The sequence below is a fragment of the Mytilus galloprovincialis genome, chromosome 10 (genome assembly GCF_965363235.1).
Source record: "Mytilus galloprovincialis chromosome 10, xbMytGall1.hap1.1, whole genome shotgun sequence".
Taxonomy (NCBI): Eukaryota; Metazoa; Mollusca; class Bivalvia; order Mytilida; family Mytilidae; genus Mytilus; species Mytilus galloprovincialis.
The window spans coordinates 607,080-857,571 of record NC_134847.1 but is presented as its reverse complement, the minus strand read 5'-3'; the positions used below and the strand labels follow the sequence as shown (position 1 = coordinate 857,571).

Sequence of the window (250,492 nt, the reverse complement as noted above, 5' to 3'; positions counted from 1 at the left end):
TAATTAATCCTTGTTTCTAATAAAAAAAAAAAATTGGTATGAGTAAAGTTTTATCCTGTCCAGTAGTATAAACAAATTTTCACTTAACATTTCATTGCACATATATATAAGAAAATAACCATCACTGGATGTGAACTACTTAGTAATCAAATGTTCACCCCCTTTTTGACGCTGTTATAAAGAAACATTAAATAGTATGAAGTTGACGAGTATTGAGAATCCAAAATTCCGACAAGTTTTGTCAAATACAGGTAAGGTAATCGATTTCCGTGGTGGAAAATCCTAAGTATTTCGAAAAATATTTTATTAACAATTACAAAATCTTAATATTAAAAAAAGTGTGACAAAATATTATTATATGCGGTTGTGCCTATTACAAATGGAACATATACCGGAGTTGTGGCTATTACAAATGAAACATATACGTGGCATGTGGCTATCACAAAAGGAACATATCTGTTTGTTATTTCCTCATTGAAGTATACTTTCATAATTATTTGTATTTATCTTATTTGATAATCGATACTGACCTCTATTGTTGTTTTAATTCAATTAATTATAAATATAAACACAATGTCATTTTATCATACATTAAATAATGTTGTTGAAAGGTTTTGAAAAGAAGGTCAATATCTTAAAACTACTTCGATACAAATTTTAAAAGTTCTTGTATTCAAACATAGATTTCAATATATAAAATTGTAAGCTTTGATTGATATACCAATCTTAAATTTATATAATGATTAATAACAACAAAAAATAGATTTTATCAGCAACGAGAAATATTGTTTGAAGAATAAAATTGAGAATGGACAACAGCCGGAGGCCACCAAGGGGTCTTCAATGTAGCAAAAAAACTCCCGCACCCTTAGGCGTCCTTCAGCTGGCCCCTAAACAAATATGTATACTAGTTCAGTGATAATGGACGTCATACTAAACATCGAATTTTACGCAAGAAACTAAAATTAAAAATCACACAAGACCTTCAAAGGCCAGAGTCTCCTGGCCTGGGACAGGCGCAAAATTGAGGCGGGGTCAAACATGGGTTTTTTATATCTCAACTTTTACCGTATTCATCTAGCCAATGTAGAAATAACAAACGCACAACAATACGCCCAGTAAAAATCAGATTAAAAGAAGTCCGAGTCCCATATCAGAATATGAAACAAATGAAAATAGATCCAGACCTCAATTAAACTGATTAAAAGATTAAGTCTTCATCATATGAATATATTCATGGTCATGTATACAATTATCTATTAGCGAAATATTTGAATAAGTCAAGAAAAACATATATGTATATATTTAAAGTGACAATATAAATTAAATGCTTTGTTAATCAAAAGAAAGGAACTATTTTTGAAATCATATTTGAACAATGAATAATTTTTAAAAACAATTTTAAATGTGAGGTTACTTTTTGTTAGTAAATTATTGTTTTTCTTTTTATTTGATATATTGACTAAATTACCACAATTGGTTTTCCCCTATTATAAAGTCTTGTTAAATATGCACTTTGAAAAAAATTGTGCATAATTAATTCTTGTTTCTTATAGAGAAATATTTGGTATGAGTAAAGTTTTATCCTATCCAGTACTATAGACAAATATTCACCTAATATTTCATTGCATATAAGAAAATAACCATCACTGGCTGTTAATCAACTGTTCACCCCGTATTTGGCACAACTTTTTGGAATTTTGGGTCAACAATGCTCTTCAACTTTGTACTTGTTTGGCTTTATAAATATTTATATATGAGCGTCACTGATGAGTCTTATGTAGACGAAACGCGCGTCTAGCGTACTAAATTATAATCCTGGTACCTTTGATAACTATTTACACCACTGGGTCGATGCCAATAAGGAACGAATAAGTAACAGGGTATCAGTTGAGCGCTGGAACGGGTACATATGTTCGATTAGGGTTATTTCACCTCTAAGAACCGGCAGTAACCACCAGAGACACGAACATATTTCTTTTCAAAATTGGAACGTATAACACACGTTTTATAAGCGAATAAGGAACGAATAAGTAACAGAGAACAGTGTAGCGCTGTAACGGGTACATAGGCGCTAATAGGGTTTTTCCCCCTCTTAGAACACATAGGTACCACTAGAAACAAGAAAACCATTGAAAATCATTTTCTAAAAGGTGTAACGTATAACAAACGTATGAGACGCGAATAAGAAACGAATAAGTAACAGGGTAACAGTCAAGCGCTAAAACAACAACATACGCGCTTATAGAGTCAAATCACCCCCTAGAGCCCAAATTTACCACCAGTGACAAGAACACAATTGAAAATCATTTTCAAAAAGGTGCAACGTATAATACGCGTGTTATAAACAAGGTATTAGTCAAGCTCCGAAATGATGTTCACCCCGCTAACATGTTTTATAGCTGACCATGCGGTATGGGCTTTGCTTAAATATTGTTGAGGCCGTATCGTGACCTGTAGTTGTTAATTTCTGTGTCATTTTGGTTTATTGTGGTGAGTTGTCTTATTGGCGATCATACTACATCTTCATTTTTATACAAGCGCTAAAAGGTGATTTCACCTCTTCGAACCAAGAACCAGATCTTCAAACATACGAATATAAAACATTTAAAAGGTAGAACGTATAAAAATATATTAAGAAACAAATAAGTATCGAACATAAATCAACAGGATCGGTTGAGCACATACACATATAAATTGGTCATAAAAAGTTCATTTTACCACAACAAATTTAGAACTATAACCAGAGATAAGAATATAAACAATTAAAAAGGGGGAAGGATATCAAAAATCGAATAAGTAACGAATAAGGAATAAATAATAAGTAACGAATAGGTAATAAGGAATAAGTAACGAATAGGTCACGAATAAGGAATAAGGAATAAGTAACGAATAGGTAACGAATAGGGAATAAGGAATAAGTAACGAATGGGTAACGAATAGGGAATAGGGAATAAGTAACGAATAGGTTACGAATAGGGAATAGGGAATAAGTAACGAATAGGTAACGAATAGGGAATAGGAAATAAGTAACGAATAGGAAATAGGGAATAGGTAACGAATAGGGAATAGGGAATAAGTAACGAATAGGTAACGAATAGGGAATAGGTAACGAATAGGTAACGAATATGGAATAGGGAATAGGTAACGAATAGGTAACGAATAGGGAATAGGGAATAGGTAAAGAATAGGTAACGAATAGGGAATAGGGAATAAATAACGAATAGGGAATAGGGAATAAGTAACCAACTTAACGTCCATTGTGCACAAATATTTATTTCACTTACAAATTACTGAGTTGCAGTGGAATACACATATATTTATGTCATTATGTGTTGATTTAATTCAATACTGCAATGTTATGCACCAGGGCAAAATGCTGGATATACATCAATTTGACAGGAATCAAGCCGCGTAAATAAACGATAAACATTAATTATGTAACAGTTCAATTTTATTACTTTAAACTTGTAATTCTTAGGATGATGTTTGCTCCTTAGTGATGAAATTGAAATTACCCAAAGTAAACTAATAACTTCAATTTTACACAGGTAAAAGTAGAATTTTATATCGGGTGAAAATAATAATTCTAAAAAGGATGTCCAGCAATACACTGCACTACCATTACAGTATAGATTTGTTAAATATTTTAACAAATTGTTAGCAACGCATTAACGTTGCACTTCAAGTGTTTAAATTCTCCAGTTGCAAAATACACTTGTAATCGTGTATATTTTATTTCAAACTCCAATGAACACATAGAAAATCATTTAAAATTGACATAGAAGAAGTTTAAATCTATTTATGAATCATGACATATTTGCTATTTAAGGAAGTTATGCAGTTAGGATGTCCCAATATACTACAAAACATCTTAATGGCCTTAGTTGGACTGGATTTTGGAAATTCTGTAACAACATACCAAGCGAATTCCCTCGATAAAAATAAAACGGTTTCACCGTAAATTTTGACCAAATAATATATAAAAAAAGGTGTTTAGGTTGCAGATAGAGATCGACAGACGATCAATGGATATTGATAGTATTCTTACTTTTTAAGTAAATTAACATTGTTCTCTATTTCATTGGTGCTAAACGTATTGTTTATCTTAATTGATACTTCTGTAAATCTTTTCTGACACCAGTGTATTCTATATAAAGTATATATGTAATGACTTAAAATGTACTTCATCTTACCTGTAACTAAGATCTGTCATGTGGCCTACGAAAAGGTAGATAACTGCAAATATATGATTTACATACCGTGATATTCACCCTTGCAAAAAAAAACAGTAGCAGAGGCAACACAAAAACTTTATTTGAAATCCCTTTGCTGTTAAAATGTTAAGGTATAGACTATTTCCTTTACAAAATGTTTCATTAAACAGGATAAAATGATTATTTAACAACACAATAAAATCCTATTGACACCCTCACCCCCTTTTTCATGTGTCAAATGGTCGCCCCTTAAGTCCTGGTCTAGAAATAAATTGAAAAAAGATAAAATCACATAATCTTTAAAAAAAAACCAACCCTTTTAATGCATATGATATTTTATCATCCAATTTGATGTTTGTAAAACGGAGCTCAAACTGAAAAATGAAGATGTAGTATACTGGTGCTTAAAATGAAAACAAAATTTGAATATTTTAGTTTTCAACTTTTCCGTCAACTTGTGACCTACAAGAACTATTGAACATGTATTTAGATTGATAAGATAGAGAATGAAAATGGTTCAACTTGTCACTTATATAGACCGCTTGGTATCTCCTTCATTTTCATTTTTTTTTAAACGTGAAATTCGAATGGATCGTTGTTAAAAACTACATACTTATACGCCAATTAGGTTCGTTCGAAAACTTTGGATGGATTTGATAAAAGGGCTTCTGTTTTCTTTGTTCCTAAAAGAAAGGTGAAAGATACCACAAGGATATCACACTCAGAAGCCGAAAACAAACTGATAATATCATTGCATAAATCAAACGAAAAATGGCGAAAAGACAAACAGTACACAAACCATAAATGAGGTTAAAACGTAGACATACATCTATTGATGATAATTAACAAAAATGTATTGACCATTAATTTTGAATAACTTATTACGTTTTCGTTCGTAGTTATTATGTCAGGGTTACGTATATGACATTTTCATTTTCTACAGAAATTGAATAGGACTTTAAGACATCTTTAACAGTGGTTATAATAGTTTTATTCATTTCATATCTTTCAAAAATCTCTCAACATGTATAGATATAATTGATAGCTTTTCATGCATGACAGGTTGATTTAAATTTATTTGAATAGAAGTCAATTGTTTGTGAACAACAAGATATGAAACTGAGAACCTGTGGTTACAATATTGACTTAACTTTGAAAAGTTTAAAGTGAAACTTCAATAAATTATTTATTATGTACATAGATCACACTTACGCAGAACTCTAGTAGGAAATGAATCCGATGCATTGTATGGACAGAAAATCTCGCTTATCTTCCTTATCCCACATATTATTTTTTTAGCAGTGACGATTATGCCGGCTCTGATTTTCGAAATTTAAATGATTATACTTTGGAACTATTTATCAGGCAAAGAATATGAATTTTGTAATTTGTACTTTATGTGTGAAAGCTTATTCTGAGCCACAATCCGATAAGTATGTTTTATCTCTCTCCAAATTTAAAAAAAAAATATCGAAAACAAATTATACTTTCAAATAGAATACAAATTATCATTTATAAAACTTCATGTAACATTGTATCATTTTATTTTTGTAATTTTTCATTTATCAATACTGTTTAAATCAAAATGATCATAACCATTTATGATCTTAACTCAGGTATTATTCATGTTGGTCTGTTTTTCAATTCTATATACCAGACATACAAACAAAGTCTAAGTCTTATTTTACTTTTTTTTATTTGTACTTTAATTTATAAGAACGTAGCGAATAAAATCAACAGTACTAAACCGCTATTTAAATGTCATAAATCGATTAAGCGAAAATAAGTTCTGCTCACAAACCCAAACCGAGGCAAACACATCCACTATAAGAGTAAAAACAACGGAATAACAGATTCACTGAGCTGCTACAAAATCAAACGCCAACAATCATAGAGACGGAATATTTGATAACAACTGCCGTATTCCTGGACTTGCGGTCATAAAACTTTCGAGCATAATTTCTGTACTCAGACTCAAGAATCAACCAATCAAAATGCTGGATTTAATGTTCGAGCAAGATTTTTGTGCTCCGAGCACTGAGCAAAGTTTTATGACTTCAACGCCTGGCTTGGTTTAGGACATTTTAAGAAACATATTTCTTATTTCCATTCTCAATTGTATAGCATATCCAGTGGTTGCTTTTTTCCCGAGTTACACAGTTTGAATTTAAGAATCATAAGATCTAGAGCTGGTCTATCCTGGTTTGATATTGATTTTTGGTTGATGTCGCACAAGGCATAAATCGGTTTTATCATATACATAGTTGTAAGAAAAACATTATTGTTTTATCAAAATCTGTGAGTTTCTTTTTTTGAATAATTTCTATCTGCAGAACATATGTATTCACTCAAAGGACATAACGCAATGCATGGTGGTATATTTAAAATGAGTCTGGCCAGATTCTTCATAAATCGAAAGGCGAGTGTATTTGGATTGTTTAGGTTTTTTGGCCAAAGCTGTCTTATCAGGCAATATATTTGCATTTCATTGCATATATTTAATATCAAAATTAATTATTTATATGCAAATTCAATAACAATTAGGTAATTGACATATTTTGTTACAATTGTTTAATGAATCTAATTATAAAAATAAACATAGAACACTATCAATATAGTTTGAAATGAAGTTGTTGAAAGGTATTGAAAATTAAATCAATAGGTTTAAACGATTCATATAGCTCACTATAAATGTTAAAAGTCCTTAAACCCAAACTTTGATAAGATATGTGCAGTAATGTAATCATTTGCCGCACAACTTGTGAATTGATATTTAGATGATATTTAGATTTCGAAACATACGTGTAGTTTTAAAATTTTAATTCATGTAAACGATTTAATCGGATTTTCACAAATGCAAGGTAAATATAAAGTAAATTTAGTAAATACATTTTGTATATGTTGTTTTACATTAAAGAAAGTGTCGTTTTAAATGATATACATGGTGATAAAATTAGGTATTCAAAGACGTATTTTATACGACTCAATCTAATTTCGTTTTCTAGGCGCGAGTTCGGAGTTTGAAATCAACTTACCCACCCGTTAGTAGGGTAGACATAAATACAGGGTCATTTGATAGAAGTCTTTCAACCTTCAATATGTGTTTTAAGAGAAGCATGTATTGGGTTGTTGCGCTTTTGTTTTACACAAAATATGAGGGTTTTAAAAATATTGTAAATTACAAAAGAAGGGACAAACCCGTTTTTATTGCCATAGATAAATAAATTTTTTGCATAACATGTTGACTTTTTACTTGTTCCGTTTGTACATGATTTTTTTATTGATCGAATTATGTTCCTGCAATTTTTAATTTGTTTCGGACGTAGAGATACTCCCTTCTCTTACTTCTCTTCCCCCAGCGTCGCCTTTCGAATATAAAAATAAGCAGATGTGTCATGATTCCAATGAGACCAAAAGAAAAAAATGTGTGATTAACCTTAATGATCATGCAACGAAACAGCGCCATAAATTCCGAGCAAGGCATAGTTTTTTTTTTGGAGAAATATGTTTGCGCGAAAAATGCGTGCTTTTGCGTCATAACCTTTTTCTTCCAATGGTCCGTTTGTGCCACCTGTTTTAAAATTACACAACATTAGTTGTATCAAAAATTACACATAACGATCGCAACAATTAAAATACAAATGACGTCCCTACGTATTTATCTGGGCTTTTTGCGTGTCTGTGTTAGTTCTGAAAAAGATGCTTAAATCACGAGTACTTTCGATGAGTTTAGTCTTCTTTTTCCTTCTATCCTAGGGTTATGATAAGTGTAAGAAAAGTGAGTGGTAATCAACATAGGTAAGGGTAAGTAATGAAGGTAGTTCTGAAAAAATGGCGGGTCGAACATAAAAATCGACTATGGCAAGTTACCTTATGATATGATATGGTCAGGTGACACAAATTATTAAAATTTACTGCTCTATTTTTCTTCAATCAACAAACAACAACAAAAAAGCCGTCATTATCATTATTGTTATAAATGGTTGAATATCTCGGAATTCATGTTGATTAATTACATATTCCGTCTATTCGTTATCTTTTGTTTATTTGTATCGGGCGTAGATTTTAAACTAACAATTCCAAAAGGAGAAGTTGGAATCATCCCTTAGTAAATTTCACGGACGCCATCACGAGTTGGTTGACCGTTATGGAATAACCGTTTCACAATTGATATCGGATATGTTCCTTACTTCGTAACTGCAATCCCTTCCCTTTCATGGATGTGACCTACTGAATTATGCTATTTACCGGATTTGTTATAACATAACCAACACGACGGGTGCCAAATGTGGAGCAGGATCTTCTTACCCTTCCGGAGCACCTGAAATTACCCCTAGTTTTTGGTGAGGTTCGTGTACCAAAATTATTTACGAAAACAATTATGACAGCTATACATGACCAAACATATGTTTTCCTGTTGTTTCCCCGATATAGCTTTTTTCAACAACTGCAAATATTCCAATTTAATAGTAGTGCAAACACAAACAATTAACTTATATCATCAGTTATGATTACACTATTATTGATAATATCTAATAAGATTTTAAAGGGGCGAGAAACCAAAAGTGTCGCTAAAAATTGTTATTGTACAATATTTCAAAACTTCGTAGCACGTGATCCTTTTCAATACTCGACAGTTAACAGTCGGACACAAAACGTTCAATGATGGTCTGTATCAAAGTACAGCTGCGGGAATAAATATTTAATAATTTTAATAAATAAAGAAATATCTAATTTCTTTTTTAGGCTAGTTTATAAAATGATAAGACGACGAAAAAAAACAAACAGAAAAGAATTAAGCTTTCCAATTGTAATGCTGAATGTGAATCAGACTGTTCAACGTAATACAATATTACCAGGTAATAACAAATACACTTCCTCCTATACAAGAGACAAAGAGGAAACCATAGAAACAGGACGTAATGGACGACAGGACAAGAATGTCCCTTTGTGTTTGTCTGACAGGGGACCTAGACCTAAGCTGGACAAAGAATGGACACCATTATCTGTAAGAGAAAAGCCAAATAAGCACACTGACAGTGAAGGACTTTATAGTAAACACGTGGACAGTTTATATCGTTTTATAACCAGACAAAATTCCATCATTTTACCGCCTATAGCTACATCTAGAAGAATGAAGGGAAACGTCTTTGACGAAGATAAATTACAGGAAAAACGTTATGTTATGATGGATGCATTTGGGGAAGGTAAAATGTCAAGATTTGCGAGGGACCAGTGTTATATACCTTCAGTCTATAATCAGTTTCTTAATTGTAAAACGTGTAAAAAGTCGTACGTAAATGATAAGTATATTGAGGAATATAAGAAACGTAACAATAAAACTCCAACATGTTTAAATAGATTGATGAATAGAAAAGTGCACTTTTGTGATGTACTGGGTAAACGGTGCTGTGCAACTTGCATTGAATCTGAAAATAGAGAATTTTCAAGGAGAATTGAAAACCGACTTCAAAGTGCATTAACTGACTCGGAATCAAGTACATTGGATTTGTGTTCTGATTTTGGTTAATCTGTATGAGTTCAAAGTTCGAAAATAGAATTTACAGAATCATTTACATTTGGTTTTTATTCATCATTTGGTTAATATGTGATTTTTTATAGCTATCTGACCGACTCAAAATCAATGCACTACATAGGATTTGTACGGATGCTCTAATGGATTAATCCTCGTTTTCTGTATTGTGTTACAGATATTTTCAACAAAACATTGTTTTATTTACCTCTGTGTATTAACATCTTGCAAAAAAAAAACAGACTTATATGTGTATTTATACATCCCGCGATTAATGAAATGGATAAGATGGGTGTATGTGCCTGTCCCAAGTCAGGAGCCTGCAATTAAGTGGTTGGCGTTTTTTGATGTGTTGCATATTTGTTTTTCTTTCATTTTTTGTACATAAATTAGTCCGTTTGTTTCTCGTTTGAATTGTGTTACATTTGGCATTTCGGGGCCTTTTATAGCTGACTATGCGGTATGGGCTTTACTCATTGTTGAAGGTCGTACGGTGACCTGTAGTTGTTAATTTCTGTGTCATTTTGGTCTCTTGTGGAGTGTTATACTTCATCTTCTTTTTTATAGTTACTGGTTGTTTGTATTGTTGAAAATTGAAATGAATAACAGTAGTGATTTTTTTCTCAATGGTTCTATAAAATCATTGAAGATACAAGATACCAGGCTGATAATTATGTCCTGAAGAATTAACAGTGACGCTGTTATAAAAAAAAAGTAAAAAAAATAAATTCAAGTATGCAGTTGAAGCGCACTGAGAACCTAAAACTACAACAGGTTTTGTCAAATACAGCCAGGGTAAACTATTTCCGTGGTAGAAAATCCTTATTATTTCGAACATTTCGACGTTTTGTACAACGAGTTAATTTAAAAAGAAAAAAGACATTATTTATTATTAGTTTTTATAACTCAACACAAATATATTATTGATATAGCTTCAGTTAGATTTCCGTGTGTGTATTGAACAAAAGAAACAGATACGTTGTCGTTACATTTATCAGATTTATGAATTGAACGGATTTAAATTGTAAAAAATAACATATTTATAAGGAAATTTTTCATTGGAGTTTTCGGCATTCATTATGATCTCTCAAACAAATACTCATCTTCATAATGCAATGTTTATAGAAATTATTTAATAAAAATTACAAAATCTTAAAAATAAAAAAGTTTGACAAAATAATATTAAATGCGGTTGTGGCTATTACAAATGAAACATATACCGGAGTTGGGGCTATTACAAATGAAACATATCCGTGGCATGTGGCTATCACAAAAGGAACATATCCGTTTGTTATTTCCTCGTTGAAGTATACTTTTATAATTCATTTGTATTTATCTTATTTGATAATCGATACTGACCTCTATTGTTGTTTTAATTCAATTAATCATAAATATAATGTCATTCTATCATACATTAAATAATGTTGTTGAAGGGTTTTGAAAAGAGGGTCAATATTTTTAAACTACTTCAATACAAATGTTAAGAATTCTTGTATTCAAACATAGATTGCAGTATATTAAATTGTAAGCTTCGATTGATATACCAATCTTAAATTTATATAATGAGTAATAACAAATGTATTTTATTAGCAACGATTTTTATTTTTATTTTTGAAGAATGCATGGTCATGTATACATTAACCTAGTAGTTCAATATTTGACTAAGTCAAGCAATACATATATATAATAAAAGTGACAATATGAATTAAATGTTTTGTTAATGAAAAGATAGACACTATTTTTTAAATTATATTTAAACAATAAATAATTTATGAAAATATTTTAGATATGAGGTTACTTTTTGTTCGTAAATCTTCCATTTGTTTTATCTTTTTATTTGCTATAGTGACTAAATAAGTGTGATAAAAGTTGTACCGCAATTGACTTTCCCCTATAATTTAGTCTTTGTTAAATTTGCACTTTAAAAACAAAATGTGCATAATTTATCCTTGTTTCTAATAAAAAAAATATTTGGTATGAGTAAAGTTTTATCCTGTCCAGTAGTATAAACAAATTTTCACCTAACATTTCATTGCACATATATATAAGAAAATAACCATCACTGGATGTGAACTACTTAGTAATCAAATGTTCACCCCCTTTTTGACGCTGTTATAAAGAAACATTAAAGAGTATGAAGTTGACGAGTATTGAGAATCCAAAATTACGACAAGTTTTGTCAAATACAGCTCAGGTAATCGATTTCCGTGGTAGAAAATCCTAAGTATTTCGAACAATTCGACGTTTTGTTAAACGTGTTAATTTAAACGAAAAAGACATTTTTTATTATTAGTTTTTATAACTCAACACAAATATATTATTGATATAGCTTCATTTAGATTTCCGTGTGTGTATTGAACAAAACGTTGTCGAAACATTTATCAGATTTATGAATTGAACGGATTTAAATTGTAAAAAATAACATATTTATAAGGAAATTTTTCATTGGAGTTTTCGGCATTCATTATGATCTCTCAAACAAATACTCATCTTCATAATGCAATGTTTATAGAAATTATTTAATAAAAATTACAAAATCTTAAAAATAAAAAAGTTTGACAAAATAATATTAAATGCGGTTGTGGCTATTACAAATGAAACATATACCGGAGTTGGGGCTATTACGAATGAAACATATCCGTGGCATGTGGCTATCACAAAAGGAACATATCCGTTTGTTATTTCCTCATTGAAGTATACTTTCATAATTCATTTGTATTTATCTTATTTGATAATCGATACTGACCTCTACTGATGTTTTAATTAATTATAAATATAAACACAATGTCATTCTATCAAACATTAAATAATGTTGTTGAAAGGTTTTGAAAAGAAGGTCAATATTTTAAATCTATTTCAATACAAATGTTAAGAGTTCTTGCATTCAAACATACATTGCAGTATATTAAATTGTAAGCTTCGATTGATATACCAATCTTAAATTTATATAATGAGTAATAACAAATGTATTTTATTAGCAACGATTTTTATTTTTATTTTTGAAGAATGCATGGTCATGTATACATTAACCTAGTAGTTCAATATTTGACTAAGTCAAGAAATACATATACAAATGTATATAATAAAAGTGACAATATGAATTAAATGTTTTGTTAATGAAAAGATAGACACTATTTTTGGAATCATATTTAAACAAAAAATACTTTATGAAAATATTTAAAATATGAGGTTACTTTTTGTTCGTAAATCTTCCATTTGTTTTATCTTTTTATTTGCTATATTGACTAAATAAGTGTGATAAAAATTGTACCGCAATTGACTTTCCCCTATAATTTAGTCTTTGTTAAATTTGCACTTTAAAAACAAAATGTGCATAATTAATCCTTGTTTCTAATAAAAAAATATATTTGGTATGAGTAAAGTTTTATCCTGTCCAGTAGTATATACAAATTTTCACCTAACATTTCATTGCATATATATATATATATAAGAAAATAACCATCACTGGATGTTAACTACATAGTAATCAAATGTTCACCCCCTTTTTGACGCTGTTATAAAGAAACATTAAAGAGTATGAAGTTGACGAGTATTGAGAATCCAAAATTACGACAAGTTTTGTCAAATACAGGTAAGGTAATCGATTTCCGTGGTGGAAAATCCTAAGTATTTCGAACAATTCGACGTTTTGTTAAACGTGTTAATTTAAAAAAAAAAAGACATTATTTATTATTAGTTTTTATAACTCAACACAAATATATTATTGATATAGCTTCATTTAGATTTCCGTGGTGTGTGTATTGAACAAAAGAAACAGATACGTTGTCGTAACATTTATAAGATTTATGAATTGAAGGGATTTAAATTGTAAAAATAACATACTTATAAGGAATTTTTTCATTAGTGTTTTCGGCATTCATTATGATCTCACAAACAAATACTTATCTTCATAATGCAATGTTTATAGAAAATATTTTATTAACAATTACAAAATCTTAAGAATAAAAAAAGTTTGACAAAATATTATTATATGCGGTTGTGGCTATTAAATATGAAACATATACCGGAGTTGTGGCTATTACAAATGAAACATATCCGTGGCATGTGGCTATCACAAAAGGAACATATCCGTTTGTTATTTCCTCATTGAAAGAGGGACGAAAGATACCAAAGGGACAGTCAAACTCATAAATCTAATATAAACTGACAACGCCATGGCTAAAAATGAAAAAGACAAACAGAAAAACAATAGTACACATGACACAACATAGAAAACTAAAGAATAAACAACACGAACCCCACCAAAAACTAGGGGTGATCTCAGGTGCTCCGGAAGGGTAAGCAGATCCTGCTCCACATGTGGCACCCGTCGTGTTGCTTATGTGATTACAAATCCGGTAAATAGTCTAATTCGGTGGTCACATTCATGAAAGGGAAGGGGATTGTAGTTACGACGTAAGGAACATATCCGATATCATTTGTGAAACGGTTATTCCATAACGATCAACCAACTCGTGATGGCGTCCGTAAAATTTACGAAGGGATGATTTCAACTTCACCATTTGGTACTCTTGGTTTAATAGCTTCCTTGTGAGCAGTAACCCTCTATCAAGAAAATCATGATAGGAAACGCAAGCACGGGAATATCGTATCAATTGGGAGATATATACCCCGTATGCAGGTGCTGCTGGAATGTTGCTACTTAGAAATGGAAAGTTCACAATTGGAAAGCTGAAATCATCTCTTTTGTCGTAAAGTTTTGTTTTCAACCGACCCTCATTGTCAATTTCTAGATGTAAGTCAAGATATGAAGCCGACTTAACTGTATCTGTAGTATCCTTTATCTCCAATTCGATGGGATAGATGCGTTCCACATAGTCACCAAATTTTGAATTGTTTAGTGAAAGAACGTCATCTATATAGCGGAAAGTAGAGTTAAAGGATATTGCTAACTTCTTATCTTTCTTCCTAAGAAGTTCCTGCATGAAGTCAGCCTCATAATAATAAAGAAACAAGTCGGCAAGTAGAGGGGCACAGTTTGTTCCCATTGGGATGCCGACAGTCTGTTGAAAAACACGTCCTCCGAACGTTACAAATATGTTGTCAATCAAGAAATCAAGCATCTTGATAATATCGGTTTCAGAGAATTTTTTGTTTGAATCAGAGTGATTCTTTACAAAGTATGATTTATCCCTCCCTAAGACAAGATACTTGTATCTACGTTGGCCGTTCTTTTTTATGAAGCAAAGTAATACCAACTCTTTCAATTTGTCTTTTAGTTTGGAATGTGGAATACTTGTATAAAGAGTAGAAAAGTCAAATGTTTTAATACTGTTACAAGATGAAAGAGAGTTAGATTGTATGTACTCTAAAAGATTTTTGGAATTTTTAAGTATCCACATCTGATTCACGCCACCTCTAGAATAGGCAGTTTCACAATAACTTTGAAGCCCGTCTTTGATTGCTGATAAAATAGATGTTAATAATTTAGAAAGAGGTTTCGTGGAGCACTTGGAAGACCCAGCAATATACCGTTGTTTGTAAGGACACTTATGTAGTTTAGGTATCCAATACAGTGATGGAAGATCCAGTTCTTCATCTTTGGTTGAAATACCAAAGGAACAAAGAACAGACCTATGATTATCCAGGATTTCCTCTTTGGTAAGTGTCGTGAGGGTATATGTTGAGTTTCCAAGTGAATTGTCTATACCTAATTCGTTTATCAAGCAATTAATGTAGTGACTTTTACAGACAAAAACGATGTTATTTGGGGCTTTGTCTGCGGGGACAACAACATATTTATCATGGAGGTCGGATAAGTGTTTAGCAACATTTGGGTCTTTAAAGATTGACGTAGCATGGGCATTGATGGACCCATTCAGTTTCTTGATTCTGATTTGTATTAACGACCTCACTACCTTAATCCATTCGGATAGAGTGTCTACGTCTTCCTTTTCACGTTTAGCCCATTGCCTGGCATAATCCTCGACTGAGTCCCTCAAAATTTTAAAGTTGTATTTCCAATTGATGGATTTAGGCTCACGATATTTCGGACCTTTCGATAACACATTTCGTAGAGAAGTGTTATTAACAATGTTAAGGTCACCGGTAATAACGTGGCCAGCAGGATTATATATGAATTGGGAACTAGCACAAGTGCAATCAGGAGGTTTAGACTTGAAGTCGACAATATCGAGATTCTGCAAAACGCGTTTGTAATTGAAAATTTTAGTTGCAATAGGTTTGGTATAGGTATAAGAAATTATTGGTACAGACTGGTCTTTGAAGTAAGGAGGTATTTTCGATTGAACTAATTTATGATGAAGGATATTGCCTAGGTTGACGCCATCGAGACCTTTGTTGGCATAGGAAAGATTTAGAAACCTTCTTTTCTCTTTTTGATCTTTTCCAATGCGAACTGGCTTGAAACGTCTGTGACTTGCAATATCCGAAATTATAGCTTGAAGTTTGTATTGGGTTGAATGTGGGTTTGTAACAGTGGATTCCAAACATAAATTGAACAGAGAATGAAGTTTTGTAAGGGGTAATGAATACAGTTTCGTGCGAATGTGATGAATACCTAACGGCTTTTGTATGAATGACAGCAGGTCATTAATAGAGACAGCATGCAGAGAAGGTGATGTATAATGACGATGACCATGACTGCGTCTACGTCGAGGAGTCGAGTTGAAAATATTCATCACATTCACCGAGTTACACGAAGGACTAGATAGAATACCTATACCATCAATTTTGTCATTGCAGCCATACGGTGTTGCAGTTCCCAATTGTCTAATCCAGAAGTCTTCTTTTTGTCTACGGAGAGTCGTTGAAAGATTGGGATTGTTAGAGCTATGGTATATCTTTTCGATAATGCGAACTGTCATAGAAACGATGGAATGATCGGGCTGATGAAGTATACTGTCATAATTCATTTGTATTTATCCTATTTGATAATCGATACTGACCTCTATTGATGTTTTAATTAATTATAAATATAAACACAATGTCATTCTATCATACATTAAATAATGTTGTTGAAAGGTTTTGAAAAGAAGGTCAATATTTCTAGACTATTTTAATACAAATGATAAGAGTTCTTTTATTCAAACATTGATTGCAATAGATAAACTTGTGAGCTTCGATTAATATACCAATCTTAAAATCATAATGATTAATAACCGAACAAAAAATGGTTTTTATCAGCAACGAGAGCTATTGTTTGTGTTTGAAGAATGCATTGTCATGTATACAATAACCATTAAATATTTGACTAAGTCAAGAAAAACATGTATATTAAAAGTGACTATTTAAATTAAATCTTTTGTTAATCAAGAGATAGAAACTATTTTTGAAATCATATTTGAATAATTCATAAAAAATATTTTAAATGTGAGGTTACTTTTGTGTTCGTAAATCTTCTTTCTTTATTTTTATTTGATATATTGACTAAATAGATGTAACAAAAAATGGACCACAATTGGTTTGTCCCTGTTTAATAGTCTTGTTGAATAAGAACTTTGAAAAAACAGTGTTTATTCTATTGTTCGACTTGTCACTTAAATAGAAAGCTTGGTATCTCCTTCATTTTCATTTTTAAAAAAACGTGAAAACCGAATTGATCGTCGTTAAAAACTTCATACTTATACGCCAATTAGGTTCGTTCGAAAACTATTGATGGATTTGATAAAAAGGCTTCTGTTTTTATTTTATTTTTCCTTTTTAAGCTCAACAACGTTTGTGTGCTTAAAAGAAAGTCGAAAGATACCACAAGGATATTCACACTCAGAAGACAGAAACAAGCACACAGTATCATTGCAAAAAAACAACCAAAACCGGCGAAAAGACAAACAGTACACAAAACTGATGTTAAAACGTAGACATACATCTACTGATGACAATTAAAAAAATGTATTCAACAATCATTTATTCAGAATAAATTATTTTGTTTTCACAAATTCGTTCTTATTCATCCTGCCAGGGTTACGTATACGACATTTTTAATTTTTCTTTAGAAATTTAATAGGACTTTTAGACATCTTTAACAGTGGTTAAAATGGTTTTCTTCGTTGTTTATCCTTCAACAATGTCTCAATATCTTATAGATATATTTGATAACTTTTCATACATGACAGGTTGATTGAAATTTATTTGAATAGAAGTCAATTGTTTGTGAACAACTATAGATGAAACTGAGAACCTGTGGTTACAATATTGACTTAACTTTGAAAAGTTTAAAGTGAAACTTCAATAAATTATTTATTATGTACATAGATCACACTTACGCAGAGCTCTAGTAGGAAATGAATCCGATGCATTGTATGGACAGAAAATCTCGCTTATCTTCCTTATCCCACATATTTTTTCCCACATATTTTTTTTTTAGCAGTGACGATTTTTCCGGCTCTGATTTTCGAAATTTAAATGATTAGACTTTGGAACTATTTATCAGGCAAAGAATATGAATTTTGTAATTTGTACTTTATGTGTGAAAGCTTATTCTGAGCCACAATCCGATAAGTATGTTTCATCTCTCTCCAAATTAAAAAAAAAATATATCGAAAACAAATTATACTTTCAAATAGAATACAAATTATCATTTATAAAACTTCATGTAACATTGTATCATTTTATTTTTGTAATTTTTCATTAATCAATACTGTTTAAATTGAAATGATCATAACCATTTATGATCTTAACCCAGGTCTTATTCATGTTGGTCTGTTTTTCAATTCTTTATACCAGACATACAAACAAAGTCTAAGTCTTATTTTACTTTTTTTTATTTGTACTTTAATTTATAAGAACGTAGCGAATAAAATCAACAGTACTAAACCGCTATTTAAATGTCACAAATCGATTAAGCGAAAATAAGTTCTGCTCACAAACCCAAACCGAGGCAAACACATCCACCGTAGGAGTAAAAACAACGGAATAACAGAAAAACTGAGCTGCTATAAAATCAAACGCCAACAATCATAGAGACGGAATATTTGATAACAAATGCCGTATTCCTGGACTTGCGGTCATAAAACTTTCGAGCATAATTTCTGTACTCAGACTCAAGAATCAACCAATCAAAATGCTGGATTTAATGTTCGAGCAAGATTTTTGTGCTCCGAGCACTGAGCAAAGTTTTATGACTTCAACGCCTGGCTTGGTTTAGGACATTTTAAGAAACATATTCCTTATTTCCATTCTCAATTGTATAGCATATCCAGTGGTTGCTTTTTTCCCGAGTTACACAGTTTGAATTTAAGAATCATAAGATCTAGAGTTGGTCTATCCTGGTTTGATATTGATTTTTGGTTGATGTCGCACAAGGCATAAATCGGTTTTATCATATACATAGTTGTAAGAAAAACATTATTGTTTTATCAAAATCTGTGAGTTTCTTTTTTTGAATAATTTCTATCTGCAGAACATATGTATTCACTCAAAGGACATAACGCAATGCATGGTGGTATATTTAAAATGAGTCTGGCCAGATTCTTCATAAATCGAAAGGCGAGTGTATTTGGATTGTTTAGGTTTTTGGCCAAAGCTGTCTTACCAGGCAGTATATTTGCATTTCATTGCATATATTTAATATCAAAATTAAGTGTTTATATCCAAATTCAATAACAATAAGTTAATTGCCATATTTTGTTACAATTGTTTAATGAATCTAATTATCAAAATAAACATAGAACACTATCAATATAGTTTGAAATGAAGTTGTTGAAAGGTATTGAAAATTAAATCAATAGGTTTAAACGATTTATATAGCTCAATATAAATGTTAAAAGTCCTTAAACCCAAACTTTGATAAGATATGTGCAGTAATGTAATCATTTGCGACACAACAGATGAATTGATATTTAGATGATATTTATATTTCGAAACATACGTGTAGTTTTAAAATTTTAATTCATGTACTAAACAATTTATATGGATTTTAACAAATGGAAGGTAAATATTAAATAAATTTAATAAATTCATTTTGTATATGTTGTTTTACATTAAAGAAAATGTCGTTTTAAATGATATAAATGGTGATAAAATTAGGTATTCAAAGACGTATTTTATACGACTCAATCTAATTTCGTTTCTAGGCGCGAGCTCGGAGTTTGGAATCAACTTACCCAACCGTTAGTAGGGTAGACATAAATACAAGGTCATTTGATAGAAGTCTTTCAACCTTCAATATGTGTCTTAAGAGAAGCATGTATTGGGTTGTTGCGCTTTTGTTTTACACAAAATATGAGGCTTTTAAGAATATTGTCAATTACAAAAGAAGGGTAAAACCCCTTTTTATTGCCATAGATAAAAAAAAATTCTTGCATTACATGTAGAATTTTTATTTGTTCCTTCTGAACTTGATTTTTTTTTATTAATCGAATTCTTTCGATGCGTTGGCATTTTTAAATGTGTTTCGGACGTAGAGTTACACTCTTCTCTTACTTCTCTTCTCCTAATGTCGCCTTTCAAATATAAAAATAAGCAGATGTGGCAATGAGACCAAAAGAAAAAAATGTTTGATTTACCTCAATTATAATGCAACAAAACAGTGCCATAAATTCCGAGACACGGCATAAATTTTTGGGAGAAATCTGTTTGCGCGAAAAATGCGTCCCTTTGCGTCATAACCTTTTTCTTCCAATGGTCTGTCTGTGCCACTTGATTTAAAATTACAAAACATCAGTTGTGTCAAAAATTACACATAACGATCGCAACAATTAAAATACAAATGACGTCCCTACGTATTTATCCAGGTTTTTGTGTGTCTGTGTTTGTTCTGAAAAAGATGCTTAAATCACGAGTACTTTCGATGAGTTTAGTCTTCTTTTTCCTTCTATCCTAGGGTTATGATAAGTGTAATAAAAGTGAGTTGTATTCAATATAGGTAAGGGTAAGTAATGAAGGTAGTTCTGAAAAAATGAAGGGTATAACATAAAAATCGACTATGGCAAGTTATTTTATGATATGATATGGTCAGGTGACACAATTTATTAAAATTTACTGCTTTAGTTTTCTTCAAGCAACAAACAACAAAAGAAGCCGTCATTATCATTACTGTTATAAATGATTGAATATCTCGGAATCATGTTGATTAATGACTTATTCCTTCTGTTCTTATATCTTTTGTTTATTTGTATCGGGCATAGATTTAAACCAAAAATTCAAAAAGGTGAAGTTGGAATCATCCCTTAGTAAATTTCACGGACGCCATCACGAGTGGGTTTACCGTTGTTGAATAACCGTTTCGCAATTGATATCGGATATGTTCCTTACGTCGTAACTACAATCCCTTCCCTTTCATGACTTTGACCTACCGAATTATACTATTAAACGGATTTGTTATAACATAAGCAACAAGACGGGTGCTACATGTAGTGCAGGATCTGCTTACCCTTGCGGAGCACCTAAGATCACCCTTAGTTTTTGGTGGGGTTCGTGTATCAAAATTATTTACGAAACAATTATGACAGCAATACATGACCAAACATATGTTTTCATGTTGTTTACCCGACATAGCTTTTTGTTAACAACTGCATGTATTACAAATTAACAGTAGTGCAAAAACAAACAATTAACTTATATCATCAGTTATGATTGCACTATTAGTGATAATACCTAATGAGATTTTAAAAGAGCGAGAAACCAAAAGTGTCGCTAAAAATTGTTATTGTACAATATTTCAAAACCTCGTAGCACGGGATCCTTTTCAATACTCGATAGTAAAGAGTCGGACTCAAAATGATCAATGATGGTCTGTATCAAGATACAGTTGCAGGGCTAAATATTTTATAAGTTTAATAAAATAAAGAAAGATCTTATTTCTTTTTTTAGGATAGTTTATAAAATGATAAGACGACGAAAAAGACCTAACAGAAAAGAATTACGGTTTCCAATTGTAATGCTGAATGTGAGACAGACTGTTCAACGTAATAAAATATTACCAGGTATAAATAACAAATACCCTTCCTCATATACAATAGACAAGGAGGAAACTAGAGAAACAACACGTTATAGACGACCGGACAAGGCGGAAACCAGAGAAACAGCACGTTATAGACGACTGGACAAGAATGTCCATTTGTGCTTGTCTGACAGGGGACCTAGACCTAAGCTGGACAAAGAATGGACACCATTATCTGTAAGAGAAAAGCCAAATAAGCACACTGACAGTGAAGGACTTTATAGTAAACACGTGGACAGTTTATATCGTTTTATAACCAGACAAAATTCCATCATTTTACCGCCTATAGCTACATCTAGAAGAATGAAGGGAAACGTCTTTGACGAAGATAAATTACAGGAAAAACGCTATGTTATGATGGATGCATTTGGGGAAGGTAAAATGTCAAGATTTGAGAGAGACCAGTGTTATTTACCTTCAGTCTATAGTCAGTTTCTTAATTGTAAAACGTGTAAAAAGTCTTACATGAATGATAAGTATATTGATCAGTATAAGAAACGTAACTATAAAACTCCAACATGTTCAAATAGATTGATGAATAGTAAAGTACACTTTTGTGATGTACTGGGTAAACGGTGCTGTGCAACGTGCATTGAATCGGAAAATAGAGAATTTTCAAGGAGAATTGAAAACCGACTTCAAAGCGCAATAACTGACTCAAAATCAAGTACATCGGATTTGTGCTCTGATTTTGGTTAATCTGTGTGATTTCATAGTTCGTTAACATTGAATTTTTATTCATCATTTGGTTAATATAAGTTAATATAAGTTTTTTTTAAAGCTGTCTGACCGACTCAAAATCCATGCAGTACATAGGATTTGTACGCATGCTCTAATGGATCAATCCTCGTTATCTGTTTTGTGTTACAGATATGTTCAACAACACATTGTTAAAAATGCAATTGTGTATTTAAATCTTTTATAAAATAATGCAATGGATAAGATGGATGTATGTGCCTGTCCAAAGACAGGAGCCTGCAATTCAGTGGTTGTCGTTTGTTTATGTGTTGCATATTTGTTTTTCGTTCTTTCTTTTGTACATAATAGTTATCAAAAGTACCAGGATTATAATTTTATACGCCAGACGCGCGTTTCGTCTACATAAGACTCATCAGTAAACTAGGCCGTTTGTTTCTCGTTTGAATTGTTTTACATTTGTCGTTTCGGAAACTTTTATAGCTGACTATGTGGTATGGCTTGCTCATTGTCAAAGGCCGTACGGTGACCTGTAGTTGTTAATTTCTGTGTCGTTTGGTCTCTTCTGTAAAGTTATACTTCATCTCCTTTTTTATAGTTACTGGTTGTTTGTATTGTTGAAATTGAAACGAATAACAGTAGTGAAATTTTTCTCAATGGTTCAATAAAAATCATTGATACAAGATATCAGGCTGATGATTATGTACTGCAGAATTAACAGTGACGCTGTTATAAAAAGAAGATAAAAATTAAATTCAAGTATGAATTTGAAGCGCACGGAGAACCTACAACTACGACAGGTTTTGTCAAATACAGTCAAGGTAAACTATTTCCGTGGTAGAAAATCATTATTATTTCGAACAATTCTACTTTTTGTACAACGAGTTAATTTAAAAAGAAAGTTATTATTTATTATTAGTTTTTATAACTCCACACAAATATATTATTGATATAGCTTCATTTAGATTTCCGTGTGTGTATTGAACAAAAGAAACAGATACGTTGTCGTAACATTTATAAGATTTATGAGTTGAAAGGATTTAAATTGTAAAAGTAACATATTTCTAAGGAAATTCTTCATTGGAGTTTTCGGCATTAATTATGATCTCTCAAACAAATACTTATCTTCATAATGCCATGTTTATAGAAAATATTTAATAACAATTACAAAAAATAAAAAAAAGTTTGACAAAATAATATTAAATGCGGTTGTGGCTATTACAAATGAAACATATGCTCGGGCTGTGGCTATGACAAATGAGACATATCCGTGGCATCTGGCTATCACAAAAGGAACATATCCGTTTGTTATTTCTTCATTGAAGTATACTTTCATAATTCATTTGTATTTATCTTATTTGATAATCGATGCTGACCTTTATTGATGTTTTAATTAATTATAGATATAAACACAATGTCATTCTATCATACATTAAATAATGTTGTTGAAAGGTTTTTAAAAGAAGGTCAATATTTTTAAACTACTTCAATACAAATGTTTTAAGAGTTCTTGTATTCAAACATAGATTGCAGTATATTAAATTATAAGCTTCGATTGATATACCAATCTTAAATTTATATAATGAGTAATAACAAATGTATTTTATTAGCAACGATTTTTATTTTTATTTTTGAAGAATGCATGGTCATGTATACATTAACCTAGTAGTTCAATATTTGACTAAGTCAAAAAATACATATACAAATGTATATAATAAAAGTGACAATATGAATTAAATGTTTTGTTAATGAAAAGATAGACACCATTTTTGAAATCATATTTAAACAATAAATAATTTATGAAAATATTTTAAATGTGAGGTTACTTTTTGTTCGGAAATCTTCCATTTGTTTTATCTTTTTATTTGCTATATTGACTAAATAGGTGTGATAAAAATTGTACCGCAATTGACTTTCCCCTATAATTTAGTCTTTGTTTAATTTGCACTTTAAAAACAAAATGTGCATAATTAATCCTTGTTTCTAATAAAAAAAATATTTGGTATGAGTAAAGTTTTATCCTGTCCAGTAGTATAAACAAATTTTCACCTAACATTTCATTGCACATATATATAAGAAAATAACCATCACTGCCTGTTAACTACTTAGTAATCAAATGTTTACCCCCTTTTTGACGCTGTTATAAAGAAACATTAAAGAGTATGAAGTTGACGAGTATTGAGAATCCAAAATTACGACAAGTTTTGTCAAATACAGGTAAGGTAATCGATTTCCGTGGTGGAAAATCCTAAGTATTTCGAACAATTCGACGTTTTGTTAAACGTGTTAATTTAAAAAAAAAATAAGACATTATTTATTATTAGTTTTTATAACTCAACACAAATATATTATTGATATAGCTTCATTTAGATTTCCGTGGTGTGTGTATTGAACAAAAGAAACAGATAGGTTGTCGTAACATTTATCAGATTTATGAATTGAAGGGATTTAAATTGTAAAAATAACATACTTATAAGGAATGTTTTCATTGGTGTTTTCGGCATTCATTATGATCTCACAAACAAATACTTATCTTCATAATGCAATGTTTATAGTAAATATTTTATTAACAATTACAAAATCTTAAGAATAAAAAAAGTTTGACAAAATATTATTATATGCGGTTGTGGCTATTAAATATGAAACATATACCGGAGTTGTGGCTATTACAAATGAAACATATCCGTGGAATGTGGCTATCACAAAAGGAACATATCCGTTTGTTATTTCCTCATTGAAGTATACTTTCATAATTCATTTGAATTTATCTTATTTGATAATCGATACTGACCTCTATTGATGTTTTAATTAATTATAAATATAAACACAATGTCATTCTATCATACATTAAATAATGTTGTTGAAAGGTTTTGAAAAGAAGGTCAATATTTTAAAACTACTTCAATACAAATTTTAAAAGTTCTTGTATTCAAACATAGATTTCAATATATAAAATTGTAAGCTTTGATTGATATACCAATCTTAAATTTATATAATGATTAATAACAACAAAAAATAGATTTTATCAGCAACGAGAAATATTGTTTGAAGAATAAATTTGAGAATGGAAATGTGTCGAAGCGACAACCACCCGACTATAGAGCAGACAACAGCCGGAGGCCACCAAGGGGTCTTCAATGTAGCAAAAAAAAAACTCCAGCACCCGTAGGCGTCCTTCAGCTGGCCCCTAAAAAAATATGTATACTAGTTCATTGATAATGGACGTCATACTAAACATAGAATTTTAAGCAAGAAACTAAAATTAAAAATCACACAAGACCTACAAAGGCCAGAGTCTCCTGACCTGGGACAGGCGCAAAACTGAGGCGGGGTTAAACATGGGTTTTTTATATCTCAACTTTTCCCGTATTCGTCCAGCCAATGTAGAAATCAAAAACGCACATCAATACGCCCAGTAAAAATCAGTTTAAAAGAAGTCCGAGTCCCATATCAGAATATGAAACAAATGAAAATAGATCCAGACCTCAATTAAACTGATTAAAAGATTATGTCTTCATCATATGAATATAGTCATGGTCATGTATACAATTATCTAGTAGCGAAATATTTGACTAAGTCAAGAAAAACATATATGTATATATTAAAAGTGACAATATAAATTAAATGTTTTGTTAATCAAAAGAAAGGAACTATTTTTGAAATCATATTTGAACAATGAATAATTTAAAAAAAAATTTAAATGTGAGGTTACTTTTTGTTCGTAAATTATTGTTTTTCTTTTTATTTGATATATTGACTATATTACCATAATTGGTCTTCCCCTTTTATAAAGTCTTGTTAAATATGCACTTTGAAAAAAATTGTGCATAATTAATTCTTGTTTCTTATAGAGAAATATTTGGTAAAATTGGTAGTTTTATCCTATCCAGTACTATAGACAAATTTTCACCTAACATTTCATTGCATATAAGAAAATAACCATCACTGGCTGTTAATCAACTGTTCACCCCGTATTTGGCACAACTTTTTGGAATTTTGGGTCCTCTATGCTCTTCAACTTTGTACTTGTTTGGCTTTATAAATATTTTGATATGAGCGTCACTGATGAGCCTTATGTAGACGAAACGCGCGTCTGGCGTACTAAACTATAATCCTGGTACCTTTGATAACTATTTACACCACTGGGTCGATGCCACTGCTGGTGGACGTTTCGTCCTCGAGGGTATCACCTGCCCAGTTGTCAACATTTCGGTGTTGACATGAATATCAATAATGTGGTCTTTTTATAAATTTCCTGTTTACAAAACTTTAATTTTTTCGAAAAACTAAGGATTTTCTTATCCCAGGCATAGATTACCTTAGCTGTATTTGGCACAACTTTTTGGAATTTTGGGTCTTTGTACTTGTTTGGCTTTATAAATATTTTGATATGAGCGTCACTGATGAGTCTTATGTAGACGAAATGCGCGTCTGGCGTACTTAATTATAATCCTGGTACCTTTGATAACTACACGTATATTCACCCCTTTTTTTCCTGTGTACAAGTTTTAGTAACCATGTACAATGTAATCTCAAGTTTCCAAAATATTCTATAGAAACACCAAATAAAAATTAAAAAAAATTAAAATTAAAAAAAATAAAAATAATAGTTTGACTTTGAAACACCAAAGATATATGTTTACGACTCAGATTTTTTTACTGCAATGCAATGTAGGATTAATTTCGAAAAAAAAATGTTTCGACCTTTTCCCGAATGCAACCGGATCTGACGTACTATGATTTGGTGGTATTACACCTAAATAAATCAAGGCAATAGTTTAGTTAACTGATGTTTATATAGCTAGTGCGTTTCCGGCAATGCATACATCACTTACCATTCAATACATACTCAGTCAGTCAAGCATCTATGCCGGGAAAAGGTCAAACAGCACTGATAAAAAAAACACCAAATTTATAAAAATCTGAAATCTTCTCAATTTTAGCATTTAAGTTACTTTTTAGAAGGTTTCCGTCTTAAATGAAAGTGGCCGCATTTTTGTTCATTCATAATATTGAAATGTAAGTTTTATTTGATGATACAATAAGATATATAAAGGTTGAGGATGAACATGGATGCGGCCACTTTCATTCTTGAAAAAAAACCATTTAAAAAGTGACATTTTTTTGCATACTTGATAGATTGTTCATATTTAAGCTTGAATCGGAGCGTTTTTAATGAGTAAATCAGTTAAAATCTTTCACATAAACTTATTGAATCAACCGAAATAGACACTTAAGTATTTAAATAGTGTACAAAAATCTTTCGTCAGAAATTTGAGGCTAAAATCAGCCCTTACCGGACCTACTCCTTTAGTTGTACCTTTAATTTGTACACATTTTTCCAGAGTTTTGTGTGCAGAATATCCCTTTGAATCCTGTCTTATGTCATGTTATTTTGTATTTTCAGCTCTTATCAAGCCAGGATATACATTTTCAGAATATTTACCTAACATCACCCCAGGCCCCACCCCTCGAAAATAAATTTTGTATTTTCAGCTGTTATCAAGCAAGGGTATACATTTTCAAAATCTTTACCCAACATCACCCCAGCTCCCACCCCTTGAAATCAAATTTCGTTTTCAAACTAAAACTCCGTCCCAAATATGTATATGACAAGAAAACAAAATCGAAATAAGAGCTTATTTAATTTTAACTATTTAAACGGTGTAAGTATGACAGACTGTGAAACAAAATATTAAATTTATTGTATAAACTTCCCGGAAATGATTGATCTATAAACACTCATTCAAAAAGTAAGGAAATAATAAATTGAAAACACAAGTCTTTTATTTCCTTGTTGAATATTAATTTGATTATTTATCATTAGAATCATTTTGATAAATTTATAAAAAAAAAATGGATTATCAATATACAATATAAATGTCGGAGCCAAACGAAGATAAATGAATATGTATACACGTATGTATTTTTATTATTATCGTTCAACATCTTTATGATATTATACATCTTGTTATTGTTTCATTAATTTCTAAAGTTTACGGACAAAATTAGCCGTTGTGTGTTCTTTTCACGGGGTTTTATTTAACACCACTTATTTCATTTTAGAACCTGAGGTTTTGCTATTTTTTTACTGTTGCTTGTCATTTTCGCCGTTTTTTGTGATTAAATCATGGTCTTGTTGGTTTTTGTTAAAAAGACCCTTAGGATCACTCTGTTTAATCAAAACTTTAGACGATGTATAAAGTAAAGTCACAATACTACCTTAATCACAGGAAAATTCAAAACGGAAAGTCCGTAATCAAAGAGGAACGAAAGAGGGACAGCCAAACTCATAAATCGAAAATAAACTGACAACGCCATGGCTAAAAATGATAAACAGACAAACAAAAGTCCACATGACACAACATAGAAAACTAACAAATAAACACACGAACCCATCCAAAAACTAGGGGTGATCTCAGGTGCTCCCGAAGGGTAGGCAGATCCTGATCTACATGTGGCACCCGTCGTGTTGCTTATAAGATAACAAATCCGGTCAATAGTCTTATTCGGTAGGTCACATTTATGAAAGGGAAGGGGATTGTAGTTACGATTTAAGGAACAATGGCGAAATAAAAAGCGAAAAAAACAGTAGCATAAAATTCCATAATATTCGTAATAATCATTAATAGCTTTAAAGATACATGTTTATAAAAACAAATAAAAATAAAGTTAAAAGCTGCTTGTAATAAGGTAATTTCTTTTTCATTCATATATGACTTCTATATAGTGACTTTGTTATATTTTTATTTAATGTAGTCATTCCAGTAACTACAATGGTCACCAGTGTTTCAACTAATGCAGAATGTAATACCAGACCCGATGATGAATTCTGGACAGTTTCATTAAGCACAGCATGTATGTTAATCTATTTTACATTAATTAATATCGTAATTTTAGCATTACTCGAAACTTCGTTGCTACTTAAAGGGGCATTAGATGTCAATCATATTCACCGATTTGACTTAAATTCTAATATTTGATTTATAACATAACAAAACGTAAATTCAAATTACAATAATAAGTTTCAAATAAACAGTAAGCACTGCATGTACTCGATACTATATCTATATCAGAATTTCGTGTTTTTTTTAGTCTTGACGCCATCAAATTTTCTTTCGAGATGATGACAGCAGATTTTCGATTGTCATATAACCCATTATTAATATAGACATACAAATTAATAAATAGCGACCTCGTATAATTGAAACTTTCTATCTATGTTTGACTTATAGTTATCTATGTCATAGATTGCATAAAAAAGTCGGTTTTATCTGTCGAATCAGTAAACTTAATGTTTTACCTTTGTTTCACTTTCAATGTTGACATTCTCTCCTTCTAAGTGGCTGGCCAAGATTTAAACATGCATTAACAACCTTAAGATATTGGCTTAATTTGAAGGTCACCTGAATACGGGATCGGTGAGGTCAAATAATTCACTTGCGAGTGAATACTTTATCAGCAATATTTCTTTGCTTTTTGAAAATTGAACCAAATTGGTTGCCAATAACGAATTATTAATTCACTTAAATTAATGAATGAACAGAATCATATTATATTCTTTTCATATCTCGTACTTATTGCTCCTTTAGAATACAGCGGGAAACTATCATATTAACGGGTACAGGTATTCATATATAATGGCATAACTTTAAGTACTAACCAATATATAGGTTTCCATCTGTGATTGATGTATAGGGTCGTTATATATCTGTAATAAGAGCACCTTAACTGTTATTTTAAATGAGAATATACAATAGCAATTTATAAAAAAAATTGTCTTAACTTACAAGCATTGTTTAAGTGAAGACACAAGTAACTGACTATCCAGACGGAACAGTGCACGTGACACTTGTCAAGGTTAACGTAGAGCCTTTTATTTGACTCATATCGGGTTTATTTTGTGTCCAGTTGTCCCTAACCGTCGATGAAAGGTGTGTGGAGTAACACATGTGTGACTTTGTCTTGTTGTGTCCAGTTGTCCCTGACCGCCGATGAAAGGTGTGGAGTAACACATGTGTGGCTTTGTCTTGGTGTGTCCAGTTGTCCCTGACCGTCGATAAAAGGTGTGTTGAGTAACACATGTGTGACTTTGTCTTGTTGTGTCCAGTTGTCCCTAACCGTCGATGAAAGGTGTGTGGAGTAACACATGTGTGACTTTGTCTTGTTGTGTCCAGTTGTCCCTGACCGCCGATGAAAGGTATGGAGTAACACATGTGTGGCTTTGTCTTGGTGTGTCCAGTTGTCCCTGACCGTCGATAAAAGGTGTGTTGAGTAACACATGTGTGACTTTGTCTTGTTGTGTCCAGTTGTCCCTGACCGTCGATGAAAGGTGTGTGGAGTAACACATGTGTGACTTTGTCTTGTTGTGTCCAGTTGTCCCTGACCGCCGATGAAAGGTGTGTGGAGTAACACATGTGTGACTTTGTCTTGTTGTATTTTGGATTATTTTAGAAAATGAATGATTTAAACTTATAAATTGTATTGATTTTTGTAAGAATGCACCAAAAAAATATTTGTGAATATTTATGTATAATATAATCTGTTGTTTATCTTGCAGGTTTTTAGATTAAATTTACGTTTATATATATATTCGTATATGAGTATAAAACTGACAATCATATCACGTCTCCCAATGTTTTAAGGATACACGGAGGAGTTTTACTTTTACTCGTCACAGAATAGATAGTTGAGAATTAATAAAACTTACTAAATGTTAAATGTTAAAGATTTTTAATTAATGTAATTTACAATATCGTAATATAAATCAACTAATACGTTTTTAAAATCTATTCCATCACATTATATTTTGCAAAAACCATGTTAATGGAAACACTTTTCTATTTTGTAATAATTTCGAAGAATTTTGAATTGAAGGATATCCGAAAACAATTGAAAAAAAAATATGTTATAGAAACACATTACAATACTTCCGATAACATTTGATTTTGGTTTCACATAAAACAGAATAATATTCTTTAATTATCCATAAAATGATTTAGAAATTAATGTTTTATTTTTTTCTACGTTATGTTGACGCCAGATAAATTTTGCTATAAATTTTCGTACATGTACTTCACGATCCTTTCGGTTATATGGCTCATAACTAAAAATGTTTATGTAAGAGCTATTGGGGAAGGAATAAATTCGTTACCCAATCTAAAGTCAATCTTAACTGAAGCAGTTGGAATTCGAATTTTGTGATAATTAATATTTTTTCAACGGAGAACTTAAGAAAGGTGTTTTATAAGTCATACCAGAAGAGAGAACCACTGTCAACTGTCTGAGATGATGAACATTTCCCGGACTAGCAATATGCCAACCAATGTATCAAAAGGACGATCGTATTGTTGTTCAAGTTAAACATAGTGATATAACCTGGTGAATTATAAAACTACAACATAATGTGTACATTGTTGCTGCATTTTAAACAAAAAATAAAACCTACATTGTAGATACATGTGCCGCCCTTGTTTAAAAACGAAAAATTTTAATTGATAAAGCCTTAGATACTTAAATACATTTTTTATCTATCCCGATTTTATCAACGAAAGTAGAGTCTCATCATACACATAGATGTACATGATATTATGAAATTTCTTCTGACTTTATTCAAAACCAATTATTAATTTAATTCACAAGTGCTCAACTAAAACTACTCCCAAATAATGCATTGTAGTGGGTACTAACAGACATTCGGACATTTGCAGACATTTGCTTTTCATTTAAAAAGCTGTCGGAACTATTCATTAACTATACCGAATAGTTTTGATGAGAACTCTTACTTTACAATACTTTATCTATGGTCATATCTTGCATATCTGATTTAAAGATAGAAACCAAGTGAAACCTGCGAAAATCTAAATGGAATCGATATGTTGACAGGGTACACATATCTTGCTATGAATGCAACAACCGCTATATAAATTTAGATGAAGATTCACAATAGGTAATAGGATGAAAATTTAGTAGAAGAAAAAATACTGTTTAATGTGAAGTTGCTGTAGATTTAAAAAATTAAATAAAATAGCATTGTCATTATCGGTTTACAATATTAAAAAAAAAAGTCCGATTCTTTCTTGGTGTCATTCTGTTGTCCTGAACGTGTTTAATACTTTCAGTTTACATACAGTCGGAGTTCTCCTAGGAAACGATGTTTTGACCGTGTTTAATTTATTTTTAGTTTATACACGTGTCGGGTTATGTTGTGCATACCTATTATGTCTGTATGTTTTGTTCACAAATGACCGTCAAAATAGGTCGAAGCTATAATTTTCTACATAAGAAACTGTCTTTTCCGAGGCAGCAATATTACAGCTGCTGTCCATTCGTTTGATGTGTTTAAGCTTTTGGTTTTTTCATTTGGTTTGGGACTTTTCGTTTTGCATATTCCTTGGGGTTCTGTATTTTTATTGATTTTCTTTTTTATAATTTCAGTTTACACACCATTCAATTTCTACTGAAAGAGATTGCATAAACCATTTTTTATACTTTCAGTTTACACACCATTCAATTTCTACTGGATGAGATTGTATAAACCATTTTTATACTTTCAGTTTTTTTCTGACTGAAGTTGAATAACCTATTTTGTATACTTTCAGTTTACACAACATTCATTTTTTTCTGACTGAGGTTGAATAACCTTTTTTATACTTTCAGTTTACACACCATTCGCACTCTTGCTGGGAATCGTTGTGACCATTGTTTTATTTAAATGTTACTATAGAAAACGGAGATCGCTGTAAGTATAAACGTCTGTTTTCAATAATAATTATTGTGTATGCATATCATATATAATAAGATTCTTTATATCTAGTTTCATGTGATTGAGTGACGCAATATTATAGAGTTTGACATTTTTAAATTATTCAACGTCGTTGCTAATATTGCTTTTTAATTGGCAATACATAAAATAATATAAACGACTTTTGTGGAAATACCATTAATCATTTTTTTATATATATTTCCCAAGTAACAAAATTTGTGTGTTTCTTCAACCTATACGACTAGATAAAAAATTAAACTTACGAAAACCTTGAATCAGAATAATCATATCATACAATGTGTGATAATACATTAAAAGGATAACTGTTGTTACATATGTACCTATAAAATACCCTTTCTATAACATCATTGCATGACAATTGTTTAGACAAGTATTGTGAAAATAAAGAATACAGTTTGTAAATTGCATGTTTGTTACGTACAAGCATCACTGTTTATTGAAAACTTTTGATGTTTGTCGTTGATTGAATGTGTTCATTATTAGGTCTTTCAACCTTCAATCTTTTCGGTTGAAAGACCTATAGCTTTTGTTCTAATTATTATTATTATTATTAGGTCTTTCCACTTTTCCGTGGCCCGGGCCCCCCTTTTTTGGAAAAAAATGTGGTTGCTTATATAGGGAATTACTGAAGCGTGACTGGAGCGGGCCTCCTCTTAGGTCAGTCAGTGGACCCCCACTTATGAAAATTTCTAGATCCGCCACACTGTATATGATATAAGTGATATGCATTTCTAACTGGTAAACCATAAGTAATAGAGACCTAGGGTCTTTTGATTTAAGATCCTTCGTCCAAAAAAATGAAAATTATGTCAAGGTCAAAGGTCAGGTCATATTCTAAATTTTGATTTTGGCTTATTTTCAGTCATTTTCATTAACCTTATAAGATATCGACAAATTATTTTTACTAAATTGTTAGTTGCGACATGTCGTAACTTATATATTTTGGTTAAAAGGTTGCGTAGACATAAAATGGGAGTTTTTGCCCCTCCTATATATAAAATTAATCGTTAAGTGATATAACTCATTAACTATACATATTACAGACCTAGGGTCTTTTGATTTGGGGTCAGGTCTAGGTCATCAATATATTTGAAGTTCTAGATTTTGACCTTTGCTTTAAATTCATATTTATACATCATCAAGCCATAGGAACTGACATTTTCAACTGACTTTTAATATTTTCATATCAAAACAGATCCTTATTGGTTGAAAGACATTCAATTGTTCTCTGAACAATTGGTTTTTAATTGTTCTGTGGTCTGCATGTTGTGCGAACTATTATATTATTTGTTTGTGCATTTCTTTGTGATGAATGTTCTTGCGTGTGTTATTTGGTGCTGTGCTTCTGTTGTTATTTGAGCGATAGATCATTTTAAATTGTCATAAAGTGGGAGGTTTGGCTTTCCATTAAACAGGTTCAACCCACCATTTATTCTTAAAATGTCCTGTTCCGAGTAAGTAATATGGTGGTTGTTATCAAATAGTTTATTTCTATGTATGCTGGCGTTTGTTTTTGTTGCTCTTCAGTGTTCCTGTTGTTCCTTTGATGTCCTCTTATAGTTGATGTATTTCCATCGATTTGAGTTTGTTAGCCGGATATGTTAATTTTCTCTCAATTTTTTTATAACTTTTGAACACCGGTATACATACTGTTGCATTTATTTACAAACATAATTTGGACGTCACAGCCGACCACCAAAACGCAAATCCCGGAAAATAAAGTGACATTTTATTTGCGCCATTACAGGAAACCCAGAGTACGAGAAGAAAGCTTCCATCATGACAACGCCGTGTACTGGGACCATGATGCAGCATTCCAATTGGACGGAATGGTGGAACTAAGAGAACAGAGAAGAACAGAAAGCAAGTAACATGATAACATTAAGGTCACGGGGGTAAAGATAAATATGATTAAGATCCAAAGGAAACAACAATTGAATTAAAGACAGAGATAATAAAGTCATGAAAGTATGTCAGATCAGAAACTTTTGAAATTATGTTAAACAATTCCAGTGTTCTCACTTTTTTTTGCGGTTCGATGACCGCATGCGTTATGTAATTGTTTTCTTACATTTTAATTCATAACGTGTGTTCACGTAATATAAACAATATGTACAATGCTATTATGATAGGTTATTTGTAGAAACGGTGATCTGTAATTCATTGATTGTTTTATTGACACAAAAAAAGATGAGAGATTTTATAATACAGTTTGAGTTCTGCAATAAAACGTTTTGTTTCGTTAAGATGTAAAAGGCTGTCATATAATTATAATTACTAGGTTTATAAAAAGGTAATAACAAAAATACTGCATCCGACCAAAAATCTAATCTTTTCAATAGACGTTTAAGATTCATCCGAGTCCTCGAGTACTCGCGAATATCTTGACCGAGTATTCGAGTATTACTTTTCAGAACTTTCGACATCCCTAGTAAATAGTGCTTTAATGAGGTGGTATGAGTCCCAATGAGACAACTATCCAAACTTTGATTTCATAAAACATTAACAATTACTTTTACGACCTTAAGTCTTTGAAGAAAGTATATGACGTTGTATCTAGTGTAATACATATCGTTTCAAACCTAATTATGTGGTATGAACCACATTGGATCATAAAATATGAATATGGAAAAGGGGAATGTGTCAAAGAGACAATAACTCGAACATAAAGCAAACAACAGAAAAAGGCAACCAATTGGTCAACATAATATCAACTTATTTGTATGAAGCTTTAAAACTATTTAAATATGAGGTTTATTGAGCCCTCTCTTGTTTCATATGAGGTTTACTGAATTCTCTCTTTGTTTCATGTGCGGTTTACTGGGCTTTCCTTTGTTTAATGTGCGGTTTACTGAGCTCTCTCTTTGTTTCATGATCTTTCATGTGAAATTTAGTAAACCCTGTCTTTGTTTCATGTGCGGTTTACTGAGCTCTCTCTGTGTTTCATGTGAGATTTAATAAACCCTGTCTTTGTTTCATGTGCGGTTTACTGATCCCTCTTTTTGTTTCATGTGAGGCTTTCTGGACCCTACTTTTCATGCTAGGTTTACTGAGCTCTCTTTTCTACTGTTTAATTTGAGATTTACTGAACCCTCTCTTTGTTTCATGTGAGTTTTAATGTGCCCTCTCTTTGTTTCATGTGAGGTTTGCTGGATTTGGCAAAACTTTTTGGAATTTTGGTCCTCAATGCTCTTCAACTTCGTACTTTTTTTGGCCTTTTTAATTTCTTTGGATTCGAGCGTCACTGATGAGTCTTTTGTAGACGAAACGCGCGTCTGGCGTATATACAAAATTTAGTCCTGGTATCTATGATGAGTTTATTTACAACCACTGGGTCGACGTCACAGCTGGTGGAGATTTATTCCCCCGAGGGTATCACCAGCCCAGTAGTCAGCACTTTTTGTGCTGACATGAATCATCATTGATATGGTTATATTTATAAATTAACTGTTTACAAAATTTAGAATTTTGAAATACTAAGGCTTTTCTACCTCAGGTATAGATTCCCTTAGCTGGATTTGGCAAAACTTTTAGGAATTTTGGTCCTCAATGCTCTTCAACTTCGTACTTTTTTTTTGCCTTTTTAACTTCTTTGGATTCGAGCGTCACTGATGAGTCTTTTGTAGACGAAACGCGCGTCTGGCGTATATACAAAATTTAGTCCTGGTATCTATGATGAGTTTCTTTACAACCACTGGGTCGATGCCACAGCTGGTGGAGATTTATTCCCCCGAGGGTATCACCAGCCCAGTAGTCAGCACTTTTTGTGCTGACATGAATTATCATTGATATGGTTATATTTATAAATTAACTGTTTACAAAATTTAGAATTTTGAAATACTAAGGCTTTTCTACCTCAGGCATAGATTCCCTTAGCTGGATTTGGCAAAACTTTTAGGAATTTTGGTCCTCAATGCTCTTCAACTTTGTACTTTTTTTGCCTTTTTAACTTCTTTGCATTCGAGCGTCAATGATGAGTCTTTTGTAGACGAAACGCGCGTCTGGCGTATATACAAAATTTAGTCCTGGTATCTATGATGAGTTTATTTGCTGAGCTCTCTGTTTGTTTCATTTGAGGTTTACTGTACTCTCTCTTTGTTTCATGTGCGGTTTACTAAGCTCTCTCTTTATTTCATGTGAGGTTTACTGCGTTCTCTCTTTGCTTCATGTGAGGTTTACTGAGCTCTCTCTTTATTTCATGTGAGGTTCATTGGTCCCTCTCTTTTTGTCATGTGAGGTTTACTGAGCTGTCTCTTTGTTTCATGTGAGGTTTACTAAGCTCTCTCTTTATTTCATGTGAGGTTTACTGCGTTCTCTCTTTGCTTCATGTGAGGTTTACTGAGCTCTCTCTTTATTTCATGTGAGGTTCATTGGTCCCTCTCTTTTTGTCATGTGAGGTTTACTGAGCTGTCTCTTTGTTTCATGTGAGGTTTACTAAGCTCTCTCTTTATTTCATGTGAGGTTTACTGCGTTCTCTCTTTGCTTCATGTGAGGTTTACTGAGTTCTCTCTTTGCTTCATTTGAGGTTTACTGAGCTCTCTCTTTGTTTCATATGAGGTTTACTGAGCTCTCTCTTTGTTTCATGTGAGGTTTACTGGGCTCTCTCTTTGTTTCATGTGAGGTTCATTGGTCCCTCTCTCTTTGTACCATGTGAGGTTCATGGGTCCCTCTCTCTTTTGTTTCATGTGAGGTTTACTGAGCTCGCTCCTTGTCTCATGTGAGGTTTATTGAGCCCTCTCTTTGTTTCATGTCAATACAAACATTCCGTAGTTGTGACATCTAGGATACAAAAAAACACACAATTCTCTAAAAAAATATAACATTTATTTCACAGTTTTATACAAATATCATTTTAATTACAGCTGTATTCATTACCGACAGCAGACATCGGGGTATACAGACAGACATAGGTGGAGATTGCATACATAATTTCGAAAGGTACAATCATTTATTTGAAAAAAAAGATGTTTTGTGTGTCAGCTACCCAACCACAAAATGACATTTGACAAAAGAGGAGAAACGCAAAACTTCTTCAATATTCATGATAATATGCCTACCTCTAAATAATCCGAAGTCTATAAAGTTTAGTTTTTCTAAACAGAAACAAAATTATACTTCATAGGAATCGGATCCAGACTTTATTTAACTATCATTTGTATTTGTCGTGTATTTCGCACCAGGATATCCAGTGCACAGTGTCGTGTGATAGAATCAATGACAATGACATGGGTTAATTAAAATGAAAAACGTGAAGATTTTTTTGTTTTGTTACAAAAACAGTTTTTTAGTCATCTTGGAGCTATATATGACAAGGTTGAGTTTCTATGTAATAACATGTATCATAAGTTTCCAACTATATTTTAGCACGCTTAATGTAGAGTAAAAGAGTTCTGTATAAGGACGATGTGATGTGTGGATAAATTAGTGAGTGACATGCAATATTCCATCTTCTAAACTATTTTGACAAATAGACTACATAGTTATGTAAATTTACTTTCAGGACCTACCAACAGGACGAACTAGATAATATGTCACTGGCACCATTGCCCCCGCCACCACCACCGCCAATTGATGATCCGTTTCCACAGGCAATGGCACCAAACCCACCTAGTCGCAGGTCAAAAGACGACTGTATCAGAACTGTACCAAGCTACCGGAAATCAAACATACCTAGTACCTTACAGAAAACATGGATTTTTAACAGTGAAGATAAGTTAGCAACAAGCGATAATTTCCAAGAACTTCTAGATGAAGCATTCAAAGATCAAAACTCTCCTCTTCATCAAAGGGAAAGTCATTATATGTCTGTTCCTAGTGTTGTTTTAATTCCAAATCCAGAAGAGGGTCCACCATGTTGTCACGACGTCCGCCATTCTTACATTAACATTAAAAAACTGGACGGAAACACGATGTCCGAAAATAGTCTAAATAATTCTCAACAGATTCTCATGGACTACGAAAACACAAGGGTCTGGGTCAAATCAAAGGAAAGCGATCTTAGTGACGACGAGTCTCATATTGACTTCCGTGACGCAAATTTTCAAGACTGTGTGCGAAATACTTTACATAGAAAAGAAATTAAATCACGTAACATATCGGAAGTAGACGATCAATACTCATCTTTCGCTACTCTATCAGCACCAAAAAAGCCAGAGAGACCACGAACTGGTTACGTCGTTATGGAGTTAACAGAAGAAGTTATGTCATTCCTGAAAGTAAAGGAGAATAAAGTTGGAAAACCGTTAACTCTGTCTCACGAAAACATTCCGCCTGAAAAAATATATTATGACGACCGCCTGAAAAATGGATATTTATCGATGTATGAGAATTAATAACCAGTGAATAAACCTACATGTGTATCTTTGAGTAAACATTGATAAGATATATTCATTTTGATATCGGTAACAGATCTTCGGTTATATTATCATTGAGAAAACATGAGTTAAGGTTGTTAGGCGTGGCCTTTTGAGAAAAAATGAGTTAAGTTTGTTGGACGTGGCCTTTCTCTATAACTTTTTGAATTTCCGTTGTATCTTCTCAAGTAATGCCAAATAAAATGAAACCTCAAACTTTTTGCATATTTAATTCCGAGTCAGCACAATTTTTGACACCTTTTTTTATATCTTGAGTCTTGTATCTACTCCAGTGCTTCATAGAATTGAGATTATCTCAGCTATATTCACATACCATCTGTGTTTTAAACTTCAATGTTATTTGAATAGGAAAAGGATTTTAATGTCAGTAACGAACATGTCTTATCATGATTGACCGTGTAACATGAAAGGTACACCACAAGACAAAACAAAGGATTGCCTTTCTTTTAATGTGCATTGGCCCACATGAAACTTTTAAGCTGTGTTTATCGGTGAATTGTTTGTGGGTTTAGACGTTTTCGCTATCAATGAAAACTAGATATATGTGTAAATGTGTTTAAATAACAATCTATCAGCAAAGCAATCGACCTAGTGCTGTAAAAAATCGGAGCGTCCCTAATACTTGTCAGGATATGCTTTCATCAAGAACTTTTGAAACATTTGAAAGCAAGTAAGTATTAGTCATGTCAGTGGCGAAACATGGTTTACTGGGCCTATGCTATCATTTTGCACTAGTGTACATGATTTATGTTTATTTTATATTTTGGTGAGTGGTTATAATTAACCGTAGCCATAATTCGTTTCCAAAACAAACCCTGAAGTTGTGAGATTATCTCTGATTTTGTTATTTTTCGAAAAGTTACAGTTTTTTCATTGTTTTGTTTTTTATGAAATGTTATATAGTAACTGTGTATAAATGTATAGAATAAAGTGTTTGTACAGAGAAATAAAAAATATAAAATGTATCGTGTGTTTTACAATTTCGTTTGTAGGGCATAAATTCTAGCCGATGGCATTGAGTGTGAAGGGAGAGGTAGAATCCTTGGTTAGCTTGCTTGTTAGCTGAACCGTGTCATTATTAGGTAAGGTATACTACCCACCTCTCCAAGTAGTCTATAGTCATACAGACAGAAAGATTGGTTATCTGTTAGACTAATCTACTCTCAAAGGAGGGTAGTTTACCTAACATAATAATGACGTCACGGTTCAGCTAACAAGCAAACTAACCAATAAATGTACCTTTAACTACAAACTTAATGCTATCGGCTGTTAGGTAAAAAAAAGACAAATTTGTTCGATGACCTAGAACTAATGACGAAGAAATTTCATTATGGTAACAGAGAGTGTTTTCAGACATGATCATAATGCTCCCCATCTCAAGAATATATTTATCATTTCAAATTTGAAAACATACTTGCTATTTCAGTATATAAACTGCATTTAATTTGACATGTGTGATTCTAATGCAATAACTCCTCCAGTGGTGTGATGATGGAGAACAACTGAGATCAACATTATATACACGTTTTACAATCATCTTCATAAGTTGTTAACCAATACAGCGAGTCTGTTTCTCAGCTAGCGAGAAACTGTTTTACGGTCTTGTGCATTTAAATACCATAATAGTCTCCGGACAAGTAACATAACTTATGGTTAAAGCAAAAGTATACAGCACTACTGAGCGCTTATTGGAGAAACTCACCAGGATATTCTCTTCGACACTTACCAACATATACATACATATTCTATATCTTACTTTTATTTTATACCCCCCCCCCCCCCCAAACAAAAAATAAGAATTGTAAAAAATAAAAATTGTAAAATAGTACTTACAAATATAAAATACATAACACTCATCAATGACGCTCAGATTAAATATTAGAAAGTCAAAAACAAGAACAATGTTAATGAGCTTTGGGAACCAATAATTCACAAAAACAATGCAAAATACGGCTTCATTTGACGTGGATCTTTCTTATACATCCCGAAATTGAGTTATACTGTGTTCTTGTCTTGTAGTTTTGTTTATATGCTTGGCTATATGCCTTTTTGTGTTTTTGTTACATATTTGTTTGATTTCATAGTGTTTTAGATTATGACACAATGTTGACTGCTGTACCCAATTTTTGGCATTTTTACTTATTTTGTCTGTTTGTTTTGTTCACACATCATTATCAATATAATGGAATTGTATGCATCTGTCATACAAGTGAGAGGTTTAGCTAGCTATAAAACCAGGTTGAATCAATCCACCATGTCTGTACAAATTTAGGAATATGACAGTTGTTATTTATTCGTTTGACATGTTTGATGTGTTTGAGCTTTTGATTTTACCATTTGATTAGGGACTTTCCGTTTTGAATTTTCCTCGGAGTTTGATATTTTAGTGATTTTACTTTCTAAATTTTTTTTTGTGTTTTGAAAATGTTTTACGGGCATTACTGTTATATCTCACACTATCCTTTAACGTCGTGAAAGAAGTTAAACTCCTAAACTATCGAAAAAACAACAGCTAGTATACACCAGATACTGACAAGTGTGTCTTATATCTTGATTAGCATCTCGATATAGATAATGAGGGTTGGTTGATATCGGGACTTAGAAAAATATGGAATTAGCTTCTATATTATGAACTTGTTATCATAGACGCAATTCATCAGACAATGGTTGACAGTTATGGAATATCTATGTCAAATATAATCAACGATATGTTCCAATTCCCATTATTGACCATTATTGAATCTATAAATCCGTACTCAGTTTTTGTCACATTAACCTATTATGTCTACCTGTTTAGGTTATCCACCCAATGATGTCCACCTCAATATACAAGTGTGAGGTTTGTCGTGCTATTAAACTAGGTTTAGCTCACCACTTTCTTCAAGAAATACATGAACCAAGTCGGGAATATTATATACCAGTTGTCTTTCACTTGTTCCGTCTATTAATAGCTTTGATTATGCCAGTTTTTATGAAATTCTCCTTTTTGAATTTGCTTTGGAGTATTTTTGTTATACCTTTTTTTTGTCTATTGCGAGTCAGTTCTATAAAACGTATCATAGACGTTGTTTTCACTATGAGCAACATGATGAGTACCACTGGTGTAGCATGATTAGCTGATTATTAAGGAAACTGATAAGGGGGTTCGTGATAATCATCATTATACTGAGAGCGCAATTACATGAAGAGACATTGATTGGTGCAGACAAATTGGTACCGTTTTTAATATTTCATCTATTTTATGTTCAATAAACATAGTTGCTTTATATTTATTTTCGAACGAATCCCACTAAAACTGAGGGTGTGCTCCAGAAAGGTAAGAAGAGTCTGTTCCACCCTGTCATGTTTCATTTGTTAGAACAAACCAGATAAAAAGTTTAATCGTGAGAAAGGGGTCGGAACTTTAGTTACTTTCGGTTATCAACTGTGAAACGGATATATTCCGAAATGGTCAACCAACTCGTGATGGCGTCCATAAAATTTACAAAGGGACGATATCAATTTCACCACTTGAAACTCTTGGTTTAATATCTTCTGTGTGAGTAGCAACCACATGAAGGAAATCATGATAGGAAATGCAAGCCCTGGAACATCATATCAACTAAGAGGTATATACTCCGTTAGAGGTGTTGCTTGGTTGTTATTACATATGGAAATGGAAAGTGCACAATTGGGCATCTGAAATCATCTCTTATGTCATAAATTTTGGTTTTTCCACCAACCCTCATTGTTAATTCCTAGATGCAAGGTAAGATGTGGGGCAGATTTAACTGTATCTGTTGCATCCTTTATGTCAAGTTCGATGGGATAGATGAGTTCAAGTCACGAAATTTTTAAATATTTAGTGAGAGAACATCGTCTACTAGTATATAGCTAACATCATCTACTAGTATATAGCTAACATCATCCATAGTAAAGTTAGAGGATACTGCTTACTCCTTGTTTTCTTAGAGGTTCCTGAATGAGGTCAGTCGTATATGAATAAAAAAACAAATCGGCAAGAATAAAATATGCTTAATATTAATCTCAATTTCTATGTCCTCTATTTTTTTTAAATGCTGCTCTGATAATCAGGTTGTTGTCTGCATTACGATGCAATGCATATGAAAAGAAAAGATTTTATAAATTGCAAATAAATCTCATTTTATTTCTGGTGATGTTCGTTTCTATAATCTTACCGTCTATTACTTTGGCTTTTTGCCATGATCAAGTCTGTGATAATGGTCTTAGATTTCGTCCTTAATTTTATCTTATGTTTAAAGTTCAATTTTAAAGAAAGAAAAAAATGTCGGAATGCAAATTTTTATTATTAAAATACTCACTCAGTGGCATTATTGCTTTTATAAAAATTATGCAATAATTTCTAAATTTAATGTAGGTATTATTTGTTTGTTTGCTAGGTTGCTGTCTCATTGTCATGTGCCCCATTTGCTGTTAAATATACTCGGAGGCAGATATCATAATCGTAAGCAAATACAGAAAAAGTAATTTCAGACACACACACAATTTATCACATTTTTTTTTTTCATTTGTTACTTATCTGTAGCAATAATTAACTAACAATTTCTTGCTAAACATCCATTAGTTGACATTCAATGCAAATTTAAGAACCAGATCAAAATCAAAACAATAAAAAGAGGGTTCCGAATGGTAGGATGATAAGCATGAAGAGCTAGAAATTGGGAGGGCTGCCTTTTGATAAAGGACTTTCTTTTTTGGACATTCCTAAGAGTTATATGTTCCTTTTACAAAAAGCTCTTCCGACCTATAAAATTTATAACATGTTATTTTCATTTTATATGAGCGTCTGTGGCTGATTATTTATACATCCAACACAGCCAATTGGCCGTTTCAGAATCTAAAGGACTATGGGTAATTTCATTGTTTGTACCCCAAAATGAAAATAACGTCACTTCATTGGTTGAATTTCCATTGTTTAGGACGTTTTTAACCAATCACGACGTTTTGGTGTACACTTTTGAAAATATTACCTGAATGCATTAGATTCTGAAACGCGAATTTAGCTTTCACTGCTGGATGGCAGAAAACCTGGAATGATGATAGTTTCCATTCTGAATTACTAAACCACGACATATTTATTTATTTCTGTTTATTACATCTCCATGTACATTTATGAATTATACAATAACTATTCTCATTAACAAGTATGCATAAATTATTATCACATTTAACAATTACATAACACTCACAAAATCAATTTTTATTAAAAAGTTAAAAAATTAATTTACTGTAGGCAACTAAAGAAATAAAATTTTAATCTGCTGTTTAAAGTTAATTGGAAAACATTTTTACATTTACTGAATTTAAATAATTCATAGATGACAAATTGCATAACCAATATGGTTTCTTTCTTTATATCACGCCAATTTCAATTTTCATTTTCAAAGACTAGAGCTTCTATAAGAAATAATTATTATTTTTTAATCTTAATTGAAAAAATAATAATATGTTTCCGAAACTGACTTAATTTTATAAATAATGGTAAAAAAATTAAAATATATTATAAACGAAATTTCCCAAAATTGTGTGGGTAAAGTACAAGGAAAACTTCATATTAAAAAAAACATTATCATTTTACAGACAGTTTACAATAGAAACTTAGATTAAGAAATTTAAAAAAAACTCTCAATCAATACAGGGATTTCAAAACAGTTATCATTATTACATACAATATTTTTACAAAATCTGCCAATTTGTTTTATACAATTAATACTGTTTCAAAGCAGCTTTATAAATGAAACAATTGTATTGATCAACAAATAATTACAAACCAGTCAGCCTATATCTATATTCTCTATGAATACAAAATGAACCTACTTTCAGTTTGTCTGATTTTGATTTTCTTTTTGCACAAGAACAAATAATATCTCAGTAATTTAAAAGGCATAATCTAAATACTTAAAACATTAGCTTACAGGAAATATTCCCAGCTTGATATGTTCATTATCTACAATTACGATTGTTTTGATCCATCACAACATAGTTCATTAATACTTTTAATCAGTCTTTTATAAAATCTATAAATTGGCAGGAACTCCAGCCTAAAAATAAAAATATATTATATTAATCTATATTTCATTCTTTAATTTGTAAACAATAAAATTCTATCATATTAGCTATAGAATGTGAAATTGAGTTAAATACCTTAACCATTAACAGCATTGTAGTGCTAAGAATACCCTTACTTATTTGAAAACAGAAAGTAGATGTCTGACAGATCCAATAAGGGTTCATACATTAACTATGATAAAAAGCAATAGCTGTAAGACTGTTATTCTGTTCATTTGTACTGGAAAAATGTGTGAAGAAAGTATTAAATTCACTCATATAGATAAGAATGATTCTTAGTATGGGCAAACGTGTGACTGACTAAATCATGCTCAGTCAAAAATCCACTCACTCATCATCATAAGATGGTACTTAATTTAAAGTCAATATGTTCAGTAATACATAAAAAAGTGACAACGTTTTACATATTTGTTTTTCCTTCATTTTTTTATATAAATAAGGCAGTTAGTTTTCTTGTTTGAATTCTTTTACATTGTCTTATCGGGGCCTTTTATAGCTGACTATGCGGTATGGGCTTTGCTCATTGTTGAAGGCCGTATGGTGACCTATAGTTGTTAATGTCTGTGTCATTTTGGTCTCATGTGGACAGTTGTCTCATTTGCAATCATACCACATCTTCTTTTTTATATTAGTGTTTTATAAACACATTATTGAAAAACTCTTAATGTAGGTTTTTGACAGATTTAATAAAGAACTGTGCCATGATTGCATGATATGCCCATATGTCCATTCCTAGATCACTAACCTGTGTTGCCCTCTTTTTAGCATTAATTTTATCCAATAATTGTTTAATCATTTGTCCGTATTCTGGGTCAGCCTGTCCAAAGTTGTTGATTACTCGTTTCTGTAGAAATTCTGATGCATTACAAACATGGCCAGCAATATTTTCTGCCAGTCTTTGTCTTTCTGCTGGGTTCAGTACCTTAAAAATAAATAAAAAGACCACCTCACTTATAAAATTTAGCAATCAAATCTTGTTTATGGCAACCTTATTTCACAATATTACTTAATGGCTGCTTCAAGTTCAGCAGCAAATATTCAGTGAAATGTTAAAGTTCTGCAGTAAATAATATGTGCATTAAAGTCCAGTAGGAAATACTACATGCATATTCAGGATGATGATACTAAAATCACAAACGTGTAAGAAGTTCCTTGCTTTAATAAGAAAAAAACCACTGTCAGTTATTTATAATGTTCCACACCCAAGGAAAATTTCTGTTTCATAGACATCAAAAATTAAATAGTTGGTTATGTGTTCTTAAATATTAATGGGTATAATTGCTTCCATTTTGTCAACAATAGTATGATTGCATTCACAAGAATTGATGTTTTTACCTATTTATTTTAAAAGTATTTGTGTACATAGAATAGAATGATGCCAAACCAGGAACCTCTAATCCAGTGGTTGATGTCTTTTTCATACTTGGTTTTGGTTCATTGTTGTAGCATATAATTTTCTCTTTTTAAATATGCAGGTCCTTTTACATCTTACATCTCTGTAACCTTTGTACTTTCATGGTTTTATGAGAATAAACTAAACTATCTAAACTATATGGTATGGGTTTACTCATTGTTAAAGGACCTATAATTTGGTCACTTGTAATTGTTCACAGCTTGGACCTTTGGTTTAATATGAGGGAGGCATTACCTGTGAAAGGGGACGAAGTCTGTATGATTTTTTTCTAATTCAAACATATCTTAATTTCAAAACGGAAATACCGTAACGTTTCCGATTTTGGTTCTGTTGTTAGGGATTTTAGTTGTGACGTTATTTAGGTTCTGACGTCATATGCAATGAAAACAAAGAAACGCTATCATTAGGTAACGTTTTTTCATATCAAGGAATTATTAAAAATGAAATTGATATTGCGTTCCTTCCTATTTTTTACTAGACTGATAAATATATATTTTACTCAAAATTTCATGCAAACGAGACCGGAAAAAGGAAGAACATTGTAGATTTCTGCGCAGATGCAGGAATTCAAAACATGACATAAAAAAGTTTGAACGATTTTGAGTTCATTAGTACAATGAAAATTTCGGGAAAATTTTCCTGATTTTTTTTATTTTTTTTATTGAATTTTCTCCTGTTACCGTATTGGGGACTTCGTCCCCATATGAATATTTTTTTCATAGGAAATTACATTAAGTATCTATGATATATTTCCTCTTGAAAATGAAGCAAAAATTATTCTGATTCTAATTTATCTTTAGTGCTTTAGCATTTTATCTAATGAAAATTCTTGTGATCTGTACTTCACTAAAATAAAGGCAATCACAATCAAATCCATAAGTCCAATAAAAACATCTCCATGGATACCTACCTTTCTCCAGAATACACCAACTTGTGAATAGTTGTCATCATCAGCTGTGTTATAACGTTTGACATCACCACTAAGGCTGAATTTAGACTCTAAGTACTGAGGATTGTCCTGCGGTCCAGTAAAACTGTTTGGGAAGTAGTTAGGTGCTCCAGCTATGGAGATAAATAATCAATCATTTAAAAAACTATACTATATCTAAATATACAATATCAGGGGCACCTCTCCCAGAAAAACTGAGGAAAATATTTTTATGCAAATAAACAAAATTAATTTAACAAAGTCTATTAACAGCAGAGTATATAATATGACTGAAATCAGTAATGACTTATAAACAGAAAAGCAATCATTCAATAAATCAGCTGATCTAATGTTTTATATACAGTCAAATATTATTTCATGACTTGAGTTAGTGCTTCTTAAAGGTTTTTAAATTTCTTTAGTAACCACTGTCTCTTTCAATAGTTTGTCATAACTGTCATTAACTGAACAGTTAGAGCCTGTTATTAGGCAAAACAGTAGGTCCAAGATTGTTACCTTGGTTTTCATCAACACATTGTGGACCATCTCTCTGGTAATTTTTTACTCTGGCATTAAATGGACAATTGACTGGTATCTGGAGGTAGTTGCTACCAAGTCTGTGTCTGTGTGTGTCTGAGTAGGAGAATAATCTTCCCTGAAAACAAAGAAAACAAAAGATGACTACGTACATATACTGAGTCTGTCACAGGCTATAAACTGAGATGAAACAAAATTTGTATCAGAGGTAACTATCCGTTGTCAATGAACATGTAAAAATGTATCCAGCTGTTTATCATGAGTTAACAGGTATTTACCTCAAATATTATGTCTTAACTCATAGGAACTTTAAGGACAATATTCTTGGGTATTTCTCCAAAATTTAATACAGAATGGTTGAATTCAACTATTATTTTGCCTGCTGCTCAACAGATAGAAATGTCAGATTAATAAATAATATTTCAAGCATGAGACAAAATTTCAAAGTATGAGTTCAACAAGCTCTTCAAATTATAATATAACAATTCTTCACCAAAAAATTAAGTTTAAAGAAACTTGAGTTACCCAAGGTTGTCGCGTTACCCAAGGTATTATATTGTTTTTTGCATAAAGTCAGTTACCAAAGGTTTTATATTGTTTTTTGCATAAAGTCAGTTACCAAAGGTTTTATATTACTGATTTTATTATTTTACTAGTGATTTACCTGAAGTAATTAAACTGGACTGGCTTCTAGAGGTGGATTTGGGGGTGCCATGCCCCCTAATGGAGGTAGATTTATGGTACCAGTAAATGCTAACTTTTTACCTGTTTCGCTATAACCTTTGTCTAGTTTAGGGTAGCTTATCTACCTGTCAGAGGTAATTACCTGTAACATTTTATCTGGGCTGGCTTCTATTCCTGGAATCATATGAACTGGAGAGAAGGCTATCTGTTCTACTTCAGCAAAGTAATTCTTTGGATTCCTGTTTAAAACCATTCTACCAACAGGGATCAGTGGAAATTCTCCTTGAGGCCAAATCTGTTTATAATAATAATTATAATTCAAATAAGATCAGGGCTATAAAGATGCAACAAATAGCATGACAAAAGGCAAGTGAGTTTATGATAAAATGTGTAAAATTGTACAAATGTTAGATCAATAGCTTATCTGAATATTTCTGCAGTTGTAAGTACCTTAGTAAGATCAAAAGGATTATATCTGAAATTTTCAGCCTCTTCAAATGTCATTATCTGGACGTTCACTGACCATGAAGGGAAATTCCCTTCCGAGATGGCGTTGTATAAATCACGGATGGCATAATCTGGATCAGTCGATGACAGTTTGTCTGCTTGCTCAGCACTCAAACATTTTATACCTTGGTCAGTCTGAAAGGAAAGGAAAAACATTTGATCATGATGATTGTAGTAAAACATTTGTAAGGGATCAATGCTAAATAAATCAGTTCTGTCATTAAAGTACAGAATATTATACAAAGTAAGCCCATTTCCGACATTTTGTCAAAATATGATGATTTTGTTTAATTTTCAGACCTAAAAGCTTTAGGAAAAGTATGGCCGCCACCTACGATCCATAATGTTTTGTAACCAAAAGATTTCATTTTGATATTGAATTCATCAATATAAACACTTTTATATGGTAAGCTGCCAAGGTTATTTATGCCAAAAATTATTAAAATTATGGAAAATTTTTACCAAAATTGACCCTAAAATACAAATAATGTTTATCAAAGTGGTCATAGCTTCATAAATTTTCCAGGAAGGTCACAAAAATATATTTTTTTGTCTTAATATACATATAGATTCCACCACAACATCAAGTGTAATACGATATTTATCCACTCGAGACAGTTAAATTTTCAAATTTAAAATGTGAGCAGTGTTTTCCATTCGGCATTGAAGCCGGGTGTGCCGACCACCTTCTTTTGAAAGCCGACCACCTTTTGATTATAGGAGGTGGTCGGCTTTTTTTTCAAATTTCAGATTTTTTTCGGTTCTGTACCGTTAAAATTTGAATACTAATCGCGCCTCGCTGATTTGTTTTCATTGACAAAGATGGCGTCCAATCGTCAAATTTCAATGTTTTCATTTATCAATCGGGGAACAAGAAAGGCAGATGACGATGATGATAAAGAAAATACTAGACCAAATAAGTTAAATAAAATTGATAGTAATGTTGAAGTTGTGGAAATTGAACAAAAATTAACCAAACAACGGAAAAGACACGCAAGTGAAGACAAATATGAGCAAGACTTCAAATGGCTTATAGTCACAGAGGAAGGATACTACTGTTCTATAGGCCAAAAATACGGCACAAAAGCAGGAAACAGGACATAAAATTGTAAATGAAAGAAGAGAGAAAAGAGATAAATTGTTGAAAAAAATCAAATCAAAGAATATTTGACAATTAATATGACTACGTCTATTTATGTTTGTTCAACTCCATTAAATGTGAATATTTATTTATACTAATCTTTATTTTTGTGACCCCCACGTGCACCCACAGTAAATTAAAAAAAAAAACGGGTGGACATTTAAAAAAAAACCAACCGGTTGCAAGTAATTTTTTTAAAACACCCACCTTCCCTTAGTGAAAAAAGGAAAACACTGGTGAGGCTCGCCAAGCGTTTTAAATATTTAAAAAATTAACTGCCGAGAGTGGATAAATATCGTATTACATGAGATTTGGTGGTGGAATCTGTTTCTCTAATGATTTTCAAACAATAAGCAGGCAAACTTATTCCTTCTTTGCGACTGATCTGCAAAAAGATGTGTTTTTTCTATGACGTCATCAGGCATGGCCTCCTTTTTTCATGCCGTCACAATATGAAATTCTGAGGAAAGCAAGAAAATTCGACATCATAATCCGATTTTAACCAATGATGAACTGAGATCAAACGAACCAAACGTTGATTAAATTTTTCATACAATGGGTGAAGAAAGGGATAAATTGACGGTGAATTAAGAGAAATAGTAATATCACAAGAATTCTTATGTAAAAGTAATTTTTTGGTTTCAATTTAAAACAAGAGGCTCTCAAGAGCCTGAATCGCTCACCTGAATTTTTTTGGTTTAATCTCTCATCAATGATTATTTTGGCTTTTCAATTTATTTAAATGTTCTTTGAATCGTCCTATTTTCTTCAAAAGCAAAAAAAAAATCATTTTCTCCTATGTTCTATTTTAGCCATAGGAGCTATGTTTCTTGACATACAAGGAAATGAAATATAAAATTTATACTAGATACTCTGAAACTCTAAAACTCATTTAGCCTAAGTTTGGCTGAAATTGATACAGCAGTTTCAAAGGAGAAGATTTTTTAAAGTAAGTCAACATGATGAACAAATTGTGAAAAAAGTCTTTAAAGGGCAATAACTCCTTAAGAGGTCAATTGACAATTTTGGTCAAATTGACTTATTTGTAGATCTTACTTTGCTTAACATTTTTGCTATTAACAGTTTATCTGTATCTATAATAATATTCAAGATAATGACCAAAAACTGCAAAATTTCCTTAAAATTACCAATTAAGTGGCAGCAACCCAACAATGGTTTGTTTGATTCATCTGAAAATTTCAGGGCTGATAGATCTTGACCTAATGAACATTTTTATCCCTGTCAGATTTGCTCTAAATGCTTTCGTTTTTGAGATATAAGCCAAAAACTGCATTTGACCCCTATGTTCTATTTTAAGTAACGGCGGCCATGTTTTTTGACGGATCAAAAATCGAAGCACACACTTTGTGCAGGATAATCTAAGGAACAATCATGCTAAGTTTCATCCAAATCCATTCAGCAGTTTCAGAGAAGAAGATTTTTTAAAGTTAGCAAATATGATGAACAAATTGTGAAAAATTGTCATTAAAGGACAATAACCCCTTAAGGGGTCAATTGACAATTTTGGTCATATTGACTTATTTGTAGATCTTACTTTGCTGATCATTTTTGCTGTTTACAGTTTATCTTTATCTATAATAATATTCAAGATAATGACCAAAAACTGCAAAATTTCCTTAAAATTACCAATTAAGTGGCAGCAACCCAACAATGGTTTGTTTGATTCATCTGAAAATTTCAGGGCTGATAGATCTTGACCTAATGAACATTTTTACCCCATGTCAGATTTGCTCTAAATGCTTTCGTTTTTGAGATATAAGCCAAAAACTGCATTTGACCCCTATGTTCTATTTTAAGTAACGGCGGCCATGTTTTTTGACGGATCAAAAATCGAAGCACACACTTTGTGCAGGATACTCTAAGGAACAATCATGCTAAGTTTCATTCAAATCCATGCAGTAGTTTCAGAGGAGAAGATGTTTGAAAAATTGTTAACGACGACGACGACGACGGACGCCAAGTGATGAGAAAAGCTCACATGGCCTTTTAGGCCAGGTGAGCTAAAAAAACATTCAAAAGTTAAGGCCAATTTGAACCCTTCGTGATCCCTTCTCCTTTAATAAAATTCCATGAAAATTTGACAAAGTTATTGATGCCTTAATAAATCTTTATCCACAGACTGAACCTAATATTGACACCACTGACGGAATCTAGAGTGCTATGTCACAGTCTCCACAAAAATATACTTCTTACAGACTGAACCTAATACTGACACCACTGACGGAATCTAGGATTGCTATGTCACAGTCTCCACAAAAATATACTTCTTACAGACTGAACCTAATATTGACACCACTGACGGAATCTAGAGTGCTATGTCACAGTCTCCACAAAAATATACTACTTCAATTCAACATTTTTTCAATCTGTTTATCCAATCCATTACTTTATTTCTATATGTTCTAATTTAAAATATTGAGTATAACAAGAGTCAAGTCAATACCTCTTTAGTAGGAAAAAGAAATCACGAAAATAGGCAGGTCTACTGACTATAGCATCTAACTCTTACAAACACTGTCTGGAAAAGACAAATAAATTTGTCATAGGACGAATCAATAATCATGGAATCAACTTTACCTTGAAGTGGAATTTGCAGTAGTATGCCTGTCCATCCTTGTTGACCGTCTTAAATGTGTGACTACCATAACCATTCATACGTCTGTATCCATCAGGGGTTCCACGGTCAGAGAACAGGAAGGACACCTGGTGGGTTGTCTCTGGTCGAAGTGTAATAAAATCCCAGAACATGTCTGGATCCTTAATAAAAGATAAAATAAAATTAACAAAAAATCATGAAACAATTAACCTTTTCTTTTGTAATCTTTTCCCTTCTGAATCATGTCACTGATGTCATGCATTATCTAGCCTGGTTTGTTGCAATAATTCCCAATGGAATTCTATCCAGTACATACCTGTCAACTCACCCGTTTTTTGCGGGTGACACCCGTTATTTTCACCTCTCACCCGGGAGTTTTTCTTTACCCGGCGGGTCCCGGAAATTTCTAACATTACCCGTTTCACCCGGATTTCTGACCGGAATTGTTTCCGGTATTTAGAAGTAATACGGCCTTCGGTTTTATCGGTCTTTTTCAATGTAACCAAAAGTCAAAATGTAGGACTTGTTTACCTGAGCTACGTAACGATATTTTCAACAAGCTACAAGATGAGTTCAGTGACTATCAGTTGACCCCATTAGATGAACTTCCACTTTGCACTTCTCCTGAAACTGACATTGGTACATTTTGGGGAGAAATGTCCAAGTTGCATGACATTTTTCTTAACAAGCCAAGATTTTTTGTTTTGTCAAAACTTGCTAAAACATTACTGGTTTTGCCAAACAGCAATGCAGACAGTGAGAGGGCATTTTCTTTAGTAAAGAAAATAGCTACAGAGTTTAGGGCTGATCTTAATAAGGATACACTGTGTGCTCTTCTTTCTTGTAAAATGAATACACATTTGCATTGCTATGAACTGAAACCAAGTGCAGTTCTTTTAAAGAATGCCAAGTCTGCTACTATGGAATATAACAATAGTCTGAAATAAACTTGTATACATGTTCTAACTGTTTTATATACATATTGACTATATAAATTATATGTAAACATATTTTTGTTCTTCAATTGAGCCCGCAAAATGTCGTACGCGTTATGACCTGAGATTTTTTTTCTCAATGCAGGTCATGACCTGACTTTTCATTTTCAGAGGTTGACAGGTATGCAGTAAAGTGATTGAAAATGTAGGAAGTATGCTACTGTGTTTTCATAGTTATTTGTCAGATACCAGTTTTCCTTGATTTTGTTGATAATTATATTTCATATCAATTGACATTTTCAACTGTAAAATCAAAGACGGACAACAGTGAGTATTCAAATGTATTACTAGCATTGTTCATATCATATTATAATTGAAATTACTATCAATCCTACTATATAAATTTAGAGATGGTCAGAAAGTTTATCTGTGGTAATTCTGGTTGAAAAGTTGTGGAAATTACCCCTCAAAATGTGTCATGCTGTTCCATCCAAAAAGTTGTGGAAATTACCCCTCAAAATGTGTCATGCTGTATTACCCCTCAAAATGTGTCATGCTGTTCCATCCAAAAAGTTGTGGAAATTACCCCTCAAAATGTGTCATGCTGTTCCATCAAAAAAGTTGTAGAAATTACCCCTCAAAATGTGTCATGCTGTTCCATCAAAAAAGTTGTAGAAATTACCCCTCAAAATGTGTCATGCTGTTCCATCAAAAACCACAATAAAACTGTACTTAATTTTTTTTATACTCCTCACTATTTTTCTGCTTCCTGAAAATCTATCTCATGTTTTTTTTTCAAGTTCATTTCTTATACTCTGTACAAATGATGTTTACAACATAGATTGATTTATTATAATAATCTTTTAAGATCTGGTGTATAGTATATGTCTATTACCTTCAGGTGAGTTTCTGGGTTTCTCTTCTGTGTATGTATGAAACTTGGAAACTGAAATTTTAAATAATATAATGTAGGCAATAACTCAACAAGCTTGTCAATATGGAAAAGGGCAAAGATTGGTTTAGAAAGAAACTGAAATTGACAGAAATTCTGACTGATTTTACATCACATGTATCAGCAGAAACAATATAATTTTTTGACAAAATCAATATTTCCTTTTAAATTCCATAATACAAATTGCCATAATTGTACTACTAGAATACTGTAGAATATATTCAAATTAATTTATCAAAATAAATCTGTAAATCAATTTACTAAATTGTAATAACAATTTCTCAGTCTCCATTATATTCATTCCAATTGTTGGTTCTCTTCTATATATATTTTATATTTAAAGCATGGAAGGTCGCTCTCATACACTGACCAGTAGTTATTTATATTCCAAGTCTTTGTTCTTCCAAAGCCTCACATCACCTTATTTTATAAGTAAAGGAATTTGCTGTATTATTACATAAGTTATACTTTTAACATATTATAAAATTCTTAGACCAATTGCCCATGAATCGTGGATTAGTTTAACTGATATGACTATTGTATACCAGCATAGGATCTCTAATGAAGAAGATTGGTGTATTGTTCCCCACTAGATCCCAGTTACCATCTTCTGTATACATCTTTACAGCAAATCCTCTGGGATCTCTGGCAGAATCAGCAGAACCACTTTCTCCTCCTAAAAATAAAAAAGTGTGTAATGGGAGATAACTCTAGTTCTAAATTTTTCATTTTTACTGGATTTAAAATAATCTGAAATTGATTTTATTTCAAATAAATCAGAAAATATCACTTCAAATGTAAAATTGTCTCTCAGTTCTCAAAAAATAATTTAAAATAAAAATCAGTAAGAAAAAAAAACATGATAAATAAATATAAAGTCAAATCCTAACTGAATATGGGAGCTAATTCGGTATAAAATGATGTAGCAATGTATCATTCAATAATTACATGTAAAAAAGTAACTTATTCTTTTTTTAAATATTTACAGCTTCTTTTGCTTGGCAACCAGAGCCATGTTGGAACATGTAACGCACATGACTCCCAATAAAATTTCAATGTCAGTTGCATTTCAAACAAGCCAGGGGATCAAAATGGACAAAAGTGTATGTGTTGCTAGTTAATTAAATAAAATCCTTCTAAAAGTAAGATAACATGTTTATTTTTATATTGTGAAATGGTTGTTTCAAGATCTAGATTTCTTTAAGTCTTTGGCTTTTAAATGGTTGCCTTTCAAAAATGTCTTGAAGATCATAAATGTTCCTATTAGATTTTAAATAATTCTATCACGCCATGCTCTATGCTTATTTCTAAATGAGAAAAAAAATACTGTAAGAAGATAAAGCAAAACATTTTATTTTTCTTCATGAATTGTGTTCACTATGTGAACTAACTAATAAAAAAAATAATCATAAAATTGAGGAACATGTGGTGCAATACATATAGATTCTACCACTGCATAGAGTGTGATACGATATATATCCACTCGAGACAGTTAAATTTTTCAAATTTCAAACGCGAGGCTTGCTGAGTGTTTTAAATATTCAAAATTTATCTGTCGTGAGTGGATAAATATCTCATAACACGAGATTTGGTGGTGGAATCTGTTTCTCTAGTGATTTTCAAACAATACACAGGCAAACTTAAAGCTTCTTTGCGACTGATCTGCAAAAAGATTTGTTCTTTCTAATGTAACATCATCAGGCATGGTCACCTTTTTTCATGCCGTCACAATAGGAAATTCAGAGGAAAAGAAGAATATTCAACGTCATAATCAGATTTTAACCAATGAAGAACTGAGATCAAACGAACCACGCGTTCATTAATTTTTTTTATATTATGCGTGCAGAAAGGGATTAAAGAAATGTAAAAATGCCACTTACCAACTGTAGAGAATCTCACTCCCAGAGGTGTCTTTTTACCAACAAATTCAAATGGCTTTGCCTTGCAGTACTTAGAAATATCATGTGTGCACTCAAAGTATCCAAATGCTCCTGTAAAATAAGTCATAATATGTTGTAACTAAGGATCTCACTAACATTTATTAATGACATTCCTGTAAAATTATTCATCAGTGAAGTTCAAATCAAAAAAAGTCTAAAGACTAAATAAAATACACAGTCAGCTTATAGTTGAACAGCACTAAAGAGTTTTTGGAACATGTGATCATAATTTTGGTAAGTGTTTTCAGTTTTGTCCATCTTTATGCTTCATGTCTAAAGCTCATTGGGTCAATTCTTAAGATGAAAGAAAAAAAATAAAATATTGTGAATTTATTTATTTTTATCAATTTTCATGGATTGAGAAAAATTGTATTTTCATGGATGTTTGATTTTTTTCTGGTTTTTGAATGAATCCACAGTATCTAATCTAGAAGCCATGTAAATACATGTATAACTTAATCATATGCATGTTAATTACACTTAGAAAAATGAAAATGACATGAGCTGTAGTGTAAAATAAAAAGTCATGTTCTGATCAAAAATGATATACAACATACATGGAAATGCTAATACATTTTTTTGTACAACATTTTTTTTCTCAATAAGACATATATGAATGGGAGTTTTAACAATAGTCATGTTTAACAAGTTAAATTACTTTTTTAAGCAATTATTTAATTGTAATAAATTGTGTATATGCTATGTAGATGCAGGTATGATTAATCATGTTAATATATTTACTTTAAAACTATTAACATGGCAGCATGTACAAATGTAATCTACATTGTAATATTTCAAGATTGGTTACAAATTTAAACCTTCTACACAAATGAACATGGATGTTTATGTGATGATTAACAATCTCATAATCTAGATTATGTCAAAGCACTAACTGCTTAAACTTTAGTAATTGCAGAATGTAAGTTTGAAAGATGAACATGTAGCATTAATTATGTTTAATGTGTTTGAGTACAGCATTCAATCATAGATTCCTATTTATACTATAATATATGTACCAGCTCCTTTAGCATGTACTACTCTTTCTGGTATTCTTTCTCGGTTGAAATGGGCCATTTCATCTGTGAAGACAAAGTCTTGTAACAGGACTGGACCTCTTGGTCCAACTGTCATTGTGGCTGTTTTGGTGCCAACAGGGGCACCTGTTCCAGTTGTCAAGACATCAGGTTTCTGAAAGGAAAAAAGAACATTAAAATATTAGTCATTTGTTACTCTTGCATGTCAGTTTTGCCTTATCTCTTTACAAACATGATTTCAATGTACTGAATTTTAGAACAATTTTACAAATCATAGATTGCTTATTCTTAATTAACATGATTAAGGCACAGTAGTTATTAATAAAAAATTCTGAACAAAAACAATGCTGAATGATCATGATGATGTGGAAGGCTAAATTAAAACATATCACCCTGCTTGAGGCATTTTAATCATGATAATTGTGTCTTTTTTAACTCTTGCTGTGGAAACAATATTCTATTATCACAGAGCCGTAAGCATGCTACAATTAGACCACTCAAGTGGTTCCATCACATTTGATGACATGGATCAAAAGGAACATTTGAAAATATGGCGGACACAAAATTGCATATACCAAACTCTAGTTGGTTTTTTTTATGAAAGAGTTCCATTTGATGACCTTCAGGTCAATCGTTGTATAAGACATAGACAAATAAACCTGCATACAATTGTATCATATGTACATGTTGTATTACAACAACATCATGAACATATTTAAAAACTAATTCTAATGCAAAATTGTTTCCAACATTCATTTTGATTGGATATCTAATAACTGAATAACATCACAAATTTTCATAACATCAATTCACAAATTGATGATATGAAAAAGCACCCACAAACACAGACAAATTTCAAATGTATATTTGACATGGTTTTGTCAGTTTCATTAGAATGGAGATAATAATATTGTATTTTCAGCTATGACAGCATCAATTAGAGATTTGATGGTAACTGCAAATACCTGTTTACTGGCTCAGCTAACGCTTCACTACAAAACTTATTTTAGGGCTCATTAAAGCACCTATTAATGCCGTCAGAGATTAATTTACGATACCACAAATACAGTTATCTCCTAAGAGGGGGTAGAACCTTTATCAGGACTCTGGAATCGGGTGTTTTTAAGCTCTGGATTTCAGCAGGATCCGGGAATTCATTTTTAGAATTTCGGGATTTAAATTTCTTTAAAATTGGGACCTCAGGATTCCATGTTTATAAGCCTAATTTGGGATCAGGACCCCTCCTACCACCACCCCCCCCCCCCCTTCTTTTCCACCTTCTAAATACTGGTGAGTTCTACACCTAATATAGAACATATAAATCTAATCATTGTGCACATATAAAACATATCCATTAATACATTGTGACATAGGAACTGCATAGTGAATGAATTCTAAAGTTGTGGTTTTTTTTTATGTAATGTAAAACTTAAAGTGCAGCGTAAATGTCCTGAAAACAGGGTTACCACTGCTAACAACAGTTCCAAAGCAGACCCTATATCATCACAGTACATTACTTGTAAATATAAAGAGCATACCGTCTGTGATTCTTTAAAATTGAGAAGTTGGTTTGTTGCTTTGTCTCTGTTTGCCATTTTGTTAACCTGTCAAGTAAAAAGTTCCAGTTTTACACACTGCACGAAGTCCAAACAGTACTTGTGTAATTTCTGGGTCACTTTAGGTGAAGGTCAAAAGATAAATTTTGTCGCGTTCGATTTGGCATTTTTTATTTTAATCATGTAAATATGCCATTCTTTTCTAGTATTAAGAATATACTTAATCTTATTTCTTTAGTATATTAATTTACTGATAAATTTTGGTTATTTTGAAAAGAACTAAAAACAAACAAAAAATTTACAGTTTCAACAGTAACACGTGGACTAATCTAACATTCTATAGACAACTTCCGGTGACCGAAAAAGAAAGTTGATAATCAATAATTTTTGAGTCGGTTTTGAGGATTAACAGAGAGTCTCCAAAATGGGGAGAACGGCGACACTCGCCACTTGCACATTGAATCAATGGGCAATGGACTTTGAAGGGAATTTGTCAAGAATAATAGAAAGTACGGAAGATTTTAAAAAAGAGCTTATCATAAAACTAAAGTTGTGAACATTTCTTCTTCAAAACATATCATCATATGCACGTTTTCACACTGTTGTTAGTCTTGAAAACAGAATGCTTAAGTCTATCTTTTTAAATAGCCTTTACAGGTACAAATTAAACCCATATTTAGCACATAGTTGTATGCCAAATGATATGAGTATTACACCAGTCTGCGACGTTAACCACTAGCCCGATGCCCCAGACTAGTAATTTTCAGCTCGGACTAGTAGATTTTATTTATCGCTAGCCCGACCGGACTAGTAAGAAATATAACGTCCTTTCTATATGTTATTTGAAATTTAAACATATTTGGAGTTCAAATTGAGTTCAAAGTATTACAGAATAGATCGTCAAATTACTGACATTAATGTGTACGAAGTCTGAACTATCGAGATCGATAATTATACATTTATCCCGAGGAAGTGAAACTGAAACGAAAACCAGTCGCTAGTTCCGGTACTTCGATCTGTCTGATAACCAGTAAAAAGTGGACCAACACGGACACTATAATGAAGGCAATTGTTTATAAAACGAAAAGACTATCATGTTTTTCCCCGATTTATTACATATCTTTAATGATATCAAAAATGTTTTAGTTTAATTCACATAATCAATAAAGTTATTAAAATAGATTTATGTCATTATGAGTTATCTTAACAACGCCGTGTTGGTACACTTCGATCTTTTTGGTCATTAGAAAGACCGGAGACCATGTGTCAACAAAGGAAACCGTAAAAACGTAAATATGCTTCAATGGACAGCCGGGGCAAAGCCAGGAAAGGCTTTTAAAAGAAAAAGAACAGATGATGATGTTACGGAACAAACAAAAAAGTACGAGGTCACCAGGACCAGAGGGTTTAAACCCCATTGGAAAACCGACCGTCAGTGGTTGCAGTTGGATGAAAAGTCATCTGTTATGGTTTGCACGTATTGCAAAGACAATAACAAAAGCAACAATTTTGCTAAAGGGACTTCCAACTTCAGGCTTGAAGCAATACAAGCTCATGAAAATTCCCAGCAACATAAAACTGCCTCACTTGTTTCAACAAGGCCAGCTGCTGAAAAATCAGAGGCAGCTAAGGCTGTTGTGAAATTGAAAGCTCATGAGTATGACAGGATGAATGTTCTTTTTCGCAATGCACATGCAATTGCAAAACATCATCTAGCATTCAAATTTTATCCCATTTTATGCCAGCTAGACAAGGCCAAAGGTTTAGATGTTGGCGAAACTTATTTGAATGACAAAAAGGCAAGAGAATTTGTTCACCATATCGCTAATGTCTCAAGAAGTCAAGTAAACGAGTTATTGGATGCCTCGAAATTTATCAGTGTAACATGTGATGGGACAAGTGATTTTATGGGAGACGAGTATGAGTCACTATATGTTCGTACATCTATAAGTGGAAAAGTCACTGACAGTTTCTTTTGTTTAGGAACAGCAGAGTCAGCCTGTGCCTTAGATATTTTTTCATTTATAAAGTCAACTTTTGAAAGAGAAGATCGTACATCTAATACTGACTTGTGGACGAAAATAGTAGGGTTTGGTTCTGATGGCGCATCAAATATGCAAGGTAATAATTTTAACTTAAAAAAGTGCCTTTCTCATCCCATGATCTAAACAAGTCAAGTTGTGACTAAGGACTGATATGTTTTTTTTTTATAGTACACCTATTGACATTGGTATTTACTTATTACATGCTTTAATTCTGACAAATGTTTGCTGATTATTTTAAATATTTATTGTTTTGCCTTGGACCAGGATGGAGAGTTGTCTCATTGGCACTCATACCAGATCCTCTTATTTCAAATTTATATTTTAATTGCAAAAGTTAAGCTAGCATAAATTAAAGCACAATATTCTCTGACAAGCACATATATAATTTTCACTTTTGTTGAATTTTATTTTGCACCTTTTCAGTTGATTACTTTTTTTTTAGGCAAAAGAAGTGGTGTTGCTGCTCACCTGAGAGAGGAAAATCCAGAGATTGTAATTATTCATTGTCTAGCCCATAGGTTAGAATTAGCATTCAAGGATGCAATAAAACAAATTGGAAACAGACTATATGAAAAGACAACAACACTCCTATTAGGTTGGTTTAAAATTAAGAAGTCAATTATTATTTTCCTGCTGCAAAATATTCATTAGGATTGTAAACATGTTAAAAGACATACATGTACATGTATCAACCATACCAAGACACAGATTTACAAATGATCACAAATCATTAGCATAGCAGCTTGAATTATAATTTTTTCATTTGAATTATCTTTACTTATTACTACAGAACCAGTGCACACAAAATTAAATATTTCAAAAGAAGTTGTGGAATGATTGCCTATGAGACCACTCTTCACAAAAAATGAAAATGCAAGAGAACATGTATTTAAACTTATAACACTGCTTCACCATGTACACTTATTATATGTACTCAGTATTTACTATTATTTCTCTTATCTACTTTGTCCACAGTCCAGGCTGAATAAACTACATTTGTAATATAGTATACTTTCTATGTTTTTTTGCAAGAAACAATTAATTTATTTTTTTTCAGGTTTATATTACTTTTATAGAAAGGGGCCTAAACAGAAAAAAATGCTGAAGAAAACATTCAAACTTCTAGCAATGAGCAGGATTATGCCCACTAGGATAGGTGGTACCCGATGGCTACCACACATGCAGAGAGCAATTGGTAGTTTCATCAAAGGCTATACAGCTATCAAAACACAGCTCGAAACTGCATCTCATGATAATGCAAAGGCAGAGGGTTTGGCCAAAATAATGGGAGATGTGGCAGTTATCACTTTTATTATCATTTTGAAGGTAATTAAATTTTATTGCACATGGTAGCAGGTACAAAAGTACTATGTACATTATTTTGTAATAACATTAACCTTTTAAGCACAACTTTTTGTTAAAGTGGGAATTTAAAAATTAGCATTTGAATTTTGTGATGCTTTTGGAATATTTCAATTCAAAATCATAACTTGGTCTGTTCAAAATGAAATTTTCTATTTAATTACTTATTTAAATTACCATCCGAAGAAATGATGCTGAAAGTATTTATTTATTTATAAATGTGCATCATGGTGCATGGTTAAAAAAAATATATATTTTTTGTAGGAAAATTATTTCACCACTGAACAAGCTGTCTCTTGCTTTGCAGAGAAAGGATACATCATTAGCAGATTCAGTTAACAGAATCATTTCTGTTACTGATAGTCTGAAGAAATTGAAGTTGCAGTAAGTTTTTAATGATTCTCTAGATTTTAAAGTTCAACAGAAAAATTTATAGATTGAATCAAGTTAACAGTGTACGATCATTAATTATTTAATTCAATAATAATAATAATAATAATTTAATAATATGATTTGAAAGTACTAAAAGTAACCTTTTAAAAATGATATATGAATTCCAAACTTGTGCAGATTGAATGAAGAAGCAGATGCCATTGCCACCAGTAAATTATATCAGGGAACGACATTAAAAGGAAGGACACCATCAGTCAGTTATAGAAACAATCTAATTGACAAATTAATAGATTCTCTTGACAAAAGATTTCCATCAACAGACATAGTAGTTGCAAGTGCTACATCTAGTTTTAAGAATTGGCCTTGCCCAGAAGACAAAGAAGCAATCATAGGTTTCAAATTGGTGTTGCATTTCTGTTATCATTCATTTTTGATCATGTTATTTTGATAAACAAGAGTATCTTCTGTGAGTTACAATTTTCCAGAAGAGATATATATATATATACTGCAAAGTCTTGATAATGATTTTACAAAGTATAAAAAACGATTATAATATTTATTTGTTAAAATCATAAGTTAACTATAATTAAATAGACAGTTTTAAATAAAGTAACAGCATAGACAGAAGGCTCTTGTTCATCTATCATTTCAGCTTTTATTTGTTTCTTTCCTTGCAGCAGTTGTTAATTCATTTTCTAAATATGTTTTGTTCTTTTGTTGCTATTGTTGTAAGTTTTCTAATCTTGAATCTTCAGAAACACAACGTTCTGTCGGTTCAAGCCAGTAGTGTTGTATTTGTCAATTGTGTAGTTTTTCAGAATTTATGCAGATCCTTCATAATCATTTGTTTTGACCAGTTCATCTTTTCTGATTTAAAAGTAAATTTCAATTACAGTTAAGTTTACATGTCATGCATGTATTATTATATATCCATAAATAATTCAGAGTAAGAAGTTTTTTATAATTTCTTTTTAAACATATACTCACTGTTGTTTTAACTTTGGTGAAACAATAATTACAAAACTGGTAGCCTTATCAATTTAAGGTAATTTATACCAAAATAATTTATTTAATTTATTTAATTACAGAGCATGGAGACCATGAAATTCACCTAATAAAATCACTTCTGCCTCAGACTCTAACCAAAGCTGGTGTTGAACTGTCAGAAATCAGTACAGAGTGGTCTGTCTTGAAATCTCTTATATACCAAAGGTAAAAAAAATAAAAGATCTTCAATAAAAGAAAAACAGCCTTTTCATGTGCTAAAAAATGTTATATTCAATCAAACTAAATTGAAATTCATAAACTTAATTCAATAAATCAGGTAAAATAATTCATATAAATGTGTGATTTCAACCCCCTCGATTTTGAAATCCAGTTTACGCATTAGAGTGTGTCTGATGTTATTCTTATATGTTAATGCCTCTGTCCTTCTTTACACTTTCCCTGAGTTAATTCCTGATTTATTTAACATGTGTTTAATAAAAAAAATATATAAAACTGGTTAATTATTTTTTACTCATTTCAGATTTTCATCCAAAGTTGATGATGGTAGTCTCAAATGGTATGATGTGTTTCGCATGTTTAAAGACGATACCAGTAACATAGCAACAGTGATTGATTTACTACTGACATTCCCTCCAACAAGTGTTAATAATGAGACCACTTTCAGTAGAACAAAACTAACGAAGGGCAAAAGAAGGGGTCACCTTAAAACAGACACACTATCAGATTTAGTGCAAATGGAGTTGGAAACACCAGACATAAGTAGTTTTGACCCAAAGGCCTCCATTGATGATTGGATGGTAGGTTTTAGAAATACTTAAACATCATCTTTTGAAATTATCAATAATTACTCCTTGTAATGGAATTTTATTTTAGTCTTTTCAATATAAACAATCTAGAAGTTAGTATCAATATTATAGAAAAGTATATCCAATGTCATTTAGCCAAACATTTATATAAATTATAACAAAAGATTTGAAATTGTATAAAATCTAATTTATCATGGCATGTTTAGAAACTGTAAATACCAAATAACAATTGAATTTTCACCATGATTACATGTTCATTGCCTGTGTGCTTTTTAGGTTACTCCATCTGGTAGAAAGAGGAGAGTTGGATATACGGTCCGTGGAAATACAACTAAAGTTCCAGAGGAAGCTGCAGCACAGATTGACCTTGATGATGAAGAGGCGGAGCCAGCAACTAATGCCATTCAGACAAACTTGAACCAGGTACATTTTATTTTGTTTTAATCATGACTAGGCTATATCATTTATATTTGAATCTTCTTGTAATGTATAGTAGGCTGCCAGCTGGGTGGCTATCAAAAGTAAAAAAAAACAATATAACTCATTCAATATGTGACAAATGTTTATGAACCGATCATATGGACAATGGCATGAATGGACAAGAAATCACACATTACTTCATTAACATACATTTTTTTTTAACCCTAACCCTAAAAGAATTTCACAGTGTATACCTCAAATGTTTTATTCATAACAAGTACTGTACTTCAAAACTATGTCCTTCTATCATATTCAATAGAATTTTGTTTCAGGAAAGAAGCACAATGATGATGATACGAAATATAGATGATGTGAGTAGTGATGAGGAGGAAGACTCAGATGATGATGATGATAATGAGCTGGCTGAAGACGAAGTGTTTCTCATTAAACTCAAACAATTATTAAAAGATTATGAGGAATAAAAAACTTGAAAACTCTGACATTGTTTTTACTATCCTTTATGGACAGCACACATGACTAAAAATAAATAATGTTACAAGTTTTCCTTGTTTAATAATTTTTTGCAAATGTAAAATCCTTAAAATTAGCTAAAAAAAAAAAAGTTTTCAACCAGCTAAAACCCTTTCAGGTATGCTCAAAATGCAGGATTTTGCATCTAAGATTTCAAAATTTTTTGGGGGGGGGCATGCCCCCAAACCCCCCTAGCTGGTTCGGGTCGCTTCGCGACCCTCACCGGTGTCGGACTAGTGGAAATTATTCAGGACTAGTAAATTTAAAAAACTACTAGTCCAATGGACTAGTACCCTCAAAAGTTTTTGGTGCAGACTGTACACTTATTGGTAATATACACCTTATCGCTAATCCCAGCTGACGGGACCGCTTGAACTTTTGACGCAAACAACAATCACTTTTCCATTGTGGCTTCAGATATTTTGTTTTATGACGTCAAAATTTTACGGGAACATGTGTGATTTCCCGTAATGGCGGACACATAGCGATAAGGTGTATTGAATCACTTTACAAGAAAATACATGAATATCATGAATATTAACCATTTGTTAACCGAAACTTGTTAATTTGAAGAAATTTCATATCGTAATTTTTAATTCGTTTCATATTTTTTGTAAAATTAATACATCTTGTTCACATACAGAATCAAAAGATGCAGTTGCATTGTCTATTGCTATAAAAATTTTAAGTCAATACTGTCATTAAATCATTTCAAACCATTTCATTGTAAATGTTTGCCCTCCAAATCTTTATTCAATTATTAAAAAAAAACTGTTACTAAAATAGTTTTTGTTGATCAAGTTGATGAGCACTGCAAGTCTTCAATCCTTGACTGTTTGTGACTTCTGAATTTGACAGAGAGAAAAAAAAATGTTTTTGTTGTTATTCCTAAACTACATGAACTATAACAAATGACAATTAACAAAACTATTGGTTACATTTCCCTGAAAATAGGCAATTCACATGAGATAAGTTATGTATATTATTTTATTTACAGCTATTAAGGACTTCCATTTTATATCACATTTTTAGAAAACAGAAATGGCTAAGAGGAATCAGATTTGGGGCTAATTGAGTAGCTTTGAACTCACAATTGTTTTCCCTTAAAAGTCTTAATTTTAGATGTTTATATTTTCAGGTATTCAAAAGGCTAAAGAGCTTGGTGCAACTTACAGATTAGGACCTGAGCTGGAGATAACGTTAGTATAATATGACGCAGAACAATTTCAATTTGTTTTTACAAAATATGTACATGTATGACCATTAATCAGAAGTTTTCTACCAGGTAATTGATTTTTTACTTTTACCATTTATGCTGCCTTCAGGAGCAATGCTGCATATACATGTAATATTTAGTGTATAAGAAAAGGTGTAAGTGTCCAGTACTTGAAAATCTAAGATGTTGACAGTTTTTCTTACATACTTTTTAACAAGAATTTTTTTTGAAAATATTCTTTTGAACATGTTGAAATTAAAAAATGATAATAGCATCAATTGTTTTTGTAGAGGATATGGATGTGCAGACCATTTTCTGGAGAGTGATACATTCTTACACTCATGGCAGAGTTTGGGACAGATTCTCACTAATCCAGTTACCCAGGATATTCTTTGTGATGTTGGAATGTAAGTTTGTATACGACCGCAATGATTTTTATACGACCGCAAAAATAATTTTAAAATTGGTCTTATATTGGTATCATGTCGTCTGAAGACGGATGATTTCTGGAAATAATAACCATGGTAACTTTAGTACAAGTAAATAGAAATCAATAAAATTTTAACACAAGGTTCATAACCACTTTACATGCTAAAGGAAGGTTGGGATTGATTTTGATGGTTTTGGTCCCAACAGTTTAGGAACAAGGGGCCCAAAAGGGGTCAAAACAAGCATATTTCTAGTTTCCAGACAATAACTTATGTTTAAGTGTATGGATCTCTCTTAAAATGCGAGTTTAAACTATTGCGATTATAACCCTGTACATTATAAATAAATCACAATAATTTATGAATTTACAGTAACTGTTAACAATCTAGAGGTGTAATATTATACCACCATTGATTTTCCCCTATTAGTCTTTGTTAAATTTGCATTTTTCAAAAAAATGTGCAGAATTTATCTTTCAAATAAAGAAATACTTGGCATGAGTAAAGTTTTATCCTGTCCAGTTCTATAGAAAAAAATTCACATGATATTTCATTGCATATAAGAAAATAACCACCATTGGAAGTTAACCAATAAAATTTCTTCCCTTATTTTATCTGTGTACAAGCTAGGATAAAATGTGTTACATATCAGTGAGAACTAAACAATCAAACACAACATAAAACAAAATAAATGAAACCCCGTACTCAGTCTATCCAATAACCAAAAAGCAAGGTGATCCCTAGCGTTTTCACTTTCCAGTTCTGGCATAAAAAAAATCCACTTTTATTAATATTGTATTTCAATATCTAGGCCTTCCTTAATACATTAATGTCAGTTAATTATCACCATCTCCTCTTGTTTTACCATGTTTTCTTCTGTACTGCAGTGACTAACCCCTTTACGACCAGACGTGAAGTATTTTCCGCTAGACCTAATTAGCTAGAGAGCTAATTAATTGAAAACAGACAAGGCAAAACCTATGCTGAATGAAAAGGCAGCCATAAAATTCCAATATGTATATTTGTATTTTTAATTAAAAACTGGACTTGTACTGTACATTAGACGGGACTGACCTGTCACCACGCCTGTTACTCGTATGCATACGATGATCTAAAAATGTTCTTGAAGTCGTCTTTTTTCGGACACCAATTTTGTACATTGAGTGTTGGTCTTTTTTAGAATGACAGAAAAATATTCAATAATTTCATTTATTTTCGACTAAATAATATATAAGATCTTGTTTATTTACAAATTGATTCCCGCAGTTGTATTTTAAAAAATAAATCGCTCAATCGGCTGATAATCGGTACACCAAAAAGGATTATGTATGGTCAGTAATTGTTTTGACACAGGAGCGGATCCAGAATCTCGTTGTCTGGGGACACCATAAATCGTTTCTTTATTTCTATATCTTTTTTTATTTCGTTATACTATTTATCTTAATATTTTCCTGCCAATTGATCTGTATTATAATCGTCCTTAACATATATCAAATATCTGCCACTGGACGTTGAACAACCAAGCACTATCCACGATCAATCATTATGTTCTTTATAGTTCATCACCTCTATTCTGTTATCTATATTGTTTTGGTATCGCTCCCAGACTTACTTGTTGGCACATTTTTCTTATATCTGTAAATACCTTCAAATCCTTATAAATGATGACCTATTCATATCCTCATGCATGTATGTTGTGCATGGTAATTTAGAAACATAAAATATAACTGTATGCTTGGGCTTTAAAAGAAATGTATAAGTCCAAGATTGTGTTACAAAGTAGATCTTCTGAAAATAAAATACATTTTATTAATGATTATTTATGAGGAAATGTCAATTTATTTTTACTGGACCGGGAGGAAAGAGGGGAGACAGTTGTAAAATAAATTGAAAATTGTTCTCGAAAATAAGAAAAATACGATGTTCGCCATTAAACATATATTTGTACCTATTCATTAAAACACAGATCAGAAGTTTCACTTGGTAGTCGATCTTTATCTGTATTGTATTATAAACAAATACAAATTCGTACTGTTCAAATCAACATGTACATGTATTTTACACCAAAGCTTTTGCAAAGAGACATTACACACAGGTGTCCATATTTACACACCCTCTGATGAGTTTACATAGATCATGTGGACGCTGGTATTAATTAACTGCCAGTTAAAGAGTGGTTAATTTCTGCTCTAGGTGAGAAGATACAGAAGCAATAAAATCGTATTATATTTTTTTTATGTGACATGAACTGGGCCCATCGGTAAATCCACCCTGAGTTCATCGCTCAAGGTTACAAGTCTTTATTATAAACATTATAAACATTGTCCGACATAAACCGCCTGACAAAAGTTTATGTTAACTTTTTTTTTAACTTATTTTCTTTCTCCTTTTGTCTATTTCCTCTATCCATTATTCTAAAAATTAAACGTTAAAAAGGCATCACAGTATAATTGTTCCAGACAGTATGAGTATTTGGACTGTACGCGTACAATGTGGACCGTATGCATACTTTTTCAAAATACTCATACGCTCGGACCGTCTGACTAAAATTAAGAAATTAGTCAAGTTTATTAGATACAAATGCGTATAACAGATCAGCATAACTTAAATCTCAAATTAATATAAAAAAGTCCAATTGTAATTGAAATAAAAACTTTACATTTTAACTATTCAAAAAAGTCACGCTAATTAAATATGTTAATCTCTTGTATTTAGCATGTCGATCAGTAATATATTAATTGAATTATGAAGATTTCGGAAGTAAACACAATGTAGGAGGACATTTTTTTTTTTAATATTTAGCAACTTTACAAAAAAAAATGCAACTTCAAAGGAACATGCATGATCTGCAAACATGTAAATGTTAAAAAAAATATTAATTAAATTGAGAATGGAAATGGGGAATGTGTCAAAGAGACAACAACACAACTATAGAAAAAAAACAGCAGCAGAAGGTCACCAATGTAGCGAGAAATTCCGAAATTACGTTACTTGTGGTAGCAAGTGTCACTGTAGGCGAGAGTACCAAACTAGGATTCGGAACAATAATACAAATAATATCAATTTGTAAAACTAAAAATAAAGATTGTGATAAGGTTTGTTTAAATTTAACCCATATGATCCAACAACATGTATGATCAGCTCGTACTGGACCGTACGATTATACGCATACGGTCCAAATACTCTGGATCATAATCACATTTGATTTGTTTACGCTTGGTAACTGAACATAAACTTCACTGATTATTGTAACATGATTGAAGAATATACGTGAATGGTGTGAGAATGCAAAATACATTCTGAGGTGACGAAAGTTTATTTAAATAAAACAGCAATACACAATTCGGTTTTGGTTGAAAAATAAAACAATATGTGCATAGTAAAAAAATACAGGCCATCGATTTATGCTTGACTACATGACACACAATTGCATACTTGTTTAACATTTATTGTAGGCCCGTCTTTCTGGAAACTTTTAATTTTTAGTCCATTTTCTCTATTAATTGGTACTTTTCCTTTATACATAAAGTTGTTGGACTATTATTCTTTGCAGTTAGTTTTTGATAAGCATTATGTTATAATCGCATTCTGAGGAATGACTAAATTCTATCTTTCTTTTCGGAAGTGATGAAGACTTAAGTTTTTAACGGCTAGACACCTTTGTTAATTGAAAGTGTGTATTGTATAAAGTCTATCGTTCACACACGTTTTGTTAATTGAAAGTGTGTATTGTATAAAGTCTATCGTTCACACCTCCACATCAAATTGATCCAATTAGAAATAAGCAATAATAGTATGTATATTGTTACACGGACCAATCAAATGTGGGTGTAGGTGGGGCATGTTTTTTGGAGGGTGTTTTTTTATATATTAAAACAAAAAACCGGGAATGTCGCATTACGTTTAAAACCTTTTTCACAATCAATTAAGTAATATAAACAGTTTCTGTTTATTTCGTGTACTTCTCTTCATGGATATTATATTCGTCTTGACCAAAGAGGCGATAAATAGATTTTAACAATAGAGTTTTCCGGCAAGTACTTGTACAGATATTCAAGTAAATAATTATTAAAGCAAGTAATACAACGTGCATAATATGATAGTAGAACTATAGAAAGCATGTATTTCCCACATGTATGAAGGAGTTTGAAAAGATTTCTGTAATATTTCAGTATAAAATAGGTTTCTCGTTTAGACTTCTTTGTGGAAATCATAGAGTTTAAAATATTTATATTTCTCACGATTTCCATTGTCATTTTTTTATGCCTGTAAACTGTGAGCCTCTGACATAAAATTTAATAAATTGACATCTCGGCTTCTAATAACCAATAAGGGAAAAGAAAGCATGTAATATATTAACTTTATTTGATTGCATCTGATTGAAGATGTTTTCCTAGGAAAATACACTAACTAATTATTCATTCACATGAACATCTCCGTATTATATTCGGTAATACTTTTAATATTGTACGCTACATATACATGCATTCCAATCTAAACAGAATAAAATAATGTTAGTCAAATAAAGACAAGTCTGCTCTGTTCTATCATAAAACGATACTGTTAGTCAACGTAAACAATTTCAAATTAAAAAAATAAACAATTGTAAAACAAGAAAATAACAGGCACGTGTTTTATTGCAATATTTAGGTTATTCGGTCTATATAATTCACTCAAATCTGATGTTTGAATCCCTTTAAAAGAATTATGAAATGTTAAAAAACACTTTCATAAAAAAAAAATCGCGTGCCTGTTAAATGCGCACATACCTATATGTGTACCTATAGCAACAGAATTTTTTTTGTTAATAATGATACTAAGTCTTTCAATTGAATTTCTTTATATCAAACTTATGATTAAATGTAAGATTTCAGCAATATGAATCCTTTCAATAATGTTAAATTATATAAATCAATTAACTATTTCAACATTCCTTCATTATACAACTTTTTTATTACACTGTCATTGAAATTGACAAATAGCCGCTCCTTCTAATTAAGGTGGTTTCCTTTGATGTGAATTAAACTCAGGTAGGTCTGCTTTTGAAAACAACTCATAAGCTTTGGACGATGTTTACTTGTGGTAATTAAGAATTTAAAGAACAAATGTGACTTTTTCAATTCTTTTGAGCGGTTAATTTTAAATCTTAAATATTAAAATTTGCATTCATGATAATTGTATTAATTTGAAAGAAATACCACATATAAACATTACTTATATAGTTATTGTAATAACTTTAACAACGTTAACGTTCACGATATCGATCGCGAGATTTAACTTCTTATAATTAATTAAACGGACGTCTGTTCAAGGGCCATCGTTATCTGATGGTATCAGAGGGATTAAAAGGTAAAGGTCAAATCTGCCGAGCGGAAAGATGATTTTAACTGCAGACGGCAAAAATAACCAACTGACAGCAACTTTGAAATACGACAGCTATTTTGAATGTAGAATGTCTATAAAATCGATCTAGTCAATAATAATAGCTGTTGACAGGCATCATAGGCAGTAAGCGGGCTTGATAGCTCTTTGGTTTTTCTAGTGAAGGTTTATATGTTATGATGGTATGATACTAAACCCCTCAAGGGGAGGATTGTGCCTGATATTCATATGATGAAGACATAATTTTTGAATCAGTTTAATTGAAGTCTGAAGCTGGCATGTCAGTTAACTGCAAGTAGTCTGATGTTATTTATGTATTATTGTCATTTTCTTTATTTTCTTTGGTTACATCTCTGACATCAAACTCAGACTTCTCTTGAACTGAATTTTAATGTGCTTATTTACTTTTCTGCATTGGCTAGAGGTATAGGGGGAGGGTTGAGATCTCACAAACATGTTTAACCCCGCGGCATTTTTGCGCCTGTCCCAAGTCAGGAGCCTCTGGCCTTTGTTAGTCTTGTATTATTTTAACTTTTAGTTTCTTGTGTACAATTTGGAGTTTAGTATGGTGTTCATTATCACTAAACCAGTATATATTTGTTTAGGGGCCAGCTGAAGGACGCCTCCAGGTGCGAGAATTTCTTGTTGCGTTGAAGACCTGTTGGTGACCTTCTGCTGTTGTCTGCTCTATGATCGGGTTGTTGTCACTTTGGCACATTCCCCATTTCCATTCTCAATTTTATTAGTCACCATGTAACCTCAAGATTACAAAATTTTCTATAGAAATCCCAAATAAAAAATAATGGTGTTTTGAAATACCCAAGACATATGTTTATGACACAGAAATGGTTTTACTGCAATAAAATGTAGCATTAATTACCTACAACTGTCAAATTCAAGGGAATATTTTTTTCGATCTACTTTTGTATACAACCGGATGTGACGTACCATGATTTGGTGGTATTACACCTAGACATTACCCTTGTTTTTGATAGTTTATAGCTTTTTGCGTTTACAACTTTGATAAATCTGACAAATGCAAAAAATTTTGCACTGAATGTCATGTGATCTATATATTTTATATGCATTTTGTTTATTTTCAGGCCAGTGATGCATAAAAATATAGCTTACAACTGTCGTGTTTTCTTTCTGAACAAGTAAGTTATATATATGAAAATGTGTGGTTTGTATGTTTGGATTTTAATATTTGTTATAGTTGCAAAATATATATGTTGTTACAAGAAAAAAAAAATGTGTTGGTTTATTTACCTTAATCCAGATTATGATCATGATGATATTTTCATGTGAATATGGATTAACTTAGTGATGTTTAGATTAGAAAAGATGATCATATATTACAAGTTTTTTTTTTACCTAAATATATTGTTAGATAACAGTTCTTAGTCCTTATATCTTAAACAGAAAGTTAAATAAGCATAGATGATCAACTAGCTTAAGACAAGATCTACAATGACGACAAATAGAGGAAGTTGTCCAAAGAATCCTTGTTGGAGTTATTGCCCTTTTATGACGATTTTTACCATTTTTTTTTAGCATTTTGTCTTGTATTATAAAAGTCAAAACAGATGAATACTCTTTAAATCACAAAAATGATCAGCAAAGTAACAAATCTACTATCGTGTCATATTTGCATATATAGTTGGTACTATATGGCCACATTTTTGTTTGTCATGAATTCTGTTCTCATCTACAATGTCCTTTGTTGAATATGAACATAGACCAAGTTGAGCAACACAGGCTTCTTATGTTAGCCTCTAGTTAAAATGTATTATAATTCTTCAAAATAACATCTAGGCACATGCTAGATGTTGATTGTTTATAAGGCATTGAAGATATTCTGTTGGACATCAAACCTTCAAACTTGCTTGTCATGGTAAACTGCAGACTAAGTTATAGAAATAAAGTCATCCCTTGGAATTCTCTCACGCCAACATTAGAATACTTGCTAATTTTGATTGTCTGAATGGCAGTGCCAGATGTAGAAAAAAACGTCCACCTCCTTTTGTAATTGGGATGTTAAATTTGATATCTCTTGTCACATGTCACAAGTAACTTTTCTGCCTTTTAGTTTACAAATTATATTCACCAGATTATTTATGAAAACAATTAACATAATTTTGAAAGAGTTGCATAAGTTGACATTTTTAGCTCACCTGGCCCAAAGGGCCAAGTGAGCTTTTCTCAGCACTTGGCGTCCGGCGTCTGTCGTCCGTCGTCTGTCGTCTGTCGTCGTCCGGCGTCGTTAACTTTTACAAAAATCTTCTCCTCTGAAACTACTGGGCCAAATTTAACCAAACTTGGCCACAATCATCATTGGGGTATCTAGTTTTAAAAATGTGTCCGGTGACCCGGTCAACCAACCAAGATGGCCGCCATGGCTAAAAATAGAACATAGGGGTAAAATGCAGTTTTTGGCTTATAACTCAAAAACCAAAGCATTTAGAGCAAATCTGACATGTGGTAAAATTGTTTATCAGGTCAAGATCTATCTGCCCTGAAATTTTCAGATGAATCGGACAACCCGTTGTTGGGTTGCTGCCCCTGAATTGGTAATTTTAAGGAAATTTTACTGTTTTTAGTTATTATCTTGAATATTATTATAGATAGAGATAAACTGTAAACAGCAATAATGTTCAGCAAAGTAAGATTTACAAATAAGTGAACCTGACCCAAATGGTCAGTTGACCCCTTTAGGAGTTATTGCCCTTTATAGTCAATTTTTAACCATTTTTCGTAAATCTTAGTTATCTTTTAAAAAAATCTTCTCCTCTGAAACTACTGGGACAAATTAAACCAAACTTGGCCACAATCATCATTGGGGTATCTAGTTTAAAAATGTGTCCGGTGACCCGGCCAACTAACCAAGATGGCCGCCACGGCTAAAAATAGAACATAGGGGTAAAATGCAGTTTTTGGCTTATAACTCAAAAACTAAAGCATTTAGAGCAAATCTGACATGGGGGTAAAATTGTTCATCAGGTCAAGATCTATCTGCCCAGAAATTTTCAGATGAATCGGACATTCCGTTGTTGGGTTGCTGCCCCTGAAATGGTAATTTTAAGGAAATTTTGCTGTTTTTGGTTATTATCTTGAATATTATTAGAGATAGAGATAAACTGTGAACAGCAATAATGTTCAGCAAAGTAAGATCTACAAATAAGTCAGTATGACCAAAATGGTCATTTGACCACTTTAGGAGTTATTGCCCTTTATAGTCAATTTTTAACCATTTTTTGTAAATCTTAGTAATCTTTTAAAAAAATCTTCTCCTCTGAAACTACTGGGCCAAATTTAACCAAACTTAGCCATAATCATCATTGGGGTATCTAGTTAAAAAAGTGTGTCCGGTAACTTGGCCAACAAACCAAGATGGCCGCCATGGCTAAAAATAGAACATGGGGGTAAAATGCACAGTTGGAAGGCAAACGCCTGAATCTGACAGATAGAGGTCAATTTGTCGACAAAAAAAGAACCCGTATGTAAAATGTTTACGCCCACAAACAGCGCCACCTATAATTTTTTCTACGGCATCTTTGAGAACGATGTCCCATTCTGTAGTAAATTAAAACATTAAATTAACTATAACATAGAAAAGTAAGTGTAAAACACAAATTGAAAGATATATTTGCAGATGACTGTTTATGCATGATACGCTGGCAATGTGGGCAATGTCCTTTAATCCAAGACTGAAAATTAGTTTGTTTCCTACGTCAAGATGGCGGATTTCAATGTTTACATTTTTTCACCTATTTATAATCTGACACAAATTCGTATCCAATCATTTATTAGGAATTTTATTATTGATCTTTGAAGATCATCCAATCACATTTGCCGTTAGAAAGTGGCTACACGTTACCAGCCGTCGTTACAAAGTAGCCATGTGTTTTGTGGGGATACCTTGGGAATGTTGTGTATTCAAAAGTTACGGTAAAAATCAATGTTATCTTCCTTATATTTCCATGCATACACAATTTATAACAGCAAATCCATTCTTAACAGACCCCATAAGGTAAACGGACATATTTAACTGTCTTTTTGAGCAAAAATTCGTGTAAATAAGCCTGATTGGTCGTTTTGAATTCAAGCACAGCAGACAAACACGTGGTAGATTGTTTATGTTTGACAGTTTGTTTACCTGAATTGCACGTTGATGTTACTATATATACTTACCAATAACCTTTATCGTGTTATACTTTCAAGAGTTATACAATACATCTTACCCAGGATATACGTCTAGGTAGGTGCAGGGACTTCCTTTACTTGGTCCTTAACTAGTGAGGGCCGGTGTAATGATACATTACAGCATTTGTTGCATTTGATATATTTCATGTACATGTACATTTTATGTACACAAAGAACAATAAAGTAAATGAACGTACATGGGTTTAATTCCCACCCTAGGTATACATTTTGACTCTCATAACAGGTTGGAACAAATAGAGCAGATAGGTATGCCCTTACCAATCCTTAGAGGAGCTGCTGTAAACTAGAAAAAATGATGTTGGTGATTTAACCCTATCAATAATCATTTTAGCATTACATTATTGTCAATTGCTTACTAAAAGTCCAGTGGCTAAGTCCTGTCTTTTTTGCCTCTGATATTTACTTATTTATATTATAATTTCTAATATTCTCTTGTGCTAAGGCATGTTACTCTTACATGTATTTTCCTCATGTGCCTTAAAACAATGGAATGTATTGATTGTTGATGTATGTAAAGTGACTTGTAATTTAACTGTCACTGCTAACAGAGACTTGGACTCTGGTGATAAGTTTCCAGAATGTTATCTCATTGACAACTATACCATAAATGTCAGTTTCCCCTTTATAAGTTTTATGAAAAGAATTTAATGATAATATAATAATAAGTTGTAAAAAAATTGAAAAGTTAAGCACAAGTGCCAAATCTAATTGGCTTTTCATTCAAGAAAACCTAGAGGCATTGAAAAGTGTTGAAAAATAAATGTTTTGAACTCAGAAAACTATCAATATATAGAGTACAGATATTGTTTTAATTGGGCCTTTGGGAATATTTGGCTGTTAATTGAAGATATAATTGTTATATGCCTTTTCAAATATATGTGTGGCTCTGATCTGGCTGTGGTTTAACATCTAAGAATGGAGTTGGTTATCTCCATATTTATCTGATTAATATCAACATCATTGTTCCATTATATATACATATATGTAAATCATTGTAATACATGTACATTACTTTGCTCTTCATATGCCCTTTAATTTGAATAAAATATCTTGTCTTATACCACATTTCTTTATTTTAGTACTGACAGGTTAACTTTTAAAAGCATTTAAAGTAAGTGAGTGGAAGACAAGCTTAGTCAATGATTGTAAATCCAGATAATATCATGATTTTTTTTAAATAGTAAATAATGTTATTAAACTAGTTATCTCAATTAAAAGAACTGACATTCCGCTTTGAATTTATTTCTGATATCAGAATAATAAATTTCTTTTTGTTGTCCTTTTTCAAAAAAATTCTGAACATACTGTATTTAAATCAGTTTTGTTTTTGTCTGAGACTACTATAACTTGGGAGGTGACCACAATCTCTATGTTATACATTGAAGTAGTCACAGATTTTTGTAGTCCAATTGACTATGCATTTTAGAGCAGGTAAATGTGAATTTGGATTAAATTGGAAGTTGATTCAGTATATCTAATGACATAATACCACTATTTTATTTCAACAAAGCATTTTCAAATTTTATTTACTGGTCAGCTTAGGTTATTATCCAATCAAAAATTTAATTGAAAGGACTTAACAGTTGGTTGCAGGACTTTTGAATTCAAATATAAGAAAGAAGAAAAAATATAAAGCAAAACTTGAAATATTACATATAATAGGATTTATGATAACTGCAGGATATCAGATTGCAATACAGCTTTTGTACAGTTATCTTTGTGTTGATTATTATGTTTTAAATCCCTTTCTGGTTCTTTGGATGTTCAGATTTTTTTCTCTTGATTAAGGCAAGCAACAGAACTTGTACAACTTATGTAGTTTCTTATCTCAGGGTGAATCCAGAAAATTTTAAACATAAGTGGTGGTATTCTCAACCAAGGATAAAAAGGATGGTTCCAATTATATGCATGATCCCATTCAAATGCATTAATCTTCCATAAAAAGAGGAGGTTCCAATCACCAGACTCCCTGAGATCTGCAATTGTATCTTAAAGCAGCTATAATAAAACAAAAATTGTACATGTACTTCTGGCTACTGCAGATTGTTTTTATTTTCAATCTATGGTAATTATGGTCACAATTTTGAAGACTATATTTCCTTTTTTTCCATATTTTTGTTTAAATGTAATCTTCTGCTTGAGCCTTCTGCTTCTATTGTAACACAGGTTCTTTTGACAAAAGACTGATAAACCCATCTTGTATCCTTCTATCTACCAAAAAGGTGTTTGAGAATATATATACAATAAGTTCAAGTTTCAGAGAAAAAGTCAGTCTGTTATAAAATGTAGGTAATTGTCTTCTTTGGAAGTGTTCAACAACCTGTAAGAACTTGAAAAAAATGTCATATTCAACCTTTCCATGACTATTTTAATGTTACAACAGTAGAGGAACATGGAATATTGAAAGGTATTGAAGAACTCTTCGAAATAGATCTGCAATCATTAATTTTACTCAAATTTACTGTTGTAAACTTGCAATATCCTACGATGCGAGTACCGAGTTATCTCCCTTTGAACTCCGCTTCGCCACGAATAAACTGACACAATTGCGTATCCGGGGTTTTTGTGATCTGATATTGTTATATAAGAAGGAAAAAACGGTTTTACTTCATATTTTATACCCCTCAACACGTTACCAAACCTATTTAAGGATTTATTAATGATTTTCCGTGGACCTACGCAAATTTTCAGAAAAAAAGTTTCACTTCACTCGTGAATTTATAACATTTTAACAATACTTTTTTATTATAATTATATAAAATAAGAAAGCTTATTCAATCTAGAACTGAACACTTTGGTTTTTATTAATGTACGAGTACAAATAAGACGATACGAGTCCAAAAACCACGAGGCATGCACGTTTACCAAAAAATCGTAAACTCTGACCTTTTATCACGTGACCAATGTCTTGAACTTAGAAGCCATTAAATCGTTTGCCGTTCAACTGGCAGTTTTTGGCTTATAACTCAAAAACCAAAGCATCAAGAGCAAATCTGACAGGAAGAAAAATTGTTGATCAGGTCACGATCTATCTGCCCTGGAATTTTCAGATGAATTGGATAATCGGTTGTTAGGTTGCTGCTCCTGAATTGGTAATTTTGAGGAAATTTTGCTGTTTTTTTGTTATTATCTTGAATATTATTATAGATAGAGATAAACTGTAAACAGCAATAATGTACAGCAAAGTAAGAACTAAAAATAAGTCAGTATGACCAAAATAGTCAATTGATCCCCTAAGGAGTTATTGCCCTTCATAGTCAATTTTTAACAATTTTCTTAAAATTTGAAGATTTTCAATAACATTTTCCACAGAAAGTACTATTATAGATAGAGATAATTGTAAGCAGCAAGAATGTTTAGTAAAGTAAGATCTACAAACACATCACCATCACCATAACACAATTTTGTCATTAATCCATCTGTGTCCATTGTTTAATATTCACATAGACCAAGGTGAGCGACACAGGCTCTTTAGAGCCTCTAGTTTGCAATTTCAGGGTGCATGGGTATTGTTATACAACCTTCTTTTATTTGAAGGAAAGTTTTACTGATTCGACCAAAGATGGCTTTGGCAAATGATGGCAACTACAGAGAACCAAGATGGTTTACAGCTTGGGGTAAACATAAACAAATAGAGGACTATTACCTTCCACGTATGATACAGGAGATCACAGGTCAGGTATGTTTCTATATTAGACTTAACTGAGAGGAAAATTCCAATATATTATACAAGATATATCAGGTATGTAATATGTATTTATATATTAGACTTTTAGTGATGGGGCAAAACTTACTGTTAGATTTAAGAAGATGTGGTATGAGTGCCAATGAGACAACCCTCCATCCAAGTCACAATTTGTAAAAGTAAACCATTATTGGTCAAATAAAATTGAGAAAGGAAATGGTGAATATGTCAAAGCGACAACCACCCGACCATAGAGCAAACAACAGCCGAAGGCAACCAATGGGTCTTCAATGTAGCGAGAATTCCCGCACCCGTAGGTGTCCTTCAGCTGGCCCCTAAAATATGCATAATAGTACAGTGATAATGGACGTCATACTAAACTCCGAATTATACACAAGAAACTAAAATTTAAAATCATACAAGACTAACAAAGGCCAGAGGCTCCTGACTTGGGACAGGCGCAAAATTGCGGCGGGGTTAAACATGTTTATGAGATCTCAACCCTCCCCCTATACCTCTAGCCAATGTAGAAAAGTAAAAGAATAACAATACGCACATTAAAATTCAGTTCAAGAGAAGTCCGAGTCTGATGTCAAAAGATGTAACAAAAGAAAATAAATAAAATGACAATAATACATAAATAACAACAGACTACCAGCAGTTAACTGACATGCCAGCTCCAGACCTCAATTAAACTGATTGAAAGATTATGTCTTCATCATATGAATATCAGGTACAATCCCTCCCGTTAGGGGTTTAGTATCATACTATCATAAAATATATGAGAAGAACATAACCCGTGTCATGCCAACAACTGTTTTTTTAGAAATAAATGTGTTTAGTTCCGATGCAAAGACCCTATCAGTGAATCAATGTTAAAGCCAAAATATGCAATCTTTAATGACCTGACAACAGTATCGTAACTATATCCCCTTTTAATAAGTCTATTTAAAGGTTTTGTTAGTTTCTGAGGAGAATACTGACATTTTTGTGCTTTATAAAGAATATTTCCATAAAATTTTGGATGTGAAATACCTGAACGTATAAGATGTCTGCATGTTGAGTTATATTTACGAATTATTTCCTTATACCGGTGATAAAATTTAGTAAATGTTTTGACCAGTTTGTGATATCGAAAACCCTGGTGTAATAATTTTTCAGTAATACATAAATTTCTCTCGCTAAAATCTAATACATTGTTACATACACGAGCGAATCGTACAAGTTGAGATATATAAACACCATAAGATGGTGACAAGGGAACGTCACCATCTAAAAATGGATAATTAACAATAGGAAATGAAAAATCATCTCTTTTATCATAAATTTTTGTATTAAGCTTCCCGTTTATGATATAGATATCAAGATCGAGGAAAGGGCAGTGGTCATTGTTATCATTAGCTTTATTTAAAGTAAGTTCTACAGGATAAATTTCTTTAGTATACATACTGAAGTCGTCATTATTTAGAGCCAATATATCATCCAAATATCTAAAAGTATTGTTAAATTTTTGTATCAAATGTTGTTTTGATGGGTCTTTGCTAATTTTAGTCATAAATTGTAACTCATAACAATACAAAAACAGGTCCGCAATAAGTGGTGCACAGTTAGTCCCCATTGGAATTCCAATAACTTGACGATATACGGAATCTCCAAAGCGAACAAAAATGTTATCAAGTAAAAATTCAAGTGCATAAATAGTATCAAAGCATGTCCAATTGACATAGTTCTTTTGTTTATTGCTACTAAAAAATGATCTAAAAGAGTTTGAACATATGTACTCGCATTCCGACTTTTTAAATGCCCAGTTAATTAGGGATGTGAATTTTTTCTTAATAAGAATATGAGGCAAAGTGGTATATAGGGTAGAAAAATCAAAACTTTGAACAGATTCAAAATCACCAATATATGCATGCAATTTATCAAGTACTTCCAACGAGTTTTTGACACTCCAAAAGTAATTAATTCCACTATTTTCAAAGGCCTTATTTGAACAATTTATTATCAGGTTTTTTATTGTACCAAGTGTACTAGTAAGTAAAACAGACAATTTAGTAGTTGAACAATGGCTGGAAGATGAAATAAATCTATATTTGTAAGGTTTTTTGTGCAGCTTCGGAAGCCAGTACATAGTTGGGACTTTCATTGTGTTTGGTTCTGCTTGTAAAGAAGTAGCTAAAAGTTTATGTTTGTTACAGATGTCGTTTTCTGAAAATGAAGTCAGTTGGAATGTTGGTGAATTCGTGATTTCCTTTTGCAGAACCTCTATATAAAATTTACGTCAAACAATAATGATATTATTAGCAGCTTTATCAGCCGGGACAAAAACAAATTCCTTGGCTAGTTCTGTTAGTTTATTTTTGATACGCGAAATAGGGTTTTTATAGTTTTTGTTGAGGGTAAAATGTTCTTTAAAATGTTGTATTCGAATATCAACTATCTTCATTACTGAATTAAAAAAAGAGTCCAAAGATTTTTTGTCAGCTTTTTCCCGTTTTACCCATTTCAAACAGTAGGCGCGGAGTGAGTCGTTGATGATATTACGACACTCATTCCAGTTAATAGTTGACGGGGGACGATATTTAGGTCCTTTACTGAGGAATGATTTTAACTCTCGGTCGCGAACGATGTTAAGGTCTCCTGTTATAACATGGGAAATTGGTCCATAGGTGTATTCTGAATTACTGCAATTACACGACATAGGTGTATTTTCAGTGATATTTACATCTTTACACAATTGGCTATAATTAAACACATATTTTCGGGTAGATTTCTTGTAAATATAACAAATGAGAGGGAGTTCAGTATTATCAAAATATCCAGGAATTTGGTCTTTAACAGAATGGTCGTTAAAAATACCGGCAATATTTACAAAATCAAAACCTTTATTGACATACTTTATTTTAATAAAATGTTTTTTATGATCTTCAGGGCGATCAATTTTTGGAAACAATTTAGAATAACAATATGCCATTATAATTTGGACAATTTCATACTTAGGACTGTAATATGAAATTGTGTTGCAATCCTCTAAAATTTTATTTAATTTATTTATAGGTAAAGAACAAAGCTTGGTTAACAGATAATGTCTGCCGTTGTTTTTTGAAATGGAAATTAGGTCCGAAATATTTGTATGGTTGGTCCGAAATTTTCTTTGATTGCGATTTTTTCTGCGTCCATGAGAATGATTTTTACGAACAGTTTTAGAAACTATATCCAAAATGTTAACAGAATCGGTTCTTGATATATTGCCAATTCCCATGATATTATCAAGTACGGTCTTTAAAACAGAGCCTTGGCTCACACCCGACAGCAAGTTATAAAGGACCCCAAAAATTACAAGTGTAAAACCATTCAAACAGGAAAACCAACAGTCTAATCTATATAGAAAACTAGAAATGAGAAATACCGAAGAACCGCACCAACAAACAACAACATTAACAAATGTTAGGCAGATATCTATATTTAATAATAGTGGAACCTTCTCATACATAGTACATATTGTACAAGATATTACTGATCAGGTGTGATATAGAAGCCTCTGTAATGTAATACATTATATTACTGCTAAGGCATTTATCTGTATATTTAGTAATAGAGGAAGCTTCCCCTAGTATACGATAGAGGATTTTACTGGTCAGGTGTGTATTTTTAGCAAGTGATATATATATATTATATATATAGAAGCCTCTGTACAGGAAAACAGTACCCATTAGTGATGCTATGATGGTCACTATTTTAATTTCTCCATTTATATATTTTCCAGAAGACCGTTCCTATTGGTGATGCTATGATGGTCACTATTTAAAATTTCTCCATTTATATATATTCCAGAAAACTGTTCCTATTGGTGATGCTATGATGGTCACTATTTTAAATTTCTCCATTTATATATTTTCCAGAAGACCGTTCCTATTGGTGATGCTGTGATATCTACTGTTGACACATGTATAGGATCAGAAATCTGTGAAGAATTGTGGACACCTGATGGGTAAATAGAAGGGCTATGCATAACCGTAAAAAAAATATTTTTAAGAAATAATTTATATCTATCAATTTTTATAGAGTTTGTGAAACAGTGAAAAACAAATAGAAGTGAGAAGAAGAAATAAAAGGCAGAAAAATCTTGAGTCCAATAAAACAGAAAACACCATGGTCAAGAATTTAAAAAAAAATCAGCATTAATACTTTTAAAGGTTTAACTTACTTGTTCTGAAAGGGTTGGCAGTTTCTATTCAAATTAACTGTTAGTAAGTTAGCCATCAACATTACTTTACATTTGTAATATGTATAGTGAGCTCAAAACTTTATGGACTCCTTATAGTATCCTGAATTTATTAAGGATATTACAAGTTGGAGGTTAATCTCTCACATTATTTTGCAATTGCCTGCAGACTGTTTCTAAGGATAGAAAAGAAAGGATAATGAGTATCCATTAATGACACAAGATCAATACATACACTGCAAAAAACCCAAGATCATACATACACTGCAAAAAACACAAAATCAATACATACACTGCAAAAAACACAAGATCAATACATACACTGCAAAAAACACAAAATCAATACATACACTGCAAAAAACACAAGATCAATACATACACTGCAAAAAACACAAGATCAATACATACACTGCAAAAAACACAAGATCAATACATACACTGCAAAAAACACAAAATCAATACATACACTGCAAAAAACCGATGATCATACATACACTGCAAAAAACACAAGATCAATACATACACTGCAAAAAACACAAGATCAATACATACACTGCAAAAAACACAAGATCAATACATACACTGCAAAAAGACAAATGTAAAGGACATTGCTTTTATTGCTTTCCTTCATCTAAAAGTCACACTGAGGCCTTCAGCATGGAGTTGTTACTTTTATGGTTTAGTTTTTTTAGCTGTCATCTTATTTGCCATAAAGTAGCGTTAAAATTTACATTGAGTTAAGTATGTCTGATGATTATTTTCATACGACCGCAAAAATTTTAATTTTTTGGTCGTATATTGATTTCACGTTGGCGTCGTCGTCCTGCGTCGTCGTCGTCCGAATACTTTTAGTTTTCGCACTCTAACTTTAGTAAAAGTGAATAGAAATCAATGAAATTTTAACACAAGGTTTATGACCACAGAAGGGGTGGTTGGGATTGATTTTGGGAGTTTTGGTCCCAACATTTTAGGAATTAGGGGCCAAAAAGGGCCCAAATAAGCATTTTCTTGGTTTTCCCACTATAACTTTAGTATTAGTAAATAGAAATCTATGAAATTTAAACACAAGGTTTATGACCATAAAAGGAAGGTTGGGTTTGATTTTGGGAGTTTTGGTCCCAACAGTTTAGGAATAAGGGGCCTAAAGGGTCCAAAATTGAACTTTGTGTGATTTCATCAAAAATTGAATAATTGGGGTTCTTTGATATGCCGAATCTAACTATGTATGTAGATTCTTAATTTTTGGTCCCGTTTTCAAATTGGTCTACATTAAGGTCCAAAGGGTCCAAAATTAAACTTAGTTTGATTTTAACAAAAATTGAATCCTTGGGGTTCTTTGATATGCTGAATTTAAAAATGGACTTAGATTTTTAATTATTGTCCTAGTTTTCAAGTTGGTCCAAAAGGGGGGCCAAAATTAAACTTTGTTTGATTTCATCAAAAATTGAATAAATGGGTTCTTTGATATGCCAAATCTAACTGTGTATGTAGATTCTTAATTTTTGGTCCAGTTTTCAAATTGGTCTACATTAAGGTCCAAAGGGTCCAAAATTAAACTAAGTTTGATTTTAACAAAAATTAAATTCTTGGGCTTATTTGATATGCTTTATCTAAACATGTACTTTGATTTTTGATTATGGGCCCAGTTTTCAAGTTGGTCCAAATCAGGATTCCATATCAAGTATTGTGCAATAGCAAGAATTTTTCAATTGCACAGTATTGCACAATAGCAAGAAATATCTAATTGCACAATATTGTGCAATAGCAATTAATTTTCAATTGGAGTTATCTTTCTTTGTATAGAATAGTAGTTGATAATATATGTTGGAAATTTGCCAGACATGACTATGATGTCATTTTCTATTTTTATTTCCCAATAACTTTATGTAAATAACTTCATTGGAAATTTGCCAATATAAAATGTTGCTGATGAAGCTTTTTTTCCTTATCTTATCTAAAATGTTTTTAGATAATGTATGTTGGACATTTGCCAGACATGACTATGATGTCATTTTCTATTTTTATTTGCCGATAACTTTATGTAAATAACTTCATTGGAAATTCGCCAATATAAAATGTTGCTGATGAAGTTTTTTCTATTGTTTTATACAATAAACAATGTATATTCACTTTTACTACCAACCAATCTTTACCATTCAGTGATAACAAGCACTTTATTTTACATTTTAATATTTTATGATGTATTTAAAAGAGTAGTTATTGTTGCAAACTCCATTAGAAATTTGAATTGATATCAGTTTTGGAAAAAGGGAAACGGAGATGTGAAAAAAAAAATGGGGGGGGGGGGGTTAAATTTTTCTCATTTCAGATTTCATAAATAAAAAGAAAATTTCTTCAAACATTTTTTTGAGAGGATTGATATTCAACAGCATAGTGAATTGCTCAAAGGCAAAAAATAATTTTTAAGTTCATTAGACCACATTCATTCTGTGTCAGAAACCTATGCTGTGTCAACTATTTAATTTTAGATTTAAATAAGTTTGAAGAAGAAATCTTTAATTGATTTGTAAAATCTTGACATTTGTAAAAAAACCCGTGTAATGTCAAAAATTTGATCACAATCCAAATTCAGAGCTGTATCACGCTTGAATGTTTTGTCCATACTTGCTCCAACTGTTCAGGGTTTGACCTCTGCGGTCGTATAAAGCTGCGCCCTGCGGAGCACCTGGTTTATCTTTGGGTTTCTGTCAGATGATGTACATTTGTATAGCCTTTATTAAGATTGAGGAGAGTGTATTTGTTTGTATCTTTGGGTTTCTGTCTTATCAACATATCCTTCCTAAACTGAACATGAATTAAAGCCTTTATTCTGATTTATTTCAGGCACCACATTGATATGAGTTTAGATGGAGTTGAGATAATCGCCAATGGTAGCGGCAGCCATCATGAATTAAGGAAAGGTTACGTCAGAGTTGATCTCATTAAATCTGCTACAATGAAGGTATTTCCATCATTTTCTATTAAATACTATCCAGTAATATCCTCAGTAACGAAAACTACAGCTACCACGAATTGTACAAATTTAACTCCATTTCCTATTCTTACCTCAAAAGTATAAGAGAAATATTGACCAATGGTAAGCAGCTATGCAAATTTATCACTATTTTACGAAATGCTACTTTGATATTACCAACTGATAATTTCCTTTCTCAGCACTGTAGAGTGATATGAAAAATTATCACTAGAAACTAAGGGCCTACATGCTGTAGATTTTTTTGTTTAAGTTTTGATATATTTCTGTTTTCAAAAATGTTCTTCCTGACTTTTCTTACTTGATATGGTCAGATTATTTGCCATGGTAATATAATATTTTTCTGTTTCCAGTGTGGAGGTATATATGTGTTTGCTAACCAGATTGGATGTGACGGTGATAGATTATATTATGACGGCTGTTCAATGATTGCCGTAAATGGAAAGATTTGTTCCCAGGGGCCACAGTTTGGTCTTCAGGAAGTAGTAAGTTTAATTGTGTGTTTTATAGCCACAGAAAAAATATAAAAACATGACAGAAATGAAGTAGAATGATTATAATGACACCATACTACACCATGTTTGTTAAACTTGAAGAGCTGCTGAATGATGTCATCCCTCCTAAGGTTTCTTTGTGGCAATTTTGTATGACAAACCTTTTTACCCCCAAAATAATTATTTGAAATTGAATATTCTAATCAATTAGATTACAATGAATAAGTTTATACATGTATATTTATTAATTCATCCGTTTAAAAAAGAAATATAAGGGGATTATACTGAGAGAAAAATAGGGATTCAGCTGATGGGGGATATTTCATAAATTAGGGATATTCTGACATTAGCACCAAACAGCCAGCATTACAAAGAAAGACTAAAAGTAAGCCATTCAAATTAATTAATTACAAATGGACGACAATTAACTAGATTCAGACACAAAAACTGGATATATGGGGTTGTCACATTTTGACTTGAAAATTCTCAACTAGTATTGCAACATGAATTTTTCAGCATTTCAATTTCCATAGTATTTTTTCAATTGTACAATGCAATATGCTTACACAAGTACTTTGAATGAAAATGTATGAAATAATGTCTGTGTTTTAGACCAAAATCAGGGAAGCAAAAACTTTGAAATGTATAAAAGGAAACTAAAGGGGCACAAACATCACAAACTGTATGAGTTTAACTTGTCGTAGGAAGTTGCAAGCTTTAGTTGCAGCACAAATACTTAATTCAATATTTGGAAATCAAAACTTTCCAAAAAATACTGCTTTTAATGTGTATTGTAATAATGTAGTATGGCACAAAAAGTTCATTCTATAGTAACATTGTGTAAATGTTTTTAGGTAGTCAATGTAGCCACTGTAGACTTAGAAGATGTGAGAACTTACAGAAATGCCATCCGTAGCAGGAATGAACTGGTCAGTATAATTATTAAGATAAAAGATGTATTGTTTCAAAAGTAGGTCATACACATATAGTTACATAGGAATGAACTGGTCAGTATAATTATTAAGATAAAAGATGTATTGTCTCAAAAGTAAGTCATACACATATAGCTAATGCCAAATATAAGTATATGTGTGGATTCTGTTAAATCTTTAAAAGATAAGTTCGGTTGGTAGGTTGGTAATTTTATTTACTTTTTATTTAATTATTTTTTTTATCTTTGATTTTCATATTCCTGAAAAAAAAATGTGTTTACTGAGTCAGATTCCTGTATTATACACGTAGATATTGGAAGTTCACTATTTTTTATTTTTTATTAGTTGTAAAATAAATAGATATGTTACGTTTTTAGTTAATTTTGTTACAATCTGTAAAGAATTTGTTGCATTTTAGCCTTAGTGATTTTGTTTTATATTCTGAATAATATAGATTTGTACTTTATTTCTTTTTCAGGATCCAAATCCTATGCCTATCCTAAATATAGTATTTGTATGCTGTATAACATTACTTTTTACTTTTCTTTTTCAGGGATCCAAATCATATGCCTATCCCCGAGTTCATTGTGATTTTGCTGTTTCCCATGATGACTCATTCCAGCCAACCACTGACCCCATAGAATGGCAGTATCATACACCTGAAGAGGAGATTAGGTTAGGATTATTCCATTTAGATAAAGTCTTTCCTCAGTCCAGGAAAATTAAAAAATCCAAAGAAGGTTGTAAACAAACCATGAGTTGAATAAAAACAGACAAAATTTAGCCATAAATAAAACTGACAATAAATTGATGTCAAAAATAAAAACACACAAAATTGTAGCCAAAAATAATAACAGACAAAATTAAAGCAAAAAAAACAAAAAAAAACTGACCTAAAGTTTTTTAGCCAAAAATAAAAATAGACAAAATTAAAACCAAAGATAAAAACAACAGTCTAGAAAAAGAAAGATTTGACAACTAAACACCTCTAAAGATTAGTAAAATTAAGCTTGGTTTTGGATTTATACCTAGTTGATTATTTATTTGCAGATCTTAAAATCTGATCTGTGGTCAGAAAGAATTCAATCTCTCCTTCAGTAGGATTATTATTTGTTCTATTGTATATTTACAGCCTAGGACCAGCCTGTTGGTTGTGGGACTACCTAAGAAGGAGTGGCCAGGGAGGATATTTCCTCCCCCTAAGTGGGGGTATTGATAGTTCTAGTACTGCCTGTATTGTGTCCAGTATGTGTCATCTTGTGATAGATGCTGTCAAGAAGGGAGGTTAGTCTGCAAATCTTCTGATGGTTTTATTCTAAATTTAAAAGAATTTGAAGTGGAATGCTACTGATTTGAAAAGAAGGTGTCTTTTTAACCAATTTTCGTTTTCAGAATTGTTCCGTAAAGTCTGATTAGCAGATATTTTTACACCCCTTCCAATATGTGACAGCATCATTAAGTGTTATCCTTGACTGTCCATCCTTCTGTCTTTCCCTCTTTTTGTTCATCTGTCCTATATTCATTTGTTTAGATCATGTGCAGGGGCTTTCATGATCTCTGACTCATTCTTTTATTTATAATTGATTTCAAGTTTTAACACACATATCCTTTCTTTTCCATCCAATGCAGAAATAAAACAGCAAGCAACTGATATAAGCACAATTATGACCTTCTATGTATTTTCATGCTATAGTTTTGAATAATTTGTATGTTTTCTATTTCAAGGTATGCACTTATCAAATATACCAAGAGTTATCTCCCATACACCATTAGTTATTTGTAATTTATATTTTTTGTTTGACTAATTTAAACTTTGTGGTAAAATTTAAACAAAGACAACTGTGAAAACAATATGTATACATACTGCATTAGTGATATTTCACCAATTTAAAATATTTAATAAAGTATGCTTTATCTATATTACAGATAGCAAGGTTTTATCAGATGTTAGGAAAGTAGTAGGAGATCCATCTTATATACCCACAGATGATAAAGAGCTGGCTGGTTTAGTGTTTACAACATGTTACATGGGCTCAGAAAACAGCTCTAAAGAAACACAGTCTAGAGCTGCTGAATTAGCACAACAGATCGGCAGGTTTGACATTTAAACTCAAGAGCAAACAGTTTCAATATACATAAATAGATTTTATATGGAACATATTGAACAAACTTTATTGAGGATTTTTTTTCCTTAAAGTTAGTTTAGAATTTAGTCTGTTTTACATGATACCTTGAGAAAAAATAACCTGATATTATAATATTTGGAAAGGAAATCACTGATATAAGTATCTTGATAATATAATGATAATCTTGTTTATTGTTGAACAAAAACCCCCTTTGACAAAAAAAACAAGAGTTAAAATAAAACCAAAACATGTGCATAATGGGTACAGATTAAGATTTTGCAATAAGTGGGGAGCTGGAAGATACATGCATATATATGACAAATGATTTGTAGGGAAAATTTTGTTTTGTTTTATAGGAATTCAGAGAATCAACAGTATTATTGTTGAAATTGGAGAACATATCATTAAATTTCTGTCATTCTTGAGTTATGGGACTTTAAACCTCAAATAAATAAAAGACTAAAACGTCATGCACTAGCTGTTATATTAATAATACAACAAATTCAACACTGTTGTTGGGATTAATGCTATCTTTATATCAAGCACTCTTGAAGCAGCTACTAATTACATTTTTAGTTTCCATTTATCCATAAGGATATATATAGCAATTTTGACAGTCTAACTCCTATTTATTTTTCTAGCTTCCATTTATCAATAAAGATAGATATAGCTGTAGCAGCCATATTAACAGTATTTACCACAGCACTGAAGTTGATTCCCAAGTTTAAAGCCAATGGTGGAAGTTTGAGGGAAAATCTGGCTTTACAAAATATACAGGTATATCCAAGAAATAAGGGAGACAATTCAATGTGGAAATAATAATCAAATAGATATAGGAAGATGTGGTATTAGTGCAAATGAAACAAATCACCATCCAGGTAACAATTAATAAAAGTAAACCATTATGCATGTTTGTCCCTAGCATTGATGCACAGCAATAAACAAACAAGTTTTAATCTGAGATGTTATAGCTATTTAGTGATTGCAAGATATTTTTGTCTCATTTAATTCACCATATATTCCAATTATCCAGATAAAGGCTTCAGAACAGTTATTATATCGTGCATTTTTTTTATAGGATATCTAGCTCCAACAATTCAATGTAAAAGGGGCATGAATACAGTTTGACAGCTTCATATATACCCTATAATTTAAATTCTTCATAGATTGTGCATTTAAGAAATTACTGTAATATTTTTTCTGTCTATGAAGAAATAACATACAAAATGTGGTGCACACTGAATAACGTGCGTAGCGGGTTATTTAACAGTGTGCACCACATTTTTTATGTTATTTCGAATAGACAGAAAAATATTAGTCATTTCTTATCATTTAATTCTAAATTCCATTTTAAACTGTAGAAAACCACGAAAAACGTTGATGACATCACGATCACATGACTAAATTATGTCTATGGGCTGATAACAAAATAATGTCAGCCAATCAGAAGAAGCGTTACATCCAAAATTAAATTATATTATGATATAGCAAAAGTCTGTCTTCTCATCATCACTTCGTACTTTAACTCAAATATCTTTTGATTAATTTTTGTGTAATTTCTAGTAAAATATGACCTAAAATATTCTTATAAATAATTGTGTCAAATGTTATTTCATTTTGATGCATAGAAAAGCTTGAAAACATTTGAAGTTAATTTTTGACACTAGAAAGTTATATATGCTGTAAAGGTGGGGAAAAAAACAAGTACAGTTTCACAGAATTTTCATTTTACGCATATATAAAATTTTTTTTTTGGATGTTGCCTGTTATCATCACTCACGAGTCTCTTTTATTTTTATATTGAATTAGATAACTCAAGTTTATCAACATCTCATTAATAAGAAACCTATAATTATTGATAATTAAGTAACATGTTCCTTTACAATATGTAATTGTATAATTGACTTTTAAACTAATTTGTCCATTGATTGTTTCAGGCCAGAGTGAGAATGGTGTTAGCCTACCTATTTGCCCAGCTATGTTTGTGGACCAGAGGCAGATCTGGAGGACTGTTGGTCCTGGGCTCTGCTAATGTAGATGAATGGTTAGTTATATTGAAAAGGCTAGGGTATGGGTGAACATAAGTAATTAATATAGCATTAAAAAATTTGAAGACTTAAGAAGGTTCACGGGTTTAAATCATTTATATAGGATTTCTCTATATTTTTCTATAAATGAACTTTATCTTATAGTTAATAGAAAAATAAAATAAAAAGGTGGGGTCACCGTTCATTTTCGCTCACAATCTGCCTTCGAAAGAATCATACATTTTTGTAAAGGTGTTTTTTTTTCTGTTAAAGTAATAGGAAAAATAAAGGTAATATCGAAATAAAAAAAGAAATGTTATTACAGAAATCGCTCAAATTTTACAATAATTTAGTTTAAGTACAGCTTATATGGAAATTATATTAAAAAATATAGGTCATTGATGAGTTAAAAAAGATATATTTCATTTTTAAAGCAAAAAAAATCGCATTTTTCCACCAAAGGGAGATAATTTGGAACTTTTTCAATGATGTATACATTTTAAAAGTTATCTGGGGTCAACTCGAATTAATTGTTTTGAATGATTTTTGTATAATATGATAAAGTAACAACTACAAAAGGTAATAAATATAATTTGTAATGAAAAACAATTGTTTAATTTTTTTCTGAAATTTTTATACCCTCGAGCCTCCTTAAACTGTGTAAAAGCGACATGAATGGCCCCGTTTCAAAAAGTTGAAAAATCTGTAATTTCAATAACACATGTGGACACAAACATGATGGTAGTCTCACATATCAAAAATCAGCTGAAAATCTGGAGGCATATAGAAAAATGTCCATCTAACTGTGATTTTCAACAATTTTCAAAGTTGTAAACCCTTAATTTTGTCAAAAAATAGCGAAGCAGAACGAATCTCAAACTTGATCTGTAACTCATTCTGGTTAGCTCACATACCAAAAATCATAGCAATATCTGAAAGCATTTAGAAAAAAGGTCTGTATAACTGTGATTTACAAAAATATATCAAAGTCCCAAGCACGAAATTACAGCAAAAATTAGCCGAGCCGAACAAATTAAAACTTGATCTGTAACTCATCACGGTTAACTCACATACCAAAAATCAGCCCAATGCTATTACCTTTGTTAGTTAGAATATTTAGCTCATTTCTGTTGGTTCCCAATAGTTAAACTCTAGATCTGTCAGTGGCATTAGTAAATCTGATATTTTATTTTCAGTTTACTTGTTAAAAAAGCATACATCAACTTAACTCTGTATGGTAGGATTATATCATGTGATATTTTATTTTCAGTTTACGTGGATATATGACTAAATATGATTGTTCCAGTGCAGATATTAACCCTATAGGTGGCATCAGTAAATCTGACTTACGGAGATTTATATTGTATTGTAGAAAAAAATTTGGATTTTCTGCCTTAGAAACGTGAGTCATTTAAAGTATCGTATTTCATCTCTAAATACTTTTTTATTTGATAGATCATATTATTCTTAATGACTTGGTTTTGCCATGATAAAGGACATACAATATCCTGTAAACTGCAGTAAATGATTAGAAATTGCTCTTATAAGATTTATTAAATGTTTATCTTATACTGTGCATTTATTTCCCTGGGTACCAATTTTCATGAATCCAGATGTGTTTTCACATACTTATATTTTAACTATTGAATATTTTATAGTTAGCTTTATTTTCGAATTATTGTATGTTTTGTAGGATTTATCATGCACCGCCCACAGCCGAATTAGAACCTTTGAAAGATGGACAGCATTTGGCACAAACAGATGAGGTAAGATTGTTTAAAGGTTACTGACCTATGAATGATGTAAATTAAATGTAACAGATATATCTTAACATATTGGACAGTGCAATAGATTACACTAACCACTAAAACCTAATACTCATCTGAAAACAAATCATGGTCCAGATTGTACAGACACAAAACAAGGTAGTGTTCAAAACCAGTTTTAAATGTTTCCCTTAAAAATAAATTAAAAAAACAACCAAAAAAAACAAAAAACTGCACAGTGTCTCTTCCAGAGGATGGCTTAGATAGAAATTATTATAAATTAAGGAATGTATCTCCCTCATGCAAAGCTCTGATTCCTGTCACGGTTCGGCTATACGTTTTGGACCTTTTGGATTATAGCTCTTCATCTTTTATATAAGCTTTGGATTTCAAATATTTTGGCCACGAGCATCACTGAAGAGACATGTATTGTCGAAATGCGCATCTGGTGCAAGAAAATTGATACCGTTAATTTTATTACTATCACTGGGTCGATGCCTCTGCTGGTGGACTATTAGTCCCCGAGGGTATCACCAGCCCAGTAGCCAGTACTTCGGTACTGGCATGAAAATACAGATTTTTTTTGTGTTATTAAAATTTGCTGTTACAAAATGATAGAAATTATTATAAATTAAGGAATGTATCTCCCTCATGCAAAGCTCTGATTCCTTTCACAGATTCGGCTATACGTTTTGGACCTTTTGGATTATAGCTCTTCATCTTTTATATAAGCTTTGGATTTCAAATATTTTGGCCACGAGCATCACTGAAGAGACATGTATTGTCGAAATGCGCATCTGGTGCAAGAAAATTGATACCGTTAATTTTATTACTATCACTGGGTCGATGCCTCTGCTGGTGGACTATTAGTCCCCGAGGGTATCACCAGCCCAGTAGCCAGTACTTCGGTACTGGCATGAAAATACGGATTTTTTTTGTGTTATTAAAATTTGCTGTTACGAAATGATAGAAATTATTATAAATTAAGGAATGTATCTCCCTCATGCAAAGCTCTGATTCTTTTCACGGATTCGGCTATACGTTTTGGACCTTTTGGATTATAGCTCTTCATCTTTTATATAAGCTTTGGATTTCAAATATTTTGGCCACGAGCATCACTGAAGAGACATGTATTGTCGAAATGCGCATCTGGTGCAAGAAAATTGATACCTTTAATTTTATTAGCTAATTTGAACAATGAAATAAAAAAAACTGCACATAATTTGAACTAGAATATGCCAGCTAAGGTATTTACTGTTGGTTAAATACTGCTGTCAAGAAAGCAAAAAGTCATCATTCCAAACAGGGTTCATGAAGTCTCTGTCTTGATTCCTGGTAATCTTGGCTGTTTTAAAATACACTGATGTCTCTGAAAAGTGGTATTGGTGTAGCAGAGTTCTGAACACCAACATTTCATCAGGTCACTTTATCATTTTGTGTCTGATTGTCTGACAGTCAATTACCCTCATACATTACATATAAGGTTGGTGTGATACATTGTTGCATCTTCAGATATTTTGACAAATCACAGATTTTATGCCTTTCACATTGTCACATGGGTTTGTTATTTTTGAAGGGTTGAAGTAAATAAAAATGGCTAACCACCATTTTTTTGTAAGGACTGCAAGAATTTGCAATCTGTCATTCCTTGGTCTGACAAAATAACTTAAGTTTTGGGAATTGTGGTCTAAAATGATTAAGATGTTACTTAATATCCCCATTATTTAATGACTTCATGATATACAAGTTGTGAAAAAAATGCCTTCAAACAGGTCACCTATGGACCATTCAATGAGTTGTTGCAAAGGTTCAAAATGCAGAAAGTGTAACAGTATCTTTACAAGAGTAATTGGAGTTATGTCCCTTTTAATCCAGACAAGGCTGGGTGCTTGTTCATCCCACACAGCTTAATTGACTGTTTTACTGCTGGTCAAATGGAGACCAAAAGTGACCATATATCTATTACCCAGTCACCATTTGGGGCCTGCATATCTAACAATTAAGGTCAAGATATGTTGTGAAGATAAATTTCAAAAGTAAACAAATATGTTTAAATCAAGTATATAGATTCAATTATAAGTTAAGCAACTTTGATATATTCTCTAACATATTTTTAAGACTACTTTAACATTATATTTTATCTAGTACTCAATGCTTACATTTCTAATTTCAGGATGATATGGGAATGACTTATGATGAATTGTCTTTGTATGGTAGATTGAGAAAACAGAGTTATTGTGGCCCCTTTAGTATGTTCTGTAAACTGGTCCATATCTGGAGTGACAAGTTAACTCCTAGCCAGGTAAGTTCATATACAGGGAAACAGTTATAATATTGGATCTGTAGTTTGGTCTGTTAACTTTCCATATTTTGTCCTGACCAGACTTTTTTCTTCAGTGATTGACTTGATTCAATTAAAGCATCAGTTACTTAGAGAAAATAGGTTTTATCCATATTATCTTTTTATACCCCATTTATGGGCATTATGTTTTCTGGTCTGTGCATCCGTTTGTTCGTCAGTTCCTTCGTCTGTCTGTTGTTTGTTCGTTTGTCTGTCTGTCTGTCCCACTTCAGGTAAAAGTTTTTGGTCGAGGTAGTTTTTGATTAAGTTGAAGTCCAATCAACTTAAACCTTAGTAAACAGGTTCCCTGTGATATGATCTTTCCAATTTTAATGCCAAATTAGAGATTTTACCCCTATTTTCACGGTCCACTGAACATAAAAAATGATAGTGCGGATACTTGGGACACATTCTTGGTTTTTTTTTAAACTGCTAACCTGTAAAATATATTGATTTGACGTTTTATCAATACAAGTAACTGTTTTGATAAAATTATCTTTTGGATAGTCAGGACTAGCTCTCCTTACATATATGAATTATGAAAAGAAGTATTAACTATATTAGTAATTAGATTTGATATTACAATTTATTTTACAACATTGTGACTTAATTTTCAGATTGCAGAGAAAGTAAAGTTTTTTTTCCGCCATTATGCCATCAACAGACATAAGATGACAGTGGTGACACCTGCATATCACACAGAAACCTATAGTCCAGATGACAACAGATTTGATCATCGACAGTTTCTGTATAATGCAAAGTGGCCTTGGCAGTTCAAGTACATAGATTTACAGGTATTTCTTTTATGTTGTCTTGACAACCCAATACCAAGAAACCAGGATTGGGTTCAATATCATAGCAGCTACAAAGATCTAAATAGGGCAATGTAGATTTTTTACTACTTAACTTATAGCTACCCTTGCTGCTAAATAGATTCAGATAGCAGCTAGGCTAGCTACACGTTCAGTAGTCATAAATGTATGTAGTCCTGTGTAGCTGCTAGGATATAACGCAACCCAGATATGTTGAGTGCTGATGATACCTGATCAATGATAGCTTATGTTCATGCAGTCAGGTAAGAATGTTTTCTCTATGTTGAAATCCTTACTTTGAAATCAAGAAGAGCAATACAAATGCGGTTCCTATGCTAATCCTTTCCATTTAGGTTTTCATGAATGTTTATTTATTTTGTGTCATGAACTGTTTCATTACATACATTAGACAAACAAAATCAAAACTGAGCTTTGTGTCTGTCCCATGTCAGGAACCTGAAGTTCAGTGGTTGTTGTTAATTCGTATTTGTCATATTTATATGCTTTTCCCACTTTAGGTTAAGTTTTTGCTCAAGGTAGTTTTGGATGAACTTGAAGTCCAATCAACTTGAAACTAAAGATATAAGAAGATGTGGTATGAGTGCCAATGAGACAACTCTCCATCCTAATCACATTTCTCCAATAGGAACAGATATGATGGCATTGTTTATACATGTTATAACAAAGTTTCCAGGAGACCTTATGTAAGGGAAGAACAAATATATCTTGACAGGGTGCCTGTATAAAGTGAAATAGTTTGTAAAAGTTTAATTTGGTATTTTAACTTTTTTTTTTAAGGAAAACTAGTGTTGATAGCATATCTTTGATATTCCTTAAAATTTATTCAAAACTCTTTTAGACACAGGACAATTTAGATCACTGGCTTGACAAACAATGTAAATACTGTAATCCAGAAATTATTGCAATGTATTTTAATAATGCGACAGGGTTATAATTGCAATAATTTAAACTCGCATTTTGAAATTTTTTAGATGAAACAAACACGATTTTTCTCAACATCAAAAAATTAAAATGACAAAATTGCAATAATAAATGCACTCAATAATTTCTGAATTCTTTAATATTTTTATTGTTGTATTTTTGAAAGTCTATTTCATTGTTGTATTTTCTGATTATTTTCTCTGTTTCAGGCAAAGAAGCTGATGATTGTTTATGAGGAGAGGAAAAACCACCTGTCAGAGAATACAAAAACCAATGATAGCAGGACATCACAGAACAGGAATATCTTCAACGATTCTGTCAACAGCATAGGAGGGTCAGATGTAGGTGTGGTAGTTGACATGGGGCCCGTTAACCCACACGATGTTTACATTGATCTCAATACTGGACAGGAAGTGATGTACTCTGATAACGGTGTGCCGCTATATGAAGATGGAACTCTTCTTATAGAACCACATGATGAAAATGAATTCATGTTAACTGCTGAGGAAGAGCAGATGAGTGTTTCCATGGCTACAGAAGATGTAAACAATGAATCTAGTGATAATCAGAGATTGCTGTGTCAGCATAAAGAGGATGACTCAATCTTAGAGGAAGATGATAGTTTTGTTGAGAAAGACGAAATGAGATCAAAGATTATTGAACTTAGTAATCAAAAGATGGATAGCAGTACAAATGTTCTAGAAAAGAAAGATTCAGATAAAGATAGGAAAGAAGAGTCTAAAACGGGTCAAAGGTCGATTCAGTCAGTGTCTAAAACAATCAAGATCGAAAAAGAATCCGCAGAAAATGTTGGGACAAAGTTAAATTATCAAAAAAGAAGTTTACGACGGAAGAAACTGAAAGTAGATCATCGTAGAATGACGCATAAGCCACTTAGTCCACTCAACAAATTAGCCAATCGTTTTAAAAGGCCACTGAAAAGGCCTCTTTTAGCTGCTCCTGCAAGACAGCCCTTGCTAAAATCCCCTCAGAAAAAAACATTGTTGACTTCTCCTCCTACAACTCCCACAGAAAATGAACCAAAACCAGGTTTTTCTGGATCGAGAGATAACATACCCTCCACTTCAACAGGACCACATGTGGTTCAAACACCTAGGATTACACCATTACAAAATAGACCAAACCTTCAATCTAGTCATGCTGTCGGAAGGCCAATTATCACACCAAGTGTAGCACCTGGGGTTAGAATCGGAAACCGAGTTTTACTTGGGAACCAGTTTAGTGGAACTCCTATACGACAGGGTATACAAGTTAACACAACAAGGATGGCTATAAATAACCCAGGTGTTAGGGCTGCCTTGATAAACAGGTCTGCAGCAGTCAGTGCTGCTGGTCTACAGGCTAAATTAGCACAACAGAGAGTGATAGCACAGACCCGACAGGGATTTACCTCACAATCACAACAGTCATATGCTGCACAGACCAGCCAAGGCTATACTGCTCAGTCTCAACAGGCCTTTGCAACAGGATCACGATCTGGCTTCTCTGGGCACAGTCAACAAAGTTTTGTTTCTCAGGCTCAACAAGGGTACGGAAATTCATCGGGATATTCATCTCGTGTCATACAGCAGGCCCAGGTACAGAATACAACAGGCTTGATACAGAACACTGTCCAACAGACCGTTGTTGTACAACAGAATTCGGCCGGCCTTCCACCGGGGAAATGGCCAGCACATACTTTACTCACTGGAGATAATGTGTACAGGTCTCAGCGGTATAATCCTGTCATGAATCAGATGGCTGCTATGAGAGGGAGGAGATAAAATGCATCTGACATTAAAGAGGGGGGAGAATGCATCTACCAAGAGGGGTAGAACTCAGAAAGTATTGACGGTTGGGGTATTTTTTTTAAAGAGGAAGGTCATGTACAGATAAGGCCACTTATCTTTTTTCTTTCAATTTGTCAAATCTATACTGGCCAGATTATCACAAAAAAATATTTGAAAAGGTAAAATATTTTAGCCAAAAATGTGCAAGTTGAATTCATGTTAATTGTAAGTGAAATCATCTTATTATACTATTTGATATGATTTTATTTTACATTTTTTTAGTCTGTCCATCTGTCAGTCAGCAAATCAGTTTTCCACACTTTTTTTCTTTGTGCTTGAAGACAATGATTTTATATTTGTTGTATTGTTTTGTCATGACAAGTTACAGATCAGGTTTAAATTTTGTTATGGTCTAATTATTGATATTTGTTATATAGTTTACACCATGACAAATTAAAGATTAAGTTAGCATTTTGTTGCAGTACAATGAATCTGTAACCGTTAGTGGACTATATATTGCCATGCAAACTCTCAGAATGCTTGTTAAAACTGCTAGACAAGTTTTCAGCTCCTTAAGCTTTTATCTTGTACTTCCTGTTAGTCAAAAATCAGATCTATAAAAATTTTAATATAATACACATTTAATCAACAACTATGAGAAGTGTTATAATTAGTGAGTAGTAGCTCACAGAACATTGTCAATTTGTGTGGCCCTTTTTCTCACAAGGCAGTTAGGTCTAGTTAAGACTTTTTGGGTTTTAAGTTGTTATGTATACATGTTTACACAGGGTTATTGTATATTTTATAATTTTTTTAGGGGAGGGTGTACATGTAGTATGTAGATCAGAAGCTATAATGTATGTGTTGAATACAGAATAAAACATTCTATCAAGAGAACATTTTACCATTTGAAACAATCATTTTATGTCTAAATTTTTTAATGTATTCACAGCTTGGTTGCACTAAGGCTATTTAAATTTAAATGATGTTTAGATTTTTAGTTAGTTAGTAAATTTGTTGAAAATTTTCATATTTAATTGACACTTAAAATTTAAACATCCTTTAATTTAATTGATGTGGGTGCAACCAAGTCTAGACTTTTAAAATCTATGACTATTATTGTGTTGAATAAATTAAATACCAGGAAACAAATGTAACAAATGTATTCTATTATAAACAATGAACATAGATTATTTGCATGATTATAAACATCCAATATTGGTTTTTTATGTCAAATAATTATGTGAGAGGTGTATATATATCATTTGATCTATTTATTGTGAGTTTGTATGAGATGGTAAAATCACTATTCACTATTCATTAAGTCTGGGAAACTGAAGGATTTTATAAAAGGTACATAACTTTGAACCAAATAAATGTATCATTAGTGACATAAAATACACAGTGAACTGGTACGCTGTTAAAGTACACATATCAAGGCATAAAACACTGATATGTAATGATGTTTGTTCATTTCCAGAGAGGAATCAGACATTATTAAAGAATTAAATGCTCTTTATTAATTATAGGTTGTAAAACCATTGATAGAAGCTTCTTTTTTATAAATGCAGGGAAGCGCATCATATAAAAAATGTGAGCCTAGATTAACGCTTTTCTACTCCCTCATTATAGTTCTTTACCATCCAGAGTCATTTACACAAAACTGTGATTAAAAATTACCTGTAATTGTTTTAAAATCACTTTCAAGTTTTTTTCCACTTATAAGATTATTGTTTGTCAAGAGTCCTTATTATGGATGAGTCATGTGAAATGGTGTATTTTTCTTTTCTCCACTTTTCACAAACTGAGCCAGTATTTTTTGTTGTGATTTTGTGTTATTTAGTTACACCACACCATGCTGTATTTGTAGACCAGTAAGGGTTCATTGCCTGATTTAATAACTAAAATAAAACTGTACACAATTTGAGATAGGAACATTTCAACATTGATATCAGAAAAGTCTTATCATTGGATAGTTGAAATATTGTGCCATCTTTCTATTGTGGCAGTCAGCCCTGAGAAATTTACTATCTCTGAATAGCAATACTTTAATGAGTTCATTTATGTGTCCCTATATAAGAAACCAGATTATACTTGAAAACTCTGTTGAATATAGGAAAAATCCCCAAAATTTCTTTGTGTGAACCTTATTTTCATTTATCCACACAGTTATCGTTTTAAACACTTTTTCTGTATAATTTTTTACGTTTCTTGGTTAATTTTTAAATTATGATTGTTTTCAAAACTTGTTCATGTCCCTAACCCTGTAATACACAGAATTTATTTAAACATATCGATACCTATTTTAAGATATTTTTAAAATGATCTTCACTTTCAATTTCATTTTTTTATCAAAGAGAGAGACCGTGTTAAATATTGTTATCTAATTGTATAATATGAAAATAACTCCATGCTGTAAGAGAAGTAACTCTTTCTGCACCAAATTACAAATAGAATTTAGTAATTATATAAAGTTTATTTTGTTTGACTTTTAAATTGTAAACTTAGTTCCTATCTTTTTTTATTATTATTACTGTAGATACTGCATAGAAAGAAAATTGTACATAATTGTGCAACTTTATAAGTTTAGGGACAAATATAATCATTTTAGCAAGAGATCAGACATAAGCCAATCTTCCCTCCCAAAATCAACTTATTTCTCAAATAGGCCTGATTTTAGTATTTGTTGTAGAAGTATTTTGATATTGTTTTTGATACATGTTTTATTTGTTGCTGATATTGAGAAATATGTTAATGTAAACATACTGATATGGAGAAATATGTTAATGTAAACATACTGATATGGAGAAATATGTTAATGTAAACATACTGATATGGAGAAATATGTTAATGTAAACATACTGATTTGTCACATATGTTTATTATTTTCCAGAAATAAAAAAATCATCTAAAGATAGTAACTTATTATTGTCCTTGATTTTGCCTTTTTTCTTTTCTTTTTTTTTACTTCTTTTTTTTACTTCTTTTGTATTGTATTTAATTGTTTAGTAAACTAGCTATTAAACCAGGTTTAACTCACCATTTTCTTTATAATCTTTGGTAATGTATGTACTAAGTCAGAGATATGACTGTTGTTATTGTGTTGTTCCGTTACTTGATATAGTCCAGTGCTAGGTTTTGTGAGATTTTATGGATGTACTTCCCAACTTTTTAATTGACCTTGGAATTATGTAATTGTGTTGATACAGTTTTTAGAGACACCATATGGTTTTGATATAAAAGATTTCGCTGGTTCACACAAACAAGCTTTGTCTTAGATATTATTGGTATGGTTCCATAAAGTCACAACTTTATATCAAATACATGTATATTCTTCTGGGTAAGTTTAAAACTGATGTATAATGGAAATATTTTTGTCTTGGATGTTTATTTTTTATGCCCCACCTATGATAATAGAGGGGCATTATGTTTTCGGGTCTGTGCCTTCGTTCGTCCGCCCTTCTGTCCATCCGTCCGTCCATCCGTCCGTTCAGGTTAAAGATTTTGGTCAAGGTAGTTTTTGAGTCCAATCAACTTGAAACTTAATACATATGTGCCCTATGATATGATCTTTCTAATTTTAATGCCAAATTAGTTTTGACCCAAATTTTTCGGTCCACTTAACATAGAAAATGATATTGCGAGTGGGCATCCGTGTACTATGGACACATTCTTGTTTTTTGTAAGTAGCAGAACACAGATAATACTCCTTGACAATTTGTTGGTTTTTGAAGAGGCAAATCTGTCTTTTTTATTATAAGGAAATATCTGTTTGTTGATTCCATGTTATTTGAAGAAATAAATATTTTGAACCTTTGTTGGGTATTGTCATCTTCTTTTCGGGTTTTTAATATCAAAAGATATTTTAAGTTTTTACAGGTTGTATCTGAACATGACAGTGAACTTAGGTATACCTTTTCACACAGCCACACCTTTACTTTACATGGGTCTTAGTTGACAGCTGAAGTCAAGATACCAAGCTGACAAGTTGCTTAATAGAAATTTTTTGTCCTCTGGTCCCATGAGAGTTTTGACACTGACTCCTCAGAAGCAATTTCTCTATCCTCCATTGTGTCAACAACTTTGCTTCCGTTTTAAGATGTCTGCATGTATCATGGTAGAGGGATTTAATTTCTAGCACTGACTTTTATCTTAAGAAGTAAGTGTCTTTATTACAGCAAGCAAAAGGCAATAAAGGATCAACAATGTTGATTATCAACTGACAATTTAGTAGACTCTAATTAGTAGCCTACGTAGAAATACATTTATTAAAGAGTATATATTTTCAATTCATTATTAAACATAAATAATATACTACTATCAAAAAAATGTCATTGAAGAAAGACTATACCTTATTTAAGAACCATAGGCGGATTTAGTGGGGGCAGGGTGCCCAGGCCCCCCTTTTTGGGAAAAAAATTGGTTGCTTATATAGGGAATCACTGAAGCGTGACTGGAGCGGGTCCCCTCTTAGGCAGCAACCATTTGATTTTCTGGGGGGGGGCTATGGTTTTTTTTGGAAAAAAAAGTTTGTTTCCAGTTTTTGGAGAAAAAAATAATTTGTTTTTGATTTTGAGAAAAAAAAATTGTTTGTTTCACCCTCAGCTGCCACTATATGTAATGCTAAAATTGAAAGAAAAAAATTGTTTTCGACTTGTCGCGAAAAAAATAGATTGTTTTTCGCCGCAGGCGGAAAAAAAAGTTTGCACAGAAAAAAAAACCATAGCCCCCCCCCAGAAAATCAAATGGTTGCTGCCTTAGGTCAGTCAGTGGGCCCCCACTTATGAAAATTTCTGGATCCGCCACTGAGACCAGATAAAAATAGGTTGTTTTCACAATTTTGTAAAAATCAACGACTCATAAAAGGTCCCAATATGAAAAATGTGATACAATTTAATAATGAAAACTAACCTATAAATTACATCTGATCGATTCAAAGCAAAACAATCCACTAACGACAAAGTACAGATCTGAACTTGAGATACTTGCAGAACTTTACTGAAAGATTTGTTCAAGGTCAATAACAAGTAATAAAAAATCCTAAATCTAAAACTTAAATAAAGAATCAGAACATACAATGTATCCTGTATCCGATGGATTTAGTATATAACGAAATTAATAGTCACAAAAACATGATTTTGTGCAATGCCAAACTATAAGTTTCATAAAAATAGACTGAGTACTATGGATGTTCATTTCCCTGATTTTTACTTACCTTTCCCTTTTTGAAAATCCTTAATCCGACAATGGTTCTCCTACACGCACACGAAGAGTCAAATGTTTGGAGGAGTTAAATATATAAATACATGGCCTCCGCCTCTATACGAACCCCTCTATACATGTGATCAGGCGACTACGACACAGACATCCTTTTTTTACTCAGTTTACTTTGTTGTTTGGGAGGGATATACACGTGATCAGGCGGCTACGACATGGACATCCTTTTTTTTACTCAGTTTACTTTGTTGTTGGGGAGGGAAATACACGTGATCAGGGGGCTACGACACAGACATCCTTTTTTTATTCAGTTTACTTTGTTGTTGGGGAGGGATATACACGTGATCAGGCGGCTACGACATGGACATCCTTTTTTTTACTCAGTTTACTTTGTTGTTGGGGAGGGAAATACACGTGAGCAGGCGGCTACGACACGGACATCCTTTTTTTATTCAGTTTACTTTGTTGTTGGGGAGGGAGATACACGTGATCAGGCGGCTACGACACAGACATCCATTTTTACTCAGTTTAGTTTTTGTTGGAGAGGTTGTAATTTTCTGTGTGTAAGTTTTTCGGTATCTTGTAATTATATTTCCACTTATTTCCCCTATGTGATGCGGTCTTTCTCTTACAATAACAGTAGTGTAAGGTTATGGGTGATAATCGTGCCTCTCAGAGGCTAATAAAGGGAAGACTATTTAATCCAACAGGGAGGGGTCTGACAGATTTCGGAAGTTAATATTCTGACCATGATTGTAAAGTTGGAAATAAATATATCTTGCCTTTTCAATCATCAAGGATAAATATTTTGGTCCTAACACTTTGGCTAGCTTCGTCAATAAAACATTTACCCTGTCAACGCATTTTTTCTCTCTCCAAATATTAGTTAAATTACTTTTAAAGGGGATAACATGTTGATTTGAAGGATGGACTGGGTGAAATAGTAGTTCTGTATCACAATTTAAACTCGCAAATATATATATGGTCCTGGAAAATGATTAAACGCCCTCCCCCTCTTTTCACAATTAATAAGAGTGTCATTGAGTGTCCCCTAACTGAGAGAGAAAACATGAAATGCCATGATATATCGTTTGGATACTAGATTGGTCTTTTAAATGAACAGGCAGAAATACTTCCCGGTGAGAATAGAACGAGATTTGTAAAATTTCATTCTAGACTGAAACATAATTTTTATGTCACAATATTGAGCAATATCAAGATTGGGTTATTTCCCCTTAACTATAAAAGTTGTTACAAGTTGGTGTACACTACACAGAAGAGAAATGGAAGAAGAAGAACTGTGTAACGATTCACATGAACTTGGATACATAGATTGTCACTGTCATCTAGCTGATGATATGTTTGATAAGGTAAGTCAAAGTTAAACTAGTCGTTACCCTCACTTTTAGTTTAGGATAGAGAGAAAGAAGCCATACAAATATGGGAGGTAACTCCTGTGTTCTTAAATAATGGCGTTTCCATCATATTGAATACTAAAAGATTCGATTAGATATTTGATTTATAATAATACTTTATTCCGAAAGCAATACAGCTTATAGGATACATATACACAATTTTACACCAATATAAGAATTTCACAAGAGATATATAGTAAATATAAATATAAGGTGTGCATGAAAGAACATATAATACATAATACATAATACAAAATACAAAATACGAGCGGAGAATGATATGATACTTAAATAAAGTGAGAACAAAAATATTAGTTACTGCAATTAAATTCTAAGTTTTTCAGCAGATTTTAGAAATATACCTAAGTTATTCAATTCTTTAATATTTCTGACAGATAACAACTGGATAAGTTTGAATGTAGAAGGATTTCTCCAATAATACTTTTTTATATACTTTTCTCGAATCTGACTATATTTTTTACATTCAAGTATAAAATGGTATTCATCTTCAATAGAGCTAGTATTACAATTTGTACATAGTCTATTATTTTTATCAACATTATAATATCTACCTGTTTCTATACTTAATATATGAGCTGATATACGATATTTACAAATGTATGGTTTGTATATATAATTTACAGGTCTATCTAAATAAAATTGCAATGTGTGTGTACAATACATGTATCTATACAAATGACATTTATTTGAATTCTCAAAAAACATAGTTGCTTCACTAATGAATGCACCAAGCATTCTTTCTTTTAATTGCGATAGAAAAATATCTTTACAATCTACACTTTGGTTCATCCAAACATAATTAAATCCATATCTTAACAAAATATCTCTAATTTTACAACACCAGTTGTGTTTATCGTTCTTTTTAATAAAACTTCTGTCATACATCTCATCATAGCTATTCTTTAATATACAATTTTCTGTACTCAAAATCTTAATCCAATATTTGACCATTCTATACTGCCTTTCAATGTACATTGGCAATCTACCTAATTCACAATAAACCATATTAGTTACAGCACTCATTTTGACTTTAAGAATACGTTTTAGAAAATACAAATGAACTTTTTCAATATTTGGTGCCATATGAAATCCCCATATTTCCGAGCAATAATTCAGTATACTTGCTACATAAGTATCAAATAATGACAACAAAGTTTCAGGATTATAATAATCATCATGTATTTTATTGAATATACTAAACACAGCCTTTTTACCCTGTTCTGATAGTTTCTTTTGAGTATTTGCAAAGTTACCAGTATAATAAAATAAAATTCCCAAATACATGAACTCGTTACATACATCAATAGCCTTTCCATTAATATACCATTGCTCTTCTGGTCTAATTTTCCCTCTGTTTCTAAAAATTACAATTTTGGTTTTTGAAAAATTTATGTACAAATCATACTTATTTGAATAAACATTTACAGCATCGATCATCTTTTGTAGATCAGTAATACTTTCACTAAATAAAACCATATCGTCAGAGTTCTGCCTTGCCAAGCTTGGCGAGTGGATCAACCTTTTCTATACCACAAAAAGCAGGTGTCTTCATTCATAAAAATATTCTTTTTAATATTTTAACTTATTTTAACTTATTTATTGTATAAATATTGATTTATATTACTCTTATCTATATTCGAAATTACAATGACAGTAGTTTATATAAGAATAGGGTTCCGGGTTTTTTTTTTGCCCGATCAATGCATTTGAATGGGAGCATATAGTTGGAACCCCCCCCCCCCTTTTAAAATGGCTGGATCCGCCACTGAATATGTCACGTATGTAGAAAATGGGAAGGTGGTCATTCCCAAAGCGCATTTCGCTCGTCGATCCGGATCCATGATAATATGTATAATAGTAGGAGGCAATCATCTTGGAATGAAAGTATATTTACATAATAATATTAACGGTACCAATTTTCCTGCACCAGATGCGCATTTCGACAATACATGTCTCTTCAGTGATGCTCGTGGCCAAAATATTTGAAATCCAAAGCTTATATAAAATATGAAGAGCTATTATCCAAAAGGTCCAAAAAGTATAGCCAAATCCGTGAAAGGAATCAGAGCTTTGCATGAGGGAGATACATTCCTTATATAATTTATAATAATTTCTATCATTTTGTAACAGTAAATTTTAATAACACAAAAAATCCATATTTTCATGCCAGTACCGAAACACTGGCTACTGGGGTGGTGATACCCTCGGGGACTAATAGTCCACCAGCAGAGGCATCGACCCAGTGGTAGTAATAAAATTAACGGTACCAATTTTCCTGCACCAGATGCGCATTTCGGCAATACATGTCTCTTCAGTGATGCTCGTGGCCAAAATATTTGAAATCCAAAGCTTATATAAAAGATGAAGAGCTATAATCCAAAAGGTCCAAAAAGTATAGCCAAATCCGTGAAAGGAATCAGAGCTTTGCATGAGGGAGATACATTCCTTAATTTATAATAATTTCTATCATTTTGTAACAGTAAATTTTAATAACACAAAAAATCCGTATTTTCATGCCAGTACCGAAGTACTAGCTACTGGGGTGGTGATACCCTCGGGGACTAATAGTCCACCAGCAGAGGCATCGACCCAGTGGTAGTAATAAAATTAACGGTACCAATTTTCCTGCACCAGATGCGCATTTCGACAATACATGTCTTCTCAGTGATGCTCGTGGCCAAAATATTTGAATTACATGTATACTTTCCTTCCTTCTAGACGTCCAAAGGTCGGATTATTTGGACTATGAAACCCCTTCAACTGAATGACATTACATGATCATAAGTAGTACTTCACTTATATTTTTCTGCCTTTTTAAATATGGTCGCAAGATAAGTAAAAATTCAATTTAATCAATCACGATTGAACACGAATAAAATAAGGTGTTCAGCATACTGGTAGTCATTTTGAAGGCAACCAAAGAAACACTTTTGGCTCTGGCTTCCAAACTACAGACTCCTGGATTTTTCGCTCAATGATAATAGAGAGGGTGCTGAACCTTTTATGGGACGTCGCCGGGGATCGGGTGTTTTTAAGCTCCGGATTTGGGGATTGATCCTTTCGGGATTCGGGTTTTTTTTTTCGTATTTCGTGATGTCTGGATTTAAATTTTCTTTAAATTCGGGACCCTCGTCCTTAAATTCAAAGTCAGTACATTGACTAAACAAGTAATACATGTAGTTTTTTTTCAGGATCTGGAAGAAGTTGTAGCAAATTCAAAGAAAGATGGCGTAAGTGCAATAGTTGTAGTTCCAATAGGTCTAGAGGATTTTTCCAAAGTTCTAGATATATCACTAAAGTATAGAGACATCTTGTCACCATGCCTCGGTGTACATCCGGTCCAAAGAGGAACCGAAGACCAAAGAAGTGTGACACTTGCAGACATTGAAGCAGCTCTCCCAGAAATAGAGAAACACGTAGACATTCTGTGTGGAATTGGTGAAATAGGTTTAGATTTTCAACCACGTGTCTGTAAAAATCCAAGTGATAAAGATGTTCAGAAGGAAGTTTTACGATTACAAGTTGAGATGGCAAAAAAGTTTGATTTACCCATTAATGTTCACTCTCGTTCTGCTGGTCGCCCGACTATAGCAGCTTTGAAGGAGTTTGGCGCTCGAAACGTTGTAATGCACGCGTTTGATGGGCGTCCAGCTGTAGCAATGGAGGGTGTTAGAGAGGGGTTTTATTTCTCTATTCCTCCGTCTATAGTGAGAAATGATCAGGAAAAGTTAGTGAAACAGGTACCGATTGACAATATGCTGTTGGAAACAGACTCGCCCGGGCTCGGACCAGAGAAAGGTGTAAAGAATAATCCGTCTAATTTACATATTTCTTGTGAGTACATCGCCAAGGTCAAGAATATGGACACTTCTGAAGTCCGGAGAATTACGTCTTCAACCGCATTAAAACTTTTCCCCAAATTGACAAAGTTTGTAAAATAATCATAATTTTTTTAGAGTAAAGTAAATTAAAGTCATGCTAGTAAAACGTGTTATTTAATTCGGTTTATATGTAGATATGTTTAAAAAAAACAACAGATCATATCATCATCATGAGGTTTCTTCCTATTTCGACTGTACATGCTGTTTGTTTCTCCATCTTTTTAGTTGCATATTTTGTCAAAAGAATAAATCGGTGTTGTAATATTTCATGTTCAGGACTGGTAAACATGGTGAAAGGAAAAATGTCCTCAATTTTTCCTTTTTTATTGTCCAACAAATGTGTTTCATGTTTTGACAACCCTGACGAAACTCGTAAACAAATACAACTACTTCAAAACAATTACGCGTCGCCAGTAAACTTAATTTGCGATCATCAAATTAATTGCCAATTGATGTCTTCGGAGCTTAAAATACATTACAGTTATCTTCTGACTAACTTCAAAACAGCAAGATTAACTTATATTTTCTGGAAAAAAAACAGCAAAGAATTGTGTACCAAGTTAGGAAAATAGCCATTGTTATATTAAAGTTTGTTTCTTGTGTGTTACATTTTAATGTTATGTTTCTGTTGTGTCGTGGTTCTCTTATATTTGATGCGTTTCCCTCAGTTTTAGTTTGTAACCCGGGTTTGTTTTTTCTCTATCGATTTATGAATTTCAAACAGCGGTATACTACTGTTGCCTATATTTTGCATTGTTCTTTCGGGTTGTTTCGGTTTTAATTTTCTTGACTCTCATATTTTTCTAATAAGATATCTGGTTGTATAATATTTTAACTGAACATTTTTATAAAATTGAATAAGAAGTGTCCTGATTTCTTCAATTTTCAAGCGATGCTTCGAATTGCATTCATGAAAGAATGTGGACCTTAGTTTCCGAATGGTCTTAAGTTTAGCCGAACTAATGTATCACTATCCTGTAAACATTGCGGTTATGTGTTTGAATCCAGCACGTGACAGGTGCGCACGAGTTCAATCTTATAAGTTAACATTGTCCAGCAATGTCAGTTTTCCTATCGAAGGTCGGTGGTTCTCTCTAGACACTCCGGCTCCCACCACCAGTCAAAACTGACCGCTATGAAATAGCACAATAGTGCTTAAAGTGATGTTAAACACCAATCAATCAACCAACCAACCAATCAATCAACCAACCAATCAATTAACTTCCAAGCGATGCTCCGAATTGCATGAACGAATAGCCTAAATGATCAGGTGAAAGTCCAATGCATACAAAATAATTAAACAATGTATAAAAGAGTTATATTTATTTAACAATAAACAAGAATGATTATAAAATTGCACATGTTCTTTGCAACAGTAACAAAACACATCGAAATTTTTTGGGTAGCAAACTAACATCATAAATAAACAACATATACTACCATGCACATAAACATACTCGCACAGACACAAACGTTCTCGCACAGAAACACACATACGCAATAATGTACATCTATACTGATATATTTCTCTCCATCCAAATTACAATTTGTTTTTATATGCTATTGTCGAGTTCCGTATACGAAATGAGTCCTTTTACAACAACACAATAAACACGTACAATTTAACATTACTAGCTTAGCTTGAATTTCCCTTAGGTAAGAACTACACCTTGCTTGAGAAACAGTGTCAGACTAACATTCTGTCCCGAGCACATATGGATGCTTAGATTTCCGGCTGGTGTATAGCAGAACATCTTCATTTACTGACTTTTTAGAGCCAAATTTTTATATTCGCTCTTAATTTAGTGTTGACCATTTTTGGCCTATGGAATATTTCGCGCATGAGCAGTTACAATTTGGTCTTTCAAAATAGAAATGCCAGAAGTCACCTGATATCTTTTCGATGGTTCATGATCAAAGTTTCGCGCTTTGATCAGTTTCTCATATACATTACTCACTAGATTAACTATATTTGGTCTATAAAATGATTGTAAAATATTCGTCTGGCAGGGCCCAGGCGCTCGTGGCCATTATTTCATGATACAGTGATAAACACTAAGTTATTTTGCTTGGACTGTTTCTCTTGAAGTGATTACAGAAGGATCTTAATGTGTGTAAGTCCCCTAACCTTGAACTCATTTCTATGGTTGAAAGATTCCTTAGGTCAGTTTCTAAGTTTCTCTTCAAATGAGATCTAAGACAATCTATATTTTTCTTTCGAATCAATGTTAGCTGCACATATCTATCTTACAGGTGCATGTAAACTAATTTTGACCTCATTTTAATATATTATTAATTGCTTGAGGTCATTAATTATCTCTAAACATTCGCAAATTATTCAGTGGTAAAGCTGGCGAGACATTTCTCATTGTTGAACTTTCGATCTTCTTTTTGATAAACACCCATGCTGCTATATAAATCAGAGACGTGTTTCTAGTCTTATATTTTTGTCTTGTTCAATGATATTTAGCATAGTTTTACGGTTTGTTTTAGGTGTAAATATAGTCTTCAGTTGTTCGTATGTAAGGAACATGACAATACTCCATGAACATATTCTGGCAAAGTAAGGCACACACCTGAAAAATAGCACAGGAAGAAATATAATTACAGCAAGTCAGTCTAATCGAAGTATATCACACTGTTATACATAATTTTATAAATGCAAAAAATTTAAAACATGGTATTTCATTTGATGATCTGATTGTAAATAGTACTGGTTTTCGGCAACACGGATAAAGCATCGAGCGGAAGAAAATAGAAAATCTTGTATTTAATGCATAATCATGAGTTTTGAACTAATTTCAAGTTTGTAACTAAAACAAAAACAAAAAATCAAACGAAGTAGTTGCTGAATTTAAAGACACTGTACTCACTACTAGTATACCTCTGCTCAAAAGTCATAAATTGATTAAGAGAAAACGATCCAGGCTATAAACTAAAACCGAGAGAAATACATAAACAATAAGAGAAAAACAACGGAACAAAAGAAACACTGAAATGCCATAAAAACACTCCAACATACATAGAAACCGACTACAAATGTATTTGATAACAAGTCAACTGCCATATTTCTGACTTGATACAGGATATTTTAAGAAAAAGATAATGGGTTGAACCTGGATTAATAGCTAGCCAAACCTCTCGCTTATTTGTCAATGCTATAATATATATTTACATCGACCAAATATTATGTACAGATTAACACATTTTGAATAATCTGTAGGTCTATAACAGCCACAAATTGTGTTTTACATGCAGACTGCAATATACAAACAAGAATGCAGAAAAGCGGAGAAAATGAAAATTGAAGCAATGCTATAATTTATTTTACCCTTTATAAAAACCGGTCCATCCACTACCAGAATAAATTCCATATGCACAATTGAAGATCCCAGAATATTGGCCAGTTGTAGCGTTCATATATCTTGTTTTCACAACATCTACGGGGGAGGATACGATAACAGCAATGAAACCAGCTGTAACAGCTGACAGGAAATGACAAGGAATACCATCTGTTAGAACACCGGACTGAAGTATCTTGTGTTTTGTGACGTCGTACGTCACCATTTCTGTTACTCCGACAGCAATATTTCGGATAATATTTGGCACTACACCTGTTAATCAAAAATGGTATATTTGTTGTCTTATGGGTTACACAATGGTACCTTTCTGACTTTGACTTGAAATGGTTGATATTTTCTTCACGGGTTATACGAACTACATTACAAACATCCTTATTTTTGTCCCATTTATGGGCATTATGTTTTTTGGTCTGTGCGTCCGTCCGTTCGTCTGTTCGTCCGTCCGTTCGATCGACCGTCTGTCCCGCTTCAGGTTAAAGTTTTTGGTTGAGGTAGCTTTTGATGAAATTGAAGTCCAATCAACTTAAAACTGCGGACACATTCTTGTTTAAATTTAATTCTGACATCACCACTGGACTAGCTTCAACTTGATACCAAATACATTCTTCAAGCAATTTCCATATTATCTTGAACTACATCTAATTAAAAAGTTTTACTTAATATAAAATAAAAGATGTGGTATGCATGATTGCCAATGAGACAACTGTCCACACGAGACCAAACTGACACAGAAATTAACAACTATAGGTCACCATACGGCCTTTAACAACGAGCAAAGCCCATACCATATAGTCAGCTATGACAATGTAAAACAATTCAAACGAGAAAACTAACGGCCTTATTTATGTACAAAAATGAACGAAAAACAAACATGTAACACATAAACAAACGACAACCACTTAATTACAGGCTCCTGACTTGGGACAGGCACATGCATACACAATGTGGCGGTGTTGTACATGTTGGCGGGATCCCCTTTAACCTGGGACAGTGGTATAAGTTTGGTTACTTTCATTTCGAGGTCTTAAATTTATCATTTCAGTTTCAGTCGATTGCAATAAAGCAATCGGCAAATTCAGGTTACTTCTCTTCACTCTATCTATTAGATTGCGATACGGAATTTACCAAATTGTGACGATTGACATTTAAAAACCTCTTTTCGAGTCAAATAATTGTATAAAATATTTCAGGTATTTTTCGACTTTTATAATGATGAGCCAAATAAGAAAAAATGGCCGCTATTCAACGTCAACGGTTTTAGTCAATATATAATAAGTATTTTGATTTTGGATTCAACAGGCAAAATTCTTGCATTAGCTTTGGTCCTTTAACTGAATGGCAATCAGACTTCACATTGAACTAATATATAAAAAAAATGTTTACAAAATTTCAACTCATTCTACAATTGTCTAAAAGAAGTCTTCACGCGGATGGCAGACGTCGTTCTTTGGCTTCGTGACTTTTCAATCGTTTTAAAATAAATACCTTTCCATAGTCCTCGGATTCCTTCCTCGGTTGCTATACATTTATAAGCACTTATAGAACTGTTGTATATGCGGGCACTTGTGGTACTCTGTCCCTGCATACGAATTTTTACCACGTCTGTAGGCTGAGCCAGTGTTACAGATAACGCGCCAGTCGTGACACCAGCCAGGAGACGAATTTTTATAGGCATTTCTTTGTTTTCTGAATCTGAATAAATTTAACAGCAAAAGTCAAAATCAAGATAAATCAACACATAACTATGTATATACATGAACGGAATGGAATAGCAAAAACTTGTGTTATCTATCTTTGTACATTTAGTCATATGTATGATTTTAGGTACTGAAAAAAGTCTTATCCTCCAATCCTTTTCTCCTCGCTTTACCATTATTTCTCCTTTACTTACTTGGAAGTTGGCACTCGTTTTCTCCTTTGCTTACATCACGATTCTCTTTTTCTTTAATTGTATCACATTAGTCCCTTTCTCCATTTATCACATCACAATCCCGTCATCCTTTACTAGCATCACAATACTGTCATCCTTTACTAGCATCTCATTCCCTTTCTCCTAAAGTTACTCACATCACAATCTTTATTCCTTTACTCACATAACAATATATGTATTCACATCATGATGTATTTCTCTTTTGATTTCTTTCCCCTTCACTCACATTTCAATCACTTCTTCATCACAATCCCTTTCCCATTTATTCAATTTATACAATACATTTACTCCTTTACACGCACCACAATCTCTTTCTAATTTACTCGCTTCACAAACTCACCTCACATTTTTTTCTTCTTTACTCGCATCGAAATGTATTTCCTCTTTAATCTTTTTCTCATTCACTTGCATCCTTATTCCTTTCACATTTATTCGCCTCACAATCCCATACTACCTTGCTCACACCAAAATACCTTTTTCCTTTACTCACGTCACAACCCCTTTCTCCTTTACTCGCATCATGGTCCTTTTCTCTTACTAGCATTTTAATCTTACCCTTGTATACTCGCGTCACAATGCCATTTTCCTTTACTCGCCTCGAAATCCCATTTACCTTAACTAGCCTGAATCGAGTTCAAACAGACCCTTTTTAACTCGTCTCACAATCCCATCCTTCTCCTCACTCGCTAAACAATCCAATCGTTCATTACTTGCCTCACATAGTTTGTCTTTCGTCGAGATTGCTCTATTTGATTAAAAGGAAAGATGTGTCATTGAGACGACAACCAAACGACACAAATATATATACCAAAAGGCATATACTACTATGATATGGAGGTCAACCAGCAGTCTTCAACAATAGTCAGGTTCAGACTTATTTTTTTACACGATATTGAAGAATTTCACTCACCTTTGTATAATAAACTAAAGTAAAAATCTTTGAACTCGTCATATAGACCCAGTCTAACTGATGAGAAGCACAGTTGTCTCTGTAGACCTGGGACCAGACCTTTGTAAAGTCCACGGACACCTTCTTCACGGGCAATTACACCAACTGCATGACATAGTCCTCTGTACTTTACTTTGGACCGAGATAAACTGGTTACCGGTTTTGATCGGACTCCCGTTGTTTTCCCTTCTCCTTGTAGCTGTTAAAAATTGTAGGGAATAAATATATTTGTCAAAGACTAAGTTAGACAACTTAATTTTTTTGATTATAGGAGGCGGCCTTCAGCTAAAAATGTGTACTAGTTCAGTGAAAATCTACGTCATACTAAACGCCAAAACATGTAAATGAACTAAAATAAAAAATCATGCAAGACTAACAATGGCCAGAGGCTCCTGACTTGGAGAAGGCGCAAAAATGCGGCGGGGTTCAACATGTTTAGTGAGATCTCAACCCCTCTAAATACTCTCAGCCAATGTAGAAAAAAACAAACAATTTAAATTGAAAGACAATAATGATAGAACATTCAGTATAACAGATTAAATTGCACATAAATGATAGGGTGGTAGAGCAGATTGGTACCCTTCGAAAAAGAATAAAGGCAACCTCGGCTCCGCCTCGATTGACAATGTGTTCTTGGGGTAACAATATGCTCTATCTACCTCCAAGCTATGCGTTATTTATATTAAGGTGTAAATAAGAAACATTCTATCATACATACAAACTTTGGGGTTTATTATAGGATTAAACACATTTTTTTCTAGAGGTTATTGATGTGTAAACCGGGGCGATTAACTCCAAAAACTGAATAAAAGTCTGAAGGACTATTATGTAAAGTTTATGAGCAAGAGCCCCGGTTTACACACCAATAAGCTGTGTAAACCGGGGCGATTATAACTCACAAACTGAATAAAAGTCCGAAGTGTAAAGTTTGTGAGTAAGAGCCCCGGTTTACACATCAATAACCTCTAGAAAAAATGTGTTTAATCCTTATAATTCTTAAGCCAAATATTCGCGATTTCTTATTAACATTTGTTTGTGTAAAGGCTTCTTTAATTGCCATCACATGCACAACTGACAGGTCGTAACTTAGGAGTTGGCCGCCATATTGACTTTTTAAAATCCATAAATGTTCTATAAATCCAACAAAAATTAAAATGAAATAGCACTTGCCTCCAAAAGTTAATTTAAATGAGGTATTATCCGAATTTTAAGCGTACACGTAACGAAATAATCTTTCCCTTTAAAGTTTTATTCGTATGACGACGTGTTTGCCATGACGTAATTCGCAAAATTGTTCATGAAATTTCGCGGAATTTTATTTAAATCTTATTTTTATACATTTTTCGATGCTGAAGGGCATTTAATTATTTTATTTATTTTTTGTGATATATGCATTAGAATAGAAACAACTGTTATACATTAGTTTTTTAATCTCAATTTGCTGAAAATCCCATTATCCCTGCAATAATGTGTATCGCGCATGAATAGATTACGAAAGTAGTTTCGAAACATGGTTTATCGAAGTGTAAACCAAGAGAAAATTTCGTATTGACCAATCCAATTCAAGTATTTACAGATATGCAAATCATATAAGAATTATCTTAAAGTACTTTTCTACACGTACCTGAAGGCGAACTTTTGTTGTATCTAACGGGAACGTCGCAGCATCAGCAATGCATGCAGCTAATCCAGCACTCATAACCTTTACATAAACACTTGGTTGATCTTCTTTTATACAGGGTGTCTTCATTGTTGATGTCATTTAACATTTCTTTAAAATAAAGATGGCTTTTGTGTTATAAAAATAATTCACAAACGCATGGGCCATTGACTCCCCTTTTTTCTGTGCTAAATATTTTTTTATTAAAAAAATTTAATGTTTTCTAGCTATTGCCAACCCATCTAACATTGGGAGCAGTTTATATGTGCCATCCTTTATAAGAGAATCTGCTTCAAATGTAAGGTTGTGTTGGTGAAAGCAAGAACACAATAAATATAGGAAAATTAGGAACTTGAAACAAACAATCAACAGTTTACATGGTGTATTCAGTAATATACGTAATACACCTTATATATGTAATACTTCAGTAATATATGTAATACACATGATATGAAAATAGTTAAAGATAACAACGGTACGATCATAAAACATCAGTTTAAAAAATACAGACAATACCACGGCCAAAAAGAAGACGACGAAAAGATAAACAAACAAATATACAGTCTACTAAACACTACACCGGCATCTTTGAACTGAGCAACACAAACCACTTCAATAACCATCGGTGAATTGAGCAACACAAACCACATCAATAACCATCGGTGAATTGAGCAACACAAACCACATCAATAACCATCGGTGAATTGAGCAACACAAACCACATCAATAACCATCGGTAAATTGAGTAACACAAACCACATCAATAACCATCGGTGAATTGACCAACACAAACCACATCAATAACCATCGGTGAATTGACCAACACAAACCACATCAATAACCATCGGTGAATTGAGCAACACAAACCACATCAATAACCATCGGTGAATTGAGCAACACAAACCACATCAATAACCATCGGTGAATTGAGCAACACAAACCACATCAATAACCATCGGTGAATTGAGCAACACAAACCACATCAATAACCATCGGTGAATTGAGCAAAACAAACCACATCAATAACCATCGGTGAATTGAGCAACACAAACCACATCAATAACCATCGGTGAATTGAGCAACACAAACCACATCAATAACCATCGGTGAATTAAGATTCTCAGGAAACGTGAGCAGATTCTGCTTTACAAGTAGCACCAACTTGTCAAATTCGACGATGTTACATTCGAGGAAAAGCGGGTGGAATTTTGGCTTAATATAACCGCATGCATTAGAACTTTCCTTTGCAAGACTAAAGTTGTTTTTCGTGTATTTCCTCTAAAAACTGTCTACTTGCATTCTGCGAACAGATTTGTCCTGTCAATAATGGTTTCTTACATCAGATATAAGGGAATTCGTTTTAAACTGGTGCCTTGTATAGTAATCTTTTCATGTGAAATTATGATTTGAGTTTTACTTGAAATCCCACTAAAAAAATCTGCCAGAGGTTTCGAAAAATTTGCTGTAGTTACCAAATTACCAGTTACAATGTACGCACTACTCATTGAAAATACTCATAGTCAACCAAACAGTTAGTCACGTGAGCCAAATCATGGAGCGACAAATATCCAACACCACCATCAAATCTCAATAGCCAAAACATGAAACGTAAAATTACCGACACCACATCAAATCTCAATTTAAACTGACACCGAAAGGAAGCTTTGTTTATTGCACAGTTACTTGTAGTTCCAGACTAAGAACTAATATGACCGTAGTATATTGTACAGTTGCTTATCCTCTTAGGCTGAGACCGAAAAATAGCTTTGTAGATTGTACAGTTGTTTGTCCTTTTAGACCAAGACCCAAAAGAAGCTTTGTATAAGGTACAGTTACTTGTCTTTTTAGACTGAGACCGATTAGAGACTTGATATATTGTATAGTTACTTGTCCTTTTAGACTGAGACCGATTATATAGGAGCTAAATATATTATACAGTGATGGTTTTACTAGACTGCGACCGAAATGAACCTTGTTATATTGCACAGTTGCTTGTCTTTCTAGACTGAGACCGATAAGAAGCTTATTATATTATACTGTTGCCTGTCTTTTTAGACTGAGACCTATTAAGATATTGTTTTATTGTACAGTTGATGGAGGTTTTCGGAGGTCGACCGAAAAAGAAGTTTTGAATATTGTACTGTTGCTAGTCTTTTTAGACTGAGATCGATTACGAGCTTGGTTCCTTGTTTATTTTATTGACGACCGTTTGTTGACCCCAAGATGAAAGTTTTGTGTCGTTTAAACAGCTTAAATATATATATATATGAAGACCCATTGGTTGCCTTCGGCTGTTGTTTGCTCTATGGTCGGGTGGTTGTCGCTTTGACATATTCACCATTTCCTTTCTCAATTTTATGAATCAAATAAATCATGCGAAAGTGGGCACCACCCCAAATATTGATCTATATGAAGGTCGTCAATATTTATATCGACTGCAATTGAACAAAACTTTCATTTCCATCTTCTGTAATTGTTCACAAAACAGGTTTTTTTGTCATTATTGTAATCAAATTCAGCACAACATGATTTTCTGGTGTTTAAACAAATTAAAATATAAACCTGTAGAGTATAGAACATTTTAATCGATGTATGTATAATACTTCACAAATCCTTCAAGAAAGCATGTGTGAATAAAATATAGAACTGTAGTAGGTAGACAAAATAATTGTTTTACTTTAATTAAGATAACTTCACAATAATTATATTGGATTATTTCACATGGTATGACTAAAAAGGCCCATGCTACCATTAGTCTATTATTCCAGTTAAGAGGCTCATGCGACCAATAGTCTATTATTCCAGTTAAGAGGCTCATGCGACCAATAGTATATTATTCCAGTTAAGAGGCCCATGCGACCAATTGTCTATTATTCCAACTTAAGGACCTACGAAGAGCAAAGGAATTTATGACAATGATTTACGTAATTAAATCTGATATAAATATTACCGTATAGTATGATCTAAAAACGATTGAGATTATCAAAATAAGAAAGCCGTACACTATCAAACTGAAAAAAAGATATAAAGATAATTTTCTGGAGATCTTATTTGGGGAAGAGAGTCGGAGTTTTTCACTCATGATTATTGTCGTCCAAAATACGAGATTTAAAACAATACAAAATAGGGATAGATTGGAAGTACGATAACTACTCGGTGCATAGCGGACCAAGAAATTTTCACAAGGGACTGAGAGCCTTAGAGGTGACCCGCTCCAATCATGATTGAGTGATTCCCTATATAATTAACCAAATTTTCCCACAACAGGGGTTGGGCACCCTGACCCCCTTTTAATCTGACTCGATAGACCGTTTATACCTTTTGTTGATCGAACAAGGAAATAATGTGAATTATTTATCAGATAAAAAAAAACCAATGTCACTATTTTTTTCTATTGCATCATTTATTCAATTTCTTGAATATTTCAGAAAAAGCAAAGCAATATTTATAAAAATAGAAAAGTATATACAAAAGCATTTTTTTACGTAAAGGTAACTAAAAACAAATTTACTGATTATCTATGAATTAAACTTACAGTGATTATATGCTCAAGAATTTACTATCACTTGTCTTTCCTCATTTTAACGATTTTGATATTAGTTTTCTGTTTTATACGGGTTCAACTGGAGGGTGTGTAAAAATTCTCGATTCTCATTGGTTTATATTTTTTCCTTGAAGGACTTCTATTTTTATAAATTTAGTTTTCCGGAGGTGTGTGTTAAACTGAAGTTTTGATTTGTCATTCCATGACATGTGATTTTGTTTGTAATTAAATTCTGCAAATCATTTTCTTTATAAGTAAGTTTAATATTTCATCATCTTACTACATTTTAACCGTTTATTGACGTCTACAGTAATCCGGGTGTAAAATTTAAATGGTAATTGACTTTATTCAAGTGCAAAAATAAAAATTGGTAATATAATTCAATTGAACATAACTTTGTAATAGTTATTGAAAAGTCGTTACCTTTTCCAAAGATATAATGTTCTCACCTATTCAGAGATATTGCCACTTTCCCCTGTAATAAGTAATGAAAATTGATCAAATCAAAACATACATTTGTATTTTAAATTTTAAAAAAGAATAATTTAAATTAATCTAAAAACAATAATAGTAAACTAAACTGTAAAGGCCTTCGAACATTTTTGCTTTTATTTTACAAACTACTATAATAAAAACTTTTTTGGTGCAAAAGAGCCACAGTTAATCGAAACACCGCTTTGCTATTGGACCATTGCATGTGTATTTGAAAGACACGTCTCGTTTACTCTTTTGATAAGTTTTTAATTAGCTTGAAATGTCCTTTCTTTTCATTTTGAAACAATGACTCAAAATCTGTTATTTGTATGCGTTTTAAACAAAACTGACAAGACAGTCATAATGATTGTAAAAGTAGGGTCAGGAATCTTTAACACTTTTTTGAGATTTAGGAAAGATTTTTGATTAAGAATTTAGGAAAATTACCATGATTACCATGTGAGTGAAATAAATATAGAAGCAAATATTCATCGAGGGGTAAATAAAATTCATCACAACCTCATTATAAACACCTTCAACAACTTCACGAGGCAGAGCAAAGTAAAAATTTTGCGAGTTATATAACTATATATAAATAAGAAGATGTGGTATGAGTGGCAATGAGACAACTCTCCATCCAAGTCACAATGTATCTGGGGAAGAGACTGGTTCTGGGTAATCTTGAGAACAGATTAAAAACAAAATGAAATATATCGTTGCACGAGAAGTATTGGTGTGGTGTCATGGGAGGAAAAGGGGGGAGGGGGTAAGATACAATTAAGATATTCTTTAAAAAGTGTAAAATATTTTACATTTCTATATGGTGGGGTGATATAGACTAAACAACGATTGGGTCCAAAGTACATACAGTTAATGACCTAGCATATTTAAATGGATCTTTGTTACGTAGACTTGTTTGTTCATAATCCATACTGTTAAGGTCATAATTTATATGTATCTTATTATTTATGGACAGGGGACAAAGTCCAAACTGAAAGTATTTATATGTCAGTTATTTTCTTTTGATATGTAAAATGTTAAGTAACAGATATATGGAAGATGTGACAAATAGAACAATAACAATAGTTTTTTTACATCGAAAAACGTGGACTTTGAACTTGATCGAATAAGCATAATTTTAGACGGATTTTCTTCAACGAAAACTAGTTAATTTATTTCAAACAATTTGTCTTAACAACGTAGCACCAAACGAGTAGCATAAATTTCATCATGATCTTGAAACTTTGATGTTGATGATCATTGTGACAATCATATATAATTGTATGTATATAATCATGTTAATAATATGAATGTTCACATGTGTATGGTTAACGTCTAATATGTCATGAAAGCTGGGGAAAATATATAATTAGGATGTGATTTTCCTTGAAATATATGAATGGGTAGGGATTTTCGTAGAAATAATAATATGAATGGGAGAGGAAGTTTTAAAAAGCCTCACGTCAGTTTCTAAATAAACATGTTGAGCCCACCCACCCCACCCCTACCCCATTGCACCCGATTCCCGGCCCTTCCTGTGGTGAAAGCCAATAGCAATGTTTCATATTGCCGCATGCCCTATGAGGTCTTCTAAGCACATAACAGTTTTGACACACCTTATGTAAACAATAATGAATTTGTAGTATGCATTGTCCCAATATAGCAAACGTTATAGAATTACGACTCAATTACACACCTTCTTAGTTCTTTTCGTGGGTCAGTATGTTTGCATACAAAGCGATTTTTCAGTCCGTTCGAACTGTTGGCCAAAATGGATTTGAATTGCTGATATCGTTTCATATAAATTTATCAAACAACATCAACGAGCTACTAGGACAGGGGGTCTCTGGTTTCCACTTCCCTACTCTCCAACTTTCACTTCTCTCCCAGTCTCCATAATTTCTTCCAGCCTACTGCCACTTACTTATCATTACCCCGAGACGACAATCGGTAATTTTTTGCCCAGTGTTATTATTCCTATTCTAACCCACTCTTCTCCCAAGTTTCGACCAATCACTCCCTTATTATTCAGTCTGACTCCTGATTCCCGCCCCCTCAATCCATGTTTCAACCCTGTTTAAGATTTTCTCAGCTATATTTGGTCGTGATCTTTTATTCCCTGCCATTATTTTTTCTACATTTAATACTTTAACGATGGATTTAAATGCAGAGACTAATACAAACTTAAGCCGTCTTAATGATAAATATGTATATATATGCAGGCTCCGCTGTTTGATGGATAAGGAAATCTTTGGAACCAGCATAATTATCATCTCTCTGATTTAAATTACATCAATGGTATTGTACGTACATGAACAACACGACGGGTACCACATGTAAAGCAAGATCTGCTCACCCAGTTTAATTGATGTTCATGTTGATAATTCTTTTGTTTTATATGTTGTATTTTGTATACTGTTGTTTATATATTTTTGACATGGTGTTGTCAGGATATTTTCAACTAATGTATTTGAACTTGGTATCTTTCACCTCTAGACCTCTCTTGTAAAACATGTACGCTCTCAGAAAAATCACAGATCCGCATATCTTACATTCCGTCATTGTGTCTTTTCTTTATGATTTTATCATGACGTCATGTGTTTCAAGATCTCTGTGAGTGTGACGCCGAATATTTGTAATTTAACCGTTTCAGCGTAAACAGATTAACACACTACTATGTAAAGTGTAATATAACAACTCTACAGGTAAAGGTGAGAAGGGGAAATGCGTCTGCCCACACAGCTGTAACACGGAAGTGTTTTTGTTTGCGAAAGTGCTAAAAGGTCATTGATAAATTAAAATGACACCTTGCAATGTGCATGAAATTGAATATTTTTTACAAGGTCAAAACTAGCACACAGTAAGCTGCGTAACATTAATTCTCATGTCCTTCATGATATTTTTGGAAAATTCTAAATTGTCCAAAAATAACACAAGGAACTAAAAGCATTCAAAGATCACCAAAGAACCATATAGCCCAAATTTAAAACCTTGGCCTTGGCCTTACGAGTTACGTCCCATGAGAGAAACGTGATCGGAACCAAACGGAACTTAACAACAGCATGATCGAAATATTAACAAATTCCCTCCTTTTCCCCACACACAAGTGAGGCTATGTGCCTTGCATATATATTGTTATTGTTTGATTGTTGTTTGTGTAACTCCCGCTGCCACTGGGAGTCCCAGTGGAAATAGTTCACACCTGTTCATGACCTATGCTTTTGACAAAACCTAAGCTATCATGTATTTGATATTTATAAGACATCTGTTACGTAACTCATTGTAGTCCTAATGATTTGGACTATAAGGCGTCAAAGCAAAAAAATATATACTAGCCTTTCAAGACGTCATTATTATGTGGGCAACTGACAGTCAGTACGTACTGTTACTGTAATTTTACATCAAATAAAAATAAAACTAGAATGGATACAATCATACATGCTGGCGAAAAAAACCTTTTGATGCCTGATGGGTTTAAATAGAGGAAACAGTCTCTTCCTTTTACCAAAATGACAAAAGCCTTTATGATAGCTCGAATAAAACTAAGTAGACAAGGTGATGCCCCCACTCCACTCTGAAGTAACTGTATTATAGTCAATGTGCCTTTCATTGAGATATTATTGTGTCTAGAAGATACAAATGATGCCCCCGCAGATGCAAAGTTTTATTCAATAATACACAAAGTTAAGCATGGGAGTACATAGGTTTATGGTTCATTGTAGGACTACCTCTTAGGCTCTAATATACAAATAAGTACTCTAAAAATGACAAACTTCAACTTACTCCTAAATGAGCAAATAAATATTAAAAATCAAAACCCTGACACCTTCAATATATATACAAACAGCCAGCAAAGTCAAAACTTCCTAGGATTCAAACCGTAGGAGAAGTTATCCGGAAATGCTTTGCATCTCTTTCGCAAGTATATACTCCAAAAATGATACAAAGTTCAACTATCTCCCAGAAGAGCAAATATTAATAAAATTTGAAACCCTGACAACATGCACATCTTCAATATATGTACAAACAGACAGCAAAGTGAAAACTTCCTAGGATTGAAACTATAGAAGTTATGCGGAATAACTATATACCCATAATGGGACGGACGGACGGATGGACATTATTTGAGTGGGGAATCATTTTTGTGCTTTAACTGAACATTTGTATGGCCGCGTAATGTCTACTAACGTACATTCTACATTGTCATTGAATACTTCAATTCTGAAATTAAAAAAATATATTGCGGAGACAAAATTTTAGGTGCGTCGTCAGCAAATGCCAAGTTCCATTTTTACTGTATTATATATAAGGTATCTTCTTTTCGACTTTTGAACGTTTTGTGCTCAATTTTTGGAGAAAAATTGTAATATTTATGTTGGGTTTTTTTATCATTAATACAGTCAAGTCTTTGATCATGATGGAATGTAAATAAACTTAAAAGATATAAGGCTGTTACCCTTCCTCCTTAGTGGGCATTGCTTTTTTTTTTACCAATTTTTGAAATACGTTTTATTTTTTATTTTTCAGGCAGAGTGTGTTAATATTTTAACATTGATCGTCATCAGTTGAATAAATAAATTCAACATTGAGTTTTAACAAGAAAGTCTAGTTTCAGAAAGTTTTTTTTTGTTGTTGGTATAATGAAGACGAAAAGACCCCAAACATTTTCTTTTTCTTTTCATGTGGTCCTTGATGTATATTGACTGTTGGTTACTTAACGTCTAGTGGCGAATATTTCATTTCACAATTCTTTCTTAGTTATTTTTGAAATATTATCTGAAAATCCTGCTAGAATGCTTCAATGCAAGATTCATTTTGAAAGATCAGGGTATTCGCTGTTTTTTTTTTTATTATAACAATGTAAATTGTAATTTGTTTCAAAAATAAAACTATATATGTGCACCTTGATGGCAGAAGCGAACTTGTTTCTTTGACCAGCAAGGGTTTGTACTCATGTTCTACTCTATTTTGTAGACACGCAAAATGAAACAGGCCCTTTTAAAAACTTGTAAGTATACTTTTTCTTTCTTATTTCTGTTTGTTTTGTGTTCTATAGATAATCATAATATTAGAGATGTTCATAACCTTTTTTTGGTAAACATAGTCTACCTTGCTCGTCATCGATCTGACTTTCTTCCCGAGAAATTTTGACATGTCAAAAACATTCGAGTAAGGATCGAGAAGCAAGTCACTCGAGAAGAGATCTAGAATTCGTCGAGTAGCGGTCGAATTGATCGGGAAATGTAGAGATCGAGTTTGGTTGGAATACAAAAAAATTACCAATCAGTACTCGATCATTTCGACCTTTGCTCGACTAATGTCCGATCATTTCCAAATTAGCTCGACCAATGCCCGATCGCTCCCAGATCACTGCGACTTGTATATTTATATTATCCCAGACCAACTCGACCAATACCCGATACCTTCGCGACCACATTTGACCACTCTTCGATCTCTACTCGACCATACACGAGAACACATGACTGCTACAAGATTCTCTAAAATTGTGTGCAGATCTGATTAACTCTCATAACTCTGCTTCCGCAAAAAAATACTGGCAACATTATTTTTAACTGTACAAAAATTCCTTTATGTACAGTACGTGTCTTTACTTTTGCAAGGAGAGGTAACATTTTAAAAGAGAGACTAAAGACACCAAAGGAACAATCAAACTCAAAGGTCGAAAACAAACCGACAAAGACACAGCGAAAAACGGTAACCGACGAAAAGACAAACAGCAGTCTACATAACATAGAAAAAAAAATAATTAGTAACACGTTACCCAACAAAACCTAGGATGATCTCAGATGTTCCGGAATGGAAGAAAATCCTGCAAATTTGAAACTGGCGGATTTTTCAAATATTAAAGTAATTGTGAAATAATATTCATTGCTAGACTACTCATGTTTCAAAGTTGGTTTATAAGAACATCAAGATTATATTTTACCTGTTTTATGGGCTATTTTCTGTTTTGTCTGTCCGTATTTTCTGTTTGTTCAGAAATGTTTGTAGCAAAAAAAATGTGTAATGGGCTATTTTCTGTTTTGTCTGTCCGTATTTTCTGTTTGTTCAGAAATGTTTGTAGCAAAAAAAAATGTGATACAATTGCCAATGAGACAGCTCTTCACAGAACACCAAATGACCCAGACATTATCAATAAATAACTATAGGTCACCTTACAGTCAATTTTTGTTCTTTTCGAATTTTTTTACGTAATTTCACAGAAAAAAGAGACGAAAGACAAATATTTTTTTTATTTGGTGCGAATTTCTTTCTAACAGTAATATTAATGATACAAACTGTTCAGCAAGCACAAGTTTTGATAATTTGTTTCTAACATACTTTTACCAGTTTGCATAAAATTTGACAAACTATACACTCGCTGTAAATGCGTCTACAGTTTGTCTTTCGTCGTTTGTTAGTTCAAACGATGCATTTCTTTCTAACTTTTAAATCAATTATCTAAACGTTTTCTTGCTTGTCATAACTCAAAACATTGTCTAAAATTACTCAAAATTTCAATCCCTCTAACCAAACAATGCATTTGTTTCTACTTCTGTTACGTTTAACAAACTATAACAAACGGCACACAATGTTTACCAAACTTTGGTTAGAAAGAAATGTGTTTAAACTGTTTTAGAATAGGTATCAGTCCAGGAGAATGAAATTCTACTTTGGGTCAAATTTTTGGGAAATATGTGACATCTTTGCCCTCTTTTTTGGCAAATACATACAGGTTTTTGCCATACAGCAAAAAGAAAATAAATACCTTTAATCATTCAACTACTTGATATCAAATCTATGAAAAATACTGATTACATATGATACTTATGCACATATATTTGACAATCAGTACGCTTTTATTTGTAAGAAAGTAAGGAAATGGGGATTGTAAAGTTTATGTATATTGCTATCGCACATAATTACTAAACCAGTGACAAATCTCATTTTGTGGTGCCATTTCCAACAAGAATGTGTCCCCAGTACACGGGTGCCCCATCCGCACTATCAATTTCTATGATCAAAGGACCTTGAACATGGGGGGGAATCTCTAATTTGGCATTAAAATTAGAAAGACCATATCATATAGGGAACATGTGTACTAAGTTTCAAGTTGATTGGACTATAACTTCATCAAAAACTACCTCGACTAAAAACCTTAAGCTGAAGCGTGACGGACAAACGAACGCAGAGATCAGAAAACGTAATGCCAATAAATGGGGCATAACAAAGAGCAATAAAACTTCCATTACTTATCAGTGTCCACTATGACGAAGTTTTTATAACCATTGCCATTGGGTTCCTCTTTATTGAGTTAGTGCAAGTCTCTCAAACTGCACACACAGTGGTCGTCGTGTCAGCCATGCACTGCCTCACCTAGATTTATCGGCGCCTGTTGATGTCTACACCATCTTTTTCGTCTTCTATGCATTCTACAAGCTCCGTCACAGCTATTTTAAAACTAGTCTCTCTGAGCTCTTACCACATTGCCCACAAATCAAACTGCTTTATTTCTATGTAGATATTTTAAATGTATGATTTTACTCGAACCTTCTACTGAATATATAACCAAATAAACGGAAAATATGTCCATGGGACACCAATAATGTCCCTTCTAGCATATGTAACAGTATAAAGGGTCATGTTGGGACGTACGTGCGTACGGACGGACAAGGGTAACACTTAATGCCCACTCCAAAGCGGCAGGGAATTAAAAAATCGGACGTTTTAATACTAAAAATGTGCATACCCGACCAATTCCCGATTATCCCTACGACCCATATACGATCAGGTCTGGTCAAGATAAGGCTGAGATCGTGAATAGCTGATTTGGTCTAGCTAGTCGAGTAAAGATCGTGTAAAGATCGTGAATTGATCGGAATTATCGAAAAAGTATTCATTTTGTTGTCGATATGGAGTCGTGAGTGGTCGAGTTAAGGTCGTGTACACTCGGATGGCGATCGGGTAGAAGTCGTAAACAGGCCCGATCAAGAAGTTGGTTGAAATTGGTCGTGGAAATTTGGACAATAGGGATCCACGACCAAGCGAGACCAGATTCTTGATCGGGCCTGTTTACGACTTCTACCCGACTGCTATCCGACAGTACACGACCTTAACCCGACCATTCACGACTCCTTACCGACTCCATCACGACTCAAACCCGACCACTTATTGAATACATATTAGATAATTCCGACCAATTCATGATCTCTTCACCATCCTTACTCGACTAGCTAGACCAAATCAACTATTATACTCGATCTCCCCCTGATCTCGGCCAGACCAGATCGATTTGATCGCAAAGGGGTCGTAGGGATAGTCGGGCATTGGTCGGGTATGTACAATTTCAGTATAAAAACATCTGATTTTTTTTATATTACCCGCTGCAGCGGAGGAGACCTTAAGGGTTACCCTTTTCCGTCCGTCCGTGAGTACGTAAACGTACGTCCTAAAAATTAGTTTCCGTTCTCTAAATTTCTTTTGCCACAACCAAATTAAATGTAACTCAATACCATAAAACACAGGTCAAATGCGAATTTGGGGTGGTGTAATTTTTACCGTTCTTTAGTAATGACTCTTTATAACGTTATATGCAGGCTAGGGCATTATCTGTGTCCCCGTTTATTTGGTTAGATTCAGTAGTTCACATGCAGAAGGTCTGAGTAAAATTATGCATTTTAAATATCTGCATGGAAATAAAGCAGTTGGATTGTTTGGCAAGATGGTTAGAGCTCAGATAGACAGGTTAATAGCTGTGACGGAGCTTGAAGAGAGCATAGAAAACAAACAAAAAGGGATAGACAGCAAAGAGTGCCGAAAAATCTAGATGATGCAGTGGCTGAGAAGGCGACCACTCTGTGGGCAGTATAAATATTAATCACAAAAATACTGAATTCCGTAGAAAAATTTAAACGGAAAGTCCCTAATGAAATGGCAAAATCAAAACTATGAGAGAATTGATAGCTAAACAAAGAAGACCCAAATAGTTATATAAACTTCATTAAAGTAAAGTCGGACGCTGATTTGTTGTGAGAGTTTTACTGTTCTTTTCGTCAAAATGAGATTTGTCACTGGATTAGTACTGATGTTAAATAGCAATATACATAAATATTACCATCCCCTTTTCCTTGCTTTCTTACAAATTAGGTTTATACTGTGTCATATCATGACATATGTATGTAATCAGTATTTTCCATAGATCTGATACCAAGTAGTTGAATGGTTTAATATATTTCTTTTGGGTGTATCCATGGCAACAACCTGGCTTTTTTTACTAATATTATTGCAAAGTTATCACTCTCACGAATTTAAACGAAAAAATCATATGTCTTTCGTCTCATTTTTTTTATTGTATCAAAAAGCGTATGAAAAAAGTGTTTGTAATCATTCGACCGTACGGTGACATATAGTTGTTAATTTCTGTGTCATTTGTTGTCCTGTGGAGAGCTGTCTCATTGGCAATTATACCACATCTTCTAATTTTTATTCTACAGAAATTTCTGGACATACGGAAAATACGGCCAGTCGAACAAAAATAGCCCATTAAACAGCGTAAATATAATATTGATTTTCTGAAAAACTAACTTTGAAGGCTAAATGAGTCATCAGCTGTCTAATAATGAATTTTAATGCACAATTACTTTCATATTTGAAAAATCTTTTGGGGTCGAAATGCAGAATCTTCTTCCCTTCCGAAACACCTGAGATCATTCCAGGGTTTATTGGGTTTCGTGTTTTTTATGTTGTGTTATGTAGACTTCTGAATGTCTTCTCGTCGGCTTTCGTTTTTCGCTATGGCTGTATCGGTTTGACCTTTGAGTTTGATTGTTCCTTAGGTATCTGTGTTCTCTCTTTTTAAATGTTACACCTTCTTGCAAAGGTACAGAGAATCGTGTAGCAGTCATGTATACACGTGTATGGCCGAGTAGAGATCGAAGAGTGATCGAATGTGGTCGCGTTTAGATCAGGTTTGGGTCAAGTTGGTTTCGGATGAAAAAAGTATAGAAGTCGCAGTGATCATGAAGCAATCGGGCATTGGTCGAGTTAATCTTGACCACATATCGTACAGGTTGTCGTTGATCGGGAAATGATCAGATATTAGTCGAGCAAAGATCCAAATGATCGATTACTGATCGGTAAACTATTTGTATCCCGACCGAACTCGATCTCTACACGATCCTTTCCCGATCAATTCGACCGCTACTCGACGAGTTCTCGATCTCTTCTTGAGTGACTGGCTTCTCGATCCTTACTCAATTGGTTTTGACATGTCAAAAACTCTCGGGTAGACCACCCCGAACACTCTTGTCAATTAGACAGACCAGTCTCCCGATCGCTTAATTTGCCTTGATTGAGATTGGTCGAGTTGGTCTGATCGGCAGTGTGAACCTAGCTTAAGTTCGTAACAGATTCCTGTGGGTCGGTAAGGGTCCGAATAGTTCGGCGAAGCACCCCGACAGTTAGGTGCGTCCCGTAACATTCGGGGAAACGCAGCTGATTTTGTCTAGTCGGATTACAATCGTGCCTACGTCGTGACAGATTCTGCTGTATCGGATCAAAATCCTTACAATGTGCTGTGTATTCTGGACGGAATACAATACGACTGAGACCAGACAAAGCCGTTTGCAATGCGATAGAGCGGACCGTGATAGGATTACGTTCCGACAGTACCTGATCATCCCGAGTATGCCGACAGTTTTCGAACGGATTACATCCGTCAGCATCGGTTCACTGTCTGGTCACTGTCTGATCCCTGTCGGATAACATTCGGTAGAATCGGGACGCAGTCGTGACAGACTCTGTCGAATTTTACCGGGCGAAAGATACAAATTGGACTAGGAAGCGGATTGAGAACGGGATTATCGGGATAAATTTGCTTGGAAACGGTTGAATATCGACGCTTCCCGAACAATATCTGATTGTTGTTGTGATTAAATTATTTGTTTGAAAAATTTTAATTAAAGTTTAAATTACCATCCACGATTTACAGGATCTTGATGTGACTTTTGACAAATTTTAATCGGGAATGGTCCTGTCAAAGACGGCAGTAAAATCGTGAATGTGTGACCCCAGCATAACAAAATTTAACTTTTCTTGCATTTTCAAATACAACTTGACAGAGTGTCCTGCTATTTTGTCAGAATATATATAGTCGTTGTTATTAATAAATTATATGTCACTCTTTGGTGTTATTCTGCTATAAACATTTAATATTACTATTCTGATTTTAGTTGTGTTTGGTGTGCTGATGTGTGTTATCTGTCATGCTCAGGAAAATAACAGTTCTACATCCAACTTTCCATCTGAACATTACAACAACACATCGGAAGGAGGAAATACTACAACACACGGAGGAAATGATACACCACACGCAGAAAATACCACATCACACGGAGGAAATAATACACCACACGGAGGAAATAATACATCAGACGGCCAACCTCCGTCACAAGGTCCTCCAGGAGAGTGTCCACCAAATAACCCAAAATGTCAAGCGAATCCTTCAGAAAGATGTGCAGGGCAAGATCCAAGATGTAACAATCTCCCATCTGATTACCCGTCAGATTATTATGAAAGTCTGAAAAGATCGTTTCCTCGCAGAGATTTTACTTGTCCAGAACCATGCAGGAAAACTTGTTTGAAGCGTGCCCATTGTTTGACCAAAGATTATCGGTATAAGTTTGCCTTTCCATTTATAAACAGATTGCAGTCCAATTTCGAGCAAACTGGAATGCTGATTTATAATAACGGGGGTATGTTGACTAGATATATTGAAACCAAGTTCATTAGTTCTGTCTGTTCATATTTAGATAACATTTTAGCGATTTTGTCTATTTTAGGAATAGCACTACTTTCAGAAAAGTATATCATTGCGCTCTACATTTTCCACTCTAAGTAGAGCGGCGGTAGGCTGTGGCCATGAACCCCTTTTCTATTTTCATATAAATATCACTGGTTTAATCCAGTAAATGGCTTTAAAACTATTATTTATTTAAACAGTTTAACTACAGAATGGCAGTTACGATTTTGTGGCCGTAATTATTTGCGTCGGAGATTGTTGAGTAACGTGCATTTGATTGATCTCAGAAAAAGTTCCTTTCTTGCCCTTTTCGGCGATCGGGGCAGTTTAACGTTTCTTCACAAAAAAAATCCTTTAATCACTGAATACATGGACACAAACATGCTAATTAATTTGAAATAACAACTCATTAGTTGATATAACCTCAATTACGTCTCGGTTATTGTATAGAAAGGTATATACTATGAAGAGCGAGGGGCTTTGCCCCAAGCTCTTATTTTCATAGTATATACCTTTCTATACAATATCCAATTTAGCACATATTTACAACTTGAGTAATCCTGTAATTAGTCTATTGATATGTTTTGGCTGACTGGATGTAGCTCATTTACGTAGTTTTGTAAATCTACTCACTATAATATCATTGTAAAAATGGGATTTCAAAAGGCCCTTGACTTTAGAATGTAAAGAAGGTAGCTGCTGGTGTAAGTATCTATACTATTAAACGAGAAGACCTCATTTTTTGTGTCGCTTCTCCTCCTTCCACAATAAATTAATCATCATGCCTCTGTGTCCTAAAGGTAACATGTATAGTCGCATTTGTCATCCATTCTTATGATCATTCAGTTTGGGTTATTTTGGGAGAAAAACGAAAAAAAATGAGTCCTGATATTTTCCCGTCATTGGACAAAACTTCCGGTTTGTGTTTTTCTGTACTTTGAACATACAAAGTCTATGAATAAAGTGTATACATTTGCTTTCTGCTATCATTTTGAGTTCTAGCATTTATCATCCTTGCTTAAAGTGTTTCAGTTTGGATTATTTTGGGAGGAAAACGAAAATAAATAATATTTGCTATTTACTATCAATTCCAATAGTTTTCTATCTACGGATATATTTCTGTATACTTTAAAACATACATTTACTATGAATAAATTGTATTTGTTATAATTTATTATTAATTCCGATGGTTTACTTTGGGGAGGGGGCTCTTTACTATTCACGGCGTTCACTGATGTATATATATATTACTATTAACTATCAATTTCCCCGCGATATCGCGGGTGTGTTCTAGTGTTTATTGATATGAACGAAGCGTTGTTTTACTATACATGTACTTATTTACATGGTAAGATGACAAAATAAATTGACCAAGAGCAAACAATTCTTAAATTGCAGTGAAAGCTTTACATTCTTGAAAACATTTTTTTTATTTCACATAAAACCTAAAACTATCACAAACAGTTGGACCCCCCTCCCACATTTTTGGTTGAAACACCTTTTAAAAATGGCTGGATCTGCCCCTGGTATGTACCCATAGGTAGTCTAGTGAAATATTTGTCTCTGGACATTAGGCAACCAATTATCGACCAATTTATGACTAAATATATCAAATTGCTTTATTAATAATTTCCCTTCAAAAGATTCATGGTTGACTCTTTTTGTGTACAAAGTAATTGCATGGAAGATAAAGGATTACACATTTTAGATTGAGGTGTACTTTAATCAAGGTATAAAGCACCATTATTATTACTCTTTATTTAAATGAAAGAAACTGTTTTAATTGTCAAAAAAAAATTTAGATCAAAAGATTGATTAGTAGGATGTTAAAAATCTGTTTGAAAACTAATTACAAACTATATAGTTAAATTTGGAACACATCATTTATTTCAAAATAGCCAGTAGCAATTTTTGTTCTAATATCTTGATTACAATACAATGAAATCTTACCATTGTGGTCATTCATGCGTAATTACTTAGTACACGTAAAAAGTATGTACTATGAAAATTGGAAGGCAAATTTAAGCAATTTGATTGGACGAGAAGTTGTAAGTATGTGCTAAATCTTTGTTCTAACAGGGGTGATCTGAGCCGGATCACCCTACGAGATCACCCCAGTTTGAGTTTCTTTGTTATACATGCTTTCCTTTGTTCTGTAACATTTTGGCGGCAATGTCAAATCCACTATAAAACTTTTATTCAATATACAATTATACGGAAAAGACTATCTTTCAAAATTCACGTAGAAAAAATCCAGTGCTGGGATTCGAACTCAAGACCTTTAGCATATCAAGCCACGACACAACCACTACACCAGGACGACTGGATAGAAACTGTCAGTAATTTAACATACTTAAAGGAAGCAAGATATTTTTATAAGTGGGGCGAGTTGGCAGACCTTTATTCAGTGGGGTTTAAACCCTTATTGTTAATAAGTGAGTTGTTAGTGATTGTTCAGTTTGATTTTACACTTTTTCGAAAGTGGGGCAAGTCGGTAAACAAGAGTGGGGCGATTTTTTCATAAATTGGCGATATAGGTTGGGCCGATTGGCCAGAGGGGCGAGTTTACATTGTTTTGATATCTCCTCATCGTGTTCGGGGGTCAAAAAGGGTATAAAGTATATTATAATGGTTGCGTGGCGTTCTAAACTAGATTTTATGAATTGTAAATGGTTTTTCGTCTAATCTTAAACAGCTGGGATGTAAAATAGTTATCCCACTCGGACTTGGCCATCGTGGTGATCTTACACTGACACACCGCGTCATCGATGGATAACTATTAAATACCCTCGGGGTCATCCTGTGTTTGTTTAATTAAATCATGCAAGTAATTGAAAATACTTTTTTGTTTTGATTGCTATCGACCGATTTTGACAGGTAGTTTTTAAAAACAAATTTAATAACGAGCCTTCAAAAAGCGTTCGGAATTCGGTGTTGACAGGGTTCGGTTTTTTCAGGTTAAATTAACGCAAATTGATATGGAAATTGAGTGGGACTTTGAAAATTGTTCGGTTTAAACTGAAATTCGGTTTTATCAGAGTTCGGTTTACCCAGGTTTCACTGTACATAATTTGGCGATAGCATCACCTTCCCATAAACCTGAGACAGAGTTAAAACAGTACAACACAAGAACAAAAATCAAACAATCAACGGGAAAACAAATATGACAATCCATAACCACTCTAGAGTTCTAGAAAAGTGATGGTCCTAAGGTTTTGATACAAAAAAAACAACAAAGGACCGACTGGTAGTTTGCAATAGGATAATACTAATAGTGAGAACAAGTAGATTTTGTTTAGGACCACAAAGGGAAAATTCAAGAATTCTTACACTCAATTCATTTAAACAACTGAAATACATACAATTTGAAACAGAAAACCACGCTTATAAATCTTTAGAAGATACTTTATTTTATCATTCATTTAAAAATACACTGTCATAGAAAAGAAACCAGTATTTATTTTCTCATTTTGCTTTTCTTTTTATTAGAATTTCGAAATGACAGCAAAACAGAAAAAAAGCTAACAGATAAAAAAAAAAAAAAACCACTGTAATTTCAAGGCGATTCATAGCCAAGTTTACGAAACCCTTTCTAATAACAAAAAAGACTATCTGTAATAATAAATAAGAATGGATCTATTTAAAAAAAAAATATTGGAAAACGAATTTAAGTCACTTTCAAAAGAAAAAACAATTATTAAATTGCCAAACCCTATATCAACAGAACATATGAAACTAATTAACCTTTAGAACTGAGGACAGAAGCAGCTTATATATATTTTTTACTGCATTGACAATTTAAAATAAATCATGTTCAATAGAAGTATAGCATTCATATTTTGCCACAAACATATTTAATTTGTTTACCCTAGCAAAAAGTAAAATCACAAAAATACTGAACTCCGAGGAAAATTCAATCGGAAAGTCCCTAATCAAATGACAAAACACATCAAAAACGAATGGACAACAACTGTCATATACCTGAGTGCCTTGGTACAGTCATTTTCAAATGTACAACATTGTGGATTGAAATTGGTTTTATAGCGCTAAACCTCAGATTGTAATATAAGTTAGTTACAATACTATAAAGGCTATCTCTCTTTATTACAGTACTGAACAAACTAGATGATCATTTAACATGTGAAGATGCCACGAAGTTCATTCGTTACTTCTTAAATATACCAAATAAAGAACAAGATCGTCTATTCGGTCTAACAAATGCTACCAGTGATACACCAGCAATAGAGGATATCAAACCATTTATTCCATTCTTGCGTTTATTTAAGGTAAGTATAGAACTTGTATCCCCAACATGGCATTGTGCAGCATCGCATTACGCGATAAGGTATCGCCTACTGTACTCCCAATGATTCATCAAGGCATATATAATTCAACTTATTTTGAAACCCCCGATGTAGAGGAATCATATTATCTTTTGTTATACAGTTGATGAATGAATACCTTATGTGACTTTCACATAGTGTCGAATATGTCTCCCGTTAAGGTTTGAGAGTCGAAAAGGTTACTATCCTCAATGGTCTTTAATATCCATCATTGTCTGAATGCTGAATTATATACGTTCGTAATCGTACGGATAATAGAGGTCTGCCGAGCATATTCGACTGTTAGGTGCGTCCTGTAACAATCTGGAAACTCAGCTGATTTTGTCTAGTCTGATAACAATCGTGTATGGCGTGACATATTCTGCTGTATCAGTTCAAAATCGTATCGATGCTCTGTGTTTTCTGGAAGGTGCCCTGTGGAACGTGCCTGAATTTGAAAAGTTCATCATGTCCGTTTTTTTTGCCGATTGAGTTGAGATTGCATTCTGAATTCGTACTGTCTTTGTCGAAACCGTGTCATAAAAAGTTCCATTATTAATATGAAATTCGGCAAAAATACTCCCGACAATATCTCTATATGGTACGACTCATTCCAGACAAAGCCATTTGCAGTGCGATACAGCAGATTGTGATAGGATTGCGCTCGCACATAATTTGCTCATTCCGAATACGGCGACATTTGTTCTAACGGCTATCTCCCATTAGCGACAGTTCACTGTCTAGTCACTGTCTGATGTCTGTCGGATCGTATTCGGCAAAATCCCGACGTTGTCGGAACATCTTTGGTCGTTTTTGCCATAGGAAAGATACAAATCGAATTAGAATAGGATTGAGAATGGGATAATTGGGACCAGAGACATATAATACAATTGTAATGTATGTCTGTGTTGGGACAAATTTAGAAGGAAGCGGCTGAATTTGGATTGAATAAATGTTGTAACAAATTTTGCTAAAACAATAAATTCCAGAAATGATTCACAGGATCTGAATCAAACTTTTGATAAATTTTAATTGGGAATGGTCCTATCACGGAAGGCAGTAAATATTGTGAATGTGTGTCCTCGACATTATATAAGGGCAAACGATATATAGTAACAGGGGAGGTTATGATGTTGCTAACGTAAATTGTTATTTCACGATCTCCAAAGGTGACTCTTCGGGAAATAGATGCAGTTTTTGACTGATTTTTATCATTTAAACTGATTCAACTTGACAACGAGTCCATGGACCCCTCTTTTCTAAAATGACATTTTGTTTGATAACGTAAGCATATTATGTCACATGTATAACAATTTTCATAAAAACGTATATAGTGCATTTTTTTTAAAATTATACAGCAAAACATGACTTTTTTTTCTACATTCATGAACGTTTGAGAAATTTGAGTTGTTTGTAAAAATAAAATCTTCAAAATTATATAATATTTATATAACACATGAATTACAAATATTTTAACAAAAAACAGCTCGTGTTTATCTTTAAAACAAAAAAGTTATGTACTTCTATCGAAAGGAAAAATACGTCCACAAATTCGTATTTTGAGGATATATCTGAAATTTTAACCTCAATTTTCTCAAAAAGAGGCACATCAAATGTATCTTTTTTTATTAAAAATTTGATTTAATCAGGTAAAAAATAGCCTACATGCACATTTTTATCAAAATTTCAATAAGGAATCAAAACTGTATCGTATGCCCTTAATCGGTTCACAAATATTTCTTGTTTCTCGTATTTTTTCTTAAAATACACAGTCCTGACCAAACGGCTTTTTATTATTGCCAGGATAATATACTTCAGATTCAATACAAGGATGGATGAAGGAAGATTAAAACATTTAATACAAAAATTTAGGAAAAAGTAATGAATTTTTTTTAGCCGTTTCATAACGGTCAGGAGAGTCGAAGTTGTTCAGGTCAAGTTTTCTTACTTTTAAAATATTTTTCTCTTTTTTCTTTTCTTTTTTAAATAAATGCTGTCATCTTGAATGGCTCAAAATTTAAAACGAATCCTTGAAATAAAAATAAGTAATAAGCATTTTCATATCCGTCAGGACATTGTCAAGACATTTTGCATTTCATAGTCGAAGTTGAACAGGTCAAGTTTTCTAACTCTCAAAAATATTTCTTATTTTTTTTTTCATATTTATTAGATAATTGTTGTCATCTTGCTTGTTTCCAAATATCAAGTAAATCCTTTCAAGAATGAAAAAAAAGCATTTGAATATCCGTCAAGACATAGTCAGGACATTAGTGTAACCCACTGAGAAGTAAAATTACAAAAATACCAATCTGCAAGGTAAATTCAAATCGGAAAGATCTTAATAAAATGGAAAAAAATCCAAAACTTAAACCCATCTGAGTAATGTTAACTAACTGACATATTCCTGACTTTGCACAAACATTTCTTTATGTTACATTTAGAAAATGATAGATATAACCTTGTTTTATAGCTAGCTTAACCTAACTTATACTGGCGTACTACATTATAATCCTGATACCTTTGATACCTATGACAGTTGCATTGCATTTCATATTATTGACAACAATGTGTGAAAAAACAAGGCATAATACTAGGTAAAGTCGTTAAAATTGTTGGTTTATCAGTCAACATTGTACATGTGATATAATCTTAATTGCTTTTTAGTCGAAACGCGCGTCTGGCATATATTTAAAATTTAGTCCTGGTATCTTTGATGAGTTTATTTCCATAAAAAGCAAAACAAAAACGTAATTTCATAAGAAAAAAAAGAAGGAAGAAATACTTGACTGTAGATAGTACACACATTTGCATCTAATACATTTATCTTATAAACCTTGTGTTGATTTTACAGAATACAACGTTACAGAATATGATGAAAACCTTATCCGAATCGTCAAAGATACAAATGTGTAGCCAACTGATGTATTTAGACTGTCGTGTACAGCTATCTTTCTTACAGGAAAATGAAATGTCATTCTGCCAACAAAATTCAAAGGTATAATTCATTATAACTTTTTTAGATGAATGGACAATCAAGCTCAGTGGATCTATTAGAACTCTTAATAACAGAACCAATTATTATTAAATTACATTATATCAAAGTTTTTAGAAATTTTCTTTTCAATCTATGGACATGTTAATTTCTTGTGATTGAAATTATATGATTAGTATTTAAAAACTGTTAAATTTATTGTAGGAACCATTATATTGACATGGTTTGTCAAATGGCAAAGACAGCATGTCGATATATAAAATTTTGATTCTGGTATCTATGATGAGTTTATTAGTAAGCACTGGATCGATGCAACTGCTGGTGGAGATTTATTTCCCCGAGGGTATCACCAGCCAAGTAGTTGACTTGACCTATCATTGATATGTTCATAATTTTAAATTAACCGTTTGAAATTAAAAAACTTAGGGATTTCTACCTCAGGAATATATTACCTTAGCTATATTTGGCAATATTTAGGAATTTTGGTCCTCAATGCTCTTTAACTTTGTACTCTGTTTGGACTTTTAGACATTTTTTTATTCGAGCGTCACTGATGAGTCTTTTTTAGACGAAACGTGTGTCTGGCGTAAATTTAAAATATTGATCCTGGTATCTATGATGAGTTTATTTAAGTAAAGAATAGTGTACAAGAGCAATTTATCCAAGCCTTGGATTGAGAAGCTTTTAAGTCAAGAAGAAGTTCCGTTACATTTGATTGCCTTATTATATTGCTGTTCGAATGTTTAGTTAAATTTGGGTCAAATATTGTTTCATTAAAATGATACTTGGAGGAAAGAAAGATAGTTCACAAGACTGATTAAAGGAGTTGCTTATCAGCATGTTCGAATAATAATTCAGATCAGTATTAGACAGATGCAATACTGAAATAATATCACCAAAGAAACATGTATCAAGCTTATCAATATCTTTGCCAGACGCACATTTCGTCTTTTATAAGAATGACACAACAGTGGGACTCGAACCAGTTGCAAGGTCAAATCAAAATACAAAGTTGAGCATTTGCAACCCAAATTTACAGAAAATTGCACCCAATATACGCACATCATCTATGCTGGGGGGAAGAAAAACTTTATGTGTTTAGAATAATCCATCTTTAATTATAGTAAATTTACGAAGCTATATAGAGAACATACAATTATCTGGACATTAGACTTTTAATTTTTTTTAAATCTAGCTAACAATAATATACTTTGTTTATATTTCAAGTTTAAATTTACTTATCTTATACTAAATAGATATCAAAAGATTGATATGAGTGACAATGAGACACTCTCCATTCTAGTCACAATGTACTTTATATTTTAATATGCACAGCTGAATTAATTTCCCACTACTTTTTCAGAATTTTCGACCTTCGTTAGATTTAGTTCGAAACTTTTTGATTGATCGTGATGGCGACTTTAATACCTGGAGTAATGTTGTTTGGGAGAACAATGTAATAAACTACATGTATGTCATGCAGGCAGACACGGAATTCCTCAAGCTTTTCCCTGAAGACCTTATGTTTCAAATGTAAGTTTTGTTATTTAAGGATGTTCGCATGTAATGTTTTGGATTTTTTGTCAGATTTTCGGAATCCTCTGGGGTTGAAGTCATAAAACTTGGTCAGTACTTGGAGCACAAAAATCGTGCTCGAAACATTAAATCCAGTATTTTGATTGGCTGATTTTAGAATGAGTACAAATAACTGACTTGAAAATTTTATGACTGCAAGGCCTGGTTTTATCAATTTGAATACCTCAATAAATTTTTCCCATTGACCCACATTTTTCTTTTTATAAATCTTTTACATGTATAATTATAAGCCATCTGTAAAAGTCTTATATTTTTTTTTTATTATTTTGTAATAGTTTTGAGAACTTAAACTTGTCAATGATAAAGCTACGAAAAATTAAGAGAGATAAAATTGAGAATGGAATTTTCCCGCCAAAATTTCAAAGGCTAATATCTCTAAAACAAGCATACTGACCTATATATTTTCTTTTTGGTTCCTTTCTAATTGCTCTATGAATATATACTAGTGTTTTCAAAAATTGTTACTTTGAAACAGAGTAACGAACCCCCTTAAGTAATTCATGCAGCTCTAATACGTGTAGTATGGACGCAACATCATTTTCTTTCCTTGTTTGGTTGCAGAATATTTTTAACTTGGACCTCTTTAGTGTGTACCAAACTTAAAGGAGAGAATATGGAATACAATATCGATGAAGATGCAACATTTAAATTAATAGATAGATAGTTTATTCTCATAAAACCATGAAAGTACGAGAATACCCTTTTTTAATGTATATCTATAACAGTAGAATATGGAAAAGAGAGCAGAAAGATTGAAAAGGAATATTCAACTTATTTGAGTTGAAAATATACTGACAACACAATTGCAAAAACAAAACATACAGACAGTTGAGAACAGAATACAAAACTACAGACAGACAAACACGAACCTCTCCAAAAACCTGGGACGATCTCATGGGATTTGGATGAGGTAGCAGATCCTGCTCCACATGTACCACCCACATTGTTTTTCTTATGTTAGTGCAAACCTGTTGAAAGTATCGGCATTAATGCAATTTTATTTTACAAAGAAAATTAAAGGAAAAAATTGACACTATTTTATGATTATTATAAAAACACAGTTTAAAACCAACCAAATTAGTTTTCGAATTATTAGTAGTTAGTTTGATTAATACCTGAAGATTTGATGATTTCAAGACAACAAATTTAAGAACGTTTCAGCTGATTCCATTTGCCTTCTTTACAATTATGTATGCATTTTGAAAGAAATCATTTAGCTATATTTCTGAAAATAAAATAAAACATGATTTCTTTTGAGGTTTTTATTTACAAAATTTTACAAGCATCTGCAAAATAGCCCCTTTCTGTACCTTGTCCTTATGGATACTTAAACCTATTCAATGTTTGAGGTCTTCTTAAACTTTATATTATAAATTGTCTTTTGTGTTGAATGATCATTTCAGCTAGCGTGTGGAACAATCCAATATACTTGTATGGCATTGTTGAGTTAAAGAATTGGACATGCAGTAGTCTTGTGATTAAAAAACTCCAATATTCCGTCACTTGAACGGTTCTGAAAAAGCAATCAGGATTCAAGCATTTAAATTCCTCTTTGTAGGTTGAAAAATACATCAGATGGCTGTAAAGAAATTAAAAGTAAACACTTACGACAGGTAGTTCGTGAAAAACTTAGCAACATATTAAAAAAAAGTCAAGACCCTCAAGAAAAATCTGCAGCCATTCGGTTATTACAGTCTTGTGGGGGAAATCTCAAACATTTGGAAAAATATGCTACTGATGCTCAGGTAAACAAAATAAAGTAAAATATATTACATAATGATATAACCCAAGATTATTCAGATATTTTTCATTTCGATTAAATTAACATGTGTTTATATAAAAAAAACTATTGTATTATTTGTTTAAAACAGATATGTTCATATGTTTTCATTGCGGTAAAGTGATTACATGTAGTATTCAGATAATTTGATTATGGTGACAAAGCAGTGTTTCAATATTTTCTTGGGTGAAATTAGGAAATATGTCTGTACCTATTTTTAGGTTGGACATACAACGTTGATTTAACTGTCGCAATTTGATTTTACCTGAAACCTCATATGAAATAAATAATTTCCATTTAAGTGAATATTTTGGCTTTAAAATGCCATGAATTAAAAGCATAATTAACTCAATAACTGCCTCAAAGTCTTTGGCATCTAAACTATGTGACGTCATATGTTTACTCCCGATTTCAAAATACTGGACACATGTATACTGTTCGTACGCTTCTAAATGATTATCAATTATAATTGATTGAAGTATTGATAAATGTAAGATTTTGGAACATATATGAAAAATTTAGAAATTTAAAATGGTAGCTTTTCCTGAATAACGGACTGTTAGAACGTGGAATCTAATGCATCATCATATTTGTCTAAAAGTTATCGTTTCAAATGATCGTCATTAGAAATAATTATTTGTATGTATTTTTAAGTTCATTATTTTTATTGCTCAAAGTTTGGTATTGTTCAGCTATATTCTTATTGCAGTAAATTCAGTAGTGTTCAGCTCTAATTTTATTGCAGTAATTTCAGTAGTGTTCAGCTCTAATTTTATTGCAATAAGTTCAGTAGTGTTCAGCTCTAATTTTATTGCAGTAAATTCAGTAGTGTTAAGCTCTAATTTTATTGCAATAAGTTCAGTAGTGGTTAGCTCTAATTTTATTGCAGTAAATTCAGTAGTGTTCAGCTCTAATTTTATTGCAGTAAATTCAGTAGTGTTCAGCTCTAATTTTATTGCAGTAAATTCAGAAGTGTTCAGCTCTAATTTTATTGCAGTAAATTCAGAAGTGTTCAGCTCTAATTTTATTGCAGTAAATTCAGAAGTGTTCAGCTCTAATTTTATTGCAGTAAATTCAGTAGTGTTCAGCTCTAATTTTATTGCAGTAAATTCAGTAGTGTTCAGCTCTAATTTTATTGCAGTAAATTCAGAAGTGTTCAGCTCTAATTTTATTGCAGTAAATTCAGTAGTGTTCAGCTCTTATTTTATTGCAGTAAATTCAGAAGTGTTCAGCTCTATTTTTCATTGCAATAAGTTCAGTAGTGGTTAGCTCTAATTTTATTGCAGTAAATTCAGAAGTGTTCAGCTCTAATTTTATTGCAGTAAATTCAGAAGTGTTCAGCTCTAATTTTATTGCAGTAAATTCAGAAGTGTTCAGCTCTAATTTTATTGCAGTAAATTCAGTAGTGTTCAGCTCTAATTTTATTGCAGTAACTTCAGTAGTGTTCAGCTCTAATTTTATTGCAGTAAATTCAGAAGTGTTCAGCTCTATTTTTCATTGCAATAAGTTCAGTAGTGGTTAGCTCTAGTTTTATTGCAGTAAATTCAGAAGTGTTCAGCTCTAATTTTATTGCAGTAAATTCAGTAGTGTTCAGCTCTAATTTTATTGCAGTAAATTCAGTAGTGTTAAGCTCTTATTTTATTGCAGTAAATTCAGAAGTGTTCAGCTCTATTTTTCATTGCAATAAGTTCAGTAGTGGTTAGCTCTAGTTTTATTGCAGTAAATTCAGAAGTGTTCAGCTCTAATTTTATTGCAGTAAATTCAGAAGTGTTCAGCTCTAATTTTATTGCAGTAAATTCAGAAGTGTTCAGCTCTAATTTTATTGCAGTAAATTCAGTAGTGTTCAGCTCTAATTTTATTGCAGTAAATTCAGTAGTGTTCAGCTCTAATTTTATTGCAGTAAGTTTAGAAGTGTTCAGCTCTAATTTTCATTGCAATAAGTTCAGTAGTGGTCAGCTCTAGTTTCATTGCAGTAAGTCGATTAGTATTCAGCTCTAATTTTTATTGCAATAAGTTCAGTAGTTTTCAGCTCTATTTTTATTGCAGTAAGTTCAGAAGAGTTCAGCTATGACTTTTTTTGCAGTAAATTTATTATTGTTCAGCACAAATTTTTATTGCAGTAAGTTTAGGAGTGTTCAGCTCTATTTTTATTGCAATAAGTTTTGTAATGTTCAGTTCTTTTTTTCTTGCAGTAAGTTCAGAAGTGTTAAGCTATGACTTTTATTGCAGTAAATTTTTTATTGTTCAGCTCAAATTTTTATTGCAGTAAGTTTAGAAGTGTTCAGCTCTATTTTTATTGCAATAAGTTTTGTAATGATCAGTTCTTTTTTTCTTGCAGTAAGTTCAGAAGTGTTAAGCTATTACTTTTATTGCAGTATGTTCAGTAGTGTTCAGCTATATGTTTATTGCAGTAAATTCAGTAGTGTAGAGCTCTATTTTAATTGAATTAAGTTCAGAAGTGTTCACCTGTATCTTTATTGTGGAAAATCAACAATGCTGAGATATATTTCCATCCTGAAAATCAGTCATTTTTATTATGTATATTGCGATAATTCGGAATATCTCTTAGCCAGCTGCACGGATAATGATAAATTTGACACAGTTAACTTAAAATATCAAATTACATACATAAAAGAAAAGGAATCGCGGTCCAACATTTTAGAAGGGGGGTAATCAAATAAAGAAAAGTATTGATAAATGTAAGATTTTGGAACATATATGAAAAATTTAGAAATTTAAAATGGTAGCTTTTCCTGAATAACGGACTGTTAGAACGTGGAATCTAATGCATCATCATATTTGTCTAAAAGTTATCGTTTCAAATGATCGTCATTAGAAATAATTATTTGTATGTATTTTTAAGTTCATTATTTTTATTGCTCAAAGTTTGGTATTGTTCAGCTATATTCTTATTGCAGTAAATTCAGTAGTGTTCAGCTCTAATTTTATTGCAGTAATTTCAGTAGTGTTCAGCTCTAATTTTATTGCAATAAGTTCAGTAGTGTTCAGCTCTAATTTTATTGCAGTAAATTCAGTAGTGTTAAGCTCTAATTTTATTGCAATAAGTTCAGTAGTGGTTAGCTCTAATTTTATTGCAGTAAATTCAGTAGTGTTCAGCTCTAATTTTATTGCAGTAAATTCAGTAGTGTTCAGCTCTAATTTTATTGCAGTAAATTCAGAAGTGTTCAGCTCTAATTTTATTGCAGTAAATTCAGAAGTGTTCAGCTCTAATTTTATTGCAGTAAATTCAGAAGTGTTCAGCTCTAATTTTATTGCAGTAAATTCAGTAGTGTTCAGCTCTAATTTTATTGCAGTAAATTCAGAAGTGTTCAGCTCTAATTTTATTGCAGTAAATTCAGAAGTGTTCAGCTCTAATTTTATTGCAGTAAATTCAGAAGTGTTCAGCTCTAATTTTATTGCAGTAAATTCAGAAGTGTTCAGCTCTAATTTTATTGCAGTAAATTCAGTAGTGTTCAGCTCTAATTTTATTGCAGTAAATTCAGTAGTGTTCAGCTCTAATTTTATTGCAGTAAATTCAGAAGTGTTCAGCTCTATTTTTCATTGCAATAAGTTCAGTAGTGGTTAGCTCTAGTTTTATTGCAGTAAATTCAGAAGTGTTCAGCTCTAATTTTATTGCAGTAAATTCAGTAGTGTTCAGCTCTAATTTTATTGCAGTAAATTCAGTAGTGTTAAGCTCTTATTTTATTGCAGTAAATTCAGAAGTGTTCAGCTCTATTTTTCATTGCAATAAGTTCAGTAGTGGTTAGCTCTAGTTTTATTGCAGTAAATTCAGAAGTGTTCAGCTCTAATTTTATTGCAGTAAATTCAGAAGTGTTCAGCTCTAATTTTATTGCAGTAAATTCAGAAGTGTTCAGCTCTAATTTTATTGCAGTAAATTCAGTAGTGTTCAGCTCTAATTTTATTGCAGTAAATTCAGTAGTGTTCAGCTCTAATTTTATTGCAGTAAGTTTAGAAGTGTTCAGCTCTAATTTTCATTGCAATAAGTTCAGTAGTGGTCAGCTCTAGTTTCATTGCAGTAAGTCGATTAGTATTCAGCTCTAATTTTTATTGCAATAAGTTCAGTAGTTTTCAGCTCTATTTTTATTGCAGTAAGTTCAGAAGAGTTCAGCTATGACTTTTTTTGCAGTAAATTTATTATTGTTCAGCACAAATTTTTATTGCAGTAAGTTTAGGAGTGTTCAGCTCTATTTTTATTGCAATAAGTTTTGTAATGTTCAGTTCTTTTTTTCTTGCAGTAAGTTCAGAAGTGTTAAGCTATGACTTTTATTGCAGTAAATTTTTTATTGTTCAGCTCAAATTTTTATTGCAGTAAGTTTAGAAGTGTTCAGCTCTATTTTTATTGCAATAAGTTTTGTAATGATCAGTTCTTTTTTTCTTGCAGTAAGTTCAGAAGTGTTAAGCTATTACTTTTATTGCAGTATGTTCAGTAGTGTTCAGCTATATGTTTATTGCAGTAAATTCAGTAGTGTAGAGCTCTATTTTAATTGAATTAAGTTCAGAAGTGTTCACCTGTATCTTTATTGTGGAAAATCAACAATGCTGAGATATATTTCCATCCTGAAAATCAGTCATTTTTATTATGTATATTGCGATAATTCGGAATATCTCTTAGCCAGCTGCACGGATAATGATAAATTTGACACAGTTAACTTAAAATATCAAATTACATACATAAAAGAAAAGGAATCGCGGTCCAACATTTTAGAAGGGGGGTAATCAAATAAAGAAAAGTGATTTTTTTTTCTAATGTTCAATATTCTGATTCAGAAGTATGTTTAATGATACTCTTTTTTGTAATCTTTGTATGATACATTTATTACTAGTACCAATATGTCCATAATGCAATTCTGTTAATTTCCTAATGTATATACTTTTTAGAAACTTTTATTTATAGATACATCTGTGTTAACTGTTCAAAAAGGCAACAGTAGTATACCGTTGTTCAACTGCCATAAATCAATTAAGCGAAAACAAATCTGGGTAACAAGTAAAAATAAGGAAAACATGTTTTAATGGAAAACGAGCAACAGAAGTTTTCACTGAACTGCAACAAATACAAACACAAATATACATAGAAACGGATAATTTGAAAGCCACTGTCATAAACCTGACATAGAATGATACATTTTAAGAAAAAAAATGGGTTCATTTGGGGGGGGGGGGGGGGGGGATTTCCTCGTAATTTGGTAATTTTGTTATTTTACTTCTTTTGAACCTAGTTTTAAGGCTATCAAAACCTTCCTGTTATATTGCAATGCTAAAAATGCCTCTAAAATGACACCATTAATTTACATAACTAGATAATATAATAGAACATTGCAAAATGTAAACCACAGAATAATAGCGAACACCTCCCATAAATTTACGACAGTACACTAAGACACCTCAAACGGAGGTTTTATTCGCGCAAAACACCCAGCTTATCAACGCTACAAACGTAACTTATAAATTTGCGACGTTAATATAGATTTAAATACATAATCTTGATTATAACTGTGGTTGATCCTAGATTTTAGATAGTTTTGACAGCACCACTGCAAAAGTGTCCCCTAGAGATAAAGCAAAAATGAGAAGAATCTTAAAGACCGAGAAAGCTGATCCATCCTTGATGACAAAAGATGAAATTGTAAGGTAAGCTTAACATCTAAATAACTATCTGATCCATCTTGATGAATAAAAAAAAAAGCTCTTCGAACGAGTTATTTGGTATTTAAAATTTTCTGTCTGTGATACTTTTCTTTTAAAGCTACATGATTCTGTCAAATGATCTTTTTTTCTAGGACTGTAAACTGATACTGCATTTTTTCTTTCTCGCAAACAGATAAGGAAGTATTGACATATTTGCAGTGTCAAAAGTAGTGTTATGAAATAATGAAGGACACACATTTTTTTTCTTCATTAAAGTAGAAAATCAACATGTTAAATATGGGATATGATATTTTATTTTAAGCCGATGATCCCCTTACCTTTGCAAACGTTTGCATGCGCCTTTCTGAGGATAATCAGCACGTGTTTGATTAATAAAAAAAATCTCTATAACAGGTATTCTTCGCTAATCATGAACGATAAGCAGATGATGAACCGTCTTAATACAACTGCATTAGAAGAAGCCATTTGTGTCCTTGGTGATAAGATTAATGATATCAATCAGGTAAAATATATATATCTTCAATTATAAAGCTATTGGGTCAAATATATAATTGGATATCATTCCAACACATTTTTACCATCCCTCCCAGCAAGTTCCACCAAAACCAACAGAAGAAAACCGTACAGTGATTATAATATCTCATAACATTTTATGGCATTTGTAATAATTTGAGAAGAACAGACACTTTTAAAAAAAACATATAATCTGAGATTAAGATATATAATATCTTTAATGGTGAAACAATCACAATAAACAGAGCGGTAATATCTTTAATGGTGAAACAATCACAATGAACAGAGCGATTATATCTTCAATGGTGAAACAATCACAATGGAAAGAGCGATTATATCTTTAATGGTGAAACAATCACAATGAAAAGAGCGATTATATCTTTAATGGTGAAACAATCACAATCAAGAGAGCGATAATATCTTTAATGGTGACACAATCACATTGAACAGAGCGAATATATCTTCAATGGTGAAACAATCACAATGCATAGAGCGATAATATCTTTAATGGTGAAACAATCACAATGAACATAGTGATAATATCGTTAATGGTGAAACAATCACAATGAACAGAGTATGCTATATTTTTTCAATAAATCTGATATTCCCGCTTTCCAATACATGACCCAAACACGTGAAAGGCAGCAGTAATGTTCTTTTTTTCATAAGCATTGATAGATAAAGATTCTCCAACACGACAAATGTATACAGAATTATCCCCGACAGTCGTTTGAATTCGCAGCACATTGTAAATCAGTTAAAAGATATAAATATCGAATATTCACCTGATTGTCTTTTGTTTCTTATTTGCGTAATTGAAAAAAAAACCAGTTTTTAGATGTCATGTTTGGTAGTAGAATTTAAGATTTGTATTATCTTTTTCCTGAATAATGTTTTTTTTTGTCTTAATAATTTTCTGACATTTGAGGAAAAAAATATTTGTTTTGTTTTATTTACTTAGGCAAGAAAACTAAAATCAGTTCTAACAAGATTGAACAATTATAACGATCTGACAGTTTACACAAAAGATAAAGTTATATGCTTAAAAAAACTTCTAAGTACTTTGTCTCCGAGACAAATTGCAAGTTTACCTAATGGACCCCTTGGTGAGGCTATTGATGATGGAGCTCTGATTGATGTCACGTTTTCCTGTCAAGTGGTAAGTAACTAAATAGGGTGACTTATATTACTATACATTATTTTTAACCGGATTTTCGACAAAAATTTCAGTTATTCATTTGGGGATGTACGGCGTGCGGGCGGCTGCCAAACTTGTCTTGTTCTCGAGTTATCATTCTTAAAAGATTGAAAAATGATGTTTTCAGTCATATCCGTGTATTTACTCATGAAACGTTCAAACCAAGCTTTAGAAATTTAAACATGTTTGTAACTGATGACAAAATTGAGTTCAAGTTCAATAATGTCGATTTTCACTTTTCCTGTTAAGGAGTTATAGGTGTTGAAAGATTAAAAAAAAATGTTTCCAGTCATGTCGTTGCATTTACTCACTCATGAACTGGCATTCAAATCTTAATATGTTGCTAACTATAAAGTTGTAGCGAGTGAGCAATTTTTACATGCAGCAACGCAGTAGTCCCGACATTGATCTTTTGGTTCCTACTCTAGTTCTGGTGCACAGACCCAAAAATAAACCATACAAAATCCGTGTCGTGTTTACATGTAAATGTAGCGAGATATGAAACTGGTTAGGCAAATAATTATAGAGCCACTTGATATTACATAAAATCTGTTTATTTCTTTTAAATTATAAAATGTAGTTACTCGTTTTTGATTAAAATGATAAACATAGCATTTTAGATGTGATTATTTTTAATTCGTATCAATTGAATTATAACAGGCAAGAACAGTGCTGAAACAATACTTAACATATGTTACCAAACCAAATGTGAGTATTATTGTTATGATGTTCACATTCAATAGGACCTTTACTCATATTGGAATTTTAATCTGTAAATATTTAAATAATATTGCTTACCAAATGGCACTTAGTTCATCAAGAGGATTGGTTCCATATTTCGTATAATAACTTTATTTGTATGTTTCATTACATTATGAATCAAAGCGAGATGATAAAGTCGAATACCTTGATAGCAATATGCATTTGAAATGAAAAATAAATCAACATTTTATCATGAATTTTGAGTGTCCGGATATAGTTTTTTAATTCATGTAAAGTTTAAAAAAATGTTGTCAACTAAGCACGAACCAGTTTAAATGCATAGGGATGTGGCTATTACTATAATATAATAAATTGTGGGTGGCTACATTTTCTTAAAATGATTACTAAAATGACCATTATATATATCATATTATAGGTAGTTGGGGTCCAATCTTCTCATGTGTTTAAATCTTGAACCCTGATATTAAGATACACGTTCATGGAATACTTATTGGCTATCAAATTTATTATTTAATCTCAATGACTAATATATTCAAAGAAAGAAATACATCTTTTGATATGAATACCTTTTCCCTGTATATGTGGTCATATTAATAATGTTTTATGATTTATTCCATACACTGTTAAACTTTATTTCTATTTCAACCCAAGGGTGATATGAGTTCTGCGGAATTGCTAGCGTTACCACCAAGCGTCAAAGTATGCCTCCGTGCACGTGATATAGCAAAAATTCCAGCTATTCAGCTGACAATGGAAGTTATTAACAATTTTACATCGGAATTTGAATCAAGAAACTTACAGGCCCCAGATTCTATGATAAGAAGGCTCATAGGAAAGGTATCTTATATTTGAAATTGTTATATCAACTAAATTGATTTGAAAATTAAAGAAATAAGAGACATATTAACAACAACTAAACATATTTCCAAAACATGTTTCGTTGGTATCAAACTCAGTGCTGTACACGTTTGTTTGAAGACGTATGAATCTTCATAAAATGTGTTTTGAAAAAAGGCAAAAACTGTATTTCTCACCATGATTTTAAATAATTGACATTTTTTATTTAAAAAATCAAGTGTTCACGGGAATATTGATAAATTATAATCAACATCAAAACCAAATGAAGTATTTCTGCATTAAATTTGTTTTTTGCCGTTCTCATGTTAGGTGTAACATTGGGTAGATATTATCAGACTGTTAATATGTACTGCTAAGGAAATATATAATTACGTGTATCTGGGTCCACAGAACATTTGATATATTTTTTTGGTATGACCTAGAACAGTTTCACTGTCCATTGTCAACAATATTGTCAAATCTTAACCTTTTTTTGTTTAATTTAAGGTGAAAGGAGACAGTAATATCATAGCTGCACTTGCAAAAACACCACTTGGTAAATTTATACCATCAGCTGTGTTGCGTAAAAGTGTAGACATGGGACAAGAAATAGCTGATCAGTTAAATTCTGGAGAACCATTGACATTTCATGTAGGCTGTAAAAAAGTAGGTTGGGATTTTTAGAAAATACTAATTTGAGAAATAATTACCAGAGAGTCGACACTCTTCCAGTGAACTGTTTTTCAGTATCACCAGCCAGATATTTCGGTACCGGGATGACAAAATTTACTGAAATTGCTAAAAGATATGAAAATCATATTTAATTATAGCATTGATTTAAAATAGGTATGTAATCGTACATGTCTTGCCTCAAATACTGAATAGGAGTTTTTTGGTTACTAAACGCTCTTCAACTTCTTCTCTAGTTAGCCCTTTTGGTTTTTGAATCGAGTGTCATTTATGAGTTTTTTGTGATAAAACACGTGTCTTGTATAAATTGTAATCCTGATATCTATGATAACTTAATTTCAAAAGTTTAAAAATCTGTTTTTGCACCTACTTAAAAAGATTTCATAATAATCAATTAACACTCCTTGCAAAAGAAATTCAAAAGTAGTGTACCAGCATTAACAGACATGCCATTAGTATATATGCTTGTTGTTACATTGTTTAAAATTAATATTCATATATATAGTATAAATCATTCTAGATTTGAAAATAATTCAATGTTTTTCTTTTAAATTAAAACTTCTATTAACATTGTTGTATTTCATATCTAATTCAAAAATATATAATTTTTTTATCTTATAGTTTATGTCAGTTGTTTTCCAATAGTGTGGTGTGGATGAGCTTTTGATTTTGCCATATAATTAGAATTTTCGGTTTTCAATTTCCCTTTGAGTTGGTATATTTTTTTTTATTTTTTTTTTATTACACTTTTAACTGTATTACATCTAATTAGGACTGAATGGTCGTCTGTTTTTTTTAACTTAATTTCAATGTAAATGTAGGTATGCTCAACGTTGTAGGCAAATTATCTGTATGGGGAGTTAACAAGGACAATAGGACCACCGACTGCAGACAATCTAAACTGGACAACTGGGGTATACAGAGCATTACAGGAATCTAATATCCTCAGTGGAATGCCTTTACGTCATCTGAAAAACATATCTGATTCACAGATTTTTGAAGTAGCAGATGCATTCCTTGCATCAAAATGCATTACAGGAAACCAGGTAAAATATTGTTAATATTTATTAACAAAGATTTGTTTGTCTATTGACTTGATTGCTTTTTGTATTCCATTCTATGCCTAGCTGGAACGAAGAAAAATGTTTATTATGATCATGATGACAATTTTTTAAAAATGTGTATTTTTGTATATTTGTTTCCTCAAAAATATGTCAATCATATGCAGCAGATGACGGGTGGCTTCTATATATGCTGTCCCAAGGTTGGTGATCTAATCCTTTAACTTATTACTGGTATGAAATTTCAATAAATAAAGTTCAAGGTCAAGGAGTTTCATAAAATGTAGCACATGCACTTTACCTAACATGATGCTTTCTTTATTTCAGAAAAAAATTATTCTGCAGAAGTTTTTGTCTGTTCAACAAGTGAATGCGACTACAGTGACATCGGAAGATATACAAAATATGGACCCACAAATATTGTTTAATCAAAAGTATAATAATTAAACAGTAATCATTTTGTTGGGTCAAGTTTTTTAACAGAATTTAAATATAAAAAGCCCAAGAAATATAGATATGATACAGTATTACTTACTTTTGGAAAGGGTGACCAATGTTAGGAAATGGAATCGCAAAAACCAGACAGTTAGTGAACCAAGCCTCACCATGAATAATGACATGTATTTTGTTACGTTTTCAGTCGATGTTCTTGAAGTTGTTACAGAAACTGAGGATGAACATTGTCGAAAGTCACAAATTCAAATCACAAATTTAATGCTTTACTATGAAGCTCCCTTTTATAATACATCGCCATGTATTCTATATTTTATATACACAATGTCGCCTCCAAAGCTTTTTAAATGATAGGATTTGAAAAATCGGTATACTTCTATCGCCTTAAAAAATAGCCCTAGTGTATCAAAAACCACTTTTTCAAATATGGAAAGCATTTGTGAATTAAACCTTGTAGTTATTGAAACAGAAAACCACGCATTTATATGGTTAAGATTTAGTGATAAGATGCGGCATCATTTAAGAAAATTTGACTTAACAAAGCATTATGTGAGGAATTCTGATTTTTAAAGATTCAAAAATCAAAAGATAAAAAGGTTGAAAATTAACATTCATTCATCAAACATTAAATGGCAAAAAACAATATTCTTAAAGTTTGAAGAATAACTCTGAATGATTGGTGTGTACCGCCTCTTTCAAAAATATTGTTCTATTTCACGGCAGTCTTTTTTTTATTAGTGGAGGGAGCTGCGGTGCTGGAAGAAAACCATTGACTTTTTGAAGGAAAAACTTACTATCTTAGTCAATTAAGATGAGAGTCAGGGCATCTATATATATAGCTACCAAGTGCGGTTTCGAGCTTACAACCTCGGCTTTGACGCCTAGTCTAGTAGTACCGTATTTCAAACACTTGGACTACCCGGCCATCAAAGACTTAAATGAATCTTTACACAGTCTTCACTCTAAATCACAAGTTCTACGGCCATGGCTTGTAAAATTGATCCCAGGATTGTAAAATTCATCTCTACCAGCCAACAGAGACCAACTATAATTTTCTTAAAGTTAAGATTCGGGCTTGTGGACTCAAAAATATAAATGTGTAGTTTGAGAGTGCTAAAATTTAGGATTTTTTTGTAAATTTATTTTTTATTTTCAGGCTACAAAAATGCAAATTATGGTGACCTTCTACTGTTGTCTGTTCTATGGTCCATTATCAATTTTACATGCCATTTCAAATTTTCTTTACAATATGCAAAATGCGTATAATATGCTGCTACTACGCATTTTAACAATAATGGATATTTCTTTTGAAACATGTGCAAAAACTCACAATGTTGTATGCCAATTAGTGTTGTCAACTTTTTTCGATGTACCTAAAATTTGATCATATTTATTTGTCCTAAAAATAAAGTACAATGTTGGATTTCTAGTCTGGCAGACGATACATGAATTCCTGTTCTGCTTATTATCGGTTCGTGTTCCTATTATTGAGTTTTAAGCAGCTAATATCATTAAAAAATATAAAATGTTCTAATTTGAATCTTAGTGCTCCTAGAAAAAAATAGAAAAATTAAGATATTGATTAGAGTCTTGGATTATTCATTTACAATTATATATACAAATGCTCTACAATCTGATTTTATGATTTTTCATGTACTAAGATTTAATAATAATCTATTCTTCTTGTTTAAAGGTGTTTTTTTTAGCTTATAAATATTTCAAAATTAAATTGCAGAAAAACATATATCTTTTATCAACAAAACAACCTCAGCTTATAAAGGATTACGACAAGGAATCCCAGGCAAATGCCTCTTTTACATGTTTCTTCTTCTTGAAATTAGATTACAAGACTTAGTGTTTTACGTTTTCAATATTTATGTAAATTTTAAAACAATTAGATCAATTTTTAAAAACATGTTGTGCAGAGAGAGTGCATGTTTACAAATTGATACCCTGAATGAAACCCTCCTTTGTCAAATTTAAGTCGAAGTATTTCAACTGTTTCAGTACTGCTTTGTAAGGGCGCCCTTTAGAGGAAACATTCAACATCTTAACCAATCTAACAAGCTATCTTCTTGGTGATTATCGAGAGCATCACCTTTAAAATTGATAGCCAAATTACGATAAAGTTACTTTTTTTTATTTTACAGAGAAGAAGAATTGGCAAAGTATGGAGTAAATCATATTGATGACATTTGCAGCGTAATTGCTCGAATAGACGTTTTACAAGTTCCAATGGGAAAGATTTTTCAGAAAGCTCATTTCTGTACTACATGCATGGTATGCAATTGTAAATGGCTTAATTCTAAATACTTTCCGTATCTGACATTGTGAGATTTTATCTTTGTTTTTTTCTGAAGTTAAAATTGAGTACTTTTAACAAATGCATTTTTTCCGCACTATCATCTTCAATGTTCAGTGGACCGTGAAAATTGGGGAAAATCTCTAATTTGGCAGTGAAATTAGAAAGATTACATCAAAGGGAACATATTTACTAAGTTTTAAGTTGATTGAACTTCAACTTCATCAATAACTACCTCGACCAAAAACTTTAACCTGAAGCGAGACGAACGGACGCACGGACCAGAAAACATAATTCACATAAATGGGGCATAAAAAGTATATCTATAAAAAAAAAACACAGAAGTAGAACCGGTGTACCCAGAAAGATACGCATATTATAAACTGAATGGATGTTCTGTCTATTTATAATGGATACAACTATACAATTCATTTACAATATCAATTTATGAATTGGTTTGTTAGGTTATGCCTTTGAATGTGTATATTTATTACGGTTTCCTCTCTAGAAATTTTTTTATGAACAAAGTGTCCATTATGGTTAGATTACGTTTCTCCTTGAAAGTTATTCAGAAGCCATTATGTTTTAGTAGATAGTTGTTCAAATACCTCTAACAGACGGCCTCGAATATGTTCCATTCAACATTTCCACAGTAATACTAGATTGATAAATAAATACAAAACACAAAATTTAATACTGGTATCTTTGATTCGTTTATTAACAACCTCTTGGTCGATGCCACTGCTGAGTTCTAATTCCCCGGGGGTATCACCAGCTCAGTAGTCAGCACTTCTGTGTTGACATGAATTATCATTGATATGGTCATATTTATAAATTAACTGTTTACAAAACATTTTAATTTTTGAAGTACTAAGGCTTTTCTACCTCAAAATAGATTATCTTACCTGTATTTGGCAAAAAGTTTGGGAATTTTGTCCTCAGTGTTCTTCAATTTCGTACTTTATTTAGCCTTTTTAACTTTTTTGGATTCAAGCTGATGAGTCTTTTGTAGACGAAACTCGCGTCTGGTTAAATACAAAATGTAATCCTGGTATCTATGATGAGTTTATCTAATATGACATCAACGTATGCAATCTGATATCAATTTTATTATGCAATGAACAACATGTCGGCTGTACCTGCTAAGTCAGAATCTACGCACTTTTCTGTTAACCTGATATTACTGACTTGATCGTTTTCGTTTTCGAGGTGCTCTCTTTAGTGTTCTGACGATTGTTGTTAGTCTTTCCCTTCTGCGTCTCAATCTTCACAAAAAATGTGATAAACAAAAACACAAAAAGACGAGATAAATTCAAATAGAGGAAGGCCTTACAAGTTTACATCATCAAATGTGGAAATCAACGACTCTAAACTTGGTACAGACATTTCTTCAGAGTAAATGGCAAAAACACATGAATACATCGTACAATTAGCATCTACTGTGAGTTAAAATAACAGATGCCTCTACGAAAGCTGTTAGTTTGTTATAAAGATAAAGTTGAAAACTTCAAAATTGTTTTGAAAAAAATTGAAGAGGCCAATTGAAATACAAAGAATAAGAGCCTTTGAGGACCTAAAATTTCTAAAATTTCTAAATTTACAAAATACTGCTTGGTGATATATTCATAAGTTTGAAAATATGCATTACCAAAAATGTATATATAACAATAATACATGGCACTTAGTACGAAACACAAAATTGAACAGGCATATATGGTGGTTTATTATTTCTCGATAGCTGCATTTTTTCATAGTACATTAACTGATAAGCCTCAGTAAGTGTAATGTAAAGAGTTGATGTTATTCATCATGTTAATGAAGTGATTTGGTCATTTTAGGATGCTCCATCTTTATCTATGGACAATGTCACGGATTGTGGAGCTCTTATTTGTGCCTTACCTTTAACCAAATTTGATCGACTTGACGATGATTCGTTGACCCAGAATGGTGAGGCACTTGCCGTTAAGTGTCAATGGGGACTACAGAAAAGGAAAAAGATTATTAGCTTAGCTTTACAAAGGGGACTTATGTAAGTTCATAGGTATTCGTAGGTTTATACACAATATTGTGAATAAAACAGATTGATGAATTAGATCTCAAACGATAAATACAAATAAATGGGTGTTCAAATTCTGAACCATGTACAATTTATTCACATGTCCCATCACAAAATCAAAAACAAATAACTTCCCGGATATTTGATACATATTGAAACGTTTTCAAAATGCCAATATGGTCAAAACCTATGGTTGAAGCGTTATTTAATTGATGAGAACAAGCAAGTAAATATATTGTCTTCTTTTAAACATTAATGATACAAACTGTGTTGTTAAGGCACTACATATAGTACTTAAGATAATATTGAAATTGACTTTTTTCCAGAAATTCTCCAAATGCCATGACAGATGTTGACATAATGACCCTTAAAACGCTGATAGCTGATTTTACTCCTGACGATTTGGATGAGATACCAGTGGTATAGTTTAAACATTGAAACGCTTATATACAATAGATAATACGTAGTCTGATACAATGATTACACACAACACAAACACGTTATGATCAATCTACATTAGATAGACACTTATATTTTATCTATTATGCGGAATTAGAATCAAAGACACATCAGAATACACTCAGTTGAAGAGCTATAATGTCAAAAAGGACCTTATATCCAATAGGTTTGAAACGTAATAAATCATAGACAGAATGGCAAAGGTTTCTGTTAAAAGTAAAATAACAAAATACCGAACTCGAAGGAAATTTAAAAACGAAAAAGTCCTTTATCAAACACACTGAACAAAGAGAAAACAACTTTATTTTTTTTACCTCGTCATGCATTATCTTGAAATAGAAAAATAGTTCATTAACCCGCATTTTTCATTTGATGTATCAGCTTTCAATAAATTATGTAATTTATCATTATCTTTGATGAAATGAATTTAGACAACAGTAGTTTAGTTCTATTTAAATCTCTTTAATTGATTAAGAAAAATTCAGACAACAAGCAGAACACTGCGAGACTTTCCACTCCGAAAAAAAGAGACCGAGGACTTCTCCTGCTATACATGAATTGCCAGCTGTTTCTATCTGCGCTCAGGCAAAATATCACAATCGTTAAAAATAATAGTTTACGTGACTATTATGTCATCTTCAGGTCTAAGACTGAGGAAATTTGTCGCTAGTGATGTATGGGTGGATGACAGTGTATCGTTCAATGGCGCCTCTAGTATATATTTTTACCTGTTTTTAAAAAGTTCCATTAATAATAGGCTTTCACATATTCAGCTTTTGACGTTCATGAAGAACATCAATCTAGAAAAGTGATTCAAACACTAAACATTTAACTGAGTTATTTTGATATGTCTGCGAAATTGGAATACAAACCTGTTTAGTTTTAGACCGACCCTTCGAGCTAGATATTTGAATTTCTTATCTTTTTTTAGAATGCCCAAGGCATACCTGCCAACTTTTCAAAATGCCGATGGCGGTTTTACGTGCAAGATGGCTCTTATAGTCATACAAAACCTTTAAGGGGGCCTTCAAACATATTTTAATGTTGTTTTTTGCCTTCTACATACTTTTACAAGCCTGTAGCCTTGTAAAATTGATAGTTTTGTTTAAAGTTGTGGACATAATTGCTCTCTTAAAATTTCCATTTGGGAGCCTCTATGGTAGAAATCCACCGCAAATAGTGACAGTTGGCAGGTAGGCCAAGGAGAACATTTCACCCTATCTGTTCACATAGTTATACAGGCTCTGTGTCACCGAGGCTGTCATGTAGCTAGTCAGTAGAGTTACTGACACAACGTATTTGTCAATAATTTGTGACTGTGACCATAAAACTATGCAGTGTCTATTTCAGCCGTTGTTCTTTATAATTTTGATGTTAAGTTGTTGGACATTGATTCCCTGATTAAATTGGGTTTTACAAGACAAGATTAAAGTTGCCAGCTGACTTTTAAAAAAAAAAATTATTTAAATACTTAAAAAATACTTCTACACAGACAACTAATACTTTTTATTATAGCAAGCTTTTGCATTAGCGGAAAGTGCTGTTGTCCAAGCCTTTAAAGATAGAGACAGTGTACAGGAGGCTAGACGATTGAAAGGGTTTAAAAGTGACTTTTCAGATAAAGAAAGAATCACCCAACAAGAAGGAACTCTCCATGTATTCAAAAAGATTATTCAAATCAAATTATCTGGCGTTAGCAGTCGTAAGAAACGTGACACATCAGCTTGTAAGTATATTGAAGAAATATTAAATAGCAATTTGGATTTGATATTTTGATTTTTTACTCTTAACACAATAATTACAGATTGTATCATTATGAAGTCGTCACCATTTGGAAACAAATTCCATTCTAAGGAATACAATTTACGATGCGTTTTAAATGTTTATCTTTCAAATGTTTCAAGTTTGCTTCTAATACATCTTCGTTGAAATCTTTACTCAGATCGAAATTAAAAAAAATATTTAATAAACGTTTAGCCATTTGAAGAAAGGTTTTTCTAGAATGTTGTATGACATAAAATATGATATTTTGAGAAGACCAAATTATTTTCCTCGGCTGAAATGTGGGTTAATATAGTTTTGCCAAATATTTACTATAAGACTTCTCAAAATGACCGTAATGTTTGAAACATACCTTCTTAAGAATCAAAACATTGACACTTAAATTAACCATCAAAGTGATGTATTATGATATATTTCCAAAAATTCATAAGTCCAGGTACAGAATAAGAAATGTTTCAAACTTTGTAAAAGATATCTGAAGCTCTAATACAGGGTGTTACAACATATTTCAATATATTGATGTTCTATTTATCATTGATACTAGGTCAAACTCGACAATATGTGTTCATTTTGAATTTTTCAGATACTTTGACCTGTGATGATTTGAAGTCGCTTGGTTCAGTAGGATTGCCGGCAGTATCAGAGGCTAATTTAATGGCTGTAAATGACAGTGAATTTCAGGACTGTTTGTTAACTTTAGGACAGGTCACACACTGGTTACCTGATCAGAAAGAAACATTGGCTCAAAAAATGATATCGGTAAGTTAAATGTATTGAACAATTTTTGTGCCCCATTTATGGGCATTATATTTTCTGGTCTGTGCGTCCGTCCGTTCGTTCGTCCGTCCGTCCGTCCGTCGGTCTGTCCCACTACAGGTTAAAGTTTTTGGTCGATGTTGTTATTGATGAAGTTAAAGTCCAATCAACTTGAAACTTAGTACACATGTTTCCTATGATATTATCTTACTAGTTTTAATGCCAAATTGGAGATTTTGCTCAATTTTCACGCTCCACTGAACATAGAAAATGATAATGCGGATGGGGCATCCGTGTACTGGGGACACATTCTTGTTATATATCAGTCATTTCAAAATAAAGTACAAATTCGGAATCTGAACTTTTCCAAAAAAAAAGTTAAAATAAATGCAAATTAATTTGAAAAACCAATAGCATATTGATTTGTTAATATTTTTTCAAAATATGCAATCTTACCAACACCTGAGAAAATTTTATTTCAAAATTGTGTGCCAGCTTGTGTTAGATTTTGTCCATCCTGTTACTTTTTTTAACTGATAGCAAAAGTGATAATAGAAAAGAAAATATCCAATGAAAAGTGTGGCTTACATTTGCATAGCAGTGTTCATTTGAAATCACATTTACATTTATCATTTATGTAGATTAACCAAAAAAAATCTGCAGATAGTCTGGTACGTTCAGGAAAATCATCACATTTCTTATTTTTCAAACACTCTTAAAAAGATATTGTGGAGACAGTGGCATTAAAAATTTACTATTATGTCCCTTTTCAATTATACTAACTGGAAACTTAGTCAATAGATCAGTTATGTTGATTGTAAAAATTATTTTACACATTTTTTGGGGTAACAGGAACGAACAAAGGCAGTAACAGTGAGGACAAAGTGGTAACAGTAGAGACAAAACATAATTTGGGTCACGAAAATCAATAACAAAAAACTGGATTTTGAATTTCATAGGGATACGAACGGGGGATATAAGTATCTAAACATTATACACGAACCATTTATACTGTACGTGTATCAACCCTGTCCGGGTCAAACAAACAAAACAAAAAAACAAAAAAAACAAAAAACAAAAAATTGGTATTGGTGTTTTTTGTTTTTTTTTCCGCTAAGTATGAAATAAGATTTGGTTGCCGCAAGTCCTAAAAATCAGTACATAAGATGACATGCCTTTCTGTGAACTACCGCTTTTAAGACCAAGTTCAGCATGTTGGTTCTTATTTATTTATCATATTCTCTTCCTGAATATGCCTTTAAGTGTCCACTGGAGGCTAACCAATCACCAGAACAACCACCCATCGTTCCGTCTTAGAGAAGGTTGAAGATATAGGCGTAAAAAGCAAAACTAATTTCATATGTTTAAAAACATGAGGACAATTTAAAGAACACAACAATACAACTGTACGAAAATTCAAATTATTTTTTTTCTTATTGTCAATGATTCTGATATACATGTATCTAGTTTCTGACACATTTTAACTCTGAAGGCTTGTCATTCTTGGATTTTTGGATCATCTCCATAAGTTCACGAAGAGGTTCTGATTTTATTTGGATTCGGAATGATAGCCAATATTCTGGAAGTTGTAGCAGCGTCTAAATGATTTTGGCAAAGAAAAGCACGGAAGCGTCCAAAAAAAAGGGGGGGGGGGTATGTCATTATAAAAAATTTAAAAATTAATAATACACACATATTTGCAGCTGGTGTGCGTATTTATTTTTGGAATGGCAAATATATCAATGACCTGCAACTTTAAGAAGGCAATAAATCAATGGGTAGAAATTCTAATATATCAATTAATGGGTCGACCCATACGTACATGATGTGCACCTACTGTAGACTAAAATTGGTGTTCTAATATTTGTACAATGTATCTCCTAATATCATCTCATTTAAGTATGATAGTGGTAGCTGTGAAATATATATGTGACGGAGAAGGGATTTTCACATTGTTATTTTATGAATAGGGCAGGGGAGTTCAAACCACAACCGGAGGTATAATATACCCACATTTATATGTTGTGCACCCCCCTTTTTTTGGAATAAAAGACATTCTTTTGTGTCATGAGCGTTGCTGTCGTCTCGCAAGGTCTGCATCTCTATTTGCCTGTAACGAGAAAGTATCATGTCTCTAAGAAACCAGTACAAAAGTTGGCAAAATATGATAATGATAATTTTACAACCCAAGCAGAACAAAATAACACATCAAGGAACAAAATGAACCAAATTAGGTTCAGGTACTAAAGAAAACATTTAAGTACAAATCGCAAAGGGTAAAGCATTCAAAGAGGATTGAAAAAAAACCAATGCGTATTCTAGATGACACGCTTGAATAATAGCTGTACAGTAATATCGGCAACTGAATTCTAAATAATAGTTGCACAATTAATAATTTTGTCCATCCTGTTACCAGTCAAGGTAGCACTTGACTTGTTCTAGAAATACCTCAATACAAATGTACATTTTATGAATTAATATACCGTACGGTAATAAATATGTGTAACAATTTATTTGCGATAATGTAAGAGGCATTTTAAGTTTTCTTACAAAGTATGTCTATCCTGTTACCATTTTTGTCCCTCCTGTTACCACTGTCTTTGTAACAGGAAGGACAGTAACAGGATGGAAAAATTAGTACATAACTTCAATTGGTTTTATAATAGTCGCTCCCTAATAATTGATGTAGTGTTTTTATACTTACGGCCCATGCCTAAGTTACGGTAACAAGCGTTTCATTAGTCTTAGGCAATTAAAAATTATCTATCAACTGGTAACATTAAAGACATTATAAAAAGGTACGCATACATCAATACCTACCGATCTTTTGATTCTGATGACCAAAATCTTTCCACATAAAAAATTTCACCATGTCGTTACGTCCTGTATCCACGCCTACGACGTCACCATAAAAAACCGCCGTTATTTGAGGGAGAAACTAGTTTTTTTCCGTAAACAAATAAATAGTAACAGGAAGGACAAATATTGATGAACAGACATTCCTGTGACTGTGGAATAAAAGTTGTCATGATTTGAAACATGGAAAGTTATTTATTTTTAAATATGATGTTACTAAATGAAGAAAAATCATTCTGTTTACCTTTAAATGCAGTTTTATGTACAGATAAATTGAATGCAAATGTTATTTATCAAAAATGAACGCATGGAAATTGGCGAATTTTCATACTTCAACGAATATAAAAAAAATATGAAACTTTTTGCACACTAATATTTGCATGTACTATCTTGCACAATATATAAACTCTTATGTTAAATTGAAAAAATATGTCAAACTTACAAATAAAACAGACGATAGACAATAACCGAAAAATGTACATTTTTTTTAAATGACTGATATATCAAAATACTAAAAGTAGAAAAGGATTGATGTGGAATTTTCCTTTTAATATTTTTTTATACATGTTCTTTCTTGAAAATTGTTGTCTCTTTGGCACATTCCCCATTTCCATTCTCAATTTTATCTTTCTTGAAAATCGAAAACGATCTTTTAAGATAAACATAGGAAGCCATGCAAATGATGTCTTTGCTAACTTTCATTTTTACCTGTACATTTTCAGATTTATTTAAAGATGTACTAAGGTGAAATTAAAAAAAAATCAAGAATTTAGAATTGATACTTTTAGTCGGATGATCATTAGTTAACAAACAAAAATATTGAAAGGTCATGGAGCTCCCTTTTGAAATATATGATTTTTAAAATATGGCGGGAAAGTCTGACTCAGACTTTTTCCTTATTTTAGCATTGGTATTATTTGGGTCTGAAATAAAAATTAAAAAAATAAAGAAGCTGCTTCAATTTTGACAAATGACCTTTTATGAGCTATTAAGAGTTTCATATAAAAAGATAGATGGATGTTATGGAGCAAAATAATTTTATGTATGAGAAAAAACCTAGGATTACGAACATCTAACACAAATTCCAAAACTTCACCTAAGTACATTCTTAACTCATTTTATAGATATATGGCACACCAGGCAACTGGACTTCGGAGACAATTGGATTAATTTCACTTATTTTATAGATATATGGCACACCAGGCAACTGGACATCGGAGACAATTGGAACAGCAGGAAGTATGATTCAGGGGTTAAGTGTGTCAGATATGAATACACTTAATATGGATATAAACAGTGTTAGCTCTCTAGGTCAGCTGGAAGGATGGACAGATGAACAAGTAAATATAGATTTGACTTAAATGATAAAATAACAAAAGAATTTTCCTTCATTTTGTTTAATAAGGTCATGTCACAGCTGATTTAAAAATTGTTGAATTAACTTAGTAACGAAAAGGGTTGGGGAAGGGGGTTGGGGGAATTTACATATTTTATTCGAATGACATTTAAAAGAAAAAACTTTCAAATACAAAACCTGTCGACTCTTTCTTAACTGTAGTACTAGTATTTTGATATAGGAAGATGTGGTGTGAGTGCCAATGAGACAACTCCTCATCCAAATAACAATTTATTAAAGTTAACCATTATAGGTCAATGTACGGCCTTCAACACGGAGCCTTGGCTCACACCGAACAAAAAAGGGCCCCAAAATTACTAGTGTAAAACCATTCAAACTGGAAAACCAGCGGTCTAGTCTATATAAAAAAGGAGAAACGAGAAACACGTATAAATTACATAAACAAACGACAACTACTGTACATCAGATTCCTGACTAAGGACAGGTGCAAACATTTGCAGCGGGATTAAACGTATTTATTTGATTTATCTCTTGTTAGGACTAAGTGATTCCTGGTGATGTTTTATCCAGTGAAGTTCTATGGAAGCATAATTTCTAAAGTACTAAGTCGTTGCGCTGCTAGTGAAATATTAGTTCCCAGAGTAGAATCTGACTATTAGTCGTCTCTAATAATGTCTAGAATATGTTTACTGAATTCCCGCTTTATTATTATAGATAAAACATATTGTAAAGAAACTTTATAAGGTTAAAACAACCTCAGTTGAACTTAGATCGATTTGAAAATTATTTGTAGATCCTTTTATTAATATAACTCTGTTTTTGTATTCTTAACATCCTTGGCGTTCTTGATAAAGCACAAAAATGTCAGTATTCACATCAGAAACTAGCAAAACCTTTAAATATACTTATTAAGAAGGGATGTAGTTACGATACTGTTGTCAGGTCATTAAAGATTGCATATTTTGGCGTTAATATTGATTCACTTATAGGGTCTTTGAATCGGAACTAAACACATTTATTCTAAAAACAGTTGTTGGCATGACACGGGTTATGTTCTTCTCATATATGTTATGATGGTATGATACTAAACCCCTAACGTGAAGGATTGTGCCTGATATTCATATGATGAAATCATAATCTTTCAATCAGTTTAATTGAAGTCTGGAGCTGGCATGTCCGTTAACTGCTAGTAGTCTGTTGTTATTTATGTATTATTGTCTTTTTATTGATTTTCTTTGGTTACATCTACTGACATCAGACTTCTCTTCAACTGAATTTTAAATGTGCGTATTGTTATGCGTTTACTTTTCTACATTGGCTAGAGGTATAGGGGGATGGTTGAGATCTCATAAACATGTTTAACCCAGCCGCATTTTTGCGCCTGTCCCAAGTCAGGAGACTCTGGCCTTTGTTAGTCTTGTATTATTTTAATTTTAGTTTCTTGTGTACAATTTGGAAATTAGTATGGCGTTCATTATCACTGAACTGGTATATATTTGTTTAGGGGCCAGCTGAAGGACGCCTCCAGGTGCGGGAATTTCTCGCTACATTGAAGACCTGTTGGTGACCTTCTGCTGTTGTTTTTTCTATGGTCGGGTTGTTGTCTCTTTGACACATTCCCGATTTCCATTCTCAATTTTATTGATGATAGTTTTGAATTTCCTTCGGAGTTTGTTATTTTATTAGTTATCATATTTTTAACATTGATATCAAAAATAATTTTAGAAAAGGTCTGCCTATACTGTGTTTATGACAAACGTAAAGAACGGATTGCCAGCAAGTAATTTATCCAGTACAGAATTGACAGCATTAGGAAACTTTATTTGTGGAATGCTTTCAACTGAAATAGACACAATCTCACCAGTTGTATATATGTAAGACAGTTTTATTTATATTGAATCCATTGAGCTTATATGAATTAAATTTGAATGAGATAATTTTATATGAGAACTACAATTTCTTTTGTATTTTTCCATCAAAATTGATCAGAAGTCTTGATTGAAACAAAGATGTTTTGAAAATACTATGGTAATATAGTGTGTGTGTATATGCAAAAAATTATTATTTGCAATCTCTAACTAAAGATCATGGAAGGAACATAAATTGAAACTGTAAAATTAAAACTAATCCTACATCATTCGTTTTAACTTATACTGGATATTTAAACTTACTCAAAGAAAAATCGTTTTAAAGGACGATATATTATTAGTCGGGTCGTAAAGATGTTTGACTTAACATCTTTATAACATTCTTACAATCATTCTTTCTACAGTAAAACATTGAATAGACTGCTTGTTGAAATATTGTGGAGATGTATACAGTATAATCATCTCGCAGTGTCAATCAGATGTTGATTATAAAAATTGTAAAAAGCTACTAAATTTTTAATCACGTTTATTTCAATTTTGTGGTAATATCAAAACCTAGTTTTTTTCTACTCTTAACACTATTCCCCATGCTCATTTGAAAGATGGAAAACATCATTGAACAGAGCTTTATCTACAAAATAGATACAAACTTTTGTTTAAGTCATAATCAAACTTAATTTGTGAAGAGCGGAATGGATTTTCAAGGCCTACTATATGCTCAAGCAACGAATATATCTAAAGACATATATTTTGACAGGGACTCTGCAGAAGCTGTGGGTGGTTTGACACATTGCAGTGATACTCAACTGCAAGCTTTCGCTGGATTAGCAAAGAATGTAGACGCATTTGGGGATGACATTTCACAGTGGGACGAGTCGACAGTTTCAACAGCCGGCATTTTAATAGGTTTGTAATTTTCCTAGTTATGATAAAGAACTCAATACAGAGTTTTCGGTGATATTTAGAATCTATGATCATGCAGCATTTTTTTTTCTTATTCAATTTTGATTCTAATGATGTCATTTGGGCTTTCAAGAATGTATGTGTGTTCGACATGTATCATAAGTAGCATGCTATTTCATCAAGGTATAAATTGCCTTTTTTGATACATTTTGGGGGACTTCCAAGCTAACCAAACCTTTTTACAGAATTTTTTGAAAGGGTTTTGATTACGATGCTGTTTTCAAGTTATTTAATATGGCATCTTTTGGAAGTAATATTGATTCACTCATAGGGTCTTTGTGTTGGAAATAAACACATTTATTCTAAAACCAGTTGTTGTCATGATACGGGTTAGGTTCTTCTCATATATTTTTTGATGGTTTGATACGAATCTCCTAACGGGAGGTATAGTGCTTGTTTTTATATGTTATATGTTGTCAGCATTATAGAGATGAAACTCGCATCTGACGTACAAATCATAGAATCTTTTGATTAGTTTTTGTGTAATAAACAAAATGGAAAATACAGATTAGTACTTTAAATTAGCTATAGTGTTTCAGGTGCGTACACAAAGCATTACAAGTCAAACTTTTTTTTTTAATATTAAGGTTATATTTATGACGTTTAATTCCAACCACACTACTTATAATTTTACTAATTATATTAATCAGAAAAAGTTGACATTAAAACTTGTTCTTATTTACATTATACTATGTCTGAATAAGTTTCATTTCTCATGAACTACAAATTACATAGTTACAGAGAATATATATGTATAAACAAATACGTTAGATAGTAAAGCACATGTGAACAATAGACATACACATTAAATTACAAACAAACCCTCATATCTATAATTTGTATAAATCTACATAGTTTGTTCTATATTATAGGTGCACTTAGTGTGAGCGAAATATCTGCATTAAGTCCTGGACAGATTGACAGCATGGATCCGAATATGATCAGTTATTTCCCAGTTGAAGCCATGAAGGTAAGCCTTAAGTCCTGGACAGATTGACAGCATTGATCCGAATATGATCAGTCATTTCCCAGTTGAAGCCATGAAGGTAAGCATTAAGTCCTGGACAGATTGACAGGATTGATCCGAATATGATCAGTTATTTCCCAGTTGAAGCCATGAAGGTAAGCATTAAGTCCTGGACAGATTGACAGGATTGATCCGAATATGATCAGTTATTTCCTAGTTGAAGCCATTAAGGTAAGCCTTGAGTCCTGGACAGATTGACAGCATTGATCCGAATATGATCAGTTATTTCCCAGTTGAAGCCATGAAGGTAATACTATTATATGGATTGTTTCGAAGTAGAAGAATGTAGATATATAACTGATAGATATTTTTGTCATGAAAAGAAAAGGTAAAAAATTAAAGTGAATATTTTTTCGGCTTTGTACCGATATGATGCGCCCAGGCTTATGAATTATGATTTATAGTTTATTCTTATTTGGTGTTGTTTACACCTCTATGGGAGGGGGCGCTTGCATACATTATTATGGCAAATATTTCAATCCAAATTGATCTATTTCTGAGTCAATGTCCACAATTGGACGTAGTTTTTCACTGCATGTACAACAGACTAACATGAATTGACGTATGACAGCATAAAATGGTCTTCATTTACAAGTGGAGCTGTAGGTGTACACATCTGATGCCGTTCCGTAAATGGAAACATTAATCATAAAAATCATAAAAAAGCATTATCTTTTCTTTAGAATATAGGATAATGAGTTTAAATTTGCTATAGTCTATATGATAAATTTTGAGACAAAAGAAAAAAACATCATTTATTTATTTTAGTCTTTTACAAGTGAACAACTACAGAATTTCAGTCCTGCTCAAGCAGAGGCAACAACTTCAGAACAACGTTCCCAGCTTTCACATGATCAATTTATTAGTTTGCAAACAGCAGCAGGAACCAGTTTCTCTGATGGACCTAGTAAGTTTGGTTATATATTCTTTATTTAATACTTTGTTCTTAAATTATACATCTCTATAATGATTGCCTCATTCTTTAAAGAAAAATCTCAAGGATTATTCCAAAATCAAATGTATGGAGATTGGAAGGCATTTAACTATATAGAACGTTAATGCCTTTTTGATTAATTATAAGATACAATTGACAACTAGTGTTGTATATAAATTTATTAGCTCACCATACCAATTCAATTTATACATTAAAGAATCTTAAGGTTATAACTTATAGATTCAATCCGTGTTGATATTTCCATCATGTGTTGTTTAAGGATGTATTCTTCTCGCTTTTCAGTCTCGTTCAGTCTCGTTGAAATCTCGTTCTTAAATTATTTCAAAATCATGTGATACAAGTGAAAAATATCAATGAATTTTTAAGATATTATAATCAAACATAACTCTGTGAAAAAATTGTGTATTTACAACGAACGGTTTTTGAGTAATCCAGTTTTCAAATTTTACGACTAATCAAGTCAGTATTTTTAGCCAAAATTTTGAGAAAATGGGTGAGGGATACAAAAAATTATTTTACATTAATCATGTACATCCCATATCATTTTGGTCTTTTCAAATTTCTTATTTTTTCAATTATTTATAACAAAAAAGTATAAATAATATACATTATGTTCTTAAAACTGAGAAAAATCACGGTATACTACTGTTGCCTTTATTTACAAAAATAGAAAATTGACAGCATGGTAAATTTTAAACAAAAAAACGTCTAAATATGATAAAACTTTCTTATACATGTATTAAACACCTACCTATAGTTTTTTTAAGTAAAATTTATTCAGATTGGTCCACTTCATCTTTATAGAAAGTATGATAAAAAGTTTATTTGTGGAACTGTGATTTTTTTTCACGATAATAGCCCAAAAATAGGTAAAATCGATGAAAAATGAGAAAATCATAAAAATATGGCATTTTCAAAGGGCCGTAGCAAAACAAAAGTGCGCCACCATATGATTTTTTCTTCACCAATTATTTTGTTACAGTCTTGATAACCCAAAAAATCAGGTTAAGAAAAAAAGTTTAATTCTAGAAATTTTGGGCTCCTCAGAGGTGTACATCCTTAATACCAAATTTGTTTAGATCGAATTGTCAAATAAAAATGTACAGATCAGACATATAAACTACAATAAACCGGTTTTTGAAATAACTTAGATCAATGCAACACAGGGAATTTTTTTTAATTTTTTTTTATCGAAAACATATAAATACATAAATATTAACGGGAGTAAACAGGAGTTTAGAATTAAGAAAGTAGTTTCAGGGATAGACTTTGGCAATGGTAGCCCACAGCTTAAATGTTGTAGCCCACATTAATAGTCCTATACAAAAAAGCAGAAATTTAAGTAACACACACCAGGGGCAATTGGCCTGTATATAATGCTATTGGAGCTCTTGGAACATTTTCCAAATTCAAAAATAAATCGTAAATTTATTTATTGTTTGCAACTTTTAAATGCAAGATAACGAAACTTTCAACTATCATGAAAGTTCGCCTGATTAAATCTATATTCTGCTTTCTACATTTGTAGGTGGAGGTTGTAGTCTAAACTCAGTGGTATGGATGCTGACATTGACGCTTGCATTTGGTGTAACTCTGGAAACCATTTAAATTTTAATTTGAAGAGCTTAACCACAGTTAATTAACAGCGTTAAAGGAATGTGGTGTCGGATATTGTAATGACAATTAAGAAGTACAAAAGTGCTTTCTTTCTTATATAACTGGAAATAAAATAACACCACATAAATCAATGTTTTATAAGAATAAAGTACGAAACTGCAACTTGTATTTGTGATGGCATTTCTCATTAATATACACAAGAAAGGAAAATATGAAGAGGCATGAGAAGGGTCGAAAAAAAAAATCCACAAGCCGATGACAGACAGACAAGATCATATCTAAATATAAGAAGATTAAGTATGATTGCCAATAAGACAACTTTCTACAAAAGACCAAATGACACAGAAATAAACAACTATAGTAAGATCACTGTACCCCAATGAGTAAAACCCATACAGCATATTCATCTATAAAAGGCCTAGAATTGACAAATGTAAAACAATTTAAACGAGAAAAACTAATGGCCTGGTTTATGTACCAAAATAAATTAAAAGATTGTTTGGATTGCAGTTTGGGATTGTCGGGCTGAGAAACATGGGTACCTCCCTTGTTTAACCAATTATTGTTTTCTATTTTGTTGAATCCTTTCAGTAATTTCCAGGTTTTTCCAATAACGTCTGAAATTTTGCATCAATATTTGCTGTAGTCTAATTTTTGAGAAATTTAAATTAAGAAATAATTCTCTTTCATGCATAGCTCTGATTCGTTGCAGGCTTTGTCAATACATCCTACTCTTTTGGTTTATCAGCTCTAATTCCTTAGTAAGTTTTGAATTTTCAAGTCAAATATTAAATATCCTGCAATTTTTATTGTCCACATGCTGACATGCTACAGTAAAATTGGTACCGTTTATGTTATAACAACACACTGCTGTACCCCTATTCTTGACATTTTTGCCTATAATGTCTGGGTTTTTTTGTTCACACAAAGAGGGAGAGGTTAATCTAGCGATATTAACCAAGTTTAAACCACCATTTCCAACATAAGAAAATGACTTAACCAAGTCAAGAATATGACAGTTGTTATTCATTCTTTTGATGTGTTTGGCTTTTACCATTTTACTACGCACTTTCCGTTTTGAATTTTCCTCGGAGTTGGGTATTTTTGTTATTTTATTTTTTATTAAAGAAGACCGTACCAGTTTTGTGTAATCAATACTTTCTACAGTTTTTACCCTAAATCTCAGATATTTCAACAATAGATTGCAAGCGATTAAAATCATTCACATGCAGTTATTGAGTTGATTAAAGTAATATTGCCCGTCAAGTTAAAAAAAATACAAACTCAATTTAATTTCATTTACACTTCACAGATATAAATTGATTTATGAATCTTTCCTCATATTTTCAGATTTAAGAATTTTCATCATCATCTTTTAAAATTTGTTTATCTCTTTTCAACCCAGAAAACGTGCAAACATATTGAGACTTTGCACTTCTAATCAAGGAGTTGTTTAAAGATCGTTTCCCATTTAAGATTTACATATAGACAGTCCTCCATTTTATAAGAAATATTCTGTGCAATCTCGAAGTCTGATGTATTTTTGCTTACTAATATACTGAATTCGACAAAAAACTAATTAGTTTAAATTTCTTAAAGATTATTACACAGCGTGTCTAAGTGAACATTATGTAATATGCATGTTTATGATTATTATTTCTATTTCCGGACACAATTGAATTTCACAAATGAGTAATCCAATGATGAAAACCTGACCATAAATGTAAATTGTAAATACTAATTGGTTACATGATTCATGGTTTGATACATGTACCGTTGTTGGTGTACTAAATTTTAGAAACCTGCTTTTTTATCGTTCCGGTTCATTTTGGGCTATGGGTTTGATAAAGGTCTTTACATCCTCGTTTAGTTTATTAAAGATAAGCGATAAACATATAAAAAAGAAATTAAAAATAATGACGATAGTTCTGGTATACAACAGAATATAGAATAGAATATTTTTATTTACCAATTTAGGACCCCAGGAGGGCATATACGAGTAAGAAATATGATCATCAACAGTAACATGCACAATGCAATCAAGTATATGTGTTTCAATGGTAAACATTACTTACTACATAGACCAAGAATTTCTGAAATCGTGTGACTTATGGTTGAAAAATAAGATTTTAGATGACATTCTGAACTCAAATGCAATGCATGAATTGTGGTGTTATCATACGATTGAGATTAAATGCCTTTAACAAATTGAAATGGTTAACAAAAAGCTGGGATATACTTATTGTTGTGGTTGGAGTATATAAAGGTTTAAGAATTGCTATTACAAATTTTAAAATCTATATTTGAAGTTATTTGTAAGTTCATGCATCATCATTCTCATTCCAAAATAACTAGTTTGAAGATAAAAGAAATGCTATCTATTTAAACTTTGAATAAGTTTAGATTATAAATTGTCTTATTGATTTAAATAATTCTCGTTATACATGAAAATCTGCTTTTTCTATCTTTTGAAAAAATACCTGAATTTAGGATCACCATGTGTATCTGTTATTCCATATATACGTTGGGAAATAAATTTATCCACCCTCCTCCACAAACAACATACGATATTTTCATCTTTGAAGAATTTTAATCTTCGAAATTGGCAAAAAGTTTAACATCCAGCTCGTCATTGGGATTAGAACATCAACAGTATTAAATGTAAATGGTGGCCATGGACTTTCCGTAAAAATATAATCTATGGCTATGTGAAAAAAACTTTTGCACTCCCTTTCAAAAGAAAATGAAAGTTTTCTCAGACTATTTCATTATCCACATATTTCATAATATATATATAATTATATGTAGAAAATTAATTGTGTGTGTATTTTGTTTACAAATTGTCAATATAAGGGAATTTTATACGACTATCATACAAATGTGTGTTTAAGCTATCGGTAAAACCACATTTAATCAACCATTTTCTACATAAGGAAATGCCTGAATTAGGTCAGGAATATGACAGAAGTCTTCCATTCATTTGATGTGTTTGAGCTTTTGATTTTGTCAATTGTTAAGAGTCTTTCCGTTTAGATTTTCCTTTGAGTTCGATATATTTGTTATTTTACTTTTTATGTTATATTTTCAAAATTCTAATAATTTGAATCAGACCGAATACGTCATTTTTAATCATTGAATGTTGTCCAATTTGTTGTTATTTTTATTCTTTTAATTTTTCTATTTTTTAAAATAAGACTACGTTGAAATCATTAGGCCAAATGTCTAGAAGAATGATATAGAATGCTATGAAATAAGTTTCCATTCCTGAGACATAATGAAAAACACAAAATATTTATGAAAAAGTTTTTTATTTTATTTATATCATTCTTTTCTCTTTTTAATTTCTTCTTTCTCCAGATATATGTGTCTCTCGTTCCGATTTTTCTGTTTTTTTTATTCCATTTTTGCTACTGGTAGTTTTTCATTTTTGTAGTTTGTATTTTTGTAACTAGGTGATATTTTTATTTTCATATGTGATGTACTTAAAATAATCCTCCAGTTGTCTTTCTTTCGATGGATGTATACATTATTGTTTGATTCGGATTAGAATAGGATTTTTTGTTTTAAAACGATGTACCATCAGATGGGCATCACAAAAACGTCATAATTCAAAATAAAAGAACTGTCTATCGACACTTGGCTGATAATATCACAACAAGAATAATCTACTTGTTGAAAATTGTGTAACTGAGAAGAAAATCTGAAAATCTACTAAAATCAACCAGACTCGTAATAGTTATCAAAGATACCAGGATTATAATTTAGTACGCCAGACGCGCGTTTCGTCTACATAAGACTCATCAGTTACGCTCATATCAAAATATTTATAAAGCCAAACAATTACAACGATTCATTATTAATAGAAAATAGATTAATAGAATAAATAATGGTATAAATTAAGTGGAAACGAAATAACAAACATATATGATCCGATCTATTTCAAATCATGAATAAAGGCAACAGTAGTATACCGCTGTTCAAAACTCATAAATCCATGGACAAAAAACAAAATCGGGATAACAAACTAAAACCGAGGGAAACGCATTAAATATAAGAGGAGAACAACGACATAACACTAAAATGTAACACATATAGACAAAATCCCACGAGAATAACAAATATATATAACATCATGAGAACGACTTAGGTATTTGTTTTTTTTTAAATCATACAGGGTATATTAATTCAAGCAAATAAACTCATCCTAAAAGTTTTACCAAATACAGCTAAGGTTATCTTTTCCTGAGGTAGAAAAGCCTTAGTATTTCAAAAATTCGTAAAAAAAGTAACAGTTATTTCATAATTATGAACATATCAATGATAACTCAAGTCAAAACAGAAAGGGATGACTACTGGGCTGGCGATACCGTCGGGGAGTTAAAACTCCACCAACAGTGGCATCCGCCCAGTGGTAGTAAATAAACTCATCATATATACCAGGATTGAAATTTTATATTTACGCCAGACGCGCGTTTCGTCTTTAAAAGACTCATCAGTGAGAAAACGGTACAAACCTCATCAGGTTAACGTTAATGCATTTTGTTCTTACTAGACAAGAAGTAAATTAAAAACAGCAAATCAAAAGTAGCGTCGTTAAGTGTCCGGATGGGAATCTGACTAAGGAGTGAGTTGACCAGGTGTTCTCCGACTGTGGCCACATTTTTCGTCTATATATGAGATAAATTTAAACAAAGAGATATTTTCTCATATAAGACATGTACTAAGATAATTAAAGCAACAGTAGTGTACAGATGTTCAAACCTCGTCAATTGATGAGGAAGAAAATAATCAAGGCAGGAAAAACACACTGAAGGAATCAAACGAAGTCTAAATGGAAAGAGACCGAATGCGTCTGCTTCCACGTGGTTGTAATTTGGGTCTAAGAGTGATGCCGGAATTTACCGATTTTTTTGTAAGCCTGAAACGCCTACGTGAAAAAAAGGGAAATCACAAAAATACCGAACTCCGGGTAAAACTCAAGACGGAAAGTCCCTAATCCAATGGCAAAATCAAAAGCTCAAACAAAAGCTTATATTCAAACGCTTAAAGTAAGATTATTAATAGGGAAAACGGAAAACGAAGGCGGGCATGAAATTACAAGGTTATCATTACAATAATAAGCAGAAAACGGAAATCTAACAAAAGAATAAGCGGAATCCTAAATCAAAACCCCACCACCCCTAATGGAGACTCCCTCCTGTGTATGCATCAACCATCATGCCATGAAATCGATGCTAGGTTGTTATATTGACTATCCGGAGCACCTGAGATCACCCCTAGTTTTTGGAGTGGTTCGTGTTGCTTATTCTTTAGTTTTCTATGTTGTGTCATGTGTACCAGTGTTTGTCTGTTTGTCTTTTTCATTTTTAGCCATGGAGTTGTCAGTTTATTTTCGATTTATAAGTTTGACTGTCCCTTTGGTATTTTTCGTCTCTTTTTAAGGTAGTTTCGTATTTGTGAAAGAAAGTTATAAATATCAAACGTTCATTTGTATTTTATATTGAGAATCGTCAATGTTGAATCGAGTAAATAAACAATATTAATTGAAATAAAGTACTTTTTTAACGCCCAGATAAAGCGCCTACACAAATATTGCTTTATAAATACTTTTGAGGATGCTGCATTTATATATTTCATCATGAGGGGAACGTACACATATTAATATTGTGAAGTAGAATTAAATCTATCTTATTTAATACTTGATCAAGAGTAGCAATGCACAATAGCAGCTTGTTTTAGTTATTCATTTATATAAAATAAAATCGTACTGAGAAACCCTGTTTTAAGAGACCACTTAAAATGAGAGCAAAAAAGTGATATATATGACTCAGACGTACTTATAAATATAATTATTTTCTGTGACTGTATCTTACATTCATTTGTAGGATCCTTTACTATAGATAATTTAGCTGATCTGTAACAATAACATCTTCATGCCTTATATATCATGTACTGCTGTACGCCGCTAGATTAAAACTGACGTGGAAAGGTAACACACGGCCAGCGAAAGCTCTTTTTTTTGAGAGCCCAGGTGGTCGTGTGGTCTAGCGGGACGACTGCAGTGCAGGCGATTTGGTGTCACGATATCACAGTAGCATGGGTTCGAATCCCGGCGAGGGAAGAACCAAAAATTTGCGAAAGCAAATTTACAGATCTAACATTGTTGGGTTGATGTTTAGACGAGTTGTATATACATTATGTACACAGCCATGTATCACCATCATTGATGGCGATCCGATGGATACATCTGTTGTAGAGTTGTCACTGACTCAGACGTACTTATAAATATAATTATTTTCTGTGACTGTATCTTACATTCATTTGTAGGATCCTTTACTATAGATAATTTAGCTGATCTGTAACAATAACATCTTCATGCCTTATATATCATGTACTGCTGTACGCCGCTAGATTAAAACTGACGTGGAAAGGTAACACACGGCCAGCGAAAGCTCTTTTTTTTGAGAGCCCAGGTGGTCGTGTGGTCTAGCGGGACGACTGCAGTGCAGGCGATTTGGTGTCACGATATCACAGTAGCATGGGTTCGAATCCCGGCGAGGGAAGAACCAAAAATTTGCGAAAGCAAATTTACAGATCTAACATTGTTGGGTTGATGTTTAGACGAGTTATATATATATATATATATATATATATATAGAAAATATGGGTGTGGAATAGATTTAATTTATTCACATGTGCATATTTACAATTTTAGGTAGTTGCCAGTTTACTTTTAGTGACGTCAATTAATATATCAAATTCAAAACATTTCATACTAAAACCAAAACCGTTTTGACAGTTGTTTTCCATTCATTTGATTTTTGATGTGTTAGAGCTTTTGAATTTGTCATTTCACAAGGGACTTTCCGTTTTTGAATTTTCTTGGTGTTCAGTCCTTTTTTTATTTTTATTTTCTCAACTGATTTTTATTTCTTATGTTTTTTAATGACACCACTGTCTAAGTTAAGAGGAGGGTTTTCGCGCACACAAAACAAACCCGCCACACTTCCAAATTAGGAGATCGTTATTTTTTTCTAGTTTGAGTTGTGATAGATTTGTCATTTCGGTACATTTATAGCTTGCTTTGCAATATTGGTTGTCCTTTTTGTTGAAGGCTTCTTATTTAAGTGGTCTCTGGTGGAGAGTTGTCTCGTTGTCAAATAAATCACATCTTCTATGCCATCATGTGAAATTTGAACAACTTAGTTAGATGAGATTTATTTTGGGTAGTGAACATGTATTATTATATATACTTAAGAGCATACAGTTATTAAATAAAAAAATGCAACATTTATTGATCCCGAATTCAAACTTTCGTCCTCGTTTTTCTGTGCATCTGAGTAGATAATATTTTTCTTCAATAAAATATGTATAAATCAAATTAGAACTTAATTGGCTTTAATTAAGGAGACAATTGTCTTGTCCATAAGCTGACACTTATTTAACATTGAGGTTTTATCCATGTTTGATGTTATTTTTAGCATTGCGGTTATATGCCTATTTGTTGTTATTCCTATACTAAATTGGGCTTCTATTTCCGGTAACAGTGGGTTTTTAGCAATGAGTAAGTCGACTATAAAAAAAATCTACCATAAATATAGATCTGTCACATGACTCACCACCTATTTCCGTTGTAAAACGTACTTATTTTATAAACATGTATTATTTCAATCGTGTTCTATTTATTTTTAGCTTTGTTTTATAAAATTCATTACTGTTTTGTGAACTTTGTTCAAAACAATCGCTAATTTCATAATTTGAATTAAAACACAATCTCTCGGTAATACACCGTTAACACGTACAAGTTAATAAATGTATGCATTACGCATCCGTGAAATTTGAATATATAAGTAAAGAAATACATTTAATGAAAAATTCACTGATTGAAATTTAAATAAAATTTGATTGGAGAGTTGTCTCATTGGCACTCATACCACATCTTCTTATTTATATCAACTAAAATGGTTTGCCTTAAATTTGTTTTAAAGACATAAAATTGCTATTTATGTAAAAGTAAATCTCGTGTTTAAATTGAAATGGTTGAAAAGAAATTCGAGATATGTTTTTTATTACTTTTTTGTGTTATACGAGTACATGTTGTATCTGAACCTGTGAAGTTAGAGAATTTTAATTGCGCAGAAAATTCACACTAACGAAAAAAATCTTTTGTTGTTTAATGCATTCTGATTCGCTTAATAATAATAATCTGATGGTAAAGAAATGCTATATATCTGGACTTTTGATAAGCTTTTTATTAAATAATTTCTTCTTTATTTTTATTATCCTTGTTATAAAATGGAAACCTTTGATCTTTTTCCATCTTTTGAAGAAGTACTTTTAGTATCACTATGTTTCTCTTTAATTACATATATACCATGGGAAAGAAATCCTCGTTCTTATACAGCAGATGATATTTTCATCTTTTAAATTAACAAATGTTTGATAAAAAAACACTTCGTTGGAATTTAGACAACAACCAATATATATGTTAAAGCTGAACTCTAACTTTTTTCCAAATATGAGAGGAAAAAAGTTGTGTCTTTCAATGCAATAAATTTGTTTCTTCTTATATATTTGTACTTGAATTAAAATGTAGATAAATATATGCAGAAAAAACCCCATTTCATTATTTATTTTCATAATCGTATGTGAATAAACTCATCATAGATATCAGCATAAAATTTTGTATTGACGCCTGACGCGCGTTTCTTCTACAAAAACATCATCAGTGACGCTCGAATCCAAAAAAGCCCAAAAGGCCAAATAAAGTACGAAGTTGAAGAGCATTTAGGACCAAATTTCCTAAAAAAAATTTCAAATACAGCTAAGGTAATCTATTCCTGAGGTAGAAAAGCCTAAGTATCTAAAATATTCAAAAGTTTTGTAAACAGTTAATTTTTAAATATGACCATATAAAAGATAATTCATGTCAGCGCAGAATACGTGCTGACTACTAGGCTGGTGATATTCTCGGGGAATTAAAACTCCACCAGCAGTGGCATTGGTCCAGTGGTTGTAAATAAACTCATCAGTGAACAATCTCTCTGGAAAAAAATCGCTCACTGAACAAATAAGAATGTGTTCAATTACATTCTATAAAGTTGTTAATTTTAATATACCAAGTCGAGTTTCTAGCTAATTGAAATTAGATCGTTCATCAGAAGTATAATGATATATCTGTTTAAAATTTGCTAAAGACATTTCTTGGATGATTTAATGTTTAGCATTTTTTTTATTAGCAGCATTGCTTTCTCTTTATTTTCCTATTAACGTTTTATAAAATACTAAAAAATTGTGAAAGGACATAGGGAATGTGTCAAGGATCAACAACCCGACCAAAGACTTAAAAACAAACAGCATATTTGATAGGGACTAAAGTGACCGCTCTAAAACTCTCTATAGATCTGATAGAGACATATTAGCGCTCTAGAATTCTCTGTAAATTTGATAGGGACTATAGTGACCGCTCTAAAATTCTCTAAAGATTTGATAAGCACTGGTGACAAAAATCATATTTGATCAACTATTATACTGACAAAAGAGAAATTAAAATGATATAGTAACCGTACAAATCTTTTTATTTTTGTATGGCTAGAATTCATTATATTCATAAATGTATAACTATGCTACAGTAACATTTATCAAAATTGTTCAATGCTACATTAAGACATATCAGAATGTACACATTTGACATGAGATATAGATCAACAAATATGATCGGTGGATATGCGTATAGAAATTGTCATAAACGATATTTTCAAACAAATAATATATTTTGGGTATATGAGAAAAAAGTAAAATCACAAACATACTGAACTAAGAGGAAAATCAATTCGGAAAGTCCATAATCACATGGCAAAATCAAACAAAAACGAATGGACAAGAACTGTCATATTCCTGACTTGGTACAGGCATTTTCAAATGTAGAAAATGGTGGATTAAACCTGGTTCTATAGCGCTAACCCTCTCACTTTAATGACAGTCGACAATTGTTTCTTCAAACGATAATGGTCCGTATGTATACTTGGAGACAAATTATCACAATAAATGTTCGGGAAAATATTTCTATGGCACAACTATCTATCTTTGATAATGGAAAATAAATCAAAATTAATAACGTTTAGTAAATACTTTTCGCTTTTTGCGTTGATGTGCTCTTCTCTTTTGACTTTTTATTCATAAAAAAAATACTAGCTGACCATTAGCTGTAACTTATAGACCTTTTCCACGAATTGATATGCATGATTGAAGATCTGATACTTAGAGAAATGGGTAATAAAATCCTGTCAAATCTACACAGAATTCTAGTGCCGTCGTAAGTTCCTTTCAATTCAACAGAGAATTCTAGAGCGGTCACAGGTCTCTATCAAATCTTAAGAGAATTCTAGAGCGGTAACAAGTCCCTTTAAAATCTACAGAGAATTCTAGAGCGGTAACAAGTCTCTATCAAATCTACAGAGAATGCTAGAGCGGTAACAAGTCCCTATCATATATATAGAGAATTTTAGAGCGGACACAAGTCTCTATCAAATCTATAGAGAATTTTAGAGCGGTCACCCGTCTCTTTCAAATCTAAAAGTGTCATCTTCAATAAATGAAGAAAGCGAAGAAAAAGGGTGACAACTATTATTGTGAATGGGGAAATATTACACTGTGACATTTGTTGGTCTACATTGTCTGTTGTAACACGTTTTAACAATAATGTTAAATCTAATACAGTGTGTTAATTGATACATGAGAGACTGTGAATTATTGTTTACTTTTTCAACACAACACTTACTCGACCAAAAATTAACTTTCTTATGATTAAGGGTTCGTACTTCAAGAAACAGACACTTCAATTAAAATAATGATGGTGTAATTCAATACTATAGAGCAAATTCAGCTTATATTTCTGTGTGACACAATTACATATATTTATTTTATTGTAAAACGTAGCTTATTATTAAAATTATAAAACGTGTTGTTTTCAGATTTTAACTTCACTGGGTCGATACCTCTGCTGGTGGACTATCAGTCCCCGTGGTATCTTCAGCTCAGTATTCAGTACTTCGGTACTGACATGATTTAACAAATCATTCTAAAATTGTCCGTTTATAAATTTTGAAATTATTAGGAAACTAAGTTTTCAACTCCCTCAGGTAAAGTTGACTTTAGATGAATTTGGCTATTTATTTTAGGTATTTTTGTCATATAGCTCTTCAACGGTTTCGCCACTTATACATCCTCGGATTTCAAATGGTTTGCTTTGAGCGTTCCTGATTTAGGTAAATCCAGCGCTTTGGACGCAAGAAATTATTAAACGCGTTGTTTTCAATTTTTTATTGTCTGTTTAATCTATATGAATAGCATAGCATTTATCCACTACACTAGTAAGAAAACAATATGGTATATTCTAGTTTGTGCGATCTTAATCAACGTATATCTAACAATAATTGAACCGATAAATGTGTCTCAAGTGACATATAAATTGAAATTTTCTTCTTTTATCCTTATATGATCTACTTTATTATTTATGGTTGTATTTAACTTCGTTTATTGGCAAATTCTGTCAATTTTGTCTGAATATATTATCTTTATAAAATAAAAGAAAAATGACACATATGGTAAAAAGAATTGAATATTGGGAAAATTAACATAAAGGGAAAGGAGAACGTTAAGCGCTCAATAATATGTTAAACCCCGCCACATTCTGTATGTCCCTGTCAATAGTCAGGAGCCTGTAGTTCAGTAGTTGTCGTATTTGTTTTTTTGTAAAACTATTTTTTTTTATTAATTAAACCCTTAGTTTTCTCAATCGAATTGATTATATTTTTTATGTCGATGCCTTTCATATCTGACTTTACGATTGTTGTGTTTTTCTTTAATTGAAGGTCGTATGGTTGCTTATAATTACTGAAAAATACTTTATTTGAACTTGGGTTGATAGTTGTCTCATTGACAATCATACCACATTTCCTTATTTCTAGATGAGGTCATGCCTTTCTCAGACTGTTCGTGACGTTTTGTGTTTCTGATATGTCGTAGTTCTCTTATATTTGATACGTTTCCCCCAGTTTAAGTTTGTAACCCGGATTTGTTTTTACTCTATCGAATTATGAATTTCGAACAGCGGTATACTACTGTGGCCTTCATTTATGTCTTTTTCTGACATTCGTACCAATATATTGAGCTAACAATTTGCGACTGATTTTTACGGTTTGTTCTTCAGTTGTTTCACCACTGTTCCATGGTATGGGGCTGGTTGAGTGCCACATATATGTTTAAACCAGTCACATTCTTTATGTGATCGTGGCAAGTCATGAGCCTGTATTTCAATGGTTGTTGTTGGTTATCGTCTTTCATAAATGTTTTCGTAAATTGTATTCCTATAATTTATGCGGTTAGTTTTCTCGTTTTGACGACGTTCACTTTTATAGCTGACTATGTGGTAATGGTTTTTCTCGAATGTGCATATCAACGTCATTGATAGATGGATAGTTGCATCATTGGCAATTATATCACATCTTCTTATTTTTCTATGAGAAGATAAAAATAAGTCAGAATTTGAACGACTTGAATGGTAATGTGTCTCATGAGATCACCCCCAGTTTTTATCTAGGATCGTGATGCTCAATCTAACTAAACTATAGATCCATTGTTTAATTAGATTGCGTGTTGTTCAGTCTGTATTTTTTATGCTGTGTTTCGTAGACTGTTTGTACTATTTCGTCGTGTTTTTGTTTTACCATGGCGTTAACAGTTTGATATCGACTTATAAGATTTGATATTCCTACGGTATACTCGGCCTCTCTTTTTCTGTAAATATAGAGGTAAAATAAATCATAAGTTCCAAATATGTCATACGATGGATGCTGAGTTTACAGCGGGGTTTGGGGGAGTTGGTTATATCTAATGTTTATGTTATGTGAGGATGAGTATTTCTATTTCGCCAATTTACTTTAAGCTGTGATGTTGGTTGTCTATTAGTTTTGCCGTGGCCGATTACTTCATGAATAGCTTTGTTTAAGTTTTTACAATGCTATACTTTTTTGAACTACAATATCCTTGGCCAAAGATCAAGCAGCTTTACATATATACGTATGCTCCACAAAGTGATTGACTTCGGAGGTTTTCTCAAGTTTTGATACCTAACATATCTTTTAATGAATATTCCGTATCGTTCGTGTTTCATATGTTTCAAATATAGGCAGATGGCCTAAAATTATGCGTTTCATTTTACCACTGTTTTACAGTTATACACTATTAATAATATAAAACAGTTTGCAGACAATGTTTCACTTTTGACAAGCATTTTCTAATTTTGTGTCTGCAAAAAATAATTAAATAATTTATGGGTTAAGACTTATTTTATTGTGTTGTATGAAAATTGAAAATTGAATTATAATGACATGTTGTACCTGTCTAATGTAAAATCAATAATGAAATGTATGCAGATATGACTCATGTTTATTCCGGTTGGATATTTTCTCTTTATTTTATTTGTTTTATTGCATTTAACATTCATAAAAAGATGTCATACATGTTGCACTTATCATTTATATTAGAAACACATTGTAGAGATGGATTAGTGGTTTTGTCCGCAAGTGATCAGCTTATATTTTATCTTTTCTGTTTTTGCTTAATATACCTTAAAGTTTAACAATGTTATGAGATTACGAAAATTTCGCCGTATCAACCCTTATTCCTGTAAAGTACCCAACAATGTTTCGGGGTGTTTTAATAGGTGGTAAAAATTATATTATATATATTGGTTAATCACATTTATCGTTACCAACACCCCGTCCTTCTTATTTACGTCGGAATGTAGCAACACGACAATTGCCATGCACATGTGGAGCAGGATTTACTTACCTTCAGAAGCACCTGATTTCACCCCCGGTTTAGATTGAGTTCGTGTTGCTCAGTCTTTAGCTTGGTATTTTATACTGTTGTTTGTCTTTTGCTTGTTTGTCTTTTGCTTGTTTGTCTTTTTTGTTGTTGCTATGACGTTATCAGTTATAGAAAAAATTACACCACTCACTTTATTTCAAAAGCAATTAACAGTGAAAGAAATCAACTTGAGAAGTTCGAGTAGATCGGCCTTTTTCTAAATCATTCTATATTTCTCTAGCCAAATATAAATACATGTAGTATGTCTTTCAATAAATACGTTGGTCACGAAATATCCTACTCTATGATTTGATATCGGAAACCATGGATTCAAAGTTTCGTGTCTTGTAGAATATGCTGTACTGGCACCGCTAAATTCTTTAAATCAATTCAATAGGGGAAAAAGGGTTAACATAAAGTATGACGCAGACGACGACTATGATAACGAAATACAATGACGGTTACCTACAGCTAATTACCGAAATTTCTTTTTCCGAAGAAGTTATTCGGCGTTTTTTTTGTTTTTGTTTTTGTTTTTTTCTTAATTTCCAATTTCCTGATATAAGTTCTGAAACTTACATTATATGTACGATGGAAATAGGAAATTAATATAGAAATTATTCAATCATGACCTTTGGCTTACGATCTGAAAACTAATCGCCGTGACCTCATATTAAGTTTTACTATAATAATATAGTAAAAGTATGCAAATTTCTTATTAACAAAGACTTCTTTACAAAATTATACATCAATCATTTCACTGTTATAAAACTGCATAAATCATATATTCATATTACATAAAATTAAGATAAAAAAGAATGAGTTGTAAATGCATTACACGAAAAATCAATAAAAACAATTATTTATAAGACAAATAAATACCGTGCACCAATATTTGCATATTTATTCTATTTCATAAATCAAATTACAATTTTTACATGTGTATCAATTGTACAACAAGAATTTGTATATCACAAGTAGCTACTATTATGACAGTTAATTTTAAATATTTCCAAATTAATTTAAAACTTCCAAAAACATGTACTAAAAAGCATTTTACATATATATTTATAGAGGGACACTAAAATAGATTTTTCATTTTTACAGATCAAATTAATGCCAAAGCGTTAAAGTATCGCTGACTAAATACATCATGTAATAAAATCAAAATACCACAATTTTACATCCATAAAATTCTTATCATAATAAACGTTGCCAATACTTTTAGAATTTTCATTAACTACGCGTTTGTTCATTAAAAAGTAAAAGTTTTATTGGAGTTAAAGAAACCATATATTACTACGCCCTGATAAATCATAAATGAATACAAATTGAAATTTTAAGATGTTTCTGTCAAATTAAAATGTATAAAGAGTTACAATTTGTCATTTGAATGAGCAATCTCATTATCGTTTACGTTTACAATAGAAAATGTTCCCATTGGTGATAAGTCGACCCGACTTGACCCTGCTCTATCTGTCACTACTTTATTGTGGCATTGTATTCCAATAAAGGAAGTAAATTAAATTTCCGTAGACAAAGAGATGATGGTTTTGATATTTCACTTTCCAGTTCATTGTAGTTGCAAAGTTCATGTCAGGGGAATTTGAGGACAAGATTACTCTTAAGCTTATTCTTCTAATCTAAGATGTTTTATATGTATATTGGAAAGTATGATGTTATACAAGTGGTGAGGATTTAATAAAAGTATTGAATCTCAATCTTTTAATGTACCATTTCTTAATGGTGTACTTTTGATTCATTTTTTGTCTGACATATTATTTTATCGAATATTAATTTCCTCTTTAAGAGAGTTAATATCATATATTTTACATTTTTTGTTTATACCCTCATTTAATTTCTTCAATTTGTTTTCTAAAATATGTATTTCTTTTACATTATTTTGTGCTTTACTTTTGCAGAATGCTATGGTATCGCTTTTTAACCGGATTTTTGTGACAAAAATGTCGGTTATTGATTTGGGGATGTACGGCGGGCGGTCGGGCGGTCGGTCGGGCGTGCGGCAACCAAATGTTGTCCGTGCATTTACTCATGAACCGTTCAACCAAAGCTCTTTCAAATTTTAATATGTTGACTGATGACAAAATTGAGGTCAAATTTGATATTGACGATTTTCACTTTCACCGTTCATCAGTTATGGTTCTTGTGATATTACCAGGACACAAATAAATGTTAATAAATCCGGTTTGCTGTCATTGTGACAGCCTCTTGTTTATATGTTGCATAAGATACAATTTTTAAAGTTCTATTTTTGCAAAAGATACCTGCTATAGTTATCATACTAAGGGAAGGATAAATTAACTTCAAAAAGGAGGGGGTTGTTATTATTTTTCCCTAAAAAAAAATCTGATTCCCCATTTGATAAGAAGAAAAAATATATAGTGTGGTCAAGCAGAAGACAAAAATTATTCTAAATCCAGATTTTCCCAATACCTTATGATGTCAGATTGTGAGGGGAAAAAAGAATTTGACATCGTCAAAAAGCTGAAAAAAAAATGTTTGCGCTTTCTGCGAATTTTTTTTTTTTTTTTTTTGACTCAGACAAAAAAAACATAACTCCCCTTGAAGTTAAATTGTTGCTCTCTATATGAAACTTTTTGAAACACGTGTATTCTGCCATTTTAGTACTTGAAAATTCGGCTTGAGTGGTTTATAATAGAATGACGTTATTAAAAAAAATGAAGTGGTGCACATCTGATTGACAAACAACATCCAGTCTCTTTGACAATTAAAATACTTTTTACAGACTCTTTGATACGGTCCACACAATGTCTGACCTGGTTTGACCAGGTAAAATAATTATAAACCATTGTCCATCTATAAATGTGGTATTCTATTCATCAATTAACCCTTAGTGACATGTAAAGAAAAAATAACCTCTGTCATTGATAATGAGAGGGTTAATTTGTTCTATTCAATTGTCAGTTAGTTTTTGTGGGAAAAATAAACAATTTGACGAAAATAGGATTCTGAAATAAAAAGATCAAATGCGCTAAGAAACTGGTTTAACCCCTTCCATATTCTGTATGTGCATATTTCAAACGAGGGCCTGTACATCAGACGAAGCCATTGTTTTTGGTAACCAAGCCGTTGGTTTCTCTTTCGAATTGTTTCACATTTTGTCAGACCGAAGCCTATCATAGCTTATTATATTGTATTGTAACGGTTTTGCTCAAGGCTGAAGGCCATATGGTGATCTATAAATGTTTGAATCCTCTATCTTTGATCGCCTGGTGTATATTTGTTTCATTATCAAGCATACCACATCTCCTTTTAAAGCAACAACAGTGCAAGGAACTCTTTCATTACCCGAAATTAAGGGTGCAGATTCTGGAATACAAATACAGAAAAGAATAAAACCAGGTTCTGATTAAAAAACGTTTTATAAGAACTGAGGACTTATTGTTATTTTACCCTTATATATATTTAACGTTTGAAATCAATTCAGAAAAATCGAACTTCATAATTCCAAAAAAGAAATGAATACAAAAACTTCCAAAATGGATATATTTCTCTCCAGCTGTATTCTGTATTCTATGTATTATTATTTCATTCTTTGAACTAATGTGTTTTCAGTGGTTTCATAGAATAAATTTTGTCCTGTCTGTCTGGAATTGATGAAAATCATAAAACAATGTAATCGTTCTGTTCCATAATGTTTCTAAGCAGGACCTACATATACTCCTAAGGAGCATCTAATTTTTTTTGTATTAATTGGTTGGTGTGGGGTTTTGTGAACTGTTGTTTGTTCGGTTAAATTGTGTTTTGTTTTTTGTGTGAGTGTTTTCTTCCTTTTTTATGGGGACCGGGGGGAGTGAGGGGTGATGAGGTCGATCTTTTTTCCACTTATTGGTTTGGATTGTTAGGTGGTGTCGACGTACCTTTTGTCCGCAAGTTGTATACTGCTGACTGTAAACCTATAATCTTGTATAAATATTCAAACAGGGAAAAAAACATGTTTACTGCGTAATGATGATGATGAAAATAATGATGTTACTGATGACGATAATGATAGTCTTATTAACTATATAATATAGTCCTGGGAATATCCAAAGCAGATTTATCTCGTATTTTTATCGTAACATGTCCATACAAAGAGTACGTTCTTGTACCGAGTGTGTCTGTACACTGCAATGAATAGGGCGTATTGTTCAGACTGGGAAAGTGATTTAAACAGATACAGTTGCCATACGGAATATCAATCATCGGATAAACAAGACAAAACTAATGGAAAAGAAATAACGTTACACGTGTGAAGATTGGACAGTTACTTGGTCATTTCTCACCCTAAACCCTTGGGTCAAGTGTCTCAATGACCACATTTAAATATGTTTAACTGCAACATCTGTGAGATGTTTTAATTCTATATAAATAAGCACCCATACAGTTAACCTTTTAAGATAAAAGAAACTCACTTGTGGAAGATAGTTTTGCTTTGAAGAATTGAATGCTCCTTTTTGTAACTTTGTAAAAGCGTTGACTGAGGTACATTTTGTATGAAGAGCGCAGAAGCGCTTCATTCTAAAAATGTGCTGACGTTCAACGCTTTTATAACCCTATGAAATTATTAATAGAAGCATTTAATACTTATAATTACATTCTATTGCTATAGGATAAAACAAACATTATTTTTATCAATTTGCCTATATGTCTTCTTTTTTTTCTATCTTTTCATCCCCACTTCGTGTCTTGTCTGTCGATTTTTATTTTATACCTTAACGAGTTGAAAAGAACAACTTACAAAAGTGGAATTTGTCTTCACACCATTCAACTAAAATATTTGGAATGGACTGTGACGTTGCGATTAGTTCACAAATATATATTTCATTCCATAGGCGGATCAACCACCCCCACTAACTGCCACTGAATTCGAATCGTAACCAAAATAAGAATAAGAATAAAAAACTGTCTTACACTGAATACTTTTCAAATAATCTTGCTTATGTTAAACATCTTAGAAGACATTTTATAAAATCGCTGTTTCCACGTAAAATGAAGAGGTGGTATCTTTAAATTTTTTTATATTATAATCATTAGCGTGTAGAATGGTAAAACACAATATACATTGGTATTTGTCGTTTATTTTTTTTTTTAAAGAAATCTACATGAAGGAATGTTAACTTCTCCTTTGATTTTTATACTTGTAATTATTGTCTGACAGGTAACAAAATGGTCTTTTGTGATAATTGACAAATAAAATGGCTTTTATCGGCTCGTTGATTTGAGTTTATACAAAGGATGACCCGCTCTAACCTACATCACCCGTTATTTACTACCCGACACCCATTAAACACAGCGTTTAATTTGGCAGTAAGTATCTGGTGGACATACGCTCTTTGCTAAATACCAAAATCAATTACTATGTGTCCAATTTCGTGGGAAAATATTGTCAAATTGTATTCTGTATATACGTCTTACAAACTGTCCTTTATTTTCTATTTCTTTTTCGATATTTTTTGAAAAACTTGAAAATAGTCAGAAGGTACTAGTGGGCTAAGATAAGCTTACCCTAAAAGCTTACCAATTCAATACCGTTGTTATATCTTTGATGATTGTTTTTATTGGTATCAATATTGATATTTTTTTTATCAGTAAGTTAAAAACAAACTACGTATTATTGCTATATATACATCTGCACTTAAATTATGGATCTACAATCTATCGATTCCTGTATCTTGGCATTGCACAAGGTAATGTTTTCTCTTATATACTATTTATTACGTCATCACAATTAATCCATTGTATGTTGAATATGTACTGCTTGATTATTTTGTCTTAGAAGAATGATTTGTTTTAGTTGTTTTTGCTTTTGAACTAGCTGTCAGCTTCTGCGAGTACTCTCATCTATGTCATAGGTGTCTTTTTGTTGTAGGGATGTACAATTACTCGGCCACGTCCACTGTGTTTTTGTTGGGTTTATCTGATGAGTTGAGCATTTTTCAACTGATTTGTATAGTTCTTTCTAATGTTGTACTGTTACACCAACTAAAACTGAGGTAAACGCATCGAATATAAGAAAACTACGACACAACAGAAACACAACATTAAAATGTAACACACACAGAAACGAACTATAATATAACAATGGCCATTTCCCTGACTTGGTACAGGGCATTTTAAGATAAAAAAAAAAAAAAGGTGGGTTGAACCTGGTTTTGTGGCATGCCAAACCTCCCGCTTAAATGGCAATGTTAATTATAACATTAAAATGACAACATAACAAGACATGACTACAATACAAATAAATGAGGGAAAATATAGGACAGAGAAATAAACAATTAATAGCCAACAAAAGGTATTTTATTAAAATGTTTTAAAATACGCCAAAACAAGTACAAAGCTGAAAAGCACTGAGGACCAAAAGTTGCAAAAAGTCGTGACCAATACGGCCAGGGTTATCTACCTGGAACAAGAACATCCTTTAATATTATTTAGAATTTAGAATAATACATACTTTTGCCAACAGTAAATTTTATAAAATGACTATATAATAGATATACATGATTAAACTGAAATTGTGACTAGCTTCAGAACAAAAACGGATAAATTACAAAAATTCACTGTCTTGTTGGTCATAACCAGTGTTACGCTCAAAGTGACGTCACATTAAATGATTTGAATTAAAAAACGAGTTCCCAAAATTAAGAAAGAATTTAAAAGAAGTTCAAAATTAGATTTTTATGACTTATCTAACGTTTATTATTAACAGTGAAAAATACAATACTAATTAATATCAAGTTGTAGTAGTAATTAGATAATTAATTGTATTATTGAGCTATGTCGGTGTTCTTCTGAATCAAACTGTAAACCAAATTTATATTGTAAATTTCGTTGATCCAAACTAAAATCTAATAAAGAACTGAATGATCAATTATCTTTACCATAACACATGAATATAAAAGAAAATATAAACTACAAACGTTAAGATATTTGACAAAATCCGATGACAATAACAAATATAACATCAGAACTAAATAAATGAATTTGGAATGGGAAAGTACCATGCCACGTCTAATAGCAATGCGAATTCACACTCAGCAAAACAGTCAAAATCAGGAATAAGTCACGTTCAGTTAGAAAAAGATGAGACGACGTATTGACAAAAAACAATCTAACACGTAGTAAAAATGTCCATAGTTAGTTTGGACAAAGATACATCGTATGTATCAACCAATTCGTTATGGTGTCCGTAAAACTTACGGAATGTTTATTTTTTAATCTGTCCTCCTCATAACTTTGTTGGAGCAGTTTCTGCGTTAGGAGAACATTCCTGTATATGAAGTCCATATAGTGTGAACATGCACGAGAATAACGTATCAATTGAGATATGTAAACACCATACGAAGGAGCAGAGGGAATGTTACTGCTGCTTAGAAATGGGAAATTGATATTTGGGAAGTTGAAATCGTCCCGTTTATCATAGATTTTCGTGTGAAGTCCTAGGTTAGGAGAGGGTTGGGATTCCGCTAACATGTTTAACCCCGCCACGTTATGTATGTATGTGCCTGTCCCACGGCAGCAACCTGTAAATTCAGTGGTTGACGTTTTTTGCTGTGTTACATATATATCAATTGTTCATTTTTTTAACATTATTTAGGCTGTTGGTTTCCCCGGTTGAAATGTTGTTTTACATTTGTGTTTTCGGGTCTTTTATAGCTGACTGGTGTACTATCAGCCAACGAGGTACAATAATTCTAGTAACTACTGGTGTACTTTTATCCATCGAGGTACAATCATTCTAGTAGCTACTGGTGTATTATCAGCCAGCAAGGTACACTCATTCTATTAGCTACTGGTGTACTATCAGCCAACGAGGTACAATAATTCAAGTAGCTACTGGTGTACCTTCAGCCAATGAGGTACAATCATTATAGTAGCTACTGGTGTACTTTCAGCCAATAAGGTACAATCATTCTAGTAGCTATTGGTGTACTTTTAGTCAACGAGGTATAACCTAGTAGCTACTGGTGTACTATCAGCAACCAATGTACAATCATTCTAGAAGCTACTGGTGTACTATCAGCCAACGAGGTACAATCATTCTAGTAGCTACTGGTGTACTTTCAGCCAACAAGGTGCACTCATTCTAGTTCAATGAATCTACTGATGGTCTTTCAGAGTACCATCAATATAGTAGCTACTGATAGAATACCAGTCATCGAATAACAAGCATTCTAGTATCTATTGATGAACTATGAACCACCGTAATATAATCAGTCCAGTAGTAACTTGTTGACTATCAGCCACAAAAGTATACCCAATCTATCAGCTACTGGTGACAATCAGCCACAAAAGTACAATCAATCTATCAGCTACTGGTGACCATCAGGCACAAAAGCACAATCCATCTATCAGCTACTGGTGACCATCAGCCACAAAAGCACAATCAATCTATCAGCTACTGGTGACCATCAGCCACAAAAGTACAATCAATCTATCAGCTGCCACAAAAGTACAATCAATCTATCAGCTACTGGTGACCATCAGCCACAAAAGTACAATCAATTTATCAGCTACTGGTGACCATCAGTCACAAAAGTACAATCAATCTATCAGCTACTGGTGACAATCAGCCACAAAAGTACATTGTACAACCAATCTATTAGCTACTGGTGACAATCAGTCACAAAAGTACAACCAATCTATCAGCTACTGGTGACAATCAGTCACAAACGTACAATCAATCTATCAGCTACTGGTGACAATCAGCCACAAAAGTACAATCAATCTATCAGCTACTGGTGACAATCAGCCACAAACGTACAATCAATCTATCAGCCATTGGTGACAATCAGCCACAAAAGTACAATCAATCTATCAGCTACTGGTGACAATCAGCCACAAACGTACAATCAATCTATCAGCTACTGGTGACAATCAGCCACAAAAGTACAATCAATCTATCAGCTACTGGTGACAATCAGCCACAAACGTACAATCAATCTATCAGCCATTGGTGACAATCAGCCACGAAAGTACAATCAATCTATCAGCTACTGGTGACAATCAGCCACAAAAGTACAACCAATCTATCAGCTACTGGTGACAATCAGCCACAAAAGTACATTGTACAACCAATCTATTAGCTACTGGTGACAATCAGTCACAAAAGTACAACCAATCTATCAGCTACTGGTGACAATCAGTCACAAACGTACAATCAATATCTCAGCTACTGGTGACAATCAGCCACAAAAGTACAACCAATCTATCAGCTATTGGTGACAATCAGCCACAAAAGTACAACCAATCTATCAGCTACTGGTGACAATCAGCCACAAAAGTACAATCAATCTATCAGCTACTGGTGACAATCAGCCACAAAAGTACAACCAATCTATCAGCTACTGGTTACAATCAGCCACAAAAGTACAACCAATCTATCAGCTACTGGTGACAATCAGTCACAAAAGTACAATCAATCTATCAGCTACTGGTGACAATCAGCCACAAAAGTACAATCAATCTATCAGCTACTGGTGACAATTAGCCACAAAAGTACAATAAATCTATCAGCTACTGGTGACAATCAGCCACAAAAGTACAACCAATCTATCAGCTACTGGTGACAATCAGCCACAAACGTACAATCAATCTATCAGCCATTGGTGACAATCAGCCACAAAAGTACAATCAATCTATCAGCTACTGGTGACCATCAGCCACAAACGTACAATCAATCTATCAGCTACTGGTGACCATCAGCCACAAAAGTACAACCAATCTATCAGCTACTGGTGACAATCAGCCATAAAAGTACAACCAATCTATCAGCTACTGGTGACAATCAGCCACAAAAGTACAACCAATCTATCAGCTACTGGTGACCATCAGCCACAAACGTACAATCAATCTATCAGATACTGGTGACCATCAGCCACAAAAGTACAATCAATCTATCAGCTACTGGTGACCATCAGCCACAAACGTACAATCAATCTATCAGATACTGGAGACAATCAGCCACAAACGTACAATCAATCTATCAGCTACTGGTGACAATCAGCCACAAAAGTACAACCAATCTATCAGCTACTGGTGACAATCAGCCATAAAAGTACAACCAATCTATCAGCTACTGGTGACAATCAGCCACAAAAGTACAACCAATCTATCAGCTACTGGTTACAATCAGCCACAAAAGTACAACCAATCTATCAGCTACTGGTGACAATCAGTCACAAAAGTACAATCAATCTATCAGCTACTGGTGACAATCAGCCACAAACGTACAATCAATCTAATAGCTACTGGTGACCATCAGCCACAAAAGTACAATCAATCTATCAGCTACTGGTGACCATCAGCCACAAACGTACAATCAATCTATCAGCTACTGGAGACAATCAGCCACAAACGTACAATCAATCTATCAGCTACTGGTGACCATCAGCCACAAAAGTACAATCAATCTATCAGCTACTGGTGACAATCAGCCATAAAAGTACAATCAATCTATCAGCTGTTGATGAAACTATACTGAATGGATATCATTCACCAGAGTACTATCCGTACAGAAGCTACTGATGGACTACAAGCCACAGGCACTAGACTCGGAATGGTTTTCCTATATACCTTAATACGTTATATAAAGGTATGTAGGGGGGAAGTTTTGAGACAAGTGCCTGTGCTACCAGCTACCAAATACCGGTAACTGCTATAGTAGACGACTTTTTCCTTATTCTAATAAAATGATGCATTTGAATATGTTCTCCAAACATTTTTATGTATAGGTAAATGTCTTTCTTAAACAAGAGGTAAAATATTGAAAACAATATTCGAAAAAATAACATTCAGAAAGTTTAATTGAACCTCGACATTTTTCGCACTATTTGTAACGAAATAGAGGCTGGGAAACATTTATTTCAAATCGAAAAGTTTTTAATAACTTAAAAAAAAAAACTATTTATATTAAAAGCGTATACAACTTACTTGTTTCTGGGGTTTTATTGATCGATATGTTTTCCTCAGTTTGACAAATTGACAAATAAAGGCGTATTTCATTGATTTGTTGGTGTTTTCCTAACAATAAAACAACAATAGTTAACCGTTATTTACTTCTTAAATCTTAAACACTGCATTTCATTTTCTCAATTAGAAACGATAAAAACACTCGCGTGTAGAACTTAACGAAAAAAAATAAAAATCATTAACTTGGTATGTGAAACGAACAATACCGTGAGAAAATAACGTCAGCTATACTGCAATAGTAATCAATACTTAAAAGTATTTGGCAGGCATTTTCCGTCAGACATTAGTTTTTGAAAGTTTAGAAGTAACCAAGCGGTAAGGTAGTTGACTTGATCTATTTCATTTTGTCAGTCATTTTCCTCCATCAGATGTAGATGTTATAAGTACAATTAATTGCAAGATGTCTCTGCGATTAATTTTCGTTTAGTTTTTGAAAATTTAGAACTTTCTGGGTAATCATGGAAAATGGTAGACTTCATATATTTCATAATAAATTTGTTGGTGTGGCAAAAAAACAATTTTTCATTAAGGCGGTGTTCACTGGTCTGTGTATGCATTTTCTGATCATACAGCGACCCATGCAGGTATTTCAATCATCTTTGGTCTATTTATACTCGTTTAACGAATCACATTTACTGATCAAACCTCTCATTGTAGAAAAATGTATATGAATGTTCCAGCGTATGAGGAATGAATGCAGTAAGTTTATTAAAGTTATATAATGTATTCAATCAAAAACATTACACTGTTATTAAAGGAATGACCAGTATTAATTACTCTATCCGTTGTCGGTCAACTCATCAAAAAATAAAATCTCGAAAACTCGAAAATGAATGTTTTCTAATTTTTGCGCTATTTTCACATTTTTTGATCGGTGCAAGAAAGAAAAATCTCTCATTAGTGAAAAATCTGTTCTCGGCAAATCTTGTTGCAGTTATGGAATCTAGTATTCTGTATCTGTATAATACTGGAAATGAACTCAAAATACTGAGTAAAACTTATTCAGGAAATGTGTGTGCGCCACTGATGTATCTAGTCTAGCGATATAACTGCCTTAAAACTTTCCACAGTTTTACAGTTCACGGCAGTATTTGGTAGTAAGTTCCAGTCGATGATAGTTTGTGGAAAAAATGAATGCTTATATATGTCAGTATTTGCTGATAAGAGTTTCATTTGTTTGACGTTTGAAGTTCTGGATGGTCTAGTATTAAATTATATGTGGTGTTCAATGGGGATGGCTACCAGGTCGTTCACTATTTTGTACAGTAGTACCAGTCGTTGTTCGCGTCTTCTTTCCACAAGAGGTTTCCATCCAAGGTCCTTCATCATGGAGGTGACACTACTCGTACGTCTATAGTCTTTAAAAACGAATCTAGCTGCTCGTCTTTGTATTGTGGTTGTTCTGGATATGCATGAAATATCTATCTTCGGACACTAACCAAATACCACTCAATTTCATATTTCTTATGTAAAACCACTTTTGCTAACACTCTATTTTAAATTTCTTTTGTAAAACCACCAAGTTGTAAAAAAAACAATAAAAAAACTATTAAACGTAATTCAATATTTTTTCTTAAATTGTAATTCATCATTTTTTGAGCTTCCGAAAATTATATGATTTTTGACTATCTGGAAACTGGATCTGTTTTACACTTTGAAAGTGGAACATTGTTTTGTATCACTTAAATCTTAATTAAAAACGCCAAAAGTATCACATTATTATACATTGATGAAAGACAATGCAGTTAATTAAATAGATGAATTTTAATAAATCGCAGCTGATCATATTTGCTACAAGCCAAACAGTGGGACATTATGCAAATTAAACGATTGATACGACACCTATCATCAAAAGTTGTAATACCTTCCAGAGATATTATAGATGTTATCTCGTCATAAGGTGGTGGCCTACCTCATATAAATAAAAATGAAATTTAAATTAAACATTCACGTGGTATCGAGCACATGGTATAGAGACATCTGTCAGTATGGTGGTGTTAAAAAAAAAGTCAGACTTCTTTGGATTTATTCACATTATTCAATGCCTAATACCAAATGCAAATTATATAAATGATTCTGTTTGTAGTCCAACTGTACAATGCCATCCCACGGGTCATTTTTTAAACAGACTTGGCCTAATTTATCCTAAAGGGATGATGCTTTAAGATGAAACAAACAAAAATAAATAAATAACGATCTTTCTGAACTACGATTCAGAAAAAAAAATAGACACTTTTTGTTTCAAGTATTGATAAATGCAGGAATTTTGAAATAACATTTCGTTATACGCATATCCAGTTTGTTCCATATTTATCAAAATAAGTTCAAAAACATCGCTGATATATTATTGGCTTGCAAGACAATAATTTAAACTCATTTGAATATGTTTCCATTTAATCTTCAATACTACCCCTTACCTGGAGAAGGATTGTGCATGTACTGGACGTGTTCAGCTATCAAAATGAAAATAATGCCAACATTGAATGTGAAATAAGTGTGAACCGTTTCGTTGACCGATTCGATCTACAAAACATCATTCTTTTTAATCTAAAACACGATGATTAACATATTCCTAACCTTTAAAAAGGAAATAAACAGACATAAAAAAAATGCACGTGCTCGCTATCTATTTATATTTATATCGAGTGATATTACCAGTCTTCGGAGGTCTTCGTGATGTTTAATTAGATGGCGTATATAGACTATAAAACAATCGAAATGCTGATACATATTATCGAATAAATATAAAAAAGAAGATGTGGTATGATTGACAATGAGACAACTATCCACAAAAGACCAAAATGACACAGACATTAACAACTATAGGTCAAATGCATTGTTTAAATCATTTATTTATGACTTATTTGTAATTGGCATATACGTTAATAAATCAAATTTGAGAATTTGCGTCAAATAGGTTAATATGATTTTGAACATATGCATTTCTGACAAATGCACCAACACAAAAAAATTTATCCCGAGTCATTGAAGAAGAAAATAAAAGAGATAACAAAAATTTTTAAAATCTTATGCATCAAACCAACTAAGGATGATACAGTTGTGATTAACTTTAAGAATAATTAAATCTCCTATTAATATATCGAAGAACAGTAGAAGTATAAATGTTCTCTCGAGACACTGAGTTCAAAGAGCCGAAAAAGGACTGTTTCAATACTAAGGATATTAGGATATTGTCCTAGCTCATGGAAAAGATGTTTGTTCTCTCTAACTAACATAGGACATAAATAAATAAAGTGAAAATTGTCATAAATCACATTGCAAGCTCTCAGATAGATGGGGACTGAAAAGGCGATAGTTATTTAAGGTTATGAGAACTTCATTTAGAAGCTGGCAATAGACATTTGTAATATATTTACATAGAATAGTGAACAGGAGGTGTCTTGATTTCCTTATTCAACGTATTCTTAGGGAACGGCCAATTTACTTCAAAAGGGGGTATGTTTTTTTTAACCTGAAAAAAAAAATATTCGGTCCAAGCAGAATGACAACAAATATGTTCTGAATTCAGATTTTCGCCATACATTAAAATTACTCTCAAAATTTAGACTTAGTGATCATTCCCTAGGCATTGAATTGGGAAGGTACAGAAACTTTCCAAGAGTACAAAGATTATGTAAAAAATGTGGTGTCCTAGATGACGAATTTCATTTCTTGTTGTATTGCCACATTAATATATCATTGCGTTCTAATATTTTTGGCTTATTTAAAAGACTATGTACCATCATTTCAACATCTTGATGAATTTAATAAACTAAAACACATTCTAAACCCCATTCCTGAACTTGTTTGTCATTTGTCATATTGGAGTCTTCATTGAGCAGTCTTTAGAACTGAGGGGGTCAGACCCATGTCAAACAAGCTCATGCTTGTGTTTTATACATTTTATAATTGAACTTTTAAAATATGTTCTATTGTATTTCATTGTATTGCATTGTACTTAAAATATATACTTGTTTGTTTGTATTGCTTGACCCTTATGGGTTTATTTTTTTCCAATAAAGATTTTATTAAAGTATTAAATTTGGAAACAAAATTACTTGATCGATAGCATTGAAAAAACAAATAAAATTGTTCGCGCTCAAACAAAACCAAACGGCCATAACACCCCCCCCCCCCCCCCCCCCCCGCTATAAGTTAAATGTTGCTCCTTTATGTAAGACAGAAACGACTTGTTTTGATTAAAGCTAACTTATTATTCCACATATTTAGAGAACATGAGAAAAGCCGTCTTATAAGACTTGCTAATGCAAAGGCCATTCAACCATAATAATTAATTCATAGACTTGATTGAATTTTTCATTTGCCTTTATTTCAAAGATGAACTTGAAATTCCTCTGAGTGATTATTTCACACCATGTTTTATAGACATGATTTTCATTAAAAGTTTTATTGTGAAAATGTTTCAATATATTTTCTGAACAATACAATAAGTTATTATGTATTCCGTTAAAGGCATGTCCATTAACTCTGCTTTCTTTATATTTCTGGTCAAACCTGCATTGAACAACCCATAAACCATGTCTGGAAATAATTCATTGTATATTCAGTAGTTATATTAAAAATACTAAATTTTAAATTGGAAATACTAATAAAATCGTTATAGAAAATTATCCCATGTCCTTCTTTTCACTGGACATGTAAAATTTACAATGTCTATGTAAATGAACTGGACCTTTATGTATGAGAAAAATAATTATTTTCGTGACTATAAACTTAATTTTATAACCATTTTTGCTTAATATATACTGTGTCTATTGTTAACGAAACATTAAAGCGGCCATTTACAGATCTTGACTTTCCCCCGTTGACCTGTCTTATAAAGAAAGGGTTCTTGTGGTACAAGTGTCTTGTTTCTTAGCAGAGACGTTTATTTTATTGTTTCCCAATTTATTTACGCATCTTTCAACTTAAAATGATTTTTAAGCGACATTCTTCGTACTGTGTTTCAGAAGTTAATTGCAGAAACACTAAAAATGAAAAAGATAAACCAAATGAAACAACAATTTCAACTATTGTTATAATAAAAATATTTAATAATAATAAATTTTTACATATATATAATGGCTACTATCTTGAACTTCCTTACAAAAGAGAGAGAAAACATTGATATCTTAATTTATGAAGGGTAAAAGTTGTTCCGAAAAAATATCAAATTTATTTGGCGTGCTTAAGAAAGAGGAAGACACGCGAGACTCGCCGAGCTTTTCTTCTGTCTGATAGCGTTTAAACGTGTTTTTTTTTTATTTCTCTACTCTGTTCGCTTATTGTTTTACTCCTGCAATTCAACTGTGAGCATACATATAGTTTTGATTTCCATCAAAATTGCTGTTGAATGAAATGGACATTGCTATTGTTTATATCAACTTACTTTGCTGAAGTTGATCTTAATAATCAAAGATTGTCCTATCTCTAAAAAGTATTCTCGAGAAATAGATTCGTAACATGCATGAATGTTCTGATCATAAAGGAAAAACTATAGTTTCATTACAATCCCTTCTTAAATACTCTAAAACTGGTTTGCGTTCTTGTGTGTAAATCGACTTAACAATATTTTATTGACTGTTGCATGTATTAGTAATCAACCGCCATTACCCATATTATCATTTATTATTTAGGTCTAGTGGTTGTTTGATTTGTAATATTCTGACAGGTCTGTTTGAAAAATCCTTTAATTCATATCTGTATAGTTGGAGAAAGATAAGAAAGGCGGCAGAATAGTAATGTTTAGCGAAGAGATTTTGACTTTTTTGTTTGACAAACTCCACAATTGCTTTGGTCATGTTATTTTAAACAATGCAGCGTATACATTTGTTTATACTTTATACGCATCAATAAATGTTCTATTATAAATAAAATAAAGAAATTAATATTTCAATGTTGATTAGCAACTCAGATTTTTTTTCAGAGAGAGGGGGCTTACAAGAAAACGTTTGGAGAAATGCTTGTAAGAAATCTATGCATGTCTCATATATGAAGCTCTTGAAGGGGTCATGGCTGCTTCCCTCCTAAATCTACTGGAGTGTTTTGTGTCTGTTGCATCGGACGTGAGAAGTTTCTATACTGAAACCAACCAATATTTCAAGGAGTAGGCTGTAAATTTAACTTATTTGAAAACTTATAAAACCAACCCCAGTATAGAACAGAAACAACGAAGCAAAAAAATAAACTTAAAGAAAATCAAGTACAATTTGGGGGAAAAAAACGTATTTTCTGCAACGTCAGTCACTTCAATTCTATTTTCAGTTTTGTATCAGTAAAGTTAAACACCAAATTTACATCGTCCAGCACTAAGTGTGTACTTTGACACAATCGATTTAAATTATAAAATAGCCAGTGTATTATCAATGACAGTTTCCAGAACGCCACATGTAATTACCACTAACCATATACCACAACTGTCAGCAGAAATGATGCGTAGCGTCCATAGACCTATTCCTGCTGATACAGTTAATGTCTGTAGCGTGTTAATGGGCCGTCTAATTAGGGCCGTAATGACCGAGTCGTAAAGGTGTCAGTACGCATGACCAAGGGTAATTAAAATGTAAAATGATTGGTTAGTCGTAACGAGGCTATAAATCAAAGGTTTAATTAGGGTAAGTAAGTCTGGAAATGTCATTACAATTATTGATACATGTGGTGAAAACGTTAAGTCAAGACCACACGTTATATCTTCCTCTCTTGGGCATTTCAGTAAAAAGGTTGTTTTCTTGCATATCGTACACAAAATTAAGACATTTACGACCAAATGTTACAATCTAATCGCATGCAATTTCTTAGTTAATTATCGCGAATATTTCTGTTTTTTTTATCGTTTTAGTCTCGATCACTAAAGAGACACTATTTACCGAGTGCAGTAAAAATTTATTAAGAATAAGAATATGTATTGTTCCCATTAATGGTATTTGATCGGCAGTATGCCATATTTACACACAAAACAATATGCTGTGATTTGATTCATTTGAGAGATCTGAAAAGTTGTGCCAAATTTTACTAGAGTTATCTTTCTTGGTACATTTAGGTTGTGTATAATAGATGATCAATAACTGTAGTTGTCCATGTGTTGTATGGTAATTACCACACGTCGTAGACGGTTTTGTTCTCTAATTGTCACACATTGAGACTCGCAAGAAGACGATAATTTAGAGATTGTAATTAAAGATAACGGGTCAAACTACATTACACATTTATACCAAATTTGACTGCCATATGTCATTAAACGTTTAAGAATGAACAATATCCAAACTTAATGTTCTTATTTAGCAGGTGGACGGATGTATGACAGTAATGCCACAGTTTTATCTTATTTAAATAATGAATGTCGTGGATGATTATCTCTCGGGGATAATGTACTAAGAAGTCTATGATCAGTTCAGTACCGTCAGCTTGAAGACGAAAAAAATGTAACAGTTTAAATTAACAATGCGCTTTATCATTCAGTAAAGGAGATCAAAAGTGTTGCAGACTATCTATTATTTACCTATCTGAAATTCAGAAAATAAAAAAGAGAAATGGCCTTTCGTAACAGTACTAAAAAAGATGTATTCATGTATTGTATGGAAGGAAAACATTTCCAGGAAAATCTGTTTTATTGGTGTTTGAAACATTTAATTAGATGACATTTTCCATTGGTGTAGTGCACTTTTTGTACTTGTGATATCCATATTTATTACTTTTTTTAGAATATTTAAAAAATGGGTGTGACCTATATTTTATTTTAATCAAAACACATGACATATTACATCAACGTTATTTTGATAGACACCTACATGTCCTGACATGTTTTATTATTTATAGTCTAAAAATAGAAAGGGTAAACACACGTTTTATATTTAAAACATATTTCGAGGTTTCAAAAATAAACAATCTGAATGTGTGTGTGTTTTTTTTTTTTTACATCAGCTACATAGTTATATGATAATTAATTTTGGACATGTAAGTAGCCTTGAAACAGAGAAAGAAAAAGGGCGTCTAATCAAATTCCTCGCACTAGTAAAATAAATGTAGCAGATTTGATTTGATTTTTGGTGTTTTAACGCCACTTTTAAGCACCGCATTTAGGCTATTTCGTGGCGGCCAGTTTTTGTTGATATAGAGGAAGCTGGAGTGTCCGAAGAAAACCACCGACCTTCGATAGAAAAACTGACAATCCTAGTCAATTAAGATTGGAGCCAAGTGCACTTGCACGAGCGGGGTTTGAGCTCACAACCTCAGTGTTGACTGGCTAGTGATTACAGTAGTAACTACTTTTTTTTTTAGACCACTCGACCACCGAGACCCCAAATGTAGAAGAAAAAAGGTCACATCAAAAGACAAATCCTGATGAACATGCTATAACCTAGAATAATTTACATGAAAATGCAATATGTGACGAACAAAGCATAATTTACCAAGAAGGTAATCTGTTGTGACAAAAACAACATGTGCGGGCATTAGACTCCATGTCAGCTTTTGTTTTTAAATTGCACCTTCTGGCATTGGACTTATGTAGCGTTGTAAACAAGATGTCCATGTCTATCAAAAGTTGACCTGTCCTAAGTCAGGAATCTGATGTACAGTAGTTGTCGTTTGTTTATGTAATTTATACGTGTTTCTCGTTTCTCGTTTTTTTTATATAGATTGTTTTTCCCGTTTGAATGGTTTTACACTAGTAATTTTGGGGCCCTTTATAGCTTGTTGCTCCGTGTTGAAGGCCGTACATTGACCTATAATGGTTTACTTTTTTAAATTGTTACATTTGTATTTGGATGAAGAGTTGTCTCATTGGCACTCACACCACAGCTTCCTATATCTTTATACTATGTTTTTTTTTGTCAAAGTAACTTTATTTTCTCCTCACATATGCGTGTAATATCAAAACAAAGATATTATCATTATTAAAAAATTGTATTATTAATATATGTTTAAGAAAGTACAAATCTTGCGTCAACTCTATTTTTAGAAAAGTTATTTATAAAAAATGGTAATGTAATATACTGATATAAATATATAGAAGTGAAATGTCTATATTAAGATGTTCTCAAAACTCCCAAATTAATCTAGGTTAAATTTATGATAAATTATTCAAAGTCTATACTGTGTGAAACAAACAACAAAAATGAAGATGCAATCAAAGCGCTATATTTTGTAAAAGGGATTCACTTGAAGTAGTTAAGGGCTTTATAGTTTATATGTCCCAGCTTCCTCCATCGATAAAAACTGTCCGCCAAGGCTTGATATAGTTAAAATAGATGAAAATGCCGTAAATCCCAACAAGGCGGTTTGATAAGTTTAAAAGGTTGAAATGGTTTCTGTTTTCAAGAAATAAATGTAAACCAGGTTTAGGTTTCGAACTGCTTCGGAACAAGTTTGAATGCACAAATAGAAGGTTTATCAGACATACAAGAAACTTAAACTAGCTTAGAGTCAACGATGAGACAACTTTTAAAAAAATATACTAGTATGCTAAATCAGGGTTTGTCATGGACGCTGATTCGATGTTTGCAGTGAACTGATCATAGTGCGAGAGGGGCAGGGTGTCTAAAAGAAACATGTATTATAGCATTGTCAAAGTTTTAAGAGAAATTTCTTTTAGGAGGAACAACTATATATACATACTTGAGCTGTTTTCTGTTGTGGCCGGTGAATGCCATTTCGCATTTTCGACCATTATAATAGGTCGAAAACGCGAAATATTTTTCTTTCTGCTTTCGCGTTTTCGGCTTCTATTTATATCGTTTTCGACTTCGCGTTTTCGACTTTGCGAATTTGTGTGTTCACCCTGTAGAATACTATATAAAGGCGAAAACGCGAAATGGCTTTAACCGGCCACCATATGTTTTGCTTTTTGGTCGGGTCGTTGTCTCTTTAACAAGAATCCCTTGACACGTTGCCAATTTCTATTCACAATTTTATAGCTGTAATTTAAATTTTGTTATAAATCCTTCATTTTTTATACCTGCTATTTTGAAACCTATTTTGAAACCTATTTTGAATGGTGAGTTCTCAATTTGAATGATAAAATATTGTTATGATATTGTAATTATTGTATTTATTTATGTTGGCCTGAATTGTGTTGTGTGGCCTGATAGTTGTTTACAGAATAATCTTAAAACTGTGCAGTTTAGAAATCACTGGAACAATTACAGAATGATTGGAACTTTCCAGAATGATCCTAATAAAAGATGCGTTATATAAACTTCTACATTTTACTAGAAACTTCTGTTGTAACTTTCTAGGATGTTCCATTATAGACTGTTCTAGAACCTTCCATGACAAATATATATATACAGACACTAAAGTTAAACTCTCACTCTTGGATTTGGACTTAGACATCGATAGACATTAATATTCATAGCCTTTGGATTGACACTTTTATTCTACAAACAACATCATACTGGATTGTGACCGTAATATTCAGATTGGATTCCGAAAGATATCCGGATACAGATAAAGATAAAAGATTGGACTCATATTTTGACAGTTAAGTTGACAGTAATATTTGTGTAATACTTCTTGTAAATTTTTGTATAATAAATATTGTTAAATTTTATTATTGATTTGTGTCTTTTGTTGGCTACAATTTAAAGGCGATTTCTGGCCGTAACAATATATTTTAGTTGTTGATACTAATTAGGGTGCATTTCTAAGGCAGCAACCATTTGATTTTCTGGGGGGGGGGGGGGGGCTATGTTTTTATTTTGGAAAAAAAAGTTTGTTTCCAGTTTTTGGAGAAAAAAATAATTTGTTTTTGATTCTGAGAAAAAAAAATTGTTTGTTTCACCCTCAGCTGCCACTATATGTAATGCTAAAAATGAAAGAAAAAAATTGTTTTCGACTTGTCGCGAAAAATTTAGATTGTTTTTCGCCGCAGGCGAAAAAAAAAGTTTGTCCAGAAAAAAAATCCATAGCCCCCCCCCCCCCCCCCGAAAATCAAATGGTTGCTGCCTAACACAAACGATGCAAACGGCTAAGCGCGCACATGTTTTGATCATTTCTTTCAAACATACGTTTGCAAAGTTTACATAAACTTTGACAAACTATGCAAACGCTAGAAATGCGTTTGCAGTTTGTCGTTTGTTAGAACGAACGCTACATTTGTTTCAAACATCAACCTGATTAATCGAAGTATTTGTTTCTACGTTTGTAAAAAGTCTGTTTACCAACAACATGTGCATGTATTATTGAAAGTAAAAACAGGGTCAGTAAAGACTTATCAAACGTTGCATTTGTTTCTACTTTTGTAGCGTTTAGAAAACAACAACAAACGCGACACAACGTTTACAAAATGTTTGTTAGAAAGAAATGCGGCCTAAACTAAGGGCGAGCCTTAATATGTCTTTGTCATTTGGTCTCTTGTGGAGAGTTTTCTCGTTGACAATCATATACCACATCTTTTTTTATAAGGGCGAGTGTAAATGTAACATGGGTCATATTGAAACATCACCTTTAAACATGGACTGTAGAATTAGTATTTATGTAACATGGGTCATATTGAAACATCGCCTTTAAACATGGACTGTAGAATTAGTATTAATGTAACATGGGTCATATTGAAACATCGCCTTTAAACATGGACTGTAGAATTAGTATTAATCTAACATTGGTCAGACATAACGTAGACTTTAAAATTTCTAAATCTCCATTAAAAAAACCAATGTCATGTCACATTTTACCTTCTATTTGTGTCAGGTTGACTGACAGAATATATTTTAATTACATTTATCAAAGACATAAATCTCTAAAATGGTTGAAGTTTTATTTCTTGTGTAATGGAGTGTCATCACAAAATTTGAATTAAAATAAAAATTGATAACGAACATTAAATGTTATGACATTCTGCGGGGGTTTTCTCTGTTCAATAGTAGATTGAGTAAGATGGATAGATCGAACGATAGGATGGTAAAAATAAATGGAATCACATCCACAAAACTTCCTGACTATCTTTACCTACATCTTAAATATTTTTTTAGTATAAATAGTTATAAACTACCGTTTTTTTCTAGAAAAAATATAGACGTTTTGGTATGGCTTGTGTGTGAATAATATAATCGGAGTTTTCGGGAATGAGCAATGCGTTGTGTTCGTTAAAACTCGGTACACATCTGTCTGAATCACTCGCGGTCATGATTAAAACAATTGACATGCACGTGAATGATGTTTTATTCACTGTAATTTCAGAACTTCTAGCAGTTGGAAGACTAGAAATATGCACACTTTTAGTATTTTTAATTTATTCTGAACATTGTTTAATGTCAAGACTGAAGCTTAACTGATGCATGAAATTTTAAACGCGCGTGCGTGATATCTGTTGCACGTGCACTGTCAATTTTCCAGCCGTCGGAAGTTCAAGTTGCACGATATCAAAAATGCTAATAATTAATCATACAAATGAATAATATAACTGCTAGAAAGGAATTGATATTTTTTGTAAAACAATTTCCTGCACATATTTTGTCTTCAAGTTTTCGAATATTGTAAAATTTGCGTAGTGTGTGTACCCTTTCAATACTGATACGGTTCAAGTATAATTTACAACAGCAGGTGCGACCTCCTAAATGCATTTCATGATTTACACGGAAGTAAATTATATCTTCTACTTTCGTGATATAAATAAAATCCTTTGAAACAGTATCTTCTTTGTGCTCATCATGTCTATGTATTAGTTCTTAATCTATCATTATGATAAGAGTAAGGTTGCTGCTTTATATTTATTATCTAAATTAAATGTCCAATCAGTAGCTGAGCTGAACTCTTACTTGTAATTGAACGGTAGATTTAGATGCCTCCCTCTTATCAAGTTGAAGACAAAAATCTACCAAAATAAGAAGAAAAACATGGTTATAAAGGTAATAACAACATACGCGTCAAATTACTGACTTAGTATAGGTAGTTTGGATAATTTTCTGATGCAGAAAATGATGTATTAAATCTGGTTTTATAACTAGCTAAACCTCTAATTTGTATGACAGTCGCATACACTGCTACTTAAATAGCGGTAATATTTTTGTTGTCAATGGCAATGAATTATAATCAATTGATTGATTTTTAGGGGCAAATGTTGTTTGCATGTTGCAGTTCAGGTCGAATCGAAAAACAAATAGGTAGATCCTGTTATGAAGAACGTCAGGGATTGAGATCGAAGAAATTCGGAGCTCACTGGAAATTTGAAGGTATTTTGGATAGAAACAGAAATTTTCCATGGAACTTGTCACCTACGCACCAACAAAGAGTTGTTACAAGGGTTCTTAACTTTAACGAGAGGTTTGCACTCTCTTTACACGAGGCATCTGATTTAAAGTCTCCATTATGATTGGACTTGTACATCCCTTACAGCAAAACAGACGGCGCTCTTTGAAAATGGGTTTACTGCTCTCGGAAGAAGACCAACTGACCATATTTCTATTTCCCAATCACATTTATTTGCAATGACAATGAACAAATTAATATAAGATACGTAAGTATACCAACGTAAACTTTCTACATGTTCAAGATATATAATGTGTTTTCGGTAAAGTTGCGTAAGCGAATCAAAATATACAACAATTAAACCCAGGCCCAAGACCAGGATATTCTTTCTAGCTTACAAAAAAATATCCTTAAAGCTATGTAAATACAGAAGTCTCAAAGTTGTTCAACGGTATTGATAATAGAATACGAAAAACAAGTGTTTCCAGAGGCAGATTTAGGGGGAGGGATTTACTGATGCAGGCCTCCTCTTAGGCAGTCATTGGGCCCCATTTATGAAAATATCTGGATCCGCCACTGGTTTTGGCAAATCAAGATAGACATTAGATACTTTTTACAGACACACACATATATATATATATATATATAATTCCAACATTAAAATATGTCTGTGAGGAAGTTTTTTCAAATGATAAATATTTTTTTCTATAAATATGCAAGTATGGCATGGATATGTTGTTCGTCAAAATAATGCAAGAAGTTTTCAATAACTTTATATGCCATTTCTGATACGCTTTCACGTAATCAGATAGAATTTTCGTTAAATAATTTAAATCTATTTCTACAACATATGTTAATACTAATTAGGAACCTATATAGTAATCAATTATACAGTTATTGTCTTGACAATAGACAACACAAACATCAACAATCACCCTTTGTTTTGTTTGTAACTAAGTTTTCTCCAGCAACATTGAAACTTCTGATTCCGAAAGGTCAGATTAATAATAGTTTTATAGTTTTACGGCACGATTATTTCTATACGGATACCGATATAACTTGATAGTGCACGACTCTTATTCTATAAATATAAATAAATTTAAACTTTGGTTCTGTTATATTGTATTTGACAACTAAGGCATCTATGTTTTTTGTAACTATAATAACTGCTCTGTTTGGTTTCTGAAGACTAAGCATCCTGGTTAGACAACTTTTTTAAATTCTTTTTCTATCGTTTTGAAGTTTTCATACTACATAATCAGAAGCACGTGCAAGAACTTTTATATGGTGATTTCTATCGATAACAGGACGAAGGAGATCTAAAGCTTAGCATAACGCCCCTCCCCGTTTTATCCATTTTACCACATAGCAGGAAAAAGGGACAAACGTGCAGTTTTCATTTTGGTTTATACTTAAATGTCAAATGATGAGCTGTAAGAACTAGTGTCAACCTTTGTTGAACATGTCCTTTATATTGTCAATTCTGTAATGGACCCTGTAATTAGAGATCCATTTTTTGAGTTGCCTCTCTTATCAGATATGTTCCTTACGTCATAACTACAATCCCCTTCCCTTTTATGAATGTGACCTACCGAATTAGATTATTTACTGCATTTGTTATCACATAAGCAACACGTCGGGTGCCACATGTGGAGCAGGATCTGCTTACCCTCCCGGAGCACTTGAGATCAACCCTAGTTTTTGGTAGGGTTCGTGCTGCTTATTCTTTAGTTTTCTATGTTGTGTCATGTGTACTATTGTTTGCCTGTTTCCTTTTTAGCCATGGCGTTGTCAGTTTATTTTCGATTTATGAGTTTGACTGTCCCTCTGGTATCTTTCGTCCCTCTTTTATGTTGAACATCAATTCATGTTTATTGACAATATGGAGCTAATTGAAATACCAAATTTATCTGTGCGTAAATATGTATAATCTTAAGGTTTATAAATCTTTCAATTCCATCTAATATTTTGATAAGGTAACAAAAAACACCCTTTTAATGTCAGTAGTTATTTTGTATTTAAAATCAGGGAGTAAAAATCTTATAATGACTCTCAACTTATCATGCTTTGTAAGGACGGTAGTCGGTTTTTCCCCGTTATAGAATAAGTCTACAATTGGCAATGAACACAACCTGTGTTAAAACTGTGTAATAACTTAATTAAATGGGTACATGGCAAACAAATTATTCTGCTCGGAACAAGCAATCCTGCAATGTCTTCTGGAAAATTGTTCTCGACTAGCATTTTCTATGTAGATTCTTGTGTAGAATATACAACTCGTTAACCAACCTTTAAACTATGAATAACGATTTTGTTTTTCATACGCTATCCTTTCAGATTTGATGACTCATATTTGCAATTAAAAAGAAGTAAGTTAAAAGTTGACCCTGTTTAATCAACGTTTATTAATAACATGACTTTAAGACATTGATCTGCCGAGCTAAAGTAGAGTCTCGACTGTTTAGCTAAAAGGTATATATATTCGTGTTTACATAATGTTCAACATCTTTTAAAAGTTCATTTGAATCATATAAAAGTCTTTTTTTACAATCTTGTTGCATCATTGTAAAATAATTGATGAATCATTCATTACATGTGTTGACAGGCTTCCCGAGGTTAAAACTACGTGTACTTAAAAGATTTGCTAAGACACAAGACATTACTGATACCATCCTTTTTACTATACAACTAGAAATGATGAAACTATGATGGAGTGTTTTTTTCCTTAATTAAAACAAGTCCCTACATGTTGTAAGAAAAAAAGTAGGAAGCAGCGTATATCTTTGCGGATGAAACAAGCTAACCCCGGTAACAGCCTTGATCTAACCATGGTAAACCTTGATCTGTATCTGGTTTACCTGTGTCATTCTTATCCGTCTAAGATACAAGGTAGTTTGAGAAGATTCTGTCAAGTAAACGATGACACCGATTATTTAACCGACCCAGGTGTACAGGTATATAATAAGCGTTTTGTCACTTTGTCAATTTATCTATATCAAATACAAACTAAGTTTAGTCCAATATATCAGTGATTTGACAATAGTTACAAACCTTATATTTATCTTCTCATTTAAGGTATATATCTAGCCAGGTGTGCTTCGATTGCTCCTGTTCAACTTTTTTATTCATTTTTTGGGGCAAATGCGCTACAGACTACAATTAAAATAGTTCACGTGCAGGTCTTTTTGCGATTTATTATATACTTAGACAGTTGTTACATAATGTTGTCATATAACAAAAGAAGAAGGATATATTTTATTGTAAACGTTAGTTTATTATGTTCTTATGTAACCACATTTCTAACCCTGTTTTTATTTATCTATAGTAAATTTGAAAAGAACTATGAAACCGGGCCGTATGTACCTAAAGAAAATAACTTTGAAACAAGGCCAAGATTAACTAAACTAAGGGTAAGTGACCATATTTTGGAAATTGAAAGAGGCAGATACACAAATATTAAAAAAAAAGAATGTTAATGTCAACATTGTTGTCTAAATAGTAATATAGATGATTCTGACGGTATTCCTGCAACCAACATACTGCCACTGTCAATTAAATTTGTACGGAGCGCGACCAGTGAATTTCTAGAAAAACACTATATCGCTCATTGTTGTTTCTATACACATATCAGGTAGATATCCCTCATTGTTTCAATACACATACCAGGTAGATATCCCTCATTGTTGTTTCGATACACATACCAGGTAGATATCCCTCATTGTTTCAATACACATACCAGGTAGATATCCCTCATTGTTTCAATACACATACCTGAAAGATATCACTCAATGATTTATACACATATCAGGTGGATATCGCTCATTGTTAGGTAGACATCGCTCACTGTTTCTATTCAGATAACGCAAAGATATCGCACACATTTATATACACACACCACGCTATGCGCACATTATGTTATAGACATAGCATGAATAAATTACTCACTGTTTCTATACACATACCCCGCAAAATGATACCAGATAGTTATCGCTCATTGTTTCTCTATATTTATCAGGTAGATATGCTCATTGTTTCTATACACATATCAGGTACATATTGCTCATTGTTCTATACACATATCAGGTACATATTGCTCATTGTTTCTATACACATATCAGGTAGATATTGCTCATTGTTACTATACACATACCAGATAGATTTCGCACTCGGTTCTATACACATACCAGATAGATATCGCTCACTGTTTCTATACACTTATCAGGTAGATATATCGCTCACTGTTTTTATATATATACCAGGTGGATATCACTTATTGCTTCTATACACATACCAGATACATATCGGCTCATTGCTTCTATACATATATCAGGTATATATCGCTCATTGTGTCAATACATATACCAGATAGATTTTGCTCATTGTTTCAATACACATATAAGGAAGATATATCGCTTTCTGTTTTTATACATATAGATAATACCAGGTAGATATCGCTCATTGTGTCAATACATATACCAGATAGATTTCGCTCATTGTTCAATACACATATATCGCTTTCTGTTTTTATACATATACCAGGTAGATATCGCTCATTGTGTCAATACATATACCAGATAGATTTCGCTTATTGTTCAATACACATATCAGGTAGATATATCGCTTTCTGTTTTTATACATATACCAGGTGAATCGCTCATTGTTTCTATACATATACCAGATAGATATCGCTCATTGCTTCTAAATATATACCAGATAGATATCGCTCATTGCTTCTATACATTTATCAGGTAGATATCGCTGACGGTTCTATACATATACCAGATATATATCGCTCATTGTTTCCTTACACATATAAGGTAGATATATCGCTTTCTGTTTTTATACATATACCAGGTAGATATCGCTCATTGTGTCAATACATATACCAGATAGATTTCGCTCATAGTTCAATGCACATATAAGGTAGATATATCGCTTTTCTGATTTTATACATATACCAGGTGGATTTCGCTCATTGTTTCTATACACATACCAGGTAAATATTGCTCATTGTTTCTATACACAAACCAGGCAGATATCGCTTATTATTTCTATACATATACCAGGTAGATATTGTTCACTGTTTCTATACACATATATCGCTCACTGTTTCTATACACATACCAGGTAGATATCGTTCACTGTTTTTTTACTGACATACCATATAGATATCGCTCATTGTTTCTATACACATACCAGGGAGATATCGCTCATTGTTTCTATACACATACCAGATAGATATCGCTCACTGTTTGTATACACATACAAAGTAGATATGGCTCACTGTTAATATACACATATCAGGCATATATCGCTCATTGTTTCTATACACATACCAGTAGATATTGAACATTGTTTCTTTTCACTGACATACCAGGTATATATCGCTCGTTGTTTCTATATACATACCAGGTAGATGTCGCTCATTGTTTCTATACGCAAACCAGTAGATATCGTTCGTTGTTTCTTTTTAAAGATATCTGTTCACTATTTTAGATTGGATACCACCAAAGATAACGTCAACTGTTATATAAATATACCATGAATCAATCGTCATCTGTTATATAAATATACCATGAAACAATCGCCATCTGTTTTTATAGATTGACTTTAATTGTACGATTATAGTATGCTTTGGTTTCTAATGTATAACAACTCACAACCATCATTTGTCATTTGTCATTTAGTCTGACTGTATTTTGATTGCATCGACGATGTTTGATTTGAAGTGTTTTTAGTACTAGTATGTTACTGTCTATAAATTATAACTAAATGAGCAGAATGCCTTGTAAATGTTCTATGCATACAGTTACTAAATGTTTTATGCATTTACTGCTTAATGTTCTATGCATACAGTTACTAACTGTTCTATGCATTTACTGCTAAATGTTCTATGCATGTACTGCTAAATGTTCTATGCATGTACTGCTAAATGTTCTATGCATACAGTAACTTTATGTTCTATGCATGTACTGCTAAATGTTCTATGCATACAGTTACTAAATGTTCTATGCATGTACTGCTAAATGTTCTATGCATACAGTTACTAAATGTTCTATGCATTTACTGCTTAATGTTTTATGCTTTTACTGCTAAATGTTCTATGCATACAGTTATTAAATGTTCTATGCATTAACTACTAAATGTTCTACATGCGCAGTACTAAATGTTCTATGTATACAGTACTAAATGTTCTATATGTGCAGTACTAAATGTTCCATGTGCGAACTTCTAATTGTTCTATGCATGTACTGCTATATGTTCTATGTGCGCAGTACTAAATGTGCTATGCACGCACTATATATTAAACGAATATGAATGTGTTGAACTGTTCCAAATTATACACGAGTAAACAAGTTATTTTTTCAGAAATCGGACGCTGCGAATGTTTTATGACTAACTACCTGTAAATCATTTTGTATATTATATGGTAAATTAAATTTTAAAAGAAACGTTTATAATGACAGCGTGAACGAGATTTCTCGTTTGTAAACCAAATTTCACAGATATTTGACACATATTTTATATCACGTAGGTAAAATGTTCAACCATATATATAAATAATTATATAGGTAGTCACGCATGTATACATGTAAAAATTGATGAAATTCCAACAAGCTGCATACATGTGATGGTTTGTTTCCATTTAGATCATCTACAGACGGCCATGCACAGAAAAAAATGTTATCTACAGTTGAATATAATAAATGAATTGGCAAAACTGTATGCACATGCATGCCATAATAATCCATTCTAAGAAATGTGTATTGGGTCATTTATTCGTACTAAGTAAACATTATATTGATCTCTGTATACAGAAGCCTCATTTCTCCAAATATGTACATGTGCAATTTCTCCTTATTCTTATTCTTTTCGTGTTTTTTTTTAATTTCCCGTGAGAAAAAGATATATTATCACTTTGGACAGTTTAACCATCGGGGGTACATGGAAATTATTGATAATTATCAGTATTACATGATGTTAACGACAGGTAAAAATGCCAGGTGTGGTCACTCACCGGACAATATCCTACGATACTTTGACAGATGACATTAAAGAGAAAGTTACATGTTTTCAAGTTATTTCCGAAATGTTTTGGTCACTGAAACAATATAAACGTACTAGGTTCAAGTTATATCCGAAATGTTTTGGTCACTGAAACAATTTAAGGTTTATGTACCCTTCTGTAGCCATTTTTGTACGAACTTTTCAAACTTCAATTGTATCAAAACTACAGATATTATGAATAATAGAGATAGGCCATGTTGTACATATTCCAAGGGGAAACTTGATGCAAAGCATTATTTTTTACTGTTCCATTGCATTTAATAGAAAAAGAGGACTTTGTGGCAAATAAATCAAGATTTTTATAGAAAATCCACAGCCTTTATCCTTGTACTCTCGTATTTGGCAATTTGATGACTGATAGATATAGGATTATTGCATGCAGTGCTAGCATTGATTTCCTTAAAACAAGTTTATAAATGTAGTTATTGGTTAAGACAAGTATAAATATGGCCAAAATCAAGTACACCTTTCAGGGTGCGCTCGACTTTAGTGACTCAGCACGAGGTGTTTTGGAATTTACAGGTTACTTAGAACTTTTTGTAAAAAATAAACACTAGCACATCATAGAAAATCAAGTGAGTAATTTATGTTTCAAATTTTATAACAAAAATCTCTGTATTAAAGGCTGTGGATTTTCTATAAAAATCTTGATTTATTTGCCACAAAGTCCTCTTTTTCTATCAAATGCAATGAAACAGTAAAAAATAATGCTTTGCATCAAGTTTCCCCTTGGAACATGTACTAAATGGCCTATCTCTATTATTTATTATATCTTTAGTTTTGATACAATTGAGGTTTGAAAAACTCGTACAAAAATGGCTACAGAAGGGTACACATACTAGACTATCCAGCGGAACACGGCACGTGTCTTATCGAAGTCTGAAAGTAAATTCTAGATAACGACCAGACTTGGTAGACACGAAAACCAAAAACATCCGATAAAACAAAACAACAAACTGGGCATCACTATTTTTTATCATGTCGACACTTAAGTACGAACATGGACTTATTAAACGATCTATACTCTTGGTAGTCTCTTGCTAGTGTATGTATTATTGCCATTTTGCTTAGTTTCTTTTGTTTCCTATTCTGACATCAGAATCGGACTTCTGTTAAACTGAGTTTTACTGTGCGTATTTGCTGTTTATTTGTTTAATATACATTGGCTGTAGGTATAGAGGAAGGGGTTGAGATCTCACTAAACATGTTTAACCCCGCCGTGTTTAATATACATTGGCTGTAGGTATAGAGGGAGGGTTGAGATCTCACTAAACATGTTTAACCTCGCCGTGTTTAATATACATTGGCTGTAGGTATAGAGGTGGGTTGAGATCTCACTAAACATGTTTAACCCCGCCGTATTTAATATATACTAGTCAACAAAAGAAACGATACACGACTTTGAAATAAAATTCATCAAAAAGTATTAAATATAAAACAAAATGAGATACACAATTTTAAAAAGCTTTCATTTGCAATGTATGCACATGTGTTAATGAAAATCAAAACTTGTCGGAAAGTATCTAAATTCTGTGTAAACGATTATAGGCTGCAAATTAGTTTTGCGGAAAATTGAAGAAAAATCGACACGTAATTTTCTAAGTACTAAATAAAATTTGAAATTTGTTTAAAACTATTCAATATGCTTATCAAGTTGTATTGCATGTTGTAACTAATGGGTTAAAATATTGTTTTTTTCAATTTTTTGGGGGAAAAAAGGTTTTTTTTGAAATCTCAAAAAATGCACAAAAAAAAATTATTTTTGTCTCAAATCAATGCTTTAGATATGAAAACAACACACAGTAAATTTTGAACCTTTCGGATTAGTTTTAAAATTGTGACCGCTTTTTGAATATCACTTTACACATACTGTCTATGGTAAATCAGTTGATAATGTATACATTTTAACGATTTCTCGTGGGGCCCAACTTTGCTTAACAAATAAACGAAGAAACTGTTTGATTTTTAAAAACAATTTGATGGCAAACATTGTCTTTACCTTTAAATGAGGGGTTGGCATCATTAGTTGGAACTTCTGTTTTTCAAATTGTCGTTTTATGTAAATTTTGTAAATAAAAAAAAAATCGCCAAAAAAAGTCACGAAAGCAAAATCATATTTTTTTAAACGGATTTATATTTCCATAATGATTAAGTATTACTACCTTCAATATTGGTCCTATAAACGGAAAAAAAAAGTCTTGTATCGTTTCTTTTGTTGACTAGTATACATTGGCTGTAGGTATAGAGGGAGGGTTGAGATCTCACTAAACATGTTTAACCCCGCTGTATTAAATACACATTGGCTGTAGGTATATAAGGAGGGTAGAGATCTCACTAAACATGTTTAACCTCGCCGTAGGTATAGAGGGAGGGTTGAGATCTCACTAAATATGTTTAACCTCGCCGTAGGTATAGAGGGAGGGTTGAGATCTCACTAAACATGTTTAATCTCGCCGTAGGTATAGAGGGAGGGTTGAGATCTCACTAAACATGTTTAACCTCGCTGTAGGTATAGAGGGAGGGTTGAGATCTCACTAAACATGTTTAACCTCGTCGTAGGTATAGAGGGAGGGTTGAGATCTCACTAAACATGTTTAACCTCGCCGTAGGTATAGAGGAAGGGTTGATATCTCACTAAACATGTTTGGCTGTATAGATGTAGAGGGAGGGTTGAGATCTCACTTAACATGTTTGGCTGTAGGTATAGAGGGAGGGTTGAGATCTCACTAAACATGTTTAACCTCGCCGTATATTTGCGCCTGTCACAAGTCAGGAGCCTCTATACTCTGTTAGTCTTGTATGTTTTATTTTAAATTTTAGTTCAGTTATATGTTTTGGAGTTTGGTGTGACGTCCATTTTCATTGAACTAGTACACGTTTTGTTCAGGAGCCAGCTCAAACCGCCTCCAGATGCGGGATTTTCTCGCTGTGTTGAGGACCTTTTGGTGGCCTTGGGATGTTTTCAGCTCTTTGGTCGGATTGTTGTCTCTTTGACACATTACCCATTTCCATTCTCAATTGTAGACTGTGGAGTTGCATAAGATTTTAAAATCAATGAAAATTTAAAATAAACTATCTAAATGGAAAATAACAGTCTCTACCGAATAATATTATCATAATATATTTAGTATTTAAAACAGTTGTTATAATTTCATATTCACACAAAAGTAACAGGAAGACTTTACACGAAAAACTTTAAAAAATCCGGAAAAACATATGCATTGTAAGATTTTTAAATTATCTGTAACAATTGATGATTGTGCATGATTAGTACTTTAAAATCAATACAATGCACTTGTCTTTATCATGTTTATAGATATAAATAACATTCTTTCCTATATGTCTTAGTTTCTTTTTCCTGTTTTCGTGTTCAATAAGGAAAACTTATATTGTATCCCATTTTTATATTGTATGTACAATACAATAGTCTATATTAAACGTGTACGGTATGTATATGTACAATACAATAGTCTATATTACACGTGTATGGTATATTATATGTACAATACAATAGTCTATATTAAACGTGTATGGTATATTATATTTACAATACAATAGTATATATTAAACGTGTATGGTCAGTATTGGATTTTACAGAGGAGACATTCCCGATAAAAAAAATATAGCAATGCGACTGATTTATACAGACTATCGTAAAAAAATCTTTCTATATTATGACCATGTGACGGTTTCGGAAAAGGGGGGGGGGAGGGGGGTGTCAAGAAAAGTCTTTCGGTATTGACATGAAAATACGGATTTTATGTTATTATATTTTCCGTTACATAATTTCGAAAATGATATTGAAAATAATAAGTCTTTAGTTGTAAATCTAGCGCTTGCAATTAAAATTCAGTGATATAGAAGAAACATCTCCAGAGCTGGACTTCGGATCTCAATCTCTAGACTTTTTTTATTTATCTATACAGCATTAGACTTAACACCGTCGGACTTTAGATCTACAGCACTGGACTATACATCCTCGGCGCTTAACTTTAATCTCCAGCACTGGATATTAACATCAGCAACTCTCAATATGTATATGGACCAAGAGTACACCGTAAAATCTCATGTTTTCCTTTATGATAATAAACTGTCTGTAGCAGAATCTTTCAATGGACTGACCGTGAGCCCAAAATACTATATATATATATATAAATATAGTCAAAGAACCATTCAACGAACTGAACTTGAGTCCAACAATGTCTGCATTTAGTATCTTTAGAGTGTAAACCACAAAAGAACCTTCCGGTGGAATTAATGTGAGCCAAACAATTTATACATGTAGTACCTTAAAGATTTGACATGCAGGTATTGCCCATTTATTCAGCCCAAAAAAACACGTCTTTAAACGTTTTTAAAATAGTGGGCAAAATCCACTATTTCCCAAAACAAAAAGGAATATAAAAATACACTCGCTTTTCATAGTTAAATGGTCTTTGGAAGATTATACGTTTTCTACGAAACTATTAACTAAATATAAAGTGTCTGAACCTCGGTCTGAACACATGTCAATTTACCACGACGGAAGTGCAATTTAATCAGAAAAAAAATCCCAACATTAAAATGCACCCATTGCCCTATAACAACATGCCATATATACTTGATCAACAACAAGTGGTGTTCTCTTTAGAAGGCGTCAGTATAACAAGAGGCTCACAAAAATGCTCTCAAAGGACATCTATACTATTAAACGAGAAGACCTAATTTTGTGTGTTGCTTCTCTTCCTTCCACAATGAATTAATCATCATGTCTCTGTGTCCTAAAGGTACCATGTATTGTCGCATTTGTCATCCATTTTTATGATTATTCAGTTTGGGTTATTTTGGGATGAAAACGAAAAAAACTGCGTCCGGAAATTTTTCCGCCATTGGACGAAATTTCAAGTCAGACTAGGCATCTGGTTTGCGTTGTTCTGTGTACTTTGATACATGAATAAGTGTATTTGCTATCTGCTATCATTTTCAAGTTTTCTATCCACGACGGTCACAGAGAGGGTCTATGTAATATGTCAATGACCGCTGTTGATCGATATTAATAAACTGAGAATTGAAGTAAAATGCAACTTTATTTATAGTAATGAATGTTCATAATATACAGATGTAAACGCTAACATTATTGAAATCAATAGAAAAAAAAATGGGATTTTTTTGGGAAAAAAGGATAATTGTCCTGTCCCCAAGTACCTATGACTTTTGATACCTTTCATTATGGTTTTTTTTTTACAAAAACTCATCTTTCAACACTTAACATACATACAACCACGCTCTGACGCCCGCGATTTCGCGGGTGTCTTCTAGTAGTATTTAAAAGCAGACATTATTTTTTAGCAACATCTGAAAACGAATATTATTTTATTAGTTCAATAAAAAAAAATTCGTAAGCATGTAATACATTTTGTTTTGTTGTACTAAAGAAATAAGACTTGTTCGAATCAAAAATCAGTACGTCTGCACCACATAAAATCTTTTGCCTCTAAAATTGTTAGTTTTAAAATAACGCTTCGAGTGTTTTAAATGAGTATATATCGTTTATTGAAACAATTATTTTCTTCCGTTATTTTTGACAGTTTACTAGAGAGAGAAAAAAATAGTCATGTAATGTGCAGTGACCCTTTACATATATATAATACATGTACTTATAAATTACTTTCACATGTCATAATATTGTATGCATGCGGTTATTACGACATTATATATGCAGTGGTCGGACTGTTATATGTCGTGGTCAAAACTTTGTGTTTTGTTGATAACGGTTATGATCAGAGTTAGTGATGATGATTGATGATAACGTTTACAGATCTGCTCAATTGTCTATTTTCAGATTTTTATTTTAAAGAACACAGGTATTGCCCATTTTTTCAGCCCAGGGGAAATTCACACTTCGGTATCCTCATTGATACTGTAATTCTGTGGTGCAGGTGCTTTGAAAGTTACTCTCAGGTCTAATCATTTTTGATACGGTAACACTATGGAGCAGGGGCCGTGGATATTAACACGTATGTATATCATCATTGATATACTGTAATTCTGTGGTGCAGGTGCTTTGAAAGTTACTCTCAGGTCTAATCATTTTTGATACGGTAACACTATGGAGCAGGGGCCGTGGATATTAACACGTATGTATATCATCATTGATACTGTAGTTCTGTGGTGCAGGTGCTTTAAAAGTTACTCTCAGGTCTAATCATTTTTGATACGGTAACTCTATGGAGCAGGGGCCGTGGATATTAACACGTAGTAATATCATCATTGATACTGTAATTCTGTGGTGCAGGTGCTTTGGAAGTTACTCTCAGGTCTTATCATTTTTGATACGGTAACACTATGGAGCAGAGGCCGTGGATATTAACACGTATGTATATCATCATTGATACTGTAATTCTGTGGTGCAGGTGCTTTGACAGTTACTCTCAGGACTAATCATTTTTGATACGGTATCCTCATTGATACGGTAATAGTCTGTGGTGCAGGTGCTTTAAAAGTTACTCTCAAGTCTAATCATTTTTGATACGGTAACACTATGGAGCAGGGGCCGTGGATATTAACACGTAGGTATATCCTCATTGATATACTGTAATTCTGTGGTGCAGGTGCTTTGAAAGTTACTCTCAGGTCTAATCATTTTTGATACGGTAACTCTATGGAGCAGGGGCCGTGGGTATTAACACGTAGGTATATCCTCATTGATATACTGTAATTCTGTGGTGCAGGTGCTTTGAAAGTTACTCTCAGGTCTAATCATTTTTAATACAGTAACTCTGTGGAGCAGGGGCCGTGGATATTAACACGTAGGTATATCATCATTGATACTGTAATTCTGTGGTGCAGGTGCTTTGAAAGTTACTCTCAGGTCTAATCATTTTTGATATGATAACTCTATGGAGCAGGGGCCGTGGATATAAACATGTAGGTATATCATCATTGATACTGTAATTCTGTGGTGCAGGTGCTTTGGAAGTTACTCTGAAGTCTAATCATTTTTGATACGGTAACTCTGTGGAGCAGGGACCGTGGATATTAACACGTAGGTATATCATCATTGATACTGTAATTCTGTGGTGCAGGTGCTTTGAAAATTACTCTCAAGTCTAATCATTTTTGATACGATAACTCTATGGAGCAGGGGCCGTGGATATTAACACGTAGGTATATCCTCATTGATACTGTAATTCTGTGGTGCAGGTGCTTTGAAAGTTACTCTCAGGTCTAATCATTTTTGATATGATAACTCTATGGAGCAGGGGCCGTGGATATTAACACGTAGGTATATCCTCATTGATACTGTAATTCTGTTGTGCAGGTGCTTTGAAAGTTACTCTCAGGTCTAATCATTTTTGATATGATAACTCTATGGAGCAGGGGCCGTGGATATTAACACGTAGGTATATCCTCATTGATATACTGTAATTCTGTGGTGCAGGTGCTTTGAAAGTTACTCTCAGGTCTAATCATTTTTGATACGGTAACTCTATGGAGCAGGGGCCGTGGGTATTAACACGTAGGTATATCCTCATTGATATACTGTAATTCTGTGGTGCAGGTGCTTTGGAAGTTACTCTCAGGTCTAATCATTTTTGATACGGTAACACTATGGAGCAGGGGCCGTGGATATAAACATGTAGGTATATCATCATTGATACTGTAATTCTGTGGTGCAGGTGCTTTGGAAGTTACTCTGAAGTCTAATCATTTTTGATACGGTAACTCTGTGGAGCAGGGGCCGTGGGTATTAACACGTAGGTATATCCTCATTGATACTGTAGTTCTGTGGTGCAGGTGCTTTAAAAGTTACTCTCAAGTCTAATCATTTTTGATACGGTAACACTATGGAGCAGGGGCCGTGGATATAAACATGTAGGTATATCCTCATTGATATACTGTAATTCTGTGGTGCAGGTGCTTTGAAAGTTACTCTCAGGTCTTATCATTTTTGATATGATAACTCTATGGAGCAGGGGCCGTGGATATAAACATGTAGGTATATCATCATTGATACTGTAATTCTGTGGTGCAGGTGCTTTGAAAGTTACTCTCAGGTCTAATCATTTTTGATATGATAACTCTATGGAGCAGGGGCCGTGGATATTAACACGTAGGTATATCCTCATTGATACTGTAATTCTGTGGTGCAGGTGCTTTGAAAGTTACTCTCAGGTCTAATCATTTTTGATATGATAACTCTATGGAGCAGGGGCCGTGGATATTAACACGTAGGTATATCCTCATTGATATACTGTAATTCTGTGGTGCAGGTGCTTTGAAAGTTACTCTCAGGTCTAATCATTTTTGATACGGTAACTCTATGGAGCAGGGGCCGTGGGTATTAACACGTAGTTATATCCTCATTGATATACTGTAATTCTGTGGTGCAGGTGCTTTGAAAGTTACTCTGAAGTCTAATCATTTTTGATACGGTAACTCTGTGGAGCAGGGGCCGTGGATATTAACACGTAGGTATATCATCATTGATACTGTAATTCTGTGGTGCAGGTGCTTTGAAAGTTACTCTCAGGTCTAATCATTTTTGATATGATAACTCTATGGAGCAGGGGCCGTGGATATAAACATGTAGGTATATCATCATTGATACTGTAATTCTGTGGTGCAGGTGCTTTGGAAGTTACTCTGAAGTTTAATCATTTTTGATACGGTAACTCTGTGGAGCAGGGGCCGTGGGTATTAACACGTAGGTATATCATCATTGATACTGTAGTTCTGTGGTGCAGGTGCTTTGAAAATTACTCTCATGTCTAATCATTTTTGATACGGTAACTCTATGGAGCAGGGGCCGTGGATATTAACACGTAGTAATATCATCATTGATACTGTAATTCTGTGGTGCAGGTGCTTTGACAGTTACTCTCAGGACTAATCATTTTTGATACGGTATCCTCATTGATACGGTAATAGTCTGTGGTGCAGGTGCTTTGAAAGTTACTCTCAGGTCTTATCCTCATTGATACGGTAACTCTGTGGAGCAGGGGCTGTGGATATTAACACGTAGGTATATCATCATTGATACTGTAATAGTCTGTGGTGCAGGTGCTTTGAAAGTTACTCTCAAGTCTAATCATTTTTGATACGGTAACACTATGGAGCAGGGGCCGTGGATATTAACACGTAGTAATATCATCATTGATACTGTAATTCTGTGGTGCAGGTGCTTTGACAGTTACTCTCAGGACTAATCATTTTTGATACGGTATCCTCATTGATACGGTAATAGTCTGTGGTGCAGGTGCTTTGAAAGTTACTCTCAGGTCTTATCCTCATTGATACGGTAACTCTGTGGAGCAGGGGCTGTGGATATTAACACGTAGGTATATCATCATTGATACTGTAATTCTGTGGTGCAGGTGCTTTGAAAGTTACTCTCAGGTCTAATCATTTTTGATACGGTAACACTATGGAGCAGGGGCCGTGGGTATTAACACGTAGTAATATCCTCATTGATATACTGTAATTCTGTGGTGCAGGTGCTTTGAAAGTTACTCTCAGGTCTAATCATTTTTGATACAGTAACTCTGTGGAGCAGGGGCCGTGGATATTAACACGTAGAAATATCCTCATTGATACTGTAACTCTGTGGTTCAGGTGCTTTGAAAGTTACTCTCAGGTCTTATCCTCATTGATACGATAACTCTGTGGAGCAAGGGCCGTGGATATTAACACGTAGGTATATCCTCATTGATACTGTAATTCTGTGGTTCATGTGCTTTGAAAGTTACTCTCAGGTCTTATCATTTTTGATACGGTAACTCTGTGGAGCAGGGGCTGTGGATATTAACACGTAGGTATATCCTCATTGATACGGTAACTCTGTGGAGCAGGGGCTGGGAATATTAACCCGTAGGTATATCCTCATTGATACGGTAACTTTGTAAAGCAGGTGCTGGGGAAATTAAGACTTCGGTATCATCATTGATACCGGCAAATTACTAGTTTTCTATCGATGGTTATATTTAGAGCTCTAAGATAATCTGAACGAAGAATGAACACACAACAGTCCCCAACTCTTTAAGTACAGAAAACGCACATCAGCTAAAAACTAAGGGTGAACTCAAATTATAAAAAAGAGTAGGCAGATCATGATTTAATATTGGCACCTGTCGTGTTGATCATATGACATAAACATTTGGCAATAAGTTTAATTCGTTGGTGTCAAAATTGAGAGAAAGGATGACGGGATTATGGCTTACAACCTTAGGAAGAGGTTCGGTGTTTGACCTAGTATATATTATCAGACATGCATATGTTCGACATGGACATGCAGCGATTTCATTAAAATCACATAAAGATTGGCTACTTATTTATACTCCTCAACTTATATACATCTTAACGGTTTTTGGTTTTTCCTCCATATAAACCGCTTTTTTGATGTCGGACGACAGACGTTCTGAAAGCCCATCAGTTTAAACTAACTTCATCCTGTCCTGTATCACATAGGAGGTCATATGTTACAGATTGACTTGATATCAATCAGTTTTAGAGGAACTATATATTTGCAAAGATAGCAATCATTTTCGATTTCATTCTCCTTTCTTCTCGTAAACTTATATAAACTGACAAACAGCTAATTGATTTCCGGAAGAAGCACTCTTAAGTAATAAAACACCACTTAGACGCCCTGTAGAGGTGGGATTGACGGAAATGGTTACTGAATGTAAACAGTTGCTGTTTAATTTCCTAGTAATTAAAAGATATCGCTCATGACAATGTTTTTATTAAAATGGAAAGTGTACATAAAATTGTAATTTGTTAAAAAAAAAAAAAAAGCAACAAACTTCACCTTTGTTATTTAAGCAGTTCAAATATTTTACCTATAGTTTATAAATAGAATATTAGTGCTTTTGAGAGAGTCGAAAAATGCCCGAAATAACATCTCCCTGAGGTTATTTTACCTCATTCAGTTAAATCTATCACTACAAGAATAAGAATAAGAATACTTCATTATTCCAATCAAAGGGCCCTTGATGGGCAGCATAACATGTACACATAGAACAATACATCATGATTTGTAACAGAAAAACATTTTTATATAATAATGATTCCTTCGATGTTACCTTTATGCTACTAAAGGAAGACCCTGATTTCATTGTGACGCAACTTCTCTGAAACCATACTAAGTCGGAAATATTTGTGATATGCCGTATAAATGTATAGTTTTATACTTCCTAAATTTGTCTTGGAAACAAATTTTTCGATAGAAAACGCAATTCTTTTGAAAAATAACCCTATCCTATGTGACTGTCTTATACACTTGCTCAATATTGTACCGTGAATTCGCGGGCATCCTCTAGTATGAATAAATGAATAAGTTAAAATAATGTGTATATATTTAAGTGAGTTCGTATTGTTTTGATAAGAATTGCATTATATTGTTTTGAGTTTTTCTGATGTTACGAATCATATCTACGAATCATAATAGATCATAATAATCTACAGATCTACGAATCATAACAATCTACGAATCATAATAATCTACGAATCTACGAATCATAAAAAAAATCTACGAATATACGAATCAAAATAATTTACAGATCTACGAATCATAATAATCTACGAATCTACGAATCATGATAATCTACAGATCTACGAATCATGATCATCGAAGAATGACCGAATCATAATGATCTACGAATCATAATAATCTACGAATCATAATAATCGAAGAAAGAACGAATCATAATAATCTACGAATCTGTGGATTAAAGGAATCTAAGAATCTACGAATCATAACTTATATCTACGAATCATAATAATCGAAGAATGTAAGAATCATAATACTCTAAAAATCTATGAATCATAATAATCTACAATTCTACGGATTATAGGATTCTAAGAATCTACGAATCATAATAATCGACAAATCTACGGATTATAGGAATCTAAAAATCTACGAATCATAATAATCTACGAATCTTCGGATTTTTGGAATCTAAAATATAAGGCTCATAGGAATCTTTACGAATCATGATAATCATAGATGTAATGTGATAATCTACCGGAATCATTGGAATCTACAGATCTACGAAGATACGATTCGTATGAATCTACGAATCGTAATAATCTACAAATTTACGAATTATAGAATCTATAGATCTACAAAATTCCTAGAGGAATAGATTTTGTCGGTTGATGCGTCGTGTAAGGTGACGAAGGCCTTCACTAAATGTTGGTCTCTGCTCCAACTTTTGAAATAAGGGGCAGTACAATTTTTGGCCAATCTGATTTGCGTGAAACCTTTCATGCAGTTGTCAAAAATGTTGATAAATAAAAAGGAGTAGCGATCATGACAGTGTGAAGGGAGAATAACAATATGGGTATTTCTTGATATACGGAAGTTGTCGCGAATAGGAGAAGTTAACCAGAAAACGAAGCTTTTAATCAGACATTTTCACACATCCATGTTATTTTTTCAACCCGAATAATCAATATAAGATTAAACACTGACGGCCTTGTGGGAAAAGTAAAGCCGTAGTAAGGTCCGTTTCCGAGTGGAAACTAATTAATACGATATGTGATATGGATATGTGTTTATTTTATTAGCGTTTGATATCATTTATCATCCTGTACATCTGACATCCGGGCTATACAGGCACGCGATCCTATATCATTAATGTTGTCAAAACTATTTACTTATGTAGATCATAAATCATAAAATTGTCGACCTTTTTAGTATTAATCATAATAAATTAAAACTTTTGTGTTGTTGAAATTTATTTCGTTGTTGACTTCCCTTTTGAGTTGTAGACCGGATTGTCCTTTACTTTTGTTTTAGTTCTTCCTTGCCATTTTTCCCCTTATAATTATAAATGTTACATAATTTATAAAGGTTTCCTTTAATATACATAACAGATCACTCATGTGATTTTAGACTACAAAACATACAGTTAGCTACTTAATATTTGAATGGTACTGATGAATGAAATTTTAATATTTTATGATACTTTTGTGTCTTGTATGTTAACATTATTAACATTATTAAAATTATAAAGCAAGATGAGAAACATGAAATTTTGGGCAAAAAAATGAACCATTTGTTCCTTACGCGGAAATGTATTTATTCCTTTTCTAAAACATAAGTTTGAGAATGGATCAGTGAGAATACTTGGAGAGAGTTAGTGCCACGGCAAAACAGGCCGCGGTTTAGAGGCGCTCCAAAATGCAAGTTGAATATGTCACTGCCAGGTCGCTACATGCAAGTTTTAAATGGCACTGAGAAATAACTTACAACAAGCATGAACTAACAAGTAGAAAATGCATTTTAATGTATTTCTAGAATTCATATTCCAATATACTTTTTATAATCAAATGTTTGTAAATTTTATATTTATTAAGATTATTTTTCAAGACCCAGTATCTTAATCTGATCATTGAAGTATTACATTGACCATTTATACATTACCATAATTTGAGCGAATAAGTAACTTTCTTGTCTAGGTTACTTTTAGTATTATTTGGTAGCGTACTGTTTCAATACTGACCTAATACAAATACATGTAAATCTGTCACATACTTGTTTCTAATTAATGTATACAATGCAATAAATTGACGAACTATTTGGCATTAAATTAATAGTTACTAGCCACAAGATAATCTGACAGAGATGATCGGTATGGTATAACTACGGAATGTGTCAAAGTTCACGTCGGTGATGATAGACTGGGATCATGTGATTCATTAACATCAGCTCTGTCACGTGTCTGATATGTTACATTCTGTCCAAATTCTAACATCATCATTGAAGAATGTTTACAAAATAGTTTGGTAAATTATAATCGAACATCGACCGTCTGACTTGATCAAGGAGATGATTTCTTATCAGATGTGTGAGGATAATTATATAAAGATAATTTCTAATCTTCTTCACATATTTCTTACATTTTCTGCATTTTCTTTATGCCGTTGAGACCAATATGGCAGTTTTTGACATGAATATAGTCTGATTAGATTTGGATAGATAGTTTCATAAATTTCAAAAAAATGGGTTCAAATGTTTGATAGAAACACGAAAACGTTGTACGAGTTCAAATGAGACAACACTCCATCCAAGTCTCAATTTGTAAAAGTAAACCAATATAGGTTTTAGTACGGCTTTCTACTATAAATATGTTTGTGGTTTGTTTCATACATATCTCCCATATTGCTGAAGTAGACAGAGCGAAAACCCACACATATATACACACTTAATCAAAACTAAACTAAAAGCAACCGCAAGATACGTTATAGGACTTTGAAAAAGTTAATGAACTTAAAAATATATCACACAGGAAATATGTGTAGAAAACGTCTTCATTCATCCCTTCAACTAAACAAGAATGAATGGATAAGTGAAAATGTCATTTGGAAACTGAAAACGCAACTAAAATAAACTGTACGCATGTTGAGCTTATGAATTAAAAAAGAAAGAAACGTGCATGGTATATATAAGAGGGGTTGTTCCTTTTTTTTATTAGGTTAAACTTTGAATGGACAGTAAAATAACCAATTAGTATCCGTTATACATTATGCGACTCGATATACTCGGCGAAAATATTTCTTATTATTACCGCCCTATTATGAATCCGTGAATTATAACTGTATATGAAAACTGACCAACTGAAATCCGCGAGATGACAGTATATGAGAAGTGACCACACACCTATTAACATACATAACCACTGTAACCGAGCGAGCAGAAAATTAATGACAAGTTAAACAACCACTGGGGAGGGAGGCTTTATTGTTTGTTTAAATATAAACATTTTGTTCGTCTTTTCTTCCTGACACTTGTCACCCATCAAAATGACACACAGGAATTTAGGAAAGAAAAGGAAAGAGAAAGAGAAATTTATTTTATTTATTGACCAGATAATTTTACTTTTGTCAATGAGCCAAAATAACAAATGACACATCATCTTCTTGCTGGGTAAATTATCTATTTATTTTATTTCAATGTTCAGGAAATATTTCAGTTGTCATTGTAATCAAATATGATACGGACCTTTCTTTCTTTAGGAAAAATAAAAGTATCAATTTTTATTTTTCTCTGGATATACTACACCTCTCACGTAAATAGGATTACAACAAATATTGCTTGATACACCAAGGGGTTTTCATACTTGGTTATATAAATGTCTATTCTTCCCTAGTCTTCATTTTTCAGTGTCTTCCATCGGTCAGAGTAAAATTTTTAAATTAATCAAATAATCCAGAAATTAAAAAGATACCTTTACTTAAAAGGGGTATCTACCACTCTAAATGGTTGTTAGAAATTAAAAATACTTTATATGAATGTGGATTTAATTTGATGTGGGATAATCAAATAATTGCTAAATCTGATAATATTAGTAAGAATGTCAAGAAATGTTTAAGTAATAAATTTATGTTGAACTGGAGTAAGAATGTCAAGAAATGTTTAAGTAATAAATTTATGTTGAACTGGAGTAATAATGTTATGAATTCTGCAAAATGTCTTAATTACAGAATATACAAGTCTGATTTTTGTTTTGAGAAATATTTAACTGTGTTACCATCTGATCTAAGAATGTATTTATGTAAATTCCGTTGCCTTAGTAATAAATTGCCCATTGAAACGGGGAGATTTTTTAATATTGATAGATCTGAAAGACATTGTAATCTTTGTAATGCTAATGAATTTGGTGATGAGTTCCATTACTTATTCAAATGTACCCTTTTCAACAATGTTAGAGCTAAATTTTTACCTTTAGATATATGTAAAAACCCAAATGTTTTAAAATTTAAAGAATTGATGAATACATCAGATTTATTCACACTTACTGGAATAGCAAAATTTTGTAAAAGTGTTATTAAAACCTTTTAATACATGTGCTTAATCATGTTACTATATTTTGTACTTCCTGTCAAATATCTGTATTAATTATATATACTATTATTGCACCTTTGTTAACCATGTTTTAATGTAAATATGTAAATATGTTCATACTTTTATAGTTTGTTAAAAAATGTTGTACTAACATACCCCATGTGGGGGCTTTAGTGAAATAAAATGTCTTATGTCTTGTGTCTTACTTAATTAAAAGATCGCAATAACAAAATAATAACATTTGGAAATTAATTTAAGGCGGCTCTTGATGGGTACCTTTAGTGCTAGACGAAGAGAAACATTGTACATTGTATGATTAGTATAAAAAACTAAGGGATATATGAATTATATATAGCGGCAACATGCATTAAACTGTTGGCTTACGCATATTGCTGAAGCCAATAGAAATAACATTCAGCAATTTCCCCGTCTTTGAAATGCAGTTAAACTTACTGGAAATCATAACCATACCAAGTGTGAACTACAGAGTAAACTGATTTACACCACCGAAGGTGTGAAGCCTGAGACACGTGTGCAAGATTGATACGTGAAGTTGATTAGGTTAATCTCATTATGATAAACATGTAATAGCCATGCCACTTTATCATAAGATATTACATAAAGCTTAACAATTCTTGAAAACATTGTTAGCTGTTTTAACACGAACACGTCGCAGGAAACATATCTTTTTTTTACATTTCAAATTACTACTAGTATTCACATTTTCCCTTTTCTCTCTCTTGTACTCGAAAAATTGTACTTAAACTGTTTCAGATACAAGGGTAATAATCGTATAATTGCCCAACTGCTAGACCTATAACATATATGTATATCTATAATGTTTTGTTCTTTTGTTGTTATTTTTGTATGATGTATTGTGTTGATTTATATGTGCCTTCAACCCCATTGGGGTACAAATGTGCATTTATTCAATAACCTAAACTATATATAACATAAATTTCGATTTAGTTTAAAAGATTTTTTTTTAAAACAATTTCGTCTTGTTACAGTAAACATAATCTAAGGCTTCGAATTTTTCGTATTTGAAAACAGATGCAAATGAAATGATCCTCTCCTGTTTGTACTTTCTCACAAGGGCTATGTGTTGGTTTCTATAAGCGGTCCATTGATCACCGGGTGTGGGGATTGGGAAAGATGTTAGAGGATTTATATTTGTTTTTAAAAGAAAATGTATAGTATCTACAATGTACTTTCATTTAAGAGGTTCATATAAATATGCAAAATAAAATTGATACTGCATTAGACATTGGACAAATGTAGAATCATATGATGACAAGTATATAATTCAATTGTCTGGCGACTCATGGTGCTAATCCTATTGGTCAGTTATAATTCCGACCTCCAATGATAATACTGCCAGTTCTTAATCCTGCTTTATCCTCTTGATACGCACGTGTCAAAAGTTCATAATCCTGCTATATCCCCTCTCGAGTTCTTAAATAGGTAGGACTGGCGGTGTCTTCAACATATGCCAACATTTGATAAAAACATATTCAACCTATGCCTACAAACGAAAAACAAAAGGTGTTGTTATAACAATTATTAATTAATAAAAGGTAAAATACAGTCAGTATATTTTAGCATTAAGTATTACTTTTCATAATTAGTTAAAAATTCAAAACAAAAATAAAGTAATTTGCAAAATTATGTTGTAGTAAAAATGGAAATATCAAAAATTTGGCAAATTGCTAAAGGTCTACATCCTATGAATGATAACCCGTCTTTTTCAAGAGTTGCTGGATCAGCAGATTGACGGGAAGGTAAAGGTGCAAAGAAGAAAACACAAATGAGAAAACAAACATAATTATGTTTCCTTCTTTTGTATTTGTGCTTTCTTTAAGTAGAATAAGAATATGGTTCGTTTTGTTCCTTGAAAAGAATCAGATGACGAAAAAAGCATATTTTTTATTTGTCAATTTATGGCCTATCATAGCTGGCTACGTATGAAGTATGGGTATGAGACTCTTAACCAGTCAAGTCGACATTATAGGACGACGTCATCCCTTTCTTGTTCGGGCAGCTAGGTTTCATAATTTTAAGTTTTAACCTACGGAATTTAGAAAATATTAATTTGTAAGTTTGCTCATTGTTGAAGGCCGTACGATGACCTATAGTGGTTAATTTCTCAGTGTTATTTGGTCTCTTTTTGAGAGTTGTGTCATTGGCAATCGCACCATATCTTCTTGTCTTTCTATAACTCGAGGTTGCAATCACAATGGCTTATATCCGCACCTCCTTCTAATTTTCAGGCGTACAAGTATACGAAAAGATGATTTGATACCGTAAAAGATATAGACAGTATACACGTCAGCATTTTTCCAGACGTTATACAAAATATTTTAATCTTGTAAATTGAAGAAATAAAATTTGATAGATCTTATGGATAATAGACATTCCGATTAAAACCGCATGATCATGAGTTTGTAAATAAATTTTATAAAATATTTTATAAATTTAAGAAATTTTAGTTGGCGACTTTTCAAGTTATTTATATAGAAAAAAAACTTGCTGTTGTAGATATTGTACTGAAACAAGAAGAGGATTTTAGACGTTCAGATCTTGATATATGAGATTGCTTTTCCCCGAATTATTTTCTCTAAAAACTAATTAATTAAAAACATTAAAATTAGAAAATAAAAAAAATATTTCGACATTTTTTTTAATCAGTCTGCCCTTTGCCCTGAGGGTTGACATATATATGTCAGCTTACAAACATTTACTGTGTACTATCTCTATAATGTGAATTAAACAACGATTTTTAATGTACATTACTGTAAATTTAACATAGAGTTTTTGTTGAAGTGTCAGGGGCAGTGAAAGTTGACAACACACATTATGAACGATAATTACGTGTATATGTAACTGTTAATATCCTTAATTACATGACATAAACTGTGTCTACCAATCTAAAGGAAATGTACTTTACGATATAAACATATGTCAAATAGTTAAATGCAGTCTTAAGTATGTGTCGTTTTGCTAGGCTAAAGCCACATCAAAATTCATAAGAAATTGTTTGACATAATATATATGTGTTAATATATTGTACCAGGTTAAAGTAACGAAACAGGGTGCATCAAAATATAATATTAGAAAATGATGACAAACCTCAAGTTCCACAAGGCTGCAAAACATTCGTTAATATCCGAAGTCTGCAAAACATTTTTTACGATGGTTGAAATTCACAATAGATGTACAATAGATTGTACATAATATTAAATGACTGTTCCCTAAAGACCGGCGAAAGTCTCAATCGCATGCAATTTACTGGGTCTCTAATTTAGGGGATCGAACGCAGCAATTTCGCTATCTTCGTGGCTATCAAGGCATATAAGAAAAGAGAACATGTCTGGTTAAAAATCTGTCCTCTGTGATCTCTTACTTTATAATATTATTATCAGGGTACTAAACTTGATCTTACAGGCTAAGTAAAATATTAAAAGTGTTCCTTGTCCACCATCAGAGACACACACGTGTATTTTACTATATATGTCTCTCCAATCATTGGCCCATAGGACGGCGTGTGTTTTAGAGCTGCACAAGTTTAAATGCATGTTCCGACTCTTATAACAAGTAAAGTGAAAAGGTCACCCCCTTCTTGTTCATCTCAAGTTATAACCTAAAGAATTAGGGAAATATTTCATTTGTAATCACCATAGTTTTCATATTTTATACACAGTTTGAAACGAGATTCACTTGTTGTCGAGTATCGAGTTGCGAGTTGCGAGTATCGAGTTGCAAGTTACAAAAGTCGAGTTGCAGGTTACCATAGTCGAGTTGCGAGTTACAAAAGTCGAGTTGCGAGTTACGATAGTCGAGTTGCGAGTTACAAAAGTAGAGTTGCGAGTTACAAAAGTCGAGTTGCGAGTTACAAAAGTCGAGTTGCGAGTTACAAAAGTCGAGTTGCGAGTTACAAAAGTCGAGTTGCGAGTTACAAAAGTCGAGTTGCGAGTTACGAAAGTCGAGTTGCGAGTTACAAAAGTCGAGTTGCGAGTTACGAAAGTCGAGTTGCGAGTTAAGAAAGTCGAGTTGCGAGTTAAGATAGTCGAGTTGCGAGTTACAAAAGTCGAGTTACGAGTTACAAAAGTCGAGTTGCGAGTTACAAAAGTCGAGTTGCGAGTTACAAAAGTCGAGTTGCGAGTTACAAAAGTCGAGTTGCGAGTTACAAAAGTCGAGTTGCGAGTTAAGAAAGTCAAGGTGCGAGTTAAGAAAGTCGAGTTGCGAGTTAAGATAGTCGAGTTGCGAGTTATAAAAGTCGAATTGCGTAAAAATGGGGAAACGAAACTATTTAAATTTTTGGTGTAACTGTTTAACATTTTGGAATGATGATTGCTTATAGAATTGTTTACAGTATTGTTGATTTTTTGTTGTTGTTTGGACTTCATCTGTGTCTCTTGTAAAAATAAAATGAATTGCATACATAATTACTACGTATAATAGTATTTTCTGAAGAAGCAGACAACATTTTGCAATACAGCAAATAAAAAAATTTAAAAAAGTAGACCATTATAGGTCAATGTACGGCCTTCAACACGGAGCCTTGGCTCACACCGAACAACAAGTTATAAAGGGCCCCAAAATTACTAGTGAAAAACCATTCAAACGGGAAAACCAACGATCTAATCTATATAAAAAAAACGAAAAACGAGAAACACGTAGAAATTACATAAACAAACGACAACTACTGTACTTCAGATTCCTGACTTAGGACAGGTGCAAACATTTGCAGCGGGATTAAACGTTTTAATGGATCCAAACCTTCTCCCTTTTTCTGAAACAATAGCATAACATCACAACATAGAAAAACGCACGATAAAATATCAATTGGCAGGCCTAACTCATAAAAAAACGTAAATTAATACACTATGAACGAATAAATTTGATCGGCGTTTCTGAATGCAAATGCACAGTTAATAAAATATATAGTACATGTAAAAGACCCCTTCTGCAGATTTCGTTCAGATTGGCTTTTTTGGGCAGCTGCAGAGCCGGGCAATATTCGTTAGGGACCGTAAAATTTATTCTTTGTCAGTGACACTCAAAATTGTGGGCGTTAAAATTATATATGTCTACATTGGTTAGAGATGAAAGGGAAATAATGGGCGTGCATAAAACCAGTTTAAAATCGCTGCATTTTTGTGTTTGACCTAAGTCAGGAGCTCTTGTATATATTTTTAGTTTGGTTCATTTTTATTGATTGATTGTTGGTTGCTTAACGTCCAGTGGCAAATATTTCATGCATATTCAGGACGAGAACAAGTTCACAATAAATACAATAGGTAGGTTGTTGTAATAGAGGCCATCTAGGTCGGGGAAATTTGGACTGCCACTGGAAAATGAGGGTGTATTGGATATGGACAGAAATGTTGCCTTGCAACAGGCCACCTACGGTTCCCTCAAAGAGTTGTTGCAAGGATTCTTAACGTGCAAAGAGCGTGGCACTCTCTTTACACGAGGCATCGGATTTAACGTCCCCTTCTGACGGACGTGACTGCGAACTTGATACATCCCGCACAGCCAAACGGACGCCCCACTTCAGCAAGCGTTTTACTGCCGGTCGGGAGAAGACCAAGTGACCATATTTGTTCATCTTTATATATAGGACTATAGAATGGCGTCCATATTCTTGATCTAACGATACATAACATTGTGTTTCGGAGCCTGCTCGGGGCTCCCTCTAGGTGTGTGATTTCTTGCTGGCTTGAAGACCCAATGGCATTTGGTTGAATTGTATATTTAGTTGGGTTGCTGTCTATTTTACTCATTCCCAGTTTTTGTTCTTTAGTCTATACCTGTAGCTGTCAAAGATACTACTGTAAAAACTACATTTGCGTCATTTTACATATAATATTTAATTGGAAATTCTAATATGAAGTGCTTCTTTCGCTTATATATGCGTATATTGACTACCACAAAATAATGTCATTAATTTAAAACACTTCTAAACTCTTAAATGATGCATTGACATAATTGACATAGGTACGAAAACCGTTCATGTTGGCTGTTCAAACTCCTAACAAATAAAAGTAAAATCACACTCAGAAGAAAATAAAATCGGAAAGTCCCTAATCACATGGCACACTCAAACGACAAAACACATCAAAAACGAATGGACAAAAACTGTCATATTCCTGACTTGGTACAGGCATTTTTAAATGCAGAAAATGGTGGATTAAACCTGGTTTTATAGCGCTAAACCTCTCACTTTGTACAACAGTCTTGATACTCGATACTGCGTGAACTTAACAGACATAATAAATAAAATAGTCAAAATATGGGTACAGCAGTCATCGTCGTGTTACAATTTTAAAAGAAACAATTTAACAGAACACAAAAGCATCTACCAAATTAAAAACACACTCATTGCTTCGTGTGTCTGACGTCAGAATATTTATACGTCACATATTTTTGTCGTTCAATGTTTATACCAACAATTTTAAAATTTCACATGGGCAATGTTAGCATACAGGGTTAAAAAATCAAAAGTATATAAGAATTAATTTTAGAAATAGACCGAGATCTAAAATAGTCCAAAAGTTATATAGAATTTATTAAAAAAAAAGTCACATTGCCAGTCGTTTGTTTGTTTGTCAACGAAAAAAAGAGGTTCACGGAAGAGCCTTTACAAACGGGCTACACCTCTACACATCGGACATAGAAATTACCTTAATTGTCCTTATTAGAATCACTATCGCTAGGGCAAAAACAATCACGAATATAATGCATACCCATGTTAAAACTACAATAAAGTATAACTTGCATCAATTATTTCTTAAGTTTAAAATGTTTATTGCTTCATCGTGAATAAGATTTTTTTTTAAAAGTATTCCTCCTGGGTATTTGGTAACTTATAAAACTGAGTCACTAAGAACGTTTAAAATTATATAGTGTTCACATGTTTGAGATTGTCAATTATAAGTTAGTAAAACGGTTTCCGTCAGTTTTCTAAGAATTCAATTTGGATTGTTTTACATTTTTCATGTTTGTGCCGTTTATAGCAGACTACAAAGAATGGATTTGGAAGACCAAACGGTTGTCTATGGTGGCTTTAATCCACTTTATTTGACCTTGATAGTGCCTCATTGCAAATCATACCACTGTCTCCGTATTTTTATATAGAGGAAATGCTTTCTAGGACCACACATATATAGGTAGTTAATCAGTGTTTTAGTACGTCCGACCAGTTGCTTTCATGTCTTGTGTTAGAAGAAACTTTTTGGCTTAACTATAGTGTATAGTGCTTTCTTTTTGTTTTGATGATGTCGTTAATTTATAACAGAACTGAGATGACCGATTCTGGAAATATACTTTATTATGCAATCAAAACTGTGCTTTAAAGTTATTATCTTTTGAATAAAACTATTTTTATACTATTTACCTGTACTTACATGTTGTACCTGTATTATTGGCGTAAATGTTTTTTTTTTATTTTTGCGCAAATTGACTGAATACTTATAGTATCTGCGAAGTAAAACTCTGACCACTCAACCATGAAAATGAGGTCAAGCGGGTCAAGTTCGGATGACACTGCCAGTTGGGAAGTGTACACCTTACAATCATTCAATATATCAAACATAGAAAACCTATTGCTTATAGTATCTGCGATATGGACTTGACCAAAAACACTTAACTTTGTTCACTGATCCATGAAAAGGTCAAGATCAATTCAAAAACCGTGTGACAGTTATCATTTTACTGATAAGGGAGAAATTAACAATAACAAAACATTTTAAGAGGCAATGCCAGAGAAAACCAGGCAGAACTTGGAAATTTTGTTCAACAGCCTTTTTGAGATAAATGTGTTTTTGTAATGTATCCACCTTGTTTTGTTGGGAAATGACATTTTTAAAAGTCATATTGGGTTATTATGTATAAAAAAATGAATTTGATTTTTCAGTAAATTTGACTGCTTATATAGGGAAATATGGGTATTAATTTCTCAACAAAAACAGCCTACAATATAACAATTGATATATATTCTAAAAGGTGACCATGAATACAGCAGGAAATTATTATAACATCTCTGGTATCTGTTGATATGTAAATGTTCTAATGCAGTAAACTGTTGGGAAACAGCAGTTTGTTTTCGACTTTTTGGTGTTTAGACATACCAAAAGTGATGCTCTTCAATTTAAAAACCGATAAAGGTTGTAATCAGCTGTTGAACTGATGAACTTCTGCTGCATATTTTTATACATAATTGACCATTTTGATACGATTTAACAAAAGTATATAACTTTGTGGTGTTGGGAAACTTATTTCCCTCATCAAGAGATTGTTGCATACATGTACGGGTGATCTATTCCTAGACACATTGGTTTAATAAAGGCAGTTACAAATTCTGTACGGGAATGAGGATTATTTATAAGACTGAAATTATTGTACTATTTGCTGGAAATGTGGAATATGAGGAATTTAAAGCCATCCGTGAGTAGTTTTGATGATTCAGCTGGAAATGATACAGTTTGCTCCCACCTTAAAACAGTACATGATATATCATGGACAGGACACCAAAGACAAAGAAAGATCTAAATGCCATAATTTTTGGCATCTTGAAAACTGGAAAGGCGGATCTCTTTGAAGCAGATGATAGTTATAATGTATAAAAGAATTCTTTGCGACAGTTATACCAGTTGGAACAGGTAATAGTTTAAATTATGGAAGTTTGAAATTACTTCTGGGATAAATTGATACAAAAAGGCATCAATCAAAGCTGGGACTATTAAACTAGTATAAATAAGTCCCAGATCAAAGCATTCAGAAGATGTTAATAAATTTTACTAAACATACTTTTCAAAATGTCTTTTTTAAATTGAATTAAAATAAAATTATTGTTTGAATTTTCTAGACACATTCATTTGTTTGATGCTGCTTTATTTTGAAAACTAGAAGTCATTTACCAATTACAATGTTTTCCCAACTGACAATCATGAGGCCTCTTTAATAATCTCAATAAATCCCCTCTTTCCCCCATATTTTTAGTTACAATGTGAAATTAATATCTGCAAATTTATGATCTGTGCTGAATGCAATTTTATACAATATTTATTCATAATGTTCAAACATTATTTGAACATGTTGAATAGGATAATAATATAAAATAAAAAATAAATAAATTTCAGACTCAAAAGTCACAAAAGAAGAAGATTTTGTATGATCATGATGATTGCCAATGAGAAAATCATATGTACAACTACATGTATCCTCCATATACACAACAGACCATGTCATCTTATTCATTATGTTTATCATGTTTATCATTAATATGTACATGTACATCCTGTACATGTAAGCAACTACACATGAATACATTTGTATATACATGTGGAATAGATACATGTATAAAAAGATGTGGTATGAATGTCAATGATACAAATCTCCATCCAAGTCACAATTTATAAAAGACAATCCTACAGTTATCAGGATAGTCATATATGTTTATGTCAGATATACATGTAAACAGTAAGCTTAATTTGTTAAAAAGCAGGAGCAAATTGTTGCTTTTTAAATTATGAGAGTCAAATTTAATTTTTTTGTAATTTTGATTGCTACATATACAATGTACCTATATTTTACATGACCTTATGACATACGAAAGACACATATATTTTAAAGTGGTTATTGCATATATTTATTTAAAAAAATAAAACTTGTATATCAAATCTTAGATAATTGTATTGTAAATCCACTATTTAGATGGGTTCTTTTGGGACGGCAATACCTTTGTTTCATAAATTTGTTGTTTATTGTCCTTCATCATGTTCATGTCCCTAGAAACAAAATCTAGACATGATATGCACAATGGCAGATCCAGAAATTTTCATAAGTGGGGGCCCACTGACTGACCTATGAGGGGGCCTGCTCCAGTCATGCTTCAATGATTCCCTATATAAGCAACCAATTTTTCTCCCAAAAAGCCCCCTCCCCCCTAAATCCACCTCTGATACATGATACATTTACAAGGATTTCAAACTTTTAACATTTAGTACAAAACTGAAAAAAAAGAGCTTATTTTGAGATCTTGTCATTAGTATTTACAGATACATCATTGTACATTTGTACATGTACATGTATGATCATGGTGAGCATATAAGGTTAGTTTGACTCAAATATATCAAGTAAACTTGTAAAGTAATAAGTAAATCACAATTTACCTTTCTGTTCTAAATTGTTCATTTAGATCATTTTGTACATTAACCTGTCCATTTAAAATTAGAATTAATCATACAAAAAAGTCTTGTAACTTTGAAAGGTTGAATAAGTTTTCTATGTTTTAATATGGTAAGATGTTAAGAGATCATTATATATTTTCCACAGGTTCTTAGGATAATAAAATAACTAATTTGATATTAAATACAATTTTCCAAATTCAATTCAAAGAATAATTGATCACCTGATAAGCTGTTATTTCTTTAAACAGATAAAAGATACATCAGCTGACAGACTTACATGAAGAGGAACCTTTAATTAGAGAAATGGATCAACTTGATTTTGAAGTTAACCTACTGCATTTATATGAAAAATTCAGAAGTGAGTACCAGTATCTCTTAAAGTACATTTTTTACATGTTTATCTTCATTTAGATAGAGTACCATATAAGATAAAGTATGTGGAATCTTAAATCCAGTATATATACTAGACATTATACAATAACATCAGTACATACATGTACATAATGCAAATCATAATAAGAAGGCATAACAATTGAACTGTTAAACAATTATTAGAAGACCCGTGTCACCTTAATTTAAGAAAAAATTAAAACACAGAAAACACATAGACAAAAATTAATGAGACCATGTACTCCAGATATGCAAGAAGGGTTTTAATCTCCCACTACAAATGAATATGAAGTCCTGAATGTGAAATCCTCTAAAAAATTATATTAAACTTCAAATATGTGTACTTGAATACATGTATATATAATATTCAAATTCATCTTATTTAATATAATTAATTTAAAACATTTTCAAGCAAAAAACTGATGTATAAATGTATAGCTTAACTGTTCCTTTATTTTTTTTCAGGTGACTAAGCTAAAAGAAAAACACACATGAAAATATAACCAGTTTGGCACCATCAAAGTGACCAACATAACATTTGAATACCTTTTAAGTTTTTTATGTATATGTTTGACTATTGGTAATATTTCGGCAGTTTCTTCAGTAAATGAGACACATCAATGTTGAAAATGACAATTTTGATAGAGGACAATTATAAGACTACCAACTTTATTGTTTATGGATCTTTATCTTTTAAAATACTACTGGATGTCTAAAAGAATATTTCAATTTCTTCTGAAACTATTTAGATATTTATTATGTTTCATGTGTTTATAGGCAAATATTTATATATGTCATTTATGTTAAGCAAGGGTTAATATCATGTATATGAATTAAAAAAAAGATGTGTATGTGTTGAACTTGATTAAAAAAAATCCAAATTATTACAGAGTAACAGAAAATGGGATCAATGTATATTAAAACAAATCTGTTAAAAGGAAAAAAAAAGTCAAAAGTTGTATTTTTCAAAATAATTGTGTTAATATTTCTGTGCTATTTAGAAATATGTGCACCAAAAAAAATTTTTTTTTTTATATAAGTATCATTGTGGTATGCCCTTGATTATTTTTTGTTTTGTGCAGTACATGCATTTGAATCTTGTTCAAAATCCATCGATTGAATAAACATGATAAACTAATTGTTATGTTAACACTGTAGCTAAGTATATGTCACATTTAATCAGGCCAAGTTATCCATCTTATAAAAAAAGGGGGATTTGATATGATTGCCAATTTCACAGCTACATGTACGGTACCTATCATAGTTATCTTTACGTCATAATCCTTGTGACGTATGGGAAGAATTATCTGTTGTCTTATTCTGACTTTTATACAAACCAAGTGATGAAGATAAACAATGCTTCTATTTCCAAAGATTGTGAAGAAACTGCTATGGAACACAATAAAATCAGAAGATGTAGTATAATTGTAATGAGACAACTCTCCATTAAGAGACCATACAATGTAAAAGTTTATAGTAATAGGTACAGCCTTTAATAAAGAAATAACCACTCTGCATATCATATTTGATTTTGCAAAAACCAAGAGCATGCTTATTCTGTCACTATCAAGTATATATGTGCATATACTAATGTATTCATCTTGTGTCCGTCCTCTAACTAAAGCTGACCTTGGAAAAATGATTTTAAATCCTCCCCCCCCCCCCCTCAAAAAAAAATTAAATGGACAAGATCTATGGTCATGATGGTCATGCCAGTTGGGAGTTCAGAATATATTAGGTTAAAAAATGAGGATCTAATCAGTTTTCATATGACTGCAAACAATTTTTGGGATCATATAATGGTATTATGTCGTCATCGTTGTCGTCTGAAGACACATTAGTTTCCGGACATTAACTTTAGTTTTATTGAATGGATTTCTATGAAATTTAGTAAGAAGGTTCAATACCCCCAAAACGAAGGTTGGGATAAATTTGGGGATGATGGTCCATGGAACACTACACATTATCTTGAGGTGCTGCACACATGTGCCAAATATCAAAAGATTTTGTCACAGGGCAAACAAATCATGCTCCCTACACAAAAGTGTAAACAAAAATAATCTTTTTACTTTGAAGTCAAAGGTCAAAGTACTAGTACAGCCAAAAATTGTATTGTAGGTATCTGTGGCATTGACTTATGATCTATATGCCAATTCAATGAAAATGTTCTTGCATTTTCCAACGAAGTACTTTCATGGTGAAAATTGTACAAACAAGGACAAGAAATGTATAGTGTACATTTTATGGTTGCTATGGCAACCAAATGAACAAAGTGGTGATGGGAATGCAACTTTTTTTCTTTAATTTTTTTCATCAAAAACTATCACTTAAACATGATAAATACAATAAAGATGCAAAAGTTTATGGTATTTTGCAACTTAATCGATGTAATACCATTTTGGTTTGCCAAAGCAAAATTTTCTCAATTTTACAATTTTCTCTATTTTTGCATTTTTTTTTTTATCTTATTTTTTTTAAATAAAAAAGATACCAAAAGTTTTATTTCCATTATGTTTTACACCAACATAGAACTAGACTTCCATGTAGGTAATTTAGTCATAAGTGGTGTTTTCCTCTGGTAATGAATAATTGAAAACGGTTGGAAACTGTTTTTTTTTCAATTTTCCTTATTTTAGCATTTTTTTACCTTATTTTTTGAAAAAAATCAAAGAGATACCAAAAATTTTATTTTTATTATTTTTAACACCAACATAGTACTAGAATTCCATATAGGTAGTTTAGTCATATCTGTTGTTTTTCTCCGATGACGGATAATTGAAAACAGTTAGAAACTGGCTTTTCTCAATATTCTCAATATTCCTTATTTTAGCATTTTTTTACCTTATTTTTAGAAAAAAATCCAAAAGATACCCAAAATTTTATTTTCATTATTTTTTACACCAACATAATACTAGACTTCCATACAGGTAGTTTAGTCATAAGTGTTGTTTTTCTCCGATGATGGATCATTGAAAACGGTTAGAAACTGGCTTTTTCCCTATACATTTCAATGAAAATTAGCAGTTTGAGCCCTTATATTGAATTTCATTAAAAAAAATGTCAAAT

The 250,492-nt window shown here is 32.4% G+C and overlaps 8 protein-coding genes and 1 long non-coding RNA gene across 15 annotated transcripts; 7 read left to right on the top strand and 2 right to left on the bottom strand.

Annotated features, from left to right (window-relative positions):
- The first annotated feature begins 6,954 nt into the window (after window positions 1–6,954).
- LOC143049630 (uncharacterized) lies at window positions 6,955–40,494 on the top strand. Of its 3 annotated transcripts, none has more exons than XM_076223229.1 (7): window positions 6,955–7,078; window positions 21,544–22,049; window positions 29,129–29,227; window positions 33,029–33,110; window positions 34,903–35,018; window positions 38,018–38,093; window positions 38,656–40,494. In XM_076223229.1, the coding sequence occupies exons 2-7, from the start codon at window positions 21,557–21,559 to the stop codon at window positions 39,485–39,487; spliced, it is 1,698 nt and encodes a 565-aa protein (XP_076079344.1). In that variant the 5' UTR covers window positions 6,955–7,078; window positions 21,544–21,556; the 3' UTR covers window positions 39,488–40,494. The 3 variants fall into 3 exon arrangements, with proteins under 3 accessions (XP_076079344.1, XP_076079343.1, XP_076079345.1); XM_076223228.1 differs by lacking the exon at window positions 6,955–7,078 and adding an exon at window positions 19,532–19,662; XM_076223230.1 differs by lacking the exons at window positions 6,955–7,078; window positions 21,544–22,049 and adding an exon at window positions 28,121–28,288.
- A 4,361-nt stretch (window positions 40,495–44,855) lies between these two features.
- LOC143049629 (catalase-like) lies at window positions 44,856–201,870 on the bottom strand. Its single transcript, XM_076223227.1, has 13 exons — window positions 201,860–201,870; window positions 59,847–59,916; window positions 58,291–58,462; window positions 57,215–57,325; window positions 55,880–56,010; window positions 55,278–55,328; window positions 53,429–53,608; window positions 49,633–49,824; window positions 49,325–49,477; window positions 48,478–48,616; window positions 47,944–48,095; window positions 46,365–46,541; window positions 44,856–45,591 (listed from the first exon to the last, which is right to left on the bottom strand). The coding sequence occupies exons 2-13, from the start codon at window positions 59,901–59,903 to the stop codon at window positions 45,568–45,570; spliced, it is 1,539 nt and encodes a 512-aa protein (XP_076079342.1). The 5' UTR covers window positions 59,904–59,916; window positions 201,860–201,870; the 3' UTR covers window positions 44,856–45,567.
- LOC143049626 (glutamine-dependent NAD(+) synthetase-like) lies at window positions 60,213–103,135 on the top strand. Its single transcript, XM_076223223.1, has 19 exons — window positions 60,213–60,373; window positions 67,568–67,628; window positions 67,936–68,052; window positions 74,559–74,612; window positions 81,217–81,358; window positions 85,267–85,355; window positions 88,434–88,551; window positions 88,935–89,066; window positions 89,930–90,004; window positions 90,561–90,682; window positions 91,140–91,291; window positions 91,934–92,102; window positions 92,775–92,910; window positions 94,071–94,177; window positions 95,431–95,562; window positions 95,854–95,926; window positions 98,100–98,228; window positions 98,885–99,061; window positions 100,231–103,135. Exons 1-19 carry the CDS (start codon window positions 60,289–60,291, stop codon window positions 101,803–101,805), a joined length of 3,645 nt encoding a protein of 1,214 aa, XP_076079338.1. The 5' UTR covers window positions 60,213–60,288; the 3' UTR covers window positions 101,806–103,135.
- Window positions 60,568–63,293, top strand: LOC143049628 (zinc finger protein 862-like). The gene is made up of 3 exons (XM_076223226.1): window positions 60,568–61,985; window positions 62,352–62,504; window positions 62,967–63,293. Exons 1-3 carry the CDS (start codon window positions 61,160–61,162, stop codon window positions 63,260–63,262), a joined length of 1,275 nt encoding a protein of 424 aa, XP_076079341.1. The 5' UTR covers window positions 60,568–61,159; the 3' UTR covers window positions 63,263–63,293.
- LOC143049627 (uncharacterized) lies at window positions 63,524–66,395 on the top strand. Its single transcript, XM_076223225.1, has 5 exons — window positions 63,524–63,655; window positions 64,753–64,876; window positions 65,193–65,469; window positions 65,755–65,901; window positions 66,231–66,395. The coding sequence occupies exons 3-5, from the start codon at window positions 65,245–65,247 to the stop codon at window positions 66,378–66,380; spliced, it is 522 nt and encodes a 173-aa protein (XP_076079340.1). The 5' UTR covers window positions 63,524–63,655; window positions 64,753–64,876; window positions 65,193–65,244; the 3' UTR covers window positions 66,381–66,395.
- LOC143049625 (putative deoxyribonuclease TATDN3) lies at window positions 108,242–112,451 on the top strand. The gene is made up of 2 exons (XM_076223222.1): window positions 108,242–108,398; window positions 111,656–112,451. Exons 1-2 carry the CDS (start codon window positions 108,312–108,314, stop codon window positions 112,403–112,405), a joined length of 837 nt encoding a protein of 278 aa, XP_076079337.1. The 5' UTR covers window positions 108,242–108,311; the 3' UTR covers window positions 112,406–112,451.
- LOC143049623 (dicarboxylate carrier UCP2-like) lies at window positions 113,654–123,857 on the bottom strand. Of its 2 annotated transcripts, XM_076223221.1 has the most exons (7): window positions 123,782–123,822; window positions 121,431–121,563; window positions 120,211–120,357; window positions 118,548–118,785; window positions 117,193–117,399; window positions 115,677–115,959; window positions 113,654–114,921 (listed from the first exon to the last, which is right to left on the bottom strand). In XM_076223221.1, the coding sequence occupies exons 3-7, from the start codon at window positions 120,346–120,348 to the stop codon at window positions 114,765–114,767; spliced, it is 1,023 nt and encodes a 340-aa protein (XP_076079336.1). In that variant the 5' UTR covers window positions 120,349–120,357; window positions 121,431–121,563; window positions 123,782–123,822; the 3' UTR covers window positions 113,654–114,764. The 2 variants fall into 2 exon arrangements, with proteins under 2 accessions (XP_076079336.1, XP_076079335.1); XM_076223220.1 differs by lacking the exon at window positions 121,431–121,563 and having other exon boundaries at window positions 123,782–123,857.
- On the top strand, window positions 126,844–176,059 carry LOC143049622 (uncharacterized). Of its 4 annotated transcripts, none has more exons than XM_076223217.1 (26): window positions 126,844–126,969; window positions 129,239–129,272; window positions 135,496–136,017; window positions 140,175–140,350; window positions 143,238–143,381; window positions 144,742–144,911; window positions 146,533–146,719; window positions 152,285–152,406; window positions 152,818–152,926; window positions 153,899–154,096; window positions 154,796–154,843; window positions 155,510–155,695; window positions 156,203–156,361; window positions 157,225–157,431; window positions 157,774–157,880; window positions 160,050–160,179; window positions 162,040–162,230; window positions 162,584–162,677; window positions 164,232–164,442; window positions 165,082–165,257; window positions 169,298–169,450; window positions 171,193–171,341; window positions 172,093–172,241; window positions 173,171–173,268; window positions 174,094–174,232; window positions 175,809–176,059. In XM_076223217.1, the coding sequence occupies exons 2-26, from the start codon at window positions 129,248–129,250 to the stop codon at window positions 175,886–175,888; spliced, it is 3,930 nt and encodes a 1,309-aa protein (XP_076079332.1). In that variant the 5' UTR covers window positions 126,844–126,969; window positions 129,239–129,247; the 3' UTR covers window positions 175,889–176,059. The 4 variants fall into 4 exon arrangements, with proteins under 4 accessions (XP_076079332.1, XP_076079331.1, XP_076079334.1 ...); XM_076223216.1 differs by having other exon boundaries at window positions 126,844–126,975; XM_076223218.1 differs by having other exon boundaries at window positions 126,914–127,047.
- Window positions 201,871–245,347: 43,477 nt separating the features above from the next.
- LOC143049620 (uncharacterized) lies at window positions 245,348–248,282 on the top strand. The gene is made up of 3 exons (XR_012970273.1): window positions 245,348–245,506; window positions 247,285–247,394; window positions 247,892–248,282. It is a non-coding gene; the product is annotated as an uncharacterized LOC143049620 (long non-coding RNA).
- The last annotated feature ends 2,210 nt before the right edge of the window (window positions 248,283–250,492 follow it).

Coding starts and splice junctions, on each gene's coding strand:
- LOC143049630 (XM_076223229.1), top strand. CDS start 21,557: ATGATAAGACGACGAAAAAGACCTAACAGAAAAGAATTACGGTTTCCA. Junction 29,228..33,028: donor AGTTTCATTAAGCACAGCAT/GTATGTTAATCT, acceptor TTATACTTTCAG/TTTACACACCATTCGCACTC. Junction 33,111..34,902: donor TATAGAAAACGGAGATCGCT/GTAAGTATAAAC, acceptor GCGCCATTACAG/GAAACCCAGAGTACGAGAAG.
- LOC143049625 (XM_076223222.1), top strand. CDS start 108,312: ATGGAAGAAGAAGAACTGTGTAACGATTCACATGAACTTGGATACATA. Junction 108,399..111,655: donor CTGATGATATGTTTGATAAG/GTAAGTCAAAGT, acceptor GTTTTTTTTCAG/GATCTGGAAGAAGTTGTAGC.
- LOC143049623 (XM_076223220.1), bottom strand. CDS start 120,348: ATGACATCAACAATGAAGACACCCTGTATAAAAGAAGATCAACCAAGT. Junction 118,786..120,210: donor CAACAAAAGTTCGCCTTCAG/GTACGTGTAGAA, acceptor AATTTTTAACAG/CTACAAGGAGAAGGGAAAAC. Junction 115,960..117,192: donor AATCCGAGGACTATGGAAAG/GTATTTATTTTA, acceptor TTTGATTAACAG/GTGTAGTGCCAAATATTATC.
- LOC143049627 (XM_076223225.1), top strand. CDS start 65,245: ATGTTTAAAGACGATACCAGTAACATAGCAACAGTGATTGATTTACTA. Junction 65,470..65,754: donor CCTCCATTGATGATTGGATG/GTAGGTTTTAGA, acceptor TGTGCTTTTTAG/GTTACTCCATCTGGTAGAAA. Junction 65,902..66,230: donor TTCAGACAAACTTGAACCAG/GTACATTTTATT, acceptor ATTTTGTTTCAG/GAAAGAAGCACAATGATGAT.
- LOC143049629 (XM_076223227.1), bottom strand. CDS start 59,903: ATGGCAAACAGAGACAAAGCAACAAACCAACTTCTCAATTTTAAAGAA. Junction 57,326..58,290: donor AGTACATGCTAAAGGAGCTG/GTACATATATTA, acceptor CTTATTTTACAG/GAGCATTTGGATACTTTGAG. Junction 49,825..53,428: donor ACTGCAAATTCCACTTCAAG/GTAAAGTTGATT, acceptor CTTTCCTTTCAG/ACTGACCAAGGTATAAAATG.
- LOC143049626 (XM_076223223.1), top strand. CDS start 60,289: ATGGGGAGAACGGCGACACTCGCCACTTGCACATTGAATCAATGGGCA. Junction 68,053..74,558: donor ATTCTTTGTGATGTTGGAAT/GTAAGTTTGTAT, acceptor GTTTATTTTCAG/GCCAGTGATGCATAAAAATA. Junction 74,613..81,216: donor CGTGTTTTCTTTCTGAACAA/GTAAGTTATATA, acceptor TTTTATTTGAAG/GAAAGTTTTACTGATTCGAC.
- LOC143049628 (XM_076223226.1), top strand. CDS start 61,160: ATGCTTCAATGGACAGCCGGGGCAAAGCCAGGAAAGGCTTTTAAAAGA. Junction 61,986..62,351: donor TGGCGCATCAAATATGCAAG/GTAATAATTTTA, acceptor CTTTTTTTTTAG/GCAAAAGAAGTGGTGTTGCT. Junction 62,505..62,966: donor GACAACAACACTCCTATTAG/GTTGGTTTAAAA, acceptor ATTTTTTTTCAG/GTTTATATTACTTTTATAGA.
- LOC143049622 (XM_076223217.1), top strand. CDS start 129,248: ATGAAACAGGCCCTTTTAAAAACTT. Junction 157,881..160,049: donor CAAATATTGTTTAATCAAAA/GTATAATAATTA, acceptor TTTATTTTACAG/AGAAGAAGAATTGGCAAAGT. Junction 162,231..162,583: donor GCTTTACAAAGGGGACTTAT/GTAAGTTCATAG, acceptor ACTTTTTTCCAG/AAATTCTCCAAATGCCATGA.